Here is a 266,404-nt window from a genome sequence, read left to right on the forward strand (position 1 = left end):
GCTCCCGCCCACAGCCCCAGCTCAGGGCAAGCAGCCCCTGAGCCAAGACCTGCAGGAGGCGCAGAGCGCCCCCACCTGGAAGCCGAGTGAACAGCTGGCGGGGAGGCGAGCCTCCTCGAGGGAAGAAGAGGCAGCCCAGCCTCGTTTGGCTCAAGCCCTACTTGGCTGGAGCCGAGTGCGCCTCCAGGACGGCAGAGCTCCAGCTCTGCTCAGAGGCCCGTTCTGGCAGAGTTGCTGGCGCGAGGCTGCTCTGCCCTGGGCGAGCCTTGCCCAGACTTGCCTCGCTGCTAGGCTTCCTGCCCACTAAGGAGCAGGCTGCGCGAGGCTGGGAGACGCCACTGGCGCCTTCCTGGCCTCAGCTCCGCTCCTGCCTTGCCTTTGCACCTAGGCCCCAGGCTTCCTTGGGGAGGGCTTAGGGGCCGGTGGCTTGCACACTGCCAAGGGCTCCAGCAGGAAGAGCTCTGTGCGAGGGAAGGGAAGGGCCAGTGCAGGGCTCCTCCAGCGGTTGCTTGGCCGCCCAGGCTCAGCGCCGCACGGAGTGCACCAGGCTCCCAGGGCCCCTGGCTGGGGTCTGCAGCCCCGCACACCCGGAGGCTGACTCCCTGGGCGCCCAGCAGCTGCCTCACACACGTAGCTTCCCTAGCGCTCTCCTCCCCAGCAGAGACGTGTGCAGCTGGTTGGGGCCTGCCCCTGCGTGCCTGGCCTCCCGCCCACAGCCCCAGCTCAGGGCAAGCAGCCCCTGAGCCAAGACCTGCAGGAGGCGCAGAGCGCCCCCACTTGGAAGCCGAGTGAACAGCTGGCGGGGAGGCGAGCCTCCTCGAGGGAAGAAGAGGCAGCCCAGCCTCGTTTGGCTCAAGCCCTACTTGGCTGGAGCCGAGTGCGCCTCCAGGACGGCAGAGCTCCAGCTCTGCTGAGAGGCCCGTTCTGGCAGAGTTGCTGGCGCGAGGCTGCTCTGCCCTGGGCGAGCCTTGCCCAGACTTGCCTCGCTGCTAGGCTTCCTGCCCAGGAAGGAGCAGGCTGCGCGAGGCTGGGAGATGCCACTGGCGCCTTCCTGGCCTCAGCTCCGCTCCTGCCTTGCCTTTGCACCTAGGCCCCAGGCGTCCTTGGGGAGGGCTTAGGGGCCGGTGGCTTGCACACTGCCAAGAGTTCCAGCAGGAAGAGCTCTGTGCGAGGGAAGGGAAGGGCCAGTGCAGGGCTCCTCCAGCGGTTGCTTGGCCGCCCAGGCTCAGCGCCGCACGGAGTGCACCAGGCTCCCAGGGCCCCTGGCTGGGGGCTGCAGCCCCGCACACCCGGAGGCTGACTCCCTGGGCGCCCAGCAGCTGCCTCACACACGTAGCTTCCCTAGCGCTCTCCTCCCCAGCAGAGACGTGTGCAGCTGGTTGGGGCCTGCCCCTGCCTGCCTGGCCTCCCGCCCACAGCCCCAGCTCAGGGCAAGCAGCCCCTGAGCCAAGACCTGCAGGAGGCGCAGAGCGCCCCCACCTGGAAGCCGAGTGAATAGCTGGCGGGAAGGCGAGCCTCCTCGAGGGAAGAAGAGGCAGCCCAGCCTCGTTTGGCTCAAGCCCTACTTGGCTGGATCCGAGTGCGCCTCCAGGACGGCAGAGCTCCAGCTCTGCTCAGAGGCCCGTTCTGGCAGAGTTGCTGGCGCGAGGCTTCTCTGCCCTGGGCGAGCCTTGCCCAGACTTGCCTCGCTGCTAGGCTTCCTGCCCAGGAAGGAGCAGGCTGCGCGAGGCTGGGAGACGCCACTGGCGCCTTCCTGGCCTCAGCTCCGCTCCTGCCTTGCCTTTGCACCTAGGCCCCAGGCGTCCTTGGGGAGGGCTTAGGGGCCGGTGGCTTGCACACTGCCAAGGGCTCCAGCAGGAAGAGCTCTGTGCGAGGGAAGGGAAGGGCCAGTGCAGGGCTCCTCCAGCGGTTGCTTGGCCGCCCAGGCTCAGCGCCGCACGGAGTGCCCCAGGCTCCCAGGGCCCCTGGCTGGGGTCTGCAGCCCCGCACACCCGGAGGCTGACTCCCTGGGCGCCCAGCAGCTGCCTCACACACGTAGCTTCCCTAGCCCTCTCCTCCCCAGCAGAGACGTGTGCAGCTGGTTGGGGCCTGCCCCTGCGTGCCTGGGCTCCCGCCCACAGCCCCAGCTCAGGGCAAGCAGCCCCTGAGCCAAGACCTGCAGGAGGCGCAGAGCGCCCCCACCTGGAAGCCGAGTGAACAACTGGCTGGGAGGCGAGCCTCCTCGAGGGAAGAAGAGGCAGCCCAGCCTCGTTTGGCTCAAGCCCTACTTGGCTGGAGCCGAGTGCGCCTCCAGGACGGCAGAGCTCCAGCTCTGCTGAGAGGCCCGGTCTGGCAGAGTTGCTGGCGCGAGGCTGCTCTGCCCTGGGCGAGCCTTGCCCAGACTTGCCTCGCTGCTATGCTTCCTGCCCAGGAAGGAGCAGGCTGCGCGAGGCTGGGAGACGCCACTGGCGCCTTCCTGGCCTCAGCTCCGCTCCTGCCTTGCCTTTGCACCTAGGAGCCAGGCGTCCTTGGGGAGGGCTAAGGGGCCGGTGGCTTGCACACTGCCAAGGGCTCCAGCAGGAAGAGCTCTGTGCGAGGGAAGGGAAGGGCCAGTGCAGGGCTCCTCCAGCGGTTGCTTGGCCGCCCAGGCTCAGCGCCGCACGGAGTGCACCAGGCTTCCAGGGCCCCTGGCTGGGGTCTGCAGCCCCGCACACCCGGAGGCTGACTCCCTGGGCGCCCAGCAGCTGCCTCACACACGTAGCTTCCCTAGCGCTCTCCTCCCCAGCACAGACGTGTGCAGCTGGTTGGGGCCTGCCCCTGCGTGCCTGGGCTCCCGCCCACAGCCCCAGCTCAGGGCAAGCAGCCCCTGAGCTAAGACCTGCAGGAGGCGCAGAGATCCCCCACCTGGAAGTCGAGTGAACAGCAGGCGGGAAGGCGAGCCTCCTCGAGGGAAGAAGAGGCAGCCCAGCCTCGTTTGGCTCAAGCCCTACTTGGCTGGAGCCGAGTGCGCCTCCAGGACGGCAGAGCTCCAGCTCTGCTCAGAGGCCCGATCTGGCAGAGTTGCTGGCGCGAGGCTGCTCTGCCCTGGGTGAGCCTTGCCCAGACTTGCCTCGCTGCTAGGCTTCCTGCCCAGGAAGGAGCAGGCTGCGCGAGGCTGGGAGACGCCACTGGCGCCTTCCTGGCCTCAGCTCCGCTCCTGCCTTGCCTTTGCACCTAGGCCCCAGGCGTCCTTGGGGACGGCTTAGGGGCCGGTGGCTTGCACACTGCCAAGGGCTCCAGCAGGAAGAGCTCTGTGCGAGGGAAGGGAAGGGCCAGTGCAGGGCTCCTCCAGCGGTTGCTTGGCCGCCCAGGCTCAGCGCCGCACGGAGTGCACCAGGCTCCCAGGGCCCCTGGCTGGGGTCTGCAGCCCCGCACACCCGGAGGCTGACTCCCTGGGCGCCCAGCAGCTGCCTCACACACGTAGCTTCCCTAGCGCTCTCCTCCCCAGCAGAGACGTGTGCAGCTGGTTGGGGCCTGCCCCTGCGTGCCTGGGCTCCCGCCCACAGCCCCAGCTCAGGGCAAGCAGCCCCTGAGCCAAGACCTGCAGGAGGCGCAGAGCGCCCCCACTTGGAAGCCGAGTGAACAGCTGGCGGGGAGGCGAGCCTCCTCGAGGGAAGAAGAGGCAGCCCAGCCTCGTTTGGCTCAAGCCCTACTTGGCTGGAGCCGAGTGCGCCTCCAGGACGGCAGAGCTCCAGCTCTGCTCAGAGGCCCGATCTGGCAGAGTTGCTGGCGCGAGGCTGCTCTGCCCTGGGCGAGCCTTGCCCAGACTTGCCTCGCTGCTAGGCTTCCTGCCCAGGAAGGAGCAGGCTGCGCGAGGCTGGGAGACGCCACTGGCGCCTTCCTGGCCTCAGCTCCGCTCCTGCCTTGCCTTTGCACCTAGGCCCCAGGCGTCCTTGGGGAGGGCTTAGGGGCCGGTGGCTTGCACACTGCCAAGGGCTCCAGCAGGAAGAGCTCTGTGCGAGGGAAGGGAAGGGCCAGTGCAGGGCTCCTCCAGCGGTTGCTTGGCCGCCCAGGCTCAGCGCCGCACGGAGTGCACCAGGCTCCCAGGGCCCCTGGCTGGGGTCTGCAGCCCCGCACACCCGGAGGCTGACTCCCTGGGCGCCCAGCAGCTGCCTCACACACGTAGCTTCCCTAGCGCTCTCCTCCCCAGCAGAGACGTGTGCAGCTGGTTGGGGCCTGCCCCTGCGTGCCTGGGCTCCCGCCCACAGCCCCAGCTCAGGGCAAGCAGCCCCTGAGCCAAGACCTGCAGGAGGCGCAGAGCGCCCCCACCTGGAAGCCGAGTGAACAGCTGGCGGGGAGGCGAGCCTCCTCGAGGGAAGAAGAGGCAGCCCAGCCTCGTTTGGCTCAAGCCCTACTTGGCTGGAGCCGAGTGCGCCTCCAGGACGGCAGAGCTCCAGCTCTGCTCAGAGACCCGATCTGGCAGAGTTGCTGGCGCGAGGCTGCTCTGCCCTGGGCGAGCCTTGCCCAGACTTGCCTCGCTGCTAGGCTTCCTGCCCAGGAAGGAGCAGGCTGCGCGAGGCTGGGAGACGCCACTGGCGCCTTCCTGGCCTCAGCCCCGCTCCTGCCTTGCCTTTGCACCTAGGCCCCAGGCGTCCTTGGGGAGGGCTTAGGGGCCGGTGGCTTGCACACTGCCAAGGGCTCCAGCAGGAAGAGCTCTGTGCGAGGGAAGGGAAGGGCCAGTGCAGGGCTCCTCCAGCGGTTGCTTGGCCGCCCAGGCTCAGCGCCACACGGAGTGCACCAGGCTCCCAGGGCCCCTGGCTGGGGTCTGCAGCCCCGCACAGCCGGAGGCTGACTCCCTGGGCCCCCAGCAGCTGCCTCACACACGTAGCTTCCCTAGCACTCTCCTCCCCAGCAGAGACGTGTGCAGCTGGTTGGGGCCTGCCCCTGCGTGCCTGGGCTACCGCCCACAGCCCCAGCTCAGGGCAAGCAGCCCCTGAGCCAAGACGTGCAGGAGGCGCTGAGCGCCCCCACCTGGAAGCCGAGTGAACAACTGGCGGGGAGGCGAGCCTCCTCGAGGGAAGAACAGGCAGCCCAGCCTCGTTTGGCTCAAGCCCTACTTGGCTGGAGCCGAGTGCGCCTCCAGGACGGCAGAGCTCCAGCTCTGCTGAGAGGCCCGGTCTGGCAGAGTTGCTGGCGCGAGGCTGCTCTGCCCTGGGCGAGCCTTGCCCAGACTTGCCTCGCTGCTAGGCTTCCTGCCCAGGAAGGAGCAGGCTGCGCGAGGCTGGGAGACGCCACTGGCGCCTTCCTGGCCTCAGCTCCGCTCCTGCCTTGCCTTTGCACCTAGGAGCCAGGCGTCCTTGGGGAGGGCTAAGGGGCCGGTGGCTTGCACACTGCCAAGGGCTCCAGCAGGAAGAGCTCTGTGCGAGGGAAGGGAAGGGCCAGTGCAGGGCTCCTCCAGCGGTTGCTTGGCCGCCCAGGCTCAGCGCCGCAAGGAGTGCACCAGGCTTCCAGGGCCCCTGGCTGGGGTCTGCAGCCCCGCACACCCGGAGGCTGACTCCCTGGGCGCCCAGCAGCTGCCTCACACACGTAGCTTCCCTAGCGCTCTCCTCCCCAGCACAGACGTGTGCAGCTGGTTGGGGCCTGCCCCTGCGTGCCTGGGCTCCCGCCCACAGCCCCAGCTCAGGGCAAGCAGCCCCTGAGCTAAGACCTGCAGGAGGCGCAGAGATCCCCCACCTGGAAGTCGAGTGAACAGCAGGCGGGAAGGCGAGCCTCCTCGAGGGAAGAAGAGGCAGCCCAGCCTCGTTTGGCTCAAGCCCTACTTGGCTGGAGCCGAGTGCGCCTCCAGGACGGCAGAGCTCCAGCTCTGCTCAGAGGCCCGATCTGGCAGAGTTGCTGGCGCGAGGCTGCTCTGCCCTGGGTGAGCCTTGCCCAGACTTGCCTCGCTGCTAGGCTTCCTGCCCAGGAAGGAGCAGGCTGCGCGAGGCTGGGAGACGCCACTGGCGCCTTCCTGGCCTCAGCTCCGCTCCTGCCTTGCCTTTGCACCTAGGCCCCAGGCGTCCTTGGGGACGGCTTAGGGGCCGGTGGCTTGCACACTGCCAAGGGCTCCAGCAGGAAGAGCTCTGTGCGAGGGAAGGGAAGGGCCAGTGCAGGGCTCCTCCAGCGGTTGCTTGGCCGCCCAGGCTCAGCGCCGCACGGAGTGCACCAGGCTCCCAGGGCCCCTGGCTGGGGTCTGCAGCCCCGCACACCCGGAGGCTGACTCCCTGGGCGCCCAGCAGCTGCCTCACACACGTAGCTTCCCTAGCGCTCTCCTCCCCAGCAGAGACGTGTGCAGCTGGTTGGGGCCTGCCCCTGCGTGCCTGGGCTCCCGCCCACAGCCCCAGCTCAGGGCAAGCAGCCCCTGAGCCAAGACCTGCAGGAGGCGCAGAGCGCCCCCACTTGGAAGCCGAGTGAACAGCTGGCGGGGAGGCGAGCCTCCTCGAGGGAAGAAGAGGCAGCCCAGCCTCGTTTGGCTCAAGCCCTACTTGGCTGGAGCCGAGTGCGCCTCCAGGACGGCAGAGCTCCAGCTCTGCTCAGAGGCCCGATCTGGCAGAGTTGCTGGCGCGAGGCTGCTCTGCCCTGGGCGAGCCTTGCCCAGACTTGCCTCGCTGCTAGGCTTCCTGCCCAGGAAGGAGCAGGCTGCGCGAGGCTGGGAGACGCCACTGGCGCCTTCCTGGCCTCAGCTCCGCTCCTGCCTTGCCTTTGCACCTAGGCCCCAGGCGTCCTTGGGGAGGGCTTAGGGGCCGGTGGCTTGCACACTGCCAAGGGCTCCAGCAGGAAGAGCTCTGTGCGAGGGAAGGGAAGGGCCAGTGCAGGGCTCCTCCAGCGGTTGCTTGGCCGCCCAGGCTCAGCGCCGCACGGAGTGCACCAGGCTCCCAGGGCCCCTGGCTGGGGTCTGCAGCCCCGCACACCCGGAGGCTGACTCCCTGGGCGCCCAGCAGCTGCCTCACACACGTAGCTTCCCTAGCGCTCTCCTCCCCAGCAGAGACGTGTGCAGCTGGTTGGGGCCTGCCCCTGCGTGCCTGGGCTCCCGCCCACAGCCCCAGCTCAGGGCAAGCAGCCCCTGAGCCAAGACCTGCAGGAGGCGCAGAGCGCCCCCACCTGGAAGCCGAGTGAACAGCTGGCGGGGAGGCGAGCCTCCTCGAGGGAAGAAGAGGCAGCCCAGCCTCGTTTGGCTCAAGCCCTACTTGGCTGGAGCCGAGTGCGCCTCCAGGACGGCAGAGCTCCAGCTCTGCTCAGAGACCCGATCTGGCAGAGTTGCTGGCGCGAGGCTGCTCTGCCCTGGGCGAGCCTTGCCCAGACTTGCCTCGCTGCTAGGCTTCCTGCCCAGGAAGGAGCAGGCTGCGCGAGGCTGGGAGACGCCACTGGCGCCTTCCTGGCCTCAGCCCCGCTCCTGCCTTGCCTTTGCACCTAGGCCCCAGGCGTCCTTGGGGATGGCTTAGGGGCCGGTGGCTTGCACACTGCCAAGGGCTCCAGCAGGAAGAGCTCTGTGCGAGGGAAGGGAAGGGCCAGTGCAGGGCTCCTCCAGCGGTTGCTTGGCCGCCCAGGCTCAGCGCCACACGGAGTGCACCAGGCTTCCAGGGCCCCTGGCTGGGGTCTGCAGCCCCGCACACCCGGAGACTGACTCCCTGGGCGCCCAGCAGCTGCCTCACACACGTAGCTTCCCTAGCGCTCTCCTCCCCAGCACAGACGTGTGCAGCTGGTTGGGGCCTGCCCCTGCGTGCCTGGGCTCCCGCCCACAGCCCCAGCTCAGGGCAAGCAGCCCCTGAGCCAAGACCTGCAGGAGGCGCAGAGCTCTCCCACCTGGAAGCCGAGTGAACAGTTGGCGGGAAGGCGAGCCTCCTCGAAGGAAGAAGAGGCAGCCCAGCCTCGTTTGGCTCAAGCCCTACTTGGCTGGAGCCGAGTGCGCCTCCAGGACGGCAGAGCTCCAGCTCTGCTCAGAGGCCCGATCTGGCAGAGTTGCTGGCGCGAGGCTGCTCTGCCCTGGGCGAGCCTTGCCCAGACTTGCCTCGCTGCTAGGCTTCCTGCTCAGGAAGGAGCAGGCTGCGTGAGGCTGGGAGACGCCACTTGCGCCTTCCTGGCCTCAGCTCCGGTCCTGCCTTGCCTTTGCACCTAGGCCCCAGGCGTCCTTGGGGAGGGCTTAGGGGCCGGTGGCTTGCACACTGCCAAGGGCTCCAGCAGGAAGAGCTCTGTGCGAGGGAAGGGAAGGGCCAGTGCAGGGCTCCTCCAGCGGTTGCTTGGCCGCCCAGGCTCAGCGCCGCACGGAGTGCACCAGGCTCCCAGGGCCCCTGGCTGGGGTCTGCAGCCCCGCACACCCGGAGGCTGACTTCCTGGGCACCCAGCAGCTGCCTCACACACGTAGCTTCCCTAGCGCTCTCCTGCCCAGCAGAGACGTGTGCAGCTGGTTGGGGCCTGCCCCTGCGTGCCTGGGCTCCCGCCCACAGCCCCAGCTCAGGGCAAGCAGCCCCTGAGCCAAGGCCTGCAGGAGGCGCAGAGCGCCCCCACCTGGAAGCCGAGTGAACAGCTGGCGGGGAGGCGAGCCTCCTCGAGGGAAGAAGAGGCAGCCCAGCCTCGTTTGGCTCAAGCCCTACTTGGCTGGAGCCGAGTGCGCCTCCAGGACGGCAGAGCTCCAGCTCTGCTCAGAGGCCCGATCTGGCAGAGTTGCTGGCGCGAGGCTGCTCTGCCCTGGGCGAGCCTTGCCCAGACTTGCCTCGCTGCTAGGCTTCCTGCCCAGGAAGGAGCAGGCTGCGCGAGGCTGGGAGATGCCACTGGCGCCTTCCTGGCCTCAGCACCGCTCCAGCCTTGCCTTTGCACCTAGGCCCCAGGCGTCCTTGGGGAGGGCTTAGGGGCCGGTGGCTTGCACACTGCCAAGGGCTCCAGCAGGAAGAGCTCTGTGCGAGGGAAGGGAAGGGCCAGTGCAGGGCTCCTCCAGCGGTTGCTTGGCCGCCCAGGCTCAGCGCCGCACGGAGTGCACCAGGCTCCCAGGGCCCCTGGCTGGGGTCTGCAGCCCCGCACACCCGGAGGCTGACTCCCTGGGCGCCCAGCAGCTGCCTCACACACGTAGCTTCCCTAGCGCTCTCCTCCCCAGCAGAGACGTGTGCAGCTGGTTGGGGCCTGCCCCTGCGTGCCTGGGCTCCCGCCCACAGCCCCAGCTCAGGGCAAGCAGCCCCTGAGCCAAGACCTGCAGGAGGCGCAGAGCGCCCCCACCTGGAAGCCGAGTGAACAGCTGGCGGGGAGGCGAGCCTCCTCGAGGGAAGAAGAGGCAGCCCAGCCTCGTTTGGCTCAAGCCCTACGTGGCTGGAGCCGAGTGCGCCTCCAGGACGGCAGAGCTCCAGCTCTGCTCAGAGGCCCGATCTGGCAGAGTTGCTGGCGCGAGGCTGCTCTGCCCTGGGTGAGCCTTGCCCAGACTTGCCTCGCTGCTAGGCTTCCTGCCCAGGAAGGAGCAGGCTGCGCGAGGCTGGGAGACGCCACTGGCGCCTTCCTGGCCTCAGCTCCGCTCCTGCCTTGCCTTTGCACCTAGGCCCCAGGCGTCCTTGGGGAGGGCTTAGGGGCCGGTGGCTTGCACACTGCCAAGGGCTCCAGCAGGAAGAGCTCTGTGCGAGGGAAGGGAAGGGCCAGTGCAGGGCTCCTCCAGCGGTTGCTTGGCCGCCCAGGCTCAGCGCCGCACGGAGTGCACCAGGCTCCCAGGGCCCCTGGCTGGGGTCTGCAGCCCCGCACAGCCGGAGGCTGACTCCCTGGGCCCCCAGCAGCTGCCTCACACACGTAGCTTCCCTAGCGCTCTCCTCCCCAGCAGAGACGTGTGCAGCTGGTTGGGGCCTGCCCCTGCGTGCCTGGGCTCCAGCCCACAGCCCCGGTCAGGGCAAGCAGCCCCTGAGCCAAGACCTGCAGGAGGCGCAGAGCGCCCCCACCTGGAAGCCGAGTGAACAGCTGGCGGGGAGGCGAGCCTCCTCGAGGGAAGAAGAGGCAGCCCAGCCTCGTTTGGCTCAAGCCCTACTTGGCTGGATCCGAGTGCGCCTCCAGGACGGCAGAGCTCCAGCTCTGCTCAGAGGCCCGTTCTGGCAGAGTTGCTGGCGCGAGGCTGCTCTGCCCTGGGCGAGCCTTGCCCAGACTTGCCTCGCTGCTAGGCTTCCTGCCCACTAAGGAGCAGGCTGCGCGAGGCTGAGAGACGCCACTGGCGCCTTCCTGGCCTCAGCTCCGCTCCTGCCTTGCCTTTGCACCTAGGCCCCAGGCGTCCTTGGGGAGGGCTTAGGGGCCGGTGGCTTGCACACTGCCAAGGGCTCCAGCAGGAAGAGCTCTGTGCGAGGGAAGGGAAGGGCCAGTGCAGGGCTCCTCCAGCGGTTGCTTGGCCGCCCAGGCTCAGCGCCGCACGGAGTGCACCAGGCTCCCAGGGCCCCTGGCTGGGGTCTGCAGCCCCGCACACCCGGAGGCTGACTCCCTGGGCGCCCAGCAGCTGCCTCACACACGTAGCTTCCCTAGCCCTCTCTTCCCCAGCAGAGACGTGTGCAGCTGGTTGGGGCCTGCCCCTGCGTGCCTGGGCTCCCGCGCACAGCCCCAGCTCAGGGCAAGCAGCCCCTGAGCCAAGACCTGCAGGAGGCGCAGAGCGCCCCCACCTGGAAGCCGAGTGAACAGCTGGCGGGGAGGCGAGCCTCCTCGAGGGAAGAAGAGGCAGCCCAGCCTCGTTTGGCTCAAGCCCTACTTGGCTGGAGCCGAGTGCGCCTCCAGGACGGCAGAGCTCCAGCTCTGCTCAGAGGCCCGTTCTGGCAGAGTTGCTGGCGCGAGGCTGCTCTGCCCTGGGCGAGCCTTGCCCAGACTTGCCTCGCTGCTAGGCTTCCTGCCCAGGAAGGAGCAGGCTGCGCGAGGCTGGGAGACGCCACTGGCGCCTTCCTGGCCTCAGCTCCGCTCCTGCCTTGCCTTTGCACCTAGGCCCCAGGCGTCCTTGGGGAGGGCTTAGGGGCCGGTGGCTTGCACACTGCCAAGGGCTCCAGCAGGAAGAGCTCTGTGCGAGGGAAGGGAAGGGCCAGTGCAGGGCTCCTCCAGCGGTTGCTTGGCCGCCCAGGCTCAGCGCCGCACGGAGTGCACCAGGCTCCCAGGGCCCCTGGCTGGGGGCTGCAGCCCCGCACACCCGGAGGCTGACTCCCTGGGCGCCCAGCAGCTGCCTCACACACGTAGCTTCCCTAGCGCTCTCCTCCCCAGCAGAGACGTGTGCAGCTGGTTGGGGCCTGCCCCTGCGTGCATGGGCTCCCGCCCACAGCCCCAGCTCAGGGCAAGCAGCCCCTGAGCCAAGACCTGCAGGAGGCGCAGAGCGCCCCCACCTGGAAGCCGAGTGAATAGCTGGCGGGGAGGCGAGCCTCCTCGAGGGAAGAAGAGGCAGCCCAGACTCGTTTGTTTCAAGCCCTACTTGGCTGGAGCCGAGTGCGCCTCCAGGACGGCACAGCTCCAGCTCTGCTCAGAGGCCCGATCTGGCAGAGTGGCTGGCGCGAGGCTGCTCTGCCCTGGGCGAGCCTTGCCCAGACTTGCCTCGCTGCTAGGCTTCCTGCCCAGGAAGGAGAAGGCTGCGCGAGGCTGGGAGACGCCACTGGCACCTTCCTGGCCTCAGCTCCTCTCCTGCCTTGCCTTTGCACCTAGGCCCCAGGCGTCCTTGGGGAGGGCTTAGGCGCCGATGGCTTGCACACTGCCAAGGGCTCCAGGAGGAAGAGCTCTGTGCGAGGGAAGGGAAGGGCCAGTGCAGGGCTCCTCCAGCGGTTGCTTGGCCGGCCAGGCTCAGCGCCGCACGGAGTGCACCAGGCTCCCAGGGCCCCTGGCTGGGGTCTGCAGCCCCACACACCCGGAGGCTGACTCCCTGGGCGCCCAGCTGCTGCCTCACACACGTAGCTTCCCTAGCGCTCTCCTTCCCAGCAGAGACGTGTGCAGCTGGTTGGGGCCTGCCCCTGCGTGCCTGGGCTCCCGCCCACAGCCCCAGCTCAGGGCAAGCAGCCCCTGAGCCAAGACCTGCAGGAGGCGCAGAGCGCCCCCACCTGGAAGCCGAGTGAACAGCTGGCGGGGAGGCGAGCCTCCTCGAGGGAAGAAGAGGCAGCCCAGCCTCGTTTGGCTCAAGCCCTATTGGCTGGAGCCGAGTGCGCCTCCAGGACGGCAGAGCTCCAGCTCTGCTCAGAGGCCCGATCTGGCAGAGTTGCTGGCGCGAGGCTGCTCTGCCCTGGGCGAGCCTTGCCCAGACTTGCCTCGCTGCTAGGCTTCCTGCCCAGGAAGGAGCAGGCTGCGCGAGGCTGGGAGACGCCACTGGCGCCTTCCTGGCCTCAGCTCCGCTCCTGCCTTGCATTTGCACCTAGGCCCCAGGCGTCCTTGGGGAGGGCTTAGGGGCCGGTGGCTTGCACACTGCCAAGGGCTCCAGCAGGAAGAGCTCTGTGCGAGGGAAGGGAAGGGCCAGTGCAGGGCTCCTCCAGCGGTTGCTTGGCCGCCCAGGCTCAGCGCCGCACGGAGTGCACCAGGCTCCCAGGGCCCCTGGCTGGGGGCTGCAGCCCCGCACACCCGGAGGCTGACTCCCTGGGCGCCCAGCAGCTGCCTCACACACGTAGCTTCCCTAGCGCTCTCCTCCCCAGCAGAGACGTGTGCAGCTGGTTGGGGCCTGCCCCTGCGTGCCTGGGCTCCCGCCCACAGCCCCAGCTCAGGGCAAGCAGCCCCTGAGCCAAGACCTGCAGGAGGCGCAGAGCGCCCCCACCTGGAAGCCGAGTGAACAGCTGGCGGGGAGGCGAGCCTCCTCGAGGGAAGAAGAGGCAGCCCAGCCTCGTTTGGCTCAAGCCCTACTTGGCTGGATCCGAGTGCGCCTCCAGGACGGCAGAGCTCCAGCTCTGCTCAGAGGCCCGTTCTGGCAGAGTTGCTGGCGCGAGGCTTCTCTGTCCTGGGCGAGCCTTGCCCAGACTTGCCTCGCTTCTAGGCTTCCTGCCCAGGAAGGAGCAGGCTGCGCGAGGCTGGGAGACGCCACTGGCGCCTTCCTGGCCTCAGCTCCGCTCCTGCCTTGCCTTTGCACCTAGGTCCCAGGCGTCCATGGGGAGCGCTTAGGGGCCGGTGGCTTGCACACTGCCAAGGGCTCCAGCAGGAAGAGCTCTGTGCGAGGGAAGGGAAGGGCCAGTGCAGGGCTCCTCCAGCGGTTGCTTGGCCGCCCAGGCTCAGCGCCGCACGGAGTGCACCAGGCTCCCAGGGCCCCTGGCTGGGGTCTGCAGCCCCGCACACCCGGAGGCTGACTCCCTGGGCGCCCAGCAGCTGCCTCACACACGTAGCTTCCCTAGCGCTCTCCTCCCTAGCAGAGACGTGTGCAGCTGGTTGCGGCCTGCCCCTGCGTGCCTGGGCTCCCGCCCACAGCCCCAGCTCAGGGCAAGCAGCCCCTGAGCCAAGACCTGCAGGAGGCGCAGAGCGCCCCCACCTGGAAGCCGAGTGAACAGCTTGCGGGGAGGCGAGCCTCCTCGAGGGAAGAAGAGGCAGCCCAGCCTCGTTTGGCTCAAGCCCTACTTGGCTGGAGCCGAGTGCGCCTCCAGGACGGCAGAGCTCCAGCTCTGCTCAGAGGCCCGATCTGGCAGAGTTGCTGGCGCGAGGCTGCTCTGCCCTGGGCGAGCCTTGCCCAGACTTGCCTCGCTGCTAGGCTTCCTGCCCAGGAAGGAGAAGGCTGCGCGAGGCTGGGAGACGCCACTGGCGCCTTCCTGGCCTCAGCTCCGCTCCTGCCTTGCCTTTGCACCTAGGCCCCAGGCGTCCTTGGGGAGGGCTTAGGGGCCGGTGGCTTGCACACTGCCAAGGGCTCCAGCAGGAAGAGCTCTGTGCGAGGGAAGGGAAGGGCCAGTGCAGGGCTCCTCCAGCGGTTGCTTGGCCGCCCAGGCTCAGCGCCGCACGGAGTGCCCCAGGCTCCCAGGGCCCCTGGCTGGGGTCTGCAGCCCCGCACACCCGGAGGCTGACTCCCTGGGCGCCCAGCAGCTGCCTCACACACGTAGCTTCCCTAGCGCTCTCCTCCCCAGCAGAGACGTGTGCAGCTGGTTGGGGCCTGCCCCTGCGTGCCTGGGCTCCCGCCCACAGCCCCAGCTCAGGGCAAGCAGCCCCTGAGCCAAGACCTGCAGGAGGCGCAGAGCGCCCCCACCTGGAAGCCGAGTGAACAGCTGGCGGGGAGGCGAGCCTCCTCGAGGGAAGAAGAGGCAGCCCAGCCTCGTTTGGCTCAAGCCCTACTTGGCTGGATCCGAGTGCGCCTCCAGGACGGCAGAGCTCCAGCTCTGCTCAGAGGCCCGTTCTGGCAGAGTTGCTGGCGCGAGGCTGCTCTGCCCTGGGCGAGCCTTGCTCAGACTTGCCTCGCTGCTAGGCTTCCTGCCCAGGAAGGAGCAGGCTGCGCGAGGCTGGGAGACGCCACTGGCGCCTTCCTGGCCTCAGCTCCGCTCCTGCCTTGCCTTTGCACCTAGGCCCCAGGCGTCCTTGGGGAGGGCTTAGGGGCCGGTGGCTTGCACACTGCCAAGGGCTCCAGCAGGAAGAGCTCTGTGCGAGGGAAGGGAAGGGCCAGTGCAGGGCTCCTCCAGCGGTTGCTTGGCCGCCCAGGCTCAGCGCCGCACGGAGTGCACCAGGCTCCCAGGGCCCCTGGCTGGGGTCTGCAGCCCCGCACACCCGGAGGCTGACTCCCTGGGCGCCCAGCAGCTGCCTCACACACGTAGCTTCCCTAGCGCTCTCCTCCCCAGCAGAGACGTGTGCTGCTGGTTGGGGCCTGCCCCTGCGTGCCTGGGCTCCCGCCCACAGCCCCAGCTCAGGGCAAGCAGCCCCTGAGCCAAGACCTGCAGGAGGCGCAGAGCGCCCCCACCTGGAAGCCGAGTGAACAGCTGGCGGGGAGGCGAGCCTCCTCGAGGGAAGAAGAGGCAGCCCAGCCTCGTTTGGCTCAAGCCCTACTTGGCTGGAGCCGAGTGCGCCTCCAGGACGGCAGAGCTCCAGCTCTGCTGAGAGGCCCGTTCTGGCATTGTTGCTGGCGCGAGGCTGCTCTGCCCTGGGCGAGCCTTGCCCAGACTTGCCTCGCTGCTAGGCTTCCTGCCCAAGAAGGAGCAGGCTGCGCGAGGCTGGGAGACGCCACTGGCGCTTTCCTGACCTCAGCTCCGCTCCTGCCTTGCCTTTGCACCTAGGCCCCAGGCGTCCTTGGGGAGGGCTTAGGGGCCGGTGGCTTGCACACTGCCAAGGGCTCCAGCAGGAAGAGCTCTGTGCGAGGGAAGGGAAGGGCCAGTGCAGGGCTCCTCCAGCGGTTGCTTGGGCGCCCAGGCTCAGCGCCGCACGGAGTGCACCAGGCTGCCAGGGCCCCTGGCTGGGGTCTGCAGCCCCGCATACCCGGAGGCTGACTCCCTGGGCGCCCAGCAGCTGCCTCACACACGTAGCTTCCCTAGCGCTCTCCTCCCCAGCAGAGACGTGTGCAGCTGGTTGGGGCCTGCCCCTGCGTGCCTGGGCTCCCGCCCACAGCCCCAGCTCAGGGCAAGCAGCCCCTGAGCCAAGACCTGCAGGAGGCGCAGAGCGCCCCCACCTGGAAGCCGAGTGAACAGCTGGCGGGGAGGCGAGCCTCCTCGAGGGAAGAAGAGGCAGCCCAGCCTCGTTTGGCTCAAGCCCTACTTGGCTGGAGCCGAGTGCGCCTCCAGGACGGCAGAGCTCCAGCTCTGCTCAGAGGCCCGATCTGGCAGAGTTGCAGGCGCGAGGCTGCTCTGCCCTGGGCGAGCCTTGCCCAGACTTGCCTCGCTGCTAGGCTTCCTGCCCAAGAAGGAGCAGGCTGCGCGAGGCTGGGAGACGCCACTGGCGCTTTCCTGACCTCAGCTCCGCTCCTGCCTTGCCTTTGCACCTAGGCCCCAGGCGTCCTTGGGGAGGGCTTAGGGGCCGGTGGCTTGCACACTGCCAAGGGCTCCAGCAGGAAGAGCTCTGTGCGAGGGAAGGGAAGGGCCAGTGCAGGGCTCCTCCAGCGGTTGCTTGGGCGCCCAGGCTCAGCGCCGCACGGAGTGCACCAGGCTGCCAGGGCCCCTGGCTGGGGTCTGCAGCCCCGCATACCCGGAGGCTGACTCCCTGGGCGCCCAGCAGCTGCCTCACACACGTAGCTTCCCTAGCGCTCTCCTCCCCAGCAGAGACGTGTGCAGCTGGTTGGGGCCTGCCCCTGCGTGCCTGGGCTCCCGCCCACAGCCCCAGCTCAGGGCAAGCAGCCCCTGAGCCAAGACCTGCAGGAGGCGCAGAGCGCCCCCACCTGGAAGCCGAGTGAACAGCTGGCGGGGAGGCGAGCCTCCTCGAGGGAAGAAGAGGCAGCCCAGCCTCGTTTGGCTCAAGCCCTACTTGGCTGGAGCCGAGTGCGCCTCCAGGACGGCAGAGCTCCAGCTCTGCTCAGAGGCCCGATCTGGCAGAGTTGCAGGCGCGAGGCTGCTCTGCCCTGGGCGAGCCTTGAGCAGACTTGCCTCGCTGCTAGGCTTCCTGCCCAGGAAGGAGCAGGCTGCGCGAGGCTGGGAGACGCCACTGGCGCTTTCCTGACCTCAGCTTCGCTCCTGCCTTGCCTTTGCACCTAGGCCCCAGGCGTCCATGGGGAGGGCTTAGGGGCCGGTGGCTTGCACACTGCCAAGGGCTCCAGCAGGAAGAGCTCTGTGCGAGGGAAGGGAAGGGCCAGTGCAGGGCTCCTCCAGCGGTTGCTTGGCCGCCCAGGCTCAGCGCCGCACGGAGTGCACCAGGCTCCCAGGGCCCCTGGCTGGGGTCTGCAGCCCCGCACACCCGGAGGCTGACTCCCTGGGCGCCCAGCAGCTGCCTCACACACGTAGCTTCCCTAGCGCTCTCCTCCCCAGCAGAGACGTGTGCAGCTGGTTGGGGCCTGCCCCTGCGTGCCTGGGATCCCGCCCACAGCCCCAGCTCAGGGCAAGCAGCCCCTGAGCCAAGACCTGCAGGAGGCGCAGAGCTCCCCCACCTGGAAGCCGAGTGAACAGCTGGCGGGGAGGCGAGCCTCCTCGAGGGAAGAAGAGGCAGCCCAGCCTCGTTTGGCTCAAGCCCTACTTGGCTGGAGCCGAGTGCGCCTCCAGGACGGCAGAGCTCCAGCTCTGCTCAGAGGCCCGATCTGGCAGAGTTGCTGGCGCGAGGCTGCTCTGCCCTGGGCGAGCCTTGCCCAGACTTGCCTCGCTGCTAGGCTTCCTGCTCAGAAAGGAGCAGGCTGCGTGAGGCTGGGAGACGCCACTGTCGCCTTCTTGGCCTCAGCTCCGCTCCTGCCTTGCCTTTGCACCTAGGCCCCAGGCGTCCTTGGGGAGGGCTTAGGGGCCGGTGGCTTGCACACTGCCAAGGGCTCCAGCAGGAAGAGCTCTGTGCGAGGGAAGGGAAGGGCCAGTGCAGGGCTCCTCCAGCGGTTGCTTGGCCGCCCAGGCTCAGCGCCGCACGGAGTGCACCAGGCTCCCAGGGCCCCTGGCTGGGGTCTGCAGCCCCCCACACCCGGAGGCTGACTCCCTGGGCGCCCAGCAGCTGCCTCACACACGTAGCTTCTCTAGCGCTCTCCTCCCCAGCAGAGACGTGTGCAGCTGGTTGGGGCCTGCCCCTGCGTGCCTGGGCTCCCGCCCACAGCCCCAGCTCAGGGCAAGCAGCCCCTGAGCCAAGACCTGCAGGAGGCGCAGAGCGCCCCCACCTGGAAGCCGAGTGAACAGCTGGCGGGGAGGCGAGCCTCCTCGAGGGAAGAAGAGGCAGCCCAGCCTCGTTTGGCTCAAGCCCTACTTGGCTGGAGCCGAGTGCGCCTCCAGGACGGCAGAGCTCCAGCTCTGCTCAGAGGCCCGATCTGGCAGAGTTGCAGGCGCGAGGCTGCTCTGCCCTGGGCGAGCCTTGCACAGACTTGCCTCGCTGCTAGGCTTCCTGCCCAGGAAGGAGCAGGCTACGTGAGGCTGGGAGACGCCACTGGCGCTTTCCTGACCTCAGCTTCGCCCCTGCCTTGCCTTTGCACCTAGGCCCCAGGCGTCCATGGGGAGGGCTTAGGGGCCGGTGGTTTGCACAGTGCCAAGGGCTCCAGCAGGAAGAGCTCTGTGCGAAGGAAGGGAAGGGCTAGTGCATGGCTCCTCCAGCGGTTGCTTGGCCGCCCAGACTCAGCGCCGCACGGAGTGCACCAGGCTCCCAGGGCCCCTGGCTGGGGTCTGCAGCCCCGCACACCCAGAGGCTGACTCCCTGGGCGCCCAGCAGCTGCCTCACACACGTAGCTTCCCTATCGCTCTCCTCCCCAGCAGAGACGTGTGCAGCTGGTTGGGGCCTGCCCGAGCGTGCCTGGGCTCCCGACCACAGCCCCAGCTCAGGGCAAGCAGCCCCTGAGCCAAGACCTGCAGGAGGCGCAGAGCGACCCCACCTGGAAGCCGAGTGAACAGCTGGGGGGAGGCGAGCCTCCTCGAGGGAAGAAGAGGCAGCCCAGCCTCGTTTGGCTCAAGCCCTACTTGGCTGGAGCCGAGTGCGCCTCCAGGACGGCAGAGCTCCAGCTCTGCTCAGAGGCCCGTTCTGGCAGAGTTGCTGGCGCGAGGCTGCTCTGCCCTGGGCGAGCCTTGCCCAGACTTGCCTCGCTGCTAGGCTTCCTGCCCACTAAGGAGCAGGCTGCGCGAGGCTGGGAGACGCCACTGGCGCCTTCCTGGCCTCAGCTCCGCTCCTGCCTTGCCTTTGCACCTAGGCCCCAGGCGTCCTTGGGGAGGGCTTAGGGGCCGGTGGCTTGCACACTGCCAAGGGCTCCAGCAGGAAGAGCTCTGTGCGAGGGAAGGGAAGGGCCAGTGCAGGGCTCCTCCAGCGGTTGCTTGGCCGCCCAGGCTCAGCGCCGCACGGAGTGCACCAGGCTCCCAGGGCCCCTGGCTGGGGTCTGCAGCCCCGCACACCCGGAGGCTGACTCCCTGGGCGCCCAGCAGCTGCCTCACACACGTAGCTTCCCTAGCGCTCTCCTCCCCAGCAGAGACGTGTGCAGCTGGTTGGGGCCTGCCCCTGCGTGCCTGGGCTCCCGCCCACAGCCCCAGCTCAGGGCAAGCAGCCCCTGAGCCAAGACCTGCAGGAGGCGCAGAGCGCCCCCACCTGGAAGCCGAGTGAACAGCTGGCGGGGAGGCGAGCCTCCTCGAGGGAAGAAGAGGCAGCCCAGCCTCGTTTGGCTCAAGCCATACTTGGCTGGAGCCGAGTGCGCCTCCAGGACGCCAGAGCTCCAGCTCTGCTCAGAGGCCCGATCTGGCAGAGTTGCTGGCGCGAGGCTGCTCTGCCCTGGGCGAGCCTTGCCCAGACTTGCCTCGCTGCTAGGCTTCCTGCTCAGAAAGGAGCAGGGTGCGTGAGGCTGGGAGACGCCACTGTCGCCTTCTTGGCCTCAGCTCCGCTCCTGCCTTGCCTTTGCACCTAGGCCCCAGGCGTCCTTGGGGAGGGCTTAGGGGCCGGTGGCTTGCACACTGCCAAGGGCTCCAGCAGGAAGAGCTCTGTGCGAGGGAAGGGAAGGGCCAGTGCAGGGCTCCTCCAGCGGTTGCTTGGCCGCCCAGGCTCAGCGCCGCACGGAGTGCACCAGGCTCCCAGGGCCCCTGGCTGTGGTCTGCAGCCCCCCACACCCGGAGGCTGACTCCCTGGGCGCCCAGCAGCTGCCTCACACACGTAGCTTCTCTAGCGCTCTCCTCCCCAGCAGAGACGTGTGCAGCTGGTTGGGGCCTGCCCCTGCGTGCCTGGGCTCCCGCCCACAGCCCCAGCTCAGGGCAAGCAGCCCCTGAGCCAAGACCTGCAGGAGGCGCAGAGCGCCCCCACCTGGAAGCCGAGTGAACAGCTGGCGGGGAGGCGAGCCTCCTCGAGGGAAGAAGAGGCAGCCCAGCCTCGTTTGGCTCAAGCCCTACTTGGCTGGAGCCGAGTGCGCCTCCAGGACGGCAGAGCTCCAGCTCTGCTCAGAGGCCCGATCTGGCAGAGTTGCAGGCGCGAGGCTGCTCTGCCCTGGGCGAGCCTTGCACAGACTTGCCTCGCTGCTAGGCTTCCTGCCCAGGAAGGAGCAGGCTACGTGAGGCTGGGAGACGCCACTGGCGCTTTCCTGACCTCAGCTTCGCCCCTGCCTTGCCTTTGCACCTAGGCCCCAGGCGTCCATGGGGAGGGCTTAGGGGCCGGTGGTTTGCACAGTGCCAAGGGCTCCAGCAGGAAGAGCTCTGTGCGAAGGAAGGGAAGGGCTAGTGCATGGCTCCTCCAGCGGTTGCTTGGCCGCCCAGACTCAGCGCCGCACGGAGTGCACCAGGCTCCCAGGGCCCCTGGCTGGGGTCTGCAGCCCCGCACACCCAGAGGCTGACTCCCTGGGCGCCCAGCAGCTGCCTCACACACGTAGCTTCCCTATCGCTCTCCTCCCCAGCAGAGACGTGTGCAGCTGGTTGGGGCCTGCCCGAGCGTGCCTGGGCTCCCGCCCACAGCCCCAGCTCAGGGCAAGCAGCCCCTGAGCCAAGACCTGCAGGAGGCGCAGAGCGACCCCACCTGGAAGCCGAGTGAACAGCTGGGGGGAGGCGAGCCTCCTCGAGGGAAGAAGAGGCAGCCCAGCCTCGTTTGGCTCAAGCCCTACTTGGCTGGAGCCGAGTGCGCCTCCAGGACGGCAGAGCTCCAGCTCTGCTCAGAGGCCCGTTCTGGCAGAGTTGCTGGCGCGAGGCTGCTCTGCCCTGGGCGAGCCTTGCCCAGACTTGCCTCGCTGCTAGGCTTCCTGCCCACTAAGGAGCAGGCTGCGCGAGGCTGGGAGACGCCACTGGCGCCTTCCTGGCCTCAGCTCCGCTCCTGCCTTGCCTTTGCACCTAGGCCCCAGGCGTCCTTGGGGAGGGCTTAGGGGCCGGTGGCTTGCACACTGCCAAGGGCTCCAGCAGGAAGAGCTCTGTGCGAGGGAAGGGAAGGGCCAGTGCAGGGCTCCTCCAGCGGTTGCTTGGCCGCCCAGGCTCAGCGCCGCACGGAGTGCACCAGGCTCCCAGGGCCCCTGGCTGGGGTCTGCAGCCCCGCACACCCGGAGGCTGACTCCCTGGGCGCCCAGCAGCTGCCTCACACACGTAGCTTCCCTAGCGCTCTCCTCCCCAGCAGAGACGTGTGCAGCTGGTTGGGGCCTGCCCCTGCGTGCCTGGGCTCCCGCCCACAGCCCCAGCTCAGGGCAAGCAGCCCCTGAGCCAAGACCTGCAGGAGGCGCAGAGCGCCCCCACCTGGAAGCCGAGTGAACAGCTGGCGGGGAGGCGAGCCTCCTCGAGGGAAGAAGAGGCAGCCCAGCCTCGTTTGGCTCAAGCCCTACTTGGCTGGAGCCGAGTGCGCCTCCAGGACGCCAGAGCTCCAGCTCTGCTCAGAGGCCCGATCTGGCAGAGTTGCTGGCGCGAGGCTGCTCTGCCCTGGGCGAGCCTTGCCCAGACTTGCCTCGCTGCTAGGCTTCCTGCTCAGAAAGGAGCAGGCTGCGTGAGGCTGGGAGACGCCACTGTCGCCTTCTTGGCCTCAGCTCCGCTCCTGCCTTGCCTTTGCACCTAGGCCCCAGGCGTCCTTGGGGAGGGCTTAGGGGCCGGTGGCTTGCACACTGCCAAGGGCTCCAGCAGGAAGAGCTCTGTGCGAGGGAAGGGAAGGGCCAGTGCAGGGCTCCTCCAGCGGTTGCTTGGCCGCCCAGGCTCAGCGCCGCACGGAGTGCACCAGGCTCCCAGGGCCCCTGGCTGGGGTCTGCAGCCCCCCACACCCGGAGGCTGACTCCCTGGGCGCCCAGCAGCTGCCTCACACACGTAGCTTCTCTAGCGCTCTCCTCCCCAGCAGAGACGTGTGCAGCTGGTTGGGGCCTGCCCCTGCGTGCCTGGGCTCCCGCCCACAGCCCCAGCTCAGGGCAAGCAGCCCCTGAGCCAAGACCTGCAGGAGGCGCAGAGCGCCCCCACCTGGAAGCCGAGTGAACAGCTGGCGGGGAGGCGAGCCTCCTCGAGGGAAGAAGAGGCAGCCCAGCCTCGTTTGGCTCAAGCCCTACTTGGCTGGAGCCGAGTGCGCCTCCAGGACGGCAGAGCTCCAGCTCTGCTCAGAGGCCCGATCTGGCAGAGTTGCAGGCGCGAGGCTGCTCTGCCCTGGGCGAGCCTTGCACAGACTTGCCTCGCTGCTAGGCTTCCTGCCCAGGAAGGAGCAGGCTACGTGAGGCTGGGAGACGCCACTGGCGCTTTCCTGACCTCAGCTTCGCCCCTGCCTTGCCTTTGCACCTAGGCCCCAGGCGTCCATGGGGAGGGCTTAGGGGCCGGTGGTTTGCACAGTGCCAAGGGCTCCAGCAGGAAGAGCTCTGTGCGAAGGAAGGGAAGGGCTAGTGCATGGCTCCTCCAGCGGTTGCTTGGCCGCCCAGACTCAGCGCCGCACGGAGTGCACCAGGCTCCCAGGGCCCCTGGCTGGGGTCTGCAGCCCCGCACACCCAGAGGCTGACTCCCTGGGCGCCCAGCAGCTGCCTCACACACGTAGCTTCCCTATCGCTCTCCTCCCCAGCAGAGACGTGTGCAGCTGGTTGGGGCCTGCCCGAGCGTGCCTGGGCTCCCGCCCACAGCCCCAGCTCAGGGCAAGCAGCCCCTGAGCCAAGACCTGCAGGAGGCGCAGAGCGACCCCACCTGGAAGCCGAGTGAACAGCTGGGGGGAGGCGAGCCTCCTCGAGGGAAGAAGAGGCAGCCCAGCCTCGTTTGGCTCAAGCCATACTTGGCTGGAGCCGAGTGCGCCTCCAGGACGGCAGAGCTCCAGCTCTGCTCAGAGGCCCGTTCTGGCAGAGTTGCTGGCGCGAGGCTGCTCTGCCCTGGGCGAGCCTTGCCCAGACTTGCCTCGCTGCTAGGCTTCCTGCCCACTAAGGAGCAGGCTGCGCGAGGCTGGGAGACGCCACTGGCGCCTTCCTGGCCTCAGCTCCGCTCCTGCCTTGCCTTTGCACCTAGGCCCCAGGCGTCCTTGGGGAGGGCTTAGGGGCCGGTGGCTTGCACACTGCCAAGGGCTCCAGCAGGAAGAGCTCTGTGCGAGGGAAGGGAAGGGCCAGTGCAGGGCTCCTCCAGCGGTTGCTTGGCCGCCCAGGCTCAGCGCCGCACGGAGTGCACCAGGCTCCCAGGGCCCCTGGCTGGGGTCTGCAGCCCCGCACACCCGGAGGCTGACTCCCTGGGCGCCCAGCAGCTGCCTCACACACGTAGCTTCCCTAGCGCTCTCCTCCCCAGCAGAGACGTGTGCAGCTGGTTGGGGCCTGCCCCTGCGTGCCTGGGCTCCCGCCCACAGCCCCAGCTCAGGGCAAGCAGCCCCTGAGCCAAGACCTGCAGGAGGCGCAGAGCGCCCCCACCTGGAAGCCGAGTGAACAGCTGGCGGGGAGGCGAGCCTCCTCGAGGGAAGAAGAGGCAGCCCAGCCTCGTTTGGCTCAAGCCCTACTTGGCTGGAGCCGAGTGCGCCTCCAGGACGCCAGAGCTCCAGCTCTGCTCAGAGGCCCGATCTGGCAGAGTTGCTGGCGCGAGGCTGCTCTGCCCTGGGCGAGCCTTGCCCAGACTTGCCTCGCTGCTAGGCTTCCTGCTCAGAAAGGAGCAGGCTGCGTGAGGCTGGGAGACGCCACTGTCGCCTTCTTGGCCTCAGCTCCGCTCCTGCCTTGCCTTTGCACCTAGGCCCCAGGCGTCCTTGGGGAGGGCTTAGGGGCCGGTGGCTTGCACACTGCCAAGGGCTCCAGCAGGAAGAGCTCTGTGCGAGGGAAGGGAAGGGCCAGTGCAGGGCTCCTCCAGCGGTTGCTTGGCCGCCCAGGCTCAGCGCCGCACGGAGTGCACCAGGCTCCCAGGGCCCCTGGCTGGGGTCTGCAGCCCCCCACACCCGGAGGCTGACTCCCTGGGCGCCCAGCAGCTGCCTCACACACGTAGCTTCTCTAGCGCTCTCCTCCCCAGCAGAGACGTGTGCAGCTGGTTGGGGCCTGCCCCTGCGTGCCTGGGCTCCCGCCCACAGCCCCAGCTCAGGGCAAGCAGCCCCTGAGCCAAGACCTGCAGGAGGCGCAGAGCGCCCCCACCTGGAAGCCGAGTGAACAGCTGGCGGGGAGGCGAGCCTCCTCGAGGGAAGAAGAGGCAGCCCAGCCTCGTTTGGCTCAAGCCCTACTTGGCTGGAGCCGAGTGCGCCTCCAGGACGGCAGAGCTCCAGCTCTGCTCAGAGGCCCGATCTGGCAGAGTTGCAGGCGCGAGGCTGCTCTGCCCTGGGCGAGCCTTGCACAGACTTGCCTCGCTGCTAGGCTTCCTGCCCAGGAAGGAGCAGGCTACGTGAGGCTGGGAGACGCCACTGGCGCTTTCCTGACCTCAGCTTCGCCCCTGCCTTGCCTTTGCACCTAGGCCCCAGGCGTCCATGGGGAGGGCTTAGGGGCCGGTGGTTTGCACAGTGCCAAGGGCTCCAGCAGGAAGAGCTCTGTGCGAAGGAAGGGAAGGGCTAGTGCATGGCTCCTCCAGCGGTTGCTTGGCCGCCCAGACTCAGCGCCGCACGGAGTGCACCAGGCTCCCAGGGCCCCTGGCTGGGGTCTGCAGCCCCGCACACCCAGAGGCTGACTCCCTGGGCGCCCAGCAGCTGCCTCACACACGTAGCTTCCCTATCGCTCTCCTCCCCAGCAGAGACGTGTGCAGCTGGTTGGGGCCTGCCCGAGCGTGCCTGGGCTCCCGCCCACAGCCCCAGCTCAGGGCAAGCAGCCCCTGAGCCAAGACCTGCAGGAGGCGCAGAGCGACCCCACCTGGAAGCCGAGTGAACAGCTGGGGGGAGGCGAGCCTCCTCGAGGGAAGAAGAGGCAGCCCAGCCTCGTTTGGCTCAAGCCATACTTGGCTGGAGCCGAGTGCGCCTCCAGGACGGCAGAGCTCCAGCTCTGCTCAGAGGCCCGTTCTGGCAGAGTTGCTGGCGCGAGGCTGCTCTGCCCTGGGCGAGCCTTGCCCAGACTTGCCTCGCTGCTAGGCTTCCTGCCCACTAAGGAGCAGGCTGCGCGAGGCTGGGAGACGCCACTGGCGCCTTCCTGGCCTCAGCTCCGCTCCTGCCTTGCCTTTGCACCTAGGCCCCAGGCGTCCTTGGGGAGGGCTTAGGGGCCGGTGGCTTGCACACTGCCAAGGGCTCCAGCAGGAAGAGCTCTGTGCGAGGGAAGGGAAGGGCCAGTGCAGGGCTCCTCCAGCGGTTGCTTGGCCGCCCAGGCTCAGCGCCGCACGGAGTGCACCAGGCTCCCAGGGCCCCTGGCTGGGGTCTGCAGCCCCGCACACCCGGAGGCTGACTCCCTGGGCGCCCAGCAGCTGCCTCACACACGTAGCTTCCCTAGCGCTCTCCTCCCCAGCAGAGACGTGTGCAGCTGGTTGGGGCCTGCCCCTGCGTGCCTGGGCTCCCGCCCACAGCCCCAGCTCAGGGCAAGCAGCCCCTGAGCCAAGACCTGCAGGAGGCGTAGAGCGCCCCCACCTGGAAGCCGAGTGAACAGCTGGCGGGGAGGCGAGCCTCCTCGAGGGAAGAAGAGGCAGCCCAGCCTCGTTTGGCTCAAGCCCTACTTGGCTGGAGCCGAGTGCGCCTCCAGGACGCCAGAGCTCCAGCTCTGCTCAGAGGCCCGATCTGGCAGAGTTGCTGGCGCGAGGCTGCTCTGCCCTGGGCGAGCCTTGCCCAGACTTGCCTCGCTGCTAGGCTTCCTGCCCAGGAAGGAGGAGGCTGCGCGAGGCTGGGAGACGCCACTGGCGCCTTCCTGGCCTCAGCTCCGCTCCTGCCTTGCCTTTGCACCTAGGCCCCAGGCGTCCTTGGGGAGGGCTTAGGGGCCGGTGGCTTGCACATTGCGAAGGGCTCCAGCAGGAAGAGCTCTGTGCGAGGGAAGGGAAGGGCTAGTGCAGGGCTCCTCCAGCGGTTGCTTGGCCGCCCAGACTCAGCGCCGCACGGAGTGCACCAGGCTCCCAGGGCCCCTGGCTGGGGTCTGCAGCCCCGCACACCCGGAGGCTGACTCCCTGGGCGCCCAGCAGGTGCCTCACACACGTAGCTTCCCTAGCGCTCTCCTCCCCAGCAGAGACGTGTGCAGCTGGTTGGGGCCTGCCCCTGCGTGCCTGGGATCCCGCCCACAGCCCCAGCTCAGGGCAAGCAGCCCCTGAGCCAAGACCTGCAGGAGGCGCAGAGCGCTCCCACCTGGAAGCCGAGTGAACAGCTGGCGGGGAGGCGAGCCTCCTCGAGGGAAGAAGAGGCAGCCCAGCCTCGTTTGGCTCAAGCCCTACTTGGCTGGAGCCGAGTGCGCCTCCAGGACGGCACAGCTCCAGCTCTGCTCAGAGGCCCGATCTGGCAGAGTTGCAGTCGCGAGGCTGCTCTGCCCTGGGCGAGCCTTGCCCAGATTTGCCTCGCTGCTAGGCTTCCTGCCCAGAAAGGAGCAGGCTGCGTGAGGCTGGGAGATGCCACTGGCGCCTTCCTGGCCTCAGCTCTGCTCCTGACTTGCCTTTGCACCTAGGCCCCAGGCTTCCTTGGGGAGGGCTTAGGGGCCGGTGGCTTGCACACTGCCAAGGGATCCAGCAGGAAGAGCTCTGTGCGAGGGAAGGGAAGGGCCAGTGCAGGGCTCCTCCAGTGGTTGCTTGGCCGCCAAGGCTCAGCGCCGCACGGAGTGCACCAGGCTCCCAGGGCCCCTGGCTGGGGTCTGCAGCCCCCCACACCCGGAGGCTGACTCCCTGGGCGCCCAGCAGCTTCCTCACACACGTAGCTTCCCTAGCGCTCTCCTCCCCAGCAGAGACGTGTGCAGCTGGTTGGGGCCTGCCCCTGCGTGCCTGGGCTCCCGCCCACAGCCCCAGCTCAGGGCAAGCAGCCCCTGAGCCAAGACCGGCACGAGGCGCAGAGCGCCCCCACCTGGAAGCCGAGTGAACAGCTGGCGGGGAGGCGAGCCTCCTCGAGGGAAGAAGAGGCAGCCCAGCCTCGTTTGGCTCAAGCCCTACTTGGCTGGAGCCGAGTGCGCCTCCAGGACGGCAGAGCTCCAGCTCTGCTCAGAGGCCCGTTCTGGCAGAGTTGCTGGCGCGAGGCTGCTCTGCCCTGGGCGAGCCTTGCCCAGACTTGCCTCGCTGCTAGGCTTCCTGCCCAGGAGGGAGCAGGCTGCGCGAGGCTGGGAGACGCCACTGGCGCCTTCCTGGCCTCAGCTCCGCTCCTGCCTTGCCTTTGCACCTAGCCCCAGGCGTCCTTGGGGAGGGCTTAGGGGCCGGTGGCTTGCACAATGCCAAGGGCTCCAGCAGGAAGAGCTCTGTGCGAGGGAAGGGAAGGGCCAGTGCAGGGCTCCTCCAGCGGTTGCTTGGCCGCCCAGACTCAGCGCCGCACGGAGTGCACCAGGCTCCCAGGGCCCCTGGCTGGGGTCTGCAGCCCCGCACACCCGGAGGCTGACTCCCTGGGCGCCCAGCAGCTGCCTCACACACGTAGCTTCCCTAGAGCTCTCCTCCCCAGCAGAGACGTGTGCAGCTGGTTGGGGCCTGCCCCTGCGTGCCTGGGCTCCCGCCCACAGCCCCAGCTCAGAGCAAGCAGCCCCTGAGCCAAGACCTGCAGGAGGCGCAGAGCGCCCCCAACTGGAAGCCGAGTGAAGAGCTGGCGGGGAGGCGAGCCTCCTCGAGGGAAGAAGAGGCAGCCAGCCTCGTTTGGCTCAAGCCCTACTTGGCTGGAGCCGAGTGCCCCTCCAGGACGGCAGAGCTCCAGCTCTGCTCAGAGGCCCGATCTGGCAGAGTTGCAGGCGCGAGGCTGTTCTGCCATGGGCGAGCCTTGCCCAGATTTGCCTCGCTGCTAGGCTTCCTGCCCAGAAAGGAGCAGGCTGCGTGAGGCTGGGAGACGCCACTGGCGCCTTCCTGGCCTCAGCTCCGCTCCTGCCTTGCCTTTGCCCCTAGGCCCCAGGCGTCCTTGGGGAGCGCTTAGGGGCGGGTGGCTTGCACACTGCCAAGGGCTCCAGCAGGAAGAGCTCTGTGCGAGGGAAGGGAAGGGCCAGAGCAGGGCTCCTCCAGCGGTTGCTTGGCCGCCCAAACTCAGCGCCGCACGGAGTGCACCAGTCTCCCAGGGACCCTGGCTGGGGTCTGCAGCCCCGCACACCCGGAGGCTGACTCCCTGGGCGCCCAGCAGCTGCCTAACACACGTAGCTTCCCTAGCGCTATCCTCCCCAGCAGAGATGTGTGCAGCTGGTTGGGGCCTGCCCCTGCGTGACTGGGCTCCCGCCCACAGCCCCAGCTCAGGGCAAGCAGCCCCTGAGCCAAGACCTGCAGGAGGCGCAGAGCGCCCCCACCTGGAAGCCGAGTGAACAGCTGGCGGGGAGGGGAGCCTCCTCGAGGGAAGAAGAGGCAGCCCAGCCTCGTTTGGCTCAAGCCCTACTTGGCTGGAGCCGAGTGCGCCCCCAGGACGGCAGAGCTCCAGCTCTGCTCAGAGGCCCGTTCTGGCAGAGTTGCTGGCGCGAGGCTGCTCTGCCCTTGGCGAGCCTTGCCCAGACTTGCCTCGCTGCTAGGCTACCTGCCCAGGTGGAGCAGGCTGCGCAAGGCTGGGAGACGCCACTGGCGCCTTCCTGGCCTCAGCTCCGCTCCTGCCTTGCCTTTGCACCTAGGCCCCAGGCGTCCTTGGGGAGGGCTTAGGGGCCGGTGGCTTGCACACTGCCAAGGGCTCCAGCAGGAAGAGCTCTGTGCGAGGGAAGGGAAGGGCCAGTGCAGGGCTCCTCCAGCGGTTGCTTGGCCGCCCAGGCTCAGCGCCGCACGGAGTGCACCAGGCTCCCAGGGCCCCTGGCTGGGGTCTGCAGCCCCGCAGACCCAGAGACTGACTCCCTGGGCGGCCAGCAGCTGCCTCACACACGTAGCTTCCCTAGCGCTCTCCTCCCCAGCAGAGATGTGTGCAGCTGGTTGGGGCCTGCCCCTGCGTGCCTGGGCTCCCACCCACAGCCCCAGCTCAGCGCAAGCAGCCCCTGAGCCAAGACCTGCAGGAGGCGCACAGCGCCCCCACCTGGAAGCCGAGTGAACAGCTGGCGGGGAGGCGAGCCTCCTCGAGGGAAGAAGAGGCAGCCCAGCCTCGTTTGGCTCAAGCCCTACTTGGCTGGAGCCGAGTGCGCCTCCAGGACGGCAGAGCTCCAGCTCTGCTCAGAGGCCCGTTCTGGCAGAGTTGCTGGCGCGAGGCTGCTCTGCCCTGGGCGATCCTTGCCCAGACTTGCCTCGCTGCTAGGCTTCCTGCCCAGGAAGGAGCAGGCTGCGCGAGGCTGGGAGACGCCACTGGCGCCTTCCTGGCCTCAGCTCCGCTCCTGCCTTGCCTTTGCACCTATGCCCCAGGCGTCCTTGGGGAGGGCTTAGGGGCCGGTGGCTTGCACACTGCCAAGGGCTCCAGCAGGAAGAGCTCTGTGCGAGGGAAAGGATTGGCCAGTGCAGGGCTCCTCCAGCGGTTGCTTGGCCGCCCAGGCTCAGCGCCGCACGGAGTGCACCAGGCTCCCAGGGCCCCTCGCTGGGGTCTGCAGCCCCGCACACCCGGAGGCTGAGTCCCTGGGCGCCCAGCAGCTGCCTCACACACGTAGTTTCCCTAGCGCTCTCCTCCGCAGCAGAGACGTGTGCAGCTGGTTGGGGCCTGCCCCTGCGTGCCTGGGCTCCCGCCCACAGCCCCAGCTCAGGGCAAGCAGCCCCTGAGCCAAGACCTGCAGGAGGCGCAGAGCGCCCCCACCTGGAAGCCGAGTGAACAGCTGGCGGGGAGGCGAGCCTCCTCGAGGGAAGAAGAGGCAGCCCAGCCTCGTTTGGCTCAAGCCCTACTTGGCTGGAGCCGAGTGCGCCTCCAGGACGGCAGAGCTCCAGCTCTGCTCAGAGGCCCGTTCTGGCAGAGTTGCTGGCGCGAGGCTGCTCTGCCCTGGGCGAGCCTTGCCCAGACTTGCCTCGCTGCTAGGCTTCCTGCCCAGGAAGGAGCAGGCTGCGCGAGGCTGGGAGACGCCACTGGCGCCTTCCTGGCCTCAGCTCCGCTCCTGCCTTGCCTTTGCACCTAGGCCCCAGGCGTCCTTGGGGAGGGCTTAGGGGCCGGTGGCTTGCACACTGCCAAGGGCTCCAGCAGGAAGAGCTCTGTGCGAGGGAAGGGAAGGGCCAGTGCAGGGCTCCTCCAGCGGTTGCTTGGCCGCCCAGGCTCAGCGCCGCACGGAGTGCCCCAGGCTCCCAGGGCCCCTGGCTGGGGTCTGCAGCCCCGCACACCCGGAGGCTGACTCCCTGGGCGCCCAGCAGCTGCCTCACACACTTATCTTCCCTAGCGCTCTCCTCCCCAGCAGAGACGTGTGCAGCTGGTTGGGGCCTGCCCCTGCGTGCCTGGGCTCCCGCCCACAGCCCCAGCTCAGGGCAAGCAGCCCCTGAGCCAAGACCTGCAGGAGGCGCAGAGCGCCCCCACCTGGAAGCCGAGTGAACAGCTGGCGGGGAGGCGAGCCTCCTCGAGGGAAGAAGAGGCAGCCCAGCCTCGTTTGGCTCAAGCCCTACTTGGCTGGAGCCGAGTGCGCCCCCAGGACGGCAGAGCTCCAGCTCTGCTCAGAGGCCCGTTCTGGCAGAGTTGCTGGCGCAAGGCTGCTCTGCCCTTGGCGAGCCTTGCCCAGACTTGCCTCGCTGCTAGGCTACCTGCCCAGGTGGAGCAGGCTGCGCAAGGCTGGGAGACGCCACTGGCGCCTTCCTGGCCTCAGCTCCGCTCCTGCCTTGCCTTTGCACCTAGGCCCCAGGCGTCCTTGGGGAGGGCTTAGGGGCCGGTGGCTTGCACACTGCCAAGGGCTCCAGCAGGAAGAGCTCTGTGCGAGGGAAGGGAAGGGCCAGTGCAGGGCTCCTCCAGCGGTTGCTTGGCCGCCCAGGCTCAGCGCCGCACGGAGTGCACCAGGCTCCCAGGGCCCCTGGCTGTGGTCTGCAGCCCCGCACACCGGGAGACTGACTCCCTGGGCGCCCAGCAGCTGCCTCACACACGTAGCTTCCCTAGCGCTCTCCTCCCCAGCAGAGATGTGTGCAGCTGGTTGGGGCCTGCCCCTGCGTGCCTGGGCTCCCGCCCACAGCCCCAGCTCAGGGCAAGCAGCCCCTGAGCCAAGACCTGCAGGAGGCGCAGAGCGCCCCCACCTGGAAGCCGAGTGAACAGCTGGCGGGGAGGCGAGCCTCCTCGAGGGAAGAAGAGGCAGCCCAGCCTCGTTTGGCTCAAGCCCTACTTGGCTGGAGCCGAGTGCGCCTCCAGGACGGCAGAGCTCCAGCTCTGCTGAGAGGCCCGGTCTGGCAGAGTTGCTGGCGCGAGGCTGCTCTGCCCTGGGCGAGCCTTGCCCAGACTTGCCTCGCTGCTAGGCTTCCTGCCCAGGAAGGAGCAGGCTGCGCGAGGCTGGGAGACGCCACTGGCGCCTTCCTGGCCTCAGCTCCGCTCCTGCCTTGCCTTTGCACCTATGCCCCAGGCGTCCTTGGGGAGGGCTTAGGGGCCGGTGGCTTGCACACTGCCAAGGGCTCCAGCAGGAAGAGCTCTGTGCGAGGGAAAGGAAGGGCCAGTGCAGGGCTCCTCCAGCGGTTGCTTGGCCGCCCAGGCTCAGCGCCGCACGGAGTGCACCAGGCTCCCAGGGCCCCTGGCTGGGGGCTGCAGCCCCGCACACCCGGAGGCTGACTCCCTGGGCGCCCAGCAGCTGCCTCACACATGTAGCTTCCCTAGCGCTCTCCTCCCCAGCAGAGACGTGTGCAGCTGGTTGGGGCCTGCCCCTGCGTGCCTGGGCTCCCGCCCACAGCCCCAGCTCAGGGCAAGCAGCCCCTGAGCCAAGACCTGCAGGAGGCGCAGAGCGCCCCCACCTGGAAGCCGAGTGAACAGCTGGCGGGGAGGCGAGCCTCCTCGTGGGAAGAAGAGGCAGCCCAGCCTCGTTTGGCTCAAGCCCTACTTGGCTGGAGTCGAGTGCGCCTCCAGGACGGCAGAGCTCCAGCTCTGCTCAGAAGCCCATTCTGGCAGAGTTGCTGGCGCGAGGCTGCTCTGCCCTGGGCGAGCCTTGCCCAGACTTGCCTCGCTGCTAGGCTTCCTGCCCAGGAAGGAGCAGGCTGCGCGAGGCTGGGAGACGACACTGGCGCCTTCCTGGCCTCAGCTCCGCTCCTGCCTTGCCTTTGCACCTAGGCCCCAGGCGTCCTTGGGGAGGGCTTAGGGGCCGGTGGCTTGCACAGTGCCAAGGGCTCCAGCAGGAAGAGCTCTGTGCGAGGGAAAGGAAGGGCCAGTGCAGGGCTCCTCCAGGGGTTGCTTGGCCGCCCAGGCTCAGCGCCGCACGGAGTGCACCAGGCTCCCAGGGCCCCTGGCTGGGGTCTGCAGCCCCGCACACCCGGAGGCTGACTCCCTGGGCGCCCAGCAGGTGCCTCACACACTTAGCTTCCCTAGCGCTCTCCTCCCCAGCAGAGACGTGTGCAGCTGGTTGGGGCCTGCCCCTGCGTGCCTGGGCTCCCGCCCACAGCCCCAGCTCAGGGCAAGCAGCCCCTGAGCCAAGACCTGCAGGAGGCGCAGAGCGCCCCCACCTGGAAGCCGAGTGAACAGCTGGCGGGGAGGCGAGCCTCCTCGAGGGAAGAAGAGGCAGCCCAGCCTCGTTTGGCTCAAGCCCTACTTGGCTGGAGCCGAGTGAGCCTCCAGGACGGCAGAGCTCCAGCTCTGCTGAGAGGCCCGTTCTGGCAGAGTTGCTGGCGCGAGGCTGCTCTGCCCTGGGCGAGCCTTGCCCAGACTTGCCTCGCTGCTAGGCTTCCTGCCCAGGAAGGAGCAGGCTGCGCGAGGCTGGGAGACGCCACTGGCGCCTTCCTGGCCTCAGCTCCGCTCCTGCCTTGCCTTTGCACCTAGGCCCCAGGCGTCCTTGGGGAGGGCTTAGGGGCCGGTGGCTTGCACACTGCCAAGGGCTCCAGCAGGAAGAGCTCTGTGCGAGGGAAGGGAAGGGCCAGTGCAGGGCTCCTCCAGCGGTTGCTTGGCCGCCCAGGCTCAGCGCCGCACGGAGTGCCCCAGGCTCCCAGGGCCCCTGGCTGGGGTCTGCAGCCCCGCACACCCGGAGGCTGATTCCCTGGGCGCCCAGCAGCTGCCTCACACACTTATCTTCCCTAGCGCTCTCCTCCCCAGCAGAGACGTGTGCAGCTGGTTGGGGCCTGCCCCTGCGTGCCTGGGCTCCCGCCCACAGCCCCCGCTCAGGGCAAGCAGCCCCTGAGCCAAGACCTGCAGGAGGCGCAGAGCGCCCCCACCTGGAAGCCGAGTGAAGAGCTGGCGGGGAGGCGAGCCTCCTCGAGGGAAGAAGAGGCAGCCCAGCCTCGTTTGGCTCAAGCCCTACTTGGCTGGAGCCGAGTGCGCCCCCAGGACGGCAGAGCTCCAGCTCTGCTCAGAGGCCCGTTCTGGCAGAGTTGCTGGCGCGAGGCTGCTCTGCCCTTGGCGAGCCTTGCCCAGACTTGCCTCGCTGCTAGGCTACCTGCCCAGGTGGAGCAGGCTGCGCAAGGCTGGGAGACGCCACTGGCGCCTTCCTGGCCTCAGCTCCGCTCCTGCCTTGCCTTTGCACCTAGGCCCCAGGCGTCCTTGGGGAGGGCTTAGGGGCCGGTGGCTTGCACACTGCCAAGGGCTCCAGCAGGAAGAGCTCTGTGCGAGGGAAGGGAAGGGCCAGTGCAGGGCTCCTCCAGCGGTTGCTTGGCCGCCCAGGCTCAGCGCCGCACGGAGTGCACCAGGCTCCCAGGGCCCCTGGCTGGGTTCTGCAGCCCCGCACACCGGGAGACTGACTCCCTGGGCGCCCAGCAGCTGCCTCACACACGTAGCTTCCCTAGCGCTCTCCTCCCCAGCAGAGATGTGTGCAGCTGGTTGGGGCCTGCCCCTGCGTGCCTGGGCTCCCGCCCACAGCCCCAGCTCAGGGCAAGCAGCCCGTGAGCCAAGACCTGCAGGAGGCGCAGAGCGCCCCCACCTGGAAGCCGAGTGAACAGCTGGCGGGGAGGCGAGCCTCCTCGAGGGAAGAAGAGGCAGCCCAGCCTCGTTTGGCTCAAGCCCTACTTGGCTGGAGCCGAGTGCGCCTCCAGGACGGCAGAGCTCCAGCTCTGCTCAGAGGCCCGTTCTGGCAGAGTTGCTGGCGCGAGGCTGCTCTGCCCTGGGCGAGCCTTGCCCAGACTTGCCTCGCTGCTAGGCTTCCTGCCCAGAAAGGAGCAGGCTGCGCGAGGCTGGGAGACGCCACTGGCGCCTTCCTGGCCTCAGCTCCGCTCCTGCCTTGCCTTTTCACCTAGGCCCCAGGCGTCCTTGGGGAGGGCTTAGGGGCCGGTGGCTTGCACACTGCCAAGGGCTCCAGCAGGAAGAGCTCTGTGCGAGGGAAAGGAAGGGCCAGTGCAGGGCTCCTCCAGCGGTTGCTTGGCCGCCCCGGCTCAGCGCCGCACGGAGTGCACCAGGCTCCCAGGGCCCCTGGCTGGGGTCTGCAGCCCCGCACACCCGGAGGCTGACTCCCTGGGCGCCCAGCAGCTGCCTCACACACGTAGCTTCCCTAGCGCTCTCCTCCCCAGCAGAGACGTGTGCAGCTGGTTGGGGCCTGCCCCTGCGTGCCTGGGCTCCCGCCCACAGCCCCAGCTCAGGGCAAGCAGCCCCTGAGCCAAGACCTGCAGGAGGCGCAGAGCGCCCCCACCTGGAAGCCGAGTGAACAGCTGGCGGGGAGGCGAGCCTCCTCGAGGGAAGAAGAGGCAGCCCAGCCTCGTTTGGCTCAAGCCCTACTTGGCTGGAGCCGAGTGCGCCCCCAGGACGGCAGAGCTCCAGCTCTGCTCAGAGGCCCGTTCTGGCAGAGTTGCTGGCGCGAGGCTGCTCTGCCCTGGGCGAGCCTTGCCCATACTTGCCTCGCTGCTAGGCTTCCTGCCCAGGTGGAGAAGGCTGCGCAAGGCTGGGAGACGCCACTGGCGCCTTCCTGGCCTCAGCTCCGCTCCTGCCTTGCCTTTGCACCTAGGCCCCAGGCGTCCTTGGGGAGGGCTTAGGGGCCGGTGGCTTGCACACTGCCAAGGGCTCCAGCAGGAAGAGCTCTGTGCGAGGGAAGGGAAGGGCCAGTGCAGGGCTCCTCCAGCGGTTGCTTGGCCGCCCAGGCTCAGCGCCGCACGGAGTGCACCAGGCTCCCAGGGCCCCTGGCTGGGGTCTGCAGCCCCGCACACCCGGAGGCTGACTCCCTGGGCGCCCAGCAGCTGCCTCACACACGTAGCTTCCCTAGCGCTCTCCTCCCCAGCAGAGACGTGTGCAGCTGGTTGGGGCCTGCCCCTGCGTGCCTGGGCTCCCGCGCACAGCCCCAGCTCAGGGCAAGCAGCCCCTGAGCCAAGACCTGCAGGAGGCGCAGAGCGCCCCCACCTGGAAGCCGAGTGAACAGCTGGCGGGGAGGCGAGCCTCCTCGAGGGAAGAAGAGGCAGCCCAGCCTCGTTTGGCTCAAGCCCTACTTGGCTGGAGCCGAGTGCGCCTCCAGGACGGCAGAGCTTCAGCTCTGCTGAGAGGCCCGTTCTGGCAGAGTTGCTGGCGCGAGGCTGCTCTGCCCTGGGCGAGCCTTGCCCAGACTTGCCTCGCTACTAGTCTTCCTGCCCAGGAAGAAGCAGGCTGAGGAATGCTGGGAGACGCCACTGGCGCCTTCCTGGCCTCAGCTCCGCTCCTGCCTTGCCTTTGCACCTAGGCCCCAGGCGTCCTTGGGGACGGCTTAGGGCCGGTGGCTTGCACACTGCCAAGGGCTCCAGCAGGAAGAGCTCTGTGCGAGGGAAGGGAAGGGCCAGTGCAGGGCTCCTCCAGCGGTTGCTTGGCCGCCCAGGCTCAGCGCCGCACGGAGTGCACCAGGCTGCCAGGGCCCCTGGCTGGGGTCTGCAGCCCCGCACACCCTGAGACTGACTCCCTGGGCGCCCAGCAGCTGCCTCACACACGTAGCTTCCCTAGCGCTCTCCTCCCCAGCAGAGACGTGTGCAGTTGGTTGGGGCCTGCCCATGCGTGCCTGGGCTCCCGCCCACAGCCCCAGCTCAGGGAAAGCAGCCCCTGAGCCAAGACCTGCAGGAAGCGCAGAGCGCCCCCACCTGGAAGCCGAGTGAACAGCTGGCGGGGAGGCGAGCCTCCTCCAGGGAAGAAGAGGCAGCCCAGCCTCGTTTGGCTCAAGCCCTACTTGGCTGGAGCCGAGTGCGCCTCCAGGACGGCAGAGCTCCAGCTCTGCTCAGAGGCCCGTTCTGGCAGAGTTGCTGGCGCGAGGCTGCTCTTCCCTGGGCGAGCCTTGCCCAGACTTGCCTCGCTGCTAGGCTTCCTGCCCAGGAAGGAGCAGGCTGCGCGAGGCTGGGAGACGCCACTGGCGCCTTCCTGGCCTCAGCTCCGCTCCTGCCTTGCCTTTGCACCTAGGCCCCAGGCGTCCTTGGGGACGGCTTAGGGGACGGTGGCTTGCACACTGCCAAGGGCTCAAGCAGGAAGAGCTCTGTGCGAGGGAAGGGAAGAGCCAGTGCAGGGCTCCTCCAGCGGTTGCTTGGCCGCCCAGGCTCAGCGCCGCACGGAGTGCCCCAGGCTCACAGGGCCCCTGGCTGGGGTCTGCAGCCCCGCACACCCGGAGGCTGACTCCCTGGGCGCCCAGCAGCTGCCTCACACACGTAGCTTCCCTAGCGCTCTCCTCCCCAGCAGAGACGTGTGCAGCTGGTTGGGGCCTGCCCCTGCGTGCCTGGGCTCCCGCCCACAGCCCCAGCTCAGGGCAAGCAGCCCCTGAGCCAAGACCTGCAGGAGGCGCAGAGCGCCCCCACCTGGAAGCCGAGTGAACAGCTGGCGGGGAGGCGAGCCTCCTCGAGGGAAGAAGAGGCAGCCCAGCCTCGTTTGGCTCAAGCCCTACTTGGCTGGAGCCGAGTGCGCCCCCAGGACGGCAGAGCTCCAGCTCTGCTCAGAGGCCCGTTCTGGCAGAGTTGCTGGCGCGAGGCTGCTCTGCCCTTGGCGAGCCTTGCCCATACTTGCCTCGCTGCTAGGCTTCCTGCCCAGGTGGAGCAGGCTGCGCAAGGCTGGGAGACGCCACTGGCGCCTTCCTGGCCTCAGCTCCGCTCCTGCCTTGCCTTTGCACCTAGGCCCCAGGCGTCCTTGGGGAGGGCTTAGGGGCCAGTGGCTTGCACACTGCCAAGGGCTCCAGCAGGAAGAGCTCTGTGCGAGGGAAGGGAAGGGCCAGTGCAGGGCTCCTCCAGCGGTTGCTTGGCCGCCCAGGCTCAGCGCCGCAGGAGTGCACCAGGCTCCCAGGGCCCCTGGCTGGGTTCTGCAGCCCCGCACACCAGGAGACTGACTCCCTGGGCGCCCAGCAGCTGCCTCACACACGTAGCTTCCCTAGCGCTCTCCTCCCCAGCAGAGATGTGTGCAGCTGGTTGGGGCCTGCCCCTGCGTGCCTGGGCTCCCGCCCACAGCCCCAGCTCAGGGCAAGCAGCCCCTGAGCCAAGACCTGCAGGAGGCGCAGAGCGCCCCCACCTGGAAGCCGAGTGAACAGCTGGCGGGGAGGCGAGCCTCCTCGAGGGAAGAAGAGGCAGCCCAGCCTCGTTTGGCTCAAGCCCTACTTGGCTGGAGCCGAGTGCGCCCCCAGGACGGCAGAGCTCCAGCTCTGCTCAGAGGCCCGTTCTGGCAGAGTTGCTGGCGCGAGGCTGCTCTGCCCTGGGCGAGCCTTGCCCATACTTGCCTCGCTGCTAGGCTTCCTGCCCAGGTGGAGCAGGCTGCGCAAGGCTGGGAGACGCCACTGGCGCCTTCCTGGCCTCAGCTCCGCTCCTGCCTTGCCTTTGCACCTAGGCCCCAGGCGTCCTTGGGGAGGGCTTAGGGGCCGGTGGCTTGCACACTGCCAAGGGCTCCAGCAGGAAGAGCTCTGTGCGAGGGAAGGGAAGGGCCAGTGCAGGGCTCCTCCAGCGGTTGCTTGGCCGCCCAGGCTCAGCGCCGCACGGAGTGCACCAGGCTCCCAGGGCCCCTGGCTGGGGTCTGCAGCCCCGCACACCCGGAGGCTGACTCCCTGGGCGCCCAGCAGCTGCCTCACACACGTAGCTTCCCTAGCGCTCTCCTCCCCAGCAGAGACGTGTGCAGCTGGTTGGGGCCTGCCCCTGCGTGCCTGGGCTCCCGCCCACTGCCCCAGCTCAGGGCAAGCAGCCCCTGAGCCAAGACCTGCAGGAGGCGCAGAGCGCCCCCACCTGGAAGCCGAGTGAACAGCTGGCGGGGAGGCGAGCCTCCTCGAGGGAAGAAGAGGCAGCCCAGCCTCGTTTGGCTCAAGCCCTACTTGGCTGGAGCCGAGTGCGCCTCCAGGACGGCAGAGCTCCAGCTCTGCTGAGAGGCCCGTTCTGGCAGAGTTGCTGGCGAGAGGCTGCTCTGCCCTGGGCGAGCCTTGCCCGACTTGCCTCGCTGCTAGTCTTCCTGCCCAGGAAGAAGCAGGCTGAGGAATGCTGGGAGACGCCACTGTCGCCTTCCTGGCCTCAGCTCCGCTCCTGCCTTGCCTTTGCACCTAGGCCCCAGGCGTCCTTGGGGAGGGCTTAGGGGCCGGTGGCTTGCACACTGCCAAGGGCTCCAGCAGGAAGAGCTCTGTGCGAGGGAAGGGAAGGGCCAGTGCAGGGCTCCTCCAGCGGTTGCTTGGCCGCCCAGGCTCAGCGCCGCACGGAGTGCACAAGGCTCCCAGGGCCCCTGGCTGGGTTCTGCAGCCCCGCACACCGGGAGACTGACTCCCTGGGCGCCCAGCAGCTGCCTCACACACGTAGCTTCCCTAGCGCTCTCCTCCCCAGCAGAGATGTGTGCAGCTGGTTGGGGCCTGCCCCTGCGTGCCTGGGCTCCCGCCCACAGCCCCAGCTCAGGGCAAGCAGCCCCTGAGCCAAGACCTGCAGGAGGCGCAGAGCGCCCCCACCTGGAAGCCGAGTGAACAGCTGGCGGGGAGGCGAGCCTCCTCGAGGGAAGAAGAGGCAGCCCAGCCTCGTTTGGCTCAAGCCCTACTTGGCTGGAGCCGAGTGCGCCTCCAGGACGGCAGAGCTCCAGCTCTGCTGAGAGGCCCGTTCTGGCAGAGTTGCTGGCGCGAGGCTGCTCTGCCCTGGGCGAGCCTTGCCCAGACTTGCCTCGCTGCTAGGCTTCCTGCCCAGGAAGGAGCAGGCTGCGCGAGGCTGGGAGACGCCACTGGCGCCTTCCTGGCCTCAGCTCCGCTCCTGCCTTGCCTTTGCACCTAGGCCCCAGGCGTCCTTGGGGAGGGCTTAGGGGCCGGTGGCTTGCACACTGCCAAGGGCTCCAGCAGGAAGAGCTCTGTGCGAGGGAAAGGAAGGGCCAGTGCAGGGCTCCTCCAGCGGTTGCTTGGCCGCCCAGGCTCAGCGCCGCACGGAGTGCACCAGGCTCCCAGGGCCCCTGGCTGGGGTCTGCAGCCCCGCACACCCGGAGGCTGACTCCCTGGGCGCCCAGCAGCTGCCTCACACACGTAGCTTCCCTAGCGCTCTCCTCCCCAGCAGAGACGTGTGCAGCTGGTTGGGGCCTGCCCCTGCGTGCCTGGGCTCCCGCCCACAGCCCCAGCTCAGGGCAAGCAGCCCCTGAGCCAAGACCTGCAGGAGGCGCAGAGCGCCCCCACCTGGAAGCCGAGTGAACAGCTGGCGGGGAGGGGAGCCTCCTCGAGGGAAGAAGAGGCAGCCCAGCCTCGTTTGGCTCAAGCCCTTCTTGGCTGGAGTCGAGTGCGCCTCCAGGACGGCAGAGCTCCAGCTCTGCTCAGAAGCCCGTTCTGGCAGAGTTGCTGGCGCGAGGCTGCTCTGCCCTGGGCGAGCCTTGCCCAGACTTGCCTCGCTGCTAGGCTTTCTGCCCAGGAAGGAGCAGGCTGCGCGAGGCTGGGAGACGACACTGGCGCCTTCCTGGCCTCAGCTCCGCTCCTGCCTTGCCTTTGCACCTAGGCCCCAGGCGTCCTTGGGGAGGGCTTAGGGGCCGGTGGCTTGCACAGTGCCAAGGGCTCCAGCAGGAAGAGCTCTGTGCGAGGGAAAGGAAGGGCCAGTGCAGGGCTCCTCCAGGGGTTGCTTGGCCGCCCAGGCTCAGCGCCGCACGGAGTGCACCAGGCTCCCAGGGCCCCTAGCTGGGGTCTGCAGCCCCGCAAACCCGGAGGCTGACTCCCTGGGCGCCCAGCAGCTGCCTCACACACGTAGCTTCCCTAGCGCTCTCCTACCCAGCAGAGAGGTGTGCAGCTGGTTGGGGCCTGCCCCTGCGTGCCTGGGCTCCCGCCCACAGCCCCAGCTCAGGGCAAGCAGCCCCTGAGCCAAGACCTGCAGGAGGCGCAGAGCGCCCCCACCTGGAAGCCGAGTGAACAGCTGGCGGGGAGGCGAGCCTCCTCGAGGGAAGAAGAGGCAGCCCAGCCTCGTTTGGCTCAAGCCCTACTTGGCTGGAGCCGAGTGCGCCCCCAGGACGGCAGAGCTCCAGCTCTGCTCAGAGGCCCGTTCTGGCAGAGTTGCTGGCGCGAGGCTGCTCTGCCCTGGGCGAGCCTTGCCCGACTTGCCTCGCTGCTAGTCTTCCTGCCCAGGAAGGAGCAGGCTGAGGAATGCTGGGAGACGCCACTGTCGCCTTCCTGGCCTCAGCTCCGCTCCTGCCTTGCCTTTGCACCTAGGCCCCAGGCGTCCTTGGGGAGGGCTTAGGGGCCGGTGGCTTGCACACTGCCAAGGGCTCCAGCAGGAAGAGCTCTGTGCGAGGGAAGGGAAGGGCCAGTGCAGGGCTCCTCCAGCGGTTGCTTGGCCGCCCAGGCTCAGCGCCGCACGGAGTGCCCCAGGCTCCCAGGGCCCCTGGCTGGGTTCTGCAGCCCCGCACACCGGGAGACTGACTCCCTGGGCGCCCAGCAGCTGCCTCACACACGTAGCTTCCCTAGCGCTCTCCTCCCCAGCAGAGATGTGTGCAGCTGGTTGGGGCCTGCCCCTGCGTGCCTGGGCTCCCGCCCACAGCCCCAGCTCAGGGCAAGCAGCCCCTGAGCCAAGACCTGCAGGAGGCGCAGAGCGCCCCCACCTGGAAGCCGAGTGAACAGCTGGCGGGGAGGCGAGCCTCCTCGAGGGAAGAAGAGGCAGCCCAGCCTCGTTTGGCTCAAGCCCTACTTGGCTGGAGCCGAGTGCGCCTCCAGGACGGCAGAGCTCCAGCTCTGCTGAGAGGCCCGTTCTGGCAGAGTTGCTGGCGCGAGGCTGCTCTGCCCTGGGCGAGCCTTGCCCAGACTTGCCTCGCTGCTAGGCTTCCTGCCCAGGAAGGAGCAGGCTGCGCGAGGCTGGGAGACGCCACTGGCGCCTTCCTGGCCTCAGCTCCGCTCCTGCCTTGCCTTTGCACCTAGGCCCCAGGCGTCCTTGGGGAGGGCTTAGGGGCCGGTGGCTTGCACACTGCCAAGGGCTCCAGCAGGAAGAGCTCTGTGCGAGGGAAGGGAAGGGCCAGTGCAGGGCTCCTCCAGCGGTTGCTTGGCCGCCCAGGCTCAGCGCCGCACGGAGTGCACCAGGCTCCCAGGGCCCCTGGCTGGGTTCTGCAGCCCCGCACACCCGGAGACTGACTCCGTGGGCGCCCAGCAGCTGCCTCACACACGTAGCTTCCCTAGCGCTCTCCTCCCCAGCAGAGATGTGTGCAGCTGGTTGGGGCCTGCCCCTGCGTGCCTGGGCTCCCGCCCACAGCCCCAGCTCAGGGCAAGCAGCCCCTGAGCCAAGACCTGCAGGAGGCCCAGAGCGCCCCCACCTGGAAGCCGAGTGAACAGCTGGCGGGGAGGCGAGCCTCCTCGAGGGAAGAAGAGGCAGCCCAGCCTCGTTTGGCTCAAGCCCTACTTGGCTGGAGCCGAGTGCGCCTCCAGGACGGCAGAGCTCCAGCTCTGCTCAGAGGCCCGTTCTGGCAGAGTTGCTGGCGCGAGGCTGCTCTGCCCTGGGCGAGCCTTGCCCAGACTTGCCTCGCTGCTAGGCTTCCTGCCCAGGAAGGAGCAGGCTGCGCGAGGCTGGGAGACGCCACTGGCGCCTTCCTGGCCTCAGCTCCGCTCCTGCCTTGCCTTTGCACCTAGGCCCCAGGCGTCCTTGGGGAGGGCTTAGGGGCCGGTGGCTTGCACACTGCCAAGGGCTCCAGCAGGAAGAGCTCTGTGCGAGGGAAAGGAAGGGCCAGTGCAGGGCTCCTCCAGGGGTTGCTTGGCCGCCCAGGCTCAGCGCCGCACGGAGTGCACCAGGCTCCCAGGGCCCCTGGCTGGGGTCTGCAGCCCCGCACACCCGGAGGCTGACTCCCTGGGCGCCCAGCAGCTGCCTCACACACGTAGCTTCCCTAGCGCTCTCCTCCCCAGCAGAGACGTGTGCAGCTGGTTGGGGCCTGCCCCTGCGTGCCTGGGCTCACGCCCACAGCCCCAGCTCAGGGCAAGCAGCCCCTGAGCCAAGACCTGCAGGAGGCGCAGAGCGCCCCCACCTGGAAGCCGAGTGAACAGCTGGCGGGGAGGCGAGCCTCCTCGAGGGAAGAAGAGGCAGCCCAGCCTCGTTTGGCTCAAGCCCTACTTGGCTGGAGTCGAGTGCACCTCCAGGACGGCAGAGCTCCATCTCTGCTCAGAGGCCCGTTCTGGCAGAGTTGCTGGCGCGAGGCTGCTCTGCCCTGGGCGAGCCTTGCCCAGACTTGCCTCGCTGCTAGGCTTCCTGCCCAGGAAGGAGCAGGCTGCGCGAGGCTGGGAGACGCCACTGGCGCCTTCCTGGCCTCAGCTCCGCTCCTGCCTTGCCTTTGCACCTAGGCCCCAGGCGTCCTTGGGGAGGGCTTAGGGGCCGGTGGCTTGCACACTGCCAAGGGCTCCAGCAGGAAGAGCTCTGTGCGAGGGAAAGGAAGGGCCAGTGCAGGGCTCCTCCAGGGGTTGCTTGGCCGCCCAGGCTCAGCTCCGCACGGAGTGCACCAGGCTCCCAGGGCCCCTGGCTGGGGTCTGCAGCCCCGCACACCTGGAGGCTGACTTCCTGGGCGCCCAGCAGCTGCCTCACACACGTAGCTTCCCTAGCGCTCTCCTCCCCAGCAGAGACGTGTGCAGCTGGTTGGGGCCTGCCCCTGCGTGCCTGGGCTCCCGCCCACAGCCCCAGCTCAGGGCAAGCAGCCCCTGAGCCAAGACCTGCAGGAGGCGCAGAGCGCCCCCACCTGGAAGCCGAGTGAACAGCTGGCGGGGAGGCGAGCCTCCTCGAGGGAAGAAGAGGCAGCCCAGCCTCGTTTGGCTCAAGCCCTACTTGGCTGGAGCCGAGTGCGCCTCCAGGACGGCAGAGCTCCAGCTCTGCTCAGAGGCCCGATCTGGCAGAGTTGCTGGCGCGAGGCTGCTCTGCCCTGGGCGAGCCTTGCCCAGACTTGCCTCGCTGTTAGGCTTGCTGCCCATGAAGGAGCAGGCTGCGCGAGGCTGGGAGATGCCACTGGCGCCTTCCTGGCCTCAGATCCGCTCCTGCCTTGCCTTTGCACCTAGGCCCCAGGCGTCCTTGGGGAGGGCTTATGGGCCGGTGGCTTGCACACTGCCAAGGGCTCCAGCAGGAAGAGCTCTGTGCGAGGGAAGGGAAGTGCCAGTGCAGGGCTCCTCCAGCGGTTGCTTGGCCGCCCAGGCTCAGCGCCGCACGGAGTGCACCAGGCTCCCAGGGCCCCTGGCTGGGGTCTGCAGCCCCGCACACCCGGAGGCTGACTCCCTGGGCGCCCAGCAGCTGCCTCACACACGTAGCTTCCCTCGCGCTCTCCTCCCCAGCAGAGAAGTGTGCAGCTGGTTGGGGCCTGCCCCTGCGTGCCTGGGCTCCCGCCCACAGCCCCAGCTCAGGGCAAGCAGCCCCTGAGCCAAGACCTGCAGGAGGCGCAGAGCGCCCCCACCTGGAAGCCAAATGAACATCTGGCGGGGAGGCGAGCATCCTCGAGGGAAGAAGAGGCAGCCCAGCCTCGTTTGGCTCAAGCCCTACTTGGCTGGAGCCGAGTGCGCCTCCAGGACGGCAGAGCTCCAGCTCTGCTCAGAGGCCCGATCTGGCAGAGTTGCTGGCGCGAGGCTGCTCTTTCCTGGGCGAGCCTTGCCCAGACTTGCCTCGCTGCTAGGCTTCCTGCCCAGGAAGGAGCAGGATGCGCGAGGCTGGGAGACGCCATTGGCGCCTTCCTGGCCTCAGCTCCGCTCCTGCCTTGCCTTTGCACCTAGGCCCCAGGCGTCCTTGGGGAGGGCTTAGGGGCCGGTGGCTTGCACACTGCCAAGCGCTCCAGCAGGAAGAGCTCTGTGCGAGGGAAGGGAAGGGCTAGTGCAGGGCTCCTCCAGCGGTTGCTTGGCCGCCCAGACTCAGCGCCGCACGGAGTGCACCAGGCTCCCAGGGCCCCTGGCTGGGGTCTGCAGCCCCGCACACCCGGAGGCTGACTCCCTGGGCGCCCAGCAGCTGCCTCACACACGTAGCTTCCCTAGCGCTCTCCTCCCCAGCAGAGACGTGTGCAGCTGGTTGGGGCCTGCCCCTGCGTGCCTGGGCTCCCGCCCACAGCCCCAGCTCAGGGCAAGCAGCCCCTGAGCCAAGACCTGCAGGAGGCGCAGAGCGCCCCCACCTGGAAGCCGAGTGAACAGCTGGCGGGTAGGCGAGCCTCCTCGAGGGAAGAAGAGGCAGCCCAGCCTCGTTTGGCTCAAGCCCTACTTGGCTGGAGCCGAGTGCGCCTCCAGGACGGCAGAGCTCCAGCTCTGCTCAGAGGCCCGATCTGGCAGAGTTGCAGGCGCGAGGCTGCTCTGCCCTGGGCGAGCCTTGCCCAGACTTGCCTCGCTGCTAGGCTTCCTGCCCAGAAAGGAGCAGGCTGCGTGAGGCTGGGAGACGCCACTGGCGCCTTCCTGGACTCAGCTTCGCTCCTGCCTTGCCTTTGCACCTAGGCACTAGGCGTCCTTGGGGAGGGCTTAGGGGCCGGTGGCTTGCACACTGCCAAGGGCTCCAGCAGGAAGAGCTCTGTGCGAGGGAAGGGAAGGGCCAGTGCAGGGCTCCTCCAGCGGTTGCTTGGCCGCCCAGGCTCAGCGCCGCTCGTAGTGCCCCAGGCTCCCAGGGCCCCTGGCTGGGGTCTGCAGCCCCGCACACCCGGAGGCTGACTCCCTGGGCTCCCAGAAGCTGCCTCACACACGTAGCTTCCCTAGCGCTCTCCTCCCCAGCAGAGACGTGTACAGCTGGTTGGGGCCTGCCCCTGCGTGCCTGGGCTCCCACCCACAGCACCAGCTCAGGGTAAGCAGCCCCTGAGCCAAGACCTGCAGGAGGCGCAGAGCGCCCCCACCTGGAAGCCGAGTGAACAGCTGGCGGGGAGGCGAGCCTACTCGAGGGAAGAAGAGGCAGCCCAGCCTCGTTTGGCTCAAGCCCTACTTGGCTGGAGCCGAGTGCGCTTCCAGGACGGCAGAGCTCCAGCTCTGCTCAGAGGCCCGTTCTGGCAGAGTTGCTGGCGCGAGGCTGCTCTGCCCTGGGAGAGCCTTGCCCAGACTTGCCTCGCTGCTAGGCTTCCTGCCCAGGAAGGAGCAGGCTGCGCGAGGCTGGGAGACGCCACTGGCGCCTTCCTGGCCTCAGCTCCGCTCCTGCCTTGCCTTTGCACCTAGGCCCCAGGCGTCCTTGGGGAGGGCTTAGGGGCCGGTGGCTTGCACACTGCCAAGGGCTCCAGCAGGAAGAGCTCTGTGCGAGGGAAGGGAAGGGCCAGTGCAGGGCTCCTCCAGCGGTTGCTTGGCCGCCCAGGCTCAGCGCCGCACGGAGTGCACCAGGCTCCCAGGGCCCCTGGCTGGGGTCTGCAGCCCCACACCCCCGGAGGCTGACTCCCTGGGCGCCCAGCAGCTGCCTCAGACACGTAGCTTCCCTAGCGCTCTCCTCCCCAGCAGAGACGTGTGCAGCTGGCTGGGGCCTGCCCCTGCGTTCCTGGGCTCCCTCGCACAGCCCCAGCTCAGGGCAAGCAGCCCCTGAGCCAAGACCTGCAGGAGGCGCAGAGCGCCCCCACCTGGAAGCCGAGTGAACAGCTGGCGGGAAGGCGAGCCTCCTCGAGGGAAGAAGAGGCAGCCCAGCCTCGTTTGGCTCAAGCCCTACTTGGCTGGAGCCGAGTGCGCCTCCAGGACGGCAGAGCTCCAGCTCTGCTCAGAGGCCCGTTCTGGCAGAGTTGCTGGCGCGAGCCTGCTCTGCCCTGGGCGAGCCTTGCCCAGACTTGCCTCGCTGCTAGGCTTCCTGCCCAGGAAGGAGCAGGCTGCGCGAGGCTGGGAGACGCCACTGGCGCCTTCCTGGCCTCAGCTCCGCTCCTGCCTTGCCTTTGCACCTAAGCCCCAGGCGTCCATGGGGAGGGCTTAGGGGCCGGTGGCTTGCACAGTGCCAAGGGCTCCAGCAGGAAGAGCTCTGTGCGAGGGAAGGGAAGGGCCAGTGCAGGGCTCCTCCAGCGGTTGCTTGGCCGCCGAGGCTCAGCGCCGCACGGAGTGCCCCAGGCTCCCAGGGCCCCTGGCTGGGGTCTGCAGCCCCGCACACACGGAGGCTGACTCCCTGGGCGCCCAGCAGCTGCCTCACACACGTAGCTTCCCTAGCGCTCTCCTCCCCAGCAGAGACGTGTGCAGCTGGTTGGGGCCTGCCCCTGCGTGCCTGGGCTCCCGCGCACAGCCCCAGCTCAGGGCAAGCAGCCCCTGAGCCAAGACCTGCAGGAGGCGCAGAGCGCCCCCACCTGGAAGCCGAGTGAACAGCTGGCGGGGAGGCGAGCCTCCTCGAGGGAAGAAGAGGCAGCCCAGCCTCGTTTGGCTCAAGCCCTACTTGGCTGGAGCCGAGTGCGCCTCCAGGACGGCAGAGCTCCAGCTCTGCTCAGAGGCCCGTTCTGGCAGAGTTGCTGGCGCGAGGCTGCTCTGCCCTGGGCGAGCCTTGCCCAGACTTGCCTCGCTGCTAGGCTTCCAGCCCAGGAAGGAGCAGGCTGCGCGAGGCTGGGAGACGCCACTGGCGCCTTCCAGGCCTCAGCTCCGCTCCTGCCTTACCTTTGCACCTAGGCCCCAGGCGTCCTTGGGGAAGGCTTAGGGGCCGGTGGCTTGCACACTGCCAAGGGCTCCAGCAGGAAGAGCTCTGTGCGAGGGAAGGGAAGGGCCAGTGCAGGGCTCCTCCAGCGGTTGCTTGGCCGCCCAGGCTCAGCGCCGCACGGAGTGTCCCAGGCTCCCAGGGCCCCTGGCTGGGGTGCAGCCCCGCACACCCGGAGGCTGACTCCCTGGGCGCCCAGGAGCTGCCTCACACACGTAGCTTCCCTAGCGCTCTCCTCCCCAGCAGAGACGTGTGCAGCTGGTTGGGGCCTGCCCCTGCGTGCCTGGGCTCCCGCGCACAGCCCCAGCTCAGGGCAAGCAGCCCCTGAGCCAAGACCTGCAGGAGGCGCAGAGCGCCCCCACCTGGAAGCCGAGTGAACAGCTGGCGGGGAGGCGAGCCTCCTCGAGGGAAGAAGAGGCAGCCCAGTCTCGTTTGCCTCAAGTCCTACTTGGCTGGAGCCGAGTGCGCCTCCAGGACGGCAGAGCTCCAGCTCTGCTCAGAGGCCGGTTCTGGCAGAGTGCTGGCGCGAGGCTGCTCTGCCCTGGGCGAGCCTTGCCCAGACTTGCCTCGCTGCTAGGCTTCCTGCCCAGGAAGGAGCAGGCTGCGCGAGGCTGGGAGACGCCACTGGCGCCTTCCTGGCCTCAGCTCCGCTCCTGCCTTGCCTTTGCACCTAGGCCCCAGGCGTCCTTGGGGAGGGCTTAGGGGCCGGTGGCTTGCACACTGCCAAGGGCTCCAGCAGGAAGAGCTCTGTGCGAGGGAAGGGAAGGGCCAGTGCAGGGCTCCTCCAGCGGTTGCTTGGCCGCCCAGGCTCAGCACCGCTCGGAGTGCACCAGGCTCCCAGGGCCCCTGGCTGGGGTCTGCAGCCCCACACCCCCGGAGGCTGACTCCCTGGGCGCCCAGCAGCTGCCTCACACACGTAGCTTCCCTAGCGCTCTCCTCCCCAGCAGAGACGTGTGCAGCTGGCTGGGGCCTGCCCCTGCGTTCCTGGGCTCCCTCGCACAGCCCCAGCTCAGGGCAAGCAGCCCCTGAGCCAAGACCTGCAGGAGGCGCAGAGCGCCCCCACCTGGAAGCCGAGTGAACAGCTGGCGGGGAGGCGAGCCTCCTCGAGGGAAGAAGAGGCAGCCCAGCCTCGTTTGGCTCAAGCCCTACTTGGCTGGAGCCGAGTGCGCCTCCAGGACGGCAGAGCTCCAGCTCTGCTCAGAGGCCCGTTCTGGCAGAGTTGCTGGCGCGAGGCTGCTCTGCCCTGGGCGAGCCTTGCCCAGACTTGCCTCGCTGCTAGGCTTCCTGCCCAGGAAGGAGCAGGCTGCGCGAGGCTGGGAGACGCCACTGGCGCCTTCCTGGCCTCAGCTCCGCTCCTGCCTTGCCTTTGCACCTAAGCCCCAGGCGTCCATGGGGAGGGCTTAGGGGCCGGTGGCTTGCACACTGCCAAGGGCTCCAGCAGGAAGAGCTCTGTGCGAGGGAAGGGAAGGGCCAGTGCAGGGCTCCTCCAGCGGTTGCTTGGCCGCCGAGGCTCAGCGCCGCACGGAGTGCCCCAGGCTCCCAGGGCCCCTGGCTGGGGTCTGCAGCCCCGCACACACGGAGGCTGACTCCCTGGGCGCCAAGCAGCTGCCTCACACACGTAGCTTCCCTAGCGCTCTCCTCCCCAGCAGAGACGTGTGCAGCTGGTTGGGGCCTGCCCCTGCGTGCCTGGGCTCCCGCCCACAGCCCCAGCTCAGGGCAAGCAGCCCCTGAGCCAAGACCTGCAGGAGGCGCAGAGCGCCCCCACCTGGAAGCCGAGTGAACAGCTGGCGGGGAGGCGAGCCTCCTCGAGGGAAGAAGAGGCAGCCCAGCCTCGTTTGGCTCAAGCCCTACTTGGCTGGAGCCGAGTGCGCCTCCAGGACGGCAGAGCTCCAGCTCTGCTCAGAGGCCCGTTCTGGCAGAGTTGCTGGCGCGAGGCTGCTCTGCCCTGGGCGAGCCTTGCCCAGACTTGCCTCGCTGCTAGGCTTCCAGCCCAGGAAGGAGCAGGCTGCGCGAGGCTGGGAGACGCCACTGGCGCCTTCCAGGCCTCAGCTCCGCTCCTGCCTTACCTTTGCACCTAGGCCCCAGGCGTCCTTGGGGAAGGCTTAGGGGCCGGTGGCTTGCACACTGCCAAGGGCTCCAGCAGGAAGAGCTCTGTGCGAGGGAAGGGAAGGGCCAGTGCAGGGCTCCTCCAGCGGTTGCTTGGCCGCCCAGGCTCAGCGCCGCACGGAGTGTCCAGGCTCCCAGGGCCCCTGGCTGGGGTCTGCAGCCCCGCACACCCGGAGGCTGACTCCCTGGTCGCCCAGGAGCTGCCTCACACACGTAGCTTCCCTAGCGCTCTCCTCCCCAGCAGAGACGTGTGCAGCTGGTTGGGGCCTGCCCCTGCGTGCCTGGGCTCCCGCGCACAGCCCCAGCTCAGGGCAAGCAGCCCCTGAGCCAAGACCTGCAGGAGGCGCAGAGCGCCCCCACCTGGAAGCCGAGTGAACAGCTGGCGGGGAGGCGAGCCTCCTCGAGGGAAGAAGAGGCAGCCCAGTCTCGTTTGCCTCAAGTCCTACTTGGCTGGAGCCGAGTGCGCCTCCAGGACGGCAGAGCTCCAGCTCTGCTCAGAGGCCGGTTCTGGCAGAGTGCTGGCGCGAGGCTGCTCTGCCCTGGGCGAGCCTTGCCCAGACTTGCCTCGCTGCTAGGCTTCCTGCCCAGGAAGGAGCAGGCTGCGCGAGGCTGGGAGACGCCACTGGCGCCTTCCTGGCCTCAGCTCCGCTCCTGCCTTGCCTTTGCACCTAGGCCCCAGGCGTCCTTGGGGAGGGCTTAGGGGCCGGTGGCTTGCACACTGCCAAGGGCTCCAGCAGGAAGAGCTCTGTGCGAGGGAAGGGAAGGGCCAATGCAGGGCTCCTCCAGCGGTTGCTTGGCCACCCAGGCTCAGCGCCGCACGGAGTGCACCAGGCTCCCAGGGCCCCTGGCTGGGGTCTGCAGCCCCGCACACCCGGAGGCTGACTCCCTGGGCACCCAGCAGTTTCCTCACACACGTAGCTTCCCTAGCGCTCTCCTCCCCAGCAGAGACGTGTGCAGCTGGTTGGGGCCTGCCCCTGCGTGCCTGGGCTCCCGCGCACAGCCCCAGCTCAGGGCAAGCAGCCCCTGAGCCAAGACCTGCAGGAGGCGCAGAGCGCCCCCACCTGGAAGCCGAGTGAACAGCTGGCGGGGAGGCGAGCCTCCTCGAGGGAAGAAGAGGCAGCCCAGCCTCGTTTGGCTCAAGCCCTACTTGGCTGGAGCCGAGTGCGCCTCCAGGACGGCAGAGCTCCAGCTCTGCTCAGAGGCCCGTTCTGGCAGAGTTGCTGGCGCGAGGCTGCTCTGCCCTGGGCGAGCCTTGCCCAGACTTGCCTCGCTGCTAGGCTTCTTGCCCAGGAAGGAGCAGGCTGCGCGAGGCTGGGAGACGCCACTGGCGCCTTCCTGGCCTCAGCTCCGCTCCTGCCTTGCCTTTGCACCTAGGCCCCAGGCGTCCTTGGGGAGGGCTTAGGGGCCGGTGGCTTGCACAGTGCCAAGGGCTCCAGCAGGAAGAGCTCTGAGCGAGGGAAGGGAAGGGCCAGTGCAGGGCTCCTCCAGCGGTTGCTTGGCCGCCCAGGCTCAGCGCCGCTCGTAGTGCCCCAGGCTCCCAGGGCCCCTGGCTGGGGACTGCAGCCCCGCACACCCGGAGGCTGACTCCCTGGGCGCCCAGAAGCTGCCTCACACACGTAGCTTCCCTAGCGCTCTCCTCCCCAGCAGAGACGTGTGCAGCTGGTTGGGGCCTGCCCCTGCGTGCCTGGGCTCCCGCCCACAGCCCCAGCTCAGGGCAAGAAGCCCCTGAGCCAAGACCTGCAGGAGGCGCAGAGCGCCCCCACCTGGAAGCCGAGTGAACAGCTGGCGGGGAGGCGAGCCTCCTCGAGGGAAGAAGAGGCAGCCCAGCCTCGTTTGGCTCAAGCCCTACTTGGCTGGAGCCGAGTGCGCTTCCAGGACGGCAGAGCTCCAGCTCTGCTCAGAGGCCCGATCTGGCAGAGTTGCTGGCGCGAGGCTGCTCTGCCCTGGGCGAGCCTTGCCCAGACTTGCCTCGCTGCTAGGCTTCCTGCCCAGGAAGGAGCAGGCTGCGCGAGGCTGGGAGACGCCACTGGCGCCTTCCTGGCCTCAGCTCCGCTCCTGCCTTGCCTTTGCACCTAGGCCCCAGGCATCCTTGGGGAGGGCTTAGGGGCCGGTGGCTTGCACACTGCCAAGGGCTCCAGCAGGAAGAGCTCTGTGCGAGGGAAGGGAAGGGCCAGTGCAGGGCTCCTCCAGCGGTTGCTTGGCCGCCCAGGCTCAGCGCCGCACGGAGTGCACCAGGCTCCCAGGGCCCCTGGCTGGGGTCTGCAGCCCCACACCCCCGGAGGCTGACTCCCTGGGCGCCCAGCAGCTGCCTCACACACGTAGCTTCCCTAGCGCTCTCCTCCCCAGCAGAGACGTGTGCAGCTAGCTGGGGCCTGCCCCTGCGTTCCTGGGCTCCCTCGCACAGCCCCAGCTCAGGGCAAGCAGCCCCTGATCCAAGACCTGCAGGAGGCGCAGAGCGCCCCCACCTGGAAGCCGAGTGAACAGCTGGCGGGGAGGCGAGCCTCCTCGAGGGAAGAAGAGGCAGCCCAGCCTCGTTTGGCTCAAGCCCTACTTGGCTGGAGCCGAGTGCGCCTCCAGGACGGCAGAGCTCCAGCTCTGCTCAGAGGCCCGTTCTGGCAGAGTTGCTGGCGCGAGGCTGCTCTGCCCTGGGCGAGCCTTGCCCAGAATTGCCTCGCTGCTAGGCTTCCTGCCCAGGAAGGAGCAGGCTGCGCGAGGCTGGGAGACGCCACTGGCGCCTTCCTGGCCTCAGCTCCGCTCCTGCCTTGCCTTTGCACCTAAGCCCCAGGCGTCCTTGGGGAGGGCTTAGGGGCCGGTGGCTTGCACAGTGCCAAGGGCTCCAGCAGGAAGAGCTCTGTGCGAGGGAAGGGAAGGGCCAGTGCAGGGCTCCTCCAGCGGTTGCTTGGCCGCCCAGGCTCAGCGCCGCACGGAGTGCCCCAGGCTCCCAGGGCCCCTGGCTGGGGTCTGCAGCCCCGCACACCCGGAGGCTGACTCCCTGGGCGCCCAGCAGCTGCCTCACACACGTAGCTTCCCTAGCGCTCTCCTCCCCAGCAGAGACGTGTGCAGCTGGTTGGGGCCTGCCCCTGCGTGCCTGGGCTCCCGCGCACAGCCCCAGCTCAGGGCAAGCAGCCCTTGAGCCAAGACCTGCAGGAGGCGCAGAGCGCCCCCACCTGGAAGCCGAGTGAACAGCTAGCGGGGAGGCGAGCCTCCTCGAGGGAAGAAGAGGCAGCCCAGCCTCGTTTGGCTCAAGCCCTACTTGGCTGGAGCCGAGTGCGCCTCCAGGACGGCAGAGCTCCAGCTCTGCTCAGAGGCCGGTTCTGGCAGAGTGCTGGCGCGAGGCTGCTCTGCCCTGGGCGAGCCTTGCCCAGACTTGCCTCGCTGCTAGGCTTCCTGCCCAGGAAGGAGCAGGCTGCGCGAGGCTGGGAGACGCCACTGGCGCCTTCCTGGCCTCAGCTCCGCTCCTGCCTTGCCTTTGCACCTAGGCCCCAGGCGTCCTTGGGGAGGGCTTAGGGGCCGGTGGCTTGCACAGTGCCAAGGGCTCCAGCAGGAAGAGCTCTGAGCGAGGGAAGGGAAGGGCCAGTGCAGGGCTCCTCCAGCGGTTGCTTGGCCGCCCAGGCTCAGCGCCGCTCGTAGTGCCCCAGGCTCCCAGGGCCCCTGGCTGGGGACTGCAGCCCCGCACACCCGGAGGCTGACTCCCTGGGCGCCCAGAAGCTGCCTCACACACGTAGCTTCCCTAGCGCTCTCCTCCCCAGCAGAGACGTGTGCAGCTGGTTGGGGCCTGCCCCTGCGTGCCTGGGCTCCCGCCCACAGCCCCAGCTCAGGGCAAGAAGCCCCTGAGCCAAGACCTGCAGGAGGCGCAGAGCGCCCCCACCTGGAAGCCGAGTGAACAGCTGGCGGGGAGGCGAGCCTCCTCGAGGGAAGAAGAGGCAGCCCAGCCTCGTTTGGCTCAAGCCCTACTTGGCTGGAGCCGAGTGCGCTTCCAGGACGGCAGAGCTCCAGCTCTGCTCAGAGGCCCGTTCTGGCAGAGTTGCTGGCGCGAGGCTGCTCTGCCCTGGGCGAGCCTTGCCCAGACTTGCCTCGCTGCTAGGCTTCCTGCCCAGGAAGGAGCAGGCTGCGCGAGGCTGGGAGACGCCACTGGCGCCTTCCTGGCCTCAGCTCCGCTCCTGCCTTGCCTTTGCACCTAGGCCCCAGGCATCCTTGGGGAGGGCTTAGGGGCCGGTGGCTTGCACACTGCCAAGGGCTCCAGCAGGAAGAGCTCTGTGCGAGGGAAGGGAAGGGCCAGTGCAGGGCTCCTCCAGCGGTTGCTTGGCCGCCCAGGCTCAGCGCCGCACGGAGTGCACCAGGCTCCCAGGGCCCCTGGCTGGGGTCTGCAGCCCCACACCCCCGGAGGCTGACTCCCTGGGCGCCCAGCAGCTGCCTCACACACGTAGCTTCCCTAGCGCTCTCCTCCCCAGCAGAGACGTGTGCAGCTAGCTGGGGCCTGCCCCTGCGTTCCTGGGCTCCCTCGCACAGCCCCAGCTCAGGGCAAGCAGCCCCTGATCCAAGACCTGCAGGAGGCGCAGAGCGCCCCCACCTGGAAGCCGAGTGAACAGCTGGCGGGGAGGCGAGCCTCCTCGAGGGAAGAAGAGGCAGCCCAGCCTCGTTTGGCTCAAGCCCTACTTGGCTGGAGCCGAGTGCGCCTCCAGGACGGCAGAGCTCCAGCTCTGCTCAGAGGCCCGTTCTGGCAGAGTTGCTGGCGCGAGGCTGCTCTGCCCTGGGCGAGCCTTGCCCAGAATTGCCTCGCTGCTAGGCTTCCTGCCCAGGAAGGAGCAGGCTGCGCGAGGCTGGGAGACGCCACTGGCGCCTTCCTGGCCTCAGCTCCGCTCCTGCCTTGCCTTTGCACCTAAGCCCCAGGCGTCCTTGGGGAGGGCTTAGGGGCCGGTGGCTTGCACAGTGCCAAGGGCTCCAGCAGGAAGAGCTCTGTGCGAGGGAAGGGAAGGGCCAGTGCAGGGCTCCTCCAGCGGTTGCTTGGCCGCCCAGGCTCAGCGCCGCACGGAGTGCCCCAGGCTCCCAGGGCCCCTGGCTGGGGTCTGCAGCCCCGCACACCCGGAGGCTGACTCCCTGGGCGCCCAGCAGCTGCCTCACACACGTAGCTTCCCTAGCGCTCTCCTCCCCAGCAGAGACGTGTGCAGCTGGTTGGGGCCTGCCCCTGCGTGCCTGGGCTCCCGCGCACAGCCCCAGCTCAGGGCAAGCAGCCCTTGAGCCAAGACCTGCAGGAGGCGCAGAGCGCCCCCACCTGGAAGCCGAGTGAACAGCTAGCGGGGAGGCGAGCCTCCTCGAGGGAAGAAGAGGCAGCCCAGCCTCGTTTGGCTCAAGCCCTACTTGGCTGGAGCCGAGTGCGCCTCCAGGACGGCAGAGCTCCAGCTCTGCTCAGAGGCCGGTTCTGGCAGAGTGCTGGCGCGAGGCTGCTCTGCCCTGGGCGAGCCTTGCCCAGACTTGCCTCGCTGCTAGGCTTCCTGCCCAGGAAGGAGCAGGCTGCGCGAGGCTGGGAGACGCCACTGGCGCCTTCCTGGCCTCAGCTCCGCTCCTGCCTTGCCTTTGCACCTAGGCCCCAGGCGTCCTTGGGGAGGGCTTAGGGGCCGGTGGCTTGCACACTGCCAAGGGCTCCAGCAGGAAGAGCTCTGTGCGAGGGAAGGGAAGGGCCAGTGCAGGGCTCCTCCAGCGGTTGCTTGGCCGCCCAGGCTCAGCGCCGCACGGAGTGCACCAGGCTCCCAGGGCCCCTGGCTGGGGTCTGCAGCCCCACACCCCCGGAGGCTGACTCCCTGGGCGCCCAGCAGCTGCCTCACACACGTAGCTTCCCTAGCGCTCTCCTCCCCAGCAGAGACGTGTGCAGCTAGCTGGGGCCTGCCCCTGCGTTCCTGGGCTCCCTCGCACAGCCCCAGCTCAGGGCAAGCAGCCCCTGAGCCAAGACCTGCAGGAGGCGCAGAGCGCCCCCACCTGGAAGCCGAGTGAACAGCTGGCGGGGAGGCGAGCCTCCTCGAGGGAAGAAGAGGCAGCCCAGCCTCGTTTGGCTCAAGCCCTACTTGGCTGGAGCCGAGTGCGCCTCCAGGACGGCAGAGCTCCAGCTCTGCTCAGAGGCCCGTTCTGGCAGAGTTGCTGGCGCGAGGCTGCTCTGCCCTGGGCGAGCCTTGCCCAGACTTGCCTCGCTGCTAGGCTTCCTGCCCAGGAAGGAGCAGGCTGCGCGAGGCTGGGAGACGCCACTGGCGCCTTCCTGGCCTCAGCTCCGCTCCTGCCTTGCCTTTGCACCTAAGCCCCAGGCGTCCTTGGGGAGGGCTTAGGGGCCGGTGGCTTGCACAGTGCCAAGGGCTCCAGCAGGAAGAGCTCTGTGCGAGGGAAGGGAAGGGCCAGTGCAGGGCTCCTCCAGCGGTTGCTTGGCCGCCCAGGCTCAGCGCCGAAAGGAGTGCCCCAGGCTCCCAGGGCCCCTGGCTGGGGTCTGCAGCCCCGCACACCCGGAGGCTGACTCCCTGGGCGCCCAGCAGCTGCCTCACACACGTAGCTTCCCTAGCGCTCTCCTCCCCAGCAGAGACGTGTGCAGCTGGTTGGGGCCTGCCCCTGCGTGCCTGGGCTCCCGCGCACAGCCCCAGCTCAGGGCAAGCAGCCCCTGAGCCAAGACCTGCAGGAGGCGCAGAGCGCCCCCACCTGGAAGCCGAGTGAACAGCTGGCGGGGAGGCGAGCCTCCTCGAGGGAAGAAGAGGCAGCCCAGCCTCGTTTGGCTCAAGCCCTACTTGGCTGGAGCCGAGTGCGCCTCCAGGACGGCAGAGCTCCAGCTCTGCTCAGAGGCCCGTTCTGGCAGAGTTGCTGGCGCGAGCCTGCTCTGCCCTGGGCGAGCCTTGCCCAGACTTGCCTCGCTGCTAGGCTTCCAGCCCAGGAAGGAGCAGGCTGCGCGAGGCTTGGAGACGCCACTGGCGCCTTCCAGGCCTCAGCTCCGCTCCTGCCTTACCTTTGCACCTAGGCCCCAGGCGTCCTTGGGGAAGGCTTAGGGGCCGGTGGCTTGCACACTGCCAAGGGCTCCAGCAGGAAGAGCTCTGTGCGAGGGAAGGGAAGGGCCAGTGCAGGGCTCCTCCAGCGGTTGCTTGGCCGCCCAGGCTCAGCGCCGCACGGAGTGTCCCAGGCTCCCAGGGCCCCTGGCTGGGGTCTGCAGCCCCGCACACCCGGAGGCTGACTCCCTGGGCGCCCAGGAGCTGCCTCACACACGTAGCTTCCCTAGCGCTCTCCTCCCCAGCAGAGACGTGTGCAGCTGGTTGGGGCCTGCCCCTGCGTGCCTGGGCTCCCGCGCACAGCCCCAGCTCAGGGCAAGCAGCCCCTGAGCCAAGACCTGCAGGAGGCGCAGAGCGCCCCCACCTGGAAGCCGAGTGAACAGCTGGCGGGGAGGCGAGCCTCCTCGAGGGAAGAAGAGGCAGCCCAGTCTCGTTTGGCTCAAGTCCTACTTGGCTGGAGCCGAGTGCGCCTCCAGGACGGCAGATCTCCAGCTCTGCTCAGAGGCCGGTTCTGGCAGAGTGCTGGCGCGAGGCTGCTCTGCCCTGGGCGAGCCTTGCCCAGACTTGCCTCGCTGCTAGGCTTCCTGCCCAGGAAGGAGCAGGCTGCGCGAGGCTGGGAGACGCCACTGGCGCCTTCCTGGCCTCAGCTCCGCTCCTGCCTTGCCTTTGCACCTAGGCCCCAGGCGTCCTTGGGGATGGCTTAGGGGCCGGTGGCTTGCACAGTGCCAAGGGCTCCAGCAGGAAGAGCTCTGTGCGAGGGAAGGGAAGGGCCAGTGCAGGGCTCCTCCAGCGGTTGCTTGGCCGCCCAGGCTCAGCGCCGCACGGAGTGCACCAGGCTCCCAGGGCCCCTGGCTGAGGTCTGCAGCCCCGCACACCCGGAGGCTGACTCCCTGGTCGCCCAGCAGCTGCCTCACACACGTAGCTTCCCTAGCGCTCTCCTCCCCAGCAGAGACGTGTGCAGCTGGTTGGGGCCTGCCCCTGCGTGCCTGGGCTTCCGCGCACAGCCCCAGCTCAGGGCAATCATCCCCTGAGCCAAGACCTGCAGGAGGCGCAGAGCGCCGCCACCTGGAAGCCGAGTGAACAGGTGGAGGGGAGGCGAGCCTCCTCGAGGGAAGAAGAGGCAGCCCAGCCTCGTTTGGCTCAAGCCCTACTTGGCTGGAGCCGAGTGCGCCTCCAAGACGGCAGAGCTCCAGCTCTGCTCAGAGGCCCGTTCTGGCAGAGTTGCTGGCGCGAGGCTGCTCTGCCCTGGGCGAGCCTTGCCCAGACTTGCCTCGCTGCTAGGCTTCTTGCCCAGGAAGGAGCAGGCTGCGCGAGGCTGGGAGACGCCACTGGCGCCTTCCTGGCCTCAGCTCCGCTCCTGCCTTGCCTTTGCACCTAGGCCCCAGGCGTCCTTGGGGAGGGCTTAGGGGCCGGTGGCTTGCACAGTGCCAAGGGCTCCAGCAGGAAGAGCTCTGAGCGAGGGAAGGGAAGGGCCAGTGCAGGGCTCCTCCAGCGGTTGCTTGGCCGCCCAGGCTCAGCGCGGCTCGTAGTGCCCCAGGCTCCCAGGGCCCCTGGCTGGGGTCTGCAGCCCCGCACACCCGGAGGCTGACTCCCTGGGCGCCCAGAAGCTGCCTCACACACGTAGCTTCCCTAGCGCTCTCCTCCCCAGCAGAGACGTGTGCAGCTGGTTGGGGCCTGCCCCTGCGTGCCTGGGCTCCCGCGCACAGCCCCAGCTCAGGGCAAGAAGCCCCTGAGCCAAGACCTGCAGGAGGCGCAGAGCGCCCCCACCTGGAAGCCGAGTGAACAGCTGGCGGGGAGGCGAGCCTCCTCGAGGGAAGAAGAGGCAGCCCAGCCTCGTTTGGCTCAAGCCCTACTTGGCTGGAGCCGAGTGCGCCTACAGGACGGCAGAGCTCCAGCTCTGCTCAGAGGCCCGTTCTGGCAGGGTTGCTGGCGCGAGGCTGCTCTGCCCTGGGCGAGCCTTGCCCAGACTTGCCTCGCTGCTAGGCTTCCGGCCCAGGAAGGAGCAGGCTGCGCGAGGCTGGGAGACGCCACTGGCGCCTTCCTGGCCTCAGCTCTGCTCCTGCCTTGCCTTTGCACCTAGGCCCCAGGCGTCCTTGGGGATGGCTTAGGGGCCGGTGGCTTGCACAGTGCCAAGGGCTCCAGCAGGAAGAGCTTTGTGCGAGGGAAGGGAAGGGCCAGTGCAGGGCTCCTCCAGCGGTTGCTTGGCCGCCCAGGCTCAGCGCCGCACGGAGTGCACCAGGCTCCCAGGGCCCCTGGCTGAGGTCTGCAGCCCCGCACACCCGGAGGCTGACTCCGTGGTCGCCCAGCAGCTGCCTCACACACGTAGCTTCCCTAGCGCTCTCCTCCCCAGCAGAGACGTGTGCAGCTGGTTGGGGCCTACCCCTGCGTGCCTGGGCTCCCGCGCACAGCCCCAGCTCAGGGCTATCATCCCCTTAGCCAAGACCTGCAGGAGGCGCAGAGCGCCCCCACCTGGAAGCCGAGTGAACAGTTGGAGGGGAAGCGAGCCTCCTCGAGGGAAGAAGAGGCAGCCCAGCCTCGTTTGGCTCAAGCCCTACTTGGCTGGAGCCGAGTGCGCCTCCAGGACGGCAGAGCTCCAGCTCTGCTCAGAGGCCCGTTCTGGCAGAGTTGCTGGCGCGAGGCTGCTCTGCCCTGGGCGAGCCTTGCCCAGACTTGCCTCGCTGCTAGGCTTCTTGCCCAGGAAGGAGCAGGCTGCGCGAGGCTGGGAGACGCCACTGGCGCCTTCCTGGCCTCAGCTCCGCTCCTGCCTTGCCTTTGCACCTAGGCCCCAGGCGTCCTTGGGGAGGGCTTAGGGGCCGGTGGCTTGCACAGTGCCAAGGGCTCCAGCAGGAAGAGCTCTGAGCGAGGGAAGGGAAGGGCCAGTGCAGGGCTCCTCCATCGGTTGCTTGGCGGCCCAGGCTCAGCGCCGCTCGTAGTGCCCCAGGCTCCCAGGGCCCCTGGCTGGGGTCTGCAGCCCCGAACACCCGCAGGCTGACTCCCTGGGCGCCCAGAAGCTGCCTCACACACGTAGCTTCCCTAGCGCTCTCCTCCCCAGCAGAGACGTGTGCAGCTGGTTGGCGCCTGCCCCTGCGTGCCTGGGCTCCCGCGCACAGCCCCAGCTCAGGGCAAGCAGCCCCTGAGCCAAGACCTGCAGGAGGCGCAGAGCGCCCCCACCTGGAAGCCGAGTGAACAGCTGGCGGGGAGGCGAGCCTCCTCGAGGGAAGAAGAGGCAGCCCAGCCTCGTTTGGCTCAAGCCCTACTTGGCTGGAGCCGAGTGCGCCTCCAGGACGGCAGAGCTCCAGCTCTGCTCAGAGGCCCGTTCTGGCAGAGTTGCTGGCGCGAGGCTGCTCTGCCCTGGGCGAGCCTTGCCCAGACTTACCTCGCTGCTAGGCTTCCTGCCCAGGAAGGAGCAGGCTGCGCGAGGCTGGGAGACGCCACTGGCGCCTTCCTGGCCTCGGCTCCGCTCCTGCCTTGCCTTTGCACCTAGGCCCCAGGCGTCCTTGGGGAGGGCTTAGGGGCCGGTGGCTTGCACACTGCCAAGGGCTCCAGCAGGAAGAGCTCTGTGCGAGGGAAGGGAAGGGCCAGTGCAGGGCTCCTCCAGCGGTTGCTTGGCCGCCTAGGCTCAGCGCCGCACGGAGTGCACCAGGCTCCCAGGGCCCCTAGCTGGGGCCTGCAGCCCCGCACACCCGGAGGCTGACTCCCTGGGCGCCCAGCAGCTGCCTCACACACGTAGCTTCCCTAGCGCTCTCCTCCCCAGCGGAGACGTGTGCAGCTGGCTAGGGCCTGCCCCTGCGTTCCTGGGCTCCCTCGCACAGCCCCAGCTCAGGGCAAGCAGCCCCTGAGCCAAGACCTGCAGGAGGCGCAGAGCGCCCCCACCTGGAAGCCGAGTGAACAGCTGGCGGGGAGGCGAGCCTCCTCGAGGGAAGAAGAGGCAGCCCAGCCTCGTTTGGCTCAAGCCCTACTTGGCTGGAGCCGAGTGCGCCTCCAGGACGGCAGAGCTCCAGCTCTGCTCAGAGGCCCGTTCTGGCAGAGTTGCTGGCGCGAGGCTGCTCTGCCCTGGGCGAGCCTTGCCCAGACTTGCCTCGCTGCTAGGCTTCCTGCCCAGGAAGGAGCAGGCTGCGCGAGGCTGGGAGACGCCACTGGCGCCTTCCTGGCCTCAGCTCCGCTCCTGCCTTGCCTTTGCACCTAAGCCCCAGGCGTCCTTGGGGAGGGCTTAGGGGCCGGTGGCTTGCACAGTGCCAAGGGCTCCAGCAGGAAGAGCTCTGTGCGAGGGAAGGGAAGGGCCAGTGCAGGGCTCCTCCAGCGGTTGCTTGGCCGCCGAGGCTCAGCGCCGCACGGAGTGCCCCAGGCTCCCAGGGCCCCTGGCTGGGGTCTGCAGCCCCGCACACCCGGAGGCTGACTCCCTGGGCGCCCAGCAGCTGCCTCACACACGTAGCTTCCCTAGCGCTCTCCTCCCCAGCAGAGACGTGTGCAGCTGGTTGGGGCCTGCCCCTGCGTGCCTGGGCTCCCGCGCACAGCCCCAGCTCAGGGCAAGCAGCCCCTGAGCCAAGACCTGCAGGAGGCGCAGAGCGCCCCCACCTGGAAGCCGAGTGAACAGCTGGCGGGGAGGCGAGCCTCCTCGAGGGAAGAAGAGGCAGCCCAGCCTCGTTTGGCTCAAGCCCTACTTGGCTGGAGCCGAGTGCGCCTCCAGGACGGCAGAGCTCCAGCTCTGCTCAGAGGCCCGTTCTGGCAGAGTTGCTGGCGCGAGGCTGCTCTGCCCTGGGCGAGCCTTGCCCAGACTTGCCTCGCTGCTAGGCTTCCAGCCCAGGAAGGAGCAGGCTGCGCGAGGCTGGGAGACGCCACTGGCGCCTTCCAGGCCTCAGCTCCGCTCCTGCCTTACCTTTGCACCTAGGCCCCAGGCGTCCTTGGGGAAGGCTTAGGGGCCGGTGGCTTGCACACTGCCAAGGGCTCCAGCAGGAAGAGCTCTGTGCGAGGGAAGGGAAGGGCCAGTGCAGGGCTCCTCCAGCGGTTGCTTGGCCGCCCAGGCTCAGCGCCGCACGGAGTGTCCCAGGCTCCCAGGGCCCCTGGCTGGGGTCTGCAGCCCCGCACACCCGGAGGCTGACTCCCTGGGCGCCCAGGAGCTGCCTCACACACGTAGCTTCCCTAGCGCTCTCCTCCCCAGCAGAGACGTGTGCAGCTGGTTGGGGCCTGCCCCTGCGTGCCTGGGCTCCCGCGCACAGCCCCAGCTCAGGGCAAGCAGCCCCTGAGCCAAGACCTGCAGGAGGCGCAGAGCGCCCCCACCTGGAAGCCGAGTGAACAGCTGGCGGGGAGGCGAGCCTCCTCGAGGGAAGAAGAGGCAGCCCAGTCTCGTTTGCCTCAAGTCCTACTTGGCTGGAGCCGAGTGCGCCTCCAGGACGGCAGAGCTCCAGCTCTGCTCAGAGGCCGGTTCTGGCAGAGTGCTGGCGCGAGGCTGCTCTGCCCTGGGCGAGCCTTGCCCAGACTTGCCTCGCTGCTAGGCTTCCTGCCCAGGAAGGAGCAGGCTGCGCGAGGCTGGGAGACGCCACTGGCGCCTTCCTGGCCTCAGCTCCGCTCCTGCCTTGCCTTTGCACCTAGGCCCCAGGCGTCCTTGGGGAGGGCTTAGGGGCCGGTGGCTTGCACACTGCCAAGGGCTCCAGCAGGAAGAGCTCTGTGCGAGGGAAGGGAAGGGCCAGTGCAGGGCTCCTCCAGCGGTTGCTTGGCCGCCCAGGCTCAGCGCCGCACGGAGTGCACCAGGCTCCCAGGGCCCCTGGCTGGGGTCTGCAGCCCCACACCCCCGGAGGCTGACTCCCTGGGCGCCCAGCAGCTGCCTCACACACGTAGCTTCCCTAGCGCTCTCCTCCCCAGCAGAGACGTGTGCAGCTGGCTGGGGCTTGCCCCTGCGTTCCTGGGCTCCCTCGCACAGCCCCAGCTCAGGGCAAGCAGCCCCTGAGCCAAGACCTGCAGGAGGCGCAGAGCGCCCCCACCTGGAAGCCGAGTGAACAGCTGGCGGGGAGGCGAGCCTCCTCGAGGGAAGAAGAGGCAGCCCAGCCTCGTTTGGCTCAAGCCCTACTTGGCTGGAGCCGAGTGCGCCTCCAGGACGGCAGAGCTCCAGCTCTGCTCAGAGGCCCGTTCTGGCAGAGTTGCTGGCGCGAGGCTGCTCTGCCCTGGGCGAGCCTTGCCCAGACTTGCCTCGCTGCTAGGCTTCCTGCCCAGGAAGGAGCAGGCTGCGCGAGGCTGGGAGACGCCACTGGCGCCTTCCTGGCCTCAGCTCCGCTCCTGCCTTGCCTTTGCACCTAAGCCCCAGGCGTCCATGGGGAGGGCTTAGGGGCCGGTGGCTTGCACAGTGCCAAGGGCTCCAGCAGGAAGAGCTCTGTGCGAGGGAAGGGAAGGGCCAGTGCAGGGCTCCTCCAGCGGTTGCTTGGCCGCCGAGGCTTAGCGCCGCACGGAGTGCCCCAGGCTCCCAGGGCCCCTGGCTGGGGTCTGCAGCCCCGCACACACGGAGGCTGACTCCCTGGGCGCCCAGCAGCTGCCTCACACACGTAGCTTCCCTAGCGCTCTCCTCCCCAGCAGAGACGTGTGCAGCTGGTTGGGGCCTGCCCCTGCGTGCCTGGGCTCCCGCGCACAGCCCCAGCTCAGGGCAAGCAGCCCCTGAGCCAAGACCTGCAGGAGGCGCAGAGCGCCCCCACCTGGAAGCCGAGTGAACAGCTGGCGGGGAGGCGAGCCTCCTCGAGGGAAGAAGAGGCAGCCCAGCCTCGTTTGGCTCAAGCCCTACTTGGCTGGAGCCGAGTGCGCCTCCAGGACGGCAGAGCTCCAGCTCTGCTCAGAGGCCCGTTCTGGCAGAGTTGCTGGCGCGAGGCTGCTCTGCCCTGGGCGAGCCTTGCCCAGACTTGCCTCGCTGCTAGGCTTCTTGCCCAGGAAGGAGCAGGCTGCGCGAGGCTGGGAGACGCCACTGGCACCTTCCTGGCCTCAGCTCCGCTCCTGCCTTGCCTTTGCACCTAGGCCCCAGGCGTCCTCGGGGAGGGCTTAGGGGCCGGTGGCTTGCACAGTGCCAAGGGCTCCAGCAGGAAGAGCTCTGAGCGAGGGAAGGGAAGGGCCAGTGCAGGGCTCCTCCAGCGGTTGCTTGGCCGCCCAGGCTCAGCGCCGCTCGTAGTGCCCCAGGCTCCCAGGGCCCCTGGCTGGGGTCTGCAGCCCCGCACACCCGGAGGCTGACTCCCTGGGCGCCCAGAAGCTGCCTCACACACGTAGCTTCCCTAGCGCTCTCCTCCCCAGCAGAGACGTGTGCAGCTGGTTGGGGCCTGCCCCTGCGTGCCTGGGCTCCCGCCCACAGCCCCAGCTCAGGGCAAGCAGCCCCTGAGCCAAGACCTGCAGGAGGCGCAGAGCGCCCCCACCTGGAAGCCGAGTGAACAGCTGGCGGGGAGGCGAGCCTCCTCGAGGGAAGAAGAGGCAGCCCAGCCTCGTTTGGCTCAAGCCCTACTTGGCTGGAGCCGAGTGCGCCTACAGGACGGCAGAGCTCCAGCTCTGCTCAGAGGCCCGTTCTGGCAGGGTTGCTGGCGCGAGGCTGCTCTGCCCTGGGCGAGCGTTGCCCAGACTTGCCTCGCTGCTAGGCTTCCGGCCCAGGAAGGAGCAGGCTGCGCGAGGCTGGGAGACGCCACTGGCGCCTTCCTGGCCTCAGCTCTGCTCCTGCCTTGCTTTTGCACCTAGGCCCCAGGCGTCCTTGGGGATGGCTTAGGGGCCGGTGGCTTGCACAGTGCCAAGGGCTCCAGCAGGAAGAGCTCTGTGCGAGGGAAGGGAAGGGCCAGTGCAGGGCTCCTCCAGCGGTTGCTTGGCCGCCCAGGCTCAGCGCCGCACGGAGTGCACCAGGCTCCCAGGGCCCCTGGCTGAGGTCTGCAGCCCCGCACACCCGGAGGCTGACTCCGTGGTCGCCCAGCAGCTGCCTCACACACGTAGCTTCCCTAGCGCTCTCCTCCCCAGCAGAGACGTGTGCAGCTGGTTGGGGCCTACCCCTGCGTGCCTGGGCTCCCGCGCACAGCCCCAGCTCAGGGCTATCATCCCCTTAGCCAAGACCTGCAGGAGGCGCAGAGCGCCCCCACCTGGAAGCCGAGTGAACAGTTGGAGGGGAGGCGAGCCTCCTCGAGGGAAGAAGAGGCAGCCCAGCCTCGTTTGGCTCAAGCCCTACTTGGCTGGAGCCGAGTGCGCCTCCAGGACGGCATAGCTCCAGCTCTGCTCAGAGGCCCGTTCTGGCAGAGTTGCTGGCGCGAGGCTGCTCTGCCCTGGGCGAGCCTTGCCCAGACTTGCCTCGCTGCTAGGCTTCTTGCCCAGGAAGGAGCAGGCTGCGCGAGGCTGGGAGACGCCACTGGCGCCTTCCTGGCCTCAGCTCCGCTCCTGCCTTGCCTTTGCACCTAGGCCCCAGGCGTCCTTGGGGAGGGCTTAGGGGCCGGTGGCTTGCACAGTGCCAAGGGCTCCAGCAGGAAGAGCTCTGAGCGAGGGAAGGGAAGGGCCAGTGCAGGGCTCCTCCAGCGGTTGCTTGGCCGCCCAGGCTCAGCGCCGCTCGTAGTGCCCCAGGCTCCCAGGGCCCCTGGCTGGGGTCTGCAGCCCCGCACACCCGCAGGCTGACTCCCTGGGCGCCCAGAAGCTGCCTCACACACGTAGCTTCCCTAGCGCTCTCCTCCCCAGCAGAGACGTGTGCAGCTGGTTGGGGCCTGCCCCTGCGTGCCTGGGCTCCCGCGCACAGCCCCAGCTCAGGGCAAGCAGCCCCTGAGCCAAGACCTGCAGGAGGCGCAGAGCGCCCCCACCTGGAAGCCGAGTGAACAGCTGGCGGGGAGGCGAGCCTCCTCGAGGGAAGAAGAGGCAGCCCAGCCTCGTTTGGCTCAAGCCCTACTTGGCTGGAGCCGAGTGCGCCTCCAGGACGGCAGAGCTCCAGCTCTGCTCAGAGGCCCGTTCTGGCAGAGTTGCTGGCGCGAGGCTGCTCTGCCCTGGGCGAGCCTTGCCCAGACTTACCTCGCTGCTAGGCTTCCTGCCCAGGAAGGAGCAGGCTGCGCGAGGCTGGGAGACGCCACTGGCGCCTTCCTGGCCTCGGCTCCGCTCCTGCCTTGCCTTTGCACCTAGGCCCCAGGCGTCCTTGGGGAGGGCTTAGGGGCCGGTGGCTTGCACACTGCCAAGGGCTCCAGCAGGAAGAGCTCTGTGCGAGGGAAGGGAAGGGCCAGTGCAGGGCTCCTCCAGCGGTTGCTTGGCCGCCTAGGCTCAGCGCCGCACGGAGTGCACCAGGCTCCCAGGGCCCCTGGCTGGGGCCTGCAGCCCCGCACACCCGGAGGCTGACTCCCTGGGCGCCCAGCAGCTGCCTCACACACGTAGCTTCCCTAGCGCTCTCCTCCCCAGCGGAGACGTGTGCAGCTGGCTAGGGCCTGCCCCTGCGTTCCTGGGCTCCCTCGCACAGCCCCAGCTCAGGGCAAGCAGCCCCTGAGCCAAGACCTGCAGGAGGCGCAGAGCGCCCCCACCTGGAAGCCGAGTGAACAGCTGGCGGGGAGGCGAGCCTCCTCGAGGGAAGAAGAGGCAGCCCAGCCTCGTTTGGCTCAAGCCCTACTTGGCTGGAGCCGAGTGCGCCTCCAGGACGGCAGAGCTCCAGCTCTGCTCAGAGGCCCGATCTGGCAGAGTTGCTGGCGCGAGGCTGCTCTGCCCTGGGCGAGCCTTGCCCAGACTTGCCTCGCTGCTAGGCTTCCTGCCCAGGAAGGAGCAGGCTGCGCGAGGCTGGGAGACGCCACTGGCGCCTTCCTGGCCTCAGCTCCGCTCCTGCCTTGCCTTTGCACCTAAGCCCCAGGCTTCCTTGGGGAGGGCTTAGGGGCCGGTGGCTTGCACAGTGCCAAGGGCTCCAGCAGGAAGAGCTCTGTGCGAGGGAAGGGAAGGGCCAGTGCAGGGCTCCTCCAGCGGTTGCTTGGTCGCCCAAGCTCAGCGCTGCACGGAGTGCCCCAGGCTCCCAGGGCCCCTGGCTGGGGTCTTCAGCCCCGCACACCCGGAGGCTGACTCCCTGGGCGCCCAGCAGCTGCCTCACACACGTAGCTTCCCTAGCGCTCTCCTCCCCAGCAGAGACGTGTGCAGCTGGTTGGGGCCTGCCCCTGCCTGCCTGGGCTCCCACCCACAGCCCCAGCTCAGGGCAAGCAGCCCCTGAGCCAAGACCTGCAGGAGGCGCAGAGCGCCCCCACCTGGAAGCCGAGTGAACAGCTGGCGGGGAGGCGAGCCTCCTCGAGGGAAGAAGAGGCAGCCCAGCCTCGTTTGGCTCAAGCCCTACTTGGCTGGAGCCGAGTGCGCCTCCAGGACGGCAGAGCTCCAGCTCTGCTCAGAGGCCCGTTCTGGCAGAGTTGCTGGCGCGAGGCTGCTCTGCCCTGGGCGAGCCTTGCCCAGACTTGCCTCGCTGCTATGCTTCCAGCCCAGGAAGGAGCAGGCTGCGCGAGGCTGGGAGACGCCACTGGCGCCTTCCAGGCCTCAGCTCCGCTCCTGCCTAACCTTTGCACCTAGGCCCCAGGCGTCCTTGGGGAAGGCTTAGGGGGCGGTGGCTTGCACACTGCCAAGGGCTCCAGCAGGAAGAGCTCTGTGCGAGGGAAGGGAAGGGCCAGTGCAGGGCTCCTCCAGCGGTTGCTTGGCCGCCCAGGCTCAGCGCCGCTCGCAGTGCCCCAGGCTCCCAGGGCCCCTGGCTGTGGTCTGCAGCCCCGCACACCCGGAGGCTGACTCCCTGGGGGCCCAGAAGCTGCCTCACACACGTAGCTTCCCTAGCGCTCTCCTCCCCAGCAGAGACGTGTGCAGCTGGTTGGGGCCTGCCCCTGCGTGCCTGGGCTCCCGCGCACAGCCCCAGCTCAGGGCAAGCAGCCCCTGAGCCAAGACCTGCAGGAGGCGCAGAGCGCCCCCACCTGGAAGCCGAGTGAACAGCTGGCGGGGAGGCGAGCCTCCTCGAGGGAAGAAGAGGCAGCCCAGTCTCGTTTGGCTCAAGTCCTACTTGGCTGGAGCCGAGTGCGCCTCCAGGACGGCAGAGCTCCAGCTCTGCTCAGAGGCCGGTTCTGGCAGAGTGCTGGCGCGAGGCTGCTCTGCCCTGGGCGAGCCTTGCCCAGACTTGCCTCGCTGCTAGGCTTCCTGCCCAGGAAGGAGCAGGCTGCGCGAGGCTGGGAGACGCCACTGGCGCCTTCCTGGCCTCAGCTCCGCTCCTGCCTTGCCTTTGCACCTAGGCCCCAGGCGTCCTTGGGGATGGGTTAGGGGCCGGTGGCTTGCACAGTGCCAAGGGCTCCAGCAGGAAGAGCTCTGTGCGAGGGAAGGGTAGGGCCAGTGCAGGGCTCCTCCAGCGGTTGCTTGGCCGCCCAGGCTCAGCGCCGCACGGAGTGCACCAGGCTCCCAGGGCCCCTGGCTGAGGTCTGCAGCCCCGCACACCCGGAGGCTGACTCCCTGGTCGCCCAGCAGCTGCCTCACACACGTAGCTTCCCTAGCGCTCTCCTCCCCAGCAGAGACGTGTGCAGCTGGTTGGGGCCTGCCCCTGCGTGCCTGGGCTTCCGCGCACAGCCCCAGCTCAGGGCAATCATCCCCTGAGCCAAGACCTGCAGGAGGCGCAGAGCGCCCCCACCTGGAAGCCGAGTGAACAGCTGGAGGGGAGGCGAGCCTCCTCGAGGGAAGAAGAGGCAGCCCAGCCTCGTTTGGCTCAAGCCCTACTTGGCTGGAGCCGAGTGCGCCTCCAGGACGGCAGAGCTCCAGCTCTGCTCAGAGGCCCGTTCTGGCAGAGTGGCTGGCGCGAGGCTGCTCTGCCCTGGGCGAGCCTTGCCCAGACTTGCCTCGCTGCTAGGCTTCTTGCCCAGGAAGGAGCAGGCTGCGCGAGGCTGGGAGACGCCACTGGCGCCTTCCTGGCCTCAGCTCCGCTCCTGCCTTGCCTTTGCACCTAGGCCCCAGGCGTCCTTGGGGAGGGCTTAGGGGCCGGTGGCTTGCACAGTGCCAAGGGCTCCAGCAGGAAGAGCTCTGTGCGAGGGAAGGGAAGGGCCAGTGCAGGGCTCCTCCAGCGGTTGCTTGGCCGTCCAGGCTCAGCGCCGCTCGTTGTGCCCCAGGCTCCCAGGGCCCCTGGCTGGGGTCTGCAGCCCCGCACACCCGGAGGCTGACTCCCTGGGCGCCCAGAAGCTGCCTCACACACGTAGCTTCCCTAGCGCTCTCCTCCCCAGCAGAGATGTGTGCAGCTGGTTGGGGCCTGCCCCTGCGTGCCTGGGCTCCCGCCCACAGCCCCAGCTCAGGGCAAGAAGCCCCTGAGCCAAGACCTGCAGGAGGCGCAGAGCGCCCCCACCTGGAAGCCGAGTGAACAGCTGGCGGGGAGGCGAGCCTCCTCGAGGGAAGAAGAGGCAGCCCAGCCTCGTTTGGCTCAAGCCCTACTTGGCTGGAGCCGAGGGCGCCTCCAGGACGGCAGAGCTCCAGCTCTGCTCAGAGGCCCGTTCTGGCAGGGTTGCTGGCGCGAGGCTGCTCTGCCCTGGGCGAGCCTTGCCCAGACTTGCCTCGCTGCTAGGCTTCCGGCCCAGGAAGGAGCAGGCTGCGCGAGGCTGGGAGACGCCACTGGCGCCTTCCTGGCCTCAGCTCCGCTCCTGCCTTGCCTTTGCACCTAGGCCCCAGGCGTCCTTGGGGATGGCTTAGGGGCTGGTGGCTTGCACAGTGCCAAGGGCTCCAGCAGGAAGAGCTTTGTGCGAGGGAAGGGAAGGGCCAGTGCAGGGCTCCTCCAGCGGTTGCTTGGCCGCCCAGGCTCAGCGCCGCACGGAGTGCACCAGGCTCCCAGGGCCCCTGGCTGAGGTCTGCAGCCCCGCACACCCGGAGGCTGACTCCCTGGGCGCCCAGCAGCTGCCTCACACACGTAGCTTCCCTAGCGCTCTCCTCCCCAGCAGAGACGTGTGCAGCTGGTTGGGGCCTGCCCCTGCGTGCCTGGGCTCCCGCGCACAGCCCCAGCTCAGGGCAATCATCCCCTGAGCCAAGACCTGCAGGAGGCGCAGAGCGCCCCCACCTGGAAGCCGAGTGAACAGCTGGCGGGGAGGCGAGCCTCCTCGAGGGAAGAAGAGGCAGCCCAGCCTCGTTTGGCTCAAGCCCTACTTGGCTGGAGCCGAGTGCGCCTCCAGGACGGCAGAGCTCCAGCTCTGCTCAGAGGCCCGATCTGGCAGAGTTGCAGGCGCGAGGCTGTTCTGCCCTGGGCGAGCCTTGCCCAGATTTGCCTCGCTGCTAGGCTTCCTGCCCAGAAAGGAGCAGGCTGCGTGAGGCTGGCAGACGCCACTGGCACCTTCCTGGCCTCAGCTCCGCTCCTGCCTTGCCTGTGCCCCTAGGCCCCAGGCGTCCTTGGGGAGGGCTTAGGGGCCGGTGGCTTGCACACTGCCGAGGGCTCCAGCAGGAAGAGCTCTGTGCCAGGGAAGGGAAGGGCTAGTGCAGGGCTCCTCCAGCGGTTGCTTGGTCGCCCCAACTCAGCGCCGCACGGAGAGCACCAGGCTCCCAGGGCCCCTGGCTGGGATCTGCAGCCCCGCACACCCGGAGGCTGACTCCCTGGGCGCCCAGCAGCTGCCTCACACACGTAGCTTCCCTAGCGCTCTCCTCCCCAGCAGAGACGTGAGCAGCTGGTTGGGGCCTGCCCCTGGGTGCCTGAGCTCCCGCCCACAGCCCCAGCTCAGGGCAAGCAGCCCCTGAGCCAAGACCTGCAGGAGGCGCAGAGCGCCCCCACCTGGAAGCCGAGTGAACAGCTGGCGGGGAGGCGCGCCTCCTCGAGGGAAGAAGAGGAAGCCCAGCCTCGTTTGGCTCAAGCCCTACTTGGCTGGAGCCGAGTGCGCCTCCAGGACGGCAGAGCTCCAGCTCTGCTCAGAGGCCCGTTCTGGCAGAGTTGCTGGCGCGAGGCTGCTCTGCCCTGGGCGAGCCTTGCCCAGACTTGCCTCGCTGCTAGGCTTCCTGCCCAGGAAGAAGCAGGCTGAGGAAGGCTGGGAGACGCCACTGGCGCCTTCCTGGCCTCAGCTCCGCTCCTGCCTTGCCTTTGCACCTAGGCCCCAGGCGTCCTGGGGGATGGCTTAGGGGCCGGTGGCTTGCACAGTGCCAAGGGCTCCAGCAGGAAGAGCTCTGTGCGAGGGAAGGGAAGGGCTAGTGCAGGGCTCCTCCAGCGGTTGCTTGGCCGCCCAGACTCAGCGCCGCACGGAGTGCACCAGGCTCCAAGGGCCCCTGGCTGGGGTCTGCAGCCCCGCACACCCGGAGGCTGACTCCCTTGGCGCCCAGCAGCTGCCTCACACACGTAGCTTCCCTAGCGCTCTCCTCCCCAGCAGAGACGTGTGCAGCTGGTTGGGGCCTGCCCCTGCGTGCCTGGGATCCCACCCACAGCCCCAGCTCAGGGTAAGCAGCCCCTGAGCCAAGACCTGCAGGAGGCGCAGAGCGCCCCCACCTGGAAGCCGAGTGAACAGATGGCGGGGAGGCGAGCCTCCTCGAGGGAAGAAGAGGCAGCCCAGCCTCGTTTGGCTCAAGCCCTACTTGGCTGGAGCCGAGTGCGCTTCCAGGACGGCAGAGCTCCAGCTCTGCTCAGAGGCCCGTTCTGGCAGAGTTGCTGGCGCGAGGCTGCTCTGCCCTGGGCGAGCCTTGCCCAGAATTGCCTCGCTGCTAGGCTTCCTTCCCAGGAAGGAGCAGGCTGTGCGAGGCTGGGAGACGCCACTGGCGCCTTCCTGGCCTCAGCTCCGCTCCTGTCTTGCCTTTGCACCTAGGCCCCAGGCGTCCTTGGGGAGGGCTTAGGGGCCGGTGGCTTGCACACTGCCAAGGGCTCCAGCAGGAAGAGCTCTGTGCGAGGGAAGGGAAGGGCCAGTGCAGGGCTCCTCCAGCGGTTGCTTGGCCGCCGAGGCTCAGCGCCGCACGGAGTGCCCCAGGCTCCCAGGGCCCCTGGCTGGGGTCTGCAGCCCCGCACACCCGGAGGCTGACTCCCTGGGCGCCCAGCAGCTGCCTCACACACGTAGCTTCCCTAGCGCTCTCCTTCCCAGCAGAGACGTGTGCAGCTGGTTGGGGCCTGCCCCTGCGTGCCTGGGCTCCCGCGCACAGCCCCAGCTCAGGGCAAGCAGCCCCTGAGCCAAGACCTGCAGGAGGCGCAGAGCGCCCCCACCTGGAAGCCGAGTGAACAGCTGGCGGGGAGGCGAGCCTCCTCGAGGGAAGAAGAGGCAGCCCAGCCTCGTTTGGCTCAAGCCCTACTAGGCTGGAGCCGAGTGCGCCTCCAGGACGGCAGAGCTCCAGCTCTGCTCAGATGCCCGTTCTGGCAGAGTTGCTGGCGCGAGGCTGCTCTGCCCTGGGCGAGCCTTGCCCAGACTTGCCTCGCTGCTAGGCTTCCAGCCCAGGAAGGAGCAGGCTGCGCGAGGCTGGGAGACGCCACTGGCGCCTTCCAGGCCTCAGCTCCGCTCCTGCCTTACCTTTGCACCTAGGCCCCAGGCGTCCTTGGGGAAGGCTTAGGGGCCGGTGGTTTGCACACTGCCAAGGGCTCCAGCAGGAAGAGCTCTGTGCGAGGGAAGGGAAGGGCCAGTGCAGGGCTCCTCCAGCGGTTGCTTGGCCGCCCAGGCTCAGCGCCGCACGGAGTGTCCCAGGCTCCCAGGGCCCCTGGCTGGGGTCTGCAGCCCCGCACACCTGGAGGCTGACTCCCTGGGCGCCCAGGAGCTGCCTCACACACGTAGCTTCCCTAGCGCTCTCCTCCCCAGCAGAGACGTGTGCAGCTGGTTGGGGCCTGCCCCTGCGTGCCTGGGCTCCCGCGCACAGCCCCAGCTCAGGGCAAGCAGCCCCTGAGCCAAGACCTGCAGGAGGCGCAGAGCGCCCCCACCTGGAAGCCGAGTGAACAGCTGGCGGGGAGGCGAGCCTCCTCGAGGGAAGAAGAGGCAGCCCAGTCTCGTTTGGCTCAAGTCTTACTTGGCTGGAGCCGAGTGCGCCTCCAGGACGGCAGAGCTCCAGCTCTGCTCAGAGGCCGGTTCTGGCAGAGTGCTGGCGCGAGGCTGCTCTGCCCTGGGCGAGCCTTGCCCAGACTTGCCTCGCTGCTAGGCTTCCTGCCCAGGAAGGAGCAGGCTGCGCGAGGCTGGGAGACGCCACTGGCGCCTTCCTGGCCTCAGCTCCGCTCCTGCCTTGCCTTTGCACCTAGGCCCCAGGCGTCCTTGGGGAGGGCTTAGGGGCCGGTGGCTTGCACACTGCCAAGGGCTCCAGCAGGAAGAGCTCTGTGCGAGGGAAGGGAAGGGCCAGTGCAGGGCTCCTCCAGCGGTTGCTTGGCCGCCCAGGCTCAGCGCCGCACGGAGTGCACCAGGCTCCCAGGGCCCCTGGCTGGGGTCTGCAGCCCCACACCCCCGGAGGCTGACTCCCTGGGCGCCCAGCAGCTGCCTCACACACGTAGCTTCCCTAGCGCTCTCCTCCCCAGCAGAGACGTGTGCAGCTGGCTGGGGCCTGCCCCTGCGTTCCTGGGCTCCCTCGCACAGCCCCAGCTCAGGGCAAGCAGCCCCTGAGCCAAGACCTGCAAGAGGCGCAGAGCGCCCCCACCTGGAAGCCGAGTGAACAGCTGGCGGGGAGGCGAGCCTCCTCGAGGGAAGAAGAGGCAGCCCAGCCTCGTTTGGCTCAAGCCCTACTTGGCTGGAGCCGAGTGCGCCTCCAGGACGGCAGAGCTCCATCTCTGCTCAGAGGCCCGTTCTGGCAGAGTTGCTGGCGCGAGGCTGCTCTGCCCTGGGCGAGCCTTGCCCAGACTTGCCTCGCTGCTAGGCTTCCTGCCCAGGAAGGAGCAGGCTGCGCGAGGCTGGGAGACGCCACTGGCGCCTTCCTGGCCTCAGCTCCGCTCCTGCCTTGCCTTTGCACCTAAGCCCCAGGCGTCCTTGGGGAGGGCTTAGGGGCCGGTGGCTTGCACAGTGCCAAGGGCTCCAGCAGGAAGAGCTCTGTGCGAGGGAAGGGAAGGGCCAGTGCAGGGCTCCTCCAGCGGTTGCTTGGCCGCCCAGGCTCAGCGCCGCACGGAGTGCCCCAGGCTCCCAGGGCCCCTGGCTGGGGTCTGCAGCCCCGCACACCCGGAGGCTGACTCCCTGGGCGCCCAGCAGCTGCCTCACACACGTAGCTTCCCTAGCGCTCTCCTCCCCAGCAGAGACGTGTGCAGCTGGTTGGGGCCTGCCCCTGCGTGCCTGGGCTCCCGCGCACAGCCCCAGCTCAGGGCAAGCAGCCCCTGAGCCAAGACCTGCAGGAGGCGCAGAGCGCCCCCACCTGGAAGCCGAGTGAACAGCTGGCGGGGAGGCGAGCCTCCTCGAGGGAAGAAGAGGCAGCCCAGCCTCGTTTGGCTCAACCCCTACTTGGCTGGAGCCGAGTGCGCCTCCAGGACGGCAGAGCTCCAGCTCTGCTCAGAGGCCCGTTCTGGCAGAGTTGCTGGCGCGAGGCTGCTCTGCCCTGGGCGAGCCTTGCCCAGACTTGCCTCGCTGCTAGGCTTCCTGCCCAGGAAGGAGCAGGCTGCGCGAGGCTGGGAGACGCCACTGGCGCCTTCCAGGCCTCAGCTCCGCTCCTGCCTTACCTTTGCACCTAGGCCCCAGGCGTCCTTGGGGAAGGCTTAGGGGCCGGTGGCTTGCACACTGCCAAGGGCTCCAGCAGGAAGAGCTCTGTGCGAGGGAAGGGAAGGGCCAGTGCAGGGCTCCTCCAGCGGTTGCTTGGCCGCCCAGGCTCAGCGCCGCACGGAGTGTCCCAGGCTCCCAGGGCCCCTGGCTGGGGTCTGCAGACCCGCACACCCGGAGGCTGACTCCCTGGGCGCCCAGGAGCTGCCTCACACACGTAGCTTCCCTAGCGCTCTCCTCCCCAGCAGAGACGTGTGCAGCTGGTTGGGGCCTGCCCCTGCGTGCCTGGATTCCCGCACACAGCCCCAGCTCAGGGCAAGCAGCCCCTGAGCCAAGACCTGCAGGAGGCGCAGAGCGCCCCCACCTGGAAGCCGAGTGAACAGCTGGCGGGGAGGCGAGCCTCCTCGAGGGAAGAAGAGGCAGCCCAGCCTCGTTTGGCTCAAGCCCTACTTGGCTGGAGCCGAGTGCGCCTCCAGGACGGCAGAGCTCCAGCTCTGCTCAGAGGCCCGTTCTGGCAGGGTTGCTGGCGCGAGGCTGCTCTGCCCTGGGCGAGCCTTGCCCAGACTTGCCTCGCTGCTAGGCTTCCTGCCCAGGAAGGAGCAGGCTGCGCGAGGCTGGGAGACGCCACTGGCGCCTTCCTGGCCTCAGCTCCGCTCCTGCCTTGCCTTTGCACCTAGGCCCCAGGCGTCCTTGGGGATGGCTTAGGGGCCGGTGGCTTGCACAGTGCCAAGGGCTCCAGCAGGAAGAGCTTTGTGCGAGGGAAGGGAAGGGCCAGTGCAGGGCTCCTCCAGCGGTTGCTTGGCCGCCCAGGCTCAGCGCCGCACGGAGTGCACCAGGCTCCCAGGGCCCCTGGCTGAGGTCTGCAGCCCCGCACACCCGGAGGCTGACTCCCTGGGCGCCCAGCAGCTGCCTCACACACGTAGCTTCCCTAGCGCTCTCCTCCCCAGCAGAGACGTGTGCAGCTGGTTGGGGCCTGCCCTTGCGTGCCTGGGCTCCCGCGCACAGCCCCAGCTCAGGGCAATCATCCCCTGAGCCAAGACCTGCAGGAGGCGCAGAGCGCCCCCACCTGGAAGCCGAGTGAACAGCTGGCGGGGAGGCGAGCCTCCTCGAGGGAAGAAGAGGCAGCCCAGCCTCGTTTGGCTCAAGCCCTACTTGGCTGGAGCCGAGTGCGCCTCCAGGACGGCAGAGCTCCAGCTTTGCTCAGAGGCCCGTTCTGGCAGAGTTGCTGGCGCGAGGCTGCTCTGCCCTGGGCGAGCCTTGCCCAGACTTACCTCGCTGCTAGGCTTCCTGCCCAGGAAGGAGCAGGCTGCGCGAGGCTGGGAGACGCCACTGGCGCCTTCCTGGCCTCGGCTCCGCTCCTGCCTTGCCTTTGCACCTAGGCCCCAGGCGTCCTTGGGGAGGGCTTAGGGGCCGGTGGCTTGCACACTGCCAAGGGCTCCAGCAGGAAGAGCTCTGTGCGAGGGAAGGGAAGGGCCAGTGCAGGGCTCCTCCAGCGGTTGCTTGGCCGCCTAGGCTCAGCGCCGCACGGAGTGCACCAGGCTCCCAGGGCCCCTGGCTGGGGCCTGCAGCCCCGCACACCCGGAGGCTGACTCCCTGGGCGCCCAGCAGCTGCCTCACACACGTAGCTTCCCTAGCGCTCTCCTCCCCAGCGGAGACGTGTGCAGCTGGCTGGGGCCTGCCCCTGCGTTCCTGGTCTCCCTCGCACAGCCCCAGCTCAGGGCAAGCAGCCCCTGAGCCAAGACCTGCAGGAGGCGCAGAGCGCCCCCACCTGGAAGCCGAGTGACCAGCTGGCGGGGAGGCGAGCCTCCTCGAGGGAAGAAGAGGCAGCCCAGCCTCGTTTGGCTCAAGCCCTACTTGGCTGGAGCCGAGTGCGCCTCCAGGACGGCAGAGCTCCAGCTCTGCTGAGAGGCCCGTTCTGGCAGAGTTGCTGGCGCGAGGCTGCTCTGCCCTGGGCGAGCCTTGCCCAGACTTGCCTCGCTGCTAGGCTTCCTGCCCAGGAAGGAGCAGGCTGCGCGAGGCTGGGAGACGCCACTGGCGCCTTCCTGGCCTCAGCTCCGCTCCTGCCTTGCCTTTGCACCTAAGCCCCAGGCGTCCTTGGGGAGGGCTTAGGGGCCGGTGGCTTGCACAGTGCCAAGGGCTCCAGCAGGAAGAGCTCTGTGCGAGGGAAGGGAAGGGCCAGTGCAGGGCTCCTCCAGCGGTTGCTTGGCCGCCCAAGCTCAGCGCCGCACGGAGTGCCCCAGGCTCACAGGGCCCCTGGCTGGGGTCTTCAGCCCCGCACACCCGGAGGCTGACTCCCTGGGCGCCCAGCACCTGCCTCACACACGTAGCTTCCCTAGCGCTCTCCTCCCCAGCAGAGACGTGTGCAGCTGGTTGGGGCCTGCCCCTGCGTGCCTGGGCTCCCACCCACAGCCCCAGCTCAGGGCAAGCAGCCCCTGAGCCAAGACCTGCAGGAGGCGCACAGCGCCCCCACCTGGAAGCCGAGTGAACAGCTGGCGGGGAGGCGAGCCTCCTCGAGGGAAGAAGAGGCAGCCCAGCCTCGTTTGGCTCAAGCCCTACTTGGCTGGAGCCGAGTGCGCCTCCAGGACGGCAGAGCTCCAGCTCTGCTCAGAGGCCCGTTCTGGCAGAGTTGCTGGCGCGAGGCTGCTCTGCCCTGGGCGAGCCTTGCCCAGACTTGCCTCGCTGCTATGCTTCCAGCCCAGGAAGGAGCAGGCTGCGCGAGGCTGGGAGACGCCACTGGCGCCTTCCAGGCCTCAGCTCCGCTCCTGCCTTACCTTTGCACCTAGGCCCCAGGCGTCCTTGGGGAAAGCTTAGGGGGCGGTGGCTTGCACACTGCCAAGGGCTCCAGCAGGAAGAGCTCTGTGCGAGGGAAGGGAAGGGCCAGTGCAGGGCTCCTCCAGCGGTTGCTTGGCCGCCCAGGCTCAGCGCCGCTCGTAGTGCCCCAGGCTCCCAGGGCCCCTGGCTGGGGTCTGCATCCCCGCACACCCGGAGGCTGACTCCCTGGGCGCCCAGCAGCTGCCTCACACACGTAGCTTCCCTAGCGCTCTCCTCCCCAGCGGAGACGTGTGCAGCTGGCTGGGGCCTGCCCCTGCGTTCCTGGTCTCCCTCGCACAGCCCCAGCTCAGGGCAAGCAGCCCCTGAGCCAAGACCTGCAGGAGGCGCAGAGCGCCCCCACCTGGAAGCCGAGTGAACAGCTGGCGGGGAGGCGAGCCTCCTCGAGGGAAGAAGAGGCAGCCCAGCCTCGTTTGGCTCAAGCCCTACTTGGCTGGAGCCGAGTGCGCCTCCAGGACGGCAGAGCTCCAGCTCTGCTGAGAGGCCCGTTCTGGCAGAGTTGCTGGCGCGAGGCTGCTCTGCCCTGGGCGAGCCTTGCCCAGACTTGCCTCGCTGCTAGGCTTCCTGCCCAGGAAGGAGCAGGCTGCGCGAGGCTGGGAGACGCCACTGGCGCCTTCCTGGCCTCAGCTCCGCTCCTGCCTTGCCTTTGCACCTAAGCCCCAGGCGTCCTTGGGGAGGGCTTAGGGGCCGGTGGCTTGCACAGTGCCAAGGGCTCCAGCAGGAAGAGCTCTGTGCGAGGGAAGGGAAGGGCCAGTGCAGGGCTCCTCCAGCGGTTGCTTGGCCGCCCAAGCTCAGCGCCGCACGGAGTGCCCCAGGCTCACAGGGCCCCTGGCTGCGGTCTTCAGCCCAGCACACCCGGAGGCTGACTCCCTGGGCGCCCAGCAGCTGCCTCACACACGTAGCTTCCCTAGCGCTCTCCTCCCCAGCAGAGACGTGTGCAGCTGGTTGGGGCCTGCCCCTGCGTGCCTGGGCTCCCACCCACAGCCCCAGCTCAGGGCAAGCAGCCCCTGAGCCAAGACCTGCAGGAGGCGCACAGCGCCCCCACCTGGAAGCCGAGTGAACAGCTGGCGGGGCGGCGCGCCTCCTCGAGGGAAGAAGAGGCAGCCCAGCCTCGTTTGGCTCAAGCCCTACTTGGCTGGAGCCGAGTGCGCCTCCAGGACGGCAGAGCTCCAGCTCTGCTCAGAGGCCCGTTCTGGCAGAGTTGCTGGCGCGAGGCTGCTCTGCCCTGGGCGAGCCTTGCCCAGACTTGCCTCGCTGCTAGGCTTCCTGCCCAGGAAGGAGCAGGCTGCGCGAGGCTGGGAGACGCCACTGGCGCCTTCCTGGCCTCAGCTCCGCTCCTGCCTTGCCTTTGCACCTAAGCCCCAGGCGTCCTTGGGGAGGGCTTAGGGGCCGGTGGCTTGCACAGTGCCAAGGGCTCCAGCAGGAAGAGCTCTGTGCGAGGGAAGGGAAGGGCCAGTGCAGGGCTCCTCCAGCGGTTGCTTGGCCGCCCAAGCTCAGCGCCGCACGGAGTGCCCCAGGCTCACAGGGCCCCTGGCTGGGGTCTTCAGCCCCGCACACCCGGAGGCTGACTCCCTGGGCGCCCAGCAGCTGCCTCACACACGTAGCTTCCCTAGCGCTCTCCTCCCCAGCAGAGACGTGTGCAGCTGGTTGGGGCCTGCCCCTGCGTGCCTGGGCTCCCACCCACAGCCCCAGCTCAGGGCAAGCAGCCCCTGAGCCAAGACCTGCAGGAGGCGCACAGCGCCCCCACCTGGAAGCCGAGTGAACAGCTGGCGGGGAGGCGAGCCTCCTCGAGGGAAGAAGAGGCAGCCCAGCCTCGTTTGGCTCAAGCCCTACTTGGCTGGAGCCGAGTGCGCCTCCAGGACGGCAGAGCTCCAGCTCTGCTCAGAGGCCCGTTCTGGCAGAGTTGCTGGCGCGAGGCTGCTCTGCCCTGGGCGAGCCTTGCCCAGACTTGCCTCGCTGCTATGCTTCCAGCCCAGGAAGGAGCAGGCTGCGCGAGGCTGGGAGACGCCACTGGCGCCTTCCAGGCCTCAGCTCCGCTCCTGCCTTACCTTTGCACCTAGGCCCCAGGCGTCCTTGGGGAAAGCTTAGGGGGCGGTGGCTTGCACACTGCCAAGGGCTCCAGCAGGAAGAGCTCTGTGCGAGGGAAGGGAAGGGCCAGTGCAGGGCTCCTCCAGCGGTTGCTTGGCCGCCCAGGCTCAGCGCCGCTCGTAGTGCCCCAGGCTCCCAGGGCCCCTGGCTGGGGTCTGCATCCCCGCACACCCGGAGGCTGACTCCCTGGGCGCCCAGCAGCTGCCTCACACACGTAGCTTCCCTAGCGCTCTCCTCCCCAGCGGAGACGTGTGCAGCTGGCTGGGGCCTGCCCCTGCGTTCCTGGTCTCCCTCGCACAGCCCCAGCTCAGGGCAAGCAGCCCCTGAGCCAAGACCTGCAGGAGGCGCAGAGCGCCCCCACCTGGAAGCCGAGTGAACAGCTGGCGGGGAGGCGAGCCTCCTCGAGGGAAGAAGAGGCAGCCCAGCCTCGTTTGGCTCAAGCCCTACTTGGCTGGAGCCGAGTGCGCCTCCAGGACGGCAGAGCTCCAGCTCTGCTGAGAGGCCCGTTCTGGCAGAGTTGCTGGCGCGAGGCTGCTCTGCCCTGGGCGAGCCTTGCCCAGACTTGCCTCGCTGCTAGGCTTCCTGCCCAGGAAGGAGCAGGCTGCGCGAGGCTGGGAGACGCCACTGGCGCCTTCCTGGCCTCAGCTCCGCTCCTGCCTTGCCTTTGCACCTAGGCCCCAGGCGTCCTTGGGGAGGGCTTAGGGGCCGGTGGCTTGCACAGTGCCAAGGGCTCCAGCAGGAAGAGCTCTGTGCGAGGGAAGGGAAGGGCCAGTGCAGGGCTCCTCCAGCGGTTGCTTGGCCGCCCAAGCTCAGCGCCGCACGGAGTGCCCCAGGCTCACAGGGCCCCTGGCTGGGGTCTTCAGCCCCGCACACCCGGAGGCTGACTCCCTGGGCGCCCAGCAGCTGCCTCACACACGTAGCTTCCCTAGCGCTCTCCTCCCCAGCAGAGACGTGTGCAGCTGGTTGGGGCCTGCCCCTGCGTGCCTGGGCTCCCACCCACAGCCCCAGCTCAGGGCAAGCAGCCCCTGAGCCAAGACCTGCAGGAGGCGCACAGCGCCCCCACCTGGAAGCCGAGTGAACAGCTGGCGGGGAGGCGAGCCTCCTCGAGGGAAGAAGAGGCAGCCCAGCCTCGTTTGGCTCAAGCCCTACTTGGCTGGAGCCGAGTGCGCCTCCAGGACGGCAGAGCTCCAGCTCTGCTCAGAGGCCCGTTCTGGCAGAGTTGCTGGCGCGAGGCTGCTCTGCCCTGGGCGAGCCTTGCCCAGACTTGCCTCGCTGCTATGCTTCCAGCCCAGGAAGGAGCAGGCTGCGCGGGGCTGGGAGACGCCACTGGCGCCTTCCAGGCCTCAGCTCCGCTCCTGCCTTACCTTTGCACCTAGGCCCCAGGCGTCCTTGGGGAAAGCTTAGGGGGCGGTGGCTTGCACACTGCCAAGGGCTCCAGCAGGAAGAGCTCTGTGCGAGGGAAGGGAAGGGCCAGTGCAGGGCTCCTCCAGCGGTTGCTTGGCCGCCCAGGCTCAGCGCCGCTCGTAGTGCCCCAGGCTCCCAGGGCCCCTGGCTGGGGTCTGCAGCCCCGCACACCCGGAGGCTGACTCCCTGGGCGCCCAGCAGCTGCCTCACACACGTAGCTTCCCTAGCGCTCTCCTCCCCAGCGGAGACGTGTGCAGCTGGCTGGGGCCTGCCCCTGCGTTCCTGGTCTCCCTCGCACAGCCCCAGCTCAGGGCAAGCAGCCCCTGAGCCAAGACCTGCAGGAGGCGCAGAGCGCCCCCACCTGGAAGCCGAGTGAACAGCTGGCGGGGAGGCGAGCCTCCTCGAGGGAAGAAGAGGCAGCCCAGCCTCGTTTGGCTCAAGCCCTACTTGGCTGGAGCCGAGTGCGCCTCCAGGACGGCAGAGCTCCAGCTCTGCTGAGAGGCCCGTTCTGGCAGAGTTGCTGGCGCGAGGCTGCTCTGCCCTGGGCGAGCCTTGCCCAGACTTGCCTCGCTGCTAGGCTTCCTGCCCAGGAAGGAGCAGGCTGCGCGAGGCTGGGAGACGCCACTGGCGCCTTCCTGGCCTCAGCTCCGCTCCTGCCTTGCCTTTGCACCTAAGCCCCAGGCGTCCTTGGGGAGGGCTTAGGGGCCGGTGGCTTGCACAGTGCCAAGGGCTCCAGCAGGAAGAGCTCTGTGCGAGGGAAGGGAAGGGCCAGTGCAGGGCTCCTCCAGCGGTTGCTTGGCCGCCCAAGCTCAGCGCCGCACGGAGTGCCCCAGGCTCACAGGGCCCCTGGCTGGGGTCTGCAGCCCCGCACACCCGGAGGCTGACTCCCTGGGCGCCCAGCAGCTGCCTCACACACGTAGCTTCCCTAGCGCTCTCCTCCCCAGCAGAGACGTGTGCAGCTGGTTGGGGCCTGCCCCTGCGTGCCTGGGCTCCCACCCACAGCCCCAGCTCAGGGCAAGCAGCCCCTGAGCCAAGACCTGCAGGAGGCGCACAGCGCCCCCACCTGGAAGCCGAGTGAACAGCTGGCGGGGAGGCGAGCCTCCTCGAGGGAAGAAGAGGCAGCCCAGCCTCGTTTGGCTCAAGCCCTACTTGGCTGGAGCCGAGTGCGCCTCCAGGACGGCAGAGCTCCAGCTCTGCTCAGAGGCCCGTTCTGGCAGAGTTGCTGGCGCGAGGCTGCTCTGCCCTGGGCGAGCCTTGCCCAGACTTGCCTCGCTGCTATGCTTCCAGCCCAGGAAGGAGCAGGCTGCGCGAGGCTGGGAGACGCCACTGGCGCCTTCCAGGCCTCAGCTCCGCTCCTGCCTTACCTTTGCACCTAGGCCCCAGGCGTCCTTGGGGAAAGCTTAGGGGGCGGTGGCTTGCACACTGCCAAGGGCTCCAGCAGGAAGAGCTCTGTGCGAGGGAAGGGAAGGGCCAGTGCAGGGCTCCTCCAGCGGTTGCTTGGCCGCCCAGGCTCAGCGCCGCTCGTAGTGCCCCAGGCTCCCAGGGCCCCTGGCTGGGGTCTGCAGCCCCGCACACCCGGAGGCTGACTCCCTGGGCGCCCAGCAGCTGCCTCACACACGTAGCTTCCCTAGCGCTCTCCTCCCCAGCGGAGACGTGTGCAGCTGGCTGGGGCCTGCCCCTGCGTTCCTGGTCTCCCTCGCACAGCCCCAGCTCAGGGCAAGCAGCCCCTGAGCCAAGACCTGCAGGAGGCGCAGAGCGCCCCCACCTGGAAGCCGAGTGAACAGCTGGCGGGGAGGCGAGCCTCCTCGAGGGAAGAAGAGGCAGCCCAGCCTCGTTTGGCTCAAGCCCTACTTGGCTGGAGCCGAGTGCGCCTCCAGGACGGCAGAGCTCCAGCTCTGCTGAGAGGCCCGTTCTGGCAGAGTTGCTGGCGCGAGGCTGCTCTGCCCTGGGCGAACCTTGCCCAGACTTGCCTCGCTGCTAGGCTTCCTGCCCAGGAAGGAGCAGGCTGCGCGAGGCTGGGAGACGCCACTGGCGCCTTCCTGGCCTCAGCTCCGCTCCTGCCTTGCCTTTGCACCTAAGCCCCAGGCGTCCTTGGGGAGGGCTTAGGGGCCGGTGGCTTGCACAGTGCCAAGGGCTCCAGCAGGAAGAGCTCTGTGCGAGGGAAGGGAAGGGCCAGTGCAGGGCTCCTCCAGCGGTTGCTTGGCCGCCCAAGCTCAGCGCCGCACGGAGTGCCCCAGGCTCACAGGGCCCCTGGCTGGGGTCTTCAGCCCCGCACACCCGGAGGCTGACTCCCTGGGCGCCCAGCAGCTGCCTCACACACGTAGCTTCCCTAGCGCTCTCCTCCCCAGCAGAGACGTGTGCAGCTGGTTGGGGCCTGCCCCTGCGTGCCTGGGCTCCCACCCACAGCCCCAGCCCCTGAGCCAAGACCTGCAGGAGGCGCACAGCGCCCCCACCTGGAAGCCGAGTGAACAGCTGGCGGGGAGGCGAGCCTCCTCGAGGGAAGAAGAGGCAGCCCAGCCTCGTTTGGCTCAAGCCCTACTTGGCTGGAGCCGAGTGCGCCTCCAGGACGGCAGAGCTCCAGCTCTGCTCAGAGGCCCGTTCTGGCAGAGTTGCTGGCGCGAGGCTGCTCTGCCCTGGGCGAGCCTTGCCCAGACTTGCCTCGCTGCTATGCTTCCAGCCCAGGAAGGAGCAGGCTGCGCGAGGCTGGGAGACGCCACTGGCGCCTTCCAGGCCTCAGCTCCGCTCCTGCCTTACCTTTGCACCTAGGCCCCAGGCGTCCTTGGGGAAAGCTTAGGGGGCGGTGGCTTGCACACTGCCAAGGGCTCCAGCAGGAAGAGCTCTGTGCGAGGGAAGGGAAGGGCCAGTGCAGGGCTCCTCCAGCGGTTGCTTGGCCGCCCAGGCTCAGCGCCGCTCGTAGTGCCCCAGGCTCCCAGGGCCCCTGGCTGGGGTCTGCAGCCCCGCACACCTGGAGGCTGACTCCCTGGGCGCCCAGAAGCTGCCTCACACACGTAGCTTCCCTAGCGCTCTCCTCCCCAGCAGTGACGTGTGCAGCTGGCTGGGGCCTGCCCCTGCGTTCCTGGGCTCCCTCGCACAGCCCCAGCTCAGGGCAAGCAGCCCCTGAGCCAAGACCTGCATGAGGCGCAGAGCGCCCCCACCTGGAAGCCGAGTGAACAGCTGGCGGGGAGGCGAGCCTCCTCGAGGGAAGAAGAGGCAGCCCAGCCTCGTTTGGCTCAAGCCCTACTTGGCTGGAGCCGAGTGCGCCTCCAGGACGGCAGAGCTCCAGCTCTGCTCAGAGGCCCGTTCTGGCAGAGTTGCTGGCGCGAGGCTGCTCTGCCCTGGGCGAGCCTTGCCCAGACTTGCCTCGCTGCTAGGCTTCCTGCCCAGGAAGGAGCAGGCTGCGCGAGGCTGGGAGACGCCACTGGCGCCTTCCTGGCCTCAGCTCCGCTCCTGCCTTGCCTTTGCACCTAGGCCCCAGGCGTCCTTGGGGAGGGCTTAGGGGCCGGTGGCTTGCACACTGCCAAGGGCTCCAGCAGGAAGAGCTCTGTGCGAGGGAAGGGAAGGGCCAGTGCAGGGCTCCTCCAGCGGTTGCTTGGCCGCCCAGGCTCAGCGCCGCAAGGAGTGCACCAGGCTGCCAGGGCCCCTGGCTGGGGTCTGCAGCCCCGCACACCCGGAGGCTGACTCCCTGGGCGCCCAGCAGCTGCCTCACACACGTAGCTTCCCTAGCGCTCTCCTCCCCAGCAGAGACGTGTGCAGCTGGTTGGGGCCTGCCCCTGCGTGCCTGGGCTCCCGCCCACAGCCCCAGCTCAGGGCAAGCAGCCCCTGAGCCAAGACCTGCAGGAGGCGCAGAGCGCCCCCACCTGGAAGCCGAGTGAACAGCTGGAGGAGAGGCGAGCCTCCTCGAGGGAAGAAGAGGCAGCCCAGCCTCGTCTGGCTCAAGCCCTACTTGGCTGGAGCCGAGTGCGCCTCCAGGACGCAGAGCTCCAGCTCTGCTCAGAGGCCGTTCTGGCAGAGTTGCTGGCGCGAGACTGCTCTGCCCTGGGCGAGCCTTGCCCAGACTTGCCTCGCTGCTAGGCTTCCTGCTCAGGAAGGAGCAGGCTGCGCGAGGCTGGGAGACGCCACTGGCGCCTTCCTGGCCTCAGCTCCGCTCCTGCCTTGCCTTTGCACCTAGGCCCCAGTCTTCCTTGGGGAGGGCTTAGGGGCCGGTGGCTTGCACACTGCCAAGCGCTCCAGCAGGAAGAGCTCTGTGCGAGGGAAGGGAAGGTCTAGTGCCGGGCTCCTCCAGCGGTTGCTTGGCCGCCCAGACTCAGCGCCGCCCGGAGTGCACCAGGCTCCCAGGGCCTCTGGCTGGGGTCTGCAGCCCCGCACACCCGGAGGCTGACTCCCTGGGCGCCCAGCAGCTGCCTCACACACGTAGCTTCCCTAGCGCTCTCCTCCCCAGCAGAGATGTGTGCAGCTGGTTGGGGCCTGCCCCTGCGTGCCTGGGCTCCCGCCCACAGCCCCAGCTCAGGGCAAGCAGCCCCTGAGCCAAGACCTGCAGGAGGCGCAGAGCGCCCCCACCTGGAAGCCGAGTGAACAGCTGGCGGGGAGGCGAGCCTCCTCGAGGGAAGAAGAGGCAGCCCAGCCTCGTTTGGCTCAAGCCCTACTTGGCTGGAGCCGAGTGCGCCTCCAGGACGGCAGAGCTCCAGCTCTGCTGAGAGGCCCGTTCTGGCAGAGTTGCTGGCGCGAGGCTGCTCTGCCCTGGGCGAGCCTTGCCCAGACTTGCCTCGCTGCTAGGATTCCTGCCCAGGAAGAAGCAGGCTGCGCAAGGCTGGGAGACGCCACTGGCGCCTTCCTGGCCTCAGCTCCGCTCCTGCCTTGCCTTTGCACCTAGGCCCCAGGCGTCCTTGGGGAGGGCTTAGCGGCCGGTGGCTTGGACACTGCTAAGGGCTCCAGCAGGAAGAGCTCTGTGCGAGGGAAGGGAAGGGCCAGTGCAGGGCTCCTACAGCGGTTGCTTGGCCGCCCAGACTCAGCGCCGCACGGAGTGCACCAGGCTCCCAGGGCCCCTGGCTGGGGTCTGGAGCCCCGCACACCCGGAGGCTGACTCCCTGGGCGCCCAGCAGCTGCCTCACACACGTAGCTTCCCTAGCGCTCTCCTCCCCAGCAGAGACGTGTGCAGCTGGTTGGGGCATGCCCCTGTGTGCCTGGGCTCCCGCCCACAGCCCCAGCTCAGGGCAAGCAGCCCCTGAGCCAAGAACTGCAGGAGGCGCAGAGCGCCCCCACCTGGAAGCCGAGTGAACAGCTGGCGGGGAGGCGAGCCTCCTCGAGGGAAGAAGAGGCAGCCCAGCCTCGTCTGGCTCAAGCCCTACTTGGCTGGAGCCGAGTGCGCCTCCAGGACGGCAGAGCTCCAGCTCTGCTCAGAGGCCCGTTCTGGCAGAGTTGCTGGCGCGAGGCTGCTCTGCCCTGGGCGATCCTTGCCCAGACTTGCCTCGCTGCTAGGCTTCCTGCCCCGGAAGGAGCAGGCTGCGCGAGGCTGGGAGACGCCACTGGCCCCTTCCTGGCCTCAGCTCCGCTCCTGCCTTGCCTTTGCACCTAGGCCCCAGGCGTCCTTGGGGAGGGCTTAGGGGCCGGTGGCTTGCACACTGCCAAGGGCTCCAGCAGGAAGAGCTCTGTGCGAGGGAAAGGATTGGCCAGTGCAGGGCTCCTCCAGCGGTTGCTTGGCCGCCCAGGCTCAGCGCCGCACGGAGTGCACCAGGCTCCCAGGGTCCCTGGCTGGGGTCTGCAGCCCCGCACACCCGGAGGCTGACTCCCTGGGCGCCCAGCAGCTGCCTCACACACTTATCTTCCCTAGCGCTCTCCTCCCCAGCAGAGACGTGTGCAGCTGGTTGGGGCCTGCCCCTGCGTGCCTGGGCTCCCGCCCACAGCCCTAGCTCAGGGCATGCAGCCCCTGAGCCAAGACCTGCAGGAGGCGCAGAGCGCCCCCACCTGGAAGCCGAGTGAACAGCTGGCGGGGAGGCGAGCCTCCTCGAGGGAAGAAGAGGCAGCCCAGCCTCCTTTGGCTCAAGCCCTACTTGGCTGGAGCCGAGTGCGCCCCCAGGACGGCAGAGCTCCAGCTCTGCTCAGAGGACCATTCTGGCAGAGTTGCTGGCGCGAGGCTGCTCTGCCCTTGGCGAGCCTTGCCCAGACTTGCCTCGCTGCTAGGCTACCTGCCCAGGTGGAGCAGGCTGCGCAAGGCTGGGAGACGCCACTGGCGCCTTCCTGGCCTCAGCTCCGCTCCTGCCTTGCCTTTGCACCTAGGCCCCAGGCGTCCTTGGGGAGGGCTTAGGGGCCGGTGGCTTGCACACTGCCAAGGGCTCCAGCAGGAAGAGCTCTGTGCGAGGGAAGGGAGGGGCCAGTGCAGGGCTCCTCCAGCGGTTGCTTGGCCGCCCAGGCTCAGCGCCGCACGGAGTGCACCAGGCTCCCAGGGCCCCTGGCTGGGTTCTGCAGCCCCGCACACCGGGAGACTGACTCCCTGGGCGCCCAGCAGCTGCCTCACACACGTAGCTTCCCTAGCGCTCTCCTCCCCAGTAGAGATGTGTGCAGCTGGTTGGGGCCTGCCCCTGCGTGCCTGGGCTCCCGCCCACAGCCCCAGCTCAGGGCAAGCAGCCCCTGAGCCAAGACCTGCAGGAGGCGCAGAGCGCCCCCACCTGGAAGCCGAGTGAACAGCTGGCGGGGAGGCGAGCCTCCTCGAGGGAAGAAGAGGCAGCCCAGCCTCGTTTGGCTCAAGCCCTACTTGGCTGGAGCCGAGTGCGCCTCCAGGACGGCAGAGCTCCAGCTCTGCTCAGAGGCCCGTTCTGGCAGAGTTGCTGGCGCGAGGCTGCTCTGCCCTGGGCGATCCTTGCCCAGACTTGCCTCGCTGCTAGGCTTCCTGCCCAGGAAGGAGCAGGCTGCGCGAGGCTGGGAGACGCCACTGGCGCCTTCCTGGCCTCAGCTCCGCTCCTGCCTTGCCTTTGCACCTAGGCCCCAGGCGTCCTTGGGGAGGGCTTAGGGGCCGGTGGCTTGCACACTGCCAAGGGCTCCAGCAGGAAGAGCTCTGTGCGAGGGAAAGGATTGGCCAGTGCAGGGCTCCTCCAGCGGTTGCTTGGCCGCCCAGGCTCAGCGCCGCACGGAGTGCACCAGGCTCCCAGGGCCCCTGGCTGGGGTCTGCAGCCCCGCACACCCGGAGGCTGATTCCCTGGGCGCCCAGCAGCTGCCTCACACACGTAGTTTCCCTAGCGCTCTCCTCCGCAGCAGAGACGTGTGCAGCTGGTTGGGGCCTGCCCCTGCGTGCCTGGGCTCCCGCCCACATCCCCAGCTCAGGGCAAGCAGCCCCTGAGCCAAGACCTGCAGGAGGCGCAGAGCGCCCCCACCTGAAAGCCGAGTGAACAGCTGGCGGGGAGGCGAGCCTCCTCGAGGGAAGAAGAGGCAGCCCAGCCTCGTTTGGCTCAAGCCCTACTTGGCTGGAGCCGAGTGCGCCTCCAGGACGGCAGAGCTCCAGCTCTGCTCAGAGGCCCGTTCTGGCAGAGTTGCTGGCGCGAGGCTGCTCTGCCCTGGGCGAGCCTTGCCCAGACTTGCCTCGCTGCAAGGCTTCCTGCCCAGGAAGGAGCAGGCTGCGCGAGGCTGGGAGACGCCACTGGCGCCTTCCTGGCCTCAGCTCTGCTCCTGCCTTGCCTTTGCACCTAGGCCCCAGGCGTCCTTGGGGAGGGCTTAGGGGCCGGTGGCTTGCACACTGCCAAGGGCTCCAGCAGGAAGAGCTCTGTGCGAGGGAAGGGAAGGGCCAGTGCAGGGCTCCTCCAGCGGTTGCTTGGCCGCCCAGGCTCAGCGCCGCACGGAGTGCCCCAGGCTCCCAGGGCCCCTGGCTGGGGTCTGCAGCCCCGCACACCCGGAGGCTGACTCCCTGGGCGCCCAGCAGCTGCCTCACACACTTATCTTCCCTAGCGCTCTCCTCCCCAGCAGAGACGTGTGCAGCTGGTTGGGGCCTGCCCCTGCGTGCCTGGGCTCCCGCCCACAGCCCCAGCTCAGGGCATGCAGCCCCTGAGCCAAGACCTGCAGGAGGCGCAGAGCGCCCCCACCTGGAAGCCGAGTGAACAGCTGGCGGGGAGGCGAGCCTCCTCGAGGGAAGAAGAGGCAGCCCAGCCTCGTTTGGCTCAAGCCCTACTTGGCTGGAGCCGAGTGCGCCCCCAGGACGGCAGAGCTCCAGCTCTGCTCAGAGGCCCGTTCTGGCAGAGTTGCTGGCGCGAGGCTGCTCTGCCCTTGGCGAGCCTTGCCCAGACTTGCCTCGCTGCTAGGCTACCTGCCCAGGTGGAGCAGGCTGCGCAAGGCTGGGAGACGCCACTGGCGCCTTCCTGGCCTCAGCTCCGCTCCTGCCTTGCCTTTGCACCTAGGCCCCAGGCTTCCTTGGGGAGGGCTTAGGGGCCGGTGGCTTGCACACTGCCAAGGGGTCCAGCAGGAAGAGCTCTGTGCGAGGGAAGGGAGGGGCCAGTGCAGGGCTCCTCCAGCGGTTGCTTGGCCGCCCAGGCTCAGCGCCGCACGGAGTGCACCAGGCTCCCAGGGCCCCTGGCTGGGTTCTGCAGCCCCGCACACCGGGAGACTGACTCCCTGGGCGCCCAGCAGCTGCCTCACACACGTAGCTTCCCTAGCGCTCTCCTCCCCAGCAGAGATGTGTGCAGCTGGTTGGGGCCTGCCCCTGCGTGCCTGGGCTCCCGCCCACAGCCCCAGCTCAGGGCAAGCAGCCCCTGAGCCAAGACCTGCAGGAGGCGCAGAGCGCCCCCACCTGGAAGCCGAGTGAACAGCTGGCGGGGAGGCGAGCCTCCTCGAGGGAAGAAGAGGCAGCCCAGCCTCGTTTGGCTCAAGCCCTACTTGGCTGGAGCCGAGTGCGCCCCCAGGACGGCAGAGATCCAGATCTGCTCAGAGGCCCGTTCTGGCAGAGTTGCTGGCGCGAGGCTGCTCTGCCCTGGGCGAGCCTTGCCCATACTTGCCTCGCTGCTAGGCTTCCTGCCCAGGTGGAGCAGGCTGCGCAAGGCTGGGAGACGCCACTGGCGCCTTCCTGGCCTCAGCTCCGCTCCTGCCTTGCCTTTGCACCTAGGCCCCAGGCGTCCTTGGGGAGGGCTTAGGGGCCGGTGGCTTGCACACTGCCAAGGGCTCCAGCAGGAAGAGCTCTGTGCGAGGGAAGGGAAGTGCCAGTGCAGGGCTCCTCCAGCGGTTGCTTGGCCGCCCAGGCTCAGCGCCGCACGGAGTGCACCAGGCTCCCAGGGCCCCTGGCTGGGGTCTGCAGCCCCGCACACCCGGAGGCTGACTCCCTGGGCGCCCAGCAGATGCCTCACACACGTAGCTTCCCTAGCGCTCTCCTCCCCAGCAGAGACGTGTGCAGCTGGTTGGGGCCTGCCCCTGCGTGCCTGGGCTCCCGCCCACAGCCCCAGCTCAGGGCAAGCAGCCCCTGAGCCAAGACCTGCAGGAGGCGCAGAGCGCCCCCACCTGGAAGCCGAGTGAACAGCTGGCGGGGAGGCGAGCCTCCTCGAGGGAAGAAGAGGCAGCCCAGCCTCGTTTGGCTCAAGCCCTACTTGGCTGGAGCCGAGTGCGCCTCCAGGACGGCAGAGCTCCAGCTCTGCTCAGAGGCCCGTTCTGGCAGAGTTGCTGGCGCGAGGCTGCTCTGCCCTGGGCGAGCCTTGCCCAGACTTGCCTCGCTGCTAGTCTTCCTGCCCAGGAAGAAGCAGGCTGAGGAATGCTGGGAGACGCCACTGGCGCCTTCCTGGCCTCAGCTCCGCTCCTGCCTTGCCTTTGCACCTAGGCCCCAGGCGTCCATGGGGAGGGCTTAGGGGCCGGTGGCTTGCACACTGCCAAGGGCTCCAGCAGGAAGAGCTCTGTGCGAGGGAAGGCAAGGGCCAGTGCAGGGCTCCTCCAGCGGTTGCTTGGCCGCCCAGGCTCAGCGCCGCACGGAGTGCACCAGGCTGCCAGGGCCCCTGGCTGGGGTCTGCAGCCCCGCACACCCAGAGACTGACTCCCTGGGCGCCCAGCAGCTGCCTCACACACGTAGCTTCCCTAGCGCTCTCCTCCCCAGCAGAGACGTGTGCAGCTGGTTGGGGCCTGCCCCTGCGTGCCTGGGCTCCCACCCACAGCCCCAGCTCAGGGCAAGCAGCCCCTGAGCCAAGACCTGCAGGAGGCGCAGAGCGCCCCCACCTGGAAGCCGAGTGAACAGCTGGCGGGGAGGCGAGCCTCCTCGAGGGAAGAAGAGGCAGCCCAGCCTCGTTTGGCTCAAGCCCTACTTGGCTGGAGCCGAGTGCGCCTCCAGGACGGCAGAGCTCCAGCTCTGCTCAGAGGCCCGATCTGGCAGAGTTGCTGGCGCGAGGCTGCTCTGCCCTGGGCGAGCCTTGCCCAGACTTGCCTCGCTGCTAGGCTTCCTGCTCAGGAAGGAGCAGGCTGCGCGAGGCTGGGAGACGCCACTGGCGCCTTCCTGGCCTCAGCTCCGCTCCTGCCTTGCCTTTGCACCTATGCCCCAGGCGTCCTTGGGGAGGGCTTAGGGGCCGGTGGCTTGCACACTGCCAAGGGCTCCAGCAGGAAGAGCTCTGTGCGAGGGAAAGGATTGGCCAGTGCAGGGCTCCTCCAGCGGTTGCTTGGCCGCCCAGGCTCAGCGCCGCACGGAGTGCACCAGGCTCCCAGGGCCCCTGGCTGGGGTCTGCAGCCCCGCACACCCGGAGGCTGATTCCCTGGGCGCCCAGCAGCTGCCTCACACACGTAGTTTCCCTAGCGCCCTCCTCCGCAGCAGAGACGTGTGCAGCTGGTTGGGGCCTGCCCCTGCGTGCCTGGGCTCCCGCCCACAGCCCCAGCTCAGGGCAAGCAGCCCCTGAGCCAAGACCTGCAGGAGGCGCAGAGCGCCCCCACCTGGAAGCCGAGTGAACAGCTGGCGGGGAGGCGAGCCTCCTCGAGGGAAGAAGAGGCAGCCCAGCATCGTTTGGCTCAAGCCCTACTTGGCTGGAGCCGAGTGCGCCTCCAGGACGGCAGAGCTCCAGCTCTGCTCAGAGGCCCGTTCTGGCAGAGTTGCTGGCGCGAGGCTGCTCTGCCCTGGGCGAGCCTTGCCCAGACTTGCCTCGCTGCTAGGCTTCCTGCCCAGGAAGGAGCAGGCTGCGCGAGGCTGGGAGACGCCACTGGCGCCTTCCTGGCCTCAGCTCCGCTCCTGCCTTGCCTTTGCACCTAGGCCCCAGGCGTCCTTGGGGAGGGCTTAGGGGCCGGTGGCTTGCACACTGCCAAGGGCTCCAGCAGGAAGAGCTCTGTGCGAGGGAAGGGAAGGGCCAGTGCAGGGCTCCTCCAGCGGTTGCTTGGCCGCCCAGGCTCAGCGCCGCACGGAGTGCCCCAGGCTCCCAGGGCCCCTGGCTGGGGTCTGCAGCCCCGCACACCCGGAGGCTGACTCCCTGGGCGCCCAGCAGCTGCCTCACACACTTATCTTCCCTAGCGCTCTCCTCCCCAGCAGAGATGTGTGCAGCTGGTTGGGGCCTGCCCCTGCGTGCCTGGGCTCCCGCCCACAGCCCCAGCTCAGGGCAAGCAGCCCCTGAGCCAAGACCTGCAGGAGGCGCAGAGCGCCCCCACCTGGAAGCCGAGTGAACAGCTGGCGGGGAGGCGAGCCTCCTCGAGGGAAGAAGAGGCAGCCCAGCCTCGTTTGGCTCAAGCCCTACTTGGCTGGAGCCGAGTGCGCCCCCTGGACGGCAGAGCTCCAGCTCTGCTCAGAGGCCCGTTCTGGCAGAGTTGCTGGCGCGAGGCTGCTCTGCCCTTGGCGAGCCTTGCCCAGACTTGCCTCGCTGCTAGGCTACCTGCCCAGGTGGAGCAGGCTGCGCAAGGCTGGGAGACGCCACTGGCGCCTTCCTGGCCTCAGCTCCGCTCCTGCCTTGCCTTTGCACCTAGGCCCCAGGCGTCCTTGGGGAGGGCTTAAGGGCCGGTGGCTTGCACACTGCCAAGGGCTCCAGCAGGAAGAGCTCTGTGCGAGGGAAGGGAAGGGCCAGTGCAGGGCTCCTCCAGCGGTTGCTTGGCCGCCCAGGCTCAGCGCCGCACGGAGTGCACCAGGCTCCCAGGGCCCCTGGCTGGGTTCTGCAGCCCCGCACACCGGGAGACTGACTCCCTGGGCGCCCAGCAGCTGCCTCACACACGTAGCTTCCCTAGCGCTCTCCTCCCCAGCAGAGATGTGTGCAGCTGGTTGGGGCCTGCCCCTGCGTGCCTGGGCTCCCGCCCACAGCCCCAGCTCAGGGCAAGCAGCCCCTGAGCCAAGACCTGCAGGAGGCACAGAGCGCCCCCACCTGGAAGCCGAGTGAACAGCTGGCGGGGAGGCGAGCCTCCTCGAGGGAAGAAGAGGCAGCCCAGCCTCGTTTGGCTCAAGCCCTACTTGGCTGGAGCCGAGTGCGCCTCCAGGACGGCAGAGCTCCAGCTCTGCTGAGAGGCCCGTTCTGGCAGAGTTGCTGGCGCGAGGCTGCTCTGCCCTGGGCGAGCCTTGCCCAGACTTGCCTCGCTGCTAGGCTTCCTGCCCAGGAAGGAGCAGGCTGCGCGAGGCTGGGAGACGCCACTGGCGCCTTCCTGGCCTCAGCTCCGCTCCTGCCTTGCCTTTGCACCTAGGCCCCAGGCGTCCTTGGGGAGGGCTTAGGGGCCGGTGGCTTGCACACTGCCAAGGGCTCCAGCAGGAAGAGCTCTGTGCGAGGGAAAGGAAGGGCCAGTGCAGGGCTCCTCCAGCGGTTGCTTGGCCGCCCAGGCTCAGCGCCGCACGGAGTGCCCCAGGCTCCCAGGGCCCCTGGCTGGGGTCTGCAGCCCCGCACACCCGGAGGCTGACTCCCTGGGCGCCCAGCAGCTGCCTCACACACGTAGCTTCCCTAGCGCTCTCCTCCCCAGCAGAGACGTGTGCAGCTGGTTGGGGCCTGCCCCTGCGTGCCTGGGCTCCCGCCCACCGCCCCAGCTCAGGGCAAGCAGCCCCTGAGCCAAGACCTGCAGGAGGCGCAGAGCGCCCCCACCTGGAAGCCGAGTGAACAGCTGGCGGGGAGGCGAGCCTCCTCGAGGGAAGAAGAGGCAGCCCAGCCTCGTTTGGCTCAAGCCCTACTTGGCTGGAGCCGAGTGCGCCTCCAGGACGGCAGAGCTCCAGCTCTGCTCAGAGGCCCGATCTGGCAGAGTTGCTGGCGCGAGGCTGCTCTGCCCTGGGCGAGCCTTGCCCAGACTTGCCTCGCTGCTAGGCTTCCTGCTCAGGAAGGAGCAGGCTGCGCGAGGCTGGGAGACGCCACTGGCGCCTTCCTGGCCTCAGCTCCGCTCCTGCCTTGCCTTTGCACCTAGGCCCCAGGCTTCCTTGGGGAGGGCTTAGGGGCCGGTGGCTTGCACACTGCCAAGCGCTCCAGCAGGAAGAGCTCTTTGCGAGGGAAGGGAAGGTCTAGTGCCGGGCTCCTCCAGCGGTTGCTTGGCCGCCCAGACTCAGCGCCGCACGGAGTGCACCAGGCTCCCAGGGCCTCTGGCTGGGGTCTGCAGCCCCGCACACCCGGAGGCTGACTCCCTGGGCGCCCAGCAGCTGCCTCACACACGTAGCTTCCCTAGCGCTCTCCTCCCCAGCAGAGATGTGTGCAGCTGGTTGGGGCCTGCCCCTGCGTGCCTGGGCTCCCGCCCACAGCCCCAGCTCAGGGCAAGCAGCCCCTGAGCCAAGACCTGCAGGAGGCGCAGAGCGCCCCCACCTGGAAGCCGAGTGAACAGCTGGCGGGGAGGCGAGCCTCCTCGAGGGAAGAAGAGGCAGCCCAGCCTCGTCTGGCTCAAGCCCTACTTGGCTGGAGCCGAGTGCGCCTCCAGGACGGCAGAGCTCCAGCTCTGCTCAGAGGCCCGTTCTGGCAGAGTTGCTGGCGCGAGACTGCTCTGCCCTGGGCGAGCCTTGCCCAGACTTGCCTCGCTGCTAGGCTTCCTGCCCAGGAAGGAGCAGGCTGCGCGAGGCTGGGAGACGCCACTGGCGCCTTCCTGGCCTCAGCTCCGCTCCTGCCTTGCCTTTGCACCTAGGCCCCAGGCGTCCTTGGGGAGGGCTTAGGGGCCGGTGGCTTGCACACTGCCAAGGGCTCCAGCAGGAAGAGCTCTGTGCGAGGGAAGGGAAGGGCCAGTGCAGGGCTCCTCCAGCGGTTGCTTGGCCGCCCAGGCTCAGCGCCGCACGGAGTGCACCAGGCTCCCAGGGCCCCTGGCTGGGGTCTGCAGCCCCGCACACCCGGAGGCTGACTCCCTGGGCGCCCAGCAGCTGCCTCACACACTTAGCTTCCCTAGCGCTCTCCTCCCCAGCAGAGACGTGTGCAGCTGGTTGGGGCCTGCCCCTGCGTGCCTGGGCTCCCGCCCACAGCCCCAGCTCAGGGCAAGCAGCCCCTGAGCCAAGACCTGCAGGAGGCGCAGAGCGCCCCCACCTGGAAGCCGAGTGAACAGCTGGCGGGGAGGCGAGCCTCCTCGAGGGAAGAAGAGGCAGCCCAGCCTCGTTTGGCTCAAGCCCTACTTGGCTGGAGCCGAGTGCGCCTCCAGGACGGCAGAGCTCCAGCTCTGCTGAGAGGCCCGTTCTGGCAGAGTTGCTGGCGCGAGGCTGCTCTGCCCTGGGCGAGCCTTGCCCAGACTTGCCTCGCTGCTAGTCTTCCTGCCCAGGAAGAAGCAGGCTGAGGAATGCTGGGAGACGCCACTGGCGCCTTCCTGGCCTCAGCTCCGCTCCTGCCTTGCCTTTGCACCTAGGCCCCAGGCGTCCTTGGGGAGGGCTTAGGGGCCGGTGGCTTGCACACTGCCAAGGGCTCCAGCAGGAAGAGCTCTGTGCGAGGGAAGGCAAGGGCCAGTGCAGGGCTCCTCCAGCGGTTGCTTGGCCGCCCAGGCTCAGCGCCGCACGGAGTGCACCAGGCTGCCAGGGCCCCTGGCTGGGGTCTGCAGCCCCGCACACCCAGAGACTGACTCCCTGGGCGCCCAGCAGCTGCCTCACACACGTAGCTTCCCTAGCGCTCTCCTCCCCAGCAGAGACGTGTGCAGCTGGTTGGGGCCTGCCCCTGCGTGCCTGGGCTCCCACCCACAGCCCCAGCTCAGGGCAAGCAGCCCCTGAGCCAAGACCTGCAGGAGGCGCAGAGCGCCCCCACCTGGAAGCCGAGTGAACAGCTGGCGGGGAGGCGAGCCTCCTCGAGGGAAGAAGAGGCAGCCCAGCCTCGTTTGGCTCAAGCCCTACTTGGCTGGAGCCGAGTGCGCCTCCAGGACGGCAGAGCTCCAGCTCTGCTCAGAGGCCCGATCTGGCAGAGTTGCTGGCGCGAGGCTGCTCTGCCCTGGGCGAGCCTTGCCCAGACTTGCCTCGCTGCTAGGCTTCCTGCTCAGGAAGGAGCAGGCTGCGCGAGGCTGGGAGACGCCACTGGCGCCTTCCTGGCCTCAGCTCCGCTCCTGCCTTGCCTTTGCACCTATGCCCCAGGCGTCCTTGGGGAGGGCTTAGGGGCCGGTGGCTTGCACACTGCCAAGGGCTCCAGCAGGAAGAGCTCTGTGCGAGGGAAAGGATTGGCCAGTGCAGGGCTCCTCCAGCGGTTGCTTGGCCGCCCAGGCTCAGCGCCGCACGGAGTGCACCAGGCTCCCAGGGCCCCTGGCTGGGGTCTGCAGCCCCGCACACCCGGAGGCTGATTCCCTGGGCGCCCAGCAGCTGCCTCACACACGTAGTTTCCCTAGCGCCCTCCTCCGCAGCAGAGACGTGTGCAGCTGGTTGGGGCCTGCCCCTGCGTGCCTGGGCTCCCGCCCACAGCCCCAGCTCAGGGCAAGCAGCCCCTGAGCCAAGACCTGCAGGAGGCGCAGAGCGCCCCCACCTGGAAGCCGAGTGAACAGCTGGCGGGGAGGCGAGCCTCCTCGAGGGAAGAAGAGGCAGCCCAGCATCGTTTGGCTCAAGCCCTACTTGGCTGGAGCCGAGTGCGCCTCCAGGACGGCAGAGCTCCAGCTCTGCTCAGAGGCCCGTTCTGGCAGAGTTGCTGGCGCGAGGCTGCTCTGCCCTGGGCGAGCCTTGCCCAGACTTGCCTCGCTGCTAGGCTTCCTGCCCAGGAAGGAGCAGGCTGCGCGAGGCTGGGAGACGCCACTGGCGCCTTCCTGGCCTCAGCTCCGCTCCTGCCTTGCCTTTGCACCTAGGCCCCAGGCGTCCTTGGGGAGGGCTTAGGGGCCGGTGGCTTGCACACTGCCAAGGGCTCCAGCAGGAAGAGCTCTGTGCGAGGGAAGGGAAGGGCCAGTGCAGGGCTCCTCCAGCGGTTGCTTGGCCGCCCAGGCTCAGCGCCGCACGGAGTGCCCCAGGCTCCCAGGGCCCCTGGCTGGGGTCTGCAGCCCCGCACACCCGGAGGCTGACTCCCTGGGCGCCCAGCAGCTGCCTCACACACTTATCTTCCCTAGCGCTCTCCTCCCCAGCAGAGACGTGTGCAGCTGGTTGGGGCCTGCCCCTGCGTGCCTGGGCTCCCGCCCACAGCCCCAGCTCAGGGCAAGCAGCCCCTGAGCCAAGACCTGCAGGAGGCGCAGAGCGCCCCCACCTGGAAGCCGAGTGAACAGCTGGCGGGGAGGCGAGCCTCCTCGAGGGAAGAAGAGGCAGCCCAGCCTCGTTTGGCTCAAGCCCTACTTGGCTGGAGCCGAGTGCGCCCCCTGGACGGCAGAGCTCCAGCTCTGCTCAGAGGCCCGTTCTGGCAGAGTTGCTGGCGCGAGGCTGCTCTGCCCTTGGCGAGCCTTGCCCAGACTTGCCTCGCTGCTAGGCTACCTGCCCAGGTGGAGCAGGCTGCGCAAGGCTGGGAGACGCCACTGGCGCCTTCCTGGCCTCAGCTCCGCTCCTGCCTTGCCTTTGCACCTCGGCCCCAGGCGTCCTTGGGGAGGGCTTAAGGGCCGGTGGCTTGCACACTGCCAAGGGCTCCAGCAGGAAGAGCTCTGTGCGAGGGAAGGGAAGGGCCAGTGCAGGGCTCCTCCAGCGGTTGCTTGGCCGCCCAGGCTCAGCGCCGCACGGAGTGCACCAGGCTCCCAGGGCCCCTGGCTGGGTTCTGCAGCCCCGCACACCGGGAGACTGACTCCCTGGGCGCCCAGCAGCTGCCTCACACACGTAGCTTCCCTAGCGCTCTCCTCCCCAGCAGAGATGTGTGCAGCTGGTTGGGGCCTGCCCCTGCGTGCCTGGGCTCCCGCCCACAGCCCCAGCTCAGGGCAAGCAGCCCCTGAGCCAAGACCTGCAGGAGGCACAGAGCGCCCCCACCTGGAAGCCGAGTGAACAGCTGGCGGGGAGGCGAGCCTCCTCGAGGGAAGAAGAGGCAGCCCAGCCTCGTTTGGCTCAAGCCCTACTTGGCTGGAGCCGAGTGCGCCTCCAGGACGGCAGAGCTCCAGCTCTGCTGAGAGGCCCGTTCTGGCAGAGTTGCTGGCGCGAGGCTGCTCTGCCCTGGGCGAGCCTTGCCCAGACTTGCCTCGCTGCTAGGCTTCCTGCCCAGGAAGGAGCAGGCTGCGCGAGGCTGGGAGACGCCACTGGCGCCTTCCTGGCCTCAGCTCCGCTCCTGCCTTGCCTTTGCACCTAGGCCCCAGGCGTCCTTGGGGAGGGCTTAGGGGCCGGTGGCTTGCACACTGCCAAGGGCTCCAGCAGGAAGAGCTCTGTGCGAGGGAAAGGAAGGGCCAGTGCAGGGCTCCTCCAGCGGTTGCTTGGCCGCCCAGGCTCAGCGCCGCACGGAGTGCCCCAGGCTCCCAGGGCCCCTGGCTGGGGTCTGCAGCCCCGCACACCCGGAGGCTGACTCCCTGGGCGCCCAGCAGCTGCCTCACACACGTAGCTTCCCTAGCGCTCTCCTCCCCAGCAGAGACGTGTGCAGCTGGTTGGGGCCTGCCCCTGCGTGCCTGGGCTCCCGCCCACCGCCCCAGCTCAGGGCAAGCAGCCCCTGAGCCAAGACCTGCAGGAGGCGCAGAGCGCCCCCACCTGGAAGCCGAGTGAACAGCTGGCGGGGAGGCGAGCCTCCTCGAGGGAAGAAGAGGCAGCCCAGCCTCGTTTGGCTCAAGCCCTACTTGGCTGGAGCCGAGTGCGCCTCCAGGACGGCAGAGCTCCAGCTCTGCTCAGAGGCCCGTTCTGGCAGAGTTGCTGGCGCGAGGCTGCTCTGCCCTGGGCGAGCCTTGCCCAGACTTGCCTCGCTGCTAGTCTTCCTGCCCAGGAAGAAGCAGGCTGAGGAATGCTGGGAGACGCCACTGGCGCCTTCCTGGCCTCAGCTCCGCTCCTGCCTTGCCTTTGCACCTAGGCCCCAGGCGTCCTTGGGGAGGGCTTAGGGGCCGGTGGCTTGCACACTGCCAAGGGCTCCAGCAGGAAGAGCTCTGTGCGAGGGAAGGCAAGGGCCAGTGCAGGGCTCCTCCAGCGGTTGCTTGGCCGCCCAGGCTCAGCGCCGCACGGAGTGCACCAGGCTGCCAGGGCCCCTGGCTGGGGTCTGCAGCCCCGCACACCCAGAGACTGACTCCCTGGGCGCCCAGCAGCTGCCTCACACACGTAGCTTCCCTAGCGCTCTCCTCCCCAGCAGAGACGTGTGCAGCTGGTTGGGGCCTGCCCCTGCGTGCCTGGGCTCCCACCCACAGCCCCAGCTCAGGGCAAGCAGCCCCTGAGCCAAGACCTGCAGGAGGCGCAGAGCGCCCCCACCTGGAAGCCGAGTGAACAGCTGGCGGGGAGGCGAGCCTCCTCGAGGGAAGAAGAGGCAGCCCAGCCTCGTTTGGCTCAAGCCCTACTTGGCTGGAGCCGAGTGCGCCTCCAGGACGGCAGAGCTCCAGCTCTGCTCAGAGGCCCGATCTGGCAGAGTTGCTGGCGCGAGGCTGCTCTGCCCTGGGCGAGCCTTGCCCAGACTTGCCTCGCTGCTAGGCTTCCTGCTCAGGAAGGAGCAGGCTGCGCGAGGCTGGGAGACGCCACTGGCGCCTTCCTGGCCTCAGCTCCGCTCCTGCCTTGCCTTTGCACCTATGCCCCAGGCGTCCTTGGGGAGGGCTTAGGGGCCGGTGGCTTGCACACTGCCAAGGGCTCCAGCAGGAAGAGCTCTGTGCGAGGGAAAGGATTGGCCAGTGCAGGGCTCCTCCAGCGGTTGCTTGGCCGCCCAGGCTCAGCGCCGCACGGAGTGCACCAGGCTCCCAGGGCCCCTGGCTGGGGTCTGCAGCCCCGCACACCCGGAGGCTGATTCCCTGGGCGCCCAGCAGCTGCCTCACACACGTAGTTTCCCTAGCGCCCTCCTCCGCAGCAGAGACGTGTGCAGCTGGTTGGGGCCTGCCCCTGCGTGCCTGGGCTCCCGCCCACAGCCCCAGCTCAGGGCAAGCAGCCCCTGAGCCAAGACCTGCAGGAGGCGCAGAGCGCCCCCACCTGGAAGCCGAGTGAACAGCTGGCGGGGAGGCGAGCCTCCTCGAGGGAAGAAGAGGCAGCCCAGCATCGTTTGGCTCAAGCCCTACTTGGCTGGAGCCGAGTGCGCCTCCAGGACGGCAGAGCTCCAGCTCTGCTCAGAGGCCCGTTCTGGCAGAGTTGCTGGCGCGAGGCTGCTCTGCCCTGGGCGAGCCTTGCCCAGACTTGCCTCGCTGCTAGGCTTCCTGCCCAGGAAGGAGCAGGCTGCGCGAGGCTGGGAGACGCCACTGGCGCCTTCCTGGCCTCAGCTCCGCTCCTGCCTTGCCTTTGCACCTAGGCCCCAGGCGTCCTTGGGGAGGGCTTAGGGGCCGGTGGCTTGCACACTGCCAAGGGCTCCAGCAGGAAGAGCTCTGTGCGAGGGAAGGGAAGGGCCAGTGCAGGGCTCCTCCAGCGGTTGCTTGGCCGCCCAGGCTCAGCGCCGCACGGAGTGCCCCAGGCTCCCAGGGCCCCTGGCTGGGGTCTGCAGCCCCGCACACCCGGAGGCTGACTCCCTGGGCGCCCAGCAGCTGCCTCACACACTTATCTTCCCTAGCGCTCTCCTCCCCAGCAGAGACGTGTGCAGCTGGTTGGGGCCTGCCCCTGCGTGCCTGGGCTCCCGCCCACAGCCCCAGCTCAGGGCAAGCAGCCCCTGAGCCAAGACCTGCAGGAGGCGCAGAGCGCCCCCACCTGGAAGCCGAGTGAACAGCTGGCGGGGAGGCGAGCCTCCTCGAGGGAAGAAGAGGCAGCCCAGCCTCGTTTGGCTCAAGCCCTACTTGGCTGGAGCCGAGTGCGCCCCCTGGACGGCAGAGCTCCAGCTCTGCTCAGAGGCCCGTTCTGGCAGAGTTGCTGGCGCGAGGCTGCTCTGCCCTTGGCGAGCCTTGCCCAGACTTGCCTCGCTGCTAGGCTACCTGCCCAGGTGGAGCAGGCTGCGCAAGGCTGGGAGACGCCACTGGCGCCTTCCTGGCCTCAGCTCCGCTCCTGCCTTGCCTTTGCACCTAGGCCCCAGGCGTCCTTGGGGAGGGCTTAAGGGCCGGTGGCTTGCACACTGCCAAGGGCTCCAGCAGGAAGAGCTCTGTGCGAGGGAAGGGAAGGGCCAGTGCAGGGCTCCTCCAGCGGTTGCTTGGCCGCCCAGGCTCAGCGCCGCACGGAGTGCACCAGGCTCCCAGGGCCCCTGGCTGGGTTCTGCAGCCCCGCACACCGGGAGACTGACTCCCTGGGCGCCCAGCAGCTGCCTCACACACGTAGCTTCCCTAGCGCTCTCCTCCCCAGCAGAGATGTGTGCAGCTGGTTGGGGCCTGCCCCTGCGTGCCTGGGCTCCCGCCCACAGCCCCAGCTCAGGGCAAGCAGCCCCTGAGCCAAGACCTGCAGGAGGCACAGAGCGCCCCCACCTGGAAGCCGAGTGAACAGCTGGCGGGGAGGCGAGCCTCCTCGAGGGAAGAAGAGGCAGCCCAGCCTCGTTTGGCTCAAGCCCTACTTGGCTGGAGCCGAGTGCGCCTCCAGGACGGCAGAGCTCCAGCTCTGCTGAGAGGCCCGTTCTGGCAGAGTTGCTGGCGCGAGGCTGCTCTGCCCTGGGCGAGCCTTGCCCAGACTTGCCTCGCTGCTAGGCTTCCTGCCCAGGAAGGAGCAGGCTGCGCGAGGCTGGGAGACGCCACTGGCGCCTTCCTGGCCTCAGCTCCGCTCCTGCCTTGCCTTTGCACCTAGGCCCCAGGCGTCCTTGGGGAGGGCTTAGGGGCCGGTGGCTTGCACACTGCCAAGGGCTCCAGCAGGAAGAGCTCTGTGCGAGGGAAAGGAAGGGCCAGTGCAGGGCTCCTCCAGCGGTTGCTTGGCCGCCCAGGCTCAGCGCCGCACGGAGTGCCCCAGGCTCCCAGGGCCCCTGGCTGGGGTCTGCAGCCCCGCACACCCGGAGGCTGACTCCCTGGGCGCCCAGCAGCTGCCTCACACACGTAGCTTCCCTAGCGCTCTCCTCCCCAGCAGAGACGTGTGCAGCTGGTTGGGGCCTGCCCCTGCGTGCCTGGGCTCCCGCCCACCGCCCCAGCTCAGGGCAAGCAGCCCCTGAGCCAAGACCTGCAGGAGGCGCAGAGCGCCCCCACCTGGAAGCCGAGTGAACAGCTGGCGGGGAGGCGAGCCTCCTCGAGGGAAGAAGAGGCAGCCCAGCCTCGTTTGGCTCAAGCCCTACTTGGCTGGAGCCGAGTGCGCCTCCAGGACGGCAGAGCTCCAGCTCTGCTCAGAGGCCCGATCTGGCAGAGTTGCTGGCGCGAGGCTGCTCTGCCCTGGGCGAGCCTTGCCCAGACTTGCCTCGCTGCTAGGCTTCCTGCTCAGGAAGGAGCAGGCTGCGCGAGGCTGGGAGACGCCACTGGCGCCTTCCTGGCCTCAGCTCCGCTCCTGCCTTGCCTTTGCACCTAGGCCCCAGGCTTCCTTGGGGAGGGCTTAGGGGCCGGTGGCTTGCACACTGCCAAGGGCTCCAGCAGGAAGAGCTCTTTGCGAGGGAAGGGAAGGTCTAGTGCCGGGCTCCTCCAGCGGTTGCTTGGCCGCCCAGACTCAGCGCCGCACGGAGTGCACCAGGCTCCCAGGGCCTCTGGCTGGGGTCTGCAGCCCCGCACACCCGGAGGCTGACTCCCTGGGCGCCCAGCAGCTGCCTCACACACGTAGCTTCCCTAGCGCTCTCCTCCCCAGCAGAGATGTGTGCAGCTGGTTGGGGCCTGCCCCTGCGTGCCTGGGCTCCCGCCCACAGCCCCAGCTCAGGGCAAGCAGCCCCTGAGCCAAGACCTGCAGGAGGCGCAGAGCGCCCCCACCTGGAAGCCGAGTGAACAGCTGGCGGGGAGGCGAGCCTCCTCGAGGGAAGAAGAGGCAGCCCAGCCTCGTCTGGCTCAAGCCCTACTTGGCTGGAGCCGAGTGCGCCTCCAGGACGGCAGAGCTCCAGCTCTGCTCAGAGGCCCGTTCTGGCAGAGTTGCTGGCGCGAGACTGCTCTGCCCTGGGCGAGCCTTGCCCAGACTTGCCTCGCTGCTAGGCTTCCTGCCCAGGAAGGAGCAGGCTGCGCGAGGCTGGGAGACGCCACTGGCGCCTTCCTGGCCTCAGCTCCGCTCCTGCCTTGCCTTTGCACCTAGGCCCCAGGCGTCCTTGGGGAGGGCTTAGGGGCCGGTGGCTTGCACACTGCCAAGGGCTCCAGCAGGAAGAGCTCTGTGCGAGGGAAGGGAAGGGCCAGTGCAGGGCTCCTCCAGCGGTTGCTTGGCCGCCCAGGCTCAGCGCCGCACGGAGTGCACCAGGCTCCCAGGGCCCCTGGCTGGGGTCTGCAGCCCCGCACACCCGGAGGCTGACTCCCTGGGCGCCCAGCAGCTGCCTCACACACTTAGCTTCCCTAGCGCTCTCCTCCCCAGCAGAGACGTGTGCAGCTGGTTGGGGCCTGCCCCTGCGTGCCTGGGCTCCCGCCCACAGCCCCAGCTCAGGGCAAGCAGCCCCTGAGCCAAGACCTGCAGGAGGCGCAGAGCGCCCCCACCTGGAAGCCGAGTGAACAGCTGGCGGGGAGGCGAGCCTCCTCGAGGGAAGAAGAGGCAGCCCAGCCTCGTTTGGCTCAAGCCCTACTTGGCTGGAGCCGAGTGCGCCTCCAGGACGGCAGAGCTCCAGCTCTGCTGAGAGGCCCGTTCTGGCAGAGTTGCTGGCGCGAGGCTGCTCTGCCCTGGGCGAGCCTTGCCCAGACTTGCCTCGCTGCTAGTCTTCCTGCCCAGGAAGAAGCAGGCTGAGGAAGGCTGGGAGACGCCACTGGCGCCTTCCTGGCCTCAGCTCCGCTCCTGCCTTGCCTTTGCACCTAGGCCCCAGGCGTCCTTGGGGAGGGCTTAGGGGCCGGTGGCTTGCACACTGCCAAGGGCTCCATAGGAAGAGCTCTGTGCGAGGGAAGGGAAGGGCCAGTGCAGGGCTCCTCCAGCGGTTGCTTGGCCGCCCAGGCTCAGCGCCGCACGGAGTGCACCAGGCTCCCAGGGCCCCTGGCTGGGGTCTGCAGCCCCGCAGACCCAGAGACTGACTCCCTGGGCGCCCAGCAGCTGCCTCACACGCGTAGCTTCCCTAGCGCTCTCCTCCCCAGCAGAGACGTGTGCAGCTGGTTGGGGCCTGCCCCTGCGTGCCTGGGCTCCCGCCCACAGCCCCAGCTCAGGGCAAGCAGCCCCTGAGCCAAGACCTGCAGGAGGCGCACAGCGCCCCCACCTGGAAGCCGAGTGAACAGCTGGCGGGGAGGCGAGCCTCCTCGAGGGAAGAAGAGGCAGCCCAGCCTCGTTTGACTCAAGCCCTACTTGGCTGGAGCCGAGTGCGCCTCCAGGACGGCAGAGCTCCAGCTCTGCTCAGAGGCCCGTTCTGGCAGAGTTGCTGGCGCGAGGCTGCTCTGCCCTGGGCGAGCCTTGCCCAGACTTGCCTCGCTGCTAGGCTTCCTGCCCAGGAAGGAGCAGGCTGAGGAATGCTGGGAGACGCCACTGGCGCCTTCCTGGCCTCAGCTCCGCTCCTGCCTTGCCTTTGCACCTAGGCCCCAGGCGTCCTTGGGGAGGGCTTAGGGGCCGGTGGCTTGCACACTGCCAAGGGCTCCAGCAGGAAGAGCTCTGTGCGAGGGAAGGGAAGGGCCAGTGCAGGGCTCCTCCTGCGGTTGCTTGGCCGCCCAGGCTCAGCGCCGCACGGAGTGCCCCAGGCTCCCAGGGCCCCTGGCTGGGGTCTGCAGCCCCGCACACCCGGAGGCTGACTCCCTGGGCGCCCAGCAGCTGCCTCACACACTTATCTTCCCTAGCGCTCTCCTCCCCAGCAGAGACGTGTGCAGCTGGTTGGGGCCTGCCCCTGCGTGCCTGGGCTCCCGCCCACAGCCCCAGCTCAGGGCAAGCAGCCCCTGAGCCAAGACCTGCAGGAGGCGCAGAGCGCCCCCACCTGGAAGCCGAGTGAACAGCTGGCGGGGAGGCGAGCCTCCTCGAGGGAAGAAGAGGCAGCCCAGCCTCGTTTGGCTCAAGCCCTACTTGGCTGGAGCCGAGTGCGCCCCCAGGACGGCAGAGCTCCAGCTCTGCTCAGAGGCCCGTTCTGGCAGAGTTGCTGGCGCGAGGCTGCTCTGCCCTTGGCGAGCCTTGCCCAGACTTGCCTCGCTGCTAGGCTACCTGCCCAGGTTGAGCAGGCTGCGCAAGGCTGGGAGACGCCACTGGCGCCTTCCTGGCCTCAGCTCCGCTCCTGCCTTGCCTTTGCACCTAGGCCCCAGGCGTCCTTGGGGAGGGCTTAGGGGCCGGTGGCTTGCACACTGCCAAGGGCTCCAGCAGGAAGAGCTCTGTGCGAGGGAAGGGAAGGGCCAGTGCAGGGCTCCTCCAGCGGTTGCTTGGCCGCCCAGGCTCAGCGCCGCACGGAGTGCCCCAGGCTCCCAGGGCCCCTGGCTGGGGTCTGCAGCCCCGCACACCGGAGGCTGACTCCCTGGGCGCCCAGCAGCTGCCTCACACACGTAGCTTCCCTAGCGCTCTCCTCCCCAGCAGAGACGTGTGCAGCTGGTTGGGGCCTGCCCCTGCGTGCCTGGGCTCCCGCCCACAGCCCCAGCTCAGGGCAAGCAGCCCCTGAGCCAAGACCTGCAGGAGGCGCAGAGCGCCCCCACCTGGAAGCCGAGTGAACAGCTGGCGGGGAGGCGAGCCTCCTCGAGGGAAGAAGAGGCAGCCCAGCCTCGTCTGGCTCAAGCCCTACTTGGCTGGAGCCGAGTGCGCCTCCAGGACGGCAGAGCTCCAGCTCTGCTCAGAGGCCCGTTCTGGCAGAGTTGCTGGCGCGAGACTGCTCTGCCCTGGGCGAGCCTTGCCCAGACTTGCCTCGCTGCTAGGCTTCCTGCCCAGGAAGGAGCAGGCTGCGCGAGGCTGGGAGACGCCACTGGCGCCTTCCTGGCCTCAGCTCCGCTCCTGCCTTGCCTTTGCACCTAGGCCCCAGGCGTCCTTGGGGAGGGCTTAGGGGCCGGTGGCTTGCACACTGCCAAGGGCTCCAGCAGGAAGAGCTCTGTGCGAGGGAAAGGAAGGGCCAGTGCAGGGCTCCTCCAGCGGTTGCTTGGCCGCCCAGGCTCAGCGCCGCACGGAGTGCACCAGGCCCCCAGGGCACCTGGCTGGGGTCTGCAGCCCCGCACACCCGGAGGCTGACTCCCTGGGCGCCCAGCAGCTGCCTCACACACTTATCTTCCCTAGCGCTCTCCTCCCCAGCAGAGACGTGTGCAGCTGGTTGGGGCCTGCCCCTGCGTGCCTGGGCTCCCGACCACAGCCCCAGCTCAGGGCAAGCAGCCCCTGAGCCAAGACCTGCAGGAGGCGCAGAGCGCCCCCACCTGGAAGCCGAGTGAACAGCTGGCGGGGAGGCGAGCCTCCTCGAGGGAAGAAGAGGCAGCCCAGCCTCGTTTGGCTCAAGCCCTACTTGGCTGGAGCCGAGTGCGCCCCCAGGACGGCAGAGCTCCAGCTCTGCTCAGAGGCCCGTTCTGGCAGAGTTGCTGGCGCGAGGCTGCTCTGCCCTTGGCGAGCCTTGCCCAGACTTGCCTCGCTGCTAGGCTACCTGCCCAGGTGGAGCAGGCTGCGCAAGGCTGGGAGACGCCACTGGCGCCTTCCTGGCCTCAGCTCCGCTCCTGCCTTGCCTTTGCACCTAGGCCCCAGGCGTCCTTGGGGAGGGCTTAGGGGCCGGTGGCTTGCACACTGCCAAGGGCTCCAGCAGGAAGAGCTCTGTGCGAGGGAAGGGAAGGGCCAGTGCAGGGCTCCTCCAGCGGTTGCTTGGCCGCCCAGGCTCAGCGCCGCACGGAGTGCACCAGGCTCCCAGGGCCCCTGGCTCGGGTCTGCAGCCCCGCACACCGGGAGACTGACTCCCTGGGCGCCCAGCAGCTGCCTCACACACGTAGCTTCCCTAGCGCTCTCCTCCCCAGCAGAGATGTGTGCAGCTGGTTGGGGCCTGCCCCTGCGTGCCTGGGCTCCCGCCCACAGCCCCAGCTCAGGGCAAGCAGCCCCTGAGCCAAGACCTGCAGGAGGCGCAGAGCGCCCCCACCTGGAAGCCGAGTGAACAGCTGGCGGGGAGGCGAGCCTCCTCGAGGGAAGAAGAGGCAGCCCAGCCTCGTTTGGCTCAAGCCCTACTTGGCTGGAGCCGAGTGCGCCTCCAGGACGGCAGAGCTCCAGCTCTGCTGAGAGGCCCGTTCTGGCAGAGTTGCTGGCGCGAGGCTGCTCTGCCCTGGGCGAGCCTTGCCCAGACTTGCCTCGCTGCTAGGCTTCCTGCCCAGGAAGGAGCAGGCTGCGCGAGGCTGGGAGACGCCACTGGCGCCTTCCTGGCCTCAGCTCCGCTCCTGCCTTGCCTTTGCACCTAGGCCCCAGGCGTCCTTGGGGAGGGCTTAGGGGCCGGTGGCTTGCACACTGCCAAGGGCTCCAGCAGGAAGAGCTCTGTGCGAGGGAAAGGAAGGGCCAGTGCAGGGCTCCTCCAGCGGTTCCTTGGCCGCCCAGGCTCAGCGCCGCACGGAGTGCACCAGGCTCCCAGGGCCCCTGGCTGGGGTCTGCAGCCCCGCACACCCGGAGGCTGACTCCCTGGGCGCCCAGCAGCTGCCTCACACACGTAGCTTCCCTAGCGCTCTCCTCCCCAGCAGAGACGTGTGCAGCTGGTTGGGGCCTGCCCCTGCGTGCCTGGGCTCCCGCCCACAGCCCCAGCTCAGGGCAAGCAGCCCCTGAGCCAAGACCTGCAGGAGGCGCAGAGCGCCCCCACCTGGAAGCCGAGTGAACAGCTGGCGGGGAGGCGAGCCTCCTCGAGGGAAGAAGAGGCAGCCCAGCCTCGTTTGGCTCAAGCCCTACTTGGCTGGAGCCGAGTGCGCCCCCAGGACGGCAGAGCTCCAGCTCTGCTCAGAGGCCCGTTCTGGCAGAGTTGCTGGCGCGAGGCTGCTCTGCCCTGGGCGAGCCTTGCCCAGACTTGCCTCGCTGCTAGGCTACCTGCCCAGGTGGAGCAGGCTGCGCAAGGCTGGGAGACGCCACTGGCGCCTTCCTGGCCTCAGCTCCGCTCCTGCCTTGCCTTTGCACCTAGGCCCCAGGCGTCCTTGGGGAGGGCTTAGGGGCCGGTGGCTTGCACACTGCCAAGGGCTCCAGCAGGAAGAGCTCTGTGCGAGGGAAGGGAAGGGCCAGTGCAGGGCTCCTCCAGCGGTTGCTTGGCCGCCCAGGCTCAGCGCCGCACGGAGTGCACCAGGCTCCCAGGGCCCCTGGCTGGGTTCTGCAGCCCCGCACACCGGGAGACTGACTCCCTGGGCGCCCAGCAGCTGCCTCACACACGTAGCTTCCCTAGCGCTCTCCTCCCCAGCAGAGATGTGTGCAGCTGGTTGGGGCCTGCCCCTGCGTGCCTGGGCTCCCGCCCACAGCCCCAGCTCACGGCAAGCAGCCCCTGAGCCAAGACCTGCAGGAGGCGCAGAGCGCCCCCACCTGGAAGCCGAGTGAACAGCTGGCGGGGAGGCGAGCCTCCTCGAGGGAAGAAGAGGCAGCCCAGCCTCGTTTGGCTCAAGCCCTACTTGGCTGGAGCCGAGTGCGCCTCCAGGACGGCAGAGCTCCAGCTCTGCTCAGAGGCCCGTTCTGGCAGAGTTGCTGGCGCGAGGCTGCTCTGCCCTGGGCGAGCCTTGCCCAGACTTGCCTCGCTGCTAGGCTTCCTGCCCAGGAAGGAGCAGGCTGCGCGAGACTGGGAGACGCCACTGGCGCCTTCCTGGCCTCAACTCCGCTCCTGCCTTGCCTTTGCACCTAGGCCCCAGGCGTCCTTGGGGAGGGCTTAGGGGCCGGTGGCTTGCACACTGCCAAGGGCTCCAGCAGGAAGAGCTCTGTGCGAGGGAAAGGAAGGGCCAGTGCAGGGCTCCTCCAGCGGTTGCTTGGCCGCCCAGGCTCAGCGCCGCACGGAGTGCCCCAGGCTCCCAGGGCCCCTGGCTGGGGTCTGCAGCCCCACACACCCGGAGGCTGACTCCCTGGGCGCCCAGCAGCTGCCTCACACACGTAGCTTCCCTAGCGCTCTCCTCCCCAGCAGAGACGTGTGCAGCTGGTTGGGGCCTGCCCCTGCGTGCCTGGGCTCCCGCCCACAGCCCCAGCTCAGGGCAAGCAGCCCCTGAGCCAAGACCTGCAGGAGGCGCAGAGCGCCCCCACCTGGAAGCCGAGTTAACAGCTGGCGGGGAGGCGAGCCTCCTCGAGGGAAGAAGAGGCAGCCCAGCCTCGTTTGGCTCAAGCCCTACTTGGCTGGAGCCGAGTGCGCCCCCAGGACGGCAGAGCTCCAGCTCTGCTCAGAGGCCCGTTCTGGCAGAGTTGCTGGCGCGAGGCTGCTCTGCCCTGGGCGAGCCTTGCCCATACTTGCCTCGCTGCTAGGCTTCCTGCCCAGGTGGAGCAGGCTGCGCAAGGCTGGGAGACGCCACTGGCGCCTTCCTGGCCTCAGCTCCGCTCCTGCCTTGCCTTTGCACCTAGGCCCCAGGCGTCCTTGGGGAGGGCTTAGGGGCCGGTGGCTTGCACACTGCCAAGGGCTCCAGCAGGAAGAGCTCTGTGCGAGGGAAGGGAAGGGCCAGTGCAGGGCTCCTCCAGCGGTTGCTTGGCCGCCCAGGCTCAGCGCCGCACGGAGTGCACCAGGCTCCCAGGGCCCCTGGCTGGGGTCTGCAGCCCCGCACACCCGGAGGCTGACTCCCTGGGCGCCCAGCAGCTGCCTCACACACGTAGCTTCCCTAGCGCTCTCCTCCCCAGCAGAGCCGTGTGCAGCTGGTTGGGGCCTGCCCCTGCGTGCCTGGGCTCCCGCCCACAGCCCCAGCTCAGGGCAAGCAGCCCCTGAGCCAAGACCTGCAGGAGGCGCAGAGCGCCCCCACCTGGAAGCCGAGTGAACAGCTGGCGGGGAGGCGAGCCTCCTCGAGGGAAGAAGAGGCAGCCCAGCCTCGTTTGGCTCAAGCCCTACTTGGCTGGAGCCGAGTGCGCCTCCAGGACGGCAGAGCTCCAGCTCTGCTGAGAGGCCCGTTCTGGCAGAGTTGCTGGCGCGAGGCTGCTCTGCCCTGGGCGAGCCTTGCCCAGACTTGCCTCGCTGCTAGGCTTCCTGCCCAGGAAGAAGCAGGCTGAGGAAGGCTGGGAGACCCCACTGGCGCCTTCCTGGCCTCAGCTCCGCTCCTGCCTTGCCTTTGCACCTAGGCCCCAGGCCTTCTTGGGGAGGGCTTAGGGGCCGGTGGCTTGCACACTGCCAAGGGCTCCAGCAGGAAGAGCTCTGTGCGAGGGAAGGGAGGGGCCAGTGCAGGGCTCCTCCAGCGGTTGCTTGGCCGCCCAGGCTCAGCGCCGCACGGAGTGCACCAGGCTCCCAGGGCCCCTGGCTGGGTTCTGCAGCCCCGCACACCGGGAGACTGACTCCCTGGGCGCCCAGCAGCTGCCTCACACACGTAGCTTCCCTAGCGCTCTCCTCCCCAGCAGAGATGTGTGCAGCTGGTTGGGGCCTGCCCCTGCGTGCCTGGGCTCCCGCCCACAGCCCCAGCTCAGGGCAAGCAGCCCCTGAGCCAAGACCTGCAGGAGGCGCCGAGCGCCCCCACCTTGAAGCCGAGTGAACAGCTGGCGGGGAGGCGAGCCTCCTCGAGGGAAGAAGAGGCAGCCCAGCCTCGTCTGGCTCAAGCCCTACTTGGCTGGAGCCGAGTGCGCCTCCAGGACGGCAGAGCTCCAGCTCTGCTCAGAGGCCATTCTGGCAGAGTTGCTGGCGCGAGACTGCTCTGCCCTGGGCGAGCCTTGCCCAGACTTACCTCGCTGCTAGGCTTCCTGCTCAGGAAGGAGCAGGCTGCGCGAGGCTGGGAGACGCCACTGGCGCCTTCCTGGCCTCAGCTCCGCTCCTGCCTTGCCTTTGCACCTAGGCCCCAGTCTTCCTTGGGGAGGGCTTAGGGGCCGGTGGCTTGCACACTGCCAAGCGCTCCAGCAGGAAGAGCTCTGTGCGAGGGAAGGGAAGGTCTAGTGCCGGGCTCCTCCAGCGGTTGCTTGGCCGCCCAGACTCAGCGCCGCACGGAGTGCACCAGGCTCCCAGGGCCTCTGGTTGGGGTCTGCAGCCCCGCACACCCGGAGGCTGACTCCCTGGGCGCCCAGCAGCTGCCTCACACACGTAGCTTCCCTAGCGCTCTCCTCCCCAGCAGAGATGTGTGCAGCTGGTTGGGGCCTGCCCCTGCGTGCCTGGGCTCCCGCCCACAGCCCCAGCTCAGGGCAAGCAGCCCCTGAGCCAAGACCTGCAGGAGGCGCAGAGCGCCCCCACCTGGAAGCCGAGTGAACAGCTGGCGGGGAGGCGAGCCTCCTCGAGGGAAGAAGAGGCAGCCCAGCCTCGTTTGGCTCAAGCCCTACTTGGCTGGAGCCGAGTGCGCCTCCAGGACGGCAGAGCTCCAGCTCTGCTCAGAGGCCCGTTCTGGCAGAGTTGCTGGCGCGAGGCTGCTCTGCCCTGGGCGATCCTTGCCCAGACTTGCCTCGCTGCTAGGCTTCCTGCCCAGGAAGGAGCAGGCTGCGCGAGGCTGGGAGACGCCACTGGCGCCTTCCTGGCCTCAGCTCCGCTCCTGCCTTGCCTTTGCACCTATGCCCCAGGCGTCCTTTTGGAGGGCTTAGGGGCCGGTGGCTTGCACACTGCCAAGGGCTCCAGCAGGAAGAGCTCTGTGCGAGGGAAAGGATTGGCCAGTGCAGGGCTCCTCCAGCGGTTGCTTGGCCGCCCAGGCTCAGCGCCGCACGGAGTGCACCAGGCTCCCAGGGCCCCTGGCTGGGGTCTGCAGCCCCGCACACCCGGAGGCTGACTCCCTGGGCGCCCAGCAGCTGCCTCACACACTTATCTTCCCTAGCGCTCTCCTCCCCAGCAGAGACGTGTGCAGCTGGTTGGGGCCTGCCCCTGCGTGCCTGGGCTCCCGCCCACAGCCCCAGCTCAGGGCATGCAGCCCCTGAGCCAAGACCTGCAGGAGGCGCAGAGCGCCCCCACCTGGAAGCCGAGTGAACAGCTGGCGGGGAGGCGAGCCTCCTCGAGGGAAGAAGAGGCAGCCCAGCCTCGTTTGGCTCAAGCCCTACTTGGCTGGAGCCGAGTGCGCCCCCAGGACGGCAGAGCTCCAGCTCTGCTCAGAGGCCCGTTCTGGCAGAGTTGCTGGCGCGAGGCTGCTCTGCCCTTGGCGAGCCTTGCCCAGACTTGCCTCGCTGCTAGACTACCTGCCCAGGTGGAGCAGGCTGCGCAAGGCTGGGAGACGCCACTGGCGCCTTCCTGGCCTCAGCTCCGCTCCTGCCTTGCCTTTGCACCTAGGCCCCAGGCGTCCTTGGGGAGGGCTTAGGGGCCGGTGGCTTGCACACTGCCAAGGGCTCCAGCAGGAAGAGCTCTGTGCGAGGGAAGGGAGGGGCCAGTGCAGGGCTCCTCCAGCGGTTGCTTGGCCGCCCAGGCTCAGCGCCGCACGGAGTGCACCAGGCTCCCAGGGCCCCTGGCTGGGTTCTGCAGCCCCGCACACCGGGAGACTGACTCCCTGGGCGCCCAGCAGCTGCCTCACACACGTAGCTTCCCTAGCGCTCTCCTCCCCAGCAGAGATGTGTGCAGCTGGTTGGGGCCTGCCCCTGCGTGCCTGGGCTCCCGCCCACAGCCCCAGCTCAGGGCAAGCAGCCCCTGAGCCAAGACCTGCAGGAGGCGCAGAGCGCCCCCACCTGGAAGCCGAGTGAACAGCTGGCGGGGAGGCGAGCCTCCTCGAGGGAAGAAGAGGCAGCCCAGCCTCGTCTGGCTCAAGCCCTACTTGGCTGGAGCCGAGTGCGCCTCCAGGACGGCAGAGCTCCAGCTCTGCTCAGAGGCCCGTTCTGGCAGAGTTGCTGGCGCGAGACTGCTCTGCCCTGGGCGAGCCTTGCCCAGACTTGCCTCGCTGCTAGGCTTCCTGCCCAGGAAGGAGCAGGCTGCGCGAGGCTGGGAGACGCCACTGGCGCCTTCCTGGCCTCAGCTCCGCTCCTGCCTTGCCTTTGCACCTAGGCCCCAGGCGTCCTTGGGGAGGGCTTAGGGGCCGGTGGCTTGCACACTGCCAAGGGCTCCAGCAGGAAGAGCTCTGTGCGAGGGAAGGGAAGGGCCAGTGCAGGGCTCCTCCAGCGGTTGCTTGGCCGCCCAGGCTCAGCGCCGCACGGAGTGCACCAGGCTCCCAGGGCCCCTGGCTGGGGTCTGCAGCCCCGCACACCCGGAGGCTGACTCCCTGGGCGCCCAGCAGCTGCCTCACACACTTAGCTTCCCTAGCGCTCTCCTCCCCAGCAGAGACGTGTGCAGCTGGTTGGGGCCTGCCCCTGCGTGCCTGGGCTCCCGCCCACAGCCCCAGCTCAGGGCAAGCAGCCCCTGAGCCAAGACCTGCAGGAGGCGCAGAGCGCCCCCACCTGGAAGCCGAGTGAACAGCTGGCGGGGAGGCGAGCCTCCTCGAGGGAAGAAGAGGCAGCCCAGCCTCGTTTGGCTCAAGCCCTACTTGGCTGGAGCCGAGTGCGCCTCCAGGACGGCAGAGCTCCAGCTCTGCTGAGAGGCCCGTTCTGGCAGAGTTGCTGGCGCGAGGCTGCTCTGCCCTGGGCGAGCCTTGCCCAGACTTGCCTCGCTGCTAGTCTTCCTGCCCAGGAAGAAGCAGGCTGCGCAAGGCTGGGAGACGCCACTGGCGCCTTCCTGGCCTCAGCTCCGCTCCTGCCTTGCCTTTGCACCTAGGCCCCAGGCGTCCTTGGGGAGGGCTTAGGGGCCGGTGGCTTGCACACTGCCAAGGGCTCCAGCAGGAAGAGCTCTGTGCGAGGGAAGGCAAGGGCCAGTGCAGGGCTCCTCCAGCGGTTGCTTGGCCGCCCAGGCTCAGCGCCGCACGGAGTGCACCAGGCTCCCAGGGCCCCTGGCTGGGGTCTGCAGCCCCGCACACCCAGAGACTGACTCCCTGGGCGCCCAGCAGCTGCCTCACACACGTAGCTTCCCTAGCGCTCTCCTCCCCAGCAGAGACGTGTGCAGCTGGTTGGGGCCTGCCCCTGCGTGCCTGGGCTCCCACCCACAGCCCCAGCTCAGGGCAAGCAGCCCCTGAGCCAAGACCTGCAGGAGGCGCAGAGCGCCCCCACCTGGAAGCCGAGTGAACAGCTGGCGGGGAGGCGAGCCTCCTCGAGGGAAGAAGAGGCAGCCCAGCCTCGTTTGGCTCAAGCCCTACTTGGCTGGAGCCGAGTGCGCCTCCAGGACGGCAGAGCTCCAGCTCTGCTCAGAGGCCCGATCTGGCAGAGTTGCTGGCGCGAGGCTGCTCTGCCCTGGGCGAGCCTTGCCCAGACTTGCCTCGCTGCTAGGCTTCCTGCTCAGGAAGGAGCAGGCTGCGCGAGGCTGGGAGACGCCACTGGCGCCTTCCTGGCCTCAGCTCCGCTCCTGCCTTGCCTTTGCACCTATGCCCCAGGCGTCCTTGGGGAGGGCTTAGGGGCCGGTGGCTTGCACACTGCCAAGGGCTCCAGCAGGAAGAGCTCTGTGCGAGGGAAAGGATTGGCCAGTGCAGGGCTCCTCCAGCGGTTGCTTGGCCGCCCAGGCTCAGCGCCGCACGGAGTGCACCAGGCTCCCAGGGCCCCTGGCTGGGGTCTGCAGCCCCGCACACCCGGAGGCTGATTCCCTGGGCGCCCAGCAGCTGCCTCACACACGTAGTTTCCCTAGCGCCCTCCTCCGCAGCAGAGACGTGTGCAGCTGGTTGGGGCCTGCCCCTGCGTGCCTGGGCTCCCGCCCACAGCCCCAGCTCAGGGCAAGCAGCCCCTGAGCCAAGACCTGCAGGAGGCGCAGAGCGCCCCCACCTGGAAGCCGAGTGAACAGCTGGCGGGGAGGCGAGCCTCCTCGAGGGAAGAAGAGGCAGCCCAGCATCGTTTGGCTCAAGCCCTACTTGGCTGGAGCCGAGTGCGCCTCCAGGACGGCAGAGCTCCAGCTCTGCTCAGAGGCCCGTTCTGGCAGAGTTGCTGGCGCGAGGCTGCTCTGCCCTGGGCGAGCCTTGCCCAGACTTGCCTCGCTGCTAGGCTTCCTGCCCAGGAAGGAGCAGGCTGCGCGAGGCTGGGAGACGCCACTGGCGCCTTCCTGGCCTCAGCTCCGCTCCTGCCTTGCCTTTGCACCTAGGCCCCAGGCGTCCTTGGGGAGGGCTTAGGGGCCGGTGGCTTGCACACTGCCAAGGGCTCCAGCAGGAAGAGCTCTGTGCGAGGGAAGGGAAGGGCCAGTGCAGGGCTCCTCCAGCGGTTGCTTGGCCGCCCAGGCTCAGCGCCGCACGGAGTGCCCCAGGCTCCCAGGGCCCCTGGCTGGGGTCTGCAGCCCCGCACACCCGGAGGCTGACTCCCTGGGCGCCCAGCAGCTGCCTCACACACTTATCTTCCCTAGCGCTCTCCTCCCCAGCAGAGACGTGTGCAGCTGGTTGGGGCCTGCCCCTGCGTGCCTGGGCTCCCGCCCACAGCCCCAGCTCAGGGCAAGCAGCCCCTGAGCCAAGACCTGCAGGAGGCGCAGAGCGCCCCCACCTGGAAGCCGAGTGAACAGCTGGCGGGGAGGCGAGCCTCCTCGAGGGAAGAAGAGGCAGCCCAGCCTCGTTTGGCTCAAGCCCTACTTGGCTGGAGCCGAGTGCGCCCCCTGGACGGCAGAGCTCCAGCTCTGCTCAGAGGCCCGTTCTGGCAGAGTTGCTGGCGCGAGGCTGCTCTGCCCTTGGCGAGCCTTGCCCAGACTTGCCTCGCTGCTAGGCTACCTGCCCAGGTGGAGCAGGCTGCGCAAGGCTGGGAGACGCCACTGGCGCCTTCCTGGCCTCAGCTCCGCTCCTGCCTTGCCTTTGCACCTAGGCCCCAGGCGTCCTTGGGGAGGGCTTAAGGGCCGGTGGCTTGCACACTGCCAAGGGCTCCAGCAGGAAGAGCTCTGTGCGAGGGAAGGGAAGGGCCAGTGCAGGGCTCCTCCAGCGGTTGCTTGGCCGCCCAGGCTCAGCGCCGCACGGAGTGCACCAGGCTCCCAGGGCCCCTGGCTGGGTTCTGCAGCCCCGCACACCGGGAGACTGACTCCCTGGGCGCCCAGCAGCTGCCTCACACACGTAGCTTCCCTAGCGCTCTCCTCCCCAGCAGAGATGTGTGCAGCTGGTTGGGGCCTGCCCCTGCGTGCCTGGGCTCCCGCCCACAGCCCCAGCTCAGGGCAAGCAGCCCCTGAGCCAAGACCTGCAGGAGGCACAGAGCGCCCCCACCTGGAAGCCGAGTGAACAGCTGGCGGGGAGGCGAGCCTCCTCGAGGGAAGAAGAGGCAGCCCAGCCTCGTTTGGCTCAAGCCCTACTTGGCTGGAGCCGAGTGCGCCTCCAGGACGGCAGAGCTCCAGCTCTGCTGAGAGGCCCGTTCTGGCAGAGTTGCTGGCGCGAGGCTGCTCTGCCCTGGGCGAGCCTTGCCCAGACTTGCCTCGCTGCTAGGCTTCCTGCCCAGGAAGGAGCAGGCTGCGCGAGGCTGGGAGACGCCACTGGCGCCTTCCTGGCCTCAGCTCCGCTCCTGCCTTGCCTTTGCACCTAGGCCCCAGGCGTCCTTGGGGAGGGCTTAGGGGCCGGTGGCTTGCACACTGCCAAGGGCTCCAGCAGGAAGAGCTCTGTGCGAGGGAAAGGAAGGGCCAGTGCAGGGCTCCTCCAGCGGTTGCTTGGCCGCCCAGGCTCAGCGCCGCACGGAGTGCCCCAGGCTCCCAGGGCCCCTGGCTGGGGTCTGCAGCCCCGCACACCCGGAGGCTGACTCCCTGGGCGCCCAGCAGCTGCCTCACACACGTAGCTTCCCTAGCGCTCTCCTCCCCAGCAGAGACGTGTGCAGCTGGTTGGGGCCTGCCCCTGCGTGCCTGGGCTCCCGCCCACCGCCCCAGCTCAGGGCAAGCAGCCCCTGAGCCAAGACCTGCAGGAGGCGCAGAGCGCCCCCACCTGGAAGCCGAGTGAACAGCTGGCGGGGAGGCGAGCCTCCTCGAGGGAAGAAGAGGCAGCCCAGCCTCGTTTGGCTCAAGCCCTACTTGGCTGGAGCCGAGTGCGCCTCCAGGACGGCAGAGCTCCAGCTCTGCTCAGAGGCCCGATCTGGCAGAGTTGCTGGCGCGAGGCTGCTCTGCCCTGGGCGAGCCTTGCCCAGACTTGCCTCGCTGCTAGGCTTCCTGCTCAGGAAGGAGCAGGCTCCGCGAGGCTGGGAGACGCCACTGGCGCCTTCCTGGCCTCAGCTCCGCTCCTGCCTTGCCTTTGCACCTAGGCCCCAGGCTTCCTTGGGGAGGGCTTAGGGGCCGGTGGCTTGCACACTGCCAAGCGCTCCAGCAGGAAGAGCTCTTTGCGAGGAAAGGGAAGGTCTAGTGCCGGGCTCCTCCAGCGGTTGCTTGGCCGCCCAGACTCAGCGCCGCACGGAGTGCACCAGGCTCCCAGGGCCTCTGGCTGGGGTCTGCAGCCCCGCACACCCGGAGGCTGACTCCCTGGGCGCCCAGCAGCTGCCTCACACACGTAGCTTCCCTAGCGCTCTCCTCCCCAGCAGAGATGTGTGCAGCTGGTTGGGGCCTGCCCCTGCGTGCCTGGGCTCCCGCCCACAGCCCCAGCTCAGGGCAAGCACCCCCTGAGCCAAGACCTGCAGGAGGCGCAGAGCGCCCCCACCTGGAAGCCGAGTGAACAGCTGGCGGGGAGGCGAGCCTCCTCGAGGGAAGAAGAGGCAGCCCAGCCTCGTCTGGCTCAAGCCCTACTTGGCTGGAGCCGAGTGCGCCTCCAGGACGGCAGAGCTCCAGCTCTGCTCAGAGGCCCGTTCTGGCAGAGTTGCTGGCGCGAGACTGCTCTGCCCTGGGCGAGCCTTGCCCAGACTTGCCTCGCTGCTAGGCTTCCTGCCCAGGAAGGAGCAGGCTGCGCGAGGCTGGGAGACGCCACTGGCGCCTTCCTGGCCTCAGCTCCGCTCCTGCCTTGCCTTTGCACCTAGGCCCCAGGCGTCCTTGGGGAGGGCTTAGGGGCCGGTGGCTTGCACACTGCCAAGGGCTCCAGCAGGAAGAGCTCTGTGCGAGGGAAGGGAAGGGCCAGTGCAGGGCTCCTCCAGCGGTTGCTTGGCCGCCCAGGCTCAGCGCCGCACGGAGTGCACCAGGCTCCCAGGCCCCTGGCTGGGGTCTGCAGCCCCGCACACCCGGAGGCTGACTCCCTGGGCGCCCAGCAGCTGCCTCACACACTTAGCTTCCCTAGCGCTCTCCTCCCCAGCAGAGACGTGTGCAGCTGGTTGGGGCCTGCCCCTGCGTGCCTGGGCTCCCGCCCACAGCCCCAGCTCAGGGCAAGCAGCCCCTGAGCCAAGACCTGCAGGAGGCGCAGAGCGCCCCCACCTGGAAGCCGAGTGAACAGCTGGCGGGGAGGCGAGCCTCCTCGAGGGAAGAAGAGGCAGCCCAGCCTCGTTTGGCTCAAGCCCTACTTGGCTGGAGCCGAGTGCGCCTCCAGGACGGCAGAGCTCCAGCTCTGCTGAGAGGCCCGTTCTGGCAGAGTTGCTGGCGCGAGGCTGCTCTGCCCTGGGCGAGCCTTGCCCAGACTTGCCTCGCTGCTAGTCTTCCTGCCCAGGAAGAAGCAGGCTGAGGAAGGCTGGGAGACGCCACTGGCGCCTTCCTGGCCTCAGCTCCGCTCCTGCCTTGCCTTTGCACCTAGGCCCCAGGCGTCCTTGGGGAGGGCTTAGGGGCCGGTGGCTTGCACACTGCCAAGGGCTCCATAGGAAGAGCTCTGTGCGAGGGAAGGGAAGGGCCAGTGCAGGGCTCCTCCAGCGGTTGCTTGGCCGCCCAGGCTCAGCGCCGCACGGAGTGCACCAGGCTCCCAGGGCCCCTGGCTGGGGTCTGCAGCCCCGCAGACCCAGAGACTGACTCCCTGGGCGCCCAGCAGCTGCCTCACACGCGTAGCTTCCCTAGCGCTCTCCTCCCCAGCAGAGACGTGTGCAGCTGGTTGGGGCCTGCCCCTGCGTGCCTGGGCTCCCGCCCACAGCCCCAGCTCAGGGCAAGCAGCCCCTGAGCCAAGACCTGCAGGAGGCGCACAGCGCCCCCACCTGGAAGCCGAGTGAACAGCTGGCGGGGAGGCGAGCCTCCTCGAGGGAAGAAGAGGCAGCCCAGCCTCGTTTGACTCAAGCCCTACTTGGCTGGAGCCGAGTGCGCCTCCAGGACGGCAGAGCTCCAGCTCTGCTCAGAGGCCCGTTCTGGCAGAGTTGCTGGCGCGAGGCTGCTCTGCCCTGGGCGAGCCTTGCCCAGACTTGCCTCGCTGCTAGGCTTCCTGCCCAGGAAGGAGCAGGCTGAGGAATGCTGGGAGACGCCACTGGCGCCTTCCTGGCCTCAGCTCCGCTCCTGCCTTGCCTTTGCACCTAGGCCCCAGGCGTCCTTGGGGAGGGCTTAGGGGCCGGTGGCTTGCACACTGCCAAGGGCTCCAGCAGGAAGAGCTCTGTGCGAGGGAAGGGAAGGGCCAGTGCAGGGCTCCTCCTGCGGTTGCTTGGCCGCCCAGGCTCAGCGCCGCACGGAGTGCCCCAGGCTCCCAGGGCCCCTGGCTGGGGTCTGCAGCCCCGCACACCCGGAGGCTGACTCCCTGGGCGCCCAGCAGCTGCCTCACACACTTATCTTCCCTAGCGCTCTCCTCCCCAGCAGAGACGTGTGCAGCTGGTTGGGGCCTGCCCCTGCGTGCCTGGGCTCCCGCCCACAGCCCCAGCTCAGGGCAAGCAGCCCCTGAGCCAAGACCTGCAGGAGGCGCAGAGCGCCCCCACCTGGAAGCCGAGTGAACAGCTGGCGGGGAGGCGAGCCTCCTCGAGGGAAGAAGAGGCAGCCCAGCCTCGTTTGGCTCAAGCCCTACTTGGCTGGAGCCGAGTGCGCCCCCAGGACGGCAGAGCTCCAGCTCTGCTCAGAGGCCCGTTCTGGCAGAGTTGCTGGCGCGAGGCTGCTCTGCCCTTGGCGAGCCTTGCCCAGACTTGCCTCGCTGCTAGGCTACCTGCCCAGGTTGAGCAGGCTGCGCAAGGCTGGGAGACGCCACTGGCGCCTTCCTGGCCTCAGCTCCGCTCCTGCCTTGCCTTTGCACCTAGGCCCCAGGCGTCCTTGGGGAGGGCTTAGGGGCCGGTGGCTTGCACACTGCCAAGGGCTCCAGCAGGAAGAGCTCTGTGCGAGGGAAGGGAAGGGCCAGTGCAGGGCTCCTCCAGCGGTTGCTTGGCCGCCCAGGCTCAGCGCCGCACGGAGTGCCCCAGGCTCCCAGGGCCCCTGGCTGGGGTCTGCAGCCCCGCACACCCGGAGGCTGACTCCCTGGGCGCCCAGCAGCTGCCTCACACACGTAGCTTCCCTAGCGCTCTCCTCCCCAGCAGAGACGTGTGCAGCTGGTTGGGGCCTGCCCCTGCGTGCCTGGGCTCCCGCCCACAGCCCCAGCTCAGGGCAAGCAGCCCCTGAGCCAAGACCTGCAGGAGGCGCAGAGCGCCCCCACCTGGAAGCCGAGTGAACAGCTGGCGGGGAGGCGAGCCTCCTCGAGGGAAGAAGAGGCAGCCCAGCCTCGTCTGGCTCAAGCCCTACTTGGCTGGAGCCGAGTGCGCCTCCAGGACGGCAGAGCTCCAGCTCTGCTCAGAGGCCCGTTCTGGCAGAGTTGCTGGCGCGAGACTGCTCTGCCCTGGGCGAGCCTTGCCCAGACTTGCCTCGCTGCTAGGCTTCCTGCCCAGGAAGGAGCAGGCTGCGCGAGGCTGGGAGACGCCACTGGCGCCTTCCTGGCCTCAGCTCCGCTCCTGCCTTGCCTTTGCACCTAGGCCCCAGGCGTCCTTGGGGAGGGCTTAGGGGCCGGTGGCTTGCACACTGCCAAGGGCTCCAGCAGGAAGAGCTCTGTGCGAGGGAAAGGAAGGGCCAGTGCAGGGCTCCTCCAGCGGTTGCTTGGCCGCCCAGGCTCAGCGCCGCACGGAGTGCACCAGGCCCCCAGGGCCCCTGGCTGGGGTCTGCAGCCCCGCACACCCGGAGGCTGACTCCCTGGGCGCCCAGCAGCTGCCTCACACACTTATCTTCCCTAGCGCTCTCCTCCCCAGCAGAGACGTGTGCAGCTGGTTGGGGCCTGCCCCTGCGTGCCTGGGCTCCCGACCACAGCCCCAGCTCAGGGCAAGCAGCCCCTGAGCCAAGACCTGCAGGAGGCGCAGAGCGCCCCCACCTGGAAGCCGAGTGAACAGCTGGCGGGGAGGCGAGCCTCCTCGAGGGAAGAAGAGGCAGCCCAGCCTCGTTTGGCTCAAGCCCTACTTGGCTGGAGCCGAGTGCGCCCCCAGGACGGCAGAGCTCCAGCTCTGCTCAGAGGCCCGTTCTGGCAGAGTTGCTGGCGCGAGGCTGCTCTGCCCTTGGCGAGCCTTGCCCAGACTTGCCTCGCTGCTAGGCTACCTGCCCAGGTGGAGCAGGCTGCGCAAGGCTGGGAGACGCCACTGGCGCCTTCCTGGCCTCAGCTCCGCTCCTGCCTTGCCTTTGCACCTAGGCCCCAGGCGTCCTTGGGGAGGGCTTAGGGGCCGGTGGCTTGCACACTGCCAAGGGCTCCAGCAGGAAGAGCTCTGTGCGAGGGAAAGGAAGGGCCAGTGCAGGGCTCCTCCAGCGGTTGCTTGGCCGCCCAGGCTCAGCGCCGCACGGAGTGCACCAGGCCCCCAGGGCCCCTGGCTGGGGTCTGCAGCCCCGCACACCGGGAGACTGACTCCCTGGGCGCCCAGCAGCTGCCTCACACACTTATCTTCCCTAGCGCTCTCCTCCCCAGCAGAGACGTGTGCAGCTGGTTGGGGCCTGCCCCTGCGTGCCTGGGCTCCCGCCCACAGCCCCAGCTCAGGGCAAGCAGCCCCTGAGCCAAGACCTGCAGGAGGCGCAGAGCGCCCCCACCTGGAAGCCGAGTGAACAGCTGGCGGGGAGGCGAGCCTCCTCGAGGGAAGAAGAGGCAGCCCAGCCTCGTTTGGCTCAAGCCCTACTTGGCTGGAGCCGAGTGCGCCTCCAGGACGGCAGAGCTCCAGCTCTGCTGAGAGGCCCGTTCTGGCAGAGTTGCTGGCGCGAGGCTGCTCTGCCCTGGGCGAGCCTTGCCCAGACTTGCCTCGCTGCTAGGCTTCCTGCCCAGGAAGGAGCAGGCTGCGCGAGGCTGGGAGACGCCACTGGCGCCTTCCTGGCCTCAGCTCCGCTCCTGCCTTGCCTTTGCACCTAGGCCCCAGGCGTCCTTGGGGAGGGCTTAGGGGCCGGTGGCTTGCACACTGCCAAGGGCTCCAGCAGGAAGAGCTCTGTGCGAGGGAAAGGAAGGGCCAGTGCAGGGCTCCTCCAGCGGTTCCTTGGCCGCCCAGGCTCAGCGCCGCACGGAGTGCACCAGGCTCCCAGGGCCCCTGGCTGGGGTCTGCAGCCCCGCACACCCGGAGGCTGACTCCCTGGGCGCCCAGCAGCTGCCTCACACACGTAGCTTCCCTAGCGCTCTCCTCCCCAGCAGAGACGTGTGCAGCTGGTTGGGGCCTGCCCCTGCGTGCCTGGGCTCCCGCCCACAGCCCCAGCTCAGGGCAAGCAGCCCCTGAGCCAAGACCTGCAGGAGGCGCAGAGCACCCCCACCTGGAAGCCGAGTGAACAGCTGGCGGGGAGGCGAGCCTCCTCGAGGGAAGAAGAGGCAGCCCAGCCTCGTTTGGCTCAAGCCCTACTTGGCTGGAGCCGAGTGCGCCCCCAGGACGGCAGAGCTCCAGCTCTGCTCAGAGGCCCGTTCTGGCAGAGTTGCTGGCGCGAGGCTGCTCTGCCCTGGGCGAGCCTTGCCCAGACTTGCCTCGCTGCTAGGCTACCTGCCCAGGTGGAGCAGGCTGCGCAAGGCTGGGAGACGCCACTGGCGCCTTCCTGGCCTCAGCTCCGCTCCTGCCTTGCCTTTGCACCTAGGCCCCAGGCGTCCTTGGGGAGGGCTTAGGGGCCGGTGGCTTGCACACTGCCAAGGGCTCCAGCAGGAAGAGCTCTGTGCGAGGGAAGGGAAGGGCCAGTGCAGGGCTCCTCCAGCGGTTGCTTGGCCGCCCAGGCTCAGCGCCGCACGGAGTGCACCAGGCTCCCAGGGCCCCTGGCTGGGTTCTGCAGCCCCGCACACCGGGAGACTGACTCCCTGGGCGCCCAGCAGCTGCCTCACACACGTAGCTTCCCTAGCGCTCTCCTCCCCAGCAGAGATGTGTGCAGCTGGTTGGGGCCTGCCCCTGCGTGCCTGGGCTCCCGCCCACAGCCCCAGCTCACGGCAAGCAGCCCCTGAGCCAAGACCTGCAGGAGGCGCAGAGCGCCCCCACCTGGAAGCCGAGTGAACAGCTGGCGGGGAGGCGAGCCTCCTCGAGGGAAGAAGAGGCAGCCCAGCCTCGTTTGGCTCAAGCCCTACTTGGCTGGAGCCGAGTGCGCCTCCAGGACGGCAGAGCTCCAGCTCTGCTCAGAGGCCCGTTCTGGCAGAGTTGCTGGCGCGAGGCTGCTCTGCCCTGGGCGAGCCTTGCCCAGACTTGCCTCGCTGCTAGGCTTCCTGCCCAGGAAGGAGCAGGCTGCGCGAGACTGGGAGACGCCACTGGCGCCTTCCTGGCCTCAGCTCCGCTCCTGCCTTGCCTTTGCACCTAGGCCCCAGGCGTCCTTGGGGAGGGCTTAGGGGCCGGTGGCTTGCACACTGCCAAGGGCTCCAGCAGGAAGAGCTCTGTGCGAGGGAAAGGAAGGGCCAGTGCAGGGCTCCTCCAGCGGTTGCTTGGCCGCCCAGGCTCAGCGCCGCACGGAGTGCCCCAGGCTCCCAGGGCCCCTGGCTGGGGTCTGCAGCCCCGCACACCCGGAGGCTGACTCCCTGGGCGCCCAGCAGCTGCCTCACACACGTAGCTTCCCTAGCGCTCTCCTCCCCAGCAGAGACGTGTGCAGCTGGTTGGGGCCTGCCCCTGCGTGCCTGGGCTCCCGCCCACAGCCCCAGCTCAGGGCAAGCAGCCCCTGAGCCAAGACCTGCAGGAGGCGCAGAGCGCCCCCACCTGGAAGCCGAGTTAACAGCTGGCGGGGAGGCGAGCCTCCTCGAGGGAAGAAGAGGCAGCCCAGCCTCGTTTGGCTCAAGCCCTACTTGGCTGGAGCCGAGTGCGCCCCCAGGACGGCAGAGCTCCAGCTCTGCTCAGAGGCCCGTTCTGGCAGAGTTGCTGGCGCGAGGCTGCTCTGCCCTGGGCGAGCCTTGCCCATACTTGCCTCGCTGCTAGGCTTCCTGCCCAGGTGGAGCAGGCTGCGCAAGGCTGGGAGACGCCACTGGCGCCTTCCTGGCCTCAGCTCCGCTCCTGCCTTGCCTTTGCACCTAGGCCCCAGGCGTCCTTGGGGAGGGCTTAGGGGCCGGTGGCTTGCACACTGCCAAGGGCTCCAGCAGGAAGAGCTCTGTGCGAGGGAAGGGAAGGGCCAGTGCAGGGCTCCTCCAGCGGTTGCTTGGCCGCCCAGGCTCAGCGCCGCACGGAGTGCACCAGGCTCCCAGGGCCCCTGGCTGGGGTCTGCAGCCCCGCACACCCGGAGGCTGACTCCCTGGGCGCCCAGCAGCTGCCTCACACACGTAGCTTCCCTAGCGCTCTCCTCCCCAGCAGAGCCGTGTGCAGCTGGTTGGGGCCTGCCCCTGCGTGCCTGGGCTCCCGCCCACAGCCCCAGCTCAGGGCAAGCAGCCCCTGAGCCAAGACCTGCAGGAGGCGCAGAGCGCCCCCACCTGGAAGCCGAGTGAACAGCTGGCGGGGAGGCGAGCCTCCTCGAGGGAAGAAGAGGCAGCCCAGCCTCGTTTGGCTCAAGCCCTACTTGGCTGGATCCGAGTGCGCCTCCAGGACGGCAGAGCTCCAGCTCTGCTGAGAGGCCCGTTCTGGCAGAGTTGCTGGCGCGAGGCTGCTCTGCCCTGGGCGAGCCTTGCCCAGACTTGCCTCGCTGCTAGGCTTCCTGCCCAGGAAGAAGCAGGCTGAGGAAGGCTGGGAGACCCCACTGGCGCCTTCCTGGCCTCAGCTCCGCTCCTGCCTTGCCTTTGCACCTAGGCCCCAGGCGTCCTTGGGGAGGGCTTAGGGGCCGGTGGCTTGCACACTGCCAAGGGCTCCAGCAGGAAGAGCTCTGTGCGAGGGAAGGGAAGGGCCAGTGCAGGGCTCCTCCAGCGGTTGCTTGGCCGCCCAGGCTCAGCGCCGCACGGAGTGCACCAGGCTCCCAGGGCCCCTGGCTGGGGTCTGCAGCCCCGCAGACCCAGAGACTGACTCCCTGGGCGCCCAGGAGCTGCCTCACACACGTAGCTTCCCTAGCGCTCTCCTCCCCAGCAGAGATGTGTGCAGCTGGTTGGGGCCTGCCCCTGCGTGCCTGGGCTCCCACCCACAGCCCCAGCTCAGCGCAAGCAGCCCCTGAGCCAAGACCTGCAGGAGGCGCAGAGCGCCCCCACCTGGAAGCCGAGTGAACAGCTGGCGGGGAGGCGAGCCTCCTCGAGGGAAGAAGAGGCAGCCCAGCCTCGTTTGGCTCAAGCCCTACTTGGCTGGAGCCGAGTGCGCCTCCAGGACGGCAGAGCTCCAGCTCTGCTCAGAGGCCCGTTCTGGCAGAGTTGCTGGCGCGAGGCTGCTCTGCCCTGGGCTATCCTTGCCCAGACTTGCCTCGCTGCTAGGCTTCCTGCCCAGGAAGGAGCAGGCTGCGCGAGGCTGGGAGACGCCACTGGCGCCTTCCTGGCCTCAGCTCCGCTCCTGCCTTGCCTTTGCACCTAGGCCCCAGGCGTCCTTGGGGAGGGCTTAGGGGCCGGTGGCTTGCACACTGCCAAGGGCTCCAGCAGGAAGAGCTCTGTGCGAGGGAAAGGATTGGCCAGTGCAGGGCTCCTCCAGCGGTTGCTTGGCCGCCCAGGCTCAGCGCCGCACGGAGTGCACCAGGCTCCCAGGGTCCCTGGCTGGGGTCTGCAGCCCCGCACACCCGGAGGCTGACTCCCTGGGCGCCCAGCAGCTGCCTCACACACTTATCTTCCCTAGCGCTCTCCTCCCCAGCAGAGACGTGTGCAGCTGGTTGGGGCCTGCCCCTGCGTGCCTGGGCTCCCGCCCACAGCCCCAGCTCAGGGCATGCAGCCCCTGAGCCAAGACCTGCAGGAGGCGCAGAGCGCCCCCACCTGGAAGCCGAGTGAACAGCTGGCGGGGAGGCGAGCCTCCTCGAGGGAAGAAGAGGCAGCCCAGCCTCCTTTGGCTCAAGCCCTACTTGGCTGGAGCCGAGTGCGCCCCCAGGACGGCAGAGCTCCAGCTCTGCTCAGAGGCCCGTTCTGGCAGAGTTGCTGGCGCGAGGCTGCTCTGCCCTTGGCGAGCCTTGCCCAGACTTGCCTCGCTGCTAGGCTACCTGCCCAGGTGGAGCAGGCTGCGCAAGGCTGGGAGACGCCACTGGCGCCTTCCTGGCCTCAGCTCCGCTCCTGCCTTGCCTTTGCACCTAGGCCCCAGGCGTCCTTGGGGAGGGCTTAGGGGCCGGTGGCTTGCACACTGCCAAGGGCTCCAGCAGGAAGAGCTCTGTGCGAGGGAAGGGAGGGGCCAGTGCAGGGCTCCTCCAGCGGTTGCTTGGCCGCCCAGGCTCAGCGCCGCACGGAGTGCACCAGGCTCCCAGGGCCCCTGGCTGGGTTCTGCAGCCCCGCACACCGGGAGACTGACTCCCTGGGCGCCCAGCAGCTGCCTCACACACGTAGCTTCCCTAGCGCTCTCCTCCCCAGCAGAGATGTGTGCAGCTGGTTGGGGCCTGCCCCTGCGTGCCTGGGCTCCCGCCCACAGCCCCAGCTCAGGGCAAGCAGCCCCTGAGCCAAGACCTGCAGGAGGCGCCGAGCGCCCCCACCTTGAAGCCGAGTGAACAGCTGGCGGGGAGGCGAGCCTCCTCGAGGGAAGAAGAGGCAGCCCAGCCTCGTCTGGCTCAAGCCCTACTTGGCTGGAGCCGAGTGCGCCTCCAGGACGGCAGAGCTCCAGCTCTGCTCAGAGGCCATTCTGGCAGAGTTGCTGGCGCGAGACTGCTCTGCCCTGGGCGAGCCTTGCCCAGACTTACCTCGCTGCTAGGCTTCCTGCTCAGGAAGGAGCAGGCTGCGCGAGGCTGGGAGACGCCACTGGCGCCTTCCTGGCCTCAGCTCCGCTCCTGCCTTGCCTTTGCACCTAGGCCCCAGTCTTCCTTGGGGAGGGCTTAGGGGCCGGTGGCTTGCACACTGCCAAGCGCTCCAGCAGGAAGAGCTCTGTGCGAGGGAAGGGAAGGTCTAGTGCCGGGCTCCTCCAGCGGTTGCTTGGCCGCCCAGACTCAGCGCCGCACGGAGTGCACCAGGCTCCCAGGGCCTCTGGTTGGGGTCTGCAGCCCCGCACACCCGGAGGCTGACTCCCTGGGCGCCCAGCAGCTGCCTCACACACGTAGCTTCCCTAGCGCTCTCCTCCCCAGCAGAGATGTGTGCAGCTGGTTGGGGCCTGCCCCTGCGTGCCTGGGCTCCCGCCCACAGCCCCAGCTCAGGGCAAGCAGCCCCTGAGCCAAGACCTGCAGGAGGCGCAGAGCGCCCCCACCTGGAAGCCGAGTGAACAGCTGGCGGGGAGGCGAGCCTCCTCGAGGGAAGAAGAGGCAGCCCAGCCTCGTTTGGCTCAAGCCCTACTTGGCTGGAGCCGAGTGCGCCTCCAGGACGGCAGAGCTCCAGCTCTGCTCAGAGGCCCGTTCTGGCAGAGTTGCTGGCGCGAGGCTGCTCTGCCCTGGGCGATCCTTGCCCAGACTTGCCTCGCTGCTAGGCTTCCTGCCCAGGAAGGAGCAGGCTGCGCGAGGCTGGGAGACGCCACTGGCGCCTTCCTGGCCTCAGCTCCGCTCCTGCCTTGCCTTTGCACCTATGCCCCAGGCGTCCTTTTGGAGGGCTTAGGGGCCGGTGGCTTGCACACTGCCAAGGGCTCCAGCAGGAAGAGCTCTGTGCGAGGGAAAGGATTGGCCAGTGCAGGGCTCCTCCAGCGGTTGCTTGGCCGCCCAGGCTCAGCGCCGCACGGAGTGCACCAGGCTCCCAGGGCCCCTGGCTGGGGTCTGCAGCCCCGCACACCCGGAGGCTGACTCCCTGGGCGCCCAGCAGCTGCCTCACACACTTATCTTCCCTAGCGCTCTCCTCCCCAGCAGAGACGTGTGCAGCTGGTTGGGGCCTGCCCCTGCGTGCCTGGGCTCCCGCCCACAGCCCCAGCTCAGGGCATGCAGCCCCTGAGCCAAGACCTGCAGGAGGCGCAGAGCGCCCCCACCTGGAAGCCGAGTGAACAGCTGGCGGGGAGGCGAGCCTCCTCGAGGGAAGAAGAGGCAGCCCAGCCTCGTTTGGCTCAAGCCCTACTTGGCTGGAGCCGAGTGCGCCCCCAGGACGGCAGAGCTCCAGCTCTGCTCAGAGGCCCGTTCTGGCAGAGTTGCTGGCGCGAGGCTGCTCTGCCCTTGGCGAGCCTTGCCCAGACTTGCCTCGCTGCTAGACTACCTGCCCAGGTGGAGCAGGCTGCGCAAGGCTGGGAGACGCCACTGGCGCCTTCCTGGCCTCAGCTCCGCTCCTGCCTTGCCTTTGCACCTAGGCCCCAGGCGTCCTTGGGGAGGGCTTAGGGGCCGGTGGCTTGCACACTGCCAAGGGCTCCAGCAGGAAGAGCTCTGTGCGAGGGAAGGGAGGGGCCAGTGCAGGGCTCCTCCAGCGGTTGCTTGGCCGCCCAGGCTCAGCGCCGCACGGAGTGCACCAGGCTCCCAGGGCCCCTGGCTGGGTTCTGCAGCCCCGCACACCGGGAGACTGACTCCCTGGGCGCCCAGCAGCTGCCTCACACACGTAGCTTCCCTAGCGCTCTCCTCCCCAGCAGAGATGTGTGCAGCTGGTTGGGGCCTGCCCCTGCGTGCCTGGGCTCCCGCCCACAGCCCCAGCTCAGGGCAAGCAGCCCCTGAGCCAAGACCTGCAGGAGGCGCAGAGCGCCCCCACCTGGAAGCCGAGTGAACAGCTGGCGGGGAGGCGAGCCTCCTCGAGGGAAGAAGAGGCAGCCCAGCCTCGTTTGGCTCAAGCCCTACTTGGCTGGAGCCGAGTGCGCCTCCAGGACGGCAGAGCTCCAGCTCTGCTGAGAGGCCCGTTCTGGCAGAGTTGCTGGCGCGAGGCTGCTCTGCCCTGGGCGAGCCTTGCCCAGACTTGCCTCGCTGCTAGTCTTCCTGCCCAGGAAGAAGCAGGCTGAGGAAGGCTGGGAGACCCCACTGGCGCCTTCCTGGCCTCAGCTCCGCTCCTGCCTTGCCTTTGCACCTAGGCCCCAGGCGTCCTTGGGTAGGGCTTAGGGGCCGGTGGCTTGCACACTGCCAAGGGCTCCAGCAGGAAGAGCTCTGTGCGAGGGAAGGGAAGGGCCAGTGCAGGGCTCCTCCAGCGGTTGCTTGGCCGCCCAGGCTCAGCGCCGCACGGAGTGCACCAGGCTCCCAGGGCCCCTGGCTGGGGTCTGCAGCCCCGCACACCCGGAGGCTGATTCCCTGGGCGCCCAGCAGCTGCCTCACAAACGTAGTTTCCCTAGCGCTCTCCTCCGCAGCAGAGACGTGTGCAGCTGGTTGGGGCTTGCCCCTGCGTGCCTGGGCTCCCGCCCACATCCCCAGCTCAGGGCAAGCAGCCCCTGAGCCAAGACCTGCAGGAGGCGCAGAGCGCCCCCACCTGGAAGCCGAGTGAACAGCTGGCGGGGAGGCGAGCCTCCTCGAGGGAAGAAGAGGCAGCCCAGCCTCGTTTGGCTCAAGCCCTACTTGGCTGGAGCCGAGTGCGCCTCCAGGACGGCAGAGCTCCAGCTCTGCTCAGAGGCCCGTTCTGGCAGAGTTGCTGGCGCGAGGCTGCTCTGCCCTGGGCGAGCCTTGCCCAGACTTGCCTCGCTGCAAGGCTTCCTGCCCAGGAAGGAGCAGGCTGCGCGAGGCTGGGAGACGCCCCTGGCGCCTTCCTGGCCTCAGCTCCGCTCCTGCCTTGCCTTTGCACCTAGGCCCCAGGCGTCCTTGGGGAGGGCTTAGGGGCCGGTGGCTTGCACACTGCCAAGGGCTCCAGCAGGAAGAGCTCTGTGCGAGGGAAGGGAAGGGCCAGTGCAGGGCTCCTCCAGCGGTTGCTTGGCCGCCCAGGCTCAGCGCCGCACGGAGTGCCCCAGGCTCCCAGGGCCCCTGGCTGGGGTCTGCAGCCCCGCACACCCGGAGGCTGACTCCCTGGGCGCCCAGCAGCTGCCTCACACACTTATCTTCCCTAGCGCTCTCCTCCCCAGCAGAGACGTGTGCAGCTGGTTGGGGCCTGCCCCTGCGTGCCTGGGCTCCCGCCCACAGCCCCAGCTCAGGGCATGCAGCCCCTGAGCCAAGACCTGCAGGAGGCGCAGAGCGCCCCCACCTGGAAGCCGAGTGAACAGCTGGCGGGGAGGCGAGCCTCCTCGAGGGAAGAAGAGGCAGCCCAGCCTCGTTTGGCTCAAGCCCTACTTGGCTGGAGCCGAGTGCGCCTCCAGGACGGCAGAGCTCCAGCTCTGCTCAGAGGCCCGTTCTGGCAGAGTTGCTGGCGCGAGGCTGCTCTGCCCTTGGCGAGCCTTGCCCAGACTTGCCTCGCTGCTAGGCTACCTGCCCAGGTGGAGCAGGCTGCGCAAGGCTGGGAGACGCCACTGGCGCCTTCCTGGCCTCAGCTCCGCTCCTGCCTTGCCTTTGCACCTAGGCCCCAGGCGTCCTTGGGGAGGGCTTAGGGGCCGGTGGCTTGCACACTGCCAAGGGCTCCAGCAGGAAGAGCTCTGTGCGAGGGAAGGGAGGGGCCAGTGCAGGGCTCCTCCAGCGGTTGCTTGGCCGCCCAGGCTCAGCGCCGCACGGAGTGCACCAGGCTCCCAGGGCCCGTGGCTGGGTTCTTCAGCCCCGCACACCGGGAGACTGACTCCCTGGGCGCCCAGCAGCTGCCTCACACACGTAGCTTCCCTAGCGCTCTCCTCCCCAGCAGAGATGTGTGCAGCTGGTGGGGCCTGCCCCTGCGTGCCTGGGCTCCCGCCCACAGCCCCAGCTCAGGGCAAGCAGCCCCTGAGCCAAGACCTGCAGGAGGCGCAGAGCGCCCCCACCTTGAAGCCGAGTGAACAGCTGGCGGGGAGGCGAGCCTCCTCGAGGGAAGAAGAGGCAGCGCAGCCTCGTTTGGCTCAAGCCCTACTTGGCTGGAGCCGAGTGCGCCTCCAGGACGGCAGAGCTCCAGCTCTGCTCAGAGGCCCGTTCTGGCAGAGTTGCTGGCGCGAGGCTGCTCTGCCCTGGGCGAGCCTTGCCCAGATTTGCCTCGCTGCTAGGCTTCCTGCCCAGGAAGGAGCAGGCTGCGCGAGGCTGGGAGACGCCACTGGCGCCTTCCTGGCCTCAGCTCCGCTCCTGCCTTGCATTTGCACCTAGGCCCCAGGCGTCCTTGGGGAGGGCTTAGGGGCCGGTGGCTTGCACACTGCCAAGGGCTCCAGCAGGAAGAGCTCTGTGCGAGGGAAAGGAAGGGCCAGTGCAGGGCTCCTCCAGCGGTTGCTTGGCCGCCCAGGCTCAGCGCCGCACGGAGTGCCCTAGGCTCCCAGGGCCCCTGGCTGGGGTCTGCAGCCCCGCACACCCGGAGGCTGACTCCCTGGGCGCCCAGCAGCTGCCTCACACACGTAGTTTCCCTAGCGCTCTCCTCCCCAGCAGAGACGTGTGCAGCTGGTTGGGGCCTGCCCCTGCGTGCCTGGGCTCCCGCCCACAGCCCCAGCTCAGGGCAAGCATCCCCTGAGCCAAGACCTGCAGGAGGCGCAGAGCGCCCCCACCTGGAAGCCGAGTGAACAGCTGGCGGGGAGGCGAGCCTCCTCGAGGGAAGAAGAGGCAGCCCAGCCTCGTTTGGCTCAAGCCCTACTTGGCTGGAGCCGAGTGCGCCCCCAGGACGGCAGAGCTCCAGCTCTGCTCAGAGGCCCGTTCTGGCAGAGTTGCTGGCGCGAGGCTGCTCTGCCCTGGGCGAGCCTTGCCCATACTTGCCTCGCTGCTAGGCTTCCTGCCCAGGTGGAGCAGGCTGCGCAAGGCTGGGAGACGCCACTGGCGCCTTCCTGGCCTCAGCTCCGCTCCTGCCTTGCCTTTGCACCTAGGCCCCAGGTGTCCTTGGGGAGGGCTTAGGGGCCGGTGGCTTGCACACTGCCAAGGGCTCCAGCAGGAAGAGCTCTGTGCGAGGGAAGGGAAGGGCCAGTGCAGGGCTCCTCCAGCGGTTGCTTGGCCGCCCAGGCTCAGCGCCGCACGGAGTGCACCAGGCTCCCAGGGCCCCTGGCTGGGGTCTGCAGCCCCGCACACCCGGAGGCTGACTCCCTGGGCGCCCAGCAGCTGCCTCACACACGTAGCTTCCCTAGCGCTCTCCTCCCCAGCAGAGACGTGTGCAGCTGGTTGGGGCCTGCCCCTGCGTGCCTGGGCTCCCGCCCACAGCCCCAGCTCAGGGCAAGCAGCCCCTGAGCCAAGACCTGCAGGAGGCGCAGAGCGCCCCCACCTGGAAGCCGACTGAACAGCTGGCGGGGAGGCGAGCCTCCTCGAGGGAAGAAGAGGCAGCCCAGCCTCGTTTGGCTCAAGCCCTACTTGGCTGGAGCCGAGTGCGCCTCCAGGACGGCAGAGCTCCAGCTCTGCTGAGAGGCCCGTTCTGGCAGAGTTGCTGGCGCGAGGCTGCTCTGCCCTGGGCGAGCCTTGCCCAGACTTGCCTCGCTACTAGTCTTCCTGCCCAGGAAGAAGCAGGCTGAGGAATGCTGGGAGACGCCACTGGCGCCTTCCTGGCCTCAGCTCCGCTCCTGCCTTGCCTTTGCACCTAGGCCCCAGGCGTCCTTGGGGAGGGCTTAGGGGCCGGTGGCTTGCACACTGCCAAGGGCTCCAGCAGGAAGAGCTCTGTGCGAGGGAAGGGAAGGGCCAGTGCAGGGCTCCTCCAGCGGTTGCTTGGCCGCCCAGGCTCAGCGCCGCACGGAGTGCACCAGGCTGCCAGGGCCCCTGGCTGGGGTCTGCAGCCCCGCACACCCAGAGACTGACTCCCTGGGCGCCCAGCAGCTGCCTCACACACGTAGCTTCCCTAGCGCTCTCCTCCCCAGCAGAGACGTGTGCAGCTGGTTGGGGCCTGCCCCTGCGTGCCTGGGCTCCCACCCACAGCCCCAGCTCAGGGCAAGCAGCCCCTGAGCCAAGACCTGCAGGAGGCGCAGAGCGCCCCCACCTGGAAGCCGAGTGAACAGCTGGCGGGGAGGCGAGCCTCCTCGAGGGAAGAAGAGGCAGCCCAGCCTCGTTTGGCTCAAGCCTTACTTGGCTGGAGCCGAGTGCGCCTCCAGGACGGCAGAGCTCCAGCTCTGCTCAGAGGCCCGATCTGGCAGAGTTGCTGGCGCGAGGCTGCTCTGCCCTGGGCGAGCCTTGCCCAGACTTGCCTCGCTGCTAGGCTTCCTTCTCAGGAAGGAGCAGGCTGCGCGAGGCTGGGAGACGCCACTGGCGCCTTCCTGGCCTCAGCTCCGCTCCTGCCTTGCCTTTGCACCTAGGCCCCAGGCTTCCTTGCGGAGGGCTTAGGGGCCGGTGGCTTGCACAGTGCCAAGGGCTCCAGCAGGAAGAGCTCTGTGCGAGGGAAGGGAAGGTCTAGTGCCGGGCTCCTCCAGCGGTTGCTTGGCCGCCCAGACTCAGCGCCGCACGGAGTGCACCAGGCTCCCAGGGCCTCTGGCTGGGGTCTGCAGCCCCGCACACCCGGAGGCTGACTCCCTGGGCGCCCAGCAGCTGCCTCACACACGTAGCTTCCCTAGCGCTCTCCTCCCCAGCAGAGATGTGTGCAGCTGGTTGGGGCCTGCCCCTGCGTGCCTGGGCTCCCGCCCACAGCCCCAGCTCAGGGCAAGCAGCCCCTGAGCCAAGACCTGCAGGAGGCGCAGAGCGCCCCCACCTGGAAGCCGAGTGAACAGCTGGCGGGGAGGCGAGCCTCCTCGAGGGAAGAAGAGGCAGCCCAGCCTCGTCTGGCTCAAGCCCTACTTGGCTGGAGCCGAGTGCGCCTCCAGGACGGCAGAGCTCCAGCTCTGCTCAGAGGCCCGTTCTGGCAGAGTTGCTGGCGCGAGACTGCTCTGCCCTGGGAGAGCCTTGCCCATACTTGCCTCGCTGCTAGGCTTCCTGCCCAGGTGGAGCAGGCTGCGCAAGGCTGGGAGACGCCACTGGCGCCTTCCTGGCCTCAGCTCCGCTCCTGCCTTGCCTTTGCACCTAGGCCCCAGGCGTCCTTGGGGAGGGCTTAGGGGCCGGTGGCTTGCACACTGCCAAGGGCTCCAGCAGGAAGAGCTCTGTGCGAGGGAAGGGAAGGGCCAGTGCAGGGCTCCTCCAGCGGTTGCTTGGCCGCCCAGGCTCAGCGCCGCACGGAGTGCACCAGGCTCCCAGGGCCCCTGGCTGGGGTCTGCAGCCCCGCACACCCGGAGGCTGACTCCCTGGGCGCCCAGCAGCTGCCTCACACACGTAGCTTCCCTAGCGCTCTCCTCCCCAGCAGAGACGTGTGCAGCTGGTTGGGGCCTGCCCCTGCGTGCCTGGGCTCCCGCCCACAGCCCCAGCTCAGAGCAAGCATCCCCTGAGCCAAGACCTGCAGGAGGCGCAGAGCGCCCCCACCTGGAAGCCGAGTGAACAGCTGGCGGGGAGGCGAGCCTCCTCGAGGGAAGAAGAGGCAGCCCAGCCTCGTTTGGCTCAAGCCCTACTTGGCTGGAGCCGAGTGCGCCTCCAGGACGGCAGAGCTCCAGCTCTGCTCAGAGGCCCGTTCTGGCAGAGTTGCTGGCGCGAGGCTGCTCTGCCCTGGGCGAGCCTTGCCCAGACTTGCCTCGCTGCTAGTCTTCCTGCCCAGGAAGAAGCAGGCTGAGGAATGCTGGGAGACGCCACTGGCGCCTTCCTGGCCTCAGCTCCGCTCCTGCCTTGCCTTTGCACCTAGGCCCCAGGCGTCCTTGGGGAGGGCTTAGGGGCCGGTAGCTTGCACACTGCCAAGGGCTCCAGCAGGAAGAGCTCTGTGCGAGGGAAGGGAAGGGCCAGTGCAGGGCTCCTCCAGCGGTTGCTTGGCCGCCCAGGCTCAGCGCCGCACGGAGTGCACCAGGCTGCCAGGGCCCCTGGCTGGGGTCTGCAGCCCCGCACACCCAGAGACTGACTCCCTGGGCGCCCAGCAGCTGCCTCACACACGTAGCTTCCCTAGCGCTCTCCTCCCCAGCAGAGACGTGTGCAGCTGGTTGGGGCCTGCCCCTGCGTGCCTGGGCTCCCACCCACAGCCCCAGCTCAGGGCAAGCAGCCCCTGAGCCAAGACCTGCAGGAGGCGCAGAGCGCCCCCACCTGGAAGCCGAGTGAACAGCTGGCGGAGAGGCGAGCCTCCTCGAGGGAAGAAGAGGCAGCCCAGCCTCGTTTGGCTCAAGCCCTACTTGGCTGGAGCGGAGTGCGCCTCCAGGACGGCAGAGCTCCATCTCTGCTCAGAGGCCCGTTCTGGCAGAGTTGCTGGCGCGAGGCTGCTCTGCCCTGGGCGATCCTTGCCCAGACTTGCCTCGCTGCTAGGCTTCCTGCCCAGGAAGGAGCAGGCTGCGCGAGGCTGGGAGACGCCACTGGCGCCTTCCTGGCCTCAGCTCCGCTCCTGCCTTGCCTTTGCACCTAGGCCCCAGGCGTCCTTGGGGAGGGCTTAGGGGCCGGTGGCTTGCACACTGCCAAGGGCTCCAGCAGGAAGAGCTCTGTGCGAGGGAAAGGATTGGCCAGTGCAGGGCTCCTCCAGCGGTTGCTTGGCCGCCCAGTCTCAGCGCCGCACGGAGTGCACCAGGCTCCCAGGGCCCCTGGCTGTGGTCTGCAGCCCCGCACACCCGGAGGCTGATTCCCTGGGCGCCCAGCAGCTGCCACACACACGTAGTTTCCCTAGCGCTCTCCTCCCCAGCAGAGACGTGTGCAGCTGGTTGGGGCCTGCCCCTGCGTGCCTGGGCTCCCGCCCACAGCCCCAGCTCAGGGAAAGCAGCCCCTGAGCCAAGACCTGCAGGAGGCGCAGAGCGCCCCCACCTGGAAGCCGAGTGAACAGCTGGCGGGGAGGCGAGCCTCCTCGAGGGAAGAAGAGGCAGCCCAGCCTCGTTTGGCTCAAGCCCTACTTGGCTGGAGCCGAGTGCGCCTCCATGACGGCAGAGCTCCAGCTCTGCTCAGAGGCCCGTTCTGGCAGAGTTGCTGGTGCGAGGCTGCTCTTCCCTGGGCGAGCCTTGCCCAGACTTGCCTCGCTGCTAGGCTTCCTGCCCAGGAAGGAGCAGGCTGCGCGATGCTGGGAGACGCCACTGGCGCCTTCCTGGCCTCAGCTCCGCTCCTGCCTTGCCTTTGCACCTAGGCCCCAGGCGTCCTTGGGGAGGGCTTAGGGGCCGGTGGCTTGCACACTGCCAAGGGCTCCAGCAGGAAGAGCTCTGTGCGAGGGAAGGGAAGGGCCAGTGCAGGGCTCCTCCAGCGGTTGCTTGGCCGCCCAGGCTCAGCGCCGCACGGAGTGCCCCAGGCTCCCAGGGCCCCTGGCTGGGGTCTGCAGCCCCGCACACCCGGAGGCTGACTCCCTGGGCGCCCAGCAGCTGCCTCACACACTTATCTTCCCTAGCGCTCTCCTCCCCAGCAGAGACGTGTGCAGCTGGTTGGGGCCTGCCCCTGCGTGCCTGGGCTCCCGCCCACAGCCCCAGCTCAGGGCAAGCAGCCCCTGAGCCAAGACCTGCAGGAGGCGCAGAGCGCCCCCACCTGGAAGCCGAGTGAACAGCTGGCGGGGAGGCGAGCCTCCTCGAGGGAAGAAGAGGCAGCCCAGCCTCGTTTGGCTCAAGCCCTACTTGGCTGGAGCCGAGTGCGCCCCCAGGACGGCAGAGCTCCAGCTCTGCTCAGAGGCCCGTTCTGGCAGAGTTGCTGGCGCGAGGCTGCTCTGCCCTTGGCGAGCCTTGCCCATACTTGCCTCGCTGCTAGGCTTCCTGCCCAGGTGGAGCAGGCTGCGCAAGGCTGGGAGACGCCACTGGCGCCTTCCTGGCCTCAGCTCCGCTCCTGCCTTGCCTTTGCACCTAGGCCCCAGGCGTCCTTGGGGAGGGCTTAGGGGCCGGTGGCTTGCACACTGCCAAGGGCTCCAGCAGGAAGAGCTCTGTGCGAGGGAAGGGAAGGGCCAGTGCAGGGCTCCTCCAGCGGTTGCTTGGCCGCCCAGGCTCAGCGCCGCACGGAGTGCACCAGGCTCCCAGGGCCCCTGGCTGGGTTCTGCAGCCCCGCACACCCGGAGACTGACTCCCTGGGCGCCCAGCAGCTGCCTCACACACGTAGCTTCCCTAGCGCTCTCCTCCCCAGCAGAGATGTGTGCAGCTGGTTGGGGCCTGCCCCTGCGTGCCTGGGCTCCCGCCCACAGCCCCAGCTCAGGGCAAGCAGCCCCTGAGCCAAGACCTGCAGGAGGCGCAGAGCGCCCCCACCTGGAAGCCGAGTGAACAGCTGGCGGGGAGGCAAGCCTCCTCGAGGGAAGAAGAGGCAGCCCAGCCTCGTTTGGCTCAAGCCCTACTTGGCTGGAGCCGAGTGCGCCTCCAGGACGGCAGAGCTCCAGCTCTGCTCAGAGGCCCGTTCTGGCAGAGTTGCTGGCGCGAGGCTGCTCTGCCCTGGGCGAGCCTTGCCCAGACTTGCCTCGCTGCTAGGCTTCCTGCCCAGGAAGGAGCAGGCTGCGCGAGGCTGGGAGACGCCACTGGCGCCTTGCTGGCCTCAGCTCCGCTCCTGCCTTGCCTTTGCACCTAGGCCCCAGGCGTCCTTGGGGAGGGCTTAGGGGCCGGTGGCTTGCACACTGCCAAGGGCTCCAGCAGGAAGAGCTCTGTGCGAGGGAAAGGAAGGGCCAGTGCAGGGCTCCTCCAGCGGTTGCTTGGCCGCCCAGGCTCAGCGCCGCACGGAGTGCACCAGGCTCCCAGGGCCCCTGGCTGGGGTCTGCAGCCCCGCACACCCGGAGGCTGACTCCCTGGGCGCCCAGCAGCTGCCTCACACACGTAGCTTCCCTAGCGCTCTCCTCCCCAGCAGAGACGTGTGCAGCTGGTTGGGGCCTGCCCCTGCGTGGCTGGGCTCCCGCCCACAGCCCCAGCTCAGGGCAAGCAGCCCCTGAGCCAAGACCTGCAGGAGGCGCAGAGCGCCCCCACCTGGAAGCCGAGTGAACAGCTGGCGGGGAGGCGAGCCTCCTCGAGGGAAGAAGAGGCAGCCCAGCCTCGTTTGGCTCAAGCCCTACTTGGCTGGAGTCGAGTGCGCCTCCAGGACGGCAGAGCTCCAGCTCTGCTCAGAGGCCCGTTCTGGCAGAGTTGCTGGCGCGAGGCTGCTCTTCCCTGGGCGAGCCTTGCCCAGACTTGCCTCGCTGCTAGGCTTCCTGCCCAGGAAGGAGCAGGCTGCGCGAGGCTGGGAGACGCCACTGGCGCCTTCCTGGCCTCAGCTCCGCTCCTGCCTTGCCTTTGCACCTAGGCCCCAGGCGTCCTTGGGGAGGGCTTAGGGGCCGGTGGCTTGCACACTGCCAAGGGCTCCAGCAGGAAGAGCTGTGTGCGAGGGAAGGGAAGGGCCAGTGCAGGGCTCCTCCAGCGGTTGCTTGGCCGCCCAGGCTCAGCGCCGCACGGAGTGCCCCAGGCTCCCAGGGCCCCTGGCTGGGGTCTGCAGCCCCGCACACCCGGAGGCTGACTCCCTGGGCGCCCAGCAGCTGCCTCACACACTTATCTTCCCTAGCGCTCTCCTCCCCAGCAGAGACGTGTGCAGCTGGTTGGGGCCTGCCCCTGCGTGCCTGGGCTCCCGCCCACAGCCCCAGCTCAGGGCAAGCAGCCCCTGAGCCAAGACCTGCAGGAGGCGCAGAGCGCCCCCACCTGGAAGCCGAGTGAACAGCTGGCGGGGAGGCGAGCCTCCTCGAGGGAAGAAGAGGCAGCCCAGCCTCGTTTGGCTCAAGCCCTACTTGGCTGGAGCCGAGTGCGCCCCCAGGACGGCAGAGCTCCAGCTCTGCTCAGAGGCCCGTTCTGGCAGAGTTGCTGGCGCGAGGCTGCTCTGCCCTGGGCGAGCCTTGCCCAGACTTGCCTCGCTGCTAGGCTTCCTGCCCAGGTGGAGCAGGCTGCGCAAGGCTGGAGACGCCACTGGCGCCTTCCTGGCCTCAGCTCCGCTCCTGCCTTGCCTTTGCACCTAGGCCCCAGGCGTCCTTGGGGAGGGCTTAGGGGCCGGTGGCTTGCACACTGCCAAGGGCTCCAGCAGGAAGAGCTCTGTGCGAGGGAAGGGAAGGGCCAGTGCAGGGCTCCTCCAGCGGTTGCTTGGCCGCCCAGGCTCAGCGCCGCACGGAGTGCACCAGGCTCCCAGGGCCCCTGGCTGGGTTCTGCAGCCCCGCACACACGGAGACTGACTCCCTGGGCGCCCAGCAGCTGCCTCACACACATAGCTTCCCTAGCGCTCTCCTCCCCAGCAGAGATGTGTGCAGCTGGTTGGGGCCTGCCCCTGCGTGCCTGGGCTCCCGCCCACAGCCCCAGCTCAGGGCAAGCAGCCCCTGAGCCAAGACCTGCAGGAGGCGCAGAGCGCCCCCACCTGGAAGCCGAGTGAACAGCTGGCGGGGAGGCGAGCCTCCTCGAGGGAAGAAGAGGCAGCCCAGCCTCGTTTGGCTCAAGCCCTACTTGGCTGAAGCCGAGTGCGCCTCCAGGATGGCAGAGCTCCAGCTCTGCTCAGAGGCCCGTTCTGGCAGAGTTGCTGGCGCGAGGCTGCTCTGCCCTGGGCGAGCCTTGCCCAGACTTGCCTCGCTGCTAGGCTTCCTGCCCAGGAAGGAGCAGGCTGCGCGAGGCTGGGAGACGCCACTGGCGCCTTGCTGGCCTCAGCTCCGCTCCTGCCTTGCCTTTGCACCTAGGCCCCAGGCGTCCTTGGGGAGGGCTTAGGGGCCGGTGGCTTGCACAGTGCCAAGGGCTCCAGCAGGAAGAGCTCTGTGCGAGGGAAAGGAAGGGCCAGTGCAGGGCTCCTCCAGCGGTTGCTTGGCCACCCAGGCTCAGCGCCGCACGGAGTGCACCAGGCTCCCAGGGCCCCTGGCTGGGGTCTGCAGCCCCGCACACCCGGAGGCTGACTCCCTGGGCGCCCAGCAGCTGCCTCACACACGTAGCTTCCCTAGCGCTCTCCTCCCCAGCAGAGACGTGTGCAGCTGGTTGGGGCCTGCCCCTGCGTGCCTGGGCTCCCGCCCACAGCCCCAGCTCAGGGCAAGCAGCCCCTGAGCCAAGACCTGCAGGAGGCGCAGAGCGCCCCCACCTGGAAGCCGAGTGAACAGCTGGCGGGGAGGCGAGCCTCCTCGAGGGAAGAAGAGGCAGCCCAGCCTCGTTTGGCTCAAGCCCTACTTGGCTGGAGCCGAGTGCGCCTCCAGGACGGCAGAGCTCCAGCTCTGCTCAGAGGCCCGTTCTGGCAGAGTTGCTGGCGCGAGGCTGCTCTGCCCTTGGCGAGCCTTGCCCAGACTTGCCTCGCTGCTAGGCTTCCTGCCCAGGAAGAAGCAGGCTGAGGAAGGCTGGGAGACGCCACTGGCACCTTCCTGGCCTCAGCTCCGCTCCTGCCTTACCTTTGCACCTAGGCCCCAGGCGTCCTTGGGGATGGCTTAGGGGCCGGTGGCTTGCACACTGCCAAGGGCTCCAGCAGGAAGAGCTCTGTGCGAGGGAAGGGAAGGGCCAGTGCAGGGCTCCTCCAGCGGTTGCTTGGCCGCCCAGACTCAGCGCCGCCCGGAGTGCACCAGGCTCCCAGGGCCCCTGGCTGGGGTCTGAAGCCCCGCACACCCGGAGGCTGACTCCCTGGGCGCCCAGCAGCTGCCTCACACACGTAGCTTCCCTAGCGCTCTTCTCCCCAGCAGAGATGTGTGCAGCTGGTTGGGGCCTGCCCCTGCGTGCCTGGGCTCCCGCCCACAGCCCCAGCTCAGGGCAAGCAGCCCCTGAGCCAAGACCTGCAGGAGGCGCAGAGCGCCCCCACCTGGAAGCCGAGTGAACAGCTGGCGGGGAGGCGAGCGTCCTCGAGGGAAGAAGAGGCAGCCCAGCCTCGTTTGGCTCAAGCCCTACTTGGCTGGAGCCGAGTGCGCCTCCAGGACGGCAGAGCTCCAGCTCTGCTCAGAGGCCCGATCTGGCAGAGTTGCTGGCGCGAGGCTGCTCTGCCCTGGGCGAGCCTTGCCCAGACTTGCCTCGCTGCTAGGCTTGCTGCCCATGAAGGAGCAGGCTGCGCGAGGCTGGGAGATGCCACTGGCGCCTTCCTGGCCTCAGCTCCGCTCCTGCCTTGCCTTTGCACCTAGGCCCCAGGCGTCCTTGGGGAGGGCTTAGGGGCCGGTGGCTTGCACACTGCCAAGGGCTCCAGCAGGAAGAGCTCTGTGCGAGGGAAGGGAAGGGCCAGTGCAGGGCTCCTCCAGCGGTTGCTTGGGCGCCCAGGCTGAGCGCCGCACGGAGTGCACCAGGCTCCCAGAGCCCCTGGCTGGGGTATGCAGCCCCGCACACCCGGAGGCTGACTCCCTGCGCGCCCAGCAGCTGCCTCACACACGTAGCTTCCCTAGCGCTCTCCTCCCCAGCAGAGACGTGTGCAGCTGGTTGGGGCCTGCCCCTGCGTGCCTGGGCTCCCGCCCACAGCCCCAGCTCAGGGCAAGCAGCCCCTGAGCCAAGACCTGCAGGAGGCGCAGAGCGCCCCCACCTGGAAGCCGAGTGAACAGCTGGCGGGGAGGCGAGCCTCCTCGAGGGAAGAAGAGGCAGCCCAGCCTCGTTTGGCTCAAGCCCTACTTGGCTGGAGCCGAGTGCGCCCCCAGGACGGCAGAGCTCCAGCTCTGCTCAGAGGCCCGTTCTGGCAGAGTTGCTGGCGCGAGGCTGCTCTGCCCTGGGCGAGCCTTGCCCATACTTGCCTCTCTGCTAGGCTTCCTGCCCAGGTGGAGCAGGCTGCGCAAGGCTGGGAGACGCCACTGGCGCCTTCCTGGCCTCAGCTCCGCTCCTGCCTTGCCTTTGCACCTAGGCCCCAGGCGTCCTAGGGGAGGGCTTAGGGGCCGGTGGCTTGCACACTGCCAAGGGCTCCAGCAGGAAGAGCTCTGTGCGAGGGAAGGGAAGGGCCAGTGCAGGGCTCCTCCAGCGGTTGCTTGGCCGCCCAGGCTCAGCGCCGCACGGAGTGCACCAGGCTCCCAGGGCCCCTGGCTGGGGTCTGCAGCCCCGCACACCCGGAGGCTGACTCCCTGGGCGCCCAGCAGCTGCCTCACACACGTAGCTTCCCTAGCGCTCTCCTCCCCAGCAGAGACGTGTGCAGCTGGTTGGGGCCTGCCCCTGCGTGCCTGGGCTCCCGCCCACAGCCCCAGCTCAGGGCAAGCATCCCCTGAGCCAAGACCTGCAGGAGGCGCAGAGCGCCCCCACCTGGAAGCCGAGTGAACAGCTGGCGGGGAGGCGAGCCTCCTCGAGGGAAGAAGAGGCAGCCCAGCCTCGTTTGGCTCAAGCCCTACTTGGCTGGAGCCGAGTGCGCCTCCAGGACGGCAGAGCTCCAGCTCTGCTCAGAGGCCCGTTCTGGCAGAGTTGCTGGCGCGAGGCTGCTCTGCCCTGGGCGAGCCTTGCCCAGACTTGCCTCGCTGCTAGTCTTCCTGCCCAGGAAGAAGCAGGCTGAGGAATGCTGGGAGACGCCACTGGCGCCTTCCTGGCCTCAGCTCCGCTCCTGCCTTGCCTTTGCACCTAGGCCCCAGGCGTCCTTGGGGAGGGCTTAGGGGCCGGTGGCTTGCACACTGCCAAGGGCTCCAGCAGGAAGAGCTCTGTGCGAGGGAAGGGAAGGGCCAGTGCAGGGCTACTCCAGCGGTTGCTTGGCCGCCCAGGCTCAGCGCCGCACGGAGTGCACCAGGCTGCCAGGGCCCCTGGCTGGGGTCTGCAGCCCCGCACACCCAGAGACTGACTCCCTGGGCGCAGAGCAGCTGCCTCACACACGTAGCTTCCCTAGCGCTCTCCTCCCCAGCAGAGACGTGTGCAGCTGGTTGGGGCCTGCCCCTGCGTGCCTGGGCTCCCACCCACAGCCCCAGCTCAGGGCAAGCAGCCCCTGAGCCAAGACCTGCAGGAGGCGCAGAGCGCCCCCACCTGGAAGCCGAGTGAACAGCTGGCGGGGAGGCGAGCCTCCTCGAGGGAAGAAGAGGCAGCCCAGCCTCGTTTGGCTCAAGGCCTACTTGGCTGGAGCCGTGTGCGCCTCCAGGACGGCAGAGCTCCAGCTCTGCTCAGAGGCCCGTTCTGGCAGAGTTGCTGGCGCGAGGCTGCTCTGCCCTGGGCGATCCTTGCCCAGACTTGCCTCGCTGCTAGGCTTCCTGCCCAGGAAGGAGCAGGCTGCGCGAGGCTGGGAGACGCCACTGGCGCCTTCCTGGCCTCAGCTCCGCTCCTGCCTTGCCTTTGCACCTAGGCCCCAGGCGTCCTTGGGGAGGCCTTAGGGGCCGGTGGCTTGCACACTGCCAAGGGCTCCAGCAGGAAGAGCTCTGTGCGAGGGAAAGGATTGGCCAGTGCAGGGCTCCTCCAGGGGTTGCTTGGCCGCCCAGGCTCAGCGCCGCACGGAGTGCACCAGGCTCCCAGGGCCCCTGGCTGGGGTCTGCAGCCCCGCACACCCGGAGGCTGACTCCCTGGGCGCCCAGCAGCTGCCTCACACACGTAGCTTCCCTAGCGCTCTCCTCCCCAGCAGAGACGTGTGCAGCTGGTTGGGGCCTGCCCCTGCGTGCCTGGGCTCCCGCCCACAGCCCCAGCTCAGGGCAAGCAGCCCCTGAGCCAAGACCTGCAGGAGGCGCAGAGCGCCCCCACCTGGAAGCCGAGTGAACAGCTGGCGGGGAGGCGAGCCTCCTCGAGGGAAGAAGAGGCAGCCCAGCCTCGTTTGGCTCAAGCCCTACTTGGCTGGAGCCGAGTGCGCCCCCAGGACGGCAGAGCTCCAGCTCTGCTCAGAGGCCCGTTCTGGCAGAGTTGCTGGCGCGAGGCTGCTCTGCCCTGGGCGAGCCTTGCCCATACTTGCCTCGCTGCTAGGCTTCCTGCCCAGGTGGAGCAGGCTGCGCAAGGCTGGGAGACGCCACTGGCGCCTTCCTGGCCTCAGCTCCGCTCCTGCCTTGCCTTTGCCCTAGGCCCCAGGCGTCCTTGGGGAGGGCTTAGGGGCCGGTGGCTTGCACACTGCCAAGGGCTCCAGCAGGAAGAGCTCTGTGCGAGGGAAGGGAAGGGCCAGTGCAGGGCTCCTCCAGCGGTTGCTTGGCCGCCCAGGCTCAGCGCCGCACGGAGTGCACCAGGCTCCCAGGGCCCCTGGCTGGGGTCTGCAGCCCCGCACACCCGGAGGCTGACTCCCTGGGCGCCCAGCAGCTGCCTCACACACGTAGCTTCCCTAGCGCTCTCCTCCCCAGCAGAGACGTGTGCAGCTGGTTGGGGCCTGCCCCTGCGTGCCTGGGCTCCCGCCCACAGCCCCAGCTCAGGGCAAGCAGCCCCTGAGCCAAGACCTGCAGGAGGCGCAGAGCGCCCCCACCTGGAAGCCGAGTGAACAGCTGGCGGGGAGGCGAGCCTCCTCGAGGGAAGAAGAGGCAGCCCAGCCTCGTTTGGCTCAAGCCCTACTTGGCTGGAGCCGAGTGCGCCTCCAGGACGGCAGAGCTCCAGCTCTGCTCAGAGGCCCGTTCTGGCAGAGTTGCTGGCGCGAGGCTGCTCTGCCCTGGGCGAGCCTTGCCCAGACTTGCCTCGCTGCTAGGCTTCCTGCCCAGGAAGAAGCAGGCTGAGGAATGCTGGGAGACGCCACTGGCGCCTTCCTGGCCTCAGCTCCGCTCCTGCCTTGCCTTTGCACCTAGGCCCCAGGCGTCCTTGGGGAGGGCTTAGGGGCCGGTGGCTTGCACACTGCCAAGGGCTCCAGCAGGAAGAGCTCTGTGCGAGGGAAGGGAAGGGCCAGTGCAGGGCTCCTCCAGCGGTTGCTTGGCCGCCCAGGCTCAGCGCCGCACGGAGTGCACCAGGCTGCCAGGGCCCCTGGCTGGGGTCTGCAGCCCCGCACACCCAGAGACTGACTCCCTGGGCGCCCAGCAGCTGCCTCACACACGTAGCTTCCCTAGCGCTCTCCTCCCCAGCAGAGACGTGTGCAGCTGGTTGGGGCCTGCCCCTGCGTGCCTGGGCTCCCACCCACAGCCCCAGCTCAGGGCAAGCAGCCCCTGAGCCAAGACCTGCAGGAGGCGCAGAGCGCCCCCACCTGGAAGCCGAGTGAACAGCTGGCGGGGAGGCGAGCCTCCTCGAGGGAAGAAGAGGCAGCCCAGCCTCGTTTGGCTCAAGCCCTACTTGGCTGGAGCCGAGTGCGCCTCCAGGACGGCAGAGCTCCAGCTCTGCTCAGAGGCCCGTTCTGGCAGAGTTGCTGGCGCGAGGCTGCTCTGCCCTGGGCGATCCTTGCCCAGACTTGCCTCGCTGCTAGGCTTCCTGCCCAGGAAGGAGCAGGCTGCGCGAGGCTGGGAGACGCCACTGGCGCCTTCCTGGCCTCAGCTCCGCTCCTGCCTTGCCTTTGCACCTAGGCCCCAGGCGTCCTTGGGGAGGGCTTAGGGGCCGGTGGCTTGCACACTGCCAAGGGCTCCAGCAGGAAGAGCTCTGTGCGAGGGAAAGGATTGGCCAGTGCAGGGCTCCTCCAGGGGTTGCTTGGCCGCCCAGGCTCAGCGCCGCACGGAGTGCACCAGGCTCCCAGGGCCCCTGGCTGGGGTCTGCAGCCCCGCACACCTGGAGGCTGACTTCCTGGGCGCCCAGCAGCTGCCTCACACACGTAGCTTCCCTAGCGCTCTCCTCCCCAGCAGAGACGTGTGCAGCTGGTTGGGGCCTGCCCCTGCGTGCCTGGGCTCCCGCCCACAGCCCCAGCTCAGGGCAAGCAGCCCCTGAGCCAAGACCTGCAGGAGGCGCAGAGTGCCCCCACCTGGAAGCCGAGTGAACAGCTGGCGGGGAGGCGAGCCTCCTCGAGGGAAGAAGAGGCAGCCCAGCCTCGTTTGGCTCAAGCCCTACTTGGCTGGAGCCGAGTGCGCCTCCAGGACGGCAGAGCTCCAGCTCTGCTCAGAGGCCCGTTCTGGCAGAGTTGCTGGCGCGAGGCTGCTCTGCCCTGGGCGAGCCTTGCCCAGACTTGCCTCGCTGCTAGGCTTCCTGCCCAGGAAGGAGCAGGCTGCGCGAGGCTGGGAGACGCCACTGGCGCCTTCCTGGCCTCAGCTCCGCTCCTGCCTTGCCTTTGCACCTAGGCCCCAGGCGTCCTTGGGGAGGGCTTAGGGGCCGGTGGCTTGCACACTGCCAAGGGCTCCAGCAGGAAGAGCTCTGTGCGAGGGAAGGGAAGGGCCAGTGCAGGGCTCCTCCAGCGGTTGCTTGGCCGCCCAGGCTCAGCGCCGCACGGAGTGCACCAGGCTGCCAGGGCCCCTGGCTGGGGTCTGCAGCCCCGCACACCCAGAGACTGACTCCCTGGGCGCCCAGCAGCTGCCTCACACACGTAGCTTCCCTAGCGCTCTCCTCCCCAGCAGAGACGTGTGCAGCTGGTTGGGGCCTGCCCCTGCGTGCCTGGGCTCCCACCCACAGCCCCAGCTCAGGGCAAGCAGCCCCTGAGCCAAGACCTGCAGGAGGCGCAGAGCGCCCCCACCTGGAAGCCGAGTGAACAGCTGGCGGAGAGGCGAGCCTCCTCGAGGGAAGAAGAGGCAGCCCAGCCTCGTTTGGCTCAAGCCCTACTTGGCTGGAGCGGAGTGCGCCTCCAGGACGGCAGAGCTCCATCTCTGCTCAGAGGCCCGTTCTGGCAGAGTTGCTGGCGCGAGGCTGCTCTGCCCTGGGCGAGCCTTGCCCAGACTTGCCTCGCTGCTAGGCTTCCTGCCCAGGAAGGAGCAGGCTGCGCGAGGCTGGGAGACGCCACTGGCGCCTTCCTGGCCTCAGCTCCGCTCCTGCCTTGCCTTTGCACCTAGGCCCCAGGCGTCCTTGGGGAGGGCTTAGGGGCCGGTGGCTTGCACACTGCCAAGGGCTCCAGCAGGAAGAGCTCTGTGCGAGGGAAAGGATTGGCCAGTGCAGGGCTCCTCCAGCGGTTGCTTGGCCGCCCAGTCTCAGCGCCGCACGGAGTGCACCAGGCTCCCAGGGCCCCTGGCTGTGGTCTGCAGCCCCGCACACCCGGAGGCTGATTCCCTGGGCGCCCAGCAGCTGCCACACACACGTAGTTTCCCTAGCGCTCTCCTCCCCAGCAGAGACGTGTGCAGCTGGTTGGGGCCTGCCCCTGCGTGCCTGGGCTCCCGCCCACAGCCCCAGCTCAGGGAAAGCAGCCCCTGAGCCAAGACCTGCAGGAGGCGCAGAGCGCCCCCACCTGGAAGCCGAGTGAACAGCTGGCGGGGAGGCGAGCCTCCTCGAGGGAAGAAGAGGCAGCCCAGCCTCGTTTGGCTCAAGCCCTACTTGGCTGGAGCCGAGTGCGCCTCCATGACGGCAGAGCTCCAGCTCTGCTCAGAGGCCCGTTCTGGCAGAGTTGCTGGTGCGAGGCTGCTCTTCCCTGGGCGAGCCTTGCCCAGACTTGCCTCGCTGCTAGGCTTCCTGCCCAGGAAGGAGCAGGCTGCGCAAGGCTGGGAGACGCCACTGGCGCCTTCCTGGCCTCAGCTCCGCTCCTGCCTTGCCTTTGCACCTAGGCCCCAGGCGTCCTTGGGGAGGGCTTAGGGGCCGGTGGCTTGCACACTGCCAAGGGCTCCAGCAGGAAGAGCTCTGTGCGAGGGAAGGGAAGGGCCAGTGCAGGGCTCCTCCAGCGGTTGCTTGGCCGCCCAGGCTCAGCGCCGCACGGAGTGCCCCAGGCTCCCAGGGCCCCTGGCTGGGGTCTGCAGCCCCGCACACCCGGAGGCTGACTCCCTGGGCGCCCAGCAGCTGCCTCACACACTTATCTTCCCTAGCGCTCTCCTCCCCAGCAGAGACGTGTGCAGCTGGTTGGGGCCTGCCCCTGCGTGCCTGGGCTCCCGCCCACAGCCCCAGCTCAGGGCAAGCAGCCCCTGAGCCAAGACCTGCAGGAGGCGCAGAGCGCCCCCACCTGGAAGCCGAGTGAACAGCTGGCGGGGAGGCGAGCCTCCTCGAGGGAAGAAGAGGCAGCCCAGCCTCGTTTGGCTCAAGCCCTACTTGGCTGGAGCCGAGTGCGCCCCCAGGACGGCAGAGCTCCAGCTCTGCTCAGAGGCCCGTTCTGGCAGAGTTGCTGGCGCGAGGCTGCTCTGCCCTTGGCGAGCCTTGCCCATACTTGCCTCGCTGCTAGGCTTCCTGCCCAGGTGGAGCAGGCTGCGCAAGGCTGGGAGACGCCACTGGCGCCTTCCTGGCCTCAGCTCCGCTCCTGCCTTGCCTTTGCACCTAGGCCCCAGGCGTCCTTGGGGAGGGCTTAGGGGCCGGTGGCTTGCACACTGCCAAGGGCTCCAGCAGGAAGAGCTCTGTGCGAGGGAAGGGAAGGGCCAGTGCAGGGCTCCTCCAGCGGTTGCTTGGCCGCCCAGGCTCAGCACCGCACGGAGTGCACCAGGCTCCCAGGGCCCCTGGCTGGGTTCTGCAGCCCCGCACACCCGAAGACTGACTCCCTGGGCGCCCAGCAGCTGCCTCACACACGTAGCTTCCCTAGCGCTCTCCTCCCCAGCAGAGATGTGTGCAGCTGGTTGGGGCCTGCCCCTGCGTGCCTGGGCTCCCGCCCACAGCCCCAGCTCAGGGCAAGCAGCCCCTGAGCCAAGACCTGCAGGAGGCGCAGAGCGCCCCCACCTGGAAGCCGAGTGAACAGCTGGCGGGGAGGCAAGCCTCCTCGAGGGAAGAAGAGGCAGCCCAGCCTCGTTTGGCTCAAGCCCTACTTGGCTGGAGCCGAGTGCGCCTCCAGGACGGCAGAGCTCCAGCTCTGCTCAGAGGCCCGTTCTGGCAGAGTTGCTGGCGCGAGGCTGCTCTGCCCTGGGCGAGCCTTGCCCAGACTTGCCTCGCTGCTAGGCTTCCTGCCCAGGAAGGAGCAGGCTGCGCGAGGCTGGGAGACGCCACTGGCGCCTTGCTGGCCTCAGCTCCGCTCCTGCCTTGCCTTAGCACCTAGGCCCCAGGCGTCCTTGGGGAGGGCTTAGGGGCCGGTGGCTTGCACACTGCCAAGGGCTCCAGCAGGAAGAGCTCTGTGCGAGGGAAAGGAAGGGCCAGTGCAGGGCTCCTCCAGCGGTTGCTTGGCCGCCCAGGCTCAGCGCCGCACGGAGTGCACCAGGCTCCCAGGGCCCCTGGCTGGGGTCTGCAGCCCCGCACACCCGGAGGCTGACTCCCTGGGCGCCCAGCAGCTGCCTCACACACGTAGCTTCCCTAGCGCTCTCCTCCCCAGCAGAGACGTGTGCAGCTGGTTGGGGCCTGCCCCTGCGTGGCTGGGCTCCCGCCCACAGCCCCAGCTCAGGGCAAGCAGCCCCTGAGCCAAGACCTGCAGGAGGCGCAGAGCGCCCCCACCTGGAAGCCGAGTGAACAGCTGGCGGGGAGGCGAGCCTCCTCGAGGGAAGAAGAGGCAGCCCAGCCTCGTTTGGCTCAAGCCCTACTTGGCTGGAGTCGAGTGCGCCTCCAGGACGGCAGAGCTCCAGCTCTGCTCAGAGGCCCGTTCTGGCAGAGTTGCTGGCGCGAGGCTGCTCTTCCCTGGGCGAGCCTTGCCCAGACTTGCCTCGCTGCTAGGCTTCCTGCCCAGGAAGGAGCAGGCTGCGCGAGGCTGGGAGACGCCACTGGCGCCTTCCTGGCCTCAGCTCCGCTCCTGCCTTGCCTTTGCACCTAGGCCCCAGGCGTCCTTGGGGAGGGCTTAGGGGCCGGTGGCTTGCACACTGCCAAGGGCTCCAGCAGGAAGAGCTCTGTGCGAGGGAAGGGAAGGGCCAGTGCAGGGCTCCTCCAGCGGTTGCTTGGCCGCCCAGGCTCAGCGCCGCACGGAGTGCCCCAGGCTCCCAGGGCCCCTGGCTGGGGTCTGCAGCCCCGCACACCCGGAGGCTGACTCCCTGGGCGCCCAGCAGCTGCCTCACACACTTATCTTCCCTAGCGCTCTCCTCCCCAGCAGAGACGTGTGCAGCTGGTTGGGGCCTGCCCCTGCGTGCCTGGGCTCCCGCCCACAGCCCCAGCTCAGGGCAAGCAGCCCCTGAGCCAAGACCTGCAGGAGGCGCAGAGCGCCCCCACCTGGAAGCCGAGTGAACAGCTGGCGGGGAGGCGAGCCTCCTCGAGGGAAGAAGAGGCAGCCCAGCCTCGTTTGGCTCAAGCCCTACTTGGCTGGAGCCGAGTGCGCCCCCAGGACGGCAGAGCTCCAGCTCTGCTCAGAGGCCCGTTCTGGCAGAGTTGCTGGCGCGAGGCTGCTCTGCCCTGGGCGAGCCTTGCCCAGACTTGCCTCGCTGCTAGGCTTCCTGCCCAGGTGGAGCAGGCTGCGCAAGGCTGGAGACGCCACTGGCGCCTTCCTGGCCTCAGCTCCGCTCCTGCCTTGCCTTTGCACCTAGGCCCCAGGCGTCCTTGGGGAGGGCTTAGGGGCCGGTGGCTTGCACACTGCCAAGGGCTCCAGCAGGAAGAGCTCTGTGCGAGGGAAGGGAAGGGCCAGTGCAGGGCTCCTCCAGCGGTTGCTTGGCCGCCCAGGCTCAGCGCCGCACGGAGTGCACCAGGCTCCCAGGGCCCCTGGCTGGGTTCTGCAGCCCCGCACACACGGAGACTGACTCCCTGGGCGCCCAGCAGCTGCCTCACACACGTAGCTTCCCTAGCGCTCTCCTCCCCAGCAGAGATGTGTGCAGCTGGTTGGGGCCTGCCCCTGCGTGCCTGGGCTCCCGCCCACAGCCCCAGCTCAGGGCAAGCAGCCCCTGAGCCAAGACCTGCAGGAGGCGCAGAGCGCCCCCACCTGGAAGCCGAGTGAACAGCTGGCGGGGAGGCGAGCCTCCTCGAGGGAAGAAGAGGCAGCCCAGCCTCGTTTGGCTCAAGCCCTACTTGGCTGAAGCCGAGTGCGCCTCCAGGATGGCAGAGCTCCAGCTCTGCTCAGAGGCCCGTTCTGGCAGAGTTGCTGGCGCGAGGCTGCTCTGCCCTGGGCGAGCCTTGCCCAGACTTGCCTCGCTGCTAGGCTTCCTGCCCAGGAAGGAGCAGGCTGCGCGAGGCTGGGAGACGCCACTGGCGCCTTGCTGGCCTCAGCTCCGCTCCTGCCTTGCCTTCGCACCTAGGCCCCAGGCTTCCTTGGGGAGGGCTTAGGGGCCGGTAGCTTGCACACTGCCAAGGGCTCCAGCAGAAAGAGCTCTGTGCGAGGGAAGGGAAGGGCCAGTGCAGGGCTCCTCCAGCGGTTGCTTGGCCGCCCAGGCTCAGCGCCGCACGGAGTGCACCAGGCTGCCAGGGCCCCTGGCTGGGGTCTGCAGCCCCGCACACCCAGAGACTGACTCCCTGGGCGCCCAGCAGCTGCCTCACACACGTAGCTTCCCTAGCGCTCTCCTCCCCAGCAGAGACGTGTGCAGCTGGTTGGGGCCTGCCCCTGCGTGCCTGGGCTCCCACCCACAGCCCCAGCTCAGGGCAAGCAGCCCCTGAGCCAAGACCTGCAGGAGGCGCAGAGCGCCCCCACCTGGAAGCCGAGTGAACAGCTGGCGGGGAGGCGAGCCTCCTCGAGGGAAGAAGAGGCAGCCCAGCCTCGTTTGGCTCAAGCCCTACTTGGCTGGAGCGGAGTGCGCCTCCAGGACGGCAGAGCTCCATCTCTGCTCAGAGGCCCGTTCTGGCAGAGTTGCTGGCGCGAGGCTGCTCTGCCCTGGGCGATCCTTGCCCAGACTTGCCTCGCTGCTAGGCTTCCTGCCCAGGAAGGAGCAGGCTGCGCGAGGCTGGGAGACGCCACTGGCGCCTTCCTGGCCTCAGCTCCGCTCCTGCCTTGCCTTTGCACCTAGGCCCCAGGCGTCCTTGGGGAGGGCTTAGGGGCCGGTGGCTTGCACACTGCCAAGGGCTCCAGCAGGAAGAGCTCTGTGCGAGGGAAGGGAAGGGCCAGTGCAGGGCTCCTCCAGCGGTTGCTTGGCCGCCCAGGCTCAGCGCCGCACGGAGTGCCCCAGGCTCCCAGGGCCCCTGGCTGTGGTCTGCAGCCCCGCACACCCGGAGGCTGACTCCCTGGGCGCCCAGCAGCTGCCTCACACACTTATCTTCCCTAGCGCTCTCCTCCCCAGCAGAGACGTGTGCAGCTGGTTGGGGCCTGCCCCTGCGTGCCTGGGCTCCCGCCCACAGCCCCAGCTCAGGGCAAGCAGCCCCTGAGCCAAGACCTGCAGGAGGCGCAGAGCGCCCCCACCTGGAAGCCGAGTGAACAGCTGGCGGGGAGGCGAGCCTCCTCGAGGGAAGAAGAGGCAGCCCAGCCTCGTTTGGCTCAAGCCCTACTTGGCTGAAGCCGAGTGCGCCTCCAGGATGGCAGAGCTCCAGCTCTGCTCAGAGGCCCGTTCTGGCAGAGTTGCTGGCGCGAGGCTGCTCTGCCCTGGGCGAGCCTTGCCCAGACTTGCCTCGCTTCTAGGCTTCCTGCCCAGGAAGGAGCAGGCTGCGCGAGGCTGGGAGACGCCACTGGCGCCTTGCTGGCCTCAGCTCCGCTCCTGCCTTGCCTTTGCACCTAGGCCCCAGGCGTCCTTGGGGATGGCTTAGGGGCCGGTGGCTTGCACACTGCCAAGGGCTCCAGCAGGAAGAGCTCTGTGCGAGGGAAGGGAAGGGCCAGTGCAGGGCTCCTCCAGCGGTTGCTTGGCCGCCCAGACTCAGCGCCGCCCGGAGTGCACCAGGCTCCCAGGGCCCCTGGCTGGGGTCTGCAGCCCCGCACACCCGGAGGCTGACTCCCTGGGCGCCCAGCAGCTGCCTCACACACGTAGCTTCCCTAGCGCTCTCCTCCCCAGCAGAGATGTGTGCAGCTGGTTGGGGCCTGCCCCTGCGTGCCTGGGCTCCCGCCCACAGCCCCAGCTCAGGGCAAGCAGCCCCTGAGCCAAGACCTGCAGGAGGCGCAGAGCGCCCCCACCTGGAAGCCGAGTGAACAGCTGGCGGGGAGGCAAGCCTCCTCGAGGGAAGAAGAGGCAGCCCAGCCTCGTTTGGCTCAAGCCCTACTTGGCTGGAGCCGAGTGCGCCTCCAGGACGGCAGAGCTCCAGCTCTGCTCAGAGGCCCGTTCTGGCAGAGTTGCTGGCGCGAGGCTGCTCTGCCCTGGGCGAGCCTTGCCCAGACTTGCCTCGCTGCTAGGCTTCCTGCCCAGGAAGGAGCAGGCTGCGCGAGGCTGGGAGACGCCACTGGCGCCTTGCTGGCCTCAGCTCCGCTCCTGCCTTGCCTTTGCACCTAGGCCCCAGGCGTCCTTGGGGAGGGCTTAGGGGCCGGTGGCTTGCACACTGCCAAGGGCTCCAGCAGGAAGAGCTCTGTGCGAGGGAAAGGAAGGGCCAGTGCAGGGCTCCTCCAGCGGTTGCTTGGCCGCCCAGGCTCAGCGCCGCACGGAGTGCACCAGGCTCCCAGGGCCCCTGGCTGGGGTCTGCAGCCCCGCACACCCGGAGGCTGACTCCCTGGGCGCCCAGCAGCTGCCTCACACACGTAGCTTCCCTAGCGCTCTCCTCCCCAGCAGAGACGTGTGCAGCTGGTTGGGGCCTGCCCCTGCGTGGCTGGGCTCCCGCCCACAGCCCCAGCTCAGGGCAAGCAGCCCCTGAGCCAAGACCTGCAGGAGGCGCAGAGCGCCCCCACCTGGAAGCCGAGTGAACAGCTGGCGGGGAGGCGAGCCTCCTCGAGGGAAGAAGAGGCAGCCCAGCCTCGTTTGGCTCAAGCCCTACTTGGCTGGAGTCGAGTGCGCCTCCAGGACGGCAGAGCTCCAGCTCTGCTCAGAGGCCCGTTCTGGCAGAGTTGCTGGCGCGAGGCTGCTCTTCCCTGGGCGAGCCTTGCCCAGACTTGCCTCGCTGCTAGGCTTCCTGCCCAGGAAGGAGCAGGCTGCGCGAGGCTGGGAGACGCCACTGGCGCCTTCCTGGCCTCAGCTCCGCTCCTGCCTTGCCTTTGCACCTAGGCCCCAGGCGTCCTTGGGGAGGGCTTAGGGGCCGGTGGCTTGCACACTGCCAAGGGCTCCAGCAGGAAGAGCTCTGTGCGAGGGAAGGGAAGGGCCAGTGCAGGGCTCCTCCAGCGGTTGCTTGGCCGCCCAGGCTCAGCGCCGCACGGAGTGCCCCAGGCTCCCAGGGCCCCTGGCTGGGGTCTGCAGCCCCGCACACCCGGAGGCTGACTCCCTGGGCGCCCAGCAGCTGCCTCACACACTTATCTTCCCTAGCGCTCTCCTCCCCAGCAGAGACGTGTGCAGCTGGTTGGGGCCTGCCCCTGCGTGCCTGGGCTCCCGCCCACAGCCCCAGCTCAGGGCAAGCAGCCCCTGAGCCAAGACCTGCAGGAGGCGCAGAGCGCCCCCACCTGGAAGCCGAGTGAACAGCTGGCGGGGAGGCGAGCCTCCTCGAGGGAAGAAGAGGCAGCCCAGCCTCGTTTGGCTCAAGCCCTACTTGGCTGGAGCCGAGTGCGCCTCCAGGACGGCAGAGCTCCAGCTCTGCTCAGAGGCCCGTTCTGGCAGAGTTGCTGGCGCGAGGCTGCTCTGCCCTGGGCGAGCCTTGCCCAGACTTGCCTCGCTGCTAGGCTTCCTGCCCAGGAAGAAGCAGGCTGAGGAAGGCTGGGAGACGCCACTGGCACCTTCCTGGCCTCAGCTCCGCTCCTGCCTTACCTTTGCACCTAGGCCCCAGGCGTCCTTGGGGATGGCTTAGGGGCCGGTGGCTTGCACACTGCCAAGGGCTCCAGCAGGAAGAGCTCTGTGCGAGGGAAGGGAAGGGCCAGTGCAGGGCTCCTCCAGCGGTTGCTTGGCCGCCCAGACTCAGCGCCGCCCGGAGTGCACCAGGCTCCCAGGGCCCCTGGCTGGGGTCTGCAGCCCCGCACACCCGGAGGCTGACTCCCTGGGCGCCCAGCAGCTGCCTCACACACGTAGCTTCCCTAGCGCTCTTCTCCCCAGCAGAGATGTGTGCAGCTGGTTGGGGCCTGCCCCTGCGTGCCTGGGCTCCCGCCCACAGCCCCAGCTCAGGGCAAGCAGCCCCTGAGCCAAGACCTGCAGGAGGCGCAGAGCGCCCCCACCTGGAAGCCGAGTGAACAGCTGGCGGGGAGGCGAGCGTCCTCGAGGGAAGAAGAGGCAGCCCAGCCTCGTTTGGCTCAAGCCCTACTTGGCTGGAGCCGAGTGCGCCTCCAGGACGGCAGAGCTCCAGCTCTGCTCAGAGGCCCGATCTGGCAGAGTTGCTGGCGCGAGGCTGCTCTGCCCTGGGCGAGCCTTGCCCAGACTTGCCTCGCTGCTAGGCTTGCTGCCCATGAAGGAGCAGGCTGCGCGAGGCTGGGAGATGCCACTGGCGCCTTCCTGGCCTCAGCTCCGCTCCTGCCTTGCCTTTGCACCTAGGCCCCAGGCGTCCTTGGGGAGGGCTTAGGGGCCGGTGGCTTGCACACTGCCAAGGGCTCCAGCAGGAAGAGCTCTGTGCGAGGGAAGGGAAGGGCCAGTGCAGGGCTCCTCCAGCGGTTGCTTGGCCGCCCAGGCTCAGCGCCGCACGGAGTGCACCAGGCTCCCAGAGCCCCTGGCTGGGGTATGCAGCCCCGCACACCCGGAGGCTGACTCCCTGCGCGCCCAGCAGCTGCCTCACACACGTAGCTTCCCTAGCGCTCTCCTCCCCAGCAGAGACGTGTGCAGCTGGTTGGGGCCTGCCCCTGCGTGCCTGGGCTCCCGCCCACAGCCCCAGCTCAGGGCAAGCAGCCCCTGAGCCAAGACCTGCAGGAGGCGCAGAGCGCCCCCACCTGGAAGCCGAGTGAACAGCTGGCGGGGAGGCGAGCCTCCTCGAGGGAAGAAGAGGCAGCCCAGCCTCGTTTGGCTCAAGCCCTACTTGGCTGGAGCCGAGTGCGCCCCCAGGACGGCAGAGCTCCAGCTCTGCTCAGAGGCCCGTTCTGGCAGAGTTGCTGGCGCGAGGCTGCTCTGCCCTGGGCGAGCCTTGCCCATACTTGCCTCTCTGCTAGGCTTCCTGCCCAGGTGGAGCAGGCTGCGCAAGGCTGGGAGACGCCACTGGCGCCTTCCTGGCCTCAGCTCCGCTCCTGCCTTGCCTTTGCACCTAGGCCCCAGGCGTCCTAGGGGAGGGCTTAGGGGCCGGTGGCTTGCACACTGCCAAGGGCTCCAGCAGGAAGAGCTCTGTGCGAGGGAAGGGAAGGGCCAGTGCAGGGCTCCTCCAGCGGTTGCTTGGCCGCCCAGGCTCAGCGCCGCACGGAGTGCACCAGGCTCCCAGGGCCCCTGGCTGGGGTCTGCAGCCCCGCACACCCGGAGGCTGACTCCCTGGGCGCCCAGCAGCTGCCTCACACACGTAGCTTCCCTAGCGCTCTCCTCCCCAGCAGAGACGTGTGCAGCTGGTTGGGGCCTGCCCCTGCGTGCCTGGGCTCCCGCCCACAGCCCCAGCTCAGGGCAAGCAGCCCCTGAGCCAAGACCTGCAGGAGGCGCAGAGCGCCCACACCTGGAAGCCGAGTGAACAGCTGGCGGGGAGGCGAGCCTCCTCGAGGGAAGAAGAGGCAGCCCAGCCTCGTTTGGCTCAAGGCCTACTTGGCTGGAGCCGTGTGCGCCTCCAGGACGGCAGAGCTCCAGCTCTGCTCAGAGGCCCGTTCTGGCAGAGTTGCTGGCGCGAGGCTGCTCTGCCCTGGGCGATCCTTGCCCAGACTTGCCTCGCTGCTAGGCTTCCTGCCCAGGAAGGAGCAGGCTGCGCGAGGCTGGGAGACGCCACTGGCGCCTTCCTGGCCTCAGCTCCGCTCCTGCCTTGCCTTTGCACCTAGGCCCCAGGCGTCCTTGGGGAGGGCTTAGGGGCCGGTGGCTTGCACACTGCCAAGGGCTCCAGCAGGAAGAGCTCTGTGCGAGGGAAGGGAAGGGCCAGTGCAGGGCTCCTCCAGCGGTTGCTTGGCCGCCCAGGCTCAGCGCCGCACGGAGTGCACCAGGCTGCCAGGGCCCCTGGCTGGGGTCTGCAGCCCCGCACACCCAGAGACTGACTCCCTGGGCGCCCAGCAGCTGCCTCACACACGTAGCTTCCCTAGCGCTCTCCTCCCCAGCAGAGACGTGTGCAGCTGGTTGGGGCCTGCCCCTGCGTGCCTGGGCTCCCACCCACAGCCCCAGCTCAGGGCAAGCAGCCCCTGAGCCAAGACCTGCAGGAGGCGCAGAGCGCCCCCACCTGGAAGCCGAGTGAACAGCTGGCGGGGAGGCGAGCCTCCTCGAGGGAAGAAGAGGCAGCCCAGCCTCGTTTGGCTCAAGCCCTACTTGGCTGGAGCCGAGTGCGCCTCCAGGACGGCAGAGCTCCAGCTCTGCTCAGAGGCCCGTTCTGGCAGAGTTGCTGGCGCGAGGCTGCTCTGCCCTGGGCGATCCTTGCCCAGACTTGCCTCGCTGCTAGGCTTCCTGCCCAGGAAGGAGCAGGCTGCGCGAGGCTGGGAGACGCCACTGGCGCCTTCCTGGCCTCAGCTCCGCTCCTGCCTTGCCTTTGCACCTAGGCCCCAGGCGTCCTTGGGGAGGGCTTAGGGGCCGGTGGCTTGCACACTGCCAAGGGCTCCAGCAGGAAGAGCTCTGTGCGAGGGAAAGGAAGGGCCAGTGCAGGGCTCCTCCAGCGGTTGCTTGGCCACCCAGGCTCAGCGCCGCACGGAGTGCACCAGGCTCCCAGGGCCCCTGGCTGGGGTCTGCAGCCCCGCACACCCGGAGGCTGACTCCCTGGGCGCCCAGCAGCTGCCTCACACACGTAGCTTCCCTAGCGCTCTCCTCCCCAGCAGAGACGTGTGCAGCTGGTTGGGGCCTGCCCCTGCGTGCCTGGGCTCCCGCCCACAGCCCCAGCTCAGGGCAAGCAGCCCCTGAGCCAAGACCTGCAGGAGGCGCAGAGCGCCCCCACCTGGAAGCCGAGTGAACAGCTGGCGGGGAGGCGAGCCTCCTCGAGGGAAGAAGAGGCAGCCCAGCCTCGTTTGGCTCAAGCCCTACTTGGCTGGAGCCGAGTGCGCCTCCAGGACGGCAGAGCTCCAGCTCTGCTCAGAGGCCCGTTCTGGCAGAGTTGCTGGCGCGAGGCTGCTCTGCCCTGGGCGAGCCTTGCCCAGACTTGCCTCGCTGCTAGGCTTCCTGCCCAGGAAGAAGCAGGCTGAGGAAGGCTGGGAGACGCCACTGGCACCTTCCTGGCCTCAGCTCCGCTCCTGCCTTACCTTTGCACCTAGGCCCCAGGCGTCCTTGGGGATGGCTTAGGGGCCGGTGGCTTGCACACTGCCAAGGGCTCCAGCAGGAAGAGCTCTGTGCGAGGGAAGGGAAGGGCCAGTGCAGGGCTCCTCCAGCGGTTGCTTGGCCGCCCAGACTCAGCGCCGCCCGGAGTGCACCAGGCTCCCAGGGCCCCTGGCTGGGGTCTGCAGCCCCGCACACCCGGAGGCTGACTCCCTGGGCGCCCAGCAGCTGCCTCACACACGTAGCTTCCCTAGCGCTCTTCTCCCCAGCAGAGATGTGTGCAGCTGGTTGGGGCCTGCCCCTGCGTGCCTGGGCTCCCGCCCACAGCCCCAGCTCAGGGCAAGCAGCCCCTGAGCCAAGACCTGCAGGAGGCGCAGAGCGCCCCCACCTGGAAGCCGAGTGAACAGCTGGCGGGGAGGCGAGCGTCCTCGAGGGAAGAAGAGGCAGCCCAGCCTCGTTTGGCTCAAGCCCTACTTGGCTGGACCCGAGTGCGCCTCCAGGACGGCAGAGCTCCAGCTCTGCTCAGAGGCCCGATCTGGCAGAGTTGCTGGCGCGAGGCTGCTCTGCCCTGGGCGAGCCTTGCCCAGACTTGCCTCGCTGCTAGGCTTGCTGCCCATGAAGGAGCAGGCTGCGCGAGGCTGGGAGATGCCACTGGCGCCTTCCTGGCCTCAGCTCCGCTCCTGCCTTGCCTTTGCACCTAGGCCCCAGGCGTCCTTGGGGAGGGCTTAGGGGCCGGTGGCTTGCACACTGCCAAGGGCTCCAGCAGGAAGAGCTCTGTGCGAGGGAAGGGAAGGGCCAGTGCAGGGCTCCTCCAGCGGTTGCTTGGCCGCCCAGGCTCAGCGCCGCACGGAGTGCACCAGGCTCCCAGAGCCCCTGGCTGGGGTATGCAGCCCCGCACACCCGGAGGCTGACTCCCTGCGCGCCCAGCAGCTGCCTCACACACGTAGCTTCCCTAGCGCTCTCCTCCCCAGCAGAGACGTGTGCAGCTGGTTGGGGCCTGCCCCTGCGTGCCTGGGCTCCCGCCCACAGCCCCAGCTCAGGGCAAGCAGCCCCTGAGCCAAGACCTGCAGGAGGCGCAGAGCGCCCCCACCTGGAAGCCGAGTGAACAGCTGGCGGGGAGGCGAGCCTCCTCGAGGGAAGAAGAGGCAGCCCAGCCTCGTTTGGCTCAAGCCCTACTTGGCTGGAGCCGAGTGCGCCCCCAGGACGGCAGAGCTCCAGCTCTGCTCAGAGGCCCGTTCTGGCAGAGTTGCTGGCGCGAGGCTGCTCTGCCCTGGGCGAGCCTTGCCCATACTTGCCTCTCTGCTAGGCTTCCTGCCCAGGTGGAGCAGGCTGCGCAAGGCTGGGAGACGCCACTGGCGCCTTCCTGGCCTCAGCTCCGCTCCTGCCTTGCCTTTGCACCTAGGCCCCAGGCGTCCTAGGGGAGGGCTTAGGGGCCGGTGGCTTGCACACTGCCAAGGGCTCCAGCAGGAAGAGCTCTGTGCGAGGGAAGGGAAGGGCCAGTGCAGGGCTCCTCCAGCGGTTGCTTGGCCGCCCAGGCTCAGCGCCGCACGGAGTGCACCAGGCTCCCAGGGCCCCTGGCTGGGGTCTGCAGCCCCGCACACCCGGAGGCTGACTCCCTGGGCGCCCAGCAGCTGCCTCACACACGTAGCTTCCCTAGCGCTCTCCTCCCCAGCAGAGACGTGTGCAGCTGGTTGGGGCCTGCCCCTGCGTGCCTGGGCTCCCGCCCACAGCCCCAGCTCAGGGCAAGCAGCCCCTGAGCCAAGACCTGCAGGAGGCGCAGAGCGCCCCCACCTGGAAGCCGAGTGAACAGCTGGCGGGGAGGCGAGCCTCCTCGAGGAAAGAAGAGGCAGCCCAGCCTCGTTTGGCTCAAGCCCTACTTGGCTGGAGCCGAGTGCGCCTCCAGGACGGCAGAGCTCCAGCTCTGCTGAGAGGCCCGTTCTGGCAGAGTTGCTGGCGCGAGGCTGCTCTGCCCTGGGCGAGCCTTGCCCAGACTTGCCTCGCTGCTAGTCTTCCTGCCCAGGAAGAAGCAGGCTGAGGAATGCTGGGAGACGCCACTGGCGCCTTCCTGGCCTCAGCTCCGCTCCTGCCTTGCCTTTGCACCTAGGCCCCAGGCGTCCTTGGGGAGGGCTTAGGGGCCGGTGGCTTGCACACTGCCAAGGGCTCCAGCAGGAAGAGCTCTGTGCGAGGGAAGGGAAGGGCCAGTGCAGGGCTACTCCAGCGGTTGCTTGGCCGCCCAGGCTCAGCGCCGCACGGAGTGCACCAGGCTGCCAGGGCCCCTGGCTGGGGTCTGCAGCCCCGCACACCCAGAGACTGACTCCCTGGGCGCAGAGCAGCTGCCTCACACACGTAGCTTCCCTAGCGCTCTCCTCCCCAGCAGAGACGTGTGCAGCTGGTTGGGGCCTGCCCCTGCGTGCCTGGGCTCCCACCCACAGCCCCAGCTCAGGGCAAGCAGCCCCTGAGCCAAGACCTGCAGGAGGCGCAGAGCGCCCACACCTGGAAGCCGAGTGAACAGCTGGCGGGGAGGCGAGCCTCCTCGAGGGAAGAAGAGGCAGCCCAGCCTCGTTTGGCTCAAGGCCTACTTGGCTGGAGCCGTGTGCGCCTCCAGGACGGCAGAGCTCCAGCTCTGCTCAGAGGCCCGTTCTGGCAGAGTTGCTGGCGCGAGGCTGCTCTGCCCTGGGCGATCCTTGCCCAGACTTGCCTCGCTGCTAGGCTTCCTGCCCAGGAAGGAGCAGGCTGCGCGAGGCTGGGAGACGCCACTGGCGCCTTCCTGGCCTCAGCTCCGCTCCTGCCTTGCCTTTGCACCTAGGCCCCAGGCGTCCTTGGGGAGGGCTTAGGGGCCGGTGGCTTGCACACTGCCAAGGGCTCCAGCAGGAAGAGCTCTGTGCGAGGGAAAGGATTGGCCAGTGCAGGGCTCCTCCAGGGGTTGCTTGGCCGCCCAGGCTCAGCGCCGCACGGAGTGCACCAGGCTCCCAGGGCCCCTGGCTGGGGTCTGCAGCCCCGCACACCCGGAGGCTGACTCCCTGGGCGCCCAGCAGCTGCCTCACACACGTAGCTTCCCTAGCGCTCTCCTCCCCAGCAGAGACGTGTGCAGCTGGTTGGGGCCTGCCCCTGCGTGCCTGGGCTCCCGCCCACAGCCCCAGCTCAGGGCAAGCAGCCCCTGAGCCAAGACCTGCAGGAGGCGCAGAGCGCCCCCACCTGGAAGCCGAGTGAACAGCTGGCGGGGAGGCGAGCCTCCTCGAGGGAAGAAGAGGCAGCCCAGCCTCGTTTGGCTCAAGCCCTACTTGGCTGGAGCCGAGTGCGCCCCCAGGACGGCAGAGCTCCAGCTCTGCTCAGAGGCCCGTTCTGGCAGAGTTGCTGGCGCGAGGCTGCTCTGCCCTGGGCGAGCCTTGCCCATACTTGCCTCGCTGCTAGGCTTCCTGCCCAGGTGGAGCAGGCTGCGCAAGGCTGGGAGACGCCACTGGCGCCTTCCTGGCCTCAGCTCCGCTCCTGCCTTGCCTTTGCACCTAGGCCCCAGGCGTCCTTGGGGAGGGCTTAGGGGCCGGTGGCTTGCACACTGCCAAGGGCTCCAGCAGGAAGAGCTCTGTGCGAGGGAAGGGAAGGGCCAGTGCAGGGCTCCTCCAGCGGTTGCTTGGCCGCCCAGGCTCAGCGCCGCACGGAGTGCACCAGGCTCCCAGGGCCCCTGGCTGGGGTCTGCAGCCCCGCACACCCGGAGGCTGACTCCCTGGGCGCCCAGCAGCTGCCTCACACACGTAGCTTCCCTAGCGCTCTCCTCCCCAGCAGAGACGTGTGCAGCTGGTTGGGGCCTGCCCCTGCGTGCCTGGGCTCCCGCCCACAGCCCCAGCTCAGGGCAAGCAGCCCCTGAGCCAAGACCTGCAGGAGGCGCAGAGCGCCCCCACCTGGAAGCCGAGTGAACAGCTGGCGGGGAGGCGAGCCTCCTCGAGGGAAGAAGAGGCAGCCCAGCCTCGTTTGGCTCAAGCCCTACTTGGCTGGAGCCGAGTGCGCCTCCAGGACGGCAGAGCTCCAGCTCTGCTCAGAGGCCCGTTCTGGCAGAGTTGCTGGCGCGAGGCTGCTCTGCCCTGGGCGAGCCTTGCCCAGACTTGCCTCGCTGCTAGGCTTCCTGCCCAGGAAGAAGCAGGCTGAGGAATGCTGGGAGACGCCACTGGCGCCTTCCTGGCCTCAGCTCCGCTCCTGCCTTGCCTTTGCACCTAGGCCCCAGGCGTCCTTGGGGAGGGCTTAGGGGCCGGTGGCTTGCACACTGCCAAGGGCTCCAGCAGGAAGAGCTCTGTGCGAGGGAAGGCAAGGGCCAGTGCAGGGCTCCTCCAGCGGTTGCTTGGCCGCCCAGGCTCAGCGCCGCACGGAGTGCACCAGGCTGCCAGGGCCCCTGGCTGGGGTCTGCAGCCCCGCACACCCAGAGACTGACTCCCTGGGCGCCCAGCAGCTGCCTCACACACGTAGCTTCCCTAGCGCTCTCCTCCCCAGCAGAGACGTGTGCAGCTGGTTGGGGCCTGCCCCTGCGTGCCTGGGCTCCCACCCACAGCCCCAGCTCAGGGCAAGCAGCCCCTGAGCCAAGACCTGCAGGAGGCGCAGAGCGCCCCCACCTGGAAGCCGAGTGAACAGCTGGCGGGGAGGCGAGCCTCCTCGAGGGAAGAAGAGGCAGCCCAGCCTCGTTTGGCTCAAGCCCTACTTGGCTGGAGCCGAGTGCGCCTCCAGGACGGCAGAGCTCCAGCTCTGCTCAGAGGCCCGTTCTGGCAGAGTTGCTGGCGCGAGGCTGCTCTGCCCTGGGCGATCCTTGCCCAGACTTGCCTCGCTGCTAGGCTTCCTGCCCAGGAAGGAGCAGGCTGCGCGAGGCTGGGAGACGCCACTGGCGCCTTCCTGGCCTCAGCTCCGCTCCTGCCTTGCCTTTGCACCTAGGCCCCAGGCGTCCTTGGGGAGGGCTTAGGGGCCGGTGGCTTGCACACTGCCAAGGGCTCCAGCAGGAAGAGCTCTGTGCGAGGGAAAGGATTGGCCAGTGCAGGGCTCCTCCAGGGGTTGCTTGGCCGCCCAGGCTCAGCGCCGCACGGAGTGCACCAGGCTGCCAGGGCCCCTGGCTGGGGTCTGCAGCCCCGCACACCCAGAGACTGACTCCCTGGGCGCCCAGCAGCTGCCTCACACACGTAGCTTCCCTAGCGCTCTCCTCCCCAGCAGAGACGTGTGCAGCTGGTTGGGGCCTGCCCCTGCGTGCCTGGGCTCCCACCCACAGCCCCAGCTCAGGGCAAGCAGCCCCTGAGCCAAGACCTGCAGGAGGCGCAGAGCGCCCCCACCTGGAAGCCGAGTGAACAGCTGGCGGGGAGGCGAGCCTCCTCGAGGGAAGAAGAGGCAGCCCAGCCTCGTTTGGCTCAAGCCCTACTTGGCTGGAGCCGAGTGCGCCTCCAGGACGGCAGAGCTCCAGCTCTGCTCAGAGGCCCGTTCTGGCAGAGTTGCTGGCGCGAGGCTGCTCTGCCCTGGGCGATCCTTGCCCAGACTTGCCTCGCTGCTAGGCTTCCTGCCCAGGAAGGAGCAGGCTGCGCGAGGCTGGGAGACGCCACTGGCGCCTTCCTGGCCTCAGCTCCGCTCCTGCCTTGCCTTTGCACCTAGGCCCCAGGCGTCCTTGGGGAGGGCTTAGGGGCCGGTGGCTTGCACACTGCCAAGGGCTCCAGCAGGAAGAGCTCTGTGCGAGGGAAAGGATTGGCCAGTGCAGGGCTCCTCCAGGGGTTGCTTGGCCGCCCAGGCTCAGCGCCGCACGGAGTGCACCAGGCTCCCAGGGCCCCTGGCTGGGGTCTGCAGCCCCGCACACCTGGAGGCTGACTTCCTGGGCGCCCAGCAGCTGCCTCACACACGTAGCTTCCCTAGCGCTCTCCTCCCCAGCAGAGACGTGTGCAGCTGGTTGGGGCCTGCCCCTGCGTGCCTGGGCTCCCGCCCACAGCCCCAGCTCAGGGCAAGCAGCCCCTGAGCCAAGACCTGCAGGAGGCGCAGAGTGCCCCCACCTGGAAGCCGAGTGAACAGCTGGCGGGGAGGCGAGCCTCCTCGAGGGAAGAAGAGGCAGCCCAGCCTCGTTTGGCTCAAGCCCTACTTGGCTGGAGCCGAGTGCGCCTCCAGGACGGCAGAGCTCCAGCTCTGCTCAGAGGCCCGTTCTGGCAGAGTTGCTGGCGCGAGGCTGCTCTGCCCTGGGCGAGCCTTGCCCAGACTTGCCTCGCTGCTAGGCTTCCTGCCCAGGAAGGAGCAGGCTGCGCGAGGCTGGGAGACGCCACTGGCGCCTTCCTGGCCTCAGCTCCGCTCCTGCCTTGCCTTTGCACCTAGGCCCCAGGCGTCCTTGGGGAGGGCTTAGGGGCCGGTGGCTTGCACACTGCCAAGGGCTCCAGCAGGAAGAGCTCTGTGCGAGGGAAGGGAAGGGCCAGTGCAGGACTCCTCCAGCGGTTGCTTGGCCGCCCAGGCTCAGCGCCGCACGGAGTGCACCAGGCTCCCAGGGCCCCTGGCTGGGTTCTGCAGCCCCGCACACACGGAGAATGACTCCCTGGGCGCCCAGCAGCTGCCTCACACACGTAGCTTCCCTAGCGCTCTCCTCCCTAGCAGAGACGTGTGCAGCTGGTTGGGGCCTGCCCCTGCGTGCCTGGGCTCCCGCCCACAGCCCCAGCTCAGGGCAAGCAGCCCCTGAGCCAAGACCTGCAGGAGGCGCAGAGCGCCCCCACCTGGAAGCCGAGTGAACAGCTGGCGGGGAGGCGAGCCTCCTCGAGGGAAGAAGAGGCAGCCCAGCCTCGTTTGGCTCAAGCCCTACTTGGCTGGAGCCGAGTGCGCCTCCAGGACGGCAGAGCTCCAGCTCTGCTCAGAGGCCCGATCTGGCAGAGTTGCTGGCGCGAGGCTGCTCTGCCCTGGGCGAGCCTTGCCCAGACTTGCCTCGCTGCTAGGCTTCCTGCCCAGGAAGGAGCAGGCTGAGCGAGGCTGGGAGACGCCACTGGCGCCTTCCTGGCCTCAGCTCCGCTCCTGCCTTGCCTTTGCACCTAGGCCCCAGGCGTCCTTGGGGAGGGCTTAGGGGCCGGTGGCTTGCACACTGCCAAGGGCTCCAGCAGGAAGAGCTCTGTGCGAGGGAAAGGAAGGGCCAGTGCAGGGCTCCTCCAGCGGTTGCTTGGCCGCCCAGGCTCAGCGCCGCACGGAGTGCACCAGGCTCCCAGGGCCCCTGGCTGGGGTCTGCAGCCCCGCATACCCGGAGGCTGACTCCCTGGGCGCCCAGCAGCTGCCTCACACACGTAGCTTCCCTAGCGCTCTCCTCCCCAGCAGAGACGTGTGCAGCTGGTTGGGGCCTGCCCCTGCGTGTCTGGGCTCCCGCCCACAGCCCCAGCTCAGGGCAAGCAGCCCCTGAGCCAAGACCTGCAGGAGGCGCAGAGCGCCCCCACCTGGAAGCCGAGTGAACAGCTGGCGGGGAGGCGAGCCTCCTCGAGGGAAGAAGAGGCAGCCCAGCCTCGTTTGGCTCAAGCCCTACTTGGCTGGAGTCGAGTGCGCCTCCAGGACGGCAGAGCTCCATCTCTGCTCAGAGGCCCGTTCTGGCAGAGTTGCTGGCGCGAGGCTGCTCTGCCCTGGGCGAGCCTTGCCCAGACTTGCCTCGCTGCTAGGCTTCCTGCCCAGGAAGGAGCAGGCTGCGCGAGGCTGGGAGACGACACTGGCGCCTTCCTGGCCTCAGCTCCGCTCCTGCCTTGCCTTTGCACCTAGGCCCCAGGCGTCCTTGGGGAGGGCTTAGGGGCCGGTGGCTTGCACACTGCCAAGGGCTCCAGCAGGAAGAGCTCTGTGCGAGGGAAGGGAAGGGCCAGTGCAGGGCTCCTCCAGCGGTTGCTTGGGCGCCCAGGCTGAGCGCCGCACGGAGTGCACCAGGCTCCCTGAGCCCCTGGCTGGGGTCTGCAGCCCCGCACACCCGGAGGCTGACTCCCTGGGCGCCCAGCAGCTGCCTCACACACGTAGGTTCCCTAGCGCTCTCCTCCCCAGCAGAGACGTGTGCAGCTGGTTGGGGCCTGCCCCTGCGTGCCTGGGCTCCCGCCCAGAGCCCCAGCTCAGGGCAAGCAGCCCCTGAGCCAAGACCTGCAGGAGGCGCAGAGCGCCCCCACCTGGAAGCCGAGTGAACAGCTGGCGGGGAGGCGAGCCTCCTCGAGGGAAGAAGAGGCAGCCCAGCCTCGTTTGGCTCAAGCCCTACTTGGCTGGAGCCGAGTGCGCCCCCTGGACGGCAGAGCTCCAGCTCTGCTCAGAGGCCCGTTCTGGCAGAGTTGCTGGCGCGAGGCTGCTCTGCCCTGGGCGAGCCTTGCCCATACTTGCCTCGCTGCTAGGCTTCCTGCCCAGGTGGAGCAGGCTGCGCAAGGCTGGGAGACGCCACTGGCGCCTTCCTGGCCTCAGCTCCGCTCCTGCCTTGCCTTTGCACCTAGGCCCCAGGCGTCCTTGGGGAGGGCTTAGGGGCCGGTGGCTTGCACACTGCCAAGGGCTCCAGCAGGAAGAGCTCTGTGCGAGGGAAGGGAAGGGCCAGTGCAGGGCTCCTCCAGCGGTTGCTTGGCCGCCCAGACTCAGCGCCGCCCGGAGTGCACCAGGCTCCCAGGGCCCCTGGCTGGGGTCTGCAGCCCCGCACACCCGGAGGCTGACTCCCTGGGCGCCCAGCAGCTGCCTCACACACGTAGCTTCCCTAGCGCTCTTCTCCCCAGCAGAGATGTGTGCAGCTGGTTGGGGCCTGCCCCTGCGTGCCTGGGCTCCCGCCCACAGCCCCAGCTCAGGGCAAGCAGCCCCTGAGCCAAGACCTGCAGGAGGCGCAGTGCGCCCCCACCTGGAAGCCGAGTGAACAGCTGGCGGGGAGGCGAGCGTCCTCGAGGGAAGAAGAGGCAGCCCAGCCTCGTTTGGCTCAAGCCCTACTTGGCTGGAGCCGAGTGCGCCTCCAGGACGGCAGAGCTCCAGCTCTGCTCAGAGGCCCGATCTGCCAGAGTTGCTGGCGCGAGGCTGCTCTGTCCTGGGCGAGCCTTGCCCAGACTTGCCTCGCTGCTAGGCTTGCTGCCCATGAAGGAGCAGGCTGCGCGAGGCTGGGAGATGCCACTGGCGCCTTCCTGGCCTCAGCTCCGCTCCTGCCTTGCCTTTGCACCTAGGCCCCAGGCGTCCTTGGGGAGGGCTTAGGTGCCGGTGGCTTGCACACTGCCAAGGGCTCCAGCAGGAAGAGCTCTGTGCGAGGGAAGGGAAGGGCCAGTGCAGGGCTCCTCCAGCGGTTGCTTGGGCGCCCAGGCTGAGCGCCGCACGGAGTGCACCAGGCTCCCAGAGCCCCTGGCTGGGGTCTGCAGCCCCGCACACCCGGAGGCTGACTCCCTGGGCGCCCAGCAGCTGCCTCACACACGTAGGTTCCCTAGCGCTCTCCTCCCCAGCAGAGACGTGTGCAGCTGGTTGGGGCCTGCCCCTGCGTGCCTGGGCTCCCGCCCACAGCCCCAGCTCAGGGCAAGCAGCCCCTGAGCCAAGACCTGCAGGAGGCGCAGAGCGCCCCCACCTGGAAGCCGAGTGAACAGCTGGCGGGGAGGCGAGCCTCCTCGAGGGAAGAAGAGGCAGCCCAGCCTCGTTTGGCTCAAGCCCTACTTGGCTGGAGCCGAGTGCGCCCCCAGGACGGCAGAGCTCCAGCTCTGCTCAGAGGCCCGTTCTGGCAGAGTTGCTGGCGCGAGGCTGCTCTGTCCTGGGCGAGCCTTGCCCAGACTTGCCTCGCTGCTAGGCTTGCTGCCCATGAAGGAGCAGGCTGCGCGAGGCTGGGAGATGCCACTGGCGCCTTCCTGGCCTCAGCTCCGCTCCTGCCTTGCCTTTGCACCTAGGCCCCAGGCGTCCTTGGGGAGGGCTTAGGTGCCGGTGGCTTGCACACTGCCAAGGGCTCCAGCAGGAAGAGCTCTGTGCGAGGGAAGGGAAGGGCCAGTGCAGGGCTCCTCCAGCGGTTGCTTGGGCGCCCAGGCTGAGCGCCGCACGGAGTGCACCAGGCTCCCAGAGCCCCTGGCTGGGGTCTGCAGCCCCGCACACCCGGAGGCTGACTCCCTGGGCGCCCAGCAGCTGCCTCACACACGTAGGTTCCCTAGCGCTCTCCTCCCCAGCAGAGACGTGTGCAGCTGGTTGGGGCCTGCCCCTGCGTGCCTGGGCTCCCGCCCACAGCCCCAGCTCAGGGCAAGCAGCCCCTGAGCCAAGACCTGCAGGAGGCGCAGAGCGCCCCCACCTGGAAGCCGAGTGAACAGCTGGCGGGGAGGCGAGCCTCCTCGAGGGAAGAAGAGGCAGCCCAGCCTCGTTTGGCTCAAGCCCTACTTGGCTGGAGCCGAGTGCGCCCCCAGGACGGCAGAGCTCCAGCTCTGCTCAGAGGCCCGTTCTGGCAGAGTTGCTGGCGCGAGGCTGCTCTTCCCTGGGCGAGCCTTGCCCATACTTGCCTCGCTGCTAGGCTTCCTGCCCAGGTGGAGCAGGCTGCGCAAGGCTGGGAGACGCCACTGGCGCCTTCCTGGCCTCAGCTCCGCTCCTGCCTTGCCTTTGCACCTAGGCCCCAGGCGTCCTTGGGGAGGGCTTAGGGGCCGGTGGCTTGCACACTGCCAAGGGCTCCAGCAGGAAGAGCTCTGTGCGAGGGAAGGGAAGGGCCAGTGCAGGGCTCCTCCAGGGGTTGCTTGGCCGCCCCGGCTCAGGGCCGCACGGAGTGCACCAGGCTCCCAGGGCCCCTGGCTGGGGTCTGCAGCCCCGCACACCCGGAGGCTGACTCCCTGGGCGCCCAGCAGCTGCCTCACACACGTAGCTTCCCTAGCGCTCTCCTCCCCAGCAGAGACGTGTGCAGCTGGTTGGGGCCTGCCCCTGCGTGCCTGGGCTCCCGCCCACAGCCCCAGCTCAGGGCAAGCAGCCCCTGAGCCAAGACCTGCAGGAGGCGCAGAGCGCCCCCACCTGGAAGCCGAGTGAACAGCTGGTGGGGAGGCGAGCCTCCTCGAGGGAAGAAGAGGCAGCCCAGCCTCGTTTGGCTCAAGCCCTACTTGGCTGGAGCCGAGTGCGCCTCCAGGACGGCAGAGCTCCAGCTCTGCTGAGAGGCCCGTTCTGGCAGAGTTGCTGGCGCGAGGCTGCTCTGCCCTGGGCGAGCCTTGCCCAGACTTGCCTCGCTGCTAGTCTTCCTGCCCAGGAAGAAGCAGGCTGAGGAATGCTGGGAGACGCCACTGGCGCCTTCCTGGCCTCAGCTCCGCTCCTGCCTTGCCTTTGCACCTAGGCCCCAGGCGTCCTTGGGGAGGGCTTAGGGGCCGGTGGCTTGCACACTGCCAAGGGCTCCAGCAGGAAGAGCTCTGTGCGAGGGAAGGCAAGGGCCAGTGCAGGGCTCCTCCAGCGGTTGCTTGGCCGCCCAGGCTCAGCGCCGCACGGAGTGCACCAGGCTGCCAGGGCCCCTGGCTGGGGTCTGCAGCCCCGCACACCCAGAGACTGACTCCCTGGGCGCCCAGCAGCTGCCTCACACACGTAGCTTCCCTAGCGCTCTCCTCCCCAGCAGAGACGTGTGCAGCTGGTTGGGGCCTGCCCCTGCGTGCCTGGGCTCCCACCCACAGCCCCAGCTCAGGGCAAGCAGCCCCTGAGCCAAGACCTGCAGGAGGCGCAGAGCGCCCCCACCTGGAAGCCGAGTGAACAGCTGGCGGGGAGGCGAGCCTCCTCGAGGGAAGAAGAGGCAGCCCAGCCTCGTTTGGCTCAAGCCCTACTTGGCTGGAGCCGAGTGCGCCTCCAGGACGGCAGAGCTCCAGCTCTGCTCAGAGGCCCGTTCTGGCAGAGTTGCTGGCGCGAGGCTGCTCTGCCCTGGGCGATCCTTGCCCAGACTTGCCTCGCTGCTAGGCTTCCTGCCCAGGAAGGAGCAGGCTGCGCGAGGCTGGGAGACGCCACTGGCGCCTTCCTGGCCTCAGCTCCGCTCCTGCCTTGCCTTTGCACCTAGGCCCCAGGCGTCCTTGGGGAGGGCTTAGGGGCCGGTGGCTTGCACACTGCCAAGGGCTCCAGCAGGAAGAGCTCTGTGCGAGGGAAAGGATTGGCCAGTGCAGGGCTCCTCCAGGGGTTGCTTGGCCGCCCAGGCTCAGCGCCGCACGGAGTGCACCAGGCTCCCAGGGCCCCTGGCTGGGGTCTGCAGCCCCGCACACCCGGAGGCTGACTCCCTGGGCGCCCAGCAGCTGCCTCACACACGTAGGTTCCCTAGCGCTCTCCTCCCCGGCAGAGACGTGTGCAGCTGGTTGGGGCCGCCCCTGCGTGCCTGGGCTCCCGCCCACAGCCCCAGCTCAGGGCAAGCAGCCCCTGAGCCAAGACCTGCAGGAGGCGCAGAGCGCCCCCACCTGGAAGCCGAGTGAACAGCTGGCGGGGAGGCGAGCCTCCTCGAGGGAAGAAGAGGCAGCCAAGCCTCGTTTGGCTCAAGCCCTACTTGGCTGGAGCCGAGTGCGCCCCCAGGACGGCAGAGCTCCAGCCATGCTCAGAGGCCCGTTCTGGCAGAGTTGCTGGCGCGAGGCTGCTCTGCCCTGGGCGAGCCTTGCCCATACTTGCCTCGCTGCTAGGCTTCCTGCCCAGGTGGAGCAGGCTGCGCAAGGCTGGGAGACGCCACTGGCGCCTTCCTGGCCTCAGCTCCGCTCCTGCCTTGCCTTTGCACCTAGGCCCCAGGCGTCCTTGGGGAGGGCTTAGGGGCCGGTGGCTTGCACACTGCCAAGGGCTCCAGCAGGAAGAGCTCTGTGCGAGGGAAGGGAAGGGCCAGTGCAGGGCTCCTCCAGCGGTTGCTTGGCCGCCCAGGCTCAGCGCCGCACGGAGTGCACCAGGCTCCCAGGGCCCCTGGCTGGGGTCTGCAGCCCCGCACACCCGGAGGCTGACTCCCTGGGCGCCCAGCAGCTGCCTCACACACGTAGCTTCCCTAGCGCTCTCCTCCCCAGCAGAGACGTGTGCAGCTGGTTGGGGCCTGCCCCTGCGTGCCTGGGCTCCCGCCCACAGCCCCAGCTCAGGGCAAGCAGCCCCTGAGCCAAGACCTGCAGGAGGCGCAGAGCGCCCCCACCTGGAAGCCGAGTGAACAGCTGGCGGGGAGGCGAGCCTCCTCGAGGGAAGAAGAGGCAGCCCAGCCTCGTTTGGCTCAAGCCCTACTTGGCTGGAGCCGAGTGCGCCTCCAGGACGGCAGAGCTCCAGCTCTGCTGAGAGGCCCGTTCTGGCAGAGTTGCTGGCGCGAGGCTGCTCTGCCCTGGGCGAGCCTTGCCCAGACTTGCCTCGCTGCTAGTCTTCCTGCCCAGGAAGAAGCAGGCTGAGGAATGCTGGGAGACGCCACTGGCGCCTTCCTGGCCTCAGCTCCGCTCCTGCCTTGCCTTTGCACCTAGGCCCGAGGCGTCCTTGGGGAGGGCTTAGGGGCCGGTGGCTTGCACACTGCCAAGGGCTCCAGCAGGAAGAGCTCTGTGCGAGGGAAGGCAAGGGCCAGTGCAGGGCTCCTCCAGCGGTTGCTTGGCCGCCCAGGCTCAGCGCCGCACGGAGTGCACCAGGCTGCCAGGGCCCCTGGCTGGGGTCTGCAGCCCCGCACACCCAGAGACTGACTCCCTGGGCGCCCAGCAGCTGCCTCACACACGTAGCTTCCCTAGCGCTCTCCTCCCCAGCAGAGACGTGTGCAGCTGGTTGGGGCCTGCCCCTGCGTGCCTGGGCTCCCACCCACAGCCCCAGCTCAGGGCAAGCAGCCCCTGAGCCAAGACCTGCAGGAGGCGCAGAGCGCCCCCACCTGGAAGCCGAGTGAACAGCTGGCGGGGAGGCGAGCCTCCTCGAGGGAAGAAGAGGCAGCCCAGCCTCGTTTGGCTCAAGCCCTACTTGGCTGGAGCCGAGTGCGCCTCCAGGACGGCAGAGCTCCAGCTCTGCTCAGAGGCCCGTTCTGGCAGAGTTGCTGGCGCGAGGCTGCTCTGCCCTGGGCGATCCTTGCCCAGACTTGCCTCGCTGCTAGGCTTCCTGCCCAGGAAGGAGCAGGCTGCGCGAGGCTGGGAGACGCCACTGGCGCCTTCCTGGCCTCAGCTCCGCTCCTGCCTTGCCTTTGCACCTAGGCCCCAGGCGTCCTTGGGGAGGGCTTAGGGGCCGGTGGCTTGCACACTGCCAAGGGCTCCAGCAGGAAGAGCTCTGTGCGAGGGAAAGGATTGGCCAGTGCAGGGCTCCTCCAGGGGTTGCTTGGCCGCCCAGGCTCAGCGCCGCACGGAGTGCACCAGGCTCCCAGGGCCCCTGGCTGGGGTCTGCAGCCCCGCACACCCGGAGGCTGACTCCCTGGGCGCCCAGCAGCTGCCTCACACACGTAGCTTCCCTAGCGCTCTCCTCCCCAGCAGAGACGTGTGCAGCTGGTTGGGGCCTGCCCCTGCGTGCCTGGGCTCCCGCCCACAGCCCCAGCTCAGGGCAAGCAGCCCCTGAGCCAAGACCTGCAGGAGGCGCAGAGCGCCCCCACCTGGAAGCCGAGTGAACAGCTGGCGGGGAGGCGAGCCTCCTCGAGGGAAGAAGAGGCAGCCCAGCCTCGTTTGGCTCAAGCCCTACTTGGCTGGAGCCGAGTGCGCCCCCAGGACGGCAGAGCTCCAGCTCTGCTCAGAGGCCCGTTCTGGCAGAGTTGCTGGCGCGAGGCTGCTCTGCCCTGGGCGAGCCTTGCCCATACTTGCCTCGCTGCTAGGCTTCCTGCCCAGGTGGAGCAGGCTGCGCAAGGCTGGGAGACGCCACTGGCGCCTTCCTGGCCTCAGCTCCGCTCCTGCCTTGCCTTTGCACCTAGGCCCCAGGCGTCCTTGGGGAGGGCTTAGGTGCCGGTGGCTTGCACACTGCCAAGGGCTCCAGCAGGAAGAGCTCTGTGCGAGGGAAGGGAAGGGCCAGTGCAGGGCTCCTCCAGCGGTTGCTTGGGCGCCCAGGCTGAGCGCCGCACGGAGTGCACCAGGCTCCCAGAGCCCCTGGCTGGGGTCTGCAGCCCCGCACACCCGGAGGCTGACTCCCTGGGCGCCCAGCAGCTGCCTCACACACGTAGCTTCCCTAGCGCTCTCCTCCCCAGCAGAGACGTGTGCAGCTGGTTGGGGCCTGCCCCTGCGTGCCTGGGCTCCCGCCCACAGCCCCAGCTCAGGGCAAGCAGCCCCTGAGCCAAGACCTGCAGGAGGCGCAGAGCGCCCCCACCTGGAAGCCGAGTGAACAGCTGGCGGGGAGGCGAGCCTCCTCGAGGGAAGAAGAGGCAGCCCAGCCTCGTTTGGCTCAAGCCCTACTTGGCTGGAGCCGAGTGCGCCCCCAGGACGGCAGAGCTCCAGCTCTGCTCAGAGGCCCGTTCTGGCAGAGTTGCTGGCGCGAGGCTGCTCTTCCCTGGGCGAGCCTTGCCCATACTTGCCTCGCTGCTAGGCTTCCTGCCCAGGTGGAGCAGGCTGCGCAAGGCTGGGAGACGCCACTGGCGCCTTCCTGGCCTCAGCTCCGCTCCTGCCTTGCCTTTGCACCTAGGCCCCAGGCGTCCTTGGGGAGGGCTTAGGGGCCGGTGGCTTGCACACTGCCAAGGGCTCCAGCAGGAAGAGCTCTGTGCGAGGGAAGGGAAGGGCCAGTGCAGGGCTCCTCCAGGGGTTGCTTGGCCGCCCCGGCTCAGGGCCGCACGGAGTGCACCAGGCTCCCAGGGCCCCTGGCTGGGGTCTGCAGCCCCGCACACCCGGAGGCTGACTCCCTGGGCGCCCAGCAGCTGCCTCACACACGTAGGTTCCCTAGCGCTCTCCTCCCCAGCAGAGACGTGTGCAGCTGGTTGGGGCCTGCCCCTGCGTGCCTGGGCTCCCGCCCACAGCCCCAGCTCAGGGCAAGCAGCCCCTGAGCCAAGACCTGCAGGAGGCGCAGAGCGCCCCCACCTGGAAGCCGAGTGAACAGCTGGTGGGGAGGCGAGCCTCCTCGAGGGAAGAAGAGGCAGCCCAGCCTCGTTTGGCTCAAGCCCTACTTGGCTGGAGCCGAGTGCGCCTCCAGGACGGCAGAGCTCCAGCTCTGCTGAGAGGCCCGTTCTGGCAGAGTTGCTGGCGCGAGGCTGCTCTGCCCTGGGCGAGCCTTGCCCAGACTTGCCTCGCTGCTAGTCTTCCTGCCCAGGAAGAAGCAGGCTGAGGAATGCTGGGAGACGCCACTGGCGCCTTCCTGGCCTCAGCTCCGCTCCTGCCTTGCCTTTGCACCTAGGCCCCAGGCGTCCTTGGGGAGGGCTTAGGGGCCGGTGGCTTGCACACTGCCAAGGGCTCCAGCAGGAAGAGCTCTGTGCGAGGGAAGGCAAGGGCCAGTGCAGGGCTCCTCCAGCGGTTGCTTGGCCGCCCAGGCTCAGCGCCGCACGGAGTGCACCAGGCTGCCAGGGCCCCTGGCTGGGGTCTGCAGCCCCGCACACCCAGAGACTGACTCCCTGGGCGCCCAGCAGCTGCCTCACACACGTAGCTTCCCTAGCGCTCTCCTCCCCAGCAGAGACGTGTGCAGCTGGTTGGGGCCTGCCCCTGCGTGCCTGGGCTCCCACCCACAGCCCCAGCTCAGGGCAAGCAGCCCCTGAGCCAAGACCTGCAGGAGGCGCAGAGCGCCCCCACCTGGAAGCCGAGTGAACAGCTGGCGGGGAGGCGAGCCTCCTCGAGGGAAGAAGAGGCAGCCCAGCCTCGTTTGGCTCAAGCCCTACTTGGCTGGAGCCGAGTGCGCCTCCAGGACGGCAGAGCTCCAGCTCTGCTCAGAGGCCCGTTCTGGCAGAGTTGCTGGCGCGAGGCTGCTCTGCCCTGGGCGATCCTTGCCCAGACTTGCCTCGCTGCTAGGCTTCCTGCCCAGGAAGGAGCAGGCTGCGCGAGGCTGGGAGACGCCACTGGCGCCTTCCTGGCCTCAGCTCCGCTCCTGCCTTGCCTTTGCACCTAGGCCCCAGGCGTCCTTGGGGAGGGCTTAGGGGCCGGTGGCTTGCACACTGCCAAGGGCTCCAGCAGGAAGAGCTCTGTGCGAGGGAAAGGATTGGCCAGTGCAGGGCTCCTCCAGGGGTTGCTTGGCCGCCCAGGCTCAGCGCCGCACGGAGTGCACCAGGCTCCCAGGGCCCCTGGCTGGGGTCTGCAGCCCCGCACACCCGGAGGCTGACTCCCTGGGCGCCCAGCAGCTGCCTCACACACGTAGGTTCCCTAGCGCTCTCCTCCCCGGCAGAGACGTGTGCAGCTGGTTGGGGCCTGCCCCTGCGTGCCTGGGCTCCCGCCCACAGCCCCAGCTCAGGGCAAGCAGCCCCTGAGCCAAGACCTGCAGGAGGCGCAGAGCGCCCCCACCTGGAAGCCGAGTGAACAGCTGGCGGGGAGGCGAGCCTCCTCGAGGGAAGAAGAGGCAGCCAAGCCTCGTTTGGCTCAAGCCCTACTTGGCTGGAGCCGAGTGCGCCCCCAGGACGGCAGAGCTCCAGCCATGCTCAGAGGCCCGTTCTGGCAGAGTTGCTGGCGCGAGGCTGCTCTGCCCTGGGCGAGCCTTGCCCATACTTGCCTCGCTTCTAGGCTTCCTGCCCAGGTGGAGCAGGCTGCGCAAGGCTGGGAGATGCCACTGGCGCCTTCCTGGCCTCAGCTCCGCTCCTGCCTTGCCTTTGCACCTAGGCCCCAGGCGTCCTTGGGGAGGGCTTAGGGGCCGGTGGCTTGCACACTGCCAAGGGCTCCAGCAGGAAGAGCTCTGTGCGAGGGAAGGGAAGGGCCAGTGCAGGGCTCCTCCAGCGGTTGCTTGGCCGCCCAGGCTCAGCGCCGCACGGAGTGCACCAGGCTCCCAGGGCCCCTGGCTGGGGTCTGCAGCCCCGCACACCCGGAGGCTGACTCCCTGGGCGCCCAGCAGCTGCCTCACACACGTAGCTTCCCTAGCGCTCTCCTCCCCAGCAGAGACGTGTGCAGCTGGTTGGGGCCTGCCCCTGCGTGCCTGGGCTCCCGCCCACAGCCCCAGCTCAGGGCAAGCAGCCCCTGAGCCAAGACCTGCAGGAGGCGCAGAGCGCCCCCACCTGGAAGCCGAGTGAACAGCTGGCGGGGAGGCGAGCCTCCTCGAGGGAAGAAGAGGCAGCCCAGCCTCGTTTGGCTCAAGCCCTACTTGGCTGGAGCCGAGTGCGCCTCCAGGACGGCAGAGCTCCAGCTCTGCTGAGAGGCCCGTTCTGGCAGAGTTGCTGGCGCGAGGCTGCTCTGCCCTGGGCGAGCCTTGCCCAGACTTGCCTCGCTGCTAGTCTTCCTGCCCAGGAAGAAGCAGGCTGAGGAATGCTGGGAGACGCCACTGGCGCCTTCCTGGCCTCAGCTCCGCTCCTGCCTTGCCTTTGCACCTAGGCCCCAGGCGTCCTTGGGGAGGGCTTAGGGGCCGGTGGCTTGCACACTGCCAAGGGCTCCAGCAGGAAGAGCTCTGTGCGAGGGAAGGCAAGGGCCAGTGCAGGGCTCCTCCAGCGGTTGCTTGGCCGCCCAGGCTCAGCGCCGCACGGAGTGCACCAGGCTGCCAGGGCCCCTGGCTGGGGTCTGCAGCCCCGCACACCCAGAGACTGACTCCCTGGGCTCCCAGCAGCTGCCTCACACACGTAGCTTCCCTAGCGCTCTCCTCCCCAGCAGAGACGTGTGCAGCTGGTTGGGGCCTGCCCCTGCGTGCCTGGGCTCCCACCCACAGCCCCAGCTCAGGGCAAGCAGCCCCTGAGCCAAGACCTGCAGGAGGCGCAGAGCGCCCCCACCTGGAAGCCGAGTGAACAGCTGGCGGGGAGGCGAGCCTCCTCGAGGGAAGAAGAGGCAGCCCAGCCTCGTTTGGCTCAAGCCCTACTTGGCTGGAGCCGAGTGCGCCTCCAGGACGGCAGAGCTCCAGCTCTGCTCAGAGGCCCGTTCTGGCAGAGTTGCTGGCGCGAGGCTGCTCTGCCCTGGGCGATCCTTGCCCAGACTTGCCTCGCTGCTAGGCTTCCTGCCCAGGAAGGAGCAGGCTGCGCGAGGCTGGGAGACGCCACTGGCGCCTTCCTGGCCTCAGCTCCGCTCCTGCCTTGCCTTTGCACCTAGGCCCCAGGCGTCCTTGGGGAGGGCTTAGGGGCCGGTGGCTTGCACACTGCCAAGGGCTCCAGCAGGAAGAGCTCTGTGCGAGGGAAAGGATTGGCCAGTGCAGGGCTCCTCCAGGGGTTGCTTGGCCGCCCAGGCTCAGCGCCGCACGGAGTGCACCAGGCTCCCAGGGCCCCTGGCTGGGGTCTGCAGCCCCGCACACCCGGAGGCTGACTCCCTGGGCGCCCAGCAGCTGCCTCACACACGTAGCTTCCCTAGCGCTCTCCTCCCCAGCAGAGACGTGTGCAGCTGGTTGGGGCCTGCCCCTGCGTGCCTGGGCTCCCGCCCACAGCCCCAGCTCAGGGCAAGCAGCCCCTGAGCCAAGACCTGCAGGAGGCGCAGAGCGCCCCCACCTGGAAGCCGAGTGAACAGCTGGCGGGGAGGCGAGCCTCCTCGAGGGAAGAAGAGGCAGCCCAGCCTCGTTTGGCTCAAGCCCTACTTGGCTGGAGCCGAGTGCGCCCCCAGGACGGCAGAGCTCCAGCTCTGCTCAGAGGCCCGTTCTGGCAGAGTTGCTGGCGCGAGGCTGCTCTGCCCTGGGCGAGCCTTGCCCATACTTGCCTCGCTGCTAGGCTTCCTGCCCAGGTGGAGCAGGCTGCGCAAGGCTGGGAGACGCCACTGGCGCCTTCCTGGCCTCAGCTCCGCTCCTGCCTTGCCTTTGCACCTAGGCCCCAGGCGTCCTTGGGGAGGGCTTAGGGGCCGGTGGCTTGCACACTGCCAAGGGCTCCAGCAGGAAGAGCTCTGTGCGAGGGAAGGGAAGGGCCAGTGCAGGGCTCCTCCAGCGGTTGCTTGGCCGCCCAGGCTCAGCGCCGCACGGAGTGCACCAGGCTCCCAGGGCCCCTGGCTGGGGTCTGCAGCCCCGCACACCCGGAGGCTGACTCCCTGGGCGCCCAGCAGCTGCCTCACACACGTAGCTTCCCTAGCGCTCTCCTCCCCAGCAGAGACGTGTGCAGCTGGTTGGGGCCTGCCCCTGCGTGCCTGGGCTCCCGCCCACAGCCCCAGCTCAGGGCAAGCAGCCCCTGAGCCAAGACCTGCAGGAGGCGCAGAGCGCCCCCACCTGGAAGCCGAGTGAACAGCTGGCGGGGAGGCGAGCCTCCTCGAGGGAAGAAGAGGCAGCCCAGCCTCGTTTGGCTCAAGCCCTACTTGGCTGGAGCCGAGTGCGCCTCCAGGACGGCAGAGCTCCAGCTCTGCTCAGAGGCCCGTTCTGGCAGAGTTGCTGGCGCGAGGCTGCTCTGCCCTGGGCGAGCCTTGCCCAGACTTGCCTCGCTGCTAGTCTTCCTGCCCAGGAAGAAGCAGGCTGAGGAATGCTGGGAGACGCCACTGGCGCCTTCCTGGCCTCAGCTCCGCTCCTGCCTTGCCTTTGCACCTAGGCCCCAGGCGTCCTTGGGGAGGGCTTAGGGGCCGGTGGCTTGCACACTGCCAAGGGCTCCAGCAGGAAGAGCTCTGTGCGAGGGAAGGGAAGGGCCAGTGCAGGGCTCCTCCAGCGGTTGCTTGGCCGCCGAGGCTCAGCGCCGCACGGAGTGCACCAGGCTGCCAGGGCCCCTGGCTGGGGTCTGCAGCCCCGCACACCCAGAGACTGACTCCCTGGGCGCCCAGCAGCTGCCTCACACACGTAGCTTCCCTAGCGCTCTCCTCCCCAGCAGAGATGTGTGCAGCTGGTTGGGGCCTGCCCCTGCGTGCCTGGGCTCCCACCCACAGCCCCAGCTCAGGGCAAGCAGCCCCTGAGCCAAGACCTGCAGGAGGCGCAGAGCGCCCCCACCTGGAAGCCGAGTGAACAGCTGGCGGGGAGGCGAGCCTCCTCGAGGGAAGAAGAGGCAGCCCAGCCTCGTTTGGCTCAAGCCCTACTTGGCTGGAGCCGAGTGCGCCCCCAGGACGGCAGAGCTCCAGCTCTGCTCAGAGGCCCGTTCTGGCAGAGTTGCTGGCGCGAGGCTGCTCTGCCCTGGGCGATCCTTGCCCAGACTTGCCTCGCTGCTAGGCTTCCTGCCCAGGAAGGAGCAGGCTGCGCGAGGCTGGGAGACGCCACTGGCGCCTTCCTGGCCTCAGCTCCGCTCCTGCCTTGCCTTTGCACCTAGGCCCCAGGCGTCCTTGGGGAGGGCTTAGGGGCCGGTGGCTTGCACACTGCCAAGGGCTCCAGCAGGAAGAGCTCTGTGCGAGGGAAAGGATTGGCCAGTGCAGGGCTCCTCCAGGGGTTGCTTGGCCGCCCAGGCTCAGCGCCGCACGGAGTGCACCAGGCTCCCAGGGCCCCTGGCTGGGGTCTGCAGCCCCGCACACCCGGAGGCTGACTCCCTGGGAGCCCAGCAGCTGCCTCACACACGTAGCTTCCCTAGCGCTCTCCTCCCCGGCAGAGACGTGTGCAGCTGGTTGGGGCCTGCCCCTGCGTGCCTGGGCTCCCGCCCACAGCCCCAGCTCAGGGCAAGCAGCCCCTGAGCCAAGACCTGCAGGAGGCGCAGAGCGCCCCCACCTGGAAGCCGAGTGAACAGCTGGCGGGGAGGCGAGCCTCCTCGAGGGAAGAAGAGGCAGCCAAGCCTCGTTTGGCTCAAGCCCTACTTGGCTGGAGCCGAGTGCGCCCCCAGGACGGCAGAGCTCCAGCCATGCTCAGAGGCCCGTTCTGGCAGAGTTGCTGGCGCGAGGCTGCTCTGCCCTGGGCGAGCCTTGCCCATACTTGCCTCGCTGCTAGGCTTCCTGCCCAGGTGGAGGAGGCTGCGCAAGGCTGGGAGACGCCACTGGCGCCTTCCTGGCCTCAGCTCCGCTCCTGCCTTGCCTTTGCACCTAGGCCCCAGGCGTCCTTGGGGAGGGCTTAGGGGCCGGTGGCTTGCACACTGCCAAGGGCTCCAGCAGGAAGAGCTCTGTGCGAGGGAAGGGAAGGGCCAGTGCAGGGCTCCTCCAGCGGTTGCTTGGCCGCCCAGGCTCAGCGCCGCACGGAGTGCACCAGGCTCCCAGGGCCCCTGGCTGGGGTCTGCAGCCCCGCACACCCGGAGGCTGACTCCCTGGGCGCCCAGCAGCTGCCTCACACACGTAGCTTCCCTAGCGCTCTCCTCCCCAGCAGAGACGTGTGCAGCTGGTTGGGGCCTGCCCCTGCGTGCCTGGGCTCCCGCCCACAGCCCCAGCTCAGGGCAAGCAGCCCCTGAGCCAAGACCTGCAGGAGGCGCAGAGCGCCCCCACCTGGAAGCCGAGTGAACAGCTGGCGGGGAGGCGAGCCTCCTCGAGGGAAGAAGAGGCAGCCCAGCCTCGTTTGGCTCAAGCCCTACTTGGCTGGAGCCGAGTGCGCCTCCAGGACGGCAGAGCTCCAGCTCTGCTGAGAGGCCCGTTCTGGCAGAGTTGCTGGCGCGAGGCTGCTCTGCCCTGGGCGAGCCTTGCCCAGACTTGCCTCGCTGCTAGTCTTCCTGCCCAGGAAGAAGCAGGCTGAGGAATGCTGGGAGACGCCACTTGCGCCTTCCTGGCCTCAGCTCCGCTCCTGCCTTGCCTTTGCACCTAGGCCCCAGGCGTCCTTGGGGAGGGCTTAGGGGCCGGTGGCTTGCACACTGCCAAGGGCTCCAGCAGGAAGAGCTCTGTGCGAGGGAAGGCAAGGGCCAGTGCAGGGCTCCTCCAGCGGTTGCTTGGCCGCCCAGGCTCAGCGCCGCACGGAGTGCACCAGGCTGCCAGGGCCCCTGGCTGGGGTCTGCAGCCCCGCACACCCAGAGACTGACTCCCTGGGCGCCCAGCAGCTGCCTCACACACGTAGCTTCCCTAGCGCTCTCCTCCCCAGCAGAGACGTGTGCAGCTGGTTGGGGCCTGCCCCTGCGTGCCTGGGCTCCCACCCACAGCCCCAGCTCAGGGCAAGCAGCCCCTGAGCCAAGACCTGCAGGAGGCGCAGAGCGCCCCCACCTGGAAGCCGAGTGAACAGCTGGCGGGGAGGCGAGCCTCCTCGAGGGAAGAAGAGGCAGCCCAGCCTCGTTTGGCTCAAGCCCTACTTGGCTGGAGCCGAGTGCGCCTCCAGGACGGCAGAGCTCCAGCTCTGCTCAGAGGCCCGTTCTGGCAGAGTTGCTGGCGCGAGGCTGCTCTGCCCTGGGCGATCCTTGCCCAGACTTGCCTCGCTGCTAGGCTTCCTGCCCAGGAAGGAGCAGGCTGCGCGAGGCTGGGAGACGCCACTGGCGCCTTCCTGGCCTCAGCTCCGCTCCTGCCTTGCCTTTGCACCTAGGCCCCAGGCGTCCTTGGGGAGGGCTTAGGGGCCGGTGGCTTGCACACTGCCAAGGGCTCCAGCAGGAAGAGCTCTGTGCGAGGGAAAGGATTGGCCAGTGCAGGGCTCCTCCAGGGGTTGCTTGGCCGCCCAGGCTCAGCGCCGCACGGAGTGCACCAGGCTCCCAGGGCCCCTGGCTGGGGTCTGCAGCCCCGCACACCCGGAGGCTGACTCCCTGGGCGCCCAGCAGCTGCCTCACACACGTAGCTTCCATAGCGCTCTCCTCCCCAGCAGAGACGTGTGCAGCTGGTTGGGGCCTGCCCCTGCGTGCCTGGGCTCCCGCCCACAGCCCCAGCTCAGGGCAAGCAGCCCCTGAGCCAAGACCTGCAGGAGGCGCAGAGCGCCCCCACCTGGAAGCCGAGTGAACAGCTGGCGGGGAGGCGAGCCTCCTCGAGGGAAGAAGAGGCAGCCCAGCCTCGTTTGGCTCAAGCCCTACTTGGCTGGAGCCGAGTGCGCCCCCAGGACGGCAGAGCTCCAGCTCTGCTCAGAGGCCCGTTCTGGCAGAGTTGCTGGACCGAGGCTGCTCTGCCCTGGGCGAGCCTTGCCCATACTTGCCTCGCTGCTAGGCTTCCTGCCCAGGTGGAGCAGGCTGCGCAAGGCGGGGAGACGCCACTGGCGCCTTCCTGGCCTCAGCTCCGCTCCTGCCTTGCCTTTGCACCTAGGCCCCAGGCGTCCTTGGGGAGGGCTTAGGGGCCGGTGGCTTGCACACTGCCAAGGGCTCCAGCAGGAAGAGCTCTGTGCGAGGGAAGGGAAGGGCCAGTGCAGGGCTCCTCCAGCGGTTGCTTGGCCGCCCAGGCTCAGCGCCGCACGGAGTGCACCAGGCTCCCAGGGCCCCTGGCTGGGGTCTGCAGCCCCGCACACCCGGAGGCTGACTCCCTGGGCGCCCAGCAGCTGCCTCACACACGTAGCTTCCCTAGCGCTCTCCTCCCCAGCAGAGACGTGTGCAGCTGGTTGGGGCCTGCCCCTGCGTGCCTGGGCTCCCGCCCACAGCCCCAGCTCAGGGCAAGCAGCCCCTGAGCCAAGACCTGCAGGAGGCGCAGAGCGCCCCCACCTGGAAGCCGAGTGAACAGCTGGCGGGGAGGCGAGCCTCCTCGAGGGAAGAAGAGGCAGCCCAGCCTCGTTTGGCTCAAGCCCTACTTGGCTGGAGCCGAGTGCGCCTCCAGGACGGCAGAGCTCCAGCTCTGCTCAGAGGCCCGTTCTGGCAGAGTTGCTGGCGCGAGGCTGCTCTGCCCTGGGCGAGCCTTGCCCAGACTTGCCTCGCTGCTAGTCTTCCTGCCCAGGAAGAAGCAGGCTGAGGAATGCTGGGAGACGCCACTGGCGCCTTCCTGGCCTCAGCTCCGCTCCTGCCTTGCCTTTGCACCTAGGCCCCAGGCGTCCTTGGGGAGGGCTTAGGGGCCGGTGGCTTGCACACTGCCAAGGGCTCCAGCAGGAAGAGCTCTGTGCGAGGGAAGGCAAGGGCCAGTGCAGGGCTCCTCCAGCGGTTGCTTGGCCGCCCAGGCTCAGCGCCGCACGGAGTGCACCAGGCTGCCAGGGCCCCTGGCTGGGGTCTGCAGCCCCGCACACCCAGAGACTGACTCCCTGGGCGCCCAGCAGCTGCCTCACACACGTAGCTTCCCTAGCGCTCTCCTCCCCAGCAGAGATGTGTGCAGCTGGTTGGGGCCTGCCCCTGCGTGCCTGGGCTCCCACCCACAGCCCCAGCTCAGGGCAAGCAGCCCCTGAGCCAAGACCTGCAGGAGGCGCAGAGCGCCCCCACCTGGAAGCCGAGTGAACAGCTGGCGGGGAGGCGAGCCTCCTCGAGGGAAGAAGAGGCAGCCCAGCCTCGTTTGGCTCAAGCCCTACTTGGCTGGAGCCGAGTGCGCCCCCAGGACGGCAGAGCTCCAGCTCTGCTCAGAGGCCCGTTCTGGCAGAGTTGCTGGCGCGAGGCTGCTATGCCCTGGGCGATTCTTGCCCAGAGTTTCCTCGCTGCTAGGTTTCCTGCCCAGGAAGGAGCAGGCTGCGCGAGGCTGGGAGACGCCACTGGCGCCTTCCTGGCCTCAGCTCCGCTCCTGCCTTGCCTTTGCACCTAGGCCCCAGGCGTCCTTGGGGAGGGCTTAGGGGCCGGTGGCTTGCACACTGCCAAGGGCTCCAGCAGGAAGAGCTCTGTGCGAGGGAAAGGATTGGCCAGTGCAGGGCTCCTCCAGCGGTTGCTTGGGCGCCCAGTCTCAGCGCCGCACGGAGTGCACCAGGCTCCCAGGGCCCCTGGCTGGGGTCTGCAGCCCCGCACACCCGGAGGCTGATTCCCTGGGCGCCCAGCAGCTGCCTCACACACGTAGCTTCCCTAGCGCTCTCCTCCCCAGCAGAGACGTGTGCAGCTGGTTGGGGCCTGCCCCTGCGTGCCTGGGCTCCCGCCCACAGCCCCAGCTCAGGGCAAGCAGCCCCTGAGCCAAGACCTGCAGGAGGCGCAGAGCGCCCCCACCTGGAAGCCGAGTGAACAGCTGGCGGGGAGGCGAGCCTCCTCGAGGGAAGAAGAGGCAGCCCAGCCTCGTTTGGCTCAAGCCCTACTTGGCTGGAGTCGAGTGCGCCTCCAGTACGGCAGAGCTCCAGCTCTGCTCAGAAGCCCGTTCTGGCAGAGTTGCTGGCGCGAGGCTGCTCTGCCCTGGGCGAGCCTTGCCCAGACTTGCCTCGCTGCTAGGCTTCCTGCCCAGGAAGGAGCAGGCTGCGCGAGGCTGGGAGACGACACTGGCGCCTTCCTGGCCTCAGCTCCACTCCTGCCTTGCCTTTGCACCTAGGCCCCAGGCGTCCTTGGGGAGGGCTTAGGGGCCGGTGGCTTGCACAGTGCCAAGGGCTCCACCAGGAAGAGCTCTGTGCGAGGGAAAGGAAGGGCCAGTGCAGGGCTCCTCCAGCGGTTGCTTGGCCGTCCAGGCTCAGCGCCGCACGGAGTGCACCAGGCTCCCAGGGCCCCTGGCTGGGGTCTGCAGCCCCGCACACCCGGAGGCTGACTCCCTGGGCGCCCAGCAGCTGCCTCACACACGTAGCTTCCCTAGCGCTCTCCTCCCCAGCAGAGACGTGTGCAGCTGGTTGGGGCCTGCCCCTGCGTGCCTGGGCTCCCGCCCACAGCCCCAGCTCAGGGCAAGCAGACCCTGAGCCAAGACCTGCAGGAGGCGCAGAGCGCCCCCACCTGGAAGCCGAGTGAACAGCTGGCGGGGAGGCGAGCCTCCTCGAGGGAAGAAGAGGCAGCCCAGCCTCGTTTGGCTCAAGCCCTACTTGGCTGGAGCCGAGTGCGCCCCCAGGACGGCAGAGCTCCAGCTCTGCTCAGAGGCCCGTTCTGGCAGAGTTGCTGGCGCGAGGCTGCTCTGCCCTGGGCGAGCCTTGCCCATACTTGCCTCGCTGCTAGGCTTCCTGCCCAGGTGGAGCAGGCTGCGCAAGGCTGGGAGACGCCACTGGCGCCTTCCTGGCCTCAGCTCCGCTCCTGCCTTGCCTTTGCACCTAGGCCCCAGGCGTCCTTGGGGAGGGCTTAGGGGCCGGTGGCTTGCACACTGCCAAGGGCTCCAGCAGGAAGAGCTCTGTGCGAGGGAAGGGAAGGGCCAGTGCAGGGCTCCTCCAGCGGTTGCTTGGCCGCCCAGGCTCAGCGCCGCACGGAGTGCACCAGGCTCCCAGGGCCCCTGGCTGGGGTCTGCAGCCCCGCACACCCGGAGGCTGACTCCCTGGGCGCCCAGCAGCTGCCTCACACACGTAGCTTCCCTAGCGCTCTCCTCCCCAGCAGAGACGTGTGCAGCTGGTTGGGGCCTGCCCCTGCGTGCCTGGGCTCCCGCCCACAGCCCCAGCTCAGGGCAAGCAGCCCCTGAACCAAGACCTGCAGGAGGCGCAGAGCGCCCCCACCTGGAAGCCGAGTGAACAGCTGGCGGGGATGCGAGCCTCCTCGAGGGAAGAATAGGCAGCCCAGCCTCGTTTGGCTCAAGCCCTACTTGGCTGGAGCCGAGTGCGCCTCCAGGACGGCAGAGCTCCAGCTCTGCTGAGAGGCCCGTTCTGGCAGAGTTGCTGGCGCGAGGCTGCTCTGCCCTGGGCGAGCCTTGCCCAGACTTGCCTCGCTGCTAGTCTTCCTGCCCAGGAAGAAGCAGGCTGAGGAATGCTGGGAGACGCCACTGGCGCCTTCCTGGCCTCAGCTCCGCTCCTGCCTTGCCTTTGCACCTAGGCCCCAGGCGTCCTTGGGGAGGGCTTAGGGGCCGGTGGCTTGCACACTGCCAAGGGCTCCAGCAGGAAGAGCTCTGTGCGAGGGACGGGAAGGGCAAGTGCAGGGCTCCTCCAGCGGTTGCTTGGCCGCCCAGGCTCAGCGCCGCACGGAGTGCACCAGGCTGCCAGGGCCCCTGGCTGGGGTCTGCAGCCCCGCACACCCAGAGACTGACTCCCTGGGCGCCCAGCAGCTGCCTCACACACGTAGCTTCCCTAGCGCTCTCCTCCCCAGCAGAGATGTGTGCAGCTGGTTGGGGCCTGCCCCTGCGTGCCTGGGCTCCCACCCACAGCCCCAGCTCAGGGCAAGCAGCCCCTGAGCCAAGACCTGCAGGAGGCGCAGAGCGCCCCCACCTGGAAGCCGAGTGAACAGCTGGCGGGGAGGCGAGCCTCCTCGAGGGAAGAAGAGGCAGCCCAGCCTCGTTTGGCTCAAGCCGTACTTGGCTGGAGCCGAGTGCGCCTCCAGGACGGCAGAGCTCCTGCTCTGCTCAGAGGCCCGTTCTGGCAGAGTTGCTGGCGCGAGGCTGCTCTGCCCTGGGCGATTCTTGCCCAGACTTGCCTCGCTGCTAGGTTTCCTGCCCAGGAAGGAGCAGGCTGCGCGAGGCTGGGAGACGCCACTGGCGCCTTCCTGGCCTCAGCTCCGCTCCTGCCTTGCCTTTGCACCTAGGCCCCAGGCGTCCTTGGGGAGGGCTTAGGGGCCGGTGGCTTGCACACTGCCAAGGGCTCCAGCAGGAAGAGCTCTGTGCGAGGGAAAGGATTGGCCAGTGCAGGGCTCCTCCAGCGGTTGCTTGGCCGCCCAGTCTCAGCGCCGCACGGAATGCACCAGGCTCCCAGGGCCCCTGGCTGGGGTCTGCAGCCCCGCACACCCGGAGGCTGACTCCCTGGGCGCCCAGCAGCTGCCTCACACACGTAGCTTCCCTAGCGCTCTCCTCCCCAGCAGAGACGTGTGCAGCTGGTTGGGGCCTGCCCCTGCGTGCCTGGGCTCCCGCCCACAGCCCCAGCTCAGGGCAAGCAGCCCCTGAGCCAAGACCTGCAGGAGGCGCAGAGCGCCCCCACCTGGAAGCCGAGTGAACAGCTGGCGGGGAGGCGAGCCTCCTCGAGGGAAGAAGAGGCAGCCCAGCCTCGTTTGGCTCAAGCCCTACTTGGCTGGAGTCGAGTGCGCCCCCAGGACGGCAGAGCTCCAGCTCTGCTCAGAGGCCCGTTCTGGCAGAGTTGCTGGCGCGAGGCTGCTCTGCCCTGGGTGAGCCTTGCCCATACTTGCCTCGCTGCTAGGCTTCCTGCCCAGGTGGAGCAGGCTGCGCAAGGCTGGGAGACGCCACTGGCGCCTTCCTGGCCTCAGCTCCGCTCCTGCCTTGCCTTTGCACCTAGGCCCCAGGCGTCCTTGGGGAGGGCTTAGGGGCCGGTGGCTTGCACACTGCCAAGGGCTCCAGCAGGAAGAGCTCTGTGCGAGGGAAGGGAAGGGCCAGTGCAGGGCTCCTCCAGCGGTTGCTTGGCCGCCCAGGCTCAGCGCCGCACGGAGTGCACCAGGCTCCCAGGGCCCCTGGCTGGGGTCTGCAGCCCCGCACACCCGGAGGCTGACTCCCTGGGCGCCCAGCAGCTGCCTCACACACGTAGCTTCCCTAGCGCTCTCCTCCCCAGCAGAGACGTGTGCAGCTGGTTGGGGCCTGCCCCTGCGTGCCTGGGCTCCCGCCCACAGCCCCAGCTCAGGGCAAGCAGCCCCTGAACCAAGACCTGCAGGAGGCGCAGAGCGCCCCCACCTGGAATCCGAGTGAACAGCTGGCGGGGATGCGAGCCTCCTCGAGGGAAGAATAGGCAGCCCAGCCTCGTTTGGCTCAAGCCCTACTTGGCTGGAGCCGAGTGCGCCTCCAGGACGGCAGAGCTCCAGCTCTGCTGAGAGGCCCGTTCTGGCAGAGTTGCTGGCGCGAGGCTGCTCTGCCCTGGGCGAGCCTTGCCCAGACTTCCCTCGCTGCTAGTCTTCCTGCCCAGGAAGAAGCAGGCTGAGGAATGCTGGGAGACGCCACTGGCGCCTTCCTGGCCTCAGCTCCGCTCCTGCCTTGCCTTTGCACCTAGGCCCCAGGCGTCCTTGGGGAGGGCTTAGGGGCCGGTGGCTTGCACACTGCCAAGGGCTCCAGCAGGAAGAGCTCTGTGCGAGGGAAGGGAAGGGCAAGTGCAGGGCTCCTCCAGCGGTTGCTTGGCCGCCCAGGCTCAGCGCCGCACGGAGTGCACCAGGCTGCCAGGGCCCCTGGCTGGGGTCTGCAGCCCCGCACACCCAGAGACTGACTCCCTGGGCGCCCAGCAGCTGCCTCACACACGTAGCTTCCCTAGCGCTCTCCTCCCCAGCAGAGATGTGTGCAGCTGGTTGGGGCCTGCCCCTGCGTGCCTGGGCTCCCACCCACAGCCCCAGCTCAGGGCAAGCAGCCCCTGAGCCAAGACCTGCAGGAGGCGCAGAGCGCCCCCACCTGGAAGCCGAGTGAACAGCTGGCGGGGAGGCGAGCCTCCTCGAGGGAAGAAGAGGCAGCCCAGCCTCGTTTGGCTCAAGCCCTACTTGGCTGGAGCCGAGTGCGCCTCCAGGACGGCAGAGCTCCAGCTCTGCTCAGAGGCCCGTTCTGGCAGAGTTGCTGGCGCGAGGCTGCTCTGCCCTGGGCGATTCTTGCCCAGACTTGCCTCGCTGCTAGGTTTCCTGCCCAGGAAGGAGCAGGCTGCGCGAGGCTGGGAGACGCCACTGGCGCCTTCCTGGCCTCAGCTCCGCTCCTGCCTTGCCTTTGCACCTAGGCCCCAGGCGTCCTTGGGGAGGGCTTAGGGGCCGGTGGCTTGCACACTGCCAAGGGCTCCAGCAGGAAGAGCTCTGTGCGAGGGAAAGGATTGGCCAGTGCAGGGCTCCTCCAGCGGTTGCTTGGCCGCCCAGTCTCAGCGCCGCACGGAGTGCACCAGGCTCCCAGGGCCCCTGGCTGTGGTCTGCAGCCCCGCACACCCGGAGGCTGATTCCCTGGGCGCCCAGCAGCTGCCTCACACACGTAGTTTCCCTAGCGCTCTCCTCCCCAGCAGAGACGTGTGCAGCTGGTTGGGGCCTGCCCCTGCGTGCCTGGGCTCCCGCCCACAGCCCCAGCTCAGGGAAAGCAGCCCCTGAGCCAAGACCTGCAGGAGGCGCAGAGCGCCCCCACCTGGAAGCCGAGTGAACAGCTGGCGGGGAGGCGAGCCTCCTCGAGGGAAGAAGAGGCAGCCCAGCCTCGTTTGGCTCAAGCCCTACTTGGCTGGAGCCGAGTGCGCCTCCAGGACGGCAGAGCTCCAGCTCTGCTCAGAGGCCCGTTCTGGCAGAGTTGCTGGCGCGAGGCTGCTCTTCCCTGGGCGAGCCTTGCCCAGACTTGCCTCGCTGCTAGGCTTCCTGCCCAGGAAGGAGCAGGCTGCGCGAGGCTGGGAGACGCCACTGGCGCCTTCCTGGCCTCAGCTCCGCTCCTGCCTTGCCTTTGCACCTAGGCCCCAGGCTTCCTTGGGGAGGGCTTAGGGGCCGGTGGCTTGCACACTGCCAAGGGCTCCAGCAGGAAGAGCTCTGTGCGAGGGAAGGGAAGAGCCAGTGCAGGGCTCCTCCAGCGGTTGCTTGGCCGCCCAGGCTCAGCGCCGCACGTAGTGCCCCAGGCTCCCAGGGCCCCTGGCTGGGGTCTGCAGCCCCGCACACCCGGAGGCTGACTCCCTGGGCGCCCAGCAGCTGCCTCACACACTTATCTTCCCTAGCGCTCTCCTCCCCAGCAGAGACGTGTGCAGCTGGTTGGGGCCTGCCCCTGCGTGCCTGGGCTCCCGCCCACAGCCCCAGCTCAGGGCAAGCAGCCCCTGAGCCAAGACCTGCAGGAGGCGCAGAGCGCCCCCACCTGGAAGCCGAGTGAACAGCTAGCGGGGAGGCGAGCCTCCTCGAGGGAAGAAGAGGCAGCCCAGCCTCGTTTGGCTCAAGCCCTACTTGGATGGAGCCGAGTGCGCCCCCAGGACGGCAGAGCTCCAGCTCTGCTCAGAGGCCCGTTCTGGCAGAGTTGCTGGCGCGAGGCTGCTCTGCCCTTGGCGAGCCTTGCCCATACTTGCCTCGCTGCTAGGCTTCCTGCCCAGGTGGAGCAGGCTGCGCAAGGCTGGAGACGCCACTGGCGCCTTCCTGGCCTCAGCTCCGCTCCTGCCTTGCCTTTGCACCTAGGCCCCAGGCGTCCTTGGCGAGGGCTTAGGGGCCGGTGGCTTGCACACTGCCAAGGGCTCCAGCAGGAAGAGCTCTGTGCGAGGGAAGGGAAGGGCCAGTGCAGGGCTCCTCCAGCGGTTGCTTGGCCGCCCAGGCTCAGCGCCGCACGGAGTGCACCAGGCTCCCAGGGCCCCTGGCTGGGTTCTGCAGCCCCGCACACCCGGAGACTGACTCCCTGGGCGCCCAGCAGCTGCCTCACACACGTAGCTTCCCTAGCGCTTTCCTCCCCAGCAGAGACGTGTGCAGCTGGTTGGGGCCTGCCCCTGCGTGCCTGGGCTCCCGCCCACAGCCCCAGCTCAGGGCAAGCAGCCCCTGAGCCAAGACCTGCAGGAGGCGCAGACCGCCCCCACCTGGAAGCCGAGTGAACAGCTGGCGGGGAGGCGAGCCTCCTCGAGGGAAGAAGAGGCAGCCCAGCCTCGTTTGGCTCAAGCCCTACTTGGCTGGAGTCGAGTGCGCCTCCAGGACGGCAGAGCCCCATCTCTGCTCAGAGGCCCGTTCTGGCAGAGTTGCTGGCGCGAGGCTGCTCTGCCCTGGGCGAGCCTTGCCCAGACTTGCCTCGCTGCTAGGCTTCCTGCCCAGGAAGGAGCAGGCTGCGCGAGGCTGGGAGACGACACTGGCGCCTTCCTGGCCTCAGCTCCGCTCCTGCCTTGCCTTTGCACCTAGGCCCCAGGCGTCCTTGGGGAGGGCTTAGGGGCCGGTGGCTTGCACACTGCCAAGGGCTCCAGCAGGAAGAGCTCTGTGCGAGGGAAAGGAAGGGCCAGAGCAGGGCTCCTCCAGGGGTTGCTTGGCCGCCCAGGCTCAGCGCCGCACGGAGTGCACCAGGCTCCCCGGGCCCCTGGCTGGGGTCTGCAGCCCCGCACACCTGGAGGCTGACTTCCTGGGCGCCCAGCAGCTGCCTCACACACGTAGCTTCCCTAGCGCTCTCCTCCCCAGCAGAGACGTGTGCAGCTGGTTGGGGCCTGCCCCTGCGTGCCTGGGCTCCCGCCCACAGCCCCAGCTCAGGGCAAGCAGCCCCTGAGCCAAGACCTGCAGGAGGCGCAGAGTGCCCCCACCTGGAAGCCGAGTGAACAGCTGGCGGGGAGGCGAGCCTCCTCGAGGGAAGAAGAGGCAGCCCAGCCTCGTTTGGCTCAAGCCCTACTTGGCTGGAGCCGAGTGCGCCTCCAGGACGGCAGAGCTCCAGCTCTGCTCAGAGGCCCGTTCTGGCAGAGTTGCTGGCGCGAGGCTGCTCTGCCCTGGGCGAGCCTTGCCCAGACTTGCCTCGCTGCTAGGCTTCCTGCCCAGGAAGGAGCAGGCTACGCGAGGCTGGGAGACGCCACTGGCGCCTTCCTGGCCTCAGCTCCGCTCCTGCCTTGCCTTTGCACCTAGGCCCCAGGCGTCCTTGGGGAGGGCTTAGGGTCCGGTGGCTTGCACACTGCCAAGGGCTCCAGCAGGAAGAGCTCTGTGCGAGGGAAAGGAAGGGCCAGTGCAGGGCTCCTCCAGCGGTTGCTTGGCCGCCCAGGCTCAGCGCCGCACGGAGTGCACCAGGCTGCCAGGGCCCCTGGCTGGGTTCTGCAGCCCCGCACACCCGGAGACTGACTCCCTGGGCGCCCAGCAGCTGCCTCACACACGTAGCTTCACTAGCGCTTTCCTCCCCAGCAGAGATGTGTGCAGCTGGTTGGGGCATGCCCCTGCGTGCCTGGGCTCCCGCGCACAGCCCCAGCTCAGGGCAAGCAGCCCCTGAGCCAAGACCTGCAGGAGGCGCAGAGCGCCCCCACCTGGAAGCCGAGTGAACAGCTGGCGGGCAGGCGAGCCTCCTCGAGGGAAGAAGAGGCAGCCCAGCCTCGTTTGGCTCAAGCCCTACTTGGCTGGAGCCGAGTGCGCCTCCAGGACGGCAGAGCTCCAGCTCTGCTCAGAGGCCCGTTCTGGCAGAGTTGCTGGCGCGAGGCTGCTCTGCCCTGGGCGAGCCTTGACCAGACTTGCCTCGCTGCTAGGCTTCCTGCCCAGGAAGGAGCAGGCTGCGCGAGGCTGGGAGACGCCACTGGCGCCTTCCTGGCCTCAGCTCCGCTCCTGCCTTGCCTTTGCACCTAGGTCCCAGGCGTCCTTGGGGAGGGCTTAGGGGCCGGTGGCTTGCACACTGCCAAGGGCTCCAGCAGGAAGAGCTCTGTGCGAGGGAAGGGAAGGGCCAGTGCAGGGCTCCTCCAGCGGTTGCTTGGCCACCCAGGCTCAGCGCCGCACGGAGTGCACCAGGCTCCCAGGGCCCCTGGCTGGGTTCTGCAGCCCCGCACACCCGGAGACTGACTCCCTGGGCGCCCAGCAGCTGCCTCACACACGTAGCTTCCCTAGCGCTCTCCTCCCCAGCAGAGATGTGTGCAGCTGGTTGGGGCCTGCCCCTGCGTGCCTGGGCTCCCGCCCACAGCCCCAGCTCAGGGCAAGCAGCCCCTGAGCCAAGACCTGCAGGAGGCGCAGAGCGCCCCCACCTGGAAGCCGAGTGAACAGCTGGCGGGGAGGCGAGCCTCCTCGAGGGAAGAAGAGGCAGCCCAGCCTCGTTTGGCTCAAGCCCTACTTGGCTGGAGCCGAGTGCGCCTCCAGGACGGCAGAGCTCCAGCTCTGCTCAGAGGCCCGTTCTGGCAGAGTTGCTGGCGCGAGGCTGCTCTGCCCTGGGCGAGCCTTGCCCAGACTTGCCTCGCTGCTAGTCTTCCTGCCCAGGAAGAAGCAGGCTGAGGAATGCTGGGAGACGCCACTGGCGCCTTCCTGGCCTCAGCTCCGCTCCTGCCTTGCCTTTGCACCTAGGCCCCAGGCGTCCTTGGGGAGGGCTTAGGGGCCGGTGGCTTGCACACTGCCAAGGGCTCCAGCAGGAAGAGCTCTGTGCGAGGGAAGGGAAGGGCAAGTGCAGGGCTCCTCCAGCGGTTGCTTGGCCGCCCAGGCTCAGCGCCGCACGGAGTGCACCAGGCTGCCAGGGCCCCTGGCTGGGGTCTGCAGCCCCGCACACCCAGAGACTGACTCCCTGGGCGCCCAGCAGCTGCCTCACACACGTAGCTTCCCTAGCGCTCTCCTCCCCAGCAGAGATGTGTGCAGCTGGTTGGGGCCTGCCCCTGCGTGCCTGGGCTCCCACCCACAGCCCCAGCTCAGGGCAAGCAGCCCCTGAGCCAAGACCTGCAGGAGGCGCAGAGCGCCCCCACCTGGAAGCCGAGTGAACAGCTGGCGGGGAGGCGAGCCTCCTCGAGGGAAGAAGAGGCAGCCCAGCCTCGTTTGGCTCAAGCCCTACTTGGCTGGAGCCGAGTGCGCCTCCAGGACGGCAGAGCTCCAGCTCTGCTCAGAGGCCCGTTCTGGCAGAGTTGCTGGCTCGAGGCTGCTCTGCCCTGGGCGATTCTTGCCCAGACTTGCCTCGCTGCTAGGTTTCCTGCCCAGGAAGGAGCAGGCTGCGCGAGGCTGGGAGACGCCACTGGCGCCTTCCTGGCCTCAGCTCCGCTCCTGCCTTGCCTTTGCACCTAGGCCCCAGGCGTCCTTGGGGAGGGCTTAGGGGCCGGTGGCTTGCACACTGCCAAGGGCTCCAGCAGGAAGAGCTCTGTGCGAGGGAAAGGATTGGCCAGTGCAGGGCTCCTCCAGCGGTTGCTTGGCCGCCCAGTCTCAGCGCCGCACGGAGTGCACCAGGCTCCCAGGGCCCCTGGCTGTGGTCTGCAGCCCCGCACACCCGGAGGCTGATTCCCTGGGCGCCCAGCAGCTGCCTCACACACGTAGTTTCCCTAGCGCTCTCCTCCCCAGCAGAGACGTGTGCAGCTGGTTGGGGCCTGCCCCTGCGTGCCTGGGCTCCCGCCCACAGCCCCAGCTCAGGGAAAGCAGCCCCTGAGCCAAGACCTGCAGGAGGCGCAGAGCGCCCCCACCTGGAAGCCGAGTGAACAGCTGGCGGGGAGGCGAGCCTCCTCGAGGGAAGAAGAGGCAGCCCAGCCTCGTTTGGCTCAAGCCCTACTTGGCTGGAGCCGAGTGCGCCTCCAGGACGGCAGAGCTCCAGCTCTGCTCAGAGGCCCGTTCTGGCAGAGTTGCTGGCGCGAGGCTGCTCTTCCCTGGGCGAGCCTTGCCCAGACTTGCCTCGCTGCTAGGCTTCCTGCCCAGGAAGGAGCAGGCTGCGCGAGGCTGGGAGACGCCACTGGCGCCTTCCTGGCCTCAGCTCCGCTCCTGCCTTGCCTTTGCACCTAGGCCCCAGGCTTCCTTGGGGAGGGCTTAGGGGCCGGTGGCTTGCACACTGCCAAGGGCTCCAGCAGGAAGAGCTCTGTGCGAGGGAAGGGAAGGGCCAGTGCAGGGCTCCTCCAGCGGTTGCTTGGCCGCCCAGGCTCAGCGCCGCACGGAGTGCCCCAGGCTCCCAGGGCCCCTGGCTGGGGTCTGCAGCCCCGCACACCCGGAGGCTGACTCCCTGGGCGCCCAGCAGCTGCCTCACACACTTATCTTCCCTAGCGCTCTCCTCCCCAGCAGAGACGTGTGCAGCTGGTTGGGGCCTGCCCCTGCGTGCCTGGGCTCCCGCCCACAGCCCCAGTTCAGGGCAAGCAGCCCCTGAGCCAAGACCTGCAGGAGGCGCAGAGCGCCCCCACCTGGAAGCCGAGTGAACAGCTAGCGGGGAGGCGAGCCTCCTCGAGGGAAGAAGAGGCAGCCCAGCCTCGTTTGGCTCAAGCCCTACTTGGCTGGAGCCGAGTGCGTCCCCAGGACGGCAGAGCTCCAGCTCTGCTCAGAGGCCCGTTCTGGCAGAGTTGCTGGCGCGAGGCTGCTCTGCCCTTGGCGAGCCTTGCCCATACTTGCCTCGCTGCTAGGCTTCCTGCCCAGGTGGAGCAGGCTGCGCAAGGCTGGAGACGCCACTGGCGCCTTCCTGGCCTCAGCTCCGCTCCTGCCTTGCCTTTGCACCTAGGCCCCAGGCGTCCTTGGGGAGGGCTTAGGGGCCGGTGGCTTGCACACTGCCAAGGGCTCCAGCAGGAAGAGCTCTGTGCGAGGGAAGGGAAGGGCCAGTGCAGGGCTCCTCCAGCGGTTGCTTGGCCGCCCAGGCTCAGCGCCGCACGGAGTGCACCAGGCTCCCAGGGCCCCTGGCTGGGTTCTGCAGCCCCGCACACCCGGAGACTGACTCCCTGGGCGCCCAGCAGCTGCCTCACACACGTAGCTTCCCTAGCACTCTCCTCCCCAGCAGAGATGTGTGCAGCTGGTTGGGGCCTGCCCCTGGGTGCCTGGGCTCCCGCCCACAGCCCCAGCTCAGGGCAAGCAGCCCCTGAGCCAAGACCTGCAGGAGGCGCAGAGCGCCCCCACCTGGAAGCCGAGTGAACAGCTGGCGGGGAGGCGAGCCTCCTCGAGGGAAGAAGAGGCAGCCCAGCCTCGTTTGGCTCAAGCCCTACTTGGCTGGAGCCGAGTGCGCCTCCAGGACGGCAGAGCTCCAGCTCTGCTCAGAGGCCCGTTCTGGCAGAGTTGCTGGCGCGAGGCTGCTCTGCCCTGGGCGAGCCATGCCCAGACTTGCCTCGCTGCTAGGCTTCCTGCCCAGGAAGGAGCAGGCTACGCGAGGCTGGGAGACGCCACTGGCGCCTTCCTGGCCTCAGCTCCGCTCCTGCCTTGCCTTTGCACCTAGGCCCCAGGCGTCCTTGGGGAGGGCTTAGGGGCCGGTGGCTTGCACACTGCCAAGGGCTCCAGCAGGAAGAGCTCTGTGCGAGGGAAAGGAAGGGCCAGTACAGGGCTCCTCCAGCGGTTGCTTGGGCGCCCAGGCTCAGCGCCGCACGGAGTGCACCAGGCTCCCAGGGCCCCTGGCTGGGGTCTGCAGCCCCGCACACCCGGAGGCTGACTCCCTGGGCGCCCAGCAGCTGCCTCACACACGTAGCTTCCCTAGCGCTCTCCTCCCCAGCAGAGACGTGTGCAGCTGGTTGGGGCCTGCCCCTGCGTGCCTGGGCTCCCGCCCACAGCCCCAGCTCAGGGCAAGCAGCCCCTGAGCCAAGACCTGCAGGAGGCGCAGACCGCCTCCACCTGGAAGCCGAGTGAACAGCTGGCGGGGAGGCGAGCCTCCTCGAGGGAAGAAGAGGCAGCCCAGCCTCGTTTGGCTCAAGCCCTACTTGGCTGGAGTCGAGTGCGCCTCCAGGACGGCAGAGCCCCATCTCTGCTCAGAGGCCCGTTCTGGCAGAGTTGCTGGAGCGAGGCTGCTCTGCCCTGGGCGAGCCTTGCCCAGACTTGCCTCGCTGCTAGGCTTCCTGCCCAGGAAGGAGCAGGCTGCGCGAGGCTGGGAGACGACACTGGCGCCTTCCTGGCCTCAGCTCCGCTCCTGCCTTGCCTTTGCACCTAGGCCCCAGGCGTCCTTGGGGAGGGCTTAGGGGCCGGTGGCTTGCACACTGCCAAGGGCTCCAGCAGGAAGAGCTCTGTGCGAGGGAAAGGAAGGGCCAGTGCAGGGCTCCTCCAGGGGTTGCTTGGCCGCCCAGGCTCAGCGCCGCACGGAGTGCACCAGGCTCCCAGGCCCCTGGCTGGGGTCTGCAGCCCCGCACACCTGGAGGCTGACTTCCTGGGCGCCCAGCAGCTGCCTCACACACGTAGCTTCCCTAGCGCTCTCCTCCCCAGCAGAGACGTGTGCAGCTGGTTGGGGCCTGCCCCTGCGTGCCTGGGCTCCCGCCCACAGCCCCAGCTCAGGGCAAGCAGCCCCTGAGCCAAGACCTGCAGGAGGCGCAGAGTGCCCCCACCTGGAAGCCGAGTGAACAGCTGGCGGGGAGGCGAGCCTCCTCGAGGGAAGAAGAGGCAGCCCAGCCTCGTTTGGCTCAAGCCCTACTTGGCTGGAGCCGAGTGCGCCTCCAGGACGGCAGAGCTCCAGCTCTGCTCAGAGGCCCGTTCTGGCAGAGTTGCTGGCGCGAGGCTGCTCTGCCCTGGGCGAGCCTTGCCCAGACTTGCCTCGCTGCTAGGCTTCCTGCCCAGGAAGGAGCAGGCTACGCGAGGCTGGGAGACGCCACTGGCGCCTTCCTGGCCTCAGCTCCGCTCCTGCCTTGCCTTTGCACCTAGGCCCCAGGCGTCCTTGGGGAGGGCTTAGGGTCCGGTGGCTTGCACACTGCCAAGGGCTCCAGCAGGAAGAGCTCTGTGCGAGGGAAAGGAAGGGCCAGTGCAGGGCTCCTCCAGCGGTTGCTTGGCCGCCCAGGCTCAGCGCCGCACGGAGTGCACCAGGCTGCCAGGGCCCCTGGCTGGGTTCTGCAGCCCCGCACACCCGGAGACTGACTCCCTGGGCGCCCAGCAGCTGCCTCACACACGTAGCTTCACTAGCGCTTTCCTCCCCAGCAGAGATGTGTGCAGCTGGTTGGGGCATGCCCCTGCGTGCCTGGGCTCCCGCGCACAGCCCCAGCTCAGGGCAAGCAGCCCCTGAGCCAAGACCTGCAGGAGGCGCAGAGCGCCCCCACCTGGAAGCCGAGTGAACAGCTGGCGGGCAGGCGAGCCTCCTCGAGGGAAGAAGAGGCAGCCCAGCCTCGTTTGGCTCAAGCCCTACTTGGCTGGAGCCGAGTGCGCCTCCAGGACGGCAGAGCTCCAGCTCTGCTCAGAGGCCCGTTCTGGCAGAGTTGCTGGCGCGAGGCTGCTCTGCCCTGGGCGAGCCTTGACCAGACTTGCCTCGCTGCTAGGCTTCCTGCCCAGGAAGGAGCAGGCTGCGCGAGGCTGGGAGACGCCACTGGCGCCTTCCTGGCCTCAGCTCCGCTCCTGCCTTGCCTTTGCACCTAGGTCCCAGGCGTCCTTGGGGAGGGCTTAGGGGCCGGTGGCTTGCACACTGCCAAGGGCTCCAGCAGGAAGAGCTCTGTGCGAGGGAAGGGAAGGGCCAGTGCAGGGTTCCTCCAGCGGTTGCTTGGCCACCCAGGCTCAGCGCCGCACGGAGTGCACCAGGCTCCCAGGGCCCCGGCTGGGTTCTGCAGCCCCGCACACCCGGAGACTGACTCCCTGGGCGCCCAGCAGCTGCCTCACACACGTAGATTCCCTAGCGCTCTCCTCCCCAGCAGAGATGTGTGCAGCTGGTTGGGGCCTGCCCCTGCGTGCCTGGGCTCCCGCCCACAGCCCCAGCTCAGGGCAAGCAGCCCCTGAGCCAAGACCTGCAGGAGGCGCAGAGCGCCCCCACCTGGAAGCCGAGTGAACAGCTGGCGGGGAGGCGAGCCTCCTCGAGGGAAGAAGAGGCAGCCCAGCCTCGTTTGGCTCAAGCCCTACTTGGCTGGAGCCGAGTGCGCCTCCAGGACGGCAGAGCTCCAGCTCTGCTCAGAGGCCCGTTCTGGCAGAGTTGCTGGCGCGAGGCTGCTCTGCCCTGGGCGAGCCTTGCCCAGACTTGCCTCGCTTCTAGGCTTCTTGCCCAGGAAGGAGCAGGCTGCGCGAGGCTGGGAGACGCCACTGGCGCCTTCCTGGCCTCAGCTCCGCTCCTGCCTTGCCTTTGCACCTAGGCCCCAGGCGTCCTTGGGGAGGGCTTAGGAACCGGTGGCTTGCACAATGAAAAGGGCTCCAGCAGGAAGAGCTCTGTGCGAGGGAAAGGAAGGGCCAGTGCAGGGCTCCTCCAGCGGTTGCTTGGCCGCCCAGGCTCAGCGCCGCACGGAGTGCACCAGGCTCCCAGGGCCCCTGGCTGGGGTCTGCAGCCCCGCACACCCGGAGGCTGACTCCCTGGGCGCCCAGCAGCTGCCTCACACACGTAGCTTCCCTAGCGCTCTCCTCCCCAGCAGAGACGTGTGCAGCTGGTTGGGGCCTGCCCCTACGTGCCTGGGCTCCCGCCCACAGCCCCAGCTCAGGGCAAGCAGCCCCTGAGCCAAGACCTGCAGGAGGCGCAGAGCGCCCCCACCTGGAAGCCGAGTGAACAGCTGGCGGGGAGGCGAGCCTCCTCGAGGGAAGAAGAGGCTGCCCAGCCTCGTTTGGCTCAAGCCCTACTTGGCTGGAGCCGAGTGCGCCTCCAGGACGGCAGAGCTCCAGCTCTGCTCAGAGGCCCGATCTGGCAGAGTTGCTGGCGCGAGGCTGCTCTGCCCTGGGCGAGCCTTGCCCAGACTTGCCTCGCTGTTAGGCTTGCTGCCCATGAAGGAGCCGGCTGCGCGAGGCTGGGAGATGCCACTGGCGCCTTCCTGGCCTCAGCTCCGCTCCTGCCTTGCCTTTGCACCTAGGCCCCAGGCGTCCTTGGGGAGGGCTTAGGGGCCGGTGGCTTGCACACTGCCAAGGGCTCCAGCAGGAAGAGCTCTGTGCGAGGGAAAGGAAGGGCCAGTGCAGGGCTCCTCCAGCGGTTGCTTGGCCGCCCAGGCTCAGCGCCGCACGGAGTGCACCAGGCTGCCAGGGCCCCTGGCTGGGTTCTGCAGCCCCGCACACCCGGAGACTGACTCCCTGGGCGCCCAGCAGCTGCCTCACACACGTAGCTTCACTAGCGCTTTCCTCCCCAGCAGAGATGTGTGCAGCTGGTTGGGGCATGCCCCTGCGTGCCTGGGCTCCCGCGCACAGCCCCAGCTCAGGGCAAGCAGCCCCTGAGCCAAGACCTGCAGGAGGCGCAGAGCGCCCCCACCTGGAAGCCGAGTGAACAGCTGGCGGGCAGGCGAGCCTCCTCGAGGGAAGAAGAGGCAGCCCAGCCTCGTTTGGCTCAAGCCCTACTTGGCTGGAGCCGAGTGCGCCTCCAGGACGGCAGAGCTCCAGCTCTGCTCAGAGGCCCGTTCTGGCAGAGTTGCTGGCGCGAGGCTGCTCTGCCCTGGGCGAGCCTTGACCAGACTTGCCTCGCTGCTAGGCTTCCTGCCCAGGAAGGAGCAGGCTGCGCGAGGCTGGGAGACGCCACTGGCGCCTTCCTGGCCTCAGCTCCGCTCCTGCCTTGCCTTTGCACCTAGGTCCCAGGCGTCCTTGGGGAGGGCTTAGGGGCCGGTGGCTTGCACACTGCCAAGGGCTCCAGCAGGAAGAGCTCTGTGCGAGGGAAGGGAAGGGCCAGTGCAGGGCTCCTCCAGCGGTTGCTTGGCCACCCAGGCTCAGCGCCGCACGGAGTGCACCAGGCTCCCAGGGCCCCGGCTGGGTTCTGCAGCCCCGCACACCCGGAGACTGACTCCCTGGGCGCCCAGCAGCTGCCTCACACACGTAGCTTCCCTAGCGCTCTCCTCCCCAGCAGAGATGTGTGCAGCTGGTTGGGGCCTGCCCCTGCGTGCCTGGGCTCCCGCCCACAGCCCCAGCTCAGGGCAAGCAGCCCCTGAGCCAAGACCTGCAGGAGGCGCAGAGCGCCCCCACCTGGAAGCCGAGTGAACAGCTGGCGGGGAGGCGAGCCTCCTCGAGGGAAGAAGAGGCAGCCCAGCCTCGTTTGGCTCAAGCCCTACTTGGCTGGAGCCGAGTGCGCCTCCAGGACGGCAGAGCTCCAGCTCTGCTCAGAGGCCCGATCTGGCAGAGTTGCAGGCGCGAGGCTGTTCTGCCCTGGGCGAGCCTTGCCCAGATTTGCCTCGCTGCTAGGCTTCCTGCCCAGAAAGGAGCAGGCTGCGTGAGGCTGGGAGACGCCACTGGCGCCTTCCTGGCCTCAGCTCCGCTCCTGCCTTGCCTTTGCCCCTAGGCCCCAGGCGTCCTTGGGGAGCGCTTAGGGGCCGGTGGCTTGCACACTGCCAAGGGCTCCAGCAGGAAGAGCTCTGTGCGAGGGAAGGGAAGGGCCAGTGCAGGGCTCCTCCAGCGGTTGCTTGGTCGCCCCGACTCAGCGCCCCACGGAGAGCACCAGGCTCCCAGGGCCCCTGGCTGGGATCTGCAGCCCCGCACACCCGGAGGCTGACTCCCTGGGCGCCCAGCAGCTGCCTCACACACGTAGCTTCCCTAGCGCTCTCCTCCCCAGCAGAGAAGTGTGCAGCTGGTTGGGGCCTGCCCCTGCGTGCCTGGGCTCCCGCCCACAGCCCCAGCTCAGGGCAAGCAGCCCCTGAGCCAAGACCGGCAGGAGGCGCAGAGCGCCCCCACCTGGAAGCCGAGTGAACAGCTGGCGGGGAGGCGAGCCTCCTCGAGGGAAGAAGAGGCAGCCCAGCCTCGTCTGGCTCAAGCCCTACTTGGCTGGAGCCGAGTGCGCCTCCAGGACGGCAGAGCTCCTGCTCTGCTCAGAGGCCCGTTCTGGCAGAGTTGGTGGCGCGAGGCTGCTCTGCCCTGGGCGAGCCTTTCCCAGACTTGCCTCGCTGCTAGGCTTCCTGCCCAGGTAGGAGCAGGCTGCGCGAGGCTGGGAGACACCACTGGCGCCTTCCTGGCCTCAGCTCCGCTCCTGCCTTGCCTTTGCACCTAGGCCCCAGGTGTCCTTGGGGAGGGCTTAGCGGCCGGTGGCTTGCACACTGCCAAGGGCTCCAGCAGGAAGAGCTCTGTGCGAGGGAAGGGAAGGGCCAGTGCAGGGCTCCTCCAGCGGTTGTTTGGCCTCCCAGGCTCAGCGCCGCAACGAGTGCACCAGGCTCCCAGGGCCCATGGCTGGGGTCTGCAGCCCCGCACACCCGGAGGCTGACTCCCTGGGCGCCCAGCAGCTGCCTCACACACGTAGCTTCCCAAGCGCTCTCCTCCCCAGCAGAGACGTGTGCAGCTGGTTGGGGCCTGCCCCTGCGTGCCTGGGCTCCCGCCCACAGCCCCAACTCAGGGCAAGCAGCCCCTGAGCCAAGACCTGCAGGAGGCGTAGAGCGCCCCCACCTGGAAGCCGAGTGAACAGCTGGCGGGGAGGCGAGCCTGCTCGAGGGAAGAAGAGGCAGCCCAGCCTCGTTTGGCTCAAGCCCTACTTGGCTGGAGCCGAGTGCGCCTCCAGGACGGCAGAGCTCCAGCTCTGCTCAGAGGCCCGTTCTGGCAGAGTTGCTGGCGCGAGGTTGCTCTGCCCTGGGCGAGCCTTGCCCAGACTTGCCTCGCTGCTAGGCTTCCTGCCCAGGAAGGAGCAGGCTGCGCGAGGCTGGGAGACGCCACTGGCGCCTTCCTGGCCTCAGCTCCGCTCCTGCCTTGCCTTTGCACCTAGGCCCCAGGCGTCCTTGGGGAGGGCTTAGGAACCGGTGGCTTGCACACTGCCAAGGGCTCCAGCAGGAAGAGCTCTGTGCGAGGGAAAGGAAGGGCCAGTGCAGGGCTCCTCCAGCGGTTGCTTGGCCGCCCAGGCTCAGCGCCGCACGGAGTGCACCAGGCTCCCAGGGCCCCTGGCTGGGGTCTGCAGCCCCGCACACCCGGAGGCTGACTCCCTGGGCGCCCAGCAGCTGCCTCACACACGTAGCTTCCCTAGCGCTCTCCTCATCAGCAGAGACGTGTGCAGCTGGTTGGGGCCTGCCCCTACGTGCCTGGGCTCCCGCGCACAGCCCCAGCTCAGGGCAAGCAGCCCCTGAGCCAAGACCTGCAGGAGGCGCAGAGCGCCCCCACCTGGAAGCCGAGTGAACAGCTGGCGGGGAGGCGAGCCTCCTCGAGGGAAGAAGAGGCAGCCCAGACTCGTTTGGCTCAAGCCCTACTTGGCTGGAGCCGAGTGCGCCTCCAGGACGGCAGAGCTCCAGCTCTGCTCAGAGGCCTGTTCTGTCAGAGTTGCTGGCGCGAGGCTGCTCTGCCCTGGGCGAGCCTTGCCCAGACTTGCCTCGCTGCTAGGCTTCCTGCCCAGGAAGGAGCAGGCTGCGCGAGGCTGGGAGACGCCACTGGCGCCTTCCTGGCCTCAGCTCCGCTCCTGCCTTGCCTTTGCACCTAGGCCCCAGGCGTCCTTGGGGAGGGCTTAGGGGCCGGTGGCTTGCACACTGCCAAGGGCTCCAGCAGGAAGAGCTCTGTGCGAGGGAAAGGAAGGGCCAGTGCAGGGCTCCTCCAGGGGTTGCTTGGCCGCCCAGGCTCAGCGCCGCTCGTTGTGCCCCAGGCTCCCAGGGCCCCTGGCTGGGGTCTGCAGCCCCGCACACCCGGAGGCTGACTCCCTGGGCGCCCAGCAGCTGCCTCACACACGTAGCTTCCCTAGCGCTCTCCTCCCCAGCAGAGACGTGTGCAGCTGGTTGGGGCCTGCCCCTGCGTGCCTGGGCTCCCGCGCACAGCCCCAGCTCAGGGCAAGCAGCCCCTGAGCCAAGACCTGCAGGAGGCGCAGAGCGCCCCCACCTGGAAGCCGAGTGAACAGCTGGCGGGGAGGCGAGCCTCCTCGAGGGAAGAAGAGGCAGCCCAGCCTCGTTTGGCTCAAGCCCTACTTGGCTGGAGCCGAGTGCGCCTCCAGGACGGCAGAGCTCCAGCTCTGCTCAGAGGCCCGTTCTGGCAGAGTTGCTGGCGCGAGGCTGCTCTGCCCTGGGCGAGCCTTGCCCAGACTTGCCTCGCTGCTAGGCTTCCAGCCCAGGAAGGAGCAGGCTGCGCGAGCCTGGGAGACGCCACTGGCGCCTTCCAGGCCTCAGCTCCGCTCCTGCCTTACCTTTGCACCTTGGCCCCAGGCGTCCTTGGGGAAGGCTTAGGGGCCGGTGGCTTCCACACTGCCAAGGGCCCCAGCAGGAAGAGCTCTGTGCGAGGGAAGGGAAGGGCCAGTGCAGGGCTCCTCCAGCGGTTGCTTGGCCGCCCAGGCTCAGCGCCGCACGGAGTGTCCCAGGCTCCCAGGGCCCCTGGCTGAGGTCTGCAGCCCCGCACACCCGGAGACTGACTCCCTGGTCGCCCAGCAGCTGCCTCACACACGTAGCTTCCCTAGCGCTCTCCTCCCCAGCAGAGACGTGTGCAGCTGGTTGGGGCCTGCCCCTGCGTGCCTGGGCTTCCGCGCACAGCCCCAGCTCAGGGCAATCATCCCCTGAGCCAAGACCTGCAGGAGGCGCAGAGCGCCCCCACCTGGAAGCCGAGTGAACAGCTGGCGGGGAGGCGAGCCTCCTCGAGGGAAGAAGAGGCAGCCCAGCCTCGTTTGGCTCAAGCCCTACTTGGCTGGAGCCGAGTGCGCCTCCAGGACGGCAGAGCTCCAGCTCTGCTCAGAGGCCCGTTCTGGCAGAGTTGCTGGCGCGAGGCTGCTCTGCCCTGGGCGAGCCTTGCCCAGACTTGCCTCGCTGCTAGGCTTCTTGCCCAGGAAGGAGCAGGCTGCGCGAGGCTGGGAGACGCCACTGGCGCCTTCCTGGTCTCAGCTCCGCTCCTGCCTTGCCTTTGCACCTAGGCCCCAGGCGTCCTTGGGGAGGGCTTAGGGGCCGGTGGCTTGCACACTGCCAAGGGCTCCAGCAGGAAGAGCTCTGTGCGAGGGAAGGGAAGGGCCAGTGCAGGGCTCCTCCAGCGGTTGCTTGGCCGCCCAGGCTCAGCGCCGCACGGAGTGCACCAGGCTCCCAGGGCCCCTGGCTGGGGTCTGCAGCCACACACCCCCGGAGGCTGACTCCCTGGGCGCCCAGCAGCTGCCTCACACACGTAGTTTCCCTAGCGCTCTCCTCCCCAGCAGAGACGTGTGCAGCTGGCTGGGGCCTGCCCCTGCGTTCCTGGGCTCCCTCGCACAACCCCAGCTCAGGGCAAGCAGCCCCTGAGCCAAGACCTGCAGGAGGCGCAGAGCGCCCCCACCTGGAAGCCGAGTGAACAGCTGGCGGGGAGGCGAGCCTCCTCGAGGGAAGAAGAGGCAGCCCAGCCTCGTTTGGCTCAAGCCCTACTTGGCTGGAGCCGAGTGCGCCTCCAGGACGGCAGAGCTCCAGCTCTGCTCAGAGGCCCGTTCTGGCAGAGTTGCTGGCGCGAGGCTGCTCTGCCCTGGGCGAGCCTTGCCCAGACTTGCCTCGCTGCTAGGCTTCCTGCCCAGGAAGGAGCAGGCTGCGCGAGGCTGGGAGACGCCACTGGCGCCTTCCTGGCCTCAGCTCCGCTCCTGCCTTGCCTTTGCACCTAAGCCCCAGGCGTCCATGGGGAGGGCTTAAGGGCCGGTGGCTTGCACAGTGCCAAGGGCTCCAGCAGGAAGAGCTCTGTGCGAGGGAAGGGAAGGGCCAGTGCAGGGCTCCTCCAGCGGTTGCTTGGCCGCCCAGGCTCAGCGCCGCTCGTAGTGCCCCAGGCTCCCAGGGCCCCTGGCTGGGGTCTGCAGCCCCGCACACCCGCAGGCTGACTCCCTGGGCGCCCAGCAGCTGCCTCACACACGTAGCTTCCCTAGCGCTCTCCTCCCCAGCAGAGACGTGTGCAACTGGTTGGGGCCTGCCCCTGCGTGCCTGGGCTCCCGCGCACAGCCCCAGCTCAGGGCAAGCAGCCCCTGAGCCAAGACCTGCAGGAGGCGCAGAGCGCCCCCACCTGGAAGCCGAGTGAACAGCTGGCGGGGAGGCGAGCCTCCTCGAGGGAAGAAGAGGCAGCCCAGCCTCGTTTGGCTCAAGCCCTACTTGGCTGGAGCCGAGTGCGCCTCCAGGACGGCAGAGCTCCTGCTCTGCTCAGAGGCCCGTTCTGGCAGAGTTGCTGGCGCGAGGCTGCTCTGCCCTGGGCGAGCCTTGCCCAGACTTGCCTCGCTGCTAGGCTTCCTGCCCAGGAAGGAGCAGGCTGCGCGAGGCTGGGAGACGCCACTGGCGCCTTCCTGGCCTCGGCTCCGCTCCTGCCTTGCCTTTGCACCTAGGCCCCAGGCTTCCTTGGGGAGGGCTTAGGGGCCGGTGGCTTGCACACTGCCAAGGGCTCCAGCAGGAAGAGCTCTGTGCGAGGGAAAGGAAGGGCCAGTGCAGGGCTCCTCCAGCGGTTGCTTGGCCGCCCAGGCTCAGCGCCCCACGGAGTGCACCAGGCTCCCAGGGCCCCTGGCTGGGGTCTGCAGCCCCGCACACCCGGAGGCTGACTCCCTGGGCGCCCAGCAGCTGCCTCACACACGTAGCTTCCCTAGCGCTCTCCTCCCCAGCAGAGACGTGTGCAGCTGGTTGGGGCCTGCCCCTGCGTGCCTGGGCTCCTGCGCACAGCCCCAGCTCAGGGCAAGCAGCCCCTGAGCCAAGACCTGCAGGAGGCGCAGAGCGCCCCCACCTGGAAGCCGAGTGAACAGCTGGCGGGGAGGCGAGCCTCCTCGAGGGAAGAAGAGGCAGCCCAGCTTCGTTTGGCTCAAGCCCTACTTGGATGGAGCCGAGTGCGCCTCCAGGACGGCAGAGCTCCAGCTCTGCTCAGAGGCCTGATCTGGCATAGTTGCTCTCGTGAAGCTGCTCTGCCCTGGGCGAGCCTTGCCCAGACTTGCCTCGCTGCTAGGCTTCCTGCCCAGGAAGGAGCAGGCTGCGCGAGGCTGGGATACCCCACTGGCGCCTTCCTGGCCTCAGTTCCGCTCCTGCCTTGCCTTTGCACCTAGGCCCCAGGCGTCCTTGGGGAGGGCTTAGGGGCCGGTGGCTTGCAAACTGCCAAGGGCTACAGCAGGAAGAGCTCTGTGCGAGGGAAGGGAAGGGCTAGTGCAGGCCCCTCCACCGGTTGCTTGGCCACCCAGACTTAGCTCGGCACGGAGTGCACCGGGCTCCCAGGGACCCTGGCTGGGGTCTGCAGCCCCGCACACCCGGAGGCTGACTCCCTGGGCGCCCAGCAGCTGCCTCACACACGTAGCTTCCCTAGCGCTCTCCTCCCCAGCAGAGACGTGTGCAGCTGGTTAGGGCCTGCCCCTGCGTGCCTGGGCTCCCGCGCACAGCCCCAGCTCAGGGCAAGCAGCCCCTGAGCCAAGACCTGCAGGAGTCGAAGAGCGCCCCCACCTGGAAGCTGAGTGAACAGCTGGCGGGGAGGCGAGCCTCCTCGAGGGAAGAAGAGGCAGCCCAGCCTCGTTTGGCTCAAGCCCTACTTGGCTGGAGCCGAGTGCGCCTCCAGGACGGCAGAGCTCCAGCTCTGCTCAGAGGCCTGATCTGGCATAGAAGCTGGCGCGAAGATGCTAAGCCCTGGGCGAGCCTTGCCCAGACTTGACTCGCTGCTAGGCTTCCTGCCCAGGAAGGAGCAGGCTGCGCGAGGCTGGGAGACGCCACTGGCGCCTTCCTGGCCTCAGCTCCGCTCCTGCCTTGCCTTTGCACCTAGGCCCCAGGCGTCCTTGGGGAGGGCTTAGGGTCCGGTGGCTTGCACACTGCCAAGGGCTCCAGCAGGAAGAGCTCTGTGCGAGGGAAAGGAAGGGCCAGTGCAGGGCTCCTCCAGCGGTTGCTTGGCCGCCCAGACTTAGCTCGGCACGGAGTGCACCAGGCTCCCAGGGCCCCTGGCTGGGGTCTGCAGCCCCGCACACCCGGAGGCTGACTCCCTGGGCGCCCAGCAGCTGCCTCACACACGTAGCTTCCCTAGCGCTCTCCTCCCCAGCAGAGACGTGTGCAGCTGGTTGGGGCCTGCCCCTGCGTGCCTGGGCTCCCGCCCACAGCCCCAGCTCAGGGCAAGCAGCCCCTGAGCCAAGACCTGCAGGAGGCGCAGAGCGCCCCCACCTGGAAGCCGAGTGAACAGCTTGCGGGAGGCGAGCCTCCTCGAGGGAAGAAGAGGCAGCCCAGCCTCGTTTGGCTCAAGCCCTACTTGGCTGGAGCCGAGTGCGCCTCCAGGACGGCAGAGCTCCAGCTCTGCTCAGAGGCCCGATCTGGCAGAGTTGCTGTCGCGAGGCTGCTCTGCCCTGGGCGAGCCTTGCCCAGACTTGCCTCGCTGCTAGGCTTCCTGCCCAGGAAGGAGCAGGCTGCGCGAGGCTGGGAGACGCCACTGGCGCCTTCCTGGCCTCAGCTCTGCTCCTGCCTTGCCTTTGCACCTAGGCCCCAGGCGTCCTTGGGGAGGGCTTAGGGGCCGGTGGCTTGCACACTGCCAAGGGCTCCGGCAGGAAGAGCTCTGTGCGAGGGAAGGGAAGGGCCAGTGCAGGGCTCCTCCAGCGGTTGCTTGGCCGCCCAGGCTCAGCGCCGCACGGAGTGCACCAGGCTCCCAGGGCCCCTGGCTGGGGTCTGCAGACCCGCACACCTGGGGATGACTCCCTGGGCGCCCAGCAGCTGCCTCACACACGTAGCTTCCCTAGCGCTCTCCTCCCCAGCAGAGACGTGTGCAGCTGGTTGGGGCCTGCCCCTGCGTGCCTGGGCTCCCGCCCACAGCCCCAGCTCAGAGCAAGTAGCCCCTGAGCCAAGACCTACAGGAGGCGCAGAGCGCCCCCACCTGGAAGCCGAGTGAACAGCTGGCGGGGAGGCGAGCCTCCTCGAGGGAAAAAGAGGCAGCCCAGCCTCGTTTGGCTCAAGCGCTACTTGGCTGGAGCCGAGTGCGCCTCCAGGACGGCAGAGCTCCAGCTCTGCAGAGACGCCCGTTCTGGCAGAGTTGATGGCGCGAGGCTGCTCTGCCCTGGGCGAGCCTTGCCCAGACTTGCCTCGCTGCTAGGCTTCCTGCCCAGGAAGGAAAAGGCTACGCGAGGCTGGGAGACGCCACTGGCGCCTTCCTGGCCTCAGCTCCGCTCCTGCCTTGCCTTTGCACCTAGGCCCCAGGCGTCCTTGGGGAGGGCTTAGGGGCGGTGGCTTGCACACTGCCAAGGGCTCCAGCAGGAAGAGCTCTGTGCGAGGGAAGGGAAGGGCCAGTGCAGGGCTCCTCCAGCGGTTGCTTGGCCGCCCAGACTTAGCTCGGCACGGAGTGCACCAGGCTCCCAGGGCCCCTGGCTGGGGTCTGCAGCCCCGCACACCCGGAGGCTGACTCCCTGGGCGCCCAGCAGCTGCCTCACGCACGTAGCTTCCCTAGCGCTCTCCTCCCCAGCAGAGACGTGTGCAGCTGGTTGGGGCCTGCCCCTGCATGCCTGGGCTCCCGCCCACAGCCCCAGCTCAGGGCAAGCAGCCCCTGAGCCAAGACCTGCAGGAGGCGCAGAGCGCCCCAACCTGGAAGCCGAGTGAACAGCTGGCGGGGAGGCGAGCCTCCTCGAGGGAAGAAGAGGCAGCCCAGCCTCGTTTGGCTCAAGCCCTACTTGGCTGGAGCCGAGTGCGCCTCCAGGACGGCAGAGCCCAAGCTCTGCTCAGAGGCCCGTTCTGGCAGAGTTGTTGGCGCGAGGCTGCTCTGCTCTGGGCGAGCCTTCCCAGACTTGCCTCGCTGCTAGTCTTCCTGCCCAGGAAGGAGCAGCTGCGCGAGGCTGGGAGACGCCACTGGCGCCTTCCTGGCCTCAGCTCTGCTCCTGCCTTGCCTTTGCACCTACGACCCAGGCGTCCTTGGGGAGGGCTTTAGGGCCGGTGGCTTGCACACTGCCAAGGGCTCCAGCAGGAAGAGCTCTGTGCGAGGGAAGGGAAGGGCCAGTGCAGGGCTCCTCCAGCGGTTGCTTGGCCGCCCAGGCTCAGCGCCGCACGGAGTGCACCAGGCTCCCAGGGCCCCTGGCTGGAGTCTGCAGCCCCGCACACCCGGAGGCTGACTCCCTGGGCGCCCAGCAGCTGCCTCACACACGTAGCTTCCCTAGCGCTCTCCTCCCCAGCAGAGACGTGTGCAGCTGGTTGGGGCCTGCCCCTGCGTGCCTGGGCTCCCGCGCACAGCCCCAGCTCAGGGCAAGCAGCCCCTGAGCCAAGACCTGCAGGAGGCGCAGAGCGCCCCCACCTGGAAGCCGAGTGAACAGCTGTAGGGGAGGCGAGCCTCCTCGAGGGAAGAAGAGGTAGGCCAGCCTCGTTTGGCTCAATCCCTTCTTGGCTGGAGCCGAGTGCGCCTCCAGGACGGCAGAGCTCCAGCTCTGCTCCGAAGCCCGTTCTGGCAGAATTGCTGGCGCGAGGCTGCTCTGCCCTGGGCGAGCCTTGCCCAGACTTGCCTCGCTGCTAGGCTTCCTGCCCAGGAAGGAGCAGGCTGCGCGAGGCTGGGAGACGCCACTGGCGCCTTCCTGGCCTCAGCTCCGCTCCTGCCTTGCCTTTGCACCTAGGCCCCAGGCGTCCTTGGGGAGGGCTTAGGGGCGGTGGCTTGCACACTGCCAAGGGCTCCAGCAGGAAGAGCTCTGTGCGAGGGAAGGGAAGGGCCAGTGCAGGGCTCCTCCAGCGGTTGCTTGGCCGCCCAGAGTTAGCTCGGCACGGAGTGCACCAGGCTCCCAGGGCCCCTGGCTGGGGTCTGCAGCCCCGCACACCCGGAGGCTGACTCCCTGGGCGCCCAGCAGCTGCCTCACACACGTAGCTTCCCTAGCGCTCTCCTCCCCAGCAGAGACGTGTGCAGCTGGTTGGGGCCTGCCCCTGCATGCCTGGGCTCCCGCCCACAGCCCCAGCTCAGGGCAAGCAGCCCCTGAGCCAAGACCTGCAGGAGGCGCAGAGCGCCCCAACCTGGAAGCCGAGTGAACAGCTGGCGGGGAGGCGAGCCTCCTCGAGGGAAGAAGAGGCAGCCCAGCCTCGTTTGGCTCAAGCCCTACTTGGCTGGAGCCGAGTGCGCCTCCAGGACGGCAGAGCCCAAGCTCTGCTCAGAGGCCCGTTCTGGCAGAGTTGTTGGCGCGAGGCTGCTCTGCTCTGGGCGAGCCTTCCCAGACTTGCCTCGCTGCTAGTCTTCCTGCCCAGGAAGGAGCAGCTGCGCGAGGCTGGGAGACGCCACTGGCGCCTTCCTGGCCTCAGCTCTGCTCCTGCCTTGCCTTTGCACCTAGGACCCAGGCGTCCTTGGGGAGGGCTTTAGGGCCGGTGGCTTGCACACTGCCAAGGGCTCCAGCAGGAAGAGCTCTGTGCGAGGGAAGGGAAGGGCCAGTGCAGGGCTCCTCCAGCGGTTGCTTGGCCGCCCAGGCTCAGCGCCGCACGGAGTGCACCAGGCTCCCAGGGCCCCTGGCTGGAGTCTGCAGCCCCGCACACCCGGAGGCTGACTCCCTGGGCGCCCAGCAGCTGCCTCACACACGTAGCTTCCCTAGCGCTCTCCTCCCCAGCAGAGACGTGTGCAGCTGGTTGGGGCCTGCCCCTGCGTGCCTGGGCTCCCGCGCACAGCCCCAGCTCAGGGCAAGCAGCCCCTGAGCCAAGACCTGCAGGAGGCGCAGAGCGCCCCCACCTGGAAGCCGAGTGAACAGCTGTAGGGGAGGCGAGCCTCCTCGAGGGAAGAAGAGGTAGGCCAGCCTCGTTTGGCTCAATCCCTTCTTGGCTGGAGCCGAGTGCGCCTCCAGGACGGCAGAGCTCCAGCTCTGCTCCGAAGCCCGTTCTGGCAGAATTGCTGGCGCGAGGCTGCTCTGCCCTGGGCGAGCCTTGCCCAGACTTGCCTCGCTGCTAGGCTTCCTGCCCAGGAAGGAGCAGGCTGCGCGAGGCTGGGAGACGCCACTGGCGCCTTCCTGGCCTCAGCTCCGCTCCTGCCTTGCCTTTGCACCTAGGCCCCAGGCGTCCTTGGGGAGGGCTTAGGGGCGGTGGCTTGCACACTGCCAAGGGCTCCAGCAGGAAGAGCTCTGTGCGAGGGAAGGGAAGGGCCAGTGCAGGGCTCCTCCAGCGGTTGCTTGGCCGCCCAGAGTTAGCTCGGCACGGAGTGCACCAGGCTCCCAGGGCCCCTGGCTGGGGTCTGCAGCCCCGCACACCCGGAGGCTGACTCCCTGGGCGCCCAGCAGCTGCCTCACACACGTAGCTTCCCTAGCGCTCTCCTCCCCAGCAGAGACGTGTGCAGCTGGTTGGGGCCTGCCCCTGCGTGCCTGGGCTCCCGCCCACAGCCCCAGCTCAGGGAAAGCAGCCCCTGAGCCAAGACCTGCAGGAGGCGCAGAGCGCCCCCACCTGGAAGCCGAGTGAACAGCTGGCGGGGAGGCGAGCCTCCTCGAGGGAAGAAGAGGCAGCCCAGCCTCGTTTGGCTCAAGCCCTACTTGGCTGGAGCCGAGTGCGCCTCCAGGACGGCAGAGCTCCTGCTCTGCTCAGAGGCCCGTTCTGGCAGAGTTGTTGGCGCGAGGCTGTTCTGCCCTGGGCGAGCCTTGCCCAGACTTGCCTCGCTGCTAGGCTTCCTGCCCAGGAAGGAGCAGCTGCGCGAGGCTGGGAGACGCCACTGGCGCCTTCCTGGCCTCAGCTCCGCTCCTGCCTTGCCTTTGCACCTAGGCCCCAGGCGTCCTTGGCGAGGGCTTTAGGGCCGGTGGCTTGCACACTGCCAAGGGCTCCAGCAGGAAGAGCTCTGTGCGAGGGAAGGGAAGGGCCAGTGCAGGGCTCCTCCAGCGGTTGCTTGGCCGCCAGGCTCAGCGCCGCATGGAGTGCACCAGGCTCCCAGGGCCCCTGGCTGGGGTCTGCAGCCCCGCACACCCGGAGGCTGACTCCCTGGGCGCCCAGCAGCTGCCTCACACACGTAGCTTCCCTAGCGCTCTCCTCCCCAGCAGAGACGTGTGCAGCTGGTTGGGACCTCCCCTGCGTGCCTGGGCTCCTGCGCACAGCCCCAGCTCAGGGCAAGCAGCCCCTGAGCCCAGACCTGCAGGAGGCACAGAGCGCCCCCACCTGGAAGCCGAGGGAACAGCTGGCGGGGAGGCGAGCCTCCTCGAGGGAAGAAGAGGCAGCCCAGCCTCGTTTGGCTCAAGCCCTACTTGGCTGGAGCCGAGTGCGCCTCCAGGACGACAGAGCTCCAGCCTTGCTCAGAGGCCCGATCTGGCAGAGTTGCTAGCGCGAGGCTGCTCTGCCCTGGGCGAGCCTTGCCCAGACTTGCCTCGCTGCTAGGCTTCCTGCCCAGGAAGGAGCAGGTTGCGCGAGGCTGGGAGACGCCACTGGCGCCTTCCTGGCCTCAGCTCCGCTCCTGCCTTGCCTTTGCACCTAGGCCCCAGGCGTCCTTGGGGAGGGCTCAGGGGCCGGTGGCTTGCACACTGCCAAGGGCTCCAGCAGGAAGAGCTCTGTGCGAGGGAAGGGAAGGGCTAGTGCAGGGCTCCTCCAGAGGTTGCTTGGCCGCCCAGACTCAGCGCCGCACGGAGTGCACCAGGCTCCCAGGGCCCCTGGCTGGGGTCTGCAGCCCCGCACACCCGGAGGCTGACTCCCTGGGCGCCCAGCAGCTGCCTCACACACGTAGCTTCCCTAGCGCTCTCCTCCCCAGCAGAGACGTGTGCAGCTGGTTGGGGCCTGCCCCTGCGTGCCTGGGCTCCTGCGCACAGCCCCAGCTCAGGGCAAGCAGCCCCTGAGCCAAGACCTGCAGGAGGCGCAGAGCGCCCCCACCTGGAAGCCGAGTGAACAGCTGGCGGGGAGGCGAGCCTCCTCGAGGGAAGAAGAGGCAGCCCAGCTTCGTTTGGCTCAAGCCCTACTTGGATGGAGCCGAGTGCGTCTCCAGGACGGCAGAGCTCCAGCTCTGCTCAGAGGCCTGATCTGGCATAGTTGCTCTCTTGAAGCTGCTCTGCCCTGGGCGAGCCTTGCCCAGACTTGCCTCGCTGCTAGGCTTCCTGCCCAGGAAGGAGCAGGCTGCGCGAGGCTGGGATACCCCACTGGCGCCTTCCTGGCCTCAGTTCCGCTCCTGCCTTGCCTTTGCACCTACGACCCAGGCGTCCTTGGGGAGGGCTTAGGGGCCGGTGGCTTGCACACTGCCAAGGGCTACAGCAGGAAGAGCTCTGTGCGAGGGAAGGGAAGGGCTAGTGCAGGGCTCCTCCACCGGTTGCTTGGCCACCCAGACTTAGCTCGGCACGGAATGCACCGGGCTCCCAGGGACCCTGGCTGGGGTCTGCAGCCCCGCACACCCGCAGGCTGACTCCCTGGGCGCCCAGAAGCTGCCTCACACACGTAGCTTCCCTAGCGCTCTCCTCCCCAGCAGAGACGTGTGCAGCTGCTTAGGGCCTGCCCCTGCGTGCCTGGGATCCCGCGCACAGCCCCAGGTCAGGGCAAGCAGCCCCTGAGCCAAGACCTGCAGGAGTCGAAGAGCGCCCCCACCTGGAAGCTGAGTGAACAGCTGGCGGGGAGGCGAGCCTCCTCGAGGGAAGAAGAGGCAGCCCAGCCTCGTTTGGCTCAAGCCCTACTTGGCTGGAGCCGAGTGCGCCTTCAGGACGGCAGAGCTCCAGCTCTGCTCAGAGGCCCGAACTGGCAGAGTTGCTGGCGCAAGGCTGCTATGCCCTGGGCGAGCCATGCCCAGACTTGCCTCGCTGCTAGGCTTCCTGCCCAGGAAGGAGCAGGCTGCGCGAGGCTGTGAGACGCCACTGGCACCTTCCTGGCCTCAGCTCTGCTCCTGCCTTGCCTTTGCACCTAGGCCCCAGGCGTCCTTGGGGAGGGCTTAGGGGCCGGTGGCTTGCACACTGCCAAGGGCTCCAGCAGGAAGAGCTCTGTGCGAGCGAAGGGAAGGGCCTGTGCAGGGCTCCTCCAGCGGTTGCTTGGCCGCCCAGGCTCAGCGCCTCACGGAGTGCACCAGGCTCCCAGGGCCCCTGGCTGGGGTCTGCAGCCCCGCACACCCGGAGGCTGACTCCCTGGGCGCCCAGCAGCTGCCTCACACACGTAACTTCCCTAGCGCTCTCCTCCCCAGCAGAGACGTGTGCAGCTGGTTGGGGCCTGCCCCTGCGTGCCTGGGCTCCCGCGCACAGCCGCAGCTCAGGGCAAGCAGCCCCTGAGCCAAGACCTGCAGGAGGCGCAGAGCGCCCCCACCTGGAAGCCGAGTGAACAGCTGGCGGGGAGGCGAGCCTCCTCGAGGGAAGAAGAGGTAGGCGAGCCTCGTTTGGCTCAATCCCTACTTGGCTGGAGCCGAGTGCGCCTCCAGGACGGCAGAGCTCCAGCTCTGCTCAGAGGCCGGTTCTGGAGGAGTGCTGGCGCGAGGCTGCTCTGCCCTGGGCGAGCCTTGCCCAGACTTGCCTCGCTGCTAGGCTTCCGGCCTAGGAAGGAGCAGGCTGCGCGAGGCTGGGAGACGCCACTGGCGCCTTCCTGGCCTCAGCTCCGCTCCTGCCTTGCCTTTGCACCTAGGCCCCAGGCGTCCTTGGGGATGGCTTAGGGGCCGGTGGCTTGCACAGTGCCAAGGGCTCCAGCAGGAAGAGCTCTGTGCGAGGGAAGGGAAGGGCCAGTGCAGGGCTCCTCCAGCGGTTGCTTGGCCGCCCAGGCTCAGCGCCGCACGGAGTGCACCAGGCTCCCAGGGCCCCTGGCTGAGGTCTGCAGCCCCGCACACCCGGAGGCTGACTCCCTGGTCGCCCAGCAGCTGCCTCACACACGTAGCTTCCCTAGCGCTCTCCTCCCCAGCAGAGACGTGTGCAGCTGGTTGGGGCCTGCCCCTGCGTGCCTGGGCTTCCGCGCACAGCCCCAGCTCAGGGCAATCATCCCCTGAGCCAAGACCTGCAGGAGGCGCAGAGCGCCCCCACCTGGAAGCCGAGTGAACAGCTGGCGGGGAGGCGAGCCTCCTCGAGGGAAGAAGAGGCAGCCCAGCCTCGTTTGGCTCAAGCCCTACTTGGCTGGATCCGAGTGCGCCTCCAGGACGGCAGAGCTCCAGCTCTGCTCAGAGGCCCGTTCTGGCAGAGTTGCTGGCGCGAGGCTGCTCTGCCCTGGGCGAGCCTTGCCCAGACTTGCCTCGCTGCTAGGCTTCTTGCCCAGGAAGGAGCAGGCTGCGCGAGGCTGGGAGACGCCACTGGCGCCTTCCTGGTCTCAGCTCCGCTCCTGCCTTGCCTTTGCACCTAGGCCCCAGGCGTCCTTGGGGAGGGCTTAGGGGCCGGTGGCTTGCACACTGCCAAGGGCTCCAGCAGGAAGAGCTCTGTGCGAGGGAAGGGAAGGGCCAGTGCAGGGCTCCTCCAGCGGTTGCTTGGCCGCCCAGGCTCAGCGCCGCACGGAGTGCACCAGGCTCCCAGGGCCCCTGGCTGGGGTCTGCAGCCCCACACCCCCGGAGGCTGACTCCCTGGGCGCCCAGCAGCTGCCTCACACACGTAGCTTCCCTAGCGCTCTCCTCCCCAGCAGAGACGTGTGCAGCTGGCTGGGGCCTGCCCCTGCGTTCCTGGGCTCCCTCGCACAACCCCAGCTCAGGGCAAGCAGCCCCTGAGCCAAGACCTGCAGGAGGCGCAGAGCGCCCCCACCTGGAAGCCGAGTGAACAGCTGGCGGGGAGGCGAGCCTCCTCGAGGGAAGAAGAGGCAGCCCAGCCTCGTTTGGCTCAAGCCCTACTTGGCTGGAGCCGAGTGCGCCTCCAGGACGGCAGAGCTCCAGCTCTGCTCAGAGGCCCGTTCTGGCAGAGTTGCTGGCGCGAGGCTGCTCTGCCCTGGGCGAGCCTTGCCCAGACTTGCCTCGCTGCTAGGCTTCCTGCCCAGGAAGGAGCAGGCTGCGCGAGGCTGGGAGACGCCACTGGCGCCTTCCTGGCCTCAGCTCCGCTCCTGCCTTGCCTTTGCACCTAAGCCCCAGGCGTCCTTGGGGAGGGCTTAAGGGCCGGTGGCTTGCACAGTGCCAAGGGCTCCAGCAGGAAGAGCTCTGTGCGAGGGAAGGGAAGGGCCAGTGCAGGGCTCCTCCAGCGGTTGCTTGGCCGCCCAGGCTCAGCGCCGCACGGAGTGCCCCAGGCTCCCAGGGCCCCTGGCTGGGGTCTGCAGCCCCGCACACCCGGAGGCTGACTCCCTGGGCGCCCAGCAGCTGCCTCACACACGTAGCTTCCCTAGCGCTCTCCTCCCCAGCAGAGACGTGTGCAGCTGGTTGGGGCCTGCCCCTGCGTGCCTGGGCTCCCGCGCACAGCCCCAGCTCAGGGCAAGCAGCCCCTGAGCCAAGACCTGCAGGAGGCGCAGAGCGCCCCCACCTGGAAGCCGAGTGAACAGCTGGCGGGGAGGCGAGCCTCCTCGAGGGAAGAAGAGGCAGCCCAGCCTCGTTTGGCTCAAGCCCTACTTGGCTGGAGCCGAGTGCGCCTCCAGGACGGCAGAGCTCCAGCTCTGCTCAGAGGCCCGTTCTGGCAGAGTTGCTGGCGCGAGGCTGCTCTGCCCTGGGCGAGCCTTGCCCAGACTTGCCTCGCTGCTAGGCTTCCTGCCCAGGAAGGAGCAGGCTGCGCGAGGCTGGGAGACGCCACTGGCGCCTTCCTGGCCTCGGCTCCGCTCCTGCCTTGCCTTTGCACCTAGGCCCCAGGCGTCCTTGGGGAGGGCTTAGGGGCCGGTGGCTTGCACACTGCCAAGGGCTCCAGCAGGAAGAGCTCTGTGCGAGGGAAGGGAAGGGCCAGTGCAGGGCTCCTCCAGCGGTTGCTTGGCCGCCCAGGCTCAGCGCCCCACGGAGTGCACCAGGCTCCCAGGGCCCCTGGCTGGGGTCTGCAGCCCCGCACACCCGGAGGCTGACTCCCTGGGCGCCCAGCAGCTGCCTCACACACGTAGCTTCCCTAGCGCTCTCCTCCCCAGCAGAGACGTGTGCAGCTGGTTGGGGCCTGCCCCTGCGTGCCTGGGCTCCTGCGCACAGCCCCAGCTCAGGGCAAGCAGCCCCTGAGCCAAGACCTGCAGGAGGCGCAGAGCGCCCCCACCTGGAAGCCGAGTGAACAGCTGGCGGGGAGGCGAGCCTCCTCGAGGGAAGAAGAGGCAGCCCAGCTTCGTTTGGCTCAAGCCCTACTTGGATGGAGCCGAGTGCGCCTCCAGGACGGCAGAGCTCCAGCTCTGCTCAGAGGCCTGATCTGGCATAGTTGCTCTCGTGAAGCTGCTCTGCCCTGGGCGAGCCTTGCCCAGACTTGCCTCGCTGCTAGGCTTCCTGCCCAGGAAGGAGCAGGCTGCGCGAGGCTGGGATACCCCACTGGCGCCTTCCTGGCCTCAGTTCCGCTCCTGCCTTGCCTTTGCACCTAGGCCCCAGGCGTCCTTGGGGAGGGCTTAGGGGCCGGTGGCTTGCAAACTGCCAAGGGCTACAGCAGGAAGAGCTCTGTGCGAGGGAAGGGAAGGGCTAGTGCAGGCCCCTCCACCGGTTGCTTGGCCACCCAGACTTAGCTCGGCACGGAGTGCACCGGGCTCCCAGGGACCCTGGCTGGGGTCTGCAGCCCCGCACACCCGGAGGCTGACTCCCTGGGCGCCCAGCAGCTGCCTCACACACGTAGCTTCCCTAGCGCTCTCCTCCCCAGCAGAGACGTGTGCAGCTGGTTAGGGCCTGCCCCTGCGTGCCTGGGCTCCCGCGCACAGCCCCAGCTCAGGGCAAGCAGCCCCTGAGCCAAGACCTGCAGGAGTCGAAGAGCGCCCCCACCTGGAAGCTGAGTGAACAGCTGGCGGGGAGGCGAGCCTCCTCGAGGGAAGAAGAGGCAGCCCAGCCTCGTTTGGCTCAAGCCCTACTTGGCTGGAGCCGAGTGCGCCTCCAGGACGGCAGAGCTCCAGCTCTGCTCAGAGGCCTGATCTGGCATAGAAGCTGGCGCGAAGATGCTAAGCCCTGGGCGAGCCTTGCCCAGACTTGACTCGCTGCTAGGCTTCCTGCCCAGGTAGGAGCAGGCTGCGCGAGGCTGGGAGACGCCACTGGCGCCTTCCTGGCCTCAGCTCCGCTCCTGCCTTGCCTTTGCACCTAGGCCCCAGGCGTCCTTGGGGAGGGCTTAGGGTCCGGTGGCTTGCACACTGCCAAGGGCTCAAGCAGGAAGAGCTCTGTGCGAGGGAAAGGAAGGGCCAGTGCAGGGCTCCTCCAGCGGTTGCTTGGCCGCCCAGACTTAGCTCGGCACGGAGTGCACCAGGCTCCCAGGGCCCCTGGCTGGGGTCTGCAGCCCCGCACACCCGGAGGCTGACTCCCTGGGCGCCCAGCAGCTGCCTCACACACGTAGCTTCCCTAGCGCTCTCCTCCCCAGCAGAGACGTGTGCAGCTGGTTGGGGCCTGCCCCTGCGTGCCTGGGCTCCCGCCCACAGCCCCAGCTCAGGGCAAGCAGCCCCTGAGCCAAGACCTGCAGGAGGCGCAGAGCGCCCCCACCTGGAAGCCGAGTGAACAGCTTGCGGGAGGCGAGCCTCCTCGAGGGAAGAAGAGGCAGCCCAGCCTCGTTTGGCTCAAGCCCTACTTGGCTGGAGCCGAGTGCGCCTCCAGGACGGCAGAGCTCCAGCTCTGCTCAGAGGCCCGATCTGGCAGAGTTGCTGTCGCGAGGCTGCTCTGCCCTGGGCGAGCCTTGCCCAGACTTGCCTCGCTGCTAGGCTTCCTGCCCAGGAAGGAGCAGGCTGCGCGAGGCTGGGAGACGCCACTGGCGCCTTCCTGGCCTCAGCTCTGCTCCTGCCTTGCCTTTGCACCTAGGCCCCAGGCGTCCTTGGGGAGGGCTTAGGGGCCGGTGGCTTGCACACTGCCAAGGGCTCCGGCAGGAAGAGCTCTGTGCGAGGGAAGGGAAGGGCCAGTGCAGGGCTCCTCCAGCGGTTGCTTGGCCGCCCAGGCTCAGCGCCGCACGGAGTGCACCAGGCTCCCAGGGCCCCTGGCTGGGGTCTGCAGACCCGCACACCTGGGGATGACTCCCTGGGCGCCCAGAAGCTGCCTCACACACGTAGCTTCCCTAGCGCTCTCCTCCCCAGCAGAGACGTGTGCAGCTGGTTGGGGCCTGCCCCTGCGTGCCTGGGCTCCCGCCCACAGCCCCAGCTCAGAGCAAGTAGCCCCTGAGCCAAGACCTACAGGAGGCGCAGAGCGCCCCCACCTGGAAGCCGAGTGAACAGCTGGCGGGGAGGCGAGCCTCCTCGAGGGAAAAAGAGGCAGCCCAGCCTCGTTTGGCTCAAGCGCTACTTGGCTGGAGCCGAGTGCGCCTCCAGGACGGCAGAGCTCCAGCTCTGCAGAGACGCCCGTTCTGGCAGAGTTGATGGCGCGAGGCTGCTCTGCCCTGGGCGAGCCTTGCCCAGACTTGCCTCGCTGCTAGGCTTCCTGCCCAGGAAGGAAAAGGCTACGCGAGGCTAGGAGACGCCACTGGCGCCTTCCTGGCCTCAGCTCCGCTCCTGCCTTGCCTTTGCACCTAGGCCCCAGGCGTCCTTGGGGAGGGCTTAGGGGCGGTGGCTTGCACACTGCCAAGGGCTCCAGCAGGAAGAGCTCTGTGCGAGGGAAGGGAAGGGCCAGTGCAGGGCTCCTCCAGCGGTTGCTTGGCCGCCCAGACTTAGCTCGGCACGGAGTGCACCAGGCTCCCAGGGCCCCTGGCTGGGGTCTGCAGCCCCGCACACCCGGAGGCTGACTCCCTGGGCGCCCAGCAGCTGCCTCACGCACGTAGCTTCCCTAGCGCTCTCCTCCCCAGCAGAGACGTGTGCAGCTGGTTGGGGCCTGCCCCTGCATGCCTGGGCTCCCGCCCACAGCCCCAGCTCAGGGCAAGCAGCCCCTGAGCCAAGACCTGCAGGAGGCGCAGAGCGCCCCAACCTGGAAGCCGAGTGAACAGCTGGCGGGGAGGCGAGCCTCCTCGAGGGAAGAAGAGGCAGCCCAGCCTCGTTTGGCTCAAGCCCTACTTGGCTGGAGCCGAGTGCGCCTCCAGGACGGCAGAGCCCAAGCTCTGCTCAGAGGCCCGTTCTGGCAGAGTTGTTGGCGCGAGGCTGCTCTGCTCTGGGCGAGCCTTCCCAGACTTGCCTCGCTGCTAGTCTTCCTGCCCAGGAAGGAGCAGCTGCGCGAGGCTGGGAGACGCCACTGGCGCCTTCCTGGCCTCAGCTCTGCTCCTGCCTTGCCTTTGCACCTAGGACCCAGGCGTCCTTGGGGAGGGCTTTAGGGCCGGTGGCTTGCACACTGCCAAGGGCTCCAGCAGGAAGAGATCTGTGCGAGGGAAGGGAAGGGCCAGTGCAGGGCTCCTCCAGCGGTTGCTTGGCCGCCCAGGCTCAGCGCCGCACGGAGTGCACCAGGCTCCCAGGGCCCCTGGCTGGAGTCTGCAGCCCCGCACACCCGGAGGCTGACTCCCTGGGCGCCCAGCAGCTGCCTCACACACGTAGCTTCCCTAGCGCTCTCCTCCCCAGCAGAGACGTGTGCAGCTGGTTGGGGCCTGCCCCTGCGTGCCTGGGCTCCCGCGCACAGCCCCAGCTCAGGGCAAGCAGCCCCTGAGCCAAGACCTGCAGGAGGCGCAGAGCGCCCCCACCTGGAAGCCGAGTGAACAGCTGTAGGGGAGGCGAGCCTCCTCGAGGGAAGAAGAGGTAGGCCAGCCTCGTTTGGCTCAATCCCTTCTTGGCTGGAGCCGAGTGCGCCTCCAGGACGGCAGAGCTCCAGCTCTGCTCCGAAGCCCGTTCTGGCAGAATTACTGGCGCGAGGCTGCTCTGCCCTGGGCGAGCCTTGCCCAGACTTGCCTCGCTGCTAGGCTTCCTGCCCAGGAAGGAGCAGGCTGCGCGAGGCTGGGAGACGCCACTGGCGCCTTCCTGGCCTCAGCTCCGCTCCTGCCTTGCCTTTGCACCTAGGCCCCAGGCGTCCTTGGGGAGGGCTTAGGGGCGGTGGCTTGCACACTGCCAAGGGCTCCAGCAGGAAGAGCTCTGTGCGAGGGAAGGGAAGGGCCAGTGCAGGGCTCCTCCAGCGGTTGCTTGGCCGCCCAGAGTTAGCTCGGCACGGAGTGCACCAGGCTCCCAGGGCCCCTGGCTGTGGTCTGCAGCCCCGCACACCCGGAGGCTGACTCCCTGGGCGCCCAGCAGCTGCCTCACACACGTAGCTTCCCTAGCGCTCTCCTCCCCAGCAGAGACGTGTGCAGCTGGTTGGGGCCTGCCCCTGCATGCCTGGGCTCCCGCCCACAGCCCCAGCTCAGGGCAAGCAGCCCCTGAGCCAAGACCTGCAGGAGTCGAAGAGCGCCCCCACCTGGAAGCTGAGTGAACAGCTGGCGGGGAGGCGAGCCTCCTCGAGGGAAGAAGAGGCAGCCCAGCCTCGTTTGGCTCAAGCCCTACTTGGCTGGAGCCGAGTGCGCCTTCAGGACGGCAGAGCTCCAGCTCTGCTCAGAGGCCCGATCTGGCAGAGTTGCGGGCGCAAGGCTGCTATGCCCTGGGCGAGCCATGCCCAGACTTGCCTCGCTGCTAGGCTTCCTGCCCAGGAAGGAGCAGGCTGCGCGAGGCTGTGAGACGCCACTGGCACCTTCCTGGCCTCAGCTCTGCTCCTGCCTTGCCTTTGCACCTAGGTCCCAGGCGTCCTTGGGGAGGGCTTAGGGGCCGGTGGCTTGCACACTGCCAAGGGCTCCAGCAGGAAGAGCTCTGTGCGAGGGAAGGGAAGGGCCTGTGCAGGGCTCCTCCAGCGGTTGCTTGTCCGCCCAGGCTCAGCGCCGCACGGAGTGCACCAGGCTCCCAGGGCCCCTGGCTGGGGTCTGCAGCCCCGCACACCCGGAGGCTGACTCCCTGGGCGCCCAGCAGCTGCCTCACACACATAACTTCCCTAGCGCTCTCCTCCCCAGCAGAGACGTGTGCAGCTGGTTGGGGCCTGCCCCTGCGTGCCTGGGCTCCCGCGCACAGCCCCAGCTCAGGGCAAGCAGCCCCTGAGCCAAGACCTGCAGGAGGCGCAGAGCGCCCCCACCTGGAAGCCGAGTGAACAGCTGGCGGGGAGGCGAGCCTCCTCGAGGGAAGAAGAGGTAGGCGAGCCTCGTTTGGCTCAATCCCTACTTGGCTGGAGCCGAGTGCGCCTCCAGGACGGCAGAGCTCCAGCTCTGCTCCGAAGCCCGTTCTGGCAGAATTGCTGGCGCGAGGCTGCTCTGCCCTGGGCGAGCCTTGCCCAGACTTGCCTCGCTGCTAGGCTTCCTGCCCAGGAAGGAGCAGCTGCGCGAGGCTGGGAGACGCCACTGGCGCCTTCCTGGCCTCAGCTCCGCTCCTGCCTTGCCTTTGCACCTAGGCCCCAGGCGTCCTTGGCGAGGGCTTTAGGGCCGGTGGCTTGCACACTGCCAAGGGCTCCAGCAGGAAGAGCTCTGTGCGAGGGAAGGGAAGGGCCAGTGCAGGGCTCCTCCAGCGGTTGCTTGGCCGCCCAGGCTCAGCGCCGCACGGAGTGCACCAGGCTCCCAGGGCCCCTGGCTGGGGTCTGCAGCCCCGCACACCCGGAGGCTGACTCCCTGGGCGCCCAGCAGCTGCCTCACACACGTAGCTTCCCTAGCGCTCTCCTCCCCAGCAGAGACGTGTGCAGCTGGTTGGGACCTGCCCCTGCGTGCCTGGGCTCCTGCGCACAGCCCCAGCTCAGGGCAAGCAGCCCCTGAGCCCAGACCTGCAGGAGGCACAGAGCGCCCCCACCTGGAAGCCGAGGGAACAGCTGGCGGGGAGGCGAGCCTCCTCGAGGGAAGAAGAGGCAGCCCAGCCTCGTTTGGCTCAAGCCCTACTTGGCTGGAGCCGAGTGCGCCTCCAGGACGACAGAGCTCCAGCCTTGCTCAGAGGCCCGATCTGGCAGAGTTGCTGGCGCGAGGCTGCTCTGCCCTGGGCGAGCCTTGCCCAGACTTGCCTCGCTGCTAGGCTTCCTGCCCAGGAAGGAGCAGGTTGCGCGAGGCTGGGAGACGCCACTGGCGCCTTCCTGGCCTCAGCTCCGCTCCTGCCTTGCCTTTGCACCTAGGCCCCAGGCGTCCTTGGGGAGGGCTTAGGGGCCGGTGGCTTGCACACTGCCAAGGGCTCCAGCAGGAAGAGCTCTGTGCGAGGGAAGGGAAGGGCTAGTGCAGGGCTCCTCCAGAGGTTGCTTGGCCGCCCAGACTCAGCGCCGCACGGAGTGCACCAGGCTCCCAGGGCCCCTGGCTGGGGTCTGCAGCCCCGCACACCCGGAGGCTGACTCCCTGGGCGCCCAGCAGCTGCCTCACACACGTAGCTTCCCTAGCGCTCTCCTCCCCAGCAGAGACGTGTGCAGCTGGTTGGGGCCTGCCCCTGCGTGCCTGGGCTCCTGCGCACAGCCCCAGCTCAGGGCAAGCAGCCCCTGAGCCAAGACCTGCAGGAGGCGCAGAGCGCCCCCACCTGGAAGCCGAGTGAACAGCTGGCGGGGAGGCGAGCCTCCTCGAGGGAAGAAGAGGCAGCCCAGCTTCGTTTGGCTCAAGCCCTATTTGGATGGAGCCGAGTGCGCCTCCAGGACGGCAGAGCTCCAGCTCTGCTCAGAGGCCTGATCTGGCATAGTTGCTCTCGTGAAGCTGCTCTGCCCTGGGCGAGCCTTGCCCAGACTTGCCTCGCTGCTAGGCTTCCTGCCCAGGAAGGAGCAGGCTGCGCGAGGCTGGGATACCCCACTGGCGCCTTCCTGGCCTCAGTTCCGCTCCTGCCTTGCCTTTGCACCTAAGCCCCAGGCGTCCTTGGGGAGGGCTTAGGGGCCGGTGGCTTGCACACTGCCAAGGGCTACAGCAGGAAGAGCTCTGTGCGAGGGAAGGGAAGGGCTAGTGCAGGGCTCCTCCACCGGTTGCTTGGCCACCCAGACTTAGCTCGGCACGGAGTGCACCGGGCTCCCAGGGACCCTGGCTGGGGTCTGCAGCCCCGCACACCCGGAGGCTGACTCCCTGGGCGCCAGCAGCTGCCTCACACACGTAGCTTCCCTAGCGCTCTCCTCCCCAGCAGAGACGTGTGCAGCTGGTTAGGGCCTGCCCCTGCGTGCCTGGGCTCCCGCGCACAGCCCCAGCTCAGGGCAAGCAGCCCCTGAGCCAAGACCTGCAGGAGTCGAAGAGCGCCCCCACCTGGAAGCTGAGTGAACAGCTGGCGGGGAGGCGAGCCTCCTCGAGGGAAGAAGAGGCAGCCCAGCCTCGTTTGGCTCAAGCCCTACTTGGCTGGAGCCGAGTGCGCCTTCAGGACGGCAGAGCTCCAGCTCTGCTCAGAGGCCCGAACTGGCAGAGTTGCTGGCGCAAGGCTGCTATGCCCTGGGCGAGCCATGCCCAGACTTGCCTCGCTGCTAGGCTTCCTGCCCAGGAAGGAGCAGGCTGCGCGAGGCTGTGAGACGCCACTGGCACCTTCCTGGCCTCAGCTCTGCTCCTGCCTTGCCTTTGCACCTAGGCCCCAGGCGTCCTTGGGGAGGGCTTAGGGGCGGTGGCTTGCACACTGCCAAGGGCTCCAGCAGGAAGAGCTCTGTGCGAGGGAAGGGAAGGGCCAGTGCAGGGCTCCTCCAGCGGTTGCTTGGCCGCCCAGACTTAGCTCGGCACGGAGTGCACCAGGCTCCCAGGGCCCCTGGCTGGGGTCTGCAGCCCCGCACACCCGAAGGCTGACTCCCTGGGCGCCCAGCAGCTGCCTCACACACGTAGCTTCCCTAGCGCTCTCCTCCCCAGCAGAGACGTGTGCAGCTGGTTGGTGCCTGCCCCAGCGTGCCTGGGCTCCCGCCCACAGCCCCAGCTCAGGGCAAGCAGCCCCTGAGCCAAGACCTGCAGGAGGCGCAGAGCGCCCCCACCTGGAAGCCGAGTGAACAGCTGGCGGGGAGGCGAGCCTCCTCGAGGGAAGGAGAGGCAGCCCAGCCTCGTTTGGCTCAAGCCCTACTTGGCTGGAGCCGAGTGCTCCTCCAGGACGGCAGAGCTCCAGCTCTGCTCAGAGGCCCGTTCTGGCAGAGTTGTTGGCGCGAGGCTGCTCTGCCCTGGGCGAGCCTTGCCCAGACTTGCCTCGCTGCTAGGCTTCCTGCCCAGGAAGAAGCAGCTGCGCGAGGCTGGGAGACGCCACTGGCGCCTTCCTGGCCTCAGCTCCGCTCCTGCCTTGCCTTTGCACCTAGGCCCCAGGCGTCCTTGGGGAGGGCTTTAGGGCCGGTGGCTTGCACACTGCCAAGGGCTCCAGCAGGAAGAGCTCTGTGCGAGGGAAGGGAAGGGCCAGTGCAGGGCTCCTCCAGCGGTTGCTTGGCCGCCCAGGCTCAGCACCGCACGGAGTGCACCAGGCTCCCAGGGCCCCTGGCTGGGGTCTGCAGCCCCGCACACCCGGAGGCTGACTCCCTGGGCGCCCAGCAGCTGCCTCACACACGTAGCTTCCCTAGCGCTCTCCTCCCCAGCAGAGACGTGTGCAGCTGGTTGGGACCTGCCCCTGCGTGCCTGGGCTCCTGCGCACAGCCCCAGCTCAGGGCAAGCAGCCCCTGAGCCCAGACCTGCAGGAGGCACAGAGCGCCCCCACCTGGAAGCCGAGGGAACAGCTGGCGGGGAGGCGAGCCTCCTCGAGGGAAGAAGAGGCAGCCCAGCCTCGTTTGGCTCAAGCCCTACTTGGCTGGAGCCGAGTGCGCCTCCAGGACGACAGAGCTCCAGCTCTGCTCAGAGGCCCGATCTGGCAGAGTTGCTAGCGCGAGGCTGCTCTGCCCTGGGCGAGCCTTGCCCAGACTTGCCTCGCTGCTAGGCTTCCTGCCCAGGAAGGAGCAGGCTGCGCGAGGCTGGGAGACGCCACTGGCGCCTTCCTGGCCTCAGCTCCGCTCCTGCCTTGCCTTTGCACCTAGGCCCCAGGCGTCCTTGGGGAGGGCTTAGGGGCCGGTGGCTTGCACACTGCCAAGGGCTCCAGCAGGAAGAGCTCTGTGCGAGGGAAGGGAAGGGCTAGTGCAGGGCTCCTCCAGAGGTTGCTTGGCCGCCCAGACTCAGCGCCCCAGGGAGTGCACCAGGCTCCCAGGGCCCCTGGCTGGGGTCTGCAGCCCCGCACACCCGGAGGCTGACTCCCTGGGCGCCCAGCAGCTGCCTCACACACGTAGCTTCCCTAGCGCTCTCCTCCCCAGCAGAGACGTGTGCAGCTGGTTGGGGCCTGCCCCTACGTGCCTGGGCTCCTGCGCACAGCCCCAGCTCAGGGCAAGCAGCCCCTGAGCCAAGACCTGCAGGAGGCGCAGAGCGCCCCCACCTGGAAGCCGAGTGAACAGCTGGCGGGGGGGCGAGCCTCCTCGAGGGAAGAAGAGGCAGCCCAGCCTCGTTTGGCTCAAGCCCTACTTGGATGGAGCCGAGTGCGCCTCCAGGACGGCAGAGCTCCAGCTCTGCTCAGAGGCCCGTTCTGGCAGAGTTGTTGGCGCGAAGCTGCTCTGCCCTGGGCGAGCCTTGCCCAGACTTGCCTCGCTGCTAGGCTTCCTGCCCAGGAAGGAGCAGCTGAGCGAGGCTGGGAGACGCCACTGGCGCCTTCCTGGCCTCAGCTCCGCTCCTGCCTTGCCTTTGCACCTAGGCCCCAGTCGTCCTCAGGGAAGGCTTAGGGGCCGGTGGCTTGCACACTGCCAAGGGCTCCAGCAGGAAGAGCTCTGTGCGAGGGAAGGGAAAGGCCAGTGCAGGGCTAATCCAGAGGTTGCTTGGCCGCCGAGACTCAGCGCCGCACGGAGTGCACCAGGCTCCCTGGGCCCCTGGCTGGGGTCTGCAGCCCCGCACACCCGGAGGCTGACTCCCTGGGCGCCCAGCAGCTGCCTCACACACGTAGCTTCCCTAGGGCTCTCCTCCCCAGCAGAGACGTGTGCAGCTGGTTGGGGCCTGCCCCTGCGTGCCTGGGCTCCTGCGCACAGCCCCCGCTCAGGGCAAGCAGCCCCTGAGCCAAGACCTGCAGGAGGCGCAGAGCGCCCCCACCTGGAAGCCGAGTGAACAGCTGGCGGGGAGGCGAGCCTCCTCGAGGGAAGAAGAGGCAGCCCAGCCTCGTTTGGCTCAAGCCCTACTTGGCTGGAGCCGAGTACGCCTCCAGGACGGCAGAGCTCCAGCTCTGCTCAGAGGCCTGATCTGGCATAGTTGCTGGCGTGAAGCTGCTCTGCCCTGGGCGAGCCTTGCCCAGACTTGCCTCGCTGCTAGGCTTCCTGCCCAGGAAGGACCAGGCTGCGCGAGGCTGGGAGATGCCACTGGCGCCTTCCTGGCCTCAGCTTCGCTCCTGCCTTGCCTTTGCACCTAGGCCCCAGGCGTCCTTGGGGAGGGCTTAGGGGCCGGTGGCTTGCACACTGCCAAGGGCTCCAGCAGGAAGAGCTCTGTGCGAGGGAAGGGAAGGGCCAGTGCAGGGCTCCTCCAGCGGTTGCTTGGCCGCCCAGGCTCAGCGCCTCACAGAGTGCACCAGGCTCCCAGGGCCCCTGGCTGGGGTCTGCAGCCCCGCACACTCGGAGGCTGACTCCCTGGGTGCCCAGCAGCTGCCTCACACATATAACTTCCCTAGCGTTCTCCTCCCGAGCAGAGACGTGTGCAGCTGGTTGGGGCCTGCCCCTGCGTGCCTGGCCTCCCGCGCACAGCCCCAGCTCAGGGCAAGCAGCCCCTGAGCCAAGACCTGCAGGAGGCGCAGAGCGCCCCCACCTGGAAGCCGAGTGAAAAGCTGGCGGGGAGGCGAGCCTCCTCGAGGGAAGAAGAGGTAGGCCAGCCTCGTTTGGCTCAATCCCTACTTGGCTGGAGCCGAGTGCGCCTCCAGGACGGCAGAGCTCCAGCTCTGCTCAGAAGCCCGTTCTGGCAGAATTGCTGGCGCGAGGCTGCTCTGCCCTGGGCGAGCCTTGCCCAGACTTGCCTCGGTGCTAGGCTTCCTGCCCAGGAAGGAGCAGGCTGCGCGAGGCTGGGAGAAGCCACTGGCGCCTTCCTGGCCTCAGCTCCGCTCCTGCCTTGCCTTTGCACCTAGGCTCCAGGCGTCCTTGGGGAGGGCTTAGGGGCCGGTGGCTTGCACACTGCCAAGGGCTCCAGCAGGAAGAGCTCTGTGCGAGGGAAGGGAAGTGCTAGTGCAGGGCTAATCCAGAGGTTGCTTGGCCGCCCAGACTCAGCGCCGCACGGAGTGCACCAGGCTCCCAGGGCCCCTGGCTGGGGTCTGCAGCCCCGCACACCCGGAGGCTGACTCCCTGGGCGCCCAGCAGCTGCCTCACACACGTAGCTTCCCTAGCGCTCTCCTCCCCAGCAGAGACGTGTGCAGCTGGTTGGGGCCTGCCCCTGCGTGCCTGGACTCCTGCGCACAGCCCCAGCTCAGGGCAAGCAGCCCCTGAGCCAAGACCTGCAGGAGGCGCAGAGCGCCCCCACCTGGAAGCCGAGTGAACAGCTGGCGGGGAGGCGAGCCTCCTCGAGGGAAGAAGAGGCAGCCCAGCCTCGTTTGGCTCAAGCCCTACTTGGCTGGAGCCGAGTGCGCCTCCAGGACGGCAGAGCTCCAGCTCTGCTCAGAGGCCTGATCTGGCATAGTTGCTGGCGCGAAGCTGCTATGCCCTGGGCGAGCCTTGCCCAGACTTGCCTCGCTGCTAGGCTTCCTGCCCAGGAAGGAGCAGCTGCGCGAGGCTGGGAGACGCCACTGGCGCCTTCCTGGCCTCAGCTCCGCTCCTGCCTTGCCTTTGCACCTAGGCCCCAGGCGTCCTTGGGGAGGGCTTAGGGGCGGTGGCTTGCACACTGCCAAGGGCTCCGGCAGGAAGAGCTCTGTGCGAGGGAAGGGAAGGGCCAGTGCAGGGCTCCTCCAGCGGTTGCTTGCCCGCCCAGACTTAGCTCGGCACGGAGTGCACCAGGCTCCCAGGGCCCCTGGCTGGGGTCTGCAGCCCCGCACACCCGGAGGCTGACTCCCTGGGCGCCCAGCAGCTGCCTCACACACGTAGCTTCCCTAGCGCTCTCCTCCCCAGCAGAGACGTGTGCAGCTGGTTGGGGCCTGCCCCTGCGTGCCTGGGCTCCCGCCCACAGCCCCAGCTCAGGGCAAGCAGCCCCTGAGCCAACACCTGCAGGAGACGCAGAGCGCCCCCACCTGGAAGCCGAGTGAACAGCTGGCGGGGAGGCGAGCCTCCTCGAGGGAAGAAGAGGCAGCCCAGCCTCCTTTGGCTCAAGCCCTACTTGGCTGGAGCCGAGTGCGCCTCCAGGACGGCAGAGCTCCAGCTCTGCTCAGAGGCCCGTTCTGGCAGAGTTGCTGGCGCGAGGCTGCTCTGCCCTGGGCGAGCCTTGCCCAGACTTGCCTCGCTGCTAGGCTTCCTGCCCAGGAAGGAGCAGCTGCGCGAGGCTGGGAGACGCCACTGGCGCCTTCCTGGCCTCAGCTCCGCTCCTGCCTTGCCTTTGCACCTAGGCCCCAGGCGTCCTTGGGGAGGGCTTAGGGGCCGGTGGCTTGCACACTGCCAAGGGCTCCAGCAGGAAGAGCTCTGTGCGAGGGAAGGGAAGGGCCAGTGCAGGGCTCCTCCAGCGGTTGCTTGGCCGCCCAGGCTCAGCGCCGCACGGAGTGCACCAGGCTCCCAGGGCCCCTGGCTGGGGTCTGCAGCCCCGCACACCCGGAGGCTGACTCCCTGGGCGCCCAGAAGCTGCCTCACACACGTAGCTTGACTAGCGCTCTCCTCCCCAGCAGAGACGTGTGCAGCTGGTTGGGGCCTGCCCCTGCGTGCCTGGGCTCCTGCGCACAGCCCCAGCTCAGGGCAAGCAGCCCCTGAGCCAAGACCTGCAGGAGGCGCAGAGCGCCCCCACCTGGAAGCCGAGTGAACAGCTGGCGGGGAGGCGAGCCTCCTCGAGGGAAGAAGAGGCAGCCCAGCCTCGTTTGGCTCAAGCCCTACTTGGCTGGAGCCGAGTAGGCCTCCAGGACGGCAGAGCTCCAGCTCTGCTCAGAGGCCTGATCTGGCATAGAAGCTGGCGCGAAGATGCTCTGCCCTGGGCGAGCCTTGCCCAGACTTGCCTCGCTGCTAGGCTTCCTGCCCAGGAAGGAGCAGGCTGGCGAGGCTGGGAGATGCCACTGGCGCCTTCCTGGCCTCAGCTCCGCTCCTGCCTTGCCTTTGCACCTAGGCCCCAGGCGTCCTTGGGGAGGGCTTAGGGGCCGGTGGCTTGCACACTGCCAAGGGCTCCAGCAGGAAGAGCTCTGTGCGAGGGAAGGGAAGGGCCAGTGCAGGGCTCCTCCAGCGGTAGCTTGGCCGCCCAGGCTCAGCGCCGCACGGAGTGCACCAGGCTCCCAGGGCCCCTGGCTGGGGTCTGCAGCCCCGCACACCCGGAGGCTGACTCCCTGGGCGCCCAGCAGCTGCCTCACACACGTAGCTTCCCTAGCGCTCTCCTCCCCAGCAGAGACGTGTGCAGCTGGTTGGGGCCTGCCCCTGCGTGCCTGGGCTCCTGCGCACAGCCCCCGCTCAGGGCAAGCAGCCCCTGAGCCAAGACCTGCAGGAGGCGCAGAGCGCCCCCACCTGGAAGCCGAGTGAACAGCTGGCGGGGAGGCGAGCCTCCTCGAGGGAAGAAGAGGCAGCCCAGCCTCGTTTGGCTCAAGCCCTACTTGGCTGGAGCCGAGTACGCCTCCAGGACGGCAGAGCTCCAGCTCTGCTCAGAGGCCTGATCTGGCATAGTTGCTGGCGTGAAGCTGCTCTGCCCTGGGCGAGCCTTGCCCAGACTTGCCTCGCTGCTAGGCTTCCTGCCCAGGAAGGACCAGGCTGCGCGAGGCTGGGAGACGCCACTGGCGCCTTCCTGGCCTCAGCTCCTCTCCTGCCTTGCCTTTGCACCTAGGCCCCAGGCGTCCTTGGGGAGGGCTTAGGGGCGGTGGCTTGCACACTGCCAAGGGCTCCGGCAGGAAGAGCTCTGTGCGAGGGAAGGGAAGGGCCAGTGCAGGGCTCCTCCAGCGGTTGCTTGCCCGCCCAGACTTAGCTCGGCACGGAGTGCACCAGGCTCCCAGGGCCCCTGGCTGGGGTCTGCAGCCCCGCACACCCGGAGGCTGACTCCCTGGGCGCCCAGCAGCTGCCTCACACACGTAGCTTCCCTAGCGCTCTCCTCCCCAGCAGAGACGTGTGCAGCTGGTTGGGGCCTGCCCCTGCGTGCCTGGGCTCCCGCCCACAGCCCCAGCTCAGGGCAAGCAGCCCCTGAGCCAACACCTGCAGGAGACGCAGAGCGCCCCCACCTGGAAGCCGAGTGAACAGCTGGCGGGGAGGCGAGCCTCCTCGAGGGAAGAAGAGGCAGCCCAGCCTCCTTTGGCTCAAGCCCTACTTGGCTGGAGCCGAGTGCGCCTCCAGGACGGCAGAGCTCCAGCTCTGCTCAGAGGCCCGTTCTGGCAGAGTTGCTGGCGCGAGGCTGCTCTGCCCTGGGCGAGCCTTGCCCAGACTTGCCTCGCTGCTAGGCTTCCTGCCCAGGAAGGAGCAGCTGCGCGAGGCTGGGAGACGCCACTGGCGCCTTCCTGGCCTCAGCTCCGCTCCTGCCTTGCCTTTGCACCTAGGCCCCAGGCGTCCTTGGGGAGGGCTTAGGGGCCGGTGGCTTGCACACTGCCAAGGGCTCCAGCAGGAAGAGCTCTGTGCGAGGGAAGGGAAGGGCCAGTGCAGGGCTCCTCCAGCGGTTGCTTGGCCGCCCAGGCTCAGCGCCCCACGGAGTGCACCAGGCTCCCAGGGCCCCTGGCTGGGGTCTGCAGCCCCGCACACCCGGAGGCTGACTCCCTGGGCGCCCAGAAGCTGCCTCACACACGTAGCTTGACTAGCGCTCTCCTCCCCAGCAGAGACGTGTGCAGCTGGTTGGGGCCTGCCCCTGCGTGCCTGGGCTCCTGCGCACAGCCCCAGCTCAGGGCAAGCAGCCCCTGAGCCAAGACCTGCAGGAGGCGCAGAGCGCCCCCACCTGGAAGCCGAGTGAACAGCTGGCGGGGAGGCGAGCCTCCTCGAGGGAAGAAGAGGCAGCCCAGCCTCGTTTGGCTCAAGCCCTACTTGGCTGGAGCCGAGTAGGCCTCCAGGACGGCAGAGCTCAAGCTCTGCTCAGAGGCCTGATCTGGCATAGAAGCTGGCGCGAAGATGCTCTGCCCTGGGCGAGCCTTGCCCAGACTTGCCTCGCTGCTAGGCTTCCTGCCCAGGAAGGAGCAGGCTGGCGAGGCTGGGAGATGCCACTGGCGCCTTCCTGGCCTCAGCTCCGCTCCTGCCTTGCCTTTGCACCTAGGCCCCAGGCGTCCTTGGGGAGGGCTTAGGGGCCGGTGGCTTGCACACTGCCAAGGGCTCCAGCAGGAAGAGCTCTGTGCGAGGGAAGGGAAGGGCCAGTGCAGGGCTCCTCCAGCGGTAGCTTGGCCGCCCAGGCTCAGCGCCGCACGGAGTGCACCAGGCTCCCAGGGCCCCTGGCTGGGGTCTGCAGCCCCGCACACCCGGAGGCTGACTCCCTGGGCGCCCAGCAGCTGCCTCACACACGTAGCTTCCCTAGCGCTCTCCTCCCCAGCAGAGACGTGTGCAGCTGGTTGGGGCCTGCCCCTGCGTGCCTGGGCTCCTGCGCACAGCCCCCGCTCAGGGCAAGCAGCCCCTGAGCCAAGACCTGCAGGAGGCGCAGAGCGCCCCCACCTGGAAGCCGAGTGAACAGCTGGCGGGGAGGCGAGCCTCCTCGAGGGAAGAAGAGGCAGCCCAGCCTCGTTTGGCTCAAGCCCTACTTGGCTGGAGCCGAGTACGCCTCCAGGACGGCAGAGCTCCAGCTCTGCTCAGAGGCCTGATCTGGCATAGTTGCTGGCGTGAAGCTGCTCTGCCCTGGGCGAGCCTTGCCCAGACTTGCCTCGGTGCTAGGCTTCCTGCCCAGGAAGGAGCAGGCTGCGCGAGGCTGGGAGAAGCCACTGGCGCCTTCCTGGCCTCAGCTCCGCTCCTGCCTTGCCTTTGCACCTAGGCTCCAGGCGTCCTTGGGGAGGGCTTAGGGGCCGGTGGCTTGCACACTGCCAAGGGCTCCAGCAGGAAGAGCTCTGTGCGAGGGAAGGGAAGTGCTAGTGCAGGGCTAATCCAGAGGTTGCTTGGCCGCCCAGACTCAGCGCCGCACGGAGTGCACCAGGCTCCCAGGGCCCCTGGCTGGGGTCTGCAGCCCCGCACACCCGGAGGCTGACTCCCTGGGCGCCCAGCAGCTGCCTCACACACGTAGCTTCCCTAGCGCTCTCCTCCCCAGCAGAGACGTGTGCAGCTGGTTGGGGCCTGCCCCTGCGTGCCTGGACTCCTGCGCACAGCCCCAGCTCAGGGCAAGCAGCCCCTGAGCCAAGACCTGCAGGAGGCGCAGAGCGCCCCCACCTTGAAGCCGAGTGAACAGCTGGCGGGGAGGCGAGCCTCCTCGAGGTAAGAAGAGGCAGTCCAGACTCGTTTGGCTCAAGCCCTACTTGGCTGGAGCCGAGTGCGCTTCCAGGACCGCAGAGCTCCAGCTCTGCTCAGAGGCCTGATCTGGCATAGTTGCTGGCGCGAAGCTGCTATGCCCTGGGCGAGCCTTGCCCAGACTTGCCTCGCTGCTAGGCTTCCTGCCCAGGAAGGAGCAGGCTGCGCGAGGCTGGGAGACGCCACTGGCGCCTTCCTGGCCTCAGCTCCGCTCCTGCCTTGCCTTTGCACCTAGGCCCCAGGCGTCCTTGGGGAGGGCTTAGGGGCGGTGGCTTGCACACTGCCAAGGGCTCCAGCAGGAAGAGCTCTGTGCGAGGGAAGGGAAGGGCCAGTGCAGGGCTCCTCCAGCGGTTGCTTGGCCGCCCAGACTAGCTCGGCACGGAGTGCACCAGGCTCCCAGGGCCCCTGGCTGGGGTCTGCAGCCCCGCACACCCGGAGGCTGACTCCCTGGGCGCCCAGCAGCTGCCTCACGCACGTAGCTTCCCTAGCGCTCTCCTCCCCAGCAGAGACGTGTGCAGCTGGTTGGGGCCTGCCCCTGCATGCCTGGGCTCCCGCCCACAGCCCCAGCTCAGGGCAAGCAGCCCCTGAGCCAAGACCTGCAGGAGGCGCAGAGCGCCCCAACCTGGAAGCCGAGTGAACAGCTGGCGGGGAGGCGAGCCTCCTCGAGGGAAGAAGAGGCAGCCCAGCCTCGTTTGGCTCAAGCCCTACTTGGCTGGAGCCGAGTGCGCCTCCAGGACGGCAGAGCCCAAGCTCTGCTCAGAGGCCCGTTCTGGCAGAGTTGTTGGCGCGAGGCTGCTCTGCTCTGGGCGAGCCTTCCCAGACTTGCCTCGCTGCTAGTCTTCCTGCCCAGGAAGGAGCAGCTGCGCGAGGCTGGGAGACGCCACTGGCGCCTTCCTGGCCTCAGCTCTGCTCCTGCCTTGCCTTTGCACCTAGGACCCAGGCGTCCTTGGGGAGGGCTTTAGGGCCGGTGGCTTGCACACTGCCAAGGGCTCCAGCAGGAAGAGCTCTGTGCGAGGGAAGGGAAGGGCCAGTGCAGGGCTCCTCCAGCGGTTGCTAGGCCGCCCAGGCTCATCGCCGCACGGAGTGCACCAGGCTCCCAGGGCCCCTGGCTGGAGTCTGCAGCCCCGCACACCCGAAGGCTGACTCCCTGGGCGCCCAGCAGCTGCCTCACACACGTAACTTCCCTAGCGCTCTCCTCCCCAGCAGAGACGTGTGCAGCTGGTTGGGGCCTGCCCCTGCGTGCCTGGGCTCCCGCGCACAGCCCCAGCTCAGGGCAAGCAGCCCCTGAGCCAAGACCTGCAGGAGGCGCAGAGCGCCCCCACCTGGAAGCCGAGTGAACAGCTGTAGGGGAGGCGAGCCTCCTCGAGGGAAGAAGAGGTAGGCCAGCCTCGTTTGGCTCAATCCCTTCTTGGCTGGAGCCGAGTGCGCCTCCAGGACGGCAGAGCTCCAGCTCTGCTCCGAAGCCCGTTCTGGCAGAATTGCTGGCGCGAGGCTGCTCTGCCCTGGGCGAGCCTTGCCCAGACTTGCCTCGCTGCTAGGCTTCCTGCCCAGGAAGGAGCAGGCTGCGCGAGGCTGGGAGACGCCACTGGCGCCTTCCTGGCCTCAGCTCCCCTCCTGCCTTGCCTTTGCACCTAGGCCCCAGGCGTCCTTGGGGAGGGCTTAGGGGCGGTGGCTTGCACACTGCCAAGGGCTCCAGCAGGAAGAGCTCTGTGCGAGGGAAGGGAAGGGCCAGTGCAGGGCTCCTCCAGCGGTTGCTTGGCCGCCCAGAGTTAGCTCGGCACGGAGTGCACCAGGCTCCCAGGGCCCCTGGCTGGGGTCTGCAGCCCCGCACACCCGGAGGCTGACTCCCTGGGCGCCCAGCAGCTGCCTCACACACGTAGCTTCCCTAGCGCTCTCCTCCCCAGCAGAGACGTGTGCAGCTGGTTGGGGCCTGCCCCTGCGTGCCTGGGCTCCCGCCCACAGCCCCAGCTCAGGGAAAGCAGCCCCTGAGCCAAGACCTGCAGGAGGCGCAGAGCGCCCCCACCTGGAAGCCGAGTGAACAGCTGGCGGGGAGGCGAGCCTCCTCGAGGGAAGAAGAGGCAGCCCAGCCTCGTTTGGCTCAAGCCCTACTTGGCTGGAGCCGAGTGCGCCTCCAGGACGGCAGAGCTCCTGCTCTGCTCAGAGGCCCGTTCTGGCAGAGTTGTTGGCGCGAGGCTGTTCTGCCCTGGGCGAGCCTTGCCCAGACTTGCCTCGCTGCTAGGCTTCCTGCCCAGGAAGGAGCAGCTGCGCGAGGCTGGGAGACGCCACTGGCGCCTTCCTGGCCTCAGCTCCGCTCCTGCCTTGCCTTTGCACCTAGGCCCCAGGCGTCCTTGGGGAGGGCTTTAGGGCCGGTGGCTTGCACACTGCCAAGGGCTCCAGCAGGAAGAGCTCTGTGCGAGGGAAGGTAAGGGCTAGTGCAGGGCTCCTCCAGAGGTTGCTGGGCCGCCCAGACTCAGCGCCGCACGGAGTGCACCAGGCTCCCAGGGCCCCTGGCTGGGGTCTGCAGCCCCGCACACCCGGAGGCTGACTCCCTGGGCGCCCAGCAGCTGCCTCACACACGTAGCTTCCCTAGCGCTCTCCTCCCCAGCAGAGACGTGTGCAGCTGGTTGGGGCCTGCCCCTGCGTGCCTGGGCTCCTGCGCACAGCCCCAGCTCAGGGCAAGCAGCCCCTGAGCCAAGACCTGCAGGAGGCGCAGAGCGCCCCCACCTGGAAGCCGAGTGAACAGCTGGCGGGGAGGCGAGCCTCCTCGAGGGAAGAAGAGGCAGCCCAGCTTCGTTTGGCTCAAGCCCTACTTGGATGGAGCCGAGTGCGCCTCCAGGACGGCAGAGCTCCAGCTCTGCTCAGAGGCCTGATCTGGCATAGTTGCTGGCGTGAAGCTGCTCTGCCCTGGGCTAGCCTTGCCCAGACTTGCCTCGCTGCTAGGCTTCCTGCCCAGGAAGGAGCAGGCTGCGCGAGGCTGGGATACCCCACTGGCGCCTTCCTGGCCTCAGTTCCGCTCCTGCCTTGCCTTTGCACCTAGGCCCCAGGCGTCCTTGGGGAGGGCTTAGGGGCCGGTGGCTTGCACACTGCCAAGGGCTACAGCAGGAAGAGCTCTGTGCGAGGGAAGGGAAGGGCTAGTGCAGGGCTCCTCCACCGGTTGCTTGGCCACCCAGACTTAGCTCGGCACGGAGTGCACCGGGCTCCCAGGGACCCTGGCTGGGGTCTGCAGCCCCGCACACCCGGGGGCTGACTCCCTGGGCGCCCAGCAGCTGCCTCACACACGTAGCTTCCCTAGCGCTCTCCTCCCCAGCAAAGACGTGTGCAGCTGGTTAGGGCCTGCCCCTGCGTGCCTGGGCTCCCGCGCACAGCCCCAGCTCAGGGCAAGCAGCCCCTGAGCCAAGACCTGCAGGAGTCGAAGAGCGCCCCCACCTGGAAGCTGAGTGAACAGCTGGCGGGGAGGCGAGCCTCCTCGAGGGAAGAAGAGGCAGCCCAGCCTCGTTTGGCTCAAGCCCTACTTGGCTGGAGCCGAGTGCGCCTTCAGGACGGCAGAGCTCCAGCTCTGCTCAGAGGCCCGATCTGCCAGAGTTGCTGGCGCAAGGCTGCTATGCCCTGGGCGAGCCATGCCCAGACTTGCCTCGCTGCTAGGCTTCCTGCCCAGGAAGGAGCAGGCTGCGCGAGGCTGTGAGACGCCACTGGCACCTTCCTGGCCTCAGCTCTGCTCCTGCCTTGCCTTTGTACCTAGGTCCCAGGCGTCCTTGGGGAGGGCTTAGGGTCCGGTGGCTTGCACACTGCCAAGGGCTCCAGCAGGAAGAGCTCTGTGCGAGGGAAGGGAAGGGCCTGTGCAGGGCTCCTCCAGCGGTTGCTTGGCCGCCCAGGCTCAGCGCCGCACGGAGTGCACCAGGCTCCCAGGGCCCCTGGCTGGGGTCTGCAGCCCCGCACACCCGGAGGCTGACTCCCTGGGCGCCCAGCAGCTGCCTCACACACATAACTTCCCTAGCGCTCTCCTCCCCAGCAGAGACGTGTGCAGCTGGTTGGGGCCTGCCCCTGCGTGCCTGGGCTCCCGCGCACAGCCCCAGCTCAGGGCAAGCAGCCCCTGAGCCAAGACCTGCAGGAGGCGCAGAGCGCCCCCACCTGGAAGCCGAGTGAACAGCTGGCGGGGAGGCGAGCCTCCTCGAGGGAAGAAGAGGTAGGCGAGCCTCGTTTGGCTCAATCCCTACTTGGCTGGAGCCGAGTGCGCCTCCAGGACGGCAGAGCTCCAGCTCTGCTCCGAAGCCCGTTCTGGCAGAATTACTGGCGCGAGGCTGCTCTGCCCTGGGCGAGCCTTGCCCAGACTTGCCTCGCTGCTAGGCTTCCTGCCCAGGAAGGAGCAGCTGCGCGAGGCTGGGAGACGCCACTGGCGCCTTCCTGGCCTCAGCTCCGCTCCTGCCTTGCCTTTGCACCTAGGCCCCAGGCGTCCTTGGGGAGGGCTTTAGGGCCGGTGGCTTGCACACTGCCAAGGGCTCCAGCAGGAAGAGCTCTGTGCGAGGGAAGGGAAGGGCTAGTGCAGGGCTCCTCCAGAGGTTGCTTGGCCGCCCAGACTCAGCGCCGCACGGAGTGCACCAGGCTCCCAGGGCCCCTGGCTGGGGTCTGCAGCCCCGCACACCCGGAGGCTGACTCCCTGGGCGCCCAGCAGCTGCCTCACACACGTAGATTCCCTAGCGCTCTCCTCCCCAGCAGAGACGTGTGCAGCTGGTTGGGGCCTGCCCCTGCGTGCCTGGGCTCCTGCGCACAGCCCCAGCTCAGGGCAAGCAGCCCCTGAGCCAAGACCTGCAGGAGGCGCAGATCGCCCCCACCTGGAAGCCGAGTGAACAGCTGGCGGGGAGGCGAGCCTCCTCGAGGGAAGAAGAGGCAGCCCAGCTTCGTTTGGCTCAAGCCCTATTTGGATGGAGCCGAGTGCGCCTCCAGGACGGCAGAGCTCCAGCTCTGCTCAGAGGCCTGATCTGGCATAGTTGCTCTCGTGAAGCTGCTCTGCCCTGGGCGAGCCTTGCCCAGACTTGCCTCGCTGCTAGGCTTCCTGCCCAGGAAGGAGCAGGCTGCGCGAGGCTGGGATACCCCACTGGCGCCTTCCTGGCCTCAGTTCCGCTCCTGCCTTGCCTTTGCACCTAGGCCCCAGGCGTCCTTGGGGAGGGCTTAGGGGCCGGTGGCTTGCACACTGCCAAGGGCTACAGCAGGAAGAGCTCTGTGCGAGGGAAGGGAAGGGCTAGTGCAGGGCTCCTCCACCGGTTGCTTGGCCACCCAGACTTAGCTCGGCACGGAGTGCACCGGGCTCCCAGGGACCCTGGCTGGGGTCTGCAGCCCCGCACACCCGGAGGCTGACTCCCTGGGCGCCCAGCAGCTGCCTCACACACGTAGCTTCCCTAGCGCTCTCCTCCCCAGCAGAGACGTGTGCAGCTGGTTGGGGCCTGCCCCTGCGTGCCTGGGCTCCCGCGCACAGCCGCAGCTCAGGGCAAGCAGCCCCTGAGCCAAGACCTGCAGGAGGCGCAGAGCGCCCCCACCTGGAAGCCGAGTGAACAGCTGGCGGGGAGGCGAGCCTCCTCGAGGGAAGAAGAGGTAGGCGAGCCTCGTTTGGCTCAATCCCTACTTGGCTGGAGCCGAGTGCGCCTCCAGGGCGGCAGAGCTCCAGCTCTGCTCCGAAGCCCGTTCTGGCAGAATTGCTGGCGCGAGGCTGCTCTGCCCTGGGCGAGCCTTGCCCAGACTTGCCTCGCTGCTAGGCTTCCTGCCCAGGAAGGAGCAGGCTGCGCGAGGCTGGGAGACGCCACTGGCGCCTTCCTGGCCTCAGCTCCGCTCCTGCCTTGCCTTTGCACCTAGGCCCCAGGCGTCCTTGGGGAGGGCTTAGGGGCGGTGGCTTGCACACTGCCAAGGGCTCCAGCAGGAAGAGCTCTGTGCGAGGGAAGGGAAGGGCCAGTGCAGGGCTCCTCCAGCGGTTGCTAGGCCGCCCAGACTTAGCTCGGCACGGAGTGCACCAGGCTCCCAGGGCCCCTGGCTGGGGTCTGCAGCCCCGCACACCCGAAGGCTGACTCCCTGGGCGCCCAGCAGCTGCCTCACACACGTAGCTTCCCTAGCGCTCTCCTCCCCAGCAGAGACGTGTGCAGCTGGTTGGGGCCTGCCCCTGCGTGCCTGGGCTCCTGCGCACAGCCCCAGCTCAGGGCAAGCAGCCCCTGAGCCAAGACCTGCAGGAGGCGCAGAGCGCCCCCACCTGGAAGCCGACTGAACACCTGGCGTGGAGGCGAGCCTCCTCGAGGGAAGAAGAGGCAGCCCAGCTTCGTTTGGCTCAAGCCGTACTTGGCTGGAGCCGAGTGCGCCTCCAGGACGGCAGAGCTCCAGCTCTGCTCAGAGGCCTGATCTGGCATAGAAGCTGGCGCGAAGATGCTAAGCCCTGGGCGAGCCTTGCCCAGACTTGACTCGCTGCTAGGCTTCCTGCCCAGGAAGGAGCAGGCTGCGCGAGGCTGGGAGACGCCACTGGCGCCTTCCTGGCCTCAGCTCCGCTCCTGCCTTGCCTTTGCACCTAGGCCCCAGGCGTCCTTGGGGAGGGCTTAGGGTCCGGTGGCTTGCACACTGCCAAGGGCTCCAGCAGGAAGAGCTCTGTGCGAGGGAAGGGAAGGGCCAGTGCAGGGCTCCTCCAGCGGTTGCTTGGCCGCCCAGACTTAGCTCGGCACGGAGTGCACCAGGCTCCCAGGGCGCCTGGCTGGGGTCTGCAGCCCCGCACACCCGGAGGCTGACTCCCTGGGCGCCCAGCAGCTGCCTCACACACGTAGCTTCCCTAGCGCTCTCCTCCCCAGCAGAGACGTGTGCAGCTGGTTGGGGCCTGCCCCTGCGTGCCTGGGCTCCCGCCCACAGCCCCAGCTCAGGGCAAGCAGCCCCTGAGCCAAGACCTGCAGGAGGCGCAGAGCGCCCCCACCTGGAAGCCGAGTGAACAGCTTGCGGGAGGCGAGCCTCCTCGAGGGAAGAAGAGGCAGCCCAGCCTCGTTTGGCTCAAGCCCTACTTGGCTGGAGCCGAGTGCGCCTCCAGGACGGCAGAGCTCCAGCTCTGCTCAGAGGCCCGATCTGGCAGAGTTGCTGTCGCGAGGCTGCTCTGCCCTGGGCGAGCCTTGCCCAGACTTGCCTCGCTGCTAGGCTTCCTGCCCAGGAAGGAGCAGGCTGCGCGAGGCTGGGAGACGCCACTGGCGCCTTCCTGGCCTCAGCTCTGCTCCTGCCTTGCCTTTGCACCTAGGCCCCAGGCGTCCTTGGGGAGGGCTTAGGGGCCGGTGGCTTGCACACTGCCAAGGGCTCCGGCAGGAAGAGCTCTGTGCGAGGGAAGGGAAGGGCCAGTGCAGGGCTCCTCCAGCGGTTGCTTGGCCGCCCAGGCTCAGCGCCGCACGGAGTGCACCAGGCTCCCAGGGCCCCTGGCTGGGGTCTGCACACCCGCACACCTGGGGATGACTCCCTGGGCGCCCAGCAGCTGCCTCACACACGTAGCTTCCCTAGCGCTCTCCTCCCCAGCAGAGACGTGTGCAGCTGGTTGGGGCCTGCCCCTGCGTGCCTGGGCTCCCGCCCACAGCCCCAGCTCAGAGCAAGTAGCCCCTGAGCCAAGACCTACAGGAGGCGCAGAGCGCCCCCACCTGGAAGCCGAGTGAACAGCTGGCGGGGAGGCGAGCCTCCTCGAGGGAAAAAGAGGCAGCCCAGCCTCGTTTGGCTCAAGCGCTACTTGGCTGGAGCCGAGTGCGCCTCCAGGACGGCAGAGCTCCAGCTCTGCAGAGACGCCCGTTCTGGCAGAGTTGCTGGCGCGAGGCTGCTCTGCCCTGGGCGAGCCTTGCCCAGACTTGCCTCGCTGCTAGGCTTCCTGCCCAGGAAGGAGCAGGCTGCGCGAGGCTGGGAGACGCCACTGGCGCCTTCCTGGCCTCAGCTCCGCTCCTGCCTTGCCTTTGCACCTAGGCCCCAGGCTTCCTTGGGGAGGGCTTAGGGGCCGGTGGCATGCACACTGCCAAGGGCTCCAGCAGGAAGAGCTCTGTGCGAGGGAAGGGAAGGACCAGTGCAGTGCTCCTCCAGCGGTTGCTTGGCTGCCCAGACTCAGCGCCGCACGGAGTGCACCAGGCTCCCAGGGCCCCTGGCTGGGGTCTGCAGCCCTGCACACCCGGAGGCTGACTCCCTGGGCGCCCAGGAGCTGCCTCACACAGGTAGCTTCCTTTAGCGCTCTCCTCGCCAGCAGAGACGTGTGCAGCTGATTGGGGCCTGCCCCTGCGTGCCTGGGCTCCCGCCCACAGCCCCAGCTCAGGGCAAGCAGCCCCTGAGCCAAGACCTGCTGGAGGCGCAGATCGCCCCCACCTGGAAGCCGATTGAACAGCTGGCTGGGAGGCGAGCCTCCTCGAGGGAAGAAGAGGCAGCCCAGCCTCGTTTAGCTCAAGCCCTACTTGGCTGGAGCCGAGTGCACCTCCAGTACGGCAGAGCTCCAGCTCTTCTCAGAGGCCCGATCTGGCAGAGTTGCTGGCGCGAGGCTGCTCTGCCCTGGGCGAGCCTTGCCCAGACTTGCCTCGCTGCTAGGCTTCCTGCCCAGGAAGGAGCAGGCTGCGCGAGGCTGGGAGACGCCACTGGCACCTTCCTGGCCTCAGCTCTGCTCCTGCCTTGCGTTTGCACCTAGGCCCCAGGCTTCCTTGGGGAGGGCTTAGGGGCCGGTGGCTTGCACACTGCCAAGGGCTCCAGCAGGAAGAGCTCTGTGCGAGGGAAAGGAAGGGCCAGTGCAGGGCTCCTCCAGCGGTTGCTTGGCCGCCCAGGCTCAGCGCCGCACGGAGTGCCCCAGGCTCCCAGGGCCCCTGGCTGGGGTCTGCAGCCACGCACACCCGGAGGCTGACTCCCTGGGCGCCCAGCAACTGCCTCACACACGTAGCTTCCCTAGCGCTCTCCTCCCCAGCAGAGACGTGTGCAGCTGGGTGGGGTCTGCCCCTGCGTGCCTGGGCTCCCGCCCACAGCCCCAGCTCAGGGCAAGCAGCCCCTGAGCCAAGACCTGCAGGAGGCGCAGAGCGCCCCCACCTGGAAGCCGAGTGAACAGCTGGCGGGGAGGCGAGCCTCTTCGAGGGAAGAAGAGGCAGCCCAGCCACGTTTCGCTCAAGCCCTACTTGGCTGGAGCCGAGTGCGCCTCCAGGACGGCAGAGCTCCAGCTCTGCAGAGACGCCCGTTCTGGCAGAGTTGCTGGCGCGAGGCTGCTCTGCCTTGGGCGAGCCTTGCCCAGACTTGCCTCGCTGCTAGGCTTCCTGCCCAGGAAGGATCATGCTGCGCGAGGCTGGGAGACGCCACTGGCGCCTTCCTGGCCTCAGCTCCGCTCCTGCCTTGCCTTTGCACCTAGGCCCCAGGCGTCCTTGGGGAGGGCTTAGGGGCCGGTGGCTTGCACACTGCCAAGGGCTCCAGCAGGAAGAGCTATGTGCGAGGGAAGGGAAGGGCCAGTGCAGGGCTCCTCCAGCGGTTGCTTGGCCGCCCAGGCTCAGCGCCGCACGGAGTGCACCAGGCTCCCAGGGCCCCTGGCTGGGGTCTGCAGCCGCGCACACCCGGAGGCTGACTCCCTGTGCCCCCAGCAGCTGCCTCACACACGTAGCTTCCCTAGCGCTCTCCTCCCCAGCAGAGACGTGTGCAGCTGGTTGGGGCCTGCCCCTGCGTGCCTGGGCTCCCGCCCACAGCCCCAGCTCAGGGCAAGCAGCCCCTGAGCCAAGACCTGCAGGAGGCGCAGAGCGCCCCCACCTGGAAGCCGAGTGAACAGCTGTCAGGGAGGCGAGCATCCTCGAGGGATGAAGAGGCAGCCCAGCCTCGTTTGGCTCAAGCCCTACTTGGCTGGAGCCGAGTGAGCCTCCAGGACGGCAGAGCTCCAGCTCTGCTCAGAGGCCCGTTCTGGCAGAATTGCTGGCGCGAGGCTGCTCTGCCCTGGGCGAGCCTTGCCCAGACTTGCCTCGCTGCTAGGCTTCCTGCCCAGGAAGGAGCAGGCTGCGCGAGGCTGGGAGACGCCACTGGCGCCTTCCTGGCCTCAGCTCCGCTCCTGCCTTGCCTTTGCACCTAGGCCTCAGGCGTCCTTGGGGAGGGCTTAGGGGCCGGTGGCTTGCACACTGCCATGGGCTCCAGCAGGAAGAGCTCTGTGCGAGGGAAGGGAAGGGCCAGTGCAGGGCTCCTCCAGCGGTTGCTTGGCCGCCCAGGCTCAGCGCCGCACGGAGTGCACCAGGCTCCCAAGGCCCCTGGCTGGGGTCTGCAGCCCCGCACACCCGGAGGCTGACTCCCTGGGCGCCCAGCAGCTGCCTCACACACGTAGCTTCCCTAGCGCTCTCCTCCCCAGCAGAGACGTGTGCAGCTGGTTGGGGCCTGCCCCTGCGTGCCTGGGCTCCCGCCCACAGCCCCAGCTCAGAGCAAGCAGCCCCTGAGCCAAGACCTGCAAGAGGCGCCGAGCGCCCCCACCTGGAAGACGAGTGAACAGCTGGCGGGGAGGGGAGCCTCCTCGAGGGAAGAAAAGGCAGCCCAGCCTCGTTTGGCTCAAGCCCTACTTGGCTGGAGCCGAGTGCGCCTCCAGGACGGCAGAGCTCCTGCTCTGCTCAGAGGCCCGTTCTGGCAGAGTTGCTGTCGCGAGGATGCTCTGCCCTGGGCGAGCCTTGCCCAGACTTGCCTCGCTGCTAGGCTTCCTGCCCAGGAAGGAGCAGCTGCGCGAGGCTGGGAGACGCCACTGGCGCCTTCCTGGCCTCAGCTCCGCTCCTGCCTTGCCTTTGCACCTAGGCCCCAGGCGTCCTTGGGGAGGGCTTTAGGGCCGGTGGCTTGCACACTGCCAAGGGCTCCAGCAGGAAGAGCTCTGTGCGAGGGAAGGGAAGGGCCAGTGCAGGGCTCCTCCAGCGGTTGCTTGGCCGCCCAGGCTCAGCGCCGCACGGAGTGCACCAGGCTCCCAGGGCCCCTGGCTGGGGTCTGCAGCCCCGCACACCCGGAGGCTGACTCCCTGGGCGCCCAGCAGCTGCCTCACACACGTAGCTTCCCTAGCGCTCTCCTCCCCAGCAGAGACGTGTGCAGCTGGTTGGGACCTGCCCCTGCGTGCCTGGGCTCCTGCGCACAGCCCCAGCTCAGGGCAAGCAGCCCCTGAGCCCAGACCTGCAGGAGGCACAGAGCGCCCCCACCTGGAAGCCGAGGGAACAGCTGGCGGGGAGGCGAGCCTCCTCGAGGGAAGAAGAGGCAGCCCAGCCTCGTTTGGCTCAAGCCCTACTTGGCTGGAGCCGAGTGCGCCTCCAGGACGACAGAGCTCCAGCCTTGCTCAGAGGCCCGATCTGGCAGAGTTGCTGGCGCGAGGCTGCTCTGCCCTGGGCAAGCCTTGCCCAGACTTGCCTCGCTGCTAGGCTTCCTGCCCAGGAAGGAGCAGGTTGCGCGAGGCTGGGAGACGCCACTGGCGCCTTCCTGGCCTCAGCTCCGCTCCTGCCTTGCCTTTGCACCTAGGCCCCAGGCGTCCTTGGGGAGGGCTTAGGGGCCGGTGGCTTGCACACTGCCAAGGGCTCCAGCAGGAAGAGCTCTGTGCGAGGGAAGGGAAGGGCTAGTGCAGGGCTCCTCCAGAGGTTGCTTGGCCGCCCAGACTCAGCGCCGCACGGAGTGCACCAGGCTCCCAGGGCCCCTGGCTGGGGTCTGCAGCCCCGCACACCCGGAGGCTGACTCCCTGGGCGCCCAGCAGCTGCCTCACACACGTAGCTTCCCTAGCGCTCTCCTCCCCTGCAGAGACGTGTGCAGCTGGTTGGGGCCTGCCCCTGCGTGCCTGGGCTCCTGCGCACAGCCCCAGCTCAGGGCAAGCAGCCCCTGAGCCAAGACCTGCAGGAGGCGCAGAGCGCCCCCACCTGGAAGCCGAGTGAACAGCTGGCGGGGAGGCGAGCCTCCTCGAGGGAAGAAGAGGCAACCCAGCTTCGTTTGGCTCAAGCCCTATTTGGATGGAGCCGAGTGCGCCTCCAGGACGGCAGAGCTCCAGCTCTGCTCAGAGGCCTGATCTGGCATAGTTGCTCTCGTGAAGCTGCTCTGCCCTGGGCGAGCCTTGCCCAGACTTGCCTCGCTGCTAGGCTTCCTGCCCAGGAAGGAGCAGGCTGCGCGAGGCTGGGATACCCCACTGGCGCCTTCCTGGCCTCAGTTCCGCTCCTGCCTTGCCTTTGCACCTAGGCCCCAGGCGTCCTTGGGGAGGGCTTAGGGGCCGGTGGCTTGCACACTGCCAAGGGCTACAGCAGGAAGAGCTCTGTGCGAGGGAAGGGAAGGGCTAGTGCAGGGCTCCTCCACCGGTTGCTTGGCCACCCAGACTTAGCTCGGCACGGAGTGCACCGGGCTCCCAGGGACCCTGGCTGGGGTCTGCAGCCCCGCACACCCGGAGGCTGACTCCCTGGGCGCCCAGCAGCTGCCTCACACACGTAGCTTCCCTAGCGCTCTCCTCCCCAGCAGAGACGTGTGCAGCTGGTTAGGGCCTGCCCCTGCGTGCCTGGGCTCCCGCGCACAGCCCCAGCTCAGGGCAAGCAGCCCCTGAGCCAAGACCTGCAGGAGTCGAAGACCGCCCCCACCTGGAAGCTGAGTGAACAGCTGGCGGGGAGGCGAGCCTCCTCGAGGGAAGAAGAGGCAGCCCAGCCTCGTTTGGCTCAAGCCCTACTTGGCTGGAGCCGAGTGCGCCTTCAGGACGGCAGAGCTCCAGCTCTGCTCAGAGGCCCGAACTGGCAGAGTTGCTGGCGCAAGGCTGCTATGCCCTGGGCGAGCCATGCCCAGACTTGCCTCGCTGCTAGGCTTCCTGCCCAGGAAGGAGCAGGCTGCGCGAGGCTGTGAGACGCCACTGGCACCTTCCTGGCCTCAGCTCTGCTCCTGCCTTGCCTTTGCACCTAGGTCCCAGGCGTCCTTGGGGAGGGCTTAGGGGCCGGTGGCTTGCACACTGCCAAGGGCTCCAGCAGGAAGAGCTCTGTGCGAGGGAAGGGAAGGGCCTGTGCAGGGCTCCTCCAGCGGTTGCTTGGCCGCCCAGGCTCAGCGCCTCACGGAGTGCACCAGGCTCCCAGGGCCCCTGGCTGGGGTCTGCAGCCCCGCACACCCGGAGGCTGACTCCCTGGGCGCCCAGCAGCTGCCTCACACACGTAACTTCCCTAGCGCTCTCCTCCCCAGCAGAGACGTGTGCAGCTGGTTGGGGCCTGCCCCTGCGTGCCTGGGCTCCCGCGCACAGCCGCAGCTCAGGGCAAGCAGCCCCTGAGCCAAGACCTGCAGGAGGCGCAGAGCGCCCCCACCTGGAAGCCGAGTGAACAGCTGGCGGGGAGGCGAGCCTCCTCGAGGGAAGAAGAGGTAGGCGAGCCTCGTTTGGCTCAATCCCTACTTGGCTGGAGCCGAGTGCGCCTCCAGGGCGGCAGAGCTCCAGCTCTGCTCCGAAGCCCGTTCTGGCAGAATTGCTGGCGCGAGGCTGCTCTGCCCTGGGCGAGCCTTGCCCAGACTTGCCTCGCTGCTAGGCTTCCTGCCCAGGAAGGAGCAGGCTGCGCGAGGCTGGGAGACGCCACTGGCGCCTTCCTGGCCTCAGCTCCGCTCCTGCCTTGCCTTTGCACCTAGGCCCCAGGCGTCCTTGGGGAGGGCTTAGGGGCGGTGGCTTGCACACTGCCAAGGGCTCCAGCAGGAAGAGCTCTGTGCGAGGGAAGGGAAGGGCCAGTGCAGGGCTCCTCCAGCGGTTGCTTGGCCGCCCAGACTTAGCTCGGCACGGAGTGCACCAGGCTCCCAGGGCCCCTGGCTGGGGTCTGCAGCCCCGCACACCCGAAGGCTGACTCCCTGGGCGCCCAGCAGCTGCCTCACACACGTAGCTTCCCTAGCGCTCTCCTCCCCAGCAGAGACGTGTGCAGCTGGTTGGTGCCTGCCCCAGCGTGCCTGGGCTCCCGCCCACAGCCCCAGCTCAGGGCAAGCAGCCCCTGAGCCAAGACCTGCAGGAGGCGCAGAGCGCCCCCACCTGGAAGCCGAGTGAACAGCTGGCGGGGAGGCGAGCCTCCTCGAGGGAAGGAGAGGCAGCCCAGCCTCGTTTGGCTCAAGCCCTACTTGGCTGGAGCCGAGTGCTCCTCCAGGACGGCAGAGCTCCAGCTCTGCTCAGAGGCCCGTTCTGGCAGAGTTGTTGGCGCGAGGCTGCTCTGCCCTGGGCGAGCCTTGCCCAGACTTGCCTCGCTGCTAGGCTTCCTGCCCAGGAAGAAGCAGCTGCGCGAGGCTGGGAGACGCCACTGGCGCCTTCCTGGCCTCAGCTCCGCTCCTGCCTTGCCTTTGCACCTAGGCCCCTGGCGTCCTTGGGGAGGGCTTTAGGGCCGGTGGCTTGCACACTGCCAAGGGCTCCAGCAGGAAGAGCTCTGTGCGAGGGAAGGGAAGGGCCAGTGCAGGGCTCCTCCAGCGGTTGCTTGGCCGCCCAGGCTCAGCACCGCACGGAGTGCACCAGGCTCCCAGGGCCCCTGGCTGGGGTCTGCAGCCCCGCACACCCGGAGGCTGACTCCCTGGGCGCCCAGCAGCTGCCTCACACACGGAGCTTCCCTAGCGCTCTCCTCCCCAGCAGAGACGTGTGCAGCTGGTTGGGACCTGCCCCTGCGTGCCTGGGCTCCTGCGCACAGCCCCAGCTCAGGGCAAGCAGCCCCTGAGCCCAGACCTGCAGGAGGCACAGAGCGCCCCCACCTGGAAGCCGAGGGAACAGCTGGCGGGGAGGCGAGTCTCCTCGAGGGAAGAAGAGGCAGCCCAGCCTCGTTTGGCTCAAGCCCTACTTGGCTGGAGCCGAGTGCGCCTCCAGGACGACAGAGCTCCAGCTCTGCTCAGAGGCCCGATCTGGCAGAGTTGCTAGCGCGAGGCTGCTCTGCCCTGGGCGAGCCTTGCCCAGACTTGCCTCGCTGCTAGGCTTCCTGCCCAGGAAGGAGCAGGTTGCGCGAGGCTGGGAGACGCCACTGGCGCCTTCCTGGCCTCAGCTCCGCTCCTGCCTTGCCTTTGCACCTAGGCCCCAGGCGTCCTTGGGGAGGGCTTAGGGGCCGGTGGCTTGCACACTGCCAAGGGCTCCAGCAGGAAGAGCTCTGTGCGAGGGAAGGGAAGGGCTAGTGCAGGGCTCCTCCAGAGGTTGCTTGGCCGCCCAGACTCAGCGCCCCAGGGAGTGCACCAGGCTCCCAGGGCCCCTGGCTGGGGTCTGCAGCCCCGCACACCCGGAGGCTGACTCCCTGGGCGCCCAGCAGCTGCCTCACACACGTAGCTTCCCTAGCGCTCTCCTCCCCAGCAGAGACGTGTGCAGCTGGTTGGGGCCTGCCCCTACGTGCCTGGGCTCCTGCGCACAGCCCCAGCTCAGGGCAAGCAGCCCCTGAGCCAAGACCTGCAGGAGGCGCAGAGCGCCCCCACCTGGAAGCCGAGTGAACAGCTGGCGGGGGGGCGAGCCTCCTCGAGGGAAGAAGAGGCAGCCCAGCCTCGTTTGGCTCAAGCCCTACTTGGATGGAGCCGAGTGCGCCTCCAGGACGGCAGAGCTCCAGCTCTGCTCAGAGGCCCGTTCTGGCAGAGTTGTTGGCGCGAAGCTGCTCTGCCCTGGGCGAGCCTTGCCCAGACTTGCCTCGCTGCTAGGCTTCCTGCCCAGGAAGGAGCAGCTGAGCGAGGCTGGGAGACGCCACTGGCGCCTTCCTGGCCTCAGCTCCGCTCCTGCCTTGCCTTTGCACCTAGGCCCCAGGCGTCCTTGGGGAGGGCTTTAGGGCCGGTGGCTTGCACACTGCCAAGGGCTCCAGCAGGAAGAGCTCTGTGCGAGGGAAGGGAAGGGCCAGTGCAGGGCTCCTCCAGCGGTTGCTTGGCCGCCCAGGCTCAGCGCCGCACGGAGTGCACCAGGCTCCCAGGGCCCCTGGCTGGGGTCTGCAGCCCCGCACACCCGGAGGCTGACTCCCTGGGCGCCCAGCAGCTGCCTCACACACGTAGCTTCCCGAGCGCTCTCCTCCCCAGCAGAGACGTGTGCAGCTGGTTGGGGCCTGCCCCTGCGTGCCTGGGCTCCTGCGCACAGCCCCAGCTCAGGGCAAGCAGCCCCTGAGCCAAGACCTGCAGGAGGCGCAGAGCGCCCCCACCTGGAAGCCGACTGAACAGCTGGCGTGGAGGCGAGCCTCCTCGAGGGAAGAAGAGGCAGCCCAGCTTCGTTTGGCTCAAGCCGTACTTGGCTGGAGCCGAGTGCGCCTCCAGGACGGCAGAGCTCCAGCTCTGCTCAGAGGCCTGATCTGGCATAGAAGCTGGCGCGAAGATGCTAAGCCCTGGGCGAGCCTTGCCCAGACTTGACTCGCTGCTAGGCTTCCTGCCCAGGAAGGAGCAGGCTGCGCGAGGCTGGGAGACGCCACTGGCGCCTTCCTGGCCTCAGCTCCGCTCCTGCCTTGCCTTTGCACCTAGGCCCCAGGCGTCCTTGGGGAGGGCTTAGGGTCCGGTGGCTTGCACACTGCCAAGGGCTCCAGCAGGAAGAGCTCTGTGCGAGGGAAGGGAAGGGCCAGTGCAGGGCTCCTCCAGCGGTTGCTTGGCCGCCCAGACTTAGCTCGGCACGGAGTGCACCAGGCTCCCAGGGCCCCTGGCTGGGGTCTGCAGCCCCGCACACCCGGAGGCTGACTCCCTGGGCGCCCAGCAGCTGCCTCACACACGTAGCTTCCCTAGCGCTCTCCTCCCCAGCAGAGACGTTTGCAGCTGGTTGGGGCCTGCCCCTGCGTGCCTGGGCTCCCGCCCACAGCCCCAGCTCAGGGCAAGCAGCCCCTGAGCCAAGACCTGCAGGAGGCGCAGAGCGCCCCCACCTGGAAGCCGAGTGAACAGCTTGCGGGAGGCGAGCCTCCTCGAGGGAAGAAGAGGCAGCCCAGCCTCGTTTGGCTCAAGCCCTACTTGGCTGGAGCCGAGTGCGCCTCCAGGACGGCAGAGCTCCAGCTCTGCTCAGAGGCCCGATCTGGCAGAGTTGCTGTCGCGAGGCTGCTCTGCCCTGGGCGAGCCTTGCCCAGACTTGCCTCGCTGCTAGGCTTCCTGCCCAGGAAGGAGCAGGCTGCGCGAGGCTGGGAGACGAACTGGCGCCTTCCTGGCCTCAGCTCTGCTCCTGCCTTGCCTTTGCACCTAGGCCCCAGGCGTCCTTGGGGAGGGCTTAGGGGCCGGTGGCTTGCACACTGCCAAGGGCTCCGGCAGGAAGAGCTCTGTGCGAGGGAAGGGAAGGGCCAGTGCAGGGCTCCTCCAGCGGTTGCTTGGCCGCCCAGGCTCAGCGCCGCACGGAGTGCACCAGGCTCCCAGGGCCCCTGGCTGGGGTCTGCAGACCCGCACACCTGGGGATGACTCCCTGGGCGCCCAGCAGCTGCCTCACACACGTAGCTTCCCTAGCGCTCTCCTCCCCAGCAGAGACGTGTGCAGCTGGTTGGGGCCTGCCCCTGCGTGCCTGGGCTCCCGCCCACAGCCCCAGCTCAGAGCAAGTAGCCCCTGAGCCAAGACCTACAGGAGGCGCAGAGCGCCCCCACCTGGAAGCCGAGTGAACAGCTGGCGGGGAGGCGAGCCTCCTCGAGGGAAAAAGAGGCAGCCCAGCCTCGTTTGGCTCAAGCGCTACTTGGCTGGAGCCGAGTGCGCCTCCAGGACGGCAGAGCTCCAGCTCTGCAGAGACGCCCGTTCTGGCAGAGTTGCTGGGGCGAGGCTGCTCTGCCCTGGGCGAGCCTTGCCCAGACTTGCCTCGCTGCTAGGCTTCCTGCCCAGGAAGGAGCAGGCTGCGCGAGGCTGGGAGACGCCACTGGCGCCTTCCTGGCCTCAGCTCCGCTCCTGCCTTGCCTTTGCACCTAGGCCCCAGGCGTCCTTGGGGAGGGCTTAGGGGCCGGTGGCTTGCAGACTGCCAAGGGCTCCAGCAGGAAGAGCTCTGTGCGATGGAAGGGAAGGGCCAGTGCATGGCTCCTCCAGCGGTTGCTTGGCCGCCCAGGCTCAGCGCCGCACGGAGTGCACCAGGCTCCCAGGGCCCCTGGCTGGGGTCTGCAGCCCCGCACACCCGGAGGCTGACTCCCTGGGCGCCCAGCAGCTGCCTCACACACGTAGCTTCCCTAGCGCTCTCCTCCCCAGCAGAGACGTGTGCAGCTGGTTGGGGCCTGCCCCTGCGTGCCTGGGCTCTCGCCCCCAGCCCCAGCTCAGGGCAAGCAGCCCCTGAGCCAAGACCTGCTGGAGGCGCAGAGCGCCCCCAACTGGAAGCCGAGTGAACAGCTGGCGGGGAGGCGAGCCTCCTCGAGGGAAGAAGAGGCAGCCCAGCCTCGTTTGGCTCAAGCCCTACTTGGCTGGAGCCGAGTGCGCCTCCAGGACGGCAGAGCTCCAGCTCTGCTCGGAGGCCCGTTCTGGCAGAGTTGCTGGTGCGAGTCCGCTCTGCCCTGGGCGAGCCTTGCCCAGAGTTGCCTCGCTGCTAGGCTTCCTGCCCAGGAAGGAGCAGGCTGCGCGAGGCTGGGAGACGCCACTGGCGCCTTCCTGGCCTCAGCTCCGCTCCTGCCTTGCCTTTGCACCTAGGCCCCAGGCTTCCTTGAGGAGGGCTTAGGGGCCGGTGGCATGCACACTGCCAAGGGCTCCAGCAGGAAGAGCTCTGTGCGAGGGAAGGGAAGGACCAGTGCAGTGCTCCTCCAGCGGTTGCTTGGCTGCCCAGACTCAGCGCCGCACGGAGTGCACCAGGCTCCCAGGGCCCCTGGCTGGGGTCTGCAGCCCTGCACACCCGGAGGCTGACTCCCTGGGCGCCCAGGAGCTGCCTCACACAGGTAGCTTCCTTTAGCGCTCTCCTCGCCAGCAGAGACGTGTGCAGCTGATTGGGGCCTGCCCCTGCGTGCCTGGGCTCCCGCCCACAGCCCCAGCTCAGGGCAAGCAGCCCCTGAGCCAAGACCTGCTGGAGGCGCAGATCGCCCCCACCTGGAAGCCGATTGAACAGCTGGCTGGGAGGCGAGCCTCCTCGAGGGAAGAAGAGGCAGCCCAGCCTCGTTTAGCTCAAGCCCTACTTGGCTGGAGCCGACTGCACCTCCAGTACGGCAGAGCTCCAGCTCTTCTCAGAGGCCCGATCTGGCAGAGTTGCTGGCGCGAGGCTGCTCTGCCCTGGGCGAGCCTTGCCCAGACTTGCCTCGCTGCTAGGCTTCCTGCCCAGGAAGGAGCAGGCTGCCCGAGGCTGGGAGACGCCACTGGCACCTTCCTGGCCTCAGCTCTGCTCCTGCCTTGCGTTTGCACCTAGGCCCCAGGCGTCCTTGGGGAGGGCTTAGGGGCCGGTGGCTTGCACACTGCCAAGGGCTCCAGCAGGAAGAGCTCTGTGCGAGGGAAAGGAAGGGCCAGTGCAGGGCTCCTCCAGCGGTTGCTTGGCCGCCCAGGCTCAGCGCCGCACGGAGTGCCCCAGGCTCCCAGGGCCCCTGGCTGGGGTCTGCAGCCACGCACACCCGGAGGCTGACTCCCTGGGCGCCCAGCAACTGCCTCACACACGTAGCTTCCCTAGCGCTCTCCTCCCCAGCAGAGACGTGTGCAGCTGGTTGGGGCCTGCCCCTGCGTGCCTGGTCTCCCGCCCACAGCCCCAGCTCAGAGCAAGCAGCCCCTGAGCCAAGACCTGCAAGAGGCGCCGAGCGCCCCCACCTGGAAGACGAGTGAACAGCTGGCGGGGAGGGGAGCCTCCTCGAGGGAAGAAAAGGCAGCCCAGCCTCGTTTGGCTCAAGCCCTACTTGGCTGGAGCCGAGTGCGCCTCCAGGACGGCAGAGCTCCTGCTCTGCTCAGAGGCCCGTTCTGGCAGAGTTGCTGTCGCGAGGATGCTCTGCCCTGGGCGAGCCTTGCCCAGACTTGCCTCGCTGCTAGGCTTCCTGCCCAGGAAGGAGCAGGCTGCGCGAGGCTGGGAGACGCCACTGGCGCCTTCCTGGCCTCAGCTCCGCTCCTGCCTTGCCTTTGCTCCTAGGCCCCAGGCGTCCTTGGGGAGGGCTTAGGGGCCGGTGGCTTGCACACTGCCAAGAGCTCCAGCAGGAAGAGCTCTGTGCGAGGGAAGGGAAGGGCCAGTGCAGGGCTCCTCCAGCGGTTGCTTGGCCGCCCAGGCTCAGCGCCGCACCGACTGCACCAGGCTCCCAGGGCCCCTGGCTGGGGTCTGCAGCCCCGCACACCCGGAGGCTGACTCCCTGGGCGCCCAGCAGCTGCCTCACACACGTAGCTTCCCTAGCGCTCTCCTCCCCAGCAGAGACGTGTGCAGCTGGTTGGGGCCTGCCCCTGCGTGCCTGGGCTCCCGCCCACAGCCCCAGCTCAGGGCAAGCAGCCCCTGAGCCAAGACCTGCAGGAGGCGCAGAGCGCCCCCACCTGGAAGCCGAGTGAACAGCTGGCGGGGAGGCGAGCCTCCTCGAGGGAAGAAGAGGCAGCCCAGCCTCGTTTGGCTCAAGCCCTACTTGGCTGGATCCGAGTGCGCCTCCAGGACGGCAGAGCTCCAGCTCTGCTCAGAGGCCCGTTCTGGCAGATTTGCTGGCGCGAGGCTGCTCTGCCCCGGGCGAGCCTTGCCCAGACTTGCCTCGCTGCTAGGCTTCCTGCCCAGGAAGGAGCAGGCTGCGCGAGGCTGGGAGACGCCACTGGCGCCTTCCTGGCCTCAGCTCCGCTCCTGCCTTGTCTTTGCACCTAGGCCCCAGGCGTCCTTGGGGAGGGCTTAGGGGCCGGTTGCTTGCACACTGCCAAGGGCTCCAGCAGGAAGAGCTCTGTGCGAGGGAAGGGAAGGGCCAGTGCAGGGCTCCTCCAGCGGTTGCTTGGCCGCCCAGGCTCAGCGCCGCACGGAGTGCACCAGCCTCCCAGGGCCCCTGGCTGGGGTCTGCAGCCCCGCACACCCGGAGGCTGACTCCCTGGGCGCCCAGCAGCTCCCTCACACACGTAGCTTCCCTAGCGCTCTCCTCCCCAGCAGAGACGTGTGCAGCTGGTTGGGGCCTGCCCCTGCGTGCCCTGGCTCCCATCCACAGCCCCAGCTCAGGGCAAGCAGCCCCTGAGCCAAGACCTGCAGGAGGCGCAGAGCACCCCCACCTGGAAGCCGAGTGAACAGCTGGCGGGGAGGCGAGCCTCCTCGAGGGAAGAAGAGGCAGCCCAGCCTCGTTTGGCTCAAGCCCTACTTGGCTGGAGCCGAGTGCGCCTCCAGGACGGCAGAGCTCCTGCTCTGCTCAGAAGCCCATTCTGGCAGAGTTGCTGGCGCGAGGCTACTCTTCCCTGGGTGAGTCATGCCCAGACTTGCCTCGCTGCTAGGCTTCCTGCCCAGGAAGGAGCAGGTTGCGCGAGGCTGGGAGACGCCACTGGCGCCTTCCTGGCCTCAGCTCCGCTCCTGCCTTGCCTTTGCACCTAGGCCCCAGGCGTCCTTGGGGAGGGCTTAGGGACCGGTGGTTTGCACACTGCCAAGGGCTCCAGCAGGAAGAGCTCTGTGCGAGGGAAGGGAAGGGCTAGTGCAGGGCTCCTCCAGAGGTTGCTTGGCCTCCCAGACTCAGCGCCGCACGGAGTACACCAGGCTCCCAGGGCCCCTGGCTGGGGTCTGCAGCCCCGCACACCCGAAGGCTGACTCCCTGGGCGCCCAGCAGCTGCCTCACACACGTAGCTTCCCTAGCGCTCTCCTCACCAGCAGAGACGTGTGCAGCTGGTTGGGGCCTGCCCCTGCGTGCCTGGGCTCCTGCGCACAGCCCCAGCTCAGGGCAAGCAGCCCCTGAGCCCAGACCTGCAGGAGTCGACGAGCGCCCCCACCTGGAAGCTGAGTGAACAGCTGGCGGGGAGGCGAGCCTCCTCGAGGGAAGAAGAGGCAGCCCAGCCTCGTTTGGCTCAAGCCCTACTTGGCTGGAGCCCAGTGCGCCTCCAGGACGGCAGAGCTCCAGCTCTGCTCAGAGGCCTGATCTGGCATAGTTGCTGGCGTGAAGCTGCTCTGCCCTGGGCGAGCCTTGCCCAGACTTGCCTCGCTGCTAGGCTTCCTGCCCAGGAAGGAGCAGGTTGCGCGAGGCTGGGAGACGCCACTGGCGCCTTCCTGGCCTCAGCTCCGCTCCTGCCTTGCCTTTGCACCTAGGCCCCAGGCTTCCTTGGGGAGGGCTTAGGGGCCGGTGGCTTGCACACTGCCAAGGGCTCCAGCAGGAAGCGCTCTGTGCGAGGGAAGGGAAGGGCCAGTGCAGGGCTCCTCCAGCGGTTGCTTGGCCGCCCAGGCTCAGCGCCGCACGGAGTGCACCAGGCTCCCAGGGCCCCTGGCTGGGGTCTGCAGCCCCGCACACCCGGAGGCTGACTCCCTGGGCGCCCAGAAGCTGCCTCACACACGTAGCTTCCCTAGCGCTCTCCTCTCCAGCAGAGACGTGTGCAGCTGGTTGGGGCCTGCCCCTGCGTGCCTGGGCTCCGGCCCACAGCCCCAGCTCAGGGCAAGCAGCCCCTGAGCCAAGACCTGCAGGAGGCGCAGAGCGCCCCCACCTGGAAGCCGAGTGAACAGCTGGCGGGGAGGCGAGCCTCCTCGAGGGAAGAAGAGGCAGCCCAGCCTAGTTTGGCTCAAGCCCTACTTGGCTGGAGCCGAGTGCGCCTCCAGGACGGCAGAGCTCCAGCTCTGCTCAGAGGCCCGTTCTGGCAGAGTTGTTGGCTCGAGGCTGCTCTGCCCTGGGCGAGCCTTGCCCAGTCTTGCCTCGCTGCTAGGCTTCCTGCCCAGGAAGGAGCAGCTGCCCGAGGCTGGGAGACGCCACTGGCGCCTTCCTGGCCTCAGCTCCGCTCCTGCCTTGCCTTTGCACCTAGGCCCCAGGCGTCCTTGGGGAGGGCTTTAGGGCCGGTGGCTTGCACACTGCCAAGGGCTCCAGCAGGAAGAGCTCTGTGCGAGGGAAGGTAAGGGCCAGTGCAGGGCTCCTCCAGCGGTTGCTTGGCCGCCCAGGCTCAGCGCCGCACGGAGTGCGCCAGGCTCCCAGGGCCCCTGGCTGGGGTCTGCAGCCCCGCACACCCGGAGGCTGACTCCCTGGGCGCCCAGCAGCTGCCTCACACACGTAGCTTCCCTAGCGCTCTCCTCCCCAGCAGAGACGTGTGCAGCTGGTTGGGGCCTGCCCCTGCGTGCCTGGGCTCCTGCGCACAGCCCCAGCTCAGGGCAAGCAGCCCCTGAGCCCAGACCTGCAGGAGGCGCAGAGCGCCCCCACCTGGAAGCCGAGTGAACAGCTGGCGGGGAGGCGAGCCTCCTCGAGGGAAGAAGAGGCAGCCCAGCCTCGTTTGGCTCAAGCCCTACTTGGCTGGAGCCCAGTGCGCCTCCAGGACGGCAGAGATCCAGCTCTGCTCAGAGGCCTGATCTGGCATAGTTGCTGGCGTGAAGCTGCTCTGCCCTGGGCGAGCCTTGCCCAGACTTGCCTCGCTGCTAGGCTTCGTGCCCAGGAAGGAGCAGGCTGCGCGAGGCTGGGAGACGCCACTGGCGCCTTCCTGGCCTCAGCTCCGCTCCTGCCTTGCCTTTGCACCTAGGCCCCAGGCGTCCTTGGGGAGGGCTTTAGGGCCGGTGGCTTGCACACTGCCAAGGGCTCCAGCAGGAAGAGCTGTGTGCGAGGGAAGGGAAGGGCCAGTGCAGGGCTCCTCCAGCGGTTGCTTGGCCGCCCAGGCTCAGCGCCGCACGGAGTGCACCAGGCTCCCAGGGCCCCTGGCTTGGGTCTGCAGCCCCGCACACCCGGAGGCTGACTCCCTGGGCGCCCAGCAGCTGCCTCACACACGTAGCTTCCCTAGCGCTCTCCTCCCCAGCAGAGACGTGTGCAGCTGGTTGGGGCCTGCCCCTGCGTGCCTGGGCTCCGGCCCACAGCCCCAGCTCAGAGCAAGCAGCCCCTGAGCCAAGACCTGCAGGAGGCGCAGAGCGCCCCCACCTGGAAGCCGAGTGAACAGCTGGCGGGGAGGCGAGCCTCCTCGAGGGAAGAAAAGGCAGCCCAGCCTTGTTTGGCTCAAACCCTACTTGGCTGGAGCCGAGTGCGCCTCCAGGACGGCAGAGCTCCAGCTCTGCTCAGAGGCCCGTTCTGGCAGAGTTGCTGGCGCGAGGCTGCTCTGCCTTGGGCGAGCCTTGCCCAGACTTGCCTCGCTGCTAGGCTTCCTGCCCAGGAAGGAGCAGGCTGCGCGAGGCTGGGAGACGCCACTGGCGCCTTCCTGGCCTCAGCTCCGCTCCTGCCTTGCCTTTGCACCTAGGCCCCAGGCGTCCTTGGGGAGGGCTTAGGGGCCGGTGGCTTGCACACTGCTAAGGGCTCCAGCAGGAAGAGCTCTGTGCGAGGGAAGGGAAGGGCTAGTGCAGGGCTCCACCACCGGTTGCTTGGCCACCCAGACTTAGCTCGGCACGGAGTGCACCAGGCTCCCAGGGCCCCTGGCTGGGGTCTGCAGCTCCGCACACCCGGAGGCTGACTCCCTGGGCGCCCAGCAGCTCCCTCACACACGTAGCTTCCCTAGCGCTCTCCTCCCCAGCAGAGACGTGTGCAGCTGGTTAGGGCCTGCCCCTGCGTGCCTGGGCTCCCGCGCACAGCCCCAGCTCAGGGCAAGCAGCCCCTGAGCCAAGAACTGCAGGAGTCGAAGAGCGCCCCCACCTGGAAGCTGAGTGAACAGCTGGCGGGGAGGCGAGCCTCCTCGAGGGAAGAAGAGGCAGCCCAGCCTCGTTTGGCTCAAGCCCTACTTGGCTGGAGCCGAGTGCGCCTCCAGGACGGCAGAGCTCCAGCTCTGCTCAGAGGCCCGATCTGGCAGAGTTGCTGGCGCGAGGCTGCTCTGCCCTGGGCGAGCCTTGCCCAGACTTGCCTCGCTGCCAGGCTTCCTGCCCAGGAAGGAGCAGGCTGCGCGAGGCTGGGAGACGCCACTGGCGCCTTCCTGGCCTCAGCTCTGCTCCTGCCTTGCCTTTGCACCAAGGTCCCAGGCGTCTTTGGGGAGGGCTTAGGGGGCCGGTGGCTTGCACACTGCCAAGGGCTCCAGCAGGAAGAGCTCTGTGCGAGGGAAGGGAAGGGCCAGTGCAGGGCTCCTCCAGCGGTTGCTTGGCCGCCCAGGCTCAGCGCCGCACGGAGTGCACCAGGCTCCCAGGGCCCCTGGCTGGGGTCTGCAGCCCCGCACACCCGGAGGCTGACTCCCTGGGCGCCCAGAAGCTGCCTCACACACGTAGCTTCCCTAGCGCTCTCCTCTCCAGCAGAGACGTGTGCAGCTGGTTGGGGCCTGCCCCTGCGTGCCTGGGCTCCGGCCCACAGCCCCAGCTCAGGGCAAGCAGCCCCTGAGCCAAGACCTGCAGGAGGCGCAGAGCGCCCCCACCTGGAAGCCGAGTGAACAGCTGGCGGGGAGGCGAGCCTCCTCGAGGGAAGAAGAGGCAGCCCAGCCTCGTTTGGCTCAAGCCCTACTTGGCTGGAGCCGAGTGCGCCTCCAGGACGGCAGAGCTCCAGCTCTGCTCAGAGGCCCGTTCTGGCAGAGTTGTTGGCTCGAGGCTGCTCTGCCCTGGGCGAGCCTTGCCCAGACTTGCCTCGCTGCTAGGCTTCCTGCCCAGGAAGGAGCAGCTGCGCGAGGCTGGGAGACGCCACTGGCGCCTTCCTGGCCTCAGCTCCGCTCCTGCCTTGCCTTTGCACCTAGGCCCCAGGCGTCCTTGGGGAGGGCTTTAGGGCCGGTGGCTTGCACACTGCCAAGGGCTCCAGCAGGAAGAGCTCTGTGCGAGGGAAGGTAAGGGCCAGTGCAGGGCTCCTCCAGCGGTTGCTTGGCCGCCCAGGCTCAGCGCCGCACGGAGTGCACCAGGCTCCCAGGGCCCCTGGCTGGGGTCTGCAGCCCCGCACACCCGGAGGCTGACTCCCTGGGCGCCCAGCAGCTGCCTCACACACGTAGCTTCCCTAGCGCTCTCCTCCCCAGCAGAGACGTGTGCAGCTGGTTGGGGCCTGCCCCTGCGTGCCTGGGCTCCTGCGCACAGCCCCAGCTCAGGGCAAGCAGCCCCTGAGCCCAGACCTGCAGGAGGCGCAGAGCGCCCCCACCTGGAAGCCGAGTGAACAGCTGGCGGGGAGGCGAGCCTCCTCGAGGGAAGAAGAGGCAGCCCAGCCTCGTTTGGCTCAAGCCCTACTTGGCTGGAGCCCAGTGCGCCTCCAGGACGGCAGAGCTCCAGCTCTGCTCAGAGGCCTGATCTGGCATAGTTGCTGGCGTGAAGCTGCTCTGCCCTGGGCGAGCCTTGCCCAGACTTGCCTCGCTGCTAGGCTTCGTGCCCAGGAAGGAGCAGGCTGCGCGAGGCTGGGAGACGCCACTGGCGCCTTCCTGGCCTCAGCTCCGCACCTGCCTTGCCTTTGCACCTAGGCCCCAGGCGTCCTTGGGGAGGGCTTAGGGGCCGGTGGCTTGCACACTGCCAAGGGCTCCAGCAGGAAGAGCTGTGTGCGAGGGAAGGGAAGGGCCAGTGCAGGGCTCCTCCAGCGGTTGCTTGGCCGCCCAGGCTCAGCGCCGCACGGAGTGCACCAGGCTCCCAGGGCCCCTGGCTTGGGTCTGCAGCCCCGCACACCCGGAGGCTGACTCCCTGGGCGCCCAGCAGCTGCCTCACACACGTAGCTTCCCTAGCGCTCTCCTCCCCAGCAGAGACGTGTGCAGCTGGTTGGGGCCTGCCCCTGCGTGCCTGGGCTTCGGCCCACAGCCCCAGCTCAGAGCAAGCAGCCCCTGAGCCAAGACCTGCAGGAGGCGCAGAGCGCCCCCACCTGGAAGCCGAGTGAACAGCTGGCGGGGAGGCGAGCCTCCTCGAGGGAAGAAGAGGCAGCCCAGCCTCGTTTGGCTCAAACCCTACTTGGCTGGAGCCGAGTGCGCCTCCAGGACGGCAGAGCTCCAGCTCTGCTCAGAGGCCCGTTCTGGCAGAGTTGCTGGCGCGAGGCTGCTCTGCCTTGGGCGAGCCTTGCCCAGACTTGCCTCGCTGCTAGGCTTCCTGCCCAGGAAGGAGCAGGCTGCGCGAGGCTGGGAGACGCCACTGGCGCCTTCCTGGCCTCAGCTCCGCTCCTGCCTTGCCTTTGCACCTAGGCCCCAGGCGTCCTTGGGGAGGGCTTAGGGGCCGGTGGCTTGCACACTGCTAAGGGCTCCAGCAGGAAGAGCTCTGTGCGAGGGAAGGGAAGGGCTAGTGCAGGGCTCCACCACCGGTTGCTTGGCCACCCAGACTTAGCTCGGCACGGAGTGCACCAGGCTCCCAGGGCCCCTGGCTGGGGTCTGCAGCTCCGCACACGCGGAGGCTGACTCCCTGGGCGCCCAGCAGCTCCCTCACACACGTAGCTTCCCTAGCGCTCTCCTCCCCAGCAGAGACGTGTGCAGCTGGTTAGGGCCTGCCCCTGCGTGCCTGGGCTCCCGCGCACAGCCCCAGCTCAGGGCAAGCAGCCCCTGAGCCAAGACCTGCAGGAGTCGAAGAGCGCCCCCACCTGGAAGCTGAGTGAACAGCTGGCGGGGAGGCGAGCCTCCTCGAGGGAAGAAGAGGCAGCCCAGCCTCGTTTGGCTCAAGCCCTACTTGGCTGGAGCCGAGTGCGCCTCCAGGACGGCAGAGCTCCAGCTCTGCTCAGAGGCCCGATCTGGCAGAGTTGCTGGCGCGAGGCTGCTCTGCCCTGGGCGAGCCTTGCCCAGACTTGCCTCGCTGCTAGGCTTCCTGCCCAGGAAGGAGCAGGCTGCGCGAGGCTGGGAGACGCCACTGGCGCCTTCCTGGCCTCAGCTCTGCTCCTGCCTTGCCTTTGCACCAAGGTCCCAGGCGTCTTTGGGGAGGGCTTAGGGGGCCGGTGGCTTGCACACTGCCAAGGGCTCCAGCAGGAAGAGCTCTGTGCGAGGGAAGGGAAGGGCCAGTGCAGGGCTCCTCCAGCGGTTGCTTGGCCGCCCAGGCTCAGCGCCTCACAGAGTGCACCAGGATCCCAGGGCCCCTGGCTGGGGTCTGCAGCCCCGCACACCCGGAGGCTGACTCCCTGGGCACCCAGCAGCTGCCTCACACACATAACTTCCCTAGCGCTCTCCTCCCCAGCAGAGACGTGTGCAGCTGGTTGGGGCCTGCCCCTGCGTGCCTGGGCTCCCGCGCACAGCCCCAGCTCAGGGCAAGCAGCCCCTGAGCCAAGACCTGCAGGAGGCGCAGAGCGCCCCCACCTGGAAGCCGAGTGAACAGCTGTAGGGGAGGCAAGCCTCCTCGAGGGAAGAAGAGGTAGGCCAGCCTCGTTTGGCTCAAGCCCTACTTGGCTGGAGCCGAGTGCGCCTCCAGGACGGCAGAGCTCCAGCTCTGCTCAGAGGCCCGTTCTGGCAGAATTGCTGGCGCGAGGCTGCTCTGCCCTGGGCGAGCCTTGCCCAGACTTGCCTCGCTGCTAGGCTTCCTGCCCAGGAAGGAGCAGGCTGCGCGAGGCTGGGAGACGCCACTGGCGCCTTCCTGGCCTCAGCTCCGCTCCTGCCTTGCCTTTGCTCCTAGGCCCCAGGCGTCCTTGGGGAGGGCTTAGGGGCCGGTGGCTTGCACACTGCCAAGAGCTCCAGCAGGAAGAGCTCTGTGCGAGGGAAGGGAAGGGCCAGTGCAGGGCTCCTCCAGCGGTTGCTTGGCCGCCCAGGCTCAGCGCCGCACCGACTGCACCAGGCTCCCAGGGCCCCTGGCTGGGGTCTGCAGCCCCGCACACCCGGAGGCTGACTCCCTGGGCGCCCAGCAGCTGCCTCACACACGTAGCTTCCCTAGCGCTCTCCTCCCCAGCAGAGACGTGTGCAGCTGGTTGGGGCCTGCCCCTGCGTGCCTGGGCTCCCGCCCACAGCCCCAGCTCAGGGCAAGCAGCCCCTGAGCCAAGACCTGCAGGAGGCGCAGAGCGCCCCCACCTGGAAGCCGAGTGAACAGCTGGCGGGGAGGCGAGCCTCCTCGAGGGAAGAAGAGGCAGCCCAGCCTCGTTTGGCTCAAGCCCTACTTGGCTGGATCCGAGTGCGCCTCCAGGACGGCAGAGCTCCAGCTCTGCTCAGAGGCCCGTTCTGGCAGATTTGCTGGCGCGAGGCTGCTCTGCCCCGGGCGAGCCTTGCCCAGACTTGCCTCGCTGCTAGGCTTCTTGCCCAGGAAGGAGCAGGCTCCGCGAGGCTGGGAGACGCCACTGGCGCCTTCCTGGCCTCAGCTCCGCTCCTGCCTTGTCTTTGCACCTAGGCCCCAGGCGTCCTTGGGGAGGGCTTAGGGGCCGGTTGCTTGCACACTGCCAAGGGCTCCAGCAGGAAGAGCTCTGTGCGAGGGAAGGTAAGGGCCAGTGCAGGGCTCCTCCAGCGGTTGCTTGGCCGCCCAGGCTCAGCGCCGCACGGAGTGCACCAGCCTCCCAGGGCCCCTGGCTGGGGTCTGCAGCCCCGCACACCCGGAGGCTGACTCCCTGGGCGCCCAGCAGCTCCCTCACACACGTAGCTTCCCTAGCGCTCTCCTCCCCAGCAGAGACGTGTGCAGCTGGTTGGGGCCTGCCCCTGCGTGCCCTGGCTCCCATCCACAGCCCCAGCTCAGGGCAAGCAGCCCCTGAGCCAAGACCTGCAGGAGGCGCAGAGCACCCCCACCTGGAAGCCGAGTGAACAGCTGGCGGGGAGGCGAGCCTCCTCGAGGGAAGAAGAGGCAGCCCAGCCTCGTTTGGCTCAAGCCCTACTTGGCTGGAGCCGAGTGCGCCTCCAGGACGGCAGAGCTCCAGCTCTGCTCAGAAGCCCATTCTGGCAGAGTTGCTGGCGCGAGGCTACTCTTCCCTGGGTGAGTCATGCCCAGACTTGCCTCGCTGCTAGGCTTCCTGCCCAGGAAGGAGCAGGTTGCGCGAGGCTGGGAGACGCCACTGGCGCCTTCCTGGCCTCAGCTCCGCTCCTGCCTTGCCTTTGCACCTAGGCCCCAGGCGTCCTTGGGGAGGGCTTAGGGACCGGTGGTTTGCACACTGCCAAGGGCTCCAGCAGGAAGAGCTCTGTGCGAGGGAAGGGAAGGGCTAGTGCAGGGCTCCTCCAGAGGTTGCTTGGCCTCCCAGACTCAGCGCCGCACGGAGTGCACCAGGCTCCCAGGGCCCCTGGCTGGGGTCTGCAGCCCCGCACACCCGCAGGCTGACTCCCTGGGCGCCCAGCAGCTGCCTCACACACGTAGCTTCCCTAGCGCTCTCCTCACCAGCAGAGACGTGTGCAGCTGGTTGGGGCCTGCCCCTGCGTGCCTGGGCTCCTGCGCACAGCCCCAGCTCAGGGCAAGCAGCCCCTGAGCCAAGACCTGCAGGAGTCGACGAGCGCCCCCACCTGGAAGCTGAGTGAACAGCTGGCGGGGAGGCGAGCCTCCTCGAGGGAAGAAGAGGCAGCCCAGCCTCGTTTGGCTCAAGCCCTACTTGGCTGGAGCCCAGTGCGCCTCCAGGACGGCAGAGCTCCAGCTCTGCTCAGAGGCCTGATCTGGCATAGTTGCTGGCGTGAAGCTGCTCTGCCCTGGGCGAGCCTTGCCCAGACTTGCCTCGCTGCTAGGCTTCCTGCCCAGGAAGGAGCAGGTTGCGCGAGGCTGGGAGACGCCACTGGCGCCTTCCTGGCCTCAGCTCCGCTCCTGCCTTGCCTTTGCACCTAGGCCCCAGGCGTCCTTGGGGAGGGCTTAGGGGCCGGTGGCTTGCACACTGCCAAGGGCTCCAGCAGGAAGCGCTCTGTGCGAGGGAAGGGAAGGGCCAGTGCAGGGCTCCTCCAGCGGTTGCTTGGCCGCCCAGGCTCAGCGCCGCACGGAGTGCACCAGGCTCCCAGGGCCCCTGGCTGGGGTCTGCAGCCCCGCACACCCGGAGGCTGACTCCCTGGGCGCCCAGAAGCTGCCTCACACACGTAGCTTCCCTAGCGCTCTCCTCTCCAGCAGAGACGTGTGCAGCTGGTTGGGGCCTGCCCCTGCGTGCCTGGGCTCCGGCCCACAGCCCCAGCTCAGGGCAAGCAGCCCCTGAGCCAAGACCTGCAGGAGGCGCAGAGCGCCCCCACCTGGAAGCCGAGTGAACAGCTGGCGGGGAGGCGAGCCTCCTCGAGGGAAGAAGAGGCAGCCCAGCCTCGTTTGGCTCAAGCCCTACTTGGCTGGAGCCGAGTGCGCCTCCAGGACGGCAGAGCTCCAGCTCTGCTCAGAGGCCCGTTCTGGCAGAGTTGTTGGCTCGAGGCTGCTCTGCCCTGGGCGAGCCTTGCCCAGACTTGCCTCGCTGCTAGGCTTCCTGCCCAGGAAGGAGCAGCTGCCCGAGGCTGGGAGACGCCACTGGCGCCTTCCTGGCCTCAGCTCCGCTCCTGCCTTGCCTTTGCACCTAGGCCCCAGGCGTCCTTGGGGAGGGCTTTAGGGCCGGTGGCTTGCACACTGCCAAGGGCTCCAGCAGGAAGAGCTCTGTGCGAGGGAAGGTAAGGGCCAGTGCAGGGCTCCTCCAGCGGTTGCTGGCCGCCCAGGCTCAGCGCCGCACGGAGTGCGCCAGGCTCCCAGGGCCCCTGGCTGGGGTCTGCAGCCCCGCACACCCGGAGGCTGACTCCCTGGGCGCCCAGCAGCTGCCTCACACACGTAGCTTCCCTAGCGCTCTCCTCCCCAGCAGAGACGTGTGCAGCTGGTTGGGGCCTGCCCCTGCGTGCCTGGGCTCCTGCGCACAGCCCCAGCTCAGGGCAAGCAGCCCCTGAGCCCAGACCTGCAGGAGGCGCAGAGCGCCCCCACCTGGAAGCCGAGTGAACAGCTGGCGGGGAGGCGAGCCTCCTCGAGGGAAGAAGAGGCAGCCCAGCCTCGTTTGGCTCAAGCCCTACTTGGCTGGAGCCCAGTGCGCCTCCAGGACGGCAGAGCTCCAGCTCTGCTCAGAGGCCTGATCTGGCATAGTTGCTGGCGTGAAGCTGCTCTGCCCTGGGCGAGCCTTGCCCAGACTTGCCTCGCTGCTAGGCTTCGTGCCCAGGAAGGAGCAGGCTGCGCGAGGCTGGGAGACGCCACTGGCGCCTTCCTGGCCTCAGCTCCGCTCCTGCCTTGCCTTTGCACCTAGGCCCCAGGCGTCCTTGGGGAGGGCTTAGGGGCCGGTGGCTTGCACACTGCCAAGGGCTCCAGCAGGAAGAGCTGTGTGCGAGGGAAGGGAAGGGCCAGTGCAGGGCTCCTCCAGCGGTTGCTTGGCCGCCCAGGCTCAGCGCCGCACGGAGTGCACCAGGCTCCCAGGGCCCCTGGCTTGGGTCTGCAGCCCCGCACACCCGGAGGCTGACTCCCTGGGCGCCCAGCAGCTGCCTCACACACGTAGCTTCCCTAGCGCACTCCTCCCCAGCAGAGACGTGTGCAGCTGGTTGGGGCCTGCCCCTGCGTGCCTGGGCTCCGGCCCACAGCCCCAGCTCAGAGCAAGCAGCCCCTGAGCCAAGACCTGCAGGAGGCGCAGAGCGCCCCCACCTGGAAGCCGAGTGAACAGCTGGCGGGGAGGCGAGCCTCCTCGAGGGAAGAAAAGGCAGCCCAGCCTTGTTTGGCTCAAACCCTACTTGGCTGGAGCCGAGTGCGCCTCCAGGACGGCAGAGCTCCAGCTCTGCTCAGAGGCCCGTTCTGGCAGAGTTGCTGGCGCGAGGCTGCTCTGCCTTGGGCGAGCCTTGCCCAGACTTGCCTCGCTGCTAGGCTTCCTGCCCAGGAAGGAGCAGGCTGCGCGAGGCTGGGAGACGCCACTGGCGCCTTCCTGGCCTCAGCTCCGCTCCTGCCTTGCCTTTGCACCTAGGCCCCAGGCGTCCTTGGGGAGGGCTTAGGGGCCGGTGGCTTGCACACTGCTAAGGGCTCCAGCAGGAAGAGCTCTGTGCGAGGGAAGGGAAGGGCTAGTGCAGGGCTCCACCACCGGTTGCTTGGCCACCCAGACTTAGCTCGGCACGGAGTGCACCAGGCTCCCAGGGCCCCTGGCTGGGGTCTGCAGCTCCGCACACCCGGAGGCTGACTCCCTGGGCGCCCAGCAGCTCCCTCACACACGTAGCTTCCCTAGCGCTCTCCTCCCCAGCAGAGACGTGTGCAGCTGGTTAGGGCCTGCCCCTGCGTGCCTGGGCTCCCGCGCACAGCCCCAGCTCAGGGCAAGCAGCCCCTGAGCCAAGAACTGCAGGAGTCGAAGAGCGCCCCCACCTGGAAGCTGAGTGAACAGCTGGCGGGGAGGCGAGCCTCCTCGAGGGAAGAAGAGGCAGCCCAGCCTCGTTTGGCTCAAGCCCTACTTGGCTGGAGCCGAGTGCGCCTCCAGGACGGCAGAGCTCCAGCTCTGCTCAGAGGCCCGATCTGGCAGAGTTGCTGGCGCGAGGCTGCTCTGCCCTGGGCGAGCCTTGCCCAGACTTGCCTCGCTGCCAGGCTTCCTGCCCAGGAAGGAGCAGGCTGCGCGAGGCTGGGAGACGCCACTGGCGCCTTCCTGGCCTCAGCTCTGCTCCTGCCTTGCCTTTGCACCAAGGTCCCAGGCGTCTTTGGGGAGGGCTTAGGGGGCCGGTGGCTTGCACACTGCCAAGGGCTCCAGCAGGAAGAGCTCTGTGCGAGGGAAGGGAAGGGCCAGTGCAGGGCTCCTCCAGCGGTTGCTTGGCCGCCCAGGCTCAGCGCCGCACGGAGTGCACCAGGCTCCCAGGGCCCCTGGCTGGGGTCTGCAGCCCCGCACACCCGGAGGCTGACTCCCTGGGCGCCCAGAAGCTGCCTCACACACGTAGCTTCCCTAGCGCTCTCCTCTCCAGCAGAGACGTGTGCAGCTGGTTGGGGCCTGCCCCTGCGTGCCTGGGCTCCGGCCCACAGCCCCAGCTCAGGGCAAGCAGCCCCTGAGCCAAGACCTGCAGGAGGCGCAGAGCGCCCCCACCTGGAAGCCGAGTGAACAGCTGGCGGGGAGGCGAGCCTCCTCGAGGGAAGAAGAGGCAGCCCAGCCTCGTTTGGCTCAAGCCCTACTTGGCTGGAGCCGAGTGCGCCTCCAGGACGGCAGAGCTCCAGCTCTGCTCAGAGGCCCGTTCTGGCAGAGTTGTTGGCTCGAGGCTGCTCTGCCCTGGGCGAGCCTTGCCCAGACTTGCCTCGCTGCTAGGCTTCCTGCCCAGGAAGGAGCAGCTGCGCGAGGCTGGGAGACGCCACTGGCGCCTTCCTGGCCTCAGCTCCGCTCCTGCCTTGCCTTTGCACCTAGGCCCCAGGCGTCCTTGGGGAGGGCTTTAGGGCCGGTGGCTTGCACACTGCCAAGGGCTCCAGCAGGAAGAGCTCTGTGCGAGGGAAGGTAAGGGCCAGTGCAGGGCTCCTCCAGCGGTTGCTTGGCCGCCCAGGCTCAGCGCCGCACGGAGTGCACCAGGCTCCCAGGGCCCCTGGCTGGGGTCTGCAGCCCCGCACACCCGGAGGCTGACTCCCTGGGCGCCCAGCAGCTGCCTCACACACGTAGCTTCCCTAGCGCTCTCCTCCCCAGCAGAGACGTGTGCAGCTGGTTGGGGCCTGCCCCTGCGTGCCTGGGCTCCTGCGCACAGCCCCAGCTCAGGGCAAGCAGCCCCTGAGCCCAGACCTGCAGGAGGCGCAGAGCGCCCCCACCTGGAAGCCGAGTGAACAGCTGGCGGGGAGGCGAGCCTCCTCGAGGGAAGAAGAGGCAGCCCAGCCTCGTTTGGCTCAAGCCCTACTTGGCTGGAGCCCAGTGCGCCTCCAGGACGGCAGAGCTCCAGCTCTGCTCAGAGGCCTGATCTGGCATAGTTGCTGGCGTGAAGCTGCTCTGCCCTGGGCGAGCCTTGCCCAGACTTGCCTCGCTGCTAGGCTTCGTGCCCAGGAAGGAGCAGGCTGCGCGAGGCTGGGAGACGCCACTGGCGCCTTCCTGGCCTCAGCTCCGCACCTGCCTTGCCTTTGCACCTAGGCCCCAGGCCTCCTTGGGGAGGGCTTAGGGGCCGGTGGCTTGCACACTGCCAAGGGCTCCAGCAGGAAGAGCTGTGTGCGAGGGAAGGGAAGGGCCAGTGCAGGGCTCCTCC

This window comes from Ovis canadensis, chromosome 18 (assembly GCF_042477335.2).
Source record: "Ovis canadensis isolate MfBH-ARS-UI-01 breed Bighorn chromosome 18, ARS-UI_OviCan_v2, whole genome shotgun sequence".
Taxonomy (NCBI): domain Eukaryota; kingdom Metazoa; phylum Chordata; class Mammalia; order Artiodactyla; family Bovidae; genus Ovis; species Ovis canadensis.